General features: G+C 32.8%; 11 protein-coding genes, 1 long non-coding RNA gene and 2 other non-coding genes across 22 annotated transcripts; 6 read left to right on the top strand and 8 right to left on the bottom strand.

Annotated features, from left to right (window-relative positions):
- Positions 1–14,492: 14,492 nt before the first annotated feature.
- Positions 14,493–21,593, bottom strand: LOC132736095 (uncharacterized). 3 transcript variants are annotated; one of them, XM_060723189.1, is made up of 4 exons: positions 21,502–21,574; positions 16,923–17,077; positions 16,198–16,322; positions 14,493–15,089 (listed from the first exon to the last, which is right to left on the bottom strand). In XM_060723189.1, exons 2-4 carry the CDS (start codon positions 17,072–17,074, stop codon positions 14,848–14,850), a joined length of 519 nt encoding a protein of 172 aa, XP_060579172.1. In that variant the 5' UTR covers positions 17,075–17,077; positions 21,502–21,574; the 3' UTR covers positions 14,493–14,847. The 3 variants fall into 3 exon arrangements, with proteins under 3 accessions (XP_060579172.1, XP_060579165.1, XP_060579157.1); XM_060723182.1 differs by having other exon boundaries at positions 14,494–15,089; positions 16,923–17,079; positions 21,506–21,593; XM_060723174.1 differs by lacking the exon at positions 21,502–21,574 and adding an exon at positions 19,578–19,760 and having other exon boundaries at positions 14,495–15,089.
- LOC132736072 (uncharacterized) lies at positions 19,794–28,152 on the top strand. Of its 5 annotated transcripts, none has more exons than XM_060723153.1 (4): positions 19,794–19,887; positions 22,759–22,902; positions 25,467–25,558; positions 26,217–28,152. In XM_060723153.1, the coding sequence occupies exons 2-4, from the start codon at positions 22,760–22,762 to the stop codon at positions 26,483–26,485; spliced, it is 504 nt and encodes a 167-aa protein (XP_060579136.1). In that variant the 5' UTR covers positions 19,794–19,887; position 22,759; the 3' UTR covers positions 26,486–28,152. The 5 variants fall into 5 exon arrangements, with proteins under 5 accessions (XP_060579136.1, XP_060579120.1, XP_060579128.1 ...); XM_060723137.1 differs by having other exon boundaries at positions 19,841–19,883; XM_060723145.1 differs by lacking the exon at positions 19,794–19,887 and adding an exon at positions 21,536–21,663.
- Positions 28,153–29,698: 1,546 nt separating this feature from the next.
- On the bottom strand, positions 29,699–57,753 carry LOC132736063 (tRNA (guanine(10)-N2)-methyltransferase homolog). The gene is made up of 15 exons (XM_060723113.1): positions 57,671–57,753; positions 51,598–51,764; positions 50,941–51,003; positions 46,647–46,720; positions 46,301–46,382; positions 44,234–44,326; positions 43,497–43,637; positions 37,502–37,562; positions 36,848–36,943; positions 35,942–36,022; positions 35,370–35,537; positions 33,293–33,365; positions 32,673–32,810; positions 31,926–32,046; positions 29,699–29,888 (listed from the first exon to the last, which is right to left on the bottom strand). Exons 2-15 carry the CDS (start codon positions 51,733–51,735, stop codon positions 29,727–29,729), a joined length of 1,491 nt encoding a protein of 496 aa, XP_060579096.1. The 5' UTR covers positions 51,736–51,764; positions 57,671–57,753; the 3' UTR covers positions 29,699–29,726.
- A 15,335-nt stretch (positions 57,754–73,088) lies between these two features.
- Positions 73,089–88,558, top strand: LOC132736053 (wolframin-like). Its single transcript, XM_060723102.1, has 5 exons — positions 73,089–73,207; positions 78,261–78,467; positions 80,340–80,537; positions 81,068–81,198; positions 81,688–88,558. The coding sequence occupies exons 1-5, from the start codon at positions 73,156–73,158 to the stop codon at positions 83,467–83,469; spliced, it is 2,370 nt and encodes a 789-aa protein (XP_060579085.1). The 5' UTR covers positions 73,089–73,155; the 3' UTR covers positions 83,470–88,558.
- Positions 88,559–92,432: 3,874 nt separating this feature from the next.
- Positions 92,433–93,024, top strand: LOC132736042 (uncharacterized). The gene is made up of 2 exons (XM_060723096.1): positions 92,433–92,691; positions 92,865–93,024. The coding sequence occupies exons 1-2, from the start codon at positions 92,535–92,537 to the stop codon at positions 92,996–92,998; spliced, it is 291 nt and encodes a 96-aa protein (XP_060579079.1). The 5' UTR covers positions 92,433–92,534; the 3' UTR covers positions 92,999–93,024.
- A 4,054-nt stretch (positions 93,025–97,078) lies between these two features.
- On the bottom strand, positions 97,079–147,472 carry LOC132736028 (sorting nexin-13-like). 2 transcript variants are annotated; one of them, XM_060723083.1, is made up of 27 exons: positions 147,313–147,472; positions 141,440–141,546; positions 140,972–141,068; positions 140,054–140,143; positions 138,801–138,922; positions 138,030–138,145; positions 137,389–137,490; positions 136,726–136,814; positions 135,025–135,108; positions 133,881–134,022; positions 128,431–128,540; positions 126,125–126,212; positions 125,024–125,079; positions 123,895–124,035; positions 121,041–121,145; positions 119,791–119,923; positions 119,258–119,280; positions 111,726–111,855; positions 110,812–110,960; positions 108,235–108,339; positions 107,410–107,520; positions 105,010–105,114; positions 103,934–103,996; positions 102,144–102,289; positions 101,607–101,675; positions 100,229–100,341; positions 97,079–99,652 (listed from the first exon to the last, which is right to left on the bottom strand). In XM_060723083.1, exons 2-27 carry the CDS (start codon positions 141,544–141,546, stop codon positions 99,396–99,398), a joined length of 2,853 nt encoding a protein of 950 aa, XP_060579066.1. In that variant the 5' UTR covers positions 147,313–147,472; the 3' UTR covers positions 97,079–99,395. The 2 variants fall into 2 exon arrangements, with proteins under 2 accessions (XP_060579066.1, XP_060579056.1); XM_060723073.1 differs by lacking the exon at positions 119,258–119,280 and adding an exon at positions 117,290–117,315.
- LOC132735975 (uncharacterized) lies at positions 144,921–145,457 on the top strand. Its single transcript, XR_009626522.1, has 2 exons — positions 144,921–145,275; positions 145,387–145,457. It is a non-coding gene; the product is annotated as an uncharacterized LOC132735975 (long non-coding RNA).
- A 6,601-nt stretch (positions 147,473–154,073) lies between the features above and the next one.
- LOC132735968 (helix-loop-helix protein 13-like) lies at positions 154,074–157,422 on the bottom strand. Its single transcript, XM_060723012.1, has 2 exons — positions 156,727–157,422; positions 154,074–154,586 (listed from the first exon to the last, which is right to left on the bottom strand). Exons 1-2 carry the CDS (start codon positions 157,223–157,225, stop codon positions 154,495–154,497), a joined length of 591 nt encoding a protein of 196 aa, XP_060578995.1. The 5' UTR covers positions 157,226–157,422; the 3' UTR covers positions 154,074–154,494.
- A 13,259-nt stretch (positions 157,423–170,681) lies between these two features.
- Positions 170,682–200,634, bottom strand: LOC132736001 (nostrin-like). Of its 2 annotated transcripts, none has more exons than XM_060723055.1 (16): positions 200,422–200,634; positions 187,730–187,815; positions 184,567–184,647; positions 183,452–183,514; positions 182,925–183,006; positions 182,257–182,319; positions 181,814–181,906; positions 180,427–180,543; positions 179,683–179,790; positions 178,462–178,578; positions 177,435–177,543; positions 176,710–176,798; positions 175,890–176,018; positions 174,734–174,845; positions 173,993–174,112; positions 170,682–172,705 (listed from the first exon to the last, which is right to left on the bottom strand). In XM_060723055.1, exons 1-16 carry the CDS (start codon positions 200,497–200,499, stop codon positions 172,599–172,601), a joined length of 1,554 nt encoding a protein of 517 aa, XP_060579038.1. In that variant the 5' UTR covers positions 200,500–200,634; the 3' UTR covers positions 170,682–172,598. The 2 variants fall into 2 exon arrangements, with proteins under 2 accessions (XP_060579038.1, XP_060579031.1); XM_060723048.1 differs by lacking the exon at positions 200,422–200,634 and adding an exon at positions 188,512–189,730.
- A 7-nt stretch (positions 200,635–200,641) lies between these two features.
- On the top strand, positions 200,642–226,935 carry LOC132736018 (co-chaperone protein daf-41-like). Its single transcript, XM_060723066.1, has 8 exons — positions 200,642–200,781; positions 209,845–209,964; positions 210,545–210,614; positions 217,929–218,027; positions 219,058–219,144; positions 221,525–221,608; positions 222,294–222,327; positions 225,587–226,935. The coding sequence occupies exons 1-8, from the start codon at positions 200,756–200,758 to the stop codon at positions 225,604–225,606; spliced, it is 540 nt and encodes a 179-aa protein (XP_060579049.1). The 5' UTR covers positions 200,642–200,755; the 3' UTR covers positions 225,607–226,935.
- Positions 226,936–230,168: 3,233 nt separating this feature from the next.
- LOC132735991 (ATP-binding cassette sub-family F member 2-like) lies at positions 230,169–246,109 on the top strand. The gene is made up of 14 exons (XM_060723039.1): positions 230,169–230,314; positions 232,243–232,411; positions 234,367–234,576; positions 234,991–235,179; positions 236,701–236,968; positions 237,795–237,897; positions 238,223–238,318; positions 239,885–240,004; positions 240,260–240,349; positions 242,159–242,269; positions 242,821–242,883; positions 243,468–243,596; positions 244,318–244,521; positions 244,880–246,109. The coding sequence occupies exons 2-14, from the start codon at positions 232,261–232,263 to the stop codon at positions 245,009–245,011; spliced, it is 1,866 nt and encodes a 621-aa protein (XP_060579022.1). The 5' UTR covers positions 230,169–230,314; positions 232,243–232,260; the 3' UTR covers positions 245,012–246,109.
- Positions 246,110–252,397: 6,288 nt separating this feature from the next.
- Trnag-gcc (transfer RNA glycine (anticodon GCC)) lies at positions 252,398–252,468 on the bottom strand. The gene has a single exon. It is a non-coding gene; the product is annotated as a tRNA-Gly (tRNA).
- Positions 252,469–255,365: 2,897 nt separating this feature from the next.
- Trnag-gcc (transfer RNA glycine (anticodon GCC)) lies at positions 255,366–255,436 on the bottom strand. The gene has a single exon. It is a non-coding gene; the product is annotated as a tRNA-Gly (tRNA).
- Positions 255,437–255,546: 110 nt separating this feature from the next.
- Positions 255,547–257,992, bottom strand: LOC132735957 (aquaporin-11-like). Its single transcript, XM_060723000.1, has 3 exons — positions 257,871–257,992; positions 256,369–257,045; positions 255,547–255,928 (listed from the first exon to the last, which is right to left on the bottom strand). The coding sequence occupies exons 2-3, from the start codon at positions 257,015–257,017 to the stop codon at positions 255,681–255,683; spliced, it is 897 nt and encodes a 298-aa protein (XP_060578983.1). The 5' UTR covers positions 257,018–257,045; positions 257,871–257,992; the 3' UTR covers positions 255,547–255,680.
- Positions 257,993–288,358: the final 30,366 nt, after the last annotated feature.

The following is a 288,358-nucleotide window of genomic DNA, read 5'->3' as shown; positions in this document are numbered from 1 at the left end:
TCCATCTTGGTGTATATCATATGTACTTATAAAAGTCGTGAAAGATCGATTTAAATGTAATCAGATATTCTATAATAAACAAAGGAAACCCTTCTAAATCGAGTAATCGTGCATCATTCTAATCCGTTAGAATTTATTTGCTATCAATTAGGGTAGGCCAACACGTGACATATTTGGTCATCGGTATTGTTTAGTATCCATTCATATTTATAAATCAACAATGCAAGGGTTTGCGTCCTATATTTCTTCCCAAAAAAAACTTTTATCATTTAAAACCCTCATTGTTCCTAAAATTGACATAAAGTTATTTATTTGATTCTGTGGCGAAGACTTTACGTTAAAATAAAAAGATTGCTACTCATTTAAGAGCAGCGTGCCGTATCATCTTTTCCAGCTAAAATGTAGCAAAATAAAAGATTAAAATTGCCTATTTTAAGCTAGATTTATTACTTTTGCTTTGTAATAAACAAAAAACTGGAAAAGATATATTTACTTTTGGTTTCTTGTTAAAACTGATAAATTTGAAGTGGTTGGAAACAGATTTTCAATCTAGGTTCATTTCGTATTTAAGAGCTTTATCAAAAATGTACATTTATTTCTTTTCATTTTCGTTGTTTCCTGAATAGTCTACCCTTTTACAAAATATATCTGTAAATATGTCTGACTTTTGCATAAAAAGATATTTTGATGACACATGTTATTATCTTACCAGAACTTTTTTGTTGTTCAAGCCGCATTGTATAAGACGCAAACTACATGTATTTATATAAAGGTTGATATAATAAATCTTGGTTTCTACCAGCAAAAATCGTTAATATGTACATGCATTTATTTTAGCATTACTTGGTAATGATTGTGTTCATACTTCAGTTCTAATACATTCTGTTTGTCATAAAAACATGAAGCTGAACATGTTAACCGAAAAGACTGTTTCATACAAACATTACATTTTCGATTCCAACAGTTTCACATGTTGGCAACTATAATCAAGGAAAAGGGTAGTATGTTATTAAATTTCTTAGCACAAAAATAACAGCAACTTTACCACAGAGTAATATTAAGGGTAAATACTTAGTTAATGTTATGAATTTTAATGAATTTAATAGTATATAGATTTCATATTATAGACTGGTTTCTTGTCAGTTCTAGAAATCCAAAAGCAATTCATCTTACATTACACACCTGTATTTCCAGATGCATGCTAACATTTCTTTATTTTTACACTAAGATATCTATCATAACGAATTATTACAATACAATATTTATAAAAAAAATGACCCAAATGAGATATAAATCAAGTATCTTAAGAAATATCACTATATAATATTTTTCAAGTGATATATAAACGACGTATTTTATACAAATATCGCCAAACAATGTGTCTCAAGTGAGAAATAAATAACGTATGCTAAGCAAACACCATACAAATGGAATGTTTTTCAAATGAGATATAAATGTCTCAATGCAATGTTTCAAGTAACGTATATGAATCAAATATCACAATAAATTTTTCTCATATGAGATATAAATGTCAAAACATAAAAGATTTTCACTATGCAATGTTCCTCAAGTGAGATATGATTAACGTTTATTAAGGAAATATCACCATATTATGTTTCTTTAGTGAGATATATTTGTAGAAACTTAAACAATCATCAATATGCAACGTTTCTCAAGTGAGATATGAATACGATTATTTAGTAAATATCACCATACGTTCTCATAAACTTTATTTCTAAAATCAACATTCTATCTACGACAGATTTCTATAACAATATCAATGTCATATCGTCAATCCATATCATGTTACAAATTTCACAAACAGCGTCTCATCAACAAACATTCAGTTAAAAATACATATGTTTTGTCATACCTTATAGTCAAGCCTCCAAGTAGTCTTGCATTGAAATGTAATTGTACACATGTACAAGGGGTGATCAAAAATTAACCGGACTTTTTAAATGGTTCTTTACCTGTTAAATGAATTTACATAAAAATACACGGAAAATAAATAAATATTTTTTTATCAAGTGACGTTTGAATTGTGATTGCAGATATAAATATGCTTTAAATGAAGTCATTTTTACTGACAATGTCAAAGGTATGGTTCATGACGTTTTGGCGTAGTTTGAAATCTAAATGTGCCATATTGTAAAATATACGCAGCATAAAGCGCCTGTGGTCAAGGCGAATTAACGCACTGCGCCGTGTGTGCGTTACCATGGTTTTTGAATTCGCTGTTACGGACAAGCTATTTGCGTTATCAGATTAGCTATAGCATCAGTTTACATGTATTGTTTTCCGATTAAGTGTGATATATAACAATAAGTGATACGTTGATAATTCTTCAATTGACAGTCACAGTCCGGTTTATTTTTGATCATCCCTCGTACTCTTTCCATAGCATCTTTTCAAATAACACAATAGAGAGATATGAGACATTTATTCCAGACATTATTGTCTTAAACTAAATAATATTTTCAGTTTATAAGTCAATGTCACTAAATTCGCGTCATCATTGATTTAAAATATTTCCATTTGGCTGGTGTTTATATTACAATTTTAATCATAACAATGAATGTGTTTTCAGTCTAAATCTGTGTCGGGATCATTGATGCCAGCACTATTAAGTGTTGAGAATTGAGTACCGCTCAAACCGGTGCTAGGGGCGTGAGGGATGTTGCTCTTATTCATTATCCCTCATGTACAGACTCAATCAAACCGAGTCTGCAATTTTCAAGTAATTTTGTTGTGATTAATGCTTCCGAGAGATCTCTTTGTTTCCAGATTTTTAGTGAAATAGAAAAATATTTTACTCATTTGATTTGACCTATTATACATGGATTTTAACAATTATATAAAACAAGCAAGATTTCGATATATTTTATTGCGAAGGATCTATACTTTATAAAACAAATTCCTACAAAAGTAAAGTTCCTACTGATTTCATATCCTTATCTGTTCTAATCGATTCTCAATTATGGACAAATAATACTTAAAGAAATATTGAACGTTAATATTGTATACTTTTTCTTTGCACTTAAAAAATAATCGCGCATGTCAAAATCTTGGTTCACGTAAATTATGACTGGAAGACTTTCATCGGATAAGTCATAATAATTATTTTCTCAAAATGCCTTTATCATGTTATCTCTTGTCTAGACTTTGATAGCAAACGTCAAGATGGTTCTAAATTAAACTTATGTATTGCAATCAATTCGTTACCTCACGAATATAAACATTTGTTTAAATGCGAATATAATGGCCAGGATCAAGATTATTTGAAATCAAAGTAAACGGTTTTAAACTGAATAAAAAAGTTTTCATGGAAATTTTATTTAAGGCGTCCTTTAGGGGTTTAATTTTTCTATTGTTAAATGTTTTGTTTCTTTTTCAAAATACATGTATATCTATATCAATATCTAAATAGGCGTTTTGATATCATCTGTCTACTGATATTTTAATTATCAATATCAAATGCATTTGTCTACAAACTTTAAATTCTTAGAACAACTAGTGTCTACTTTACGAACATTTCTTGACATTCAGTTGTTGCATTTCAGACAAGTTCACCACCAGCATTTGTCTACGACTGTGCAATACCGATGTTTACTTTAATAATTTAACTGAATTTTCGTATCATTGACCGATTGAATTTGGTTTACATAGTGATATTATGTTTTTGTATCATTATGATGTATTAACTTATGATAAAGTTTTATTGGAAGATAATAATAATCATCTATTGAAAAATACCCTTGAGGAAAACAAACACATTTTTGATAATATTATACATAAACTTGAGACTGAGTAATGCGATGTAAATTCGTCTATTGTAGATTTATCTAAAGTTATTTTTATATATCTTTCCAACTACATGGTTAAACACTTAGCATTAAGCCAAATAATAATGCCAAAAAGAATTCTCTCTGGTTTGATTCTAACTGTAACCATGCTAAAGATTATTTTATTTCCGACAGCTTGCAAGTCCAACTTGATTGTATTTATCAATACTCGATTAAATTGGACCAAAAAGTTCAAAATTTGAATTTTTGAAAAGAGAAAACAATATAATTCTGTTAAATGATCTATTTATGATTGTAGATATTTCTTATATTTAGGCGTAAACCTTTTTTACTCTGGGAATATGAAAAATTCTGTTAAAGGCTCTCTGACCAAGCTCTCAAATCATAAAATAGTCGCCTCTCATTATTAAGAAGATTAAATCGTGATATTAAAACTAAACTTTCACATTTTGACTCTATGGTTCTACCTATTTTATTGTACGCCTCAGAGATCTTGGGACATTTATGAATTTAAGAAAATAGATAAAATACATATAAAAAATTTTGTAAAGTACTTCTGGGGTTCATCTTCAAATTAAGGGGTCAGTTTTATTAAAAGAGAGAGCCTTGAAAAACTTGATAAAGATAATGAGTAATCAACACGTGCCTATGTATAAATTGTCAAGAGAACAATATAATTCCCATAACGGACATTCTTGGTCAAATAAAATTAAAACGTTACTTGAAAGCCAAGGTTTATGTGATATATGATAACATTTTGACTCTTCCTTTAGCGATTTTAGTATTTTGAAACAAAGATTACGAGGTCAGTTATCCAAAACTAGAAAATGGAGATTCATAATGAAGCTAAACATTTTAAAGTTCATTTTTGTTATGAAAAATATTAACTAAAAGTAAACAAATGGAGCTTTATACCTTATTTAGAAAATCAGCGCATAATCGCGAAATTGTAGTAGGTAGATATACTGGCATTGAAAGACAAAATCGTATATGTAAACTTTGTTCATCACAATCAGTTGAATCTGAGTACCATTTTTATTATGCTGTAATGAATATTATGATTTACGAAAGAAACATTTTGCAGAAAATTATTGACCTTCAGTCCAAAAGTTCATTTATATTATGTCATCAAATCGTAAAACATGTATTGTAAAAAATGCAAAGAATAAATGTAGTAATTGTAGTAATTTGCATAGCATTTATGTAAACTGTATGTCTTGACCATATTAAGTATGTGTAAATGGTCAAGGCATTTATAATGTCTATTTGCCAATAAATGAAATGAAATAAAGATATAATAATTATATTGTTTTCTCATATTAATTTCAAACTACGGTTATTTTATTCATGTAACTAAAAAAACTTCAAGCTTAAATTGAAATGAATTACCTTTCATTACAAACACAGTGGTGTGTCTCTTTTTTATGCTTAAATATAGCTAAGAGATGCAAAGAGCAAGAAATTTGAATTTTTTAAAATTAATTGAACCCCTTTTCCCCTTTTTAACAAAATGGTTCAAAATAAAATTTTAAAATTCATCGATGGGTTCTGTTTTCCTCGTTCTTTTTAAAAATTTACCCGTTGTTTTTTTTGGTTTTTAAAACGGCATAAAAGGTTTTGGGGAGTGTAAAATTTTTTCATTATCTGTTTTAAACGAATCAAGTTGGTTTAAATACGGCGAAGGAAAATTTAAAACTTCAATAAGCCAAGATAAAAACATGTGCTTCAAATAGAAAAAAAATTTAAAAAAAATCTTATAATCTTTTGAAAATAGTTTTTTCACAAATTGAAACCTTTTGTTAACAAAATTCTTAAGAAACGTTTTTAATTCATTTTTTTAAAAAAAAAGAAAAAGAATGGGGCTGAATTTTTGATACAGGATTGTTCTAGACCACCCAATGGAACATTTTTTAAAAAAAAATTTTTTTCCATTTTGAAAATGGGATCTAAATTTTCTTTTTTTTTCGTTAAGATGTGGTATCCACAAAGATTTGTATTGCATTATTTTCAATGCCAAACTCATTTAAATGAAGTCTAGCTAACAGAGTGGCAACTTCACCTCTCTTATCCTTTTAGTAATGTCTCACAAAAAAGCTTTAATTACTTTAATGTCAAGGACTCAGTTAAGTGCGAATGTTAATTAAGGATTTCACACTGTGTTAAGTTTTGTAATTTGTAATTGATTAAAAAAAAAACCCCGATAAAGGGAAAATTTAATTTACATCGATACTGTTGAAAAGTCGTACAAAGCAAATAAGAAAAAAATTTTAAAGGGCTAAAAAAAGATTTTGGGACCAGCCCCTTAAACACAGAATTGGTATAACCCCTAATCAATAGGCTTTTCATACATAATTTAATATCTAAGAAAATATATTTTTTAGGTTTATATATTGCAGATATTTTTATAGACGGGTTGTGTGTGCGATAGAATTATTGTAAATCTAAATATCATAGAAATAAATTCACATGAGAACAAATCAGAATGTATTATATGTATATTATGAATGTACAAAAAATAGGCGTCAGTCGGTGGCAAACATTTGGCGCAAGCCAAACGTTTAATGAACTCGACATATTTGTATATTTCTGTGTCTCATTGCGATTTAAAAAAGAGCCTAGTATAAATATGACCATGAACGGGAAAGTCATATTAAAAGAAAGTCAAGACACTTTTTCTCAATAAACAATAACTAAAAGTACCCAACTTTAGAATAATCAATGAAACGTTGAAAAATCGAAACACTACTATATAAGGAAGTGTTTTCTTTTTATAAACACGATAGGAGGAAAGTTTCTTTATCAATTGACAACAATGTTAAAATAGTGTTACAGAATACTGCGAAATTTTTGTACACGATGCATTTCACAGCATTCTGTTGAATATATACCCCACGTAGCTTCGGTTTTGTCATTGTTTTATCTTCCAGCATATCCAATCATTTGACTCTTGTCAATAGGCACTGCCGTAAATACTGGCCTCGTTCTATGAAAGCGGCATATGGAATTCTTTATTTATGTTAGCAACCAAAGGCTTAATTCGATTGTTTCATCTCTTGAACTATTTAACCTATTTATATTAAACTTTATTATAGTAAAATTAGTACATTTATGTATTGTTTGATTTCAAGTCAAGTGACATAATGGCACTTAAATACAGATATCACATACAAAAATACTGTTGGACATGGCCAATGTTTTGATTTAAGACGTATACTTGAATTCTAAGAATGCTGACGGCAAGAATTCTACCTTTGCGACAAGTGCCGCCTGATCACGATTTCAATCGTTGCTTTGATATTTGGCAAAATAATATGGTTTGAATTGAAAACATTTAAATTCGTATTATCGTCGCAAACTTAAATATCTTTTGATAGAGTTATGTCCCTTTTAAGCAAACTTTCATGTCAATTAAATTGTTCACAAGTAAGGTAGAAGGAGTTCAATGATTGGTTTATATTTGGCATGTAAGTATTTGATATAAGAAAACATGTTAAATTCGATTTCTGTCGCAATTAACTTACTTTTGATAGAGTTATGTCCCTTTATAAGTATCTTTTATGTAAATTTAATATTTTTTTCCGCAGGATAAAATTTGAAAGATTTTAACGAGTTTGAGTTTATATTTGACACATAAGTATTTTATATTAAAGCACTCTGTGCAATCAATTTATTTGGCAAAGTTATGTCCGTTTCTATGACAATAAGTAAGTTCTATTATCTTCTGTTGCTAATACTGTATAACTTATTAGACTGTAGATTTTTTCTTTACATTCGACGAAAAAGCATCATTTTGCTAATATTTACAATAATTAATTTATTATCCATCTTGATACCTTTTAAATTTGTCATCGGACGTATACTAGTATTGCATCGCATCAGCGGAGTTCTTGGTCTTCGGTGCAATAATAATGTATGCTTTAATTAACCTCAATTTTCAGAATCCCTTCCTAGAAATATTCACATCCATTAAATGTCTGATTTGTCACTTAAGACTCATTCCTGTAACAGAGAACCATAATATTAAATTATAATGAACATTGTGTCATTCAATCATATCAACTAACACATAACCATGAGATTCGAAGAGCATTGCAAACTAGATCCATTACCAATTTTCCTCATAAACAAGTGAAACCAGGAACATATTAATTGAAATCATCGATATTTGGTTGTTTTCTTGTTAATAAAAACTAACTGGATGTTGTATTTTCGGTGTATATGAATAAATATTTATTAATGGGCTTAAAAGCAAACGTTAGATTGAGTTCCTTTAATATTATGTGTTTTAGTTTGTTTTTCATTATTTTTTCGCTTATGAAGTTCTGTTTATTGTTTTATAACCATTTCTTCCATACACCGCTTGTCATAAAATGGCATAAAAATATGCCACATTGAAGATCAAATGACAACCAAAGCTCTTTAGGATGGACGATAGTAAAATAAAAAATAACATATTTCCTAAAGAACGTCCAAAACGGCATAATTGAAAATGTTGCAGGCTGGTTTTACTGGCCTTGCCGTGGACGGTAGAGGTAATGCAAGTTAGCTTTCTCTCTCCCCAATTACTGACCTTATGCAGAACTCAACATTTAACCATAAAAAGATGTCTAATTTAAAGGTTATAAATAGGTGACAGTGCATTGAAAACGTCCATCACAATAACATATCAAATCTTTGGAAAACTCGGCATAGTTCGCCTCTTTCCGTATGAAGGTTTCTAACGGCGCCTATATGATAATGAGCAATAAAAACATACTACTCGTATAATCGACACACTATTTCTCAATGAAGGTTCACTACAAAAAGCGACTAAATGCATAGATTCCTGACCTGTCTAATTCTTATTATCAGATAAGTGGATGGATATTAACAAAAGAGCACATGTCAAATCTGTTGTTGTTCAAAAAAAGGTCAAAGTAGGGATCTATCAATTGTCCAAATTTAGACTCGCTATTATATCTCTAGTTGATCAAGAGAAATTAATGAAATTTTATTATTAGAAGCTCTCTGGTTTCCATATTCCTTTTAAAGATACTATGCTTATCCTTCAGTTAATTTTTATATCATAGAAATTTATTGAAATCTATGAAATTCTTACTGAATATGTCTAATTTGGATAAAAGAGCTGCGTTCTCAATTACAGGTCAAGTAAAGTTGGTCTTTTCTTTTAATTTGCATTTTTAATAACACTATATATTCTTATTATGACTACCTAGTGTGTAGAGTTTAAAACATAACATACTTACTTTGTATGAACTCAAACATGTTTATTTTATATTAATAACGAGACTGTGAATTTGAGCATAGTATATCTTTAAAAATAATATTATGATGTAGATTATTTTATGTTAACCGAAATTGTGTCATTCATATTACCATACTGTAATGACAGATCTCGGAGCATATTGAAAGAGTCCAAGGTATTTCATTTTCTTTCATGCTTACCAATGCCCTTGTCGTTATAGTAATATAATTTTACATGGTATTTATGATGCTCTATGATACTAGCCAAATACAAAATATCTTTTAAATAGAGAATAACATGCTACTGTCTTTTGATATCAATTTTATCAGGCGAGGCTGATATGGGCTAGAAAGGGGCGAGCTTGCCCGAGCCCTTTCTGCCCATATCAGCCGAAGCCTGATAAAATTGATATCAAAGACAGTAGCATGTTTTTCTATTTATCATGTAAAACACATAAAAACTGTAAAATAACAAAATAATCACCTACTTTTAAACAGCGAATTTTCGTAAAAAGGCGGATTTTTGTTCAAAGAAATATTCTTGACAACAAATTACCTCCGCTCCTGAAATTTAGAATTTTGTAAATGGCGGCCATTTTTTCTTTCTCGACTCGGATAAAAGATGCAACAGAATGTAGGGGCCTAACACGATAAAAAATTCTTTACCTTTTATTTAAACATCGATCCAAAAAATCCCTTAGAATCACATAAACTTTACTGCACTTTTTGTCTTGAATCGTCAAATTTCTAAAAGTTTACATAGTTTCAATCAAAACAAAAGTCAAATCGGCAATCAAACACAAGCTTACAATAACCTGGTCTTATTTTTTTAAACGAAACAATTTGCTTCACTTAAAAATTTTTTTCCCGGGGGCAAAAAAAAAAAATTTTAAAAGTTAACATTTACAACTTCTCAAAGAAAACCGTCAGGCTATCGTTTGTTTTTTTACATGGGTACTGTATAGTATGACGTGAACATTGATGATTTCATTGCAATAAATTATCACTCATTTAGTTGGTTGTTAAAACTATTCGCTGTCTAATTTATTCGTAATTGAAATCAATATATATTGCATCTTGATTCAAGGGTATGAAATTACATTGTAGAATTCACATGCTGATGAAAATGAGAATATAAGCAATTGAAAAAAATCCGTTTAAATGGGCGGGGCTTATTTTTGATATCAGGTTACTGACCTGATATCAAAAATAATTATCAGGCAAGTGTTATCGGGCAGTTACCATAGCAGTTGCATGATAAATAGAATTATTGTTTGAAATTAATTTTTGTCCAATGAGATTGCAGTATTTCAAATGAATCGTAACACATTTACTTTGGTAAATTGGCAAATTGTTATAATTAAATGGTCGCGTGTGTATATAAACGAATGATATATTAATTCTGCTAGCCTGTCTCGCACCAGTTACCTAGGCACCGAAGTATTTAAGTTGTAATTTCGCGTTTTTACAAAACGCCGGCAAAAACAAACCCCTGTTTTTTTTTTTTTTTTTTTTATTGCAAATTGCCGAAAAATTAAATTCTACTTCTGTTCTCCTTTAGTCCGGATTTGTCCATTTTATTGTAAAAATTTGCACCAGCCGATATGCAAATTACGATATTACAAACAAAGCTGCAAGCAACGGATAATATCCGCCAATTTTAAAAGTACTGAAATAAATCCCGTTCCATCGGCCCTTAACGTTGATATATTTTGTAGATGTTGATTCATATATGCCATATGATTGTGTACAAATTGTAAGGGTATCACATTTTACATTTTATGTTAATAATGATTTATCATTTTGTTGACCGTTTTATCACTGTAACAATAAATATTTTTTGCTTCGTAGGAATCGGTTTGTAATATTCGCACCTTAGAAGTTTCAAAAGTAATCTTCTTTCAGACTTATTTCAAAAAAAGACAAAGATACGACTAGACAAACATATAAATATCCCTTTGGAGATGATTGTGTCAATATTAAATCTCTGTTGTAAATGACCCGGCTAGACTAAACACCATTGTGTAAAATCACGATCATTTTCTTAATTAAAGAGATACTGTAAAGTTTTTAAAATATTTTAGATATTTATATACCTTCCAGGAAATTATTATATATTGTGAGGTTATTATACATTGTTTATTACAATACTGAATTCTATTGATGTAAAACTATATTGATCGAGAGCCTAGCCAAGTCTGATATGGTTTTGTTTCAGTTTCGAACGAGTGCAATAGAATCAGCAATGTTTTCAACCATGTTACCTCTTTCTTTCACACCACCATTTTTTACATTTTGACAGAATTTTGTTACTTCAATAAAAATAATTAATTGATATGGATTTTGGACTCTTAAAAATGAAAATGAGACTATATGCTGTGCGATATTTATTTGATATAAACCTTTTGGACTCTGGAAATGAAAATGAGGCTGTAAGGAGAATGATATGGATTTGATATGGGCGTTTTGGAATCTGGAAATGAAAGTTGATAAGATTGTAACCAATAATGATTTATATTGGAACGTCACTGGTGCGAAAACTCAAAGTGCATTGATTATATTTTATAAGGTATATATAAATCGATATATATATACATATAATCTCAAGGTCATAACTAAACAAATATTGGCGTCATATTTCCAAATGAACGTTTACAACATTTAATGCTTAAAAAGTACCATATCTGTATATATGAATAGGATATCAGAAAACATCTCCATATAATATGTTGAACAATAATATTGAATCAAAACATTGAGACGAAAGAAATTATCTGAAAATGTTGATATTTCAAACTCAAGAAAGACCAATTCCCAAGAGATCGATACTGCGATTGCATCATTTATTTACAGGTGACAGAAATCATTTTGTAAGAATAGGATGCCGGTTCTAGATGAGTCTAGACAAAAAGTATAGAAATGAAATCTTGTTTGTGAATTCTTATCCAGTAAATTTTCGTCGAAATATTCCATGCGTTTCATAAAGAATCGTAAGTCTAAAACATAAGACTTAAGTTATGACTGGAATACGATTGAAGATTGCACTTAGGAGTTAGGACTGTCCTAACTTTTGTACTTCGGACTAGTCCTAAATATTTACTCGAGACAAAATCTTCCTAATGGAGATAAAAATATTCACTTGTTCCTTATCCTGTATTATGTCATTGTCAAGTGAAATAATGTAGAATGGCGGATGATTAAATATAATAATGCTGTAAAATTGACATTTATACATTAATATTTCTTATGCATTCACAGTTTTTCACTTAGGACTAAAATCGGTACTAAGATTCTTAATGAAACGCACCCTGTTGGTGTATTTCAAGAGGCTATATTAAAGTGGCAATTTTGATCAGATGTTTCCTTAATTGTAGGTGTTTCAAAAGAGTCCTGAGGTAGGCATTCAGTACACAAATGATATTATAGAACAGCATTAAAATTTTATTTATTGGTTTAAGCCATTGTGTTATATATAACGGCAATAATTGTGCATAAACTTGCCCCCTCAGGTCTAAATATTTGAACTGGAACATTTATTTAAACAATTGGTCAGTCGTTGTTGCGCTACGTAGAGAATCATATTATATATATTACACCAATTACATTACATATGACAAATATACACTAAACAGTGAAACATTATACAGAAAACATGAAAAAAGCGGGAAATAGATCGTTCTTTTTAAATAATCTCCTTTAAAACTGCATGCCTCTAGATAAGCCAAAATATATATTTCTAAATCAAACTTGAGAAAACGGTAGTAAGATTTTAAGAAAGTATAACGATTCAATATTCAAGTAATAAATTACATGTTATGTTCGATAAACGACTGTTTTGTTTTGTTTGTTCGTTTTTTTTGGTTGTTTCTTTTTCAAGTATTTATCACCATATTTATTCGGCGTTAATGACGCAGTAAAGGCTATTTTTGCCTATATTTTGACATCTTTTTGGTAAATTACATGGACTGTCAGCACCGTTTACAATGTGTAAATTAAAACTTTTGTTCACTTTACAATATTAGTCTTTCAAATACATTTTATAAATTGTCAAAAAAAAATGAAGCATGAATCTGGAGGCAGGCTGCTTTAAAAAACCACGATGCCGCTTAATTAAGTCAGATGATTTGTGTAAGTAAAATGTAAAAAATGTAAAAATAAGCTTATTGTTGTTTTCTTCAAATAGGATAATATCTGAATATATAAAATCAATTCGCAAGAATTAACAAAGCGGTCAACCGATATAACACAATGCACATGCATTATATATCTTATGTATCAAATCTCATTCATGTACAGTATATAAGGCCAGCCTTTAAAATATCTTTGTTTCCCCGCCCGCGACACATGACAGTCTGGGCAGAGTAGGTAGGTAGCATTTTGTGAGATGTGGAGAAATATTTGATAAACCATAAATAATTCTTTAAGAAAAGCATTTTATTAATAACAGAATACATTATTTAACAACAAAAATAGTAATAAATGTTTGATTTGACTTTTCATTAATTGCTTTACTCTACTGTTTGTATAATTAGTGTTATATAATTATAGGTACTAGACTACTAAAGATCAAAAACGTGACCAGAAAAATCAAAAGATATATTTTAAATTAGCAGAACATATAAAGGAAATATAACCAATAAATACTCGTGGTATAAAACTATGACATTTGTGTAAATCATTATAATATGACGTCATAGCACCGATAGTGTGACGTCACATAACAAATAACCAATGAACACTGAGAAAAGACTACACATATAGTTCGTTGAATTAGCACACAAAAATACTGAAATATTTATAAAAACAAGTCACCGCCGGGCGGGGCAACGCTCGACTTTTTACTTGTTCTAAAAGCAAACAAATAAACGGTTTAAACTAATCCTTATAAAGAAAAATTAAGAACAAAAAAGTTTTTCCTTTTTTAGTTTAAAAATCAGTGAAAATTCAACATTTTAACCTTCAAGGTCAAGATCATAAATGAGCCAAGGCCAGTTTGAGTTTGATATACATGTAGGTATTTTCATAAAGATTGGTGTGTGTATAACATTAGTTAATAACAAAGTTATATAGTCAGTTACAGGAAAAAAAGTGGAAATTTTAATAATTTGACCTTCACAGTCAGTCAATGTCATTTATGAGTTAAAGTAAACGTCTGTCTAGTTAATTTGAAGGTCTATCCTAAAAGATTATAATGTTCCAGTTTGAAAACAATCCATTCAACAGTAACAAAGTTATAGCCACTAATAACAAATATCAGCTAAAAATAAGCAAAATTTAGACATTTGACCTTGAAGAGCAAGGTCATTTATAAATGAAGGTCAAGGTTAGTCTTGTCTACTTCAGGGGTTGTTGTGTCCAAGTATGAAGATAATACACCAATAACTTAAACGGTTATGACCAAGGTTAAAGTTTGTGGACGCCCACATGACTATAACAATACATGTTCCTCTTTTTTTCTTCTTTTTTTTCAAAAAAAAAGTCGAGCTTAAAAATTGAAATACTAATTAAAATTAATTACCTGGTATAATATGTTTGTACATGGTAATACTTTAATAAACTAATGCTGTTATAATAAAAAGATAAATGTCATATTTAGTTATCAATAATGTAAAGATACACAAAAGTGAAACGGTGAATTATATTATGGCTATAGATTATAATCCAAAGACCTATATTAGATCTACTTGTTTCGCAATGAATTATATAAAACAATTCGTAAAAGTTTGTAAAAATTTTGTAAAGTCTGCCATCATAGAAAACAGTCATCAAATTAATATTTTTGATTTCAACATTATAACTATTTTCGCATGGATGGGTTCTCACACATGTACTTGAATTTTATCCAGTCTTCTTCATTATAGAAATGCAAAGACTCCCTAGGGATTCCAGGACTGTCCGTGTCATGGAACCATCTATTGGCAGATGGGGCAAAGTACCCTGCGCCTGACCACCGTCTATTTATAGCACAAACTTGAGATGGAAGTAGCGTGGGAACTGGTACACCGGTAAAATCACGCGGGTATCCCGACATTGTAATTCCTGAAGCAAAACAGGAAGAGAATCTAAATCATCAGTGGATATTGAAAAATAACGTTTTTATAGGATGCCAATCTTATTTGTCAATGAATGAAGTCTAGCTAGCATAGTTCGACAACTGTACCTCATTAATCCATTTGGTAAATCAGCAAAAACCTTAATTACTCGAACGTCAAAGGCTCAGCTAAGTGAGAATCTTAATTTAGGATTTCACACTGCGCTAAGTTTTGCAATTTGTGAAAGATTAAAAAAAGATGTCGGGCCGTGACTTGTAAATTAAATTTCTACATCAATAAACTGTTGAAAATGTCTTACAAAGCAAACTTTGGAAGTAATTAAAGGTCTAAAATAGCTTCGATACCAGCGTCTATAAAACACAGATATTGGTCTAATTACAAAGTATAGTCGTTATTTACAGATTTAATTTGAACTGAACCCCTTTATATAGAGTCAAATTTCTAGGAAAGTATATTTAAGTTTATTATCTGAAGGTATTAAAATTCGTTAATCGAGTGTGAGAAAGAATAATGTAAAATTTAAACATCATAGATACAGATACATAGACACAGCATTAGCATTTATCAATGAATTGTTATGAAAAGGTTAATGGCTGCAGTTGTCAAACTCTTAGTTGTTTTTAAAGCGCTAACTAATCACATGTGTAATAACGAAACAACACAACTAAGCAGTTCACTAAATAATTAAAGATTTACCATGAGAACGTGACCATGATTTTCGTTTTCAATATTTAAAAAAATTATCCATGCAAATGATAATCTAAAAAGTCGCAATATAAAATGACTTACAGCTTAAACAGAACTGTTTAAGTTTAATGAAAGTTAAGAGGAGTTGTCTTGTGGTTAAGGTGTCTGCCACTCAACCTAGGGATCGTGGATCCGACGCCTACTAGGATCCCTACAAAAATTTCTTATATGACACCAGTACTGGTTGGTTTCAGGAAGCGGACTTCAAAGTGATAAACATAAGTTACATAAACTTTTTCCATAAACAATCTTAAAACGATATGTTTGCACTTAAATATTGTTGGAGAAACAACTCAAACAGTGTCTCTGTGTATTAGTCCGGGTTTTATATTGTCCTACATATTTACCTGATGGTCCTTTGGGTTTATCATTTTTTATCTTCCATGAGACCCAGTCATCTTCCGACTCGAAATATATAGCGTCTCTCCTCGCCTCCCGAGGTAGTGACCTGTACTGGTCTTGTTGTATCCATCTGAAAATATAGAACATATACATACATTAAATCCGGATGTTTATCAAGAGAAGGCCAGCGTTATGAACTTATATTCCGGAAAGAATAGTATGTTAGGAAGGAATTCGTCACATAAAAATCATGTTAATTAGTTAAAGAGATAAACCTTTCACTTTTCAGTTACACGTATCACACATCATTAATTGTGATGCATTGTTTGCTGTTTTGATAATAACACAGTTTGCATAACGACTGTATATGTAGATCTTTTAAAGGGTCGAGGGGGAAACATTCCAACTAACAGGCCTGTAGAAATCATTTACGATGATCGTGTTTTACTGAATGACAATTTTTTTCTGAGTAAATATGACTTCCAGCGAACGTATGCGCCAGCATGGGTGAAGGAATCCGGCGTATGAAATCACTGGTTGAGGTTATTGAATGTTGAGGTAGTGTTATTTAATAATCTGTGTAAGTATATACAATCCTTTCATACGGTTTAAAATGAGATCTTGAAACAATGTTCCTTCAGACTTGTCCTGTGAATGCTGATCATTTTTTCTAACTTGGATACTACTATACTGTAGTAAAATAACGTTATGATAATTCCAGTAAACAAACCTATTTTCACTTGGAACATAATAAGCTGCACCTCTCCATGCATGGCTCTTGCCAACACCAGCAGGATAGTTGTGGACAGGAACCATATTCCGTGGACCCCTGTCAGCCAGCACGGTCCCCTGACTTGTGCTATACTCAAGACCTTTATTCATCTTCTGAAAGTTGCAAATTTATGAAAACTTTTAGCCTTTTACAAATAAACCTTTTACATGTATTCCTACAAAATACTTTATCACCAAATTGAAGGAATTCCAAAGTACTGTTTTTAAACAATGTCTTTTTTATACATCTGTCAATTAACTCAAATGCAGGGGAAGCCTATGCAAAACGGAGCAAGTGGCAAAATGAAACAACGCGTGAAGCTTCCTAAACGACAATTCAGGAAATAATTATAGCAATTCCTATTATGTTATGTTCCTGTTTCAAATACTCAATGAATTGAGTTTAAAAAGTATGTTTATTCAATATAACTGTTTTTCATGTATATAAGTAAATTAAAAATTTCTGTAAAAGTGTATCTATCAGAGATCAGAATAATATAAAGTAAATCTGAGCTGATAATGTTTATATGGACGTTGTATACGTGTGTATTTATATTAACCGATTGGCTTTGGTCGCTTCTACGCATGTAATTATCACTTGACTCAATGTCAAAGGCCATTTACCGTAACGGGGAAAAACGGGAGTGTTTTATTTTGCCCCAACTGCCTTTCTTTTTTTATATATACAACCAGGTTAAAAATACGCATGAGACCGTGATAGAGCTATTGATGTTCTAAAAAACTGCAGTCGAATTGACGTGTCAAAATGGACTCTAATTTAAAATAGATTTAGCCATGTTATGTCTTGGTTCTCGCATACACCAGAAAATCTATCAAATGTTATCGTTTGTCTCAAAGAATATAAATGAAATAGTTATAAGGTAAAATCAGTTTGTCAAGGACAAAGCAAGTTTACAGAAATATGATAGTATTTAATGTGAACTGCACACAGTTTCAGATAGAAGGGGTATCTATGCATGAGACATTTGAAATGTTGACGTGATGGACACTGTCTAGACATTCAGAAAGTTTAAAGTTGTTATTCCAAATATAAATTGGACTCGCTTACTTTCTAAAAGCGATGTTCCCATAAAACTTCACTAAGCTATTACGATTAGCTATCAGTGCAACACAAAAAATCTCCCATGCCCATAGTTCCGCGTGTATAAAAATCAATTCACCATGTTTCTTTTTGGTGTATACATATATATGAAGTTCGCATTCACAGCAATAGATGACCGCCGAGTATTATACCAGATATATAAAACACTTTGCTTAAGCAATACAAAAGAAAGAAAATGGTTTTGTAATCGCTAGACAATCAACCTTGGGTACCAGTATCCAGCCAATGACAATGTTATCATAATACGTGTTTTTTATCAACATTGCCGGTATATCATACACTGTCATATATTGTAGTTATTTGTTATAACACGGATTTATATTGTAATATAAATCCGTGGTTATAGGACAATTCTACCATACGTAACACCGTCTGCATATCATTTTATATACCAAAGTATGTCAAAAATATAATTAATAATCTATATAATGCCAGTTTGAAAATCATTTAACCAACAGAGTTCTACCTGTTATTCTTCGATAGTCGCTATTAAGATGTATATTTGGTACCTGGAAGAAATTCTTTAAGTATATTTAATACTTATCTGCCTTGACCTGGGACATAAACTTATGTCCCAGCCCTGACAGAAGGAAGATAAATTCTAAATGTTGTCATTTGGAATTTTTTTATTTCATTTAGGAGGATATTAAATTTGCCTCGTTAAATTTTTCATTTTGCTCCAATAGACGGTGCAAAATAAAACAATTCACCAGAGTCGCTTTGTTTAGTGATAGCTTCTAAACCAGTTGAAGGGTTCCTTTAAATATCATATCAAAATGAAGTATCATCGTGATTTATTATATACTTACTTATAAATGTAATATTGATCAATATTGATGAAATAAAACGTGTATTTTCATTTTCCGTATTTTCAATGTAAAATTTAATTTTCACTGCCGTGAAACATATTTTCCGTATTTTCACCAGTGTCTTGCCGGACTACTTTCTTCTAAATTGTAATGTAAACATGAGATAAAGGTTTCTTGCATATCAGACTGGCGTTTCCGTTAGTTTTACCCATGCCGGAAATTTCATCTGGCATGGGGAGTTCCAGATGAGTCGCGTGCTGTACAATGGCACGATTAAGATGACGTCATTTTACCGTTATGAATTCATACGCTGTTGAATGAAAGTAGTTACAGATGTAATGATATAAATTTTCATTGAAAATAAAGATAAAGAATTTAAAATATAGTGGAATATCATAGAATATGCAAGAAAAAATATCTGTCATATGTTTGCGGTTCGGATCGGAATATCCGTCCCTCGGTCGCACGCCCATGGGCGGGTCACCTCGGGACGGATATTCCGATCCGAACCGCAAAATATGACAGATATTATTAATATAATAAACAGAATATTCAAGTGTCTTTTCCACAGCCACTCACGAAATATTTATTTTTAAACCACTCAATGAAAATGAATCCTGTATTTATAGAAAAGCTTAAATATCCTCTAGATCTCCATATTATGACAGTATCAATAAAATACCTATCCAATAATGTATACATGAGAGCCTGCCAAAATTCGAAAAACTGTTCCGTTTTTCCCAGGTGTATATATCTTCTAGTCAGTTCTATTGGTGTTCTTATTTATTATTTGTACTTTAACTGCTTTCTTCACTAGTATAAAATGTATCAAATTGATACTGTCCAAACTCTTTGCACCCTTTTGACGTCGTTGCTATTGACGTCATGTGACGCTAACGTAACGTTGCCTATGCCTTGTTGATCTTTATTCTTGTTATTTTGTTTATTATGTATCTATGTACACAGAAGAAGGCTGTTTAGCCGAAACGTTGGTAGGTATATTAAAGTTTATTTTAAGAATTTGCAATTCACTTCTTACTTTTTCACTATTTATTTACATATATCACAGATATTGGCATCCACACATGTATAAAAATTAATGTTTAGTGATACATTTACAAACAAATTTATAAACTCAGATCCCCTTTCAAAATTCCATTTTATTTAGTTCCGCCCATTGTTTTCTCGTTTAGGACACAAGCATTCTTTTACTTGGGGACCATACTCGGCTTTTCACGGAATGGCACTACTGTCTCACATTGAAGGTTCCATGATAACCGCCGTGTGAACACATCTGCGGATGTTTCTAAATTCAAAATTTCACCATTTTCGTGTTAAATGTTGAATTCTGCTTAAGCCGGTGCTAGGGGGCGTGGACGATAACTTGCACTTTCCATTAAACATTTTCAATTTTGACATGTTGGACTTTCTTTAGGGATTCTGTTTTCACTATTTTATAGCAATTCTATGAACAGTTCAAATGTAATGGGTTCTATTCATAAAATGCGTTCAGAAATATGCAGTGACATGAGCAATACCGCAATACGTTCATTTATTGATGAATGAAGAACTGAAGAAGGCGAGAAAGTGTATCTTGGCGAGCGTTAGCGAACCCCATCTCGACTTCGATTTATCCCTGCTTTTGTCTAGCTCAATTACGTTTTTACATTATCTTAACGGTTTCATTCTTACGTTTTCCTCGATAAAACAGCGTTTATATATGTATACATTTTACTCATTACTTATTTTTTCTTGATGATAAAAACCAGGACCTTTTTACCTATGTGTTCATTAAATTTTACAGGTAAGAAAGGCAGAGCTTTTTATGTGTTATTTAAAGTTTTGCTTTTAAACAAGGACAAACCACACTAACTTTAGTCTAAATTGAGGCATGTCAGTGTAAAACTTCAATATTCACAATATTTAAAGGGCAGCGGTGGCCTAGTGGTAAAGGTGTCTGCCTCTCGGCCAGTGGATCATGGCTCGAGCCCTTATCGGGTCACACCAATGTTTCTCAATATGGCACCAGTACTGGTTGGTTGGTTCCAGGAAGCGGAGTCGGAAGTGATTAATGTAAGTTGCAAGTACTTGTTTCGCAATCGAGCTTAACAATAAATATATTTTACTGTAATCAAAAAAGTTATATAAAAACGAAATTGTGTATATAAAAAAGCTACAGTAACCGGTAAAATTAGAGTTAATAAGCGTATTACATTGTGTATATACAAGTTAATACTGCACTTTATGCCATAAGATTAAATAGCAGATCAATACTAGAGTATTGATCAATTTATTTAACATTCATTTGTATTCCAAGTTTACTATCAAATTAAAGTATACCAAACTATAGGATTTGATGGCATGTAAAATGGTTTTATATATTATAAATAACTACCAAATTTTACATCCGTTTATATGTTATATATATAATATATATATTTATAATTTTATATTTACATCAGGGTTTTTCTCTTTCAAAGACCCTATAGGAATGCAAAAAATAGCATGGCTTATTAGTGACAATATTAAAATTTCACACACAAAATATCAAAACATTGTGAAAATTGTAAAAACAACAAATAGTGTAAGAAAATCAATAGATATACCTTTTTTTTACTTTAATATAAACCGATCAATCTGTGTGAAGCTTAGGTACAAAACAACGGACAGAAACGTTCCTGTACACCGTTAATCTCTTAACAACGGAAGTAAACAACATATTAAACCGGTGTACAGGTAAAGGTATTTAATTAAAGGTAAATAAGCAGGTAAGTTGGTGTTTAAAGTGTCAGTTCAGTTAACTCATATGCACCAATTCCTCTCGTGTAAACCACAGACATATATTTTTTAACTAGTAGATCTAGATGATTTTATATCAAATAAAGTCTTTAAAAGCTACTGTATGAATGTAAATAAACACAGACAAAACAGACAAAACAAGTATAAAATACTTGAAATATTGGAAGATTAAAGTTGAACAGGAAAGCATATGATAAGAGAAATATTTTAGACAAGCAACAATGCGTCAACTGCAATTTTTTACTGCAATTACAGTAGGCTGTAGATTTTAAGTTATACTGTGTAATGTCATGCTCAATTTTGATGGTAAACATGCAATGCAGTAAACGAAGATAAGATCGGAATATGTTACATCGTAGGTTCTATAAAATTCTTACATATGAAAACAGGTGAGTCTGGTAAAAATATGTCATCTTGGGAAATGCCTCATTCCCAAAATGAGTCTGTTTATACAATAAGTCATGTATATTATAATCTAATAACTATATACTGGTTTCCTGCATAGAAATTTAACATTTTTTACAGCATTATTGTATGTGAATTTGATAGAAAACCAAACAAGGGAGAGATATTTTCCAAGTCTTTACCATATACACATGTACATGTAAACAAAACCATTGGCCCCCCAGGGCAGAGTCAATTTTGACCATAGAGATATACATGTAATATGAACATCATCATATGCTCTTTATAACCACATGCTTAAGTTCTTGGCCTTGGTTCACTTAATGTTTGCATTTTGTAAAACCCCTTTCTTTTTGCCCTGCATTGGCCTGCAACATACTTATGCAGCTGACCAGAACAGTTTGAACAAGTTTGACAGAGGACCATCTAAGGATCATCATTGTTTGATTAATATCCATTAACTGTCTTCAGAGGAGATGTAATTTAAGAAACTGTTGATGATGATGCATTACAACTGATGACAGATGGAGGGAGATCACACCTGCTCAGGTGAGCTAAAAATATGGCCAGGCTCCAGCATTGTGATACATGAGATAGACAAAATTGACACACAGGTCAATTCTATTAACTGTATTATAATCTGCTCAATTTCATTACAGGATGGCAGCACCACTACCAAAGCCACACTACTCAACCCCATATAACAACTACCTGTCTGGAGACGGGAAGTCACTTGTATACGAGGGACCTGGATATTATGTCCCTTCTGAGAGAGGGCGCTGGATTCAGTACAGTGATTACAGGTAACTATGAGACACTTTAACAAATATAAATTGGTGAATTGTGACCTTTTTTTGTGTAAAAAGCTATAAAATCCAAATAAATTAATATTATTCAGAGGTTAAAAATACACAATTTATTTAAATCTCATTGTTAAGCTTGCATATTAAAAAAAATTAAATTCATGTCCTTGTTGACTTAAACATTAAAATTATTTAATTCCTTTACAATGTGAAACATATAGTGAACACTCTCATGAGTTGATGAAATTACTACCAGATTCATTGTTATTACAAAAACATATTTATTTAATTTAGGATACTTAAATTAAGGAAGATAAACATCACCTTTAATATGTATATTATACTTAAATAATCAATAAGTAGTTGCTTTGTCAAAGGACATATAAAAAAACAAAAAAAAAAAAACAATACTGGACGAAAAAGAATTAGTAAGGGACAATATCATACAAAATATCATTTGTCGGATGCTTATTATAAAGGCAATATATAAAGGCCTTTTCTGAGTTGGCAAAACTGTTGACATTTCACAGTATAAACTTTAATAAATATTCCCCAAATATTGTAGTGTCCCTGCTCTCAAGATCAACTTGTAAGACATACATTATTAAGCTTTATATGTTCAACAATATATGTCTGTATTAAATCTGACATAAAATGAAAGTTGTTTTAGATAATTTTCCCAATATTATTGTGACTACTTCATAAAAATAATTCCATATTTAAAAAAGCATTGATTGTTGCAAAGTATGAAAAAGAACAAAAATCTTTGCATACCTACTTACATTACCATAATTAGTCTTTCAAAGAGGTCTTTACAAGTGCTGGTTTGAAATACATGACCCAGGTCAAAACAGCAAAATATAAAAATGTCCTGCCCTTTATTAAACAATATCAAAACAAAGGTTTTAATAACATATAATATCTTGGCAACTTGAAGTCAACAAGTCGTTGCCATTGTAACTCAATAAACAGAACACCTGTTGCCAGCAAATCAGCAAAATGAAAGCCTAATTGCGTCTGTCCCGCCAGAATGTTGGCATTAGATATCGTTTATTTCTGGAGTCAAGATATACAATGCTGAAAGAAATTGCACTAGTAGATGTATGGCTTGTTATAACAGCTATAAGAAAATTTTCTGTCTACGTTTTTTCCCACCAGACCCTGAACAGTGGCCTATTTATAGCAACAGATGCAAAATTAATACTTTTAAAGCAAAGAACAGATTTTTGAAAGGGAATACAAGTGTGCCTTAAGTAATTTCGGATTGCCATGTGTCTGTGAGTCAGACTTTGTTTTAATACTTCAAGAATAACAGATATCTTAAATTGTCCTTCTCCCAAGCAGTTTCAATATCCATCCCAGTCTGTTGTCAAGAACAGATTACAAACAGTCCTATAAATACTAACTTTGTCTCATCAGCTTTAGAGAAAACATTCTAATGACATATGTGACCATTCATACATTTAGGTCTATCTGGTACCAGATAGCTTCCATTAAACTGACACTTTATGGTATAGGTACCGTAAAATTCCTAATAAACGCCCCTCCCCTAATAAAAGCCCCCCCAGGCTTTTTGATATGGAAAAAAATCTGCTCATGAGTGGTGAACTCTTTAATAAATCCGTAATTTTATTCAAATCCTTCAGAATCCATTTTATGTCATAGTCAACACAAAAATGTATCACATGAACTTTAAAATCTAAACACATTTTCACGTTATTACCAACCTATGTTACAGTCTAAATGTATTTTCAATGATTTTTGGATTTAGGAAAAATTTAGTGTTGTAATAATAGCCCCCCCTTTTAGAAAATGTTTAGCCCCCGGGGGCGTTTAATAGGAATTTTACGGTACATTGTATATCCTTTTAAAAATGATTCACAGAATGTCAAGGGAGGAAATCATTATATTTGCCATGACTGATTTCATATTGATAATGAATTCAGTTATCTGCCATGAATGACTGATTACATACTGTCAATTAATTAATTTACCTATATGATTGGTGTACATAACATTTAGCCAATTTTAGCAGGACTGGGCCTCTCATGGTAATTTCAGTTATCTGCCAATGTTTGATCACATTTTACTAATTAATTATCTGCCATAGCCAATTACTTCAGATATGATGACTGCTTTAAGCCTTCCTGTCACTGTTTCTTCCAGAATAAGATTTAAATGATACAAAGCTACTGGCTACACAAATTTAAGTCATGTTCTTAACTGTTAACTTTGTTATGATCTACTGGTTAAGACAAACTCGATCCCTGTCAAATTTGTAAATCTTAGACCTATAGGCATAATAGTTCTATAGTTATTATTCAGACATGATCTTAGTGTTAAAGGTCACAGTGACCTTTCATGTCTGACTGACTTTAAAATCATAAGGGGCCATCTACTAGTTATGATCAATCTCCCCAAAAGTCAATAACTGTATGCCAAATGTTTTTTAGTTATTGATAAGACAAACTATTTATGCACCTGACGTTAAAATACACTCCCACTTCTTCAAAAGCAGTAATCATATATTTGGTTGATAATTGAGGGAAGTTTTTGTTCGACAGATCGTTGCCACGTGAGGCTAGGAGAGATGCCATTGACATGCAATCAGAGGACCAGTTTGTAAATTTCATGAGGCAAAGAGACACGCCCTCAGGTAAATCTACTTTCTTATTAGACAACCCATTTAAATGGTAACCACCAAGTATTTCAAATAATGCAAATCTGTCTTAAGAACTGGAATTCCATAAATTATAGTAATACAGATATATTAGATTATTTCCTTCTTAGTTTATAACTCTGTTGCCTTGATGATATGGTTCATTGCTATTTTTCCAGAAAAAGAAATCTTTAAAGGAAAAAAGTCTCAAAATTACTATGGTGGTAACAATTTTTTTACATATTTAACATAAACATTAAAACAAAACTATTAACAAAAGGTGAGATATTCAGAAAAAATGTTATCCAAAAAAAAAATGTCAATGTATAAATACTTGCAACACATTTATGCTTTTCAATATATAGAAAAATATATTTGAGCCGCGTCACAACAAAACCAACATAGTGCGTTTGCGACCAGCATAGATCCAGACCAGTCTGCGCATCTGTGCAGTCTGATCAAGATCCATGCTGTTCGCTATCAGTTTCTCTACTTGTAATAGGGTTGGTAAGTGAACAGCATGGATCCTGATCAGACTAAGCGAATGCGCAGGCTGGTCTGTATCCATGCTGGTCGTAAATGCACTATGTTGGTTTTTGTTGTGACACGGCTCATTTAACAGATATTATAACATTCTGTTTTCTCATTCATTTAGGCTACTACCATAAAAATATTGGGTTAAAGCAGAGTGGTGTCCCAGCTTTGCGTCTTGCTGGCTACACTAGACAACTTCCGTCTATGCCATCAAAAGACATATTCCAGAACCCCTGGCCCAAGTCGGATGCCTGGGTACCGATAAAGAGAGAAGGGCGTGGCGAGTATTATGGGTACTATCATGAAGCTATAGATGGGGAGCGAGACAGAAGGCGCAAGGAGTTCCCAACTAGCTGGAGAATTGAGCCCAGAGATGTGCCAAAACTCTAATAGCAAACTTTCTCTTTAGACTATCAAAAATTTTGTTATAGTTTTTTAAATCCTGCATAATTTTTTTTTCCAGAATACAATAGAAATGAACCATTCAAAACAAAATGGCTCTAGATTTATGTTAATCCTCATAAGAGCATTCAGAAAATACTTAAATAGTTAAAATATTGACTAGTGAACACATAAAGTAATGCTTGCATACGACTATTAATTTACTATCCTAGTACAAATTACCCGTGTTCAAAAAAAGAGAGCATTATTTGCCCTTTTTTCGTTAGCTACAGGGTATATGCAGCGTGGCAAAAATAGTAAATGCATTACACCATGTAGCGCATTACATACACTGCAATTATTTAAACATAAGTGGAAACTCTTGGTGATTTTATTTTTAAACTTTGTTCACTAATCTGGAGGCGTGTAAGCTTTAAGACGCACAATAATAATAAAAGTGCTATATTTTCATATGGAAAGATTATATTAATCTTCTCTATCAACCTGGTCATGATTATCAAAACATAAAAAGACGACACATTATCTTTTTTTAGCAACATATTCAACATGAAAGACCTGTAACTAAAATGACAGGAATTAAAGTTATGGAACTATACTTAAACAAAAAAGAAACTTTCTCCAAGTTTGAATGTAGATATGTTAGTACAGTTTTTCAAATCTTTCGAAACTCGATTTTTACGTTGAATAATTATATCGGGCTTTTATACGGGGATTAGCTGACCGATTTTGCAAACAAAACGAGTTTTACAAGCTACTACATGTATATAAGAGTGTACATCTAAGTGGTACCCTTGAACAACTGGCACATACTTTGCGAAAGTTTCTTTTTTGGTTCAGTATATATACCAATATAATTCGCTGCCATATAAAACCTTGTTTTATAAAACCTTCTTATATTTTCTGACTTATTAGCAAGTCTTATGTGACTCTAAATTAAATTAATCAATATTTTTATTACTACAGTATTATTCACATTGATTCAGTATTTGATTTTCACAATATTTGTTTATAGTAGAATTATTGAAATAACATATATTTAATATTTTTTTATATTTTTTATTATATCTTTGTACTTTTTCTACAACAAAATTTTATGTCTATTATTTCTATTTATAAATTGTTCATTGTTTTTAATTGAAAAAATATAAACTTTAAAAAAAAACAAAAAAAAACTTTTTTTCATTATAAAGTAGATAAAGAGTCATCATTACAATTATAATACACACAAAAGATTATGTTTTACAAACAACAATTTTAAGACTATTTGAAAGCTTAAAAAGGTCTTTGAAAAAAGTCACAAAATGGAAACTTTTTTTTCCAACATACAATCAATTCTGATTGTTTAGACAAACTACCTACCGTTATTAACTGTAAACAGAAGACCAGAATTATACTGGTTCCTTTATACCAGAATTGTAGATCATTTTAAACGGGTTGCTGTTTAAGCTGAATCTGTTTCAGATTTTATTAAGCAATAAGTTAAATATACAGAACTGAATTCAAAGAGCAGTTGCATTCCTAGTTTTCAGTTGTTTTATAACTGTTATATTTATCTAAACTTTTATTTCTATAATGTTATGTTTTAAGCTCACTTGTTGTTTTAGTTGTTGGGGTATTTGTTTGCTTTGTTCACAATAAACTTACAGTGCTAAATTGTTTTATACTGGTTATTTTTACAATAAAACCCAAGAACATCAGTTTTTGGTTTAATCATATATATTGTATATTACTAAGCTCGATTATTTTTGTAAAACAGCAAAACAAGTCTTGAATAATAATAATGTTAATTTTGTTAACTATAATAACATTATGTTCAACAAGTATTGACCAATCATTGATAGCTGCCACTGGGTTAACTAAGACAGATGTACCAGCAAGATTGAACGTGACAACAGAATCTATTGTATACATGGTGCATTTAACATACCAGTAAATACAAAAAACAAACCTGGCAATATCATGAAATCAGGTTTCCAACTAGAGCCTTCACAAGTATGTTTCATATTGTCAGGGCTTTTTGTTTTTTAATGCTATTAAAGATACTTGATTGGATGAAAGACCTTTAACAGGTAAATATCTATATCTTATGAAATATTTTTATAAAATTTATCAACAGTAAAATTATGTTTGTTCCATTATTATATGGTTGATTCCCGAAAGAAGTTGTAACATAGAATGTCTCTGTTATTTAATAGACATGGATAATGTACGTAAACAGAATAAAATGTTCCGGAACAAAATATTATTTTTCTATTTTAAGTAGGGTTTTATCTGTTTAGCAATGATTTTGTGCATGCGCCATTCGTTTTTAAGCCAATTACCATAATTATTTAATACAAGCATTTCGGAAGTATTCTTTTTTAACATTCAAACAATGATTTTTGCAGCAGATGTATAGCTTTATACTCTTTTAAAGTTTTTGACATTTTTGAATTATTTAAAATTGATGTGAAAGTCCCAAGTCTTGTTTTATCCATGTATGGACAGAACCCATCTATAAATATCAAAGTTATTGCAGATTTGATTCATTTTCAAAAATTGAGAATGAGGATCCATGCTGTTTTTCGCTATCTTTTCTTATTTTTTAATAGCGTTGGTAGCAAAAAGCATAACCAAACAGATGCAGGATGCTCAACTGGGGCGGTCCATGGGTCGCAACGCATATGTTGGGTTTTTTCATGGTGGGTCAAAACAAAATTTCCCTGGGAATTTTAAGGGGGCTTAAAAAATATTTGACAATAAAATTTTGAAACAAAAATACACGTTTAAATAAAAATAGGCTTAATGCAATAGGAAATTGCACTAAATCTGACCAAGTATTACAGCAAAGTTTAAAAGGACATCAGAATGAGGGTCTAAGACAACCTTCATATTCTTTAAATAGTTTATCTAACACCGGCTATCACTAGGACAGCATGCTTGACTGTTCTCAGTGCAAGAAAGTAAAACAAGTACACAGACAATTTTCTAACTTAAAAAAATGCCATAATTCTGACAAAAATCTATGTTTGACCTATGGGCCTTGTAAGGTGTTCACCTTTTATGCTCTCAAAAAAGTCTGATAAGTTTCAACCATTCTCTTCAATTGCTTTGGAGACACCAAAATATACCAAAGAGTGATGCGGACACTGGGGTGAGTAGTTAGCTCTCACTATTTTTGAAATAGTCAAGCTTAAAATGAAACAAAACAACACAAATACATAGATTACAAAATTATATTCATACAAAATCATGTATCATTCACATTTAAAGAGTTAGTTTTCACTGTTAATTTGTCACAAATGGACGATGATTTCTCTTTTTGAATGTTTGAGTCATTAAAATACATCTCCCTGAATGTAGATTCCTCAAAATGGTCCACTCTAACCTCAGCTTCATGTATATCCTCCTCCTGTAATATATTACATATACGACAATTCATTAGTCAAGATGAACAAAGATTATAGTGTGAATATAACTTTTAAAGGCTGAAATTTCACTGCACATAGCCTTAAAAATACTGCAAAAATCTAGATTAAAGTTGAAATATATATATTTTATACAGATAAAGAAGGAAGGAAATCAGAACTTGATTGTTATAACAAAAATGAAGGATAACAACACTTGACTTTTTTTATATTTACGTGTAATTTATTCTACTTATGATTTCTTTTTGCTTAAAAAGTCACAAATCATACATTTCAGCTGCATTGCATAAAAGTTAAGCTGACACTTTGGTAAAATTGACATTTTAAGTTATCCAACCACTAAGTTATCTATTAGAAAATCAACACCCTTGTTGTATCATACATAGAAACAGTTTTATTTTTATCCTAAAGCTATATCAACTGCCATTGACAGATCTATATAGAATATTTCAATACCTTATCAATAAAAAAATGGATAAGCTTAAGAATATTTACTTTCAAATATTGATGGTGAAAAAAATCAACACTAGAAACGTTTCAAAATCATGATTTTAGAATAAAACACATTTGCTCTACTCATCAGTTACTTAAATTAATGCATAATTTGCACTCAGAAAAGAAACAATTAGAATCAAAATAAAATACTTCATTTTAAATTTGATTATTCTTCATTTTGCCAGAAACAGAAACAAGTTCATCAAAACTGAACATGTTCAGACAAATATGAAATCAAGTATGCCTTGACCTGACAAACATCTGTTGTGTTTGGTTCTACTGAAATTTCCATTTCTCTTTTTGCAGGGAAATGAATATTTATTGCACATTAACTTCTTGTTATGGAAATTGATGTTATCATTAGTTAGATTTTTTCATGATTTCAGTTCTTGTAGTACAAAAGTTGGGAAATAATTCTCATAAAGGGCAGTAGTAACAAACGCATTGTCTATAAAATAAGTGCAGGATTATTTAGGAGGCACAATGCAGAGATTTTCAGACAAGATTTTGATAGATATGTTGTTGTTTTTTTGTAAATTGTTCTAAATTTGTTGATATATATATATATTTATATTAGTTTTTTGGCATCCCTGTTCAAACAAACGGAATTGAAATTTATATGACATTTTCTTTCCTTCCTATAACTGATAAAAATGTTGTTTTTTTTGTAAAATTGAGACATTCTTTTTTTGTTTATTAACTAATATTATACACAATTATACATGTATATACAGTGAAATTCCATTTTGAGATATTCTAAATGATAAGTGATTTTTTTCTTTCCTTAAGTCACAGCATACCTTGTTTTCGTTTTTTAATATATTTTGTATTTTTGTTTAATTTTTTTTTATTTAAATTAAATTGAAATTTTATAGAGATGATTTTTTCAGTTCATATGAAATATATTCGACTGAGATGGGACAGATATTCTGTATTTTCATGATGAATAAAACACCAGAGATAAAAAAAAGGGAATATGTTGTTCCAAGTATTTTGACAAAGAAAAGGACATAATAACATTGATAAATTCACAAACTTTGTTAAAACCATTCATAAATAAATAAGAAATGGGTAATTGATAAACATGTCTTTGCTAAAATGTAGTTTTTAAATTCATGCAATATAGTTTAACTTAAATTTACCAAAAGTGACAATTATAAATGACATATATTTCGTATGTAGCCTTTATCTGGTGGCACATATGTCTGCCTATATCATTCTTTAACTGTATATAAATGATCAAAAATGATATCTAACCAAATCATCATAATAAACCATCTGCCATACATGCAAATAAGTATCACAGTTTATTCATACTGCTCTTTAGGAAAACAAGTCCCATCATATACTTACCAACATTATTCTTAAAATTTGAAAGAATTTCCTTAGGTTATATGTACAATGTATATGAATTTCATACTCCTTATATAATTTATGTTATTCTCTCTACCAAAATAAACAGGAGTTTACACCAAGTAAACAGTATATTTTTTAAGTAAATGAAGGTTTGTGAATGAAAAACTCACAGAATAATCTTTGACCTTCTCCATGGTGATAAGTCTTCTAGATAGTCTAGTATTTAGTTTCTGTTCACAATTATGTACCATCTTTAAACATGGGTGGGTTGGTATGTTATCTTCAGTGTACCTGGAAGTCAAGAAAAAAAACAATGTGATTTTGTTCATATTTAACAGTAAACACCATTGAGTAATTTTACAAGCCTATTCTTAATGTGTTAATTTAACACATCAGCAGGCAAATTTGTCTGTAAGAGATTGGACGATATTTTATTATATCAGATTTCATTACTATGCTCATTATGCCAGTACTCTTTTATTTAATAATATTCTTGGTTTCAGTGACAGCTGGACCAGCCTGTACATCCTGTCTGTTTACTGTTTTTTAGTATTAGTTGATTGTTTGTACTAATTTCTTCAAGTTCAATTGTGGTGGAAGCTATTAGCTTATTGAAACACTTTTGAATCCATTCTTGGAGCCAACCAGTACTAAGCAATAAGTGTAACATTTCTTGCTCACGAAAACAAGCGTTTGCCCCTGATGGGGTTTGAACCCAAGCAACCAGTAATCCTTATGTTACTTGTCTGACTCCTTAACCACTCGGCCATGCTGCCACCTTAAATTTTATTATTCTGGTATTGAAATCCTTCAAATTGTCAAATAGACTGTTTTAACTTCAAAGCATACCATTTATTATACAAAGTCAAAAGGTTGAGGGAAAGTTTTATAAACATAACATAATAAGGTGCACTTACGTTTGTATTGATACCGGGAACCAGTAAACAAGTCGGCCATTTTTGTTGAGATATTTAGCGGAGAAATTCAGCAAGTCCTTGAATATATCCGATAAATGGTAGTCTAATCTTTTAGGATAGTGGTTACCGCTAGCTTTTCTGTGGTAAATTAAAAATATACAACATTAAAACAGCATAACACCTGATTCATGTAAATTTTCATGAAAGTTTAGAAATTTTTCTTATTAGTGAAAAAATGTTGTAAAGTGTCCAAATGTCAAAAAAAAAAAAAACATTCAGAAATAACCATAATTAACTGGAGACATGTAGCTTTACCATACATAGAGAAATTATCATATGTCAACTTCGAGAGAAAGCATACATAAGCCCGAGTTTAATCGAAATAGAAATAAAACTTCCCTGTAAACCATAAACAATGCTTAGCTATTTACTAACCAACCAGAGATAAAATGAAGATCAGATCTTTTTTCTCTCTTAAAATGGGTTTTAATGAAAGTTATAATGGTATTTCAGATATTTGTGGGCAGGCAGTTATTTGTAAAAAAAAGAAAATGTTTTTAAAAAAAATTTCTTTTATATATGAAACTTGAAGATAATTGTATGTTGTAAGAATTACTTACAGCTCTTCATCTATTATAACATCAGCTGTTTGTGTGCCCACCTTTTTTGCTCCTTCTCTAATACCATAAGGTGCTAAAATAATACAGGGGATAAATCTATAACTAGATACCATTAAAATATACATACCTAATATACATTTGTTTATATACTGAACCAAAAAAGAAACTTTCGCAAAGTATGTGCCAGTTGTTCAAGGGTACCACTTAGATGTACACACTTATAAACATGTAGTAGCTTGTAAAACTCGTTTTGTTTGCAAAATCGATCAGCTAATCCCCGTATAAAAGCCCGATATGTTTATTCAACGTAAAAATCGAGTTACAAAAGGATTGAACAAGAGCTGTCAGAAGGACAGCGCGCTCGACTTTTTTAGTGCTTGCCTATAAAACAAAACTTTGACAGTTAAGGGCACACAAGACTTTAACTAGGAATTTCTAAGTACAAATCAAGAAACATTTTCACAGAGTTATCTTCTCTTGCTTACAGATAGGTCTCATGATGGCACATAAGAACTCCAACTTCCAAAGTAATATCTCAAATGGTTAAGTCAACAAGTGGACAAGAATGAAAATCTTAACTGAGTTTCTAAGTCAAAAAGGGCCATAATTCAAATAAAATCCTTAACAGAATTACCTTCTCCTGCCCATGTTTTGGGACCATGATGGTAAACAAGTATTCCAACTTTCAAATTAATATCTCAAACAGTTCAGTCAAAAAGTGGACTGGTACTAAAAACTTAACCAAGATTCTAAGTCGATAAAAGGCCTTAATTTTTAAAACAAATCCTTGACAGAGTTACCTTCTCTTGCGTACAGATGGGGGTAATGATGTGAAATAGCATTAAAAGTTTCAAAGCAATATCTCAAAGGGTTAAGGCAATAAGTGGATTTTACCCATATTCAATGTATTTTCTAAGTCAAAAAGGGGCATAATTCTGTCAAAAACCTTGACAGAGTTATGTCCTCTTGTCTGTTGATGAAGGTCGTGATGGTAAACAAGTATGGTCAGTTTCAAAGCAATACCTCCAATGGTTTTTGAAATAAAGTGAGGTGGTACAAAAAACTTAACCAAGCTCAATACACTTTCTAAGTCAAAAAAGGGCCATAATTCTGTCAAAAACCTTGACAGAGTTATGTACTCTTGTCTGTAGATGGAGGTTATGATGGTGAACAAGTATGGTAAGTTTCAAAGCCATACTTGTAATACTTCTGAAATAAAGTGGGGTGGTACGAAAAACTTAACCAAGGTGTGACGCCAACGCTAACGCCGACGCCGACGCGAGTAGGATAGCTCCCCTTTTCATAGAAAAGTCGAGCTAAAAACTGTACTAACATATCTACATTCAAACTTGGAGAAAGTCTCTTTTTTGTTTCAGTATATATATTATATACTTTGATAAATACGTAAAATACACTTTCAAAAATTAAAGGTTTTAAGTATATTAATAGTCATAGTGTAACTATAGCAAAGCTAATTTTGGCTGGTGACAACAAAGATATGCAGACAAAGTCATCAGCACTTAAAATGTTCATGAGTGCAGTGGCGTCATGGCCAGGCAGTTGACGCATTGGGGAATGTTGACTGGGTGGATTAAAACCCCATCAGGGGTAAGTTAATGTTTCCCTGAGCAAGAAACTTTACAATTATTGCTTTCCAGAAGTAATTCATAAGTGCTTTAATTAGCTTATAGCTTCCAACATAATCAAACTTAAATTGTATAAACTGTAAACTAATAATGTTCAAACAAATAGATTATGTGACATCATAATTTTATTCCTAAATTGTACCCATACAAGAATGAAATACTTTTTTCACATTCTACTTGGCTACATAGCTATCACAAACTTTTGACAGAGTTGAGTATGAATATAATCCTAACTTATAAATGATTCTATAATAAATCTTTCAAAGCATGTGCAATAAGAAATGTTACAATATAAAATAACACAATACAATAAATTCCTGCAATTAAAAGTATTTCAACCAAAGACGAACAAAGTACATCTACAAATTAAAGAGACATTGTTTCAACAGGAAACATGTCCATTTATCAGACCAATGTGAAGACTAACTTACGATCTGTAATAATGGCATCAAACAATGTTTTGTCACGCCACATATTTGACCTGGAGGAATCAGCAACTAGTGCATCTATATATAGATGTTCGAGACCGTACTGTCGTAGGTTTGATCGTATACTCTCATCAGATGCTCTCTTCTTCTCGTTACAACGACTTGGTCGCGCTTTGAAAAAAAGAATATACAGTACTAGAAATATATGACAAACTGTATAGTAAAAAGGTAATTTTGTATAAAGAGTTAAACTCATTCATAGACTTAATATTGTTTACCCTTTACCACAGTAACTTCTAAATCTGATTACATATGTTGAAGTTTTAAGTGTTTTTAAGTTATTGAAAGGAAAGCGGATTCATTCATCTTAACATGTTCTTTCTTGTGTTCAAAGTCAAAAGTTAATCCCATCATTAATCAGTAAAGCCATTAATGTTAAATTATTATGCACAGTTTAGCTCACAGTAAAAATTTATTCTCACTTACTTGAAAAAAAAACAACATGTGCAATGTTTTATCTTAAAAAAAACAGCATCCAAATACAAGTATATTAGAGTTGATAGAAATGATTTTACCTTTAGCATGTAGGAGAAGATAGTCGATATCAGTTCCTAACACATAAGCTCCGTGTATTGCTGCTGCAACTAGCAAACTTCCTGTTTATAAAAACATTTGTACAACGTGATAACACTATTGACCAAGTGAAAATAATATCAAAGTTTAATGGTACTGCATCAGGGTGACAAAAACACACCTTACTTTTGGAAAATGCACAAGGTGGAAACTTCTAAAAATAGACCAAATTCAGGTAAGTTATTTCACATACTGATTCTCCAGGAAACTGATTATCAACTAAATTAGTCTGAAAAAAATCACTGAAAATTCTACAGAGGAAAGTGCTAAACATAAAAGAAATGTTTTAAAATTATACCACCACATACATTCAGTCATGGAATTTAAAATTTTGAATTAACTGGCCTGAAATCCAGTTTTGGATTTATTTTACTTTATGTTTAACTAACTTTTTTTACAATTTACACTGGTCCGAACTAATTTTCACTGGCCATGGGCCACCAGGCCAATGCTAAATTCTATGACTGTACATTGTATAAAAGTCACAAGGGTCCACAACCCTATTGCATTTTTATACAAAGCCATTTAAGGGATTGTCCAACTACATACAGTAAAGTAAACTAGTAGGCACAAAGTCTGATAACAATGTAACTTGTGAATAAAACAATATCATCACCCTACCTCTTTATAGTGTGAATACACAATGTTCCAATCTTGACTATAACATTGATATCACACTGGAGAGATAGCTCTAGCGCACCACATAACGTAACCACAGAAACAATCTTTAGCTTTTATCAGTACAAATTGCCCCATTAACATTTTACATGTACTTACAAAAGCATCAAAGTATAAAATGTTAATCATTTAAATAATGTCGGAATAAAAACTGTGTTATAAAAACCTACCTGACCCAACAAATGGGTCAAACACGACCATGTTCTTCTTCACATTTCCTATATTAGCCATTATCATAGATAGACCAGCATCCATGCTTGTGTTGGCTGAAAAAAAAAATTACTGTAAAATTCTAAACAACAGGGGATGCCTTTAATGGCTGCTTACTTTGTAAAATGGTACCCATAAATAACCTAAGACTTTGCCATAATCGTTTTCATTTTATTGTTTCAGTTATGTGTATAATCAATGATCCACGTGACTTACAGAAAATTCTATAAATATCTTTTGGAATGTGTCATTAATGTACAATAAATAAAATGAGTGGGACAGTTTTTTCATATTATAGGCAGTTGTCATATTTTATCCTCAACATTTTTCATTATCTATTAGTGGTCAATGACCATTATAGTAGTCAATCTTTTAAAATATATGTATAGTCTGTCAATTAGGTCCAATTAACAATGAAAAATAAGCATAATGACACTTTAATCTGATAAACCTACATCTAAATATTGTACACCTGAGTTCTTTTCTTCCAATAGAGTATCATTTTATCTATAATATTGAAAAATGTAATTACCCTGTAAAATATAAGTTTACATTCTTATGTTACAAAATTTTAATTTATAACCAAGGCACCTATCTATAAAATGATAACCTACCTATAAAATGTCTTTTTTGAAGGTGAAATTCATTGATCTTATCCCTTTGTCCATCGGCTACCTGCAACAGTTAACCAAAATGATCATCTTGTCAACATTAAATAACTGTACAAATTATCTGACATCATGTCATTGATAATTACACATATGTGTGTAAACTAATCACTAAGTTACACATATGTGTGCAAACTAATCATTAAGTTACACATATGTGTGTAAACTAATCATTAAGTTACACATATGTGTGTAAACTAATCATTAAGTTACACATATGTGTGCAAACTAATCACTTGTTATCTTAATTGGTTCATTTACTGGGTTTAGAATTGAGGTCACATGCCATAGATGTCAAATCATTTTTATAGCAGTATTACCTGATAGAAGAAGTTGCCATTATTTTATTGACCGGGGAAGAACAACTGACCCTCAGCTAGCTATCTGGATGACTTCTTTGTATAAATAAATTAAACATCAATGACTGATTTAAATCCACAGCCATGACAGCATACATGTGAACTTTTTTTCGAAGATCAAGTGGGAGATTTTTCTTCAAAAAGAGGGAGATTTTAGAATTTCGCAAAAAACAAAGAAGGAAGTTCTGACATCAAAAATAGGGAGATTTCTTTAATTTGTTTAAATACCCCTTATTTTAAGAATTTTTTTTTTAAAATATGGCTGCAGAAAGTGGGAGACTCCCGCTTAAAGTGGTAGAGTTCACATGTATGTGACAGGCAAGCATTTTTTTTTCTTATATGGCAACTTTCCATCTTTACTGGTGGAAGAAGACCACAGTTGCCCACCAATGCATTGTTTCAGGCACAAACAGGCACCAGAGTAGAACCACCGACATTCAGTAAGCTAACTACATAGCTCCCTCACTAGTTAGAATCCATGAATGGATTTGAACCCACAACAGTTAGGGGCAAGTAGTTTAAAGTCAACAACCTTAACCACTCAGCTATGGACACCCTTAGCAAAGCATTTAAATTAAAACTGTTTCTAGCCCTATACTGAAACTTTTAGTTTGATTTCAGTTAAGATTCAATGTTGAATTCAATCTATACATTTTTTTAATTCAAATACAAGGTCAAGATATTGCATTCTTATTAATTGTTTTAAGAGTTCAGATTTGCACAAGTGGTTAAGGTGTACAAATTTCAATCGAGGGATCATGGGTTTAAGCCCTTATGGGGCTACGGCCATGTTTCCCAGTTTAACAACAGTGCAGGTAAGTACTAAAAAAAAGTGTTTTAAATCAGTTTCTAACCTTCTTCACAATCAAGATTAATTGTGTTTAATTTGCTTTTTTACAACACTATACAGTGTAGAACAACACTTTACAGGCACAGGTGATGAACATTATGTAGAGCTAAATACAACAAAAAATGTTAACAAGAGCACTGCTAGGCAGAGCATTATATGCCCGAAAGTGATTTTTTTTAGTAAGGATGAAGCATTTGTAAGACATGGGAATTAAATTTTTTTTATTACAACGGATGGACAGAAAGACGCCAGGGATATAACATGATAAAAGCAAATTTTTAGGGCATATAATTAATGTAATCTATATAAGCTGTAGGTTGACTAATACTTAATTTATTGAGCGAAAACCGTTGACCTTGTGATCCAAAAACTAATTGGGGGTCTTCTACTCAATATTGACAATGGTCCTATGAAGTTTGAACACTGTGGGCCAAATGGAACTTAAGTTATGCTCCAGAAACCACAATTTTCAGTGTAAAGATCATTGTGACCTTGACCTTTGACCTTATGACCCCAAAATCAATAGGGGTCTTCTACAGTACAGATATCGAGGAATATGCAAAATCCTCCGAGGATCGAGGAAAACACTCGCAACTCCGCGAGAGTATTTGTCCATAAAAACGAGTGACTCCGCGTGAGAAACGTGTGATGAGAGTGACTCCGAGACGAAAATAGAAGCGCGTGACTCCGAGAGAGAATTACCGCGTAACTCCGTGTCGGTGTCTAGCTAGCTGGTGTAAATAAATGCAAGTGCAAACTCATTTTATATTTAATTTAATTCTTTAGATTACCATTCGAAAATAAAGATGAGTTTTACGGTTGTTGTTTTCAATTTACCCTGAAACAGTTGAAAGGTACATTTGATTAGAAAAAATCACTACCGTAAGCGTCATCAGTTCTATCCCGATTAATTAGGTCAGTAGCAATAACCACAGGAACCCAAAATTTTATCAAAAACAAAAAACGATTTAAAAAATCCATATAATAACGGCCCAACTTTTTTTATACTTCTTTAAGAAATGAATTAATTATATAAACTTCTTAATCTTGAATGTTTCTAAATGCATCAAATACCGATGCGTGCCGTTCTAATTTATTTCAGGTGCCAAATATTGTGTTGTATTTTTTTTTTTCAATGTGGAAAGTGAGTTTCGATCTTCATAATATTTTAATCATTGATAACATGTGCACATCAAAAAAATTGACTTTCCCAACTTTTATATTGGTTTTTATAGTTTTAAAAATTGTCATGATGTGCATGTACGTTTCTTCATAATCCATTGTTTACATGTACATGTATTTTAGTTACGTGTCAACCTGTCACACCCGCCGTTTTAATTAGAAGACACTTGATTTATATATAATTTTTAAGAATTAACATTAATTTAATCGTTTCTAAATAAAGCTGCATAAAACTTAGTAATATATTGTTGTAATTTTATTCCAAGAATATCTCCGAAAATCTGTCGGTCTCATTCTGTTATCAAAGTCATATGTAGATGTATGTTGATATTGATATCAAAAGTCAATCGTCTTGTGATGATCATTAATAAATAAAGATTTTTGTTTTTTATTTCAGGCATTATGGAGGAATTCAAGAGTTATAGAGGTGTTAACAAGTTGACAGAGGCCGTTCAACTTACCTAGCGCACTGCTCCCGTAATTCATTCACCTGTAATCAGCATTACAAAGATTGACAAAAAATAAAAACAGCAAAGAATAAAATGATCATTTTATTGTCTTGTTTTATTTTTCTTTTTGTTTTATTTGTTTATGGTTTGTACATCATCTATATCATGTCATTTTATAAAAATAAAAAACAGTTTTGACAAAGATTAAACTACTTCCGATTTCACGTACATGTACTGTTCATAGACGATAAAACAATATTTTTATAATAGCATATGAACATATTTGATCGTCACAGCAAGCGGGCATGCATTGTACATGTACGTATGTGGATTGAAAAAGACCGCCATGCCTTTAAAAAATCACTGCCAATCTCAATGTTCTTGTTTTATAATTCATGGTTTTATTTTTGAGACGACGCAGCGCCTGTTGTTTTCCCCCTGCAAACATCGGTAGAATTTCATAAATGAATTCCTTAATGTTGTCCTTTCTTGTGCTGCCAACATCGGTAGAATTGCCTAGCAGATCGAACTTCTTAACTCTGTTCTATATTGTTCTGAAAGCAATAGTAAAATAAATTTAAACATTAATGTTAAAAGCAGGACTGTACATGCCGACATAGGGTGTCGCTGTTTTGGCTAGTGCATTGTATGGAATGATGTATTATATCTCGTATTTCACGGATTTTTTTATCAACCAACAAATAAAAGGAGACGTACATGTACTTCACATGGAAATCAGTTTGGTATCATTTATGTAACTGGTACTTGTCGACCTAAGCACGTTGTTGTTTTGCCATGTATTTCCTTTTTTTTTTTCTTCTTCTTTTTTTGCTTACATAATAATTATAAATTTGTATAAACAATGCAAAAAAGAAGCTCATCTATATTTTCTTATTTTAGAATACTAAATTAAATAGGTTTTTGACACTGAGCGTTACGGGAATTGCGGGAAATCATCGGTTATTCTTTCCTTTAATTAATTAATGAATCAAGTGTGTCTACTTTCGTTTTCACTTGTAATACTTTACATCAACGAAGAATTTTCGACAACATTGTTATTTTGAATGAATAATACATGCGTTGAAGGATTTTATTTTAGAGGTAGAGCATTATATTAATTAATAAATAAATAAAAGCATACGTTTACCAAATCAGTCTTATTTTCTCGGAGTCACTCTTTTTGACTCGGAGATTCACGGAGTTCCGCGGACAAAATTGTCACTCGTTTTTGTCTCGGAGTCACTCTTTTTCACCCGAGAAATTTATAATCCACTCGGAGTCACGCTTTTTGAGATTACTCGATACTCGCAGGATTTTGCATATTCCTCGATATCTGTACTGTACCTAATATGGACAATCATCCTATGAAGTTTGAATATTGTGGGCCAAATGGAACATAAGTTATGCTCCTGAAACTGTTTTCAGTTTTAAGGTAATAGTGACCTTTGACCTTGTGACCCGCAAATCAATAGATGTCTTCTATTCAATATGGACAATCATCCTATGAAGTTTGAATATTTTGGGCCAAATGGAACTTAAGTTATGCTCAGGAAACTGTTGTCAGTGTTAAGGTAATAGTGACCTTGACCTTTGACCTTGTGACCCCAAAATCAAAAGGGGTCTTCTATCCAATATGGACAATCATCCTATGAAGTTTGAATATTGTGGGCCAAATGGAACTTAAGTTATGCTCCTGAAACTGTTTTCAGTTTTAAGGTAATAGTGACCTTGACCTTTGACCTTGTGACCCCAAAATCAATAGGGGTCTTCTACCTAATATGGACAATCATCCTATGAAGTTTGAATATTGTGGGCCAAATGGAACTTAAGTTATGCTCCGGAAACCATATTGCTAACGGACGGACACACATTCTCACAGGACAGTAATTTTGTTCTCTCTATTGTTCTTTTAGCCACACAAAAGAAAATAGCCACATAAAAGCATTACAGAATAAATGACATCAAAGAGAAAGAACAGTTATCTATTGTCCCTCTAGCCACATAATTACTGTCCTGTGAGTGCGGACGGACGTACTCACAAAATGGTACTTATGTGACTTTTCCTTTGATCTATTTGGCCATTTTTAATCACACAAGGCCTAAAAACAGACACAAAAAATAAAAATGGAATGAATAGGATCAAAGAGAATGTACTGTTACCTATTGTTCTCCAAGTCACACAAGTACCTCTGTGTTTGTACGGATGGACAGACGGACGGACGCCAGGGGTTATAAAATAATATGCCCGAAATTTCTTCGGGCATATAAAAAGTGTTGTTGGAAGGATGGTGTGCTTGACTATTCTCAGTGCCTAACACTAACATAAGAGGCTGTATAATGTTAAATTCAAAAAGTGTCGTAATTTTTTATAAATCCATGATAGAATTATGGGCCTTGGACTGGACAGTGACCTCCTATTATCCCCTCACATAAGTGTGCGAAGTTTCAACTCATTCCATTCAGTAGTTTGTGAGATATTAAAGCAGATGAGCAAAAATGTTTCGATAAAATCAAACCTGGGAAAAATGTACTTAAGATTTTAGGAATAGAATAAAGATTCAAAATTCTATTACAAATTTACATGTTATGTGCGATTAATGACTGATTTTTTTAGTATAACTATATTTCTACTGCGTTACTAACGCAGTAAGGGCTATTTTTGCATATTTTGACCTCTTTATAGTAATTTACCTAGGTTGTAAGTGCCATTGATAATGTGTAAATTGAATTCTTTTAGTAACTTTACAATAATATACTGTTAAAAACATTTTCAAATTTTCAAGAAAATTAACATGAATGTTCTGCTTTAAGCTCTCCTTTTCTTAAAATAGTCAAGCTAATATGAGCCGCATCATGACGAAACCAACATAGTGGGTTTGCAACCAGCATGGATCCAGACCAGCCTGCGCATCCGCGCAGTCTGATCAGGATCCATGCTGTTCGCTTACCAACTCTATTACAAGAGGAGAAACTGACAGCGAACAGCATGGATCCTGATCAGACTGCGCTGATGCGCAGGCTGGTCTGGATCCATGCTGGTCGCAAACCCATTATGTTGGTTTTGTCATGACGCGGCTTAAATAATGTGTGAAAGTACCTACCCATTTTGTAAAGTATATGTCAAGAGGTTCCTCTGTTCCCTGTTTGCAGAATGGTCCATAATACTCTACAATATGGTAAATATGCTTAGCATTCTTCAAATCCACCTTACCTTGGAAATCTAAAACATTTTCATCTAGACTCTGTAATAGTAAAAAACACATGTCTCTAACATACAGAATAAGTTAACCTATATATCTATCTATTGTACTACATTATTATTATTACAGCATGGTACAATATCAGGTCACCTTTCCGTAATACTTTAAATCTTATAAAAGACAAAAGTTGAATTTAAATCAATAAGATGCATTTCAGATCACTTTACATAAACTTTAAAGAAAATAGAAAATTAAAAGTAGTAAATAAAGTAATTTTAACAATGACTTTTTATACACCTGTATGATACAAGATGTTTTCTGTTTGGTTGCTGCTTGTGCACATTAGGGACTGTTTTTTTTTGTTTTTCTTTTTATTTTGGTTTTAAGCCATGCAGTCATATGGCCACTTTCTACCTTTAGTGATGGAAGAAGATCCCAGGTTACCCCCTCATAGATACCTGAGTAGAAGCACCAACTAAGTAAGCTAGCTAGCTAGCTTCCTCAAGTCAAGAATCCAAAATCAAAGGCAGAAATCGAGCAAACCGCAGTAATTGGCAAGTAATTTGAAATTATTGGGTCAATAAGATCCCTAAAGCTGAATATTTACAAGTATAAAATATAGATAAAAATTGTTATACCTCTATTTTCTTGATCTTATCTTTGTTAGATACAGTCCTGTTGAATGTTGTCACTTGAAACTTGAATGATTTCTGACATTTCACATGCGGTTCCTTTTGAAATAAAGAAAACAAAAGCACATTTCTTTCTTGATAATTTAAATGTATCACCAAAATGAGGAATTTTATTTCTTTTAATTTTGGTTTTTATCAAAGTATATAACAAATTATATTCCAGCTCAAACTAAAACACATCTGTAACAGCTTTATAACAAAAAAATCAAAATCTTATATAATTCACATAATTCATGCCCATTTGCAACCTAACTTGTATGTCTAAATCAACAAGCTGAGTTAAGAAAACACTGAATAAATCTTTTATAATGAACATATTTACACAAAAACACACAGAGTACACACAATGTTATACAATGAATTTCAATGTATATACACTGTAGTGTATAGGTCCAGAAAATATAAATTACATAAAAAAATAAATGATATAATGGCCAAAATTTTACGATTATATGATGGGTAAACAAGGATGGCTAAATCTTATTCTAAACCCTTAAAACGTCTGGTGGCAACTAATTCGACCAATGTGACAAGTGTAGACTAAGTTCTGCAGGTATATCCATACCATTTGATTGTGATCTGCACTATTCACTATTCAGCCACTAGATACAGTGTAACTTCCGAAAACCGAACACCCATGGGACTTATCAAAAAGTTCGGATTTCAGAGGTTTCCGGAATTCAGAGGTTTATGATAATGTGGACAAGACTAAGCCACTTAATATCACTAAATGTCAAGGAAGATGTGGCCATTACTGTAATATCATATATAATAGTCTTTTAATCAAAATAAAGATGTGAATGAAAAGAATACATTTTTATCTTACCTGCAAATGCTTTTGGATTTCTATCAGTTTGTAGAAATGTTGTTAATTGCATAAACTTACATATCGTCCGATGCTAGTTAATTAATTATTACATCAAATGCAATAAAATCCCTAAAGACGTCATTTAATCCGCTAATAAACACTTCAAATTAACTGACTGCCGTAAATTACTTTGATTAACCGCATCACTTCAAACATACCATTTTACAGTTTGTGATTTTAACGCATGTCAAATTACACGATCACCGCTAATTAGTAAACAATCGATACAATCGCAACTACTCGGCCCTTTCCGTCACGTCAGTCTTCGGATAAGGACCTCAAAATAACACAATAGTATAAATACACAGAACGGATGCGGTATTTCGGTCTAACCTGCGCTAAGAAACTAAACATGTAAACAAATAGTAATTTAATGCTGGGAGTTGTTGACAAGTTTATTTCCAATATATGCAGTAAAATTCCACCTAAAATAAGTGAATTCATAGGTACAAAAGCAAACAATTCATTATTTCTATATTTATTATCATGATTGTAGAAACCGAAAGTACAAAAAACCAACCTGTTGACATTTAGTCGGATTTGTTTAAAATTGAACATCAGTGGGCATATTTAAATAACACATTTTTGTCAGACATATTTTCAAGCATAAGAGTACCGGGACAGACATATAAAGATGTCAAATATATACATTCATTTTACATTATCTCTGTTTCTGTTTACATTTGAAACCACGTGGTAGAACTTCTTCCAATCCGTTTTGTTTTCGAGGTTATTACAGATAATAGCCGAGGCAGTTCCGAATGCAATCGATAGGGAGATTAAATCTTCCTGCAGGGTTAACATTCTCAATTTACAATGTATTTCACACCTTTGGATATTTCCGGTTTTTGGAGGTAAAATTGCATTGATTTGACTCTAATTTTACGAAAATATCGTCCGGAATTCAGAATTTAGAAGTTCCGGAATTCAAAAGTATTATATTAATAGAAAATAGAAGGGAAAAAATCGGGACCGAAAAAATTGTTCGGTTTTTAGAAGTTTCCGGATTTCAGAAGTTCTGGAACTCGGAAGTTACACTGTATATATGTTGATATTTTCCCTAATATTGATTAATGGTTTTGTGCAGATAAAAAGATGGACTGGACCAATTAAAATATTTAGCTTGGTGCTAATAAGATACTTACAATAAATGTTTTAGGAAGTTGTCGCAGCTCTGAATTCAACTCAGAATATGTTGTTCCATGGGCCCATAGCTCGTACACTGACCTGACCATAAAATAATTTGTAATGAACTTCTTTTAATGTTATTGTTACTGTAATATTTAAATGTATATATATGGCATTTCTAAATGTACAATACTTTGTCACTAGTAAAATACTGTACATAACATAAAGTAGTTTTGTTCTGTTTTTAGGACTGTTAAAACAGCTAATATTAAATTTTGTCCATTTAATTATATTCACAAGTATAATATCACGGGCAAAAAATATAAAGAAAAAAGTGCCAATTAATAATTGGTTCCCAGTTACCTGATCAGTATGGCCCGGCTCGTGATATTCATTACACTCTCAACAGATGGAAGGTGAAGTATCATAAATGGATTCTGAAACAAAAGTAAAACATTCATTGCTATTATTGTACTCCTACAGTTGTAATTCTTTAACAGTTAACTTCCTAGAAGCAACTGAATATACCCATGTGACCAGTGCAGACAGCAACTCAATATACCTATGTGACCAATACAGGCAACAACTTAATATACCCATGTGACCGATACAGGCAACAAATGAACATACCTATGTGACCAGTACAGGCAACAACTGAATATACCCATGTGACAAGTAAAGGCAGCAACTGAATTTACCTATGTGACCAGTACAGGCAGCAACTTATTATACCCATGTGGCCAGTACAGACAGCAACTGAATTTATCTATGTGACCAGTACAGAAAACAACTGAATTTACCTATGTGACCAGTACAGACAGCAACTGAATTTACCTATGTGACCAGTACAGACAGCAACTGAATTTACCTATGTGGCCAGTACAGACAGCAACTGAATTTACCTATGTGACCAGTACAGACAGCAACTTATTATACCCATGAGACCTGTGCAGACAGCAACTGAATTTACCAATGTGGCCAGTACAGACAGCAACTGAATATACCTATGTGACCATTACAGACAGCAACTGAATACACACATGTGACCAGTACAGGCAGCAACTTAATATAACCATGTGACCTGTGCAGACAGCAACTGAATTTACCTATGTGGCCAGTACAGAAAGCAACTGAATTTACCTATGTGGCCAGTACAGACAGCAACTGAATATACCTATGTGTCCAGTACAGGCAGCAACTTAAAATACCCATGTGGCCTGTGCAGACAGCAACTGAATTTACCTATGTGACCAGTACAGGCAGCAACTTAATATACCCATATGACCTGTGCACACAGCAACTGAATTTACCTATGTGACCAGTACAGGCAGCAACTTATTTTACCCATGTGGCCAGTACAGACAGCAACTGAATTTACCCATGAGGCCAGTACAGACAGCAACTGAATTTACATATGTGACCAGTACAGGCAGCATTTTATTATACCCATGAGACCTGTGCAGACAGCAACTAAATTTACCAATGTGGCCAGTACAGACAGCAACTGAATATACCTATGTGACCAGTACAGGCAGCAACTGAATATACCCATGTGACCAGTACAGGCAGCAACTGAATATACCTATGTGACCAGTACAGGCAGCAACTGAATATACCCATGTGACCAGTACAGGCAGCAACTGAATATAACCATGTGACCAGTGCAGACAGCAACTAAATTTACCCATTCGGCCAGTACAGACAGCAACTGAATACACACATGTGACCAGTACAGGCAACAACAGGATATAACCATGTGACCTGTGCAGACAGCAACTGAATTTACCCATGTGGCCAGTACAGACAGCAACTGAATACACACATGTGACTGGTACAGACAGCAACTGAATTTACCCAAGTGGCCAGTACAGACAGCAACTGAATACACACATGTGACCAGTACAGGCAGCAACTAAATATAAACCATGTGACCTGTGCAGACAGCAACTGAATTTACGTATGTGGCCAGTACAGACAGCAACTGAATACACACATGTGTTCAGTACAGGCAGCAACTAAAATAAACCATGTGACCTGTGCAGACAGCAACTAAATTTACCAATGTGGCCAGTACAGACAGCAACTGAATACACACATGTGACCAGTACAGGCAGCAACTGAATACACACATGTGACCAGTACAGGCAGCAACTAAATATAACCATGTGGCCTGTGCAGACAGCAAACTGAATTTACCTATGTGGCCAGTACAGACAGCAACTGAATACACACATGTGACCAGTACAGGCAGAAACTTAATATAACCATGTGACCTGTGCAGACAGCAACTGAATTTACCTATGTGGCCAGTACAGACAGCAACTGAATTTACCTATGTGACCTGTGCAGACAGCAACTGAATATACATATGTGACCAGTACAGGCAGCAACTTAATATACACATGTGACCTGTGCAGACAGCAACTGAATATACCTATGTGACCAGTACAGGCAGCAACTTATTATACCAATGTGGCCAGTACAGACAGCAACTGAATTTACCCATGTGGCCAGTACAGACAGCAACTGAATTTACCTATGTGACCAGTACAGGCAGCAACTTATTATACCCATGAGACCTGTGCAGACAGCAACTGAATATACCCATGTGACCAGTACAGACAGCAACTGAATATACCCATGTGACCAGTACAGACAGCAACTGAATACACACATGTGACCAGTACAGGCAGCAACTGAATATACCTATGTGACCAGTACAGACAGCAACTGAATACACACATGTGACCAGTACAGGCAGGAACTGAATATACCCATGTGACCAGTGCATACAGCAAATGAATATACCTATGTGACCAGTAAAGGCAGCAACTGCATATACCCATGTGATCAGTACAGACAACAAATGAATATACATATGTGACCACTTCAGTCGGCAACTGAATATACCTATGTGACCAGTAAAGGCAGCAACTGAATATACCTATGTGACCAGTAAAGGCAGCAAATGAATATACCTATGTGACCAGTAAAGGCGGCAACTGAATATACCTATGTGACCAGTAAAGGCGGCAACTGAATATACCTATGTGACCAGTAAAGGCGGCAACTGAATATACCTATGTGACCAGTAAAGGCGGCAACTGAATATACCTATGTGACCAGTAAAGGCAGCAAATGAATATACCTATGTGACCAGTAAAGGCGGCAACTGAATATACCTATGTGACCAGTAAAGGCGGCAACTGAATATACCTATGTGACCAGTAAAGGCGGCAACTGAATATACCTATGTGACCAGTAAAGGCGGCAACTGAATATACCTATGTGACCAGTAAAGGCGGCAACTGAATATACCTATGTGACCAGTAAAGGCGGCAACTGAATATACCTATGTGACCAGTAAAGGCAGCAACTGAATATACCTATGTGACCAGTAAAGGCAGCAAATGAATATACCTATGTGACCAGTAAAGGCGGCAGCTGAATATACCTATGTGACCAGTAAAGGCGGCAACTGAATATACCTATGTGACCAGTAAAGGCGGCAACTGAATATACCTATGTGACCAGTAAAGGCGGCAACTGAATATACCTATGTGACCAGTAAAGGCGGCAACTGAATATACCTATGTGACCAGTAAAGGCAGCAACTGAATATACCTATGTGACCAGTAAAGGCAGCAACTGAATATACCTATGTGACCAGTAAAGGCAGCAAATGAATATACCCATGTGACCAGTGCAGGCAGCAACTGCATATACCCATGTGACCAGTGCAGGCAGCAACTGAATATACCCATGTGATCAGTACAGACAACAAATGAATATACCTATGTGACCACTTCAGGCGGCAACTGAATATACCTATGTGACCAGTAAAGGCAGCAACTGAATATACCTATGTGACCAGTAAAGGCAGCAAATGAATATACCTATGTGACCAGTACAGACAGCAACTGAATAATTATAATTTCTTTCGTTTGAGCAGACGAATTAGAAAGAAATTATTTTCCCTTCAATCGTGTAAAGTCTCCGATAGGGGTCGCGATTAGCGCACGAAGTTTTCGTGCGTAACGGTAGTCAAGTTATGTGTCAGTTCAGCTTTGGGTTACTGACCATTCTACACGTCGATTATTTTTTACGTTCTATAAGTAGATATATTGGCGAAACAAAAATCTTGTGTCTCAATTTAAATCATTATGTTTATAGTATGTGACAATTCTTGAAGAATTTGAATATTTATCTATAAATGTGTGACGAACGTTTTAATATACCACATAAGTGTTAAAAGTTTGCGAATGGATTCATTCGTGAAGGACAATGTGTTTCATAAATAATGAAATGAAATGAAGGACAGTAGTGCATTAATAAAAACATTATAATGACAATGAATATATATATGTGTGTGTGTGTGTTTGATATTATGTACAAATGTGTGGTTTGGTCAGTATAGCGACCCAAGTGCTTTCCGCAATTAAATATGAAATTATGAAATGATAATTGTGTTTGTTTGTTTCTTCTTAGTTAAGGAGACGATATAAGGTTTAAGGGAATTATATATCTTTGAAGAAACTGATGACATGGAAAAAAATGTATTTTGAACAATTAGTACATAATTCAACAAAGTTTGATTCTTATAGATAAAACCTCATACAGTATCTATTAAAATAATTTGAAACAATTAAATACTCACTTCTACATCATGTTTTGGAATTTCTATTTTTAAATTTAAGACATTTAGAATTGATTTCAGCTCCTGAAAAATAAAAATTGAAAAAAAAATTACATCAATATTCATTTCATATTTTATATCAATATAAATTCCACACAAAAGGGAAGTAAGAAATGAAGGTAAAATAAATTGTTTTCTCTATCTAAGTACATTTAGAATGTTGTCTTTTTTGTACACTTGTCCCTGTTTAAGAAGGGGTGATTCATCTTTGTTTCTATCTCTATTTGGTACCTTACCAAATTAAGTGCCTTTCATAAAAACTGTCATAAATGTAGAATGTTGAAAGTGTTCATTTATTTTATAAATTGTTAACAGACTGTTTCACATAATATTTTAGAAGTTATGTTTGCTGTTGTATGGTATAAATTTTTTAAGATGCTAAAACTACAAGCTATACCACCCTTAAAAACTACATGTAGTTATTTTGTTAATAAAATTGTGCTGACAATGAAGTTCTGAAATTGTATTATGAACATCCTTATCTTGGAATATAAAACATGTTAAAGAATCATCTAGAGATTTTTTTGTCTTCAGAAAATTTGTATTTATTGTTATTATAATTCAATAGATCTTGAGATAAAATAATATGATTTAGTTCTTAAATGTGTAAACATTTACCGCAATTCTAAAGTCAAGGTGGTCATTTGCAAAATGAAGTAAAAACTTCCTCAGTTTTTGGTCACTGGAGGTGGACATTTTGAATGGTGTAAAGCAGTGTACAGTTTTCAATGCTTCTTTGCCAACGACTGTCTGCATCACAATCAAAACTGCCAGACACTACACATCTGAAATCATTGCACATCATATTCAATATACAGTCTAACCTCTGCCTAACAATAACCTCATCAAGACAGTCACCTCTTATCCACAGTCACTTCATAATGCTCATGTCCAAAATTCTAAATACATGTTCATTAACTTATCTACAACCCGAGCACCCAAACTTGCATCTATGAAGATTGAAAGCTTTCTTCCAAAGGGTGCATTAAAATGTCTAACATCTTTAATTAATAGTTAAAAAATTGAATCTTAAATTTGTTCAATTACATGCACAAAAATAATGCGTTTGGTAAACACAAATGCCCCCAGCCCAGATTCTTGCCAGTTATAAAATTTTCCAAGAAGGTTTCCTAATCCACTCAGTTATGGATTATGGAAATGAGAGATTGCTAAAAAGATATTGATAACCCAGTTATATAATTTGACAGGGTCTTGGCCATTTGTTAATGTAAATAAAACAAAAAACAAGAGAACCATGATGGTCCTGAATTGCTCACCAGAAACAACTGCTTTTCAGTGTTCAAATGAACTTGCCATAAACCAATAGCAGGTTCCACAAGAATATCAACTTAACATAAACCCATAGCACGTTCACAAGAATATCTTGTTGAATGACTATACATTAAGTCAGCATATAAATACATTAATTTTTGGCTGTTCAAAAGTGAAAAAGAAAAAAAAGTTTTACATTTTAACAAATTAGTGAAACTGTCACATCCAAAAAATCATATTTTAACTCTTTTTTTCTAATTAAATTCCTATAAAGCCGATAAAACAATGGCCATCACACAGTGCATAAAATCTGATTGGCTAGTTAAATGAAAGCGTTTTAAATGAGTCAAAAGTTTCAAACGAAATATTTTTGAATGAAACATTTCAGTGTGTATGAATTAATTTTTTTCCATTCAAAAATTTAGAATCAATCTGTAAAGCACTTTACTTAACCAACAGCGATTTTCACAAATTTTTATCATAAGTGAAATCTTACGATAAATCTCCTTTTCACAAAATATCTTATGAAAATCTTAAGTGTAAAATCTGTCATAACTTTACGATAGGTGTTACCCATTCGTAAGTGTAATTTTTTTATCTCTTTTAGAGTAAAATATCATGTATCTTTTATATAAACAGAATGAAAACAAACAAAACATGGAAGAACAAATATATTATAAGCAAACAGTGTGTTATAAATAACACAAATTAAGTAAAAAATATTTTTCCAACATTGACATTTGTGACATCATGACTTGATGACATCATGGTGGAGAGGGTTAAGAATACAAATGTAGTTTATACGTGAAGTACCGTAAAATTCCTATTAAACGCCCCCAGGGCTAAACATTTTCCAAAAGGGGGGCTATTGTTACAACAAGTTTTTTTCTAAATCCAAAAACCATTGAAAATACATTTAGTGTTAACAAGTGTTGGTAAGTGTTTCTGTTTACTATGAAATTAATTTAGAAAGCAGGGATCACATTTCTAGGCGACTTGGGCGACAAAGTCGCCTTGTCTCTCTCCATTTTGCCCGGATCGCTCAGAAAAGCGAAAACAAAGTCGCCCTAATTTTCAACAAACGCTTGCAATAAATTTTAAAGTGTCAAGCACCTCGGTAATCGTCTACGCTCCTCCTATTTCAAAGCGATTTGTTAAAGCATTTCCATTGGTCGGTAAGATTGGAAAGCCAATGAAACGCAGCGAGACAATTTAGCGAGTGTTGGAATTGAATGGTTGACATCTTCGGGTATTGTCAAATGCCGACTGATTATCAATAAACAACAAATAAACAGATTAGCGGCGATTCATGTCAATTAGGATAAATTGGGGGCATACTTATTGCATTAATTAGTTGGTAAGTTTAGTGATCTTATCTGTACAAAAACGTGTCGCCAAAAGTGTTGGTCACATGTATCGATGTTTACAATTGTCTCAGCAATTTTGAAAATGGATCTCTGTTATAAATGTTGGTGATGATTTATCCCTTGATTATTATTCTTTAATAGAACTTTTTTACCGATAGATTTAATGCATTATGCAGAAAAAGTCTGTCGAAGAAAAAAAAATTATCAACTATCTACACGTTAGATTTTCTTTAAAAAATAAATAAAATTAAAAAAAATCCACATAAACCTTATTAAGTTTATATGAACTTTAACTCGGCACTCCCTATGAATATTTCTGGGGAAAATAATGAAAAACATGTATAGGGCCTAGGGGCCTACTAGTGATACTAAAAATTTTTTTTTTTATTTCAGCACATCACATGGCTGCAGCATTAAAATCAAAACATTGTTTAACAAGCTACATAAAACCTATGATAAAGATGGTATAGAAGGAGAAAAAAACTGCCACATTTGTAATTTTGCTGTATATTGTTATGAGTTACTTAATAAACTGTTATGTACTCCACATAATGTTAATCAATCTTATAACTTAGAAATGGAACATCAACACTTCAAAAAAATGCAGTTCGTATGCACTTCTCCTTGTCCCTAAAAACTTCTCCCTATTTTCATTGGAGGGAGAAGTCACTTCTCCCTAAATTTTAGGTCTAGCGTGATCCCTGGAAAGTAACACTACCTTGTTTTCTGAAGAAAATGAAATATTTCATGAGTCTCTATGATAATTTTGACTTGGATATTTGCATTTATAAAAAGTTGTATGTCAGTCCTGTGATCAGCAGAAAATTTCAATGAAATGGGGGGTAATCCTCTTTGAAGTCATTTTGCAAAAAATTTGGTTGGTTACCCCTATATAACAGGAACATTTTTATGTGTCAGGCATTTCATTTTGCTAGGAAAATCACCTCTTTAGCATGAAAATTCAATTTTAAGGTAGGATTAGCGACCATTTCTTATAATGTAAGTCTATGAAAACATCAATGTGAGTGTCTGACCTACACTTAAGTTTTTTCATGTTTCAGTTTAAATTTCTACATGTCATTTTGCTTAACTTTAAGGTGATTCTGCTTTGTCAGCCATGTTTGTTTTCACGAAGTCTGTCCAAAGTGAAAGTAGGCCAAAATTCATATAACAACAAAGCTCACATTGTTATATGATGAGCCATTTGCAAGTACACTTCCAGTTCTATGTTTTAAAAACTATTTAAAACAAAAATAAAAATGATAACAATAAGAAAAATTACCTTGAATGTGCTACATTTCTGAAGACCAAAAACATTCTGTTGCAAAGTTTTATGCACATTTCATGAATGGCAAAATCCTTTTTAAAGTCTGTTTAAGTGCCTACAAAAGCTACTTTTTGACGAAAATACAAAAAACTTTAAAAAATATAAACCTTAGGAAAGTAGTTTATCCGACCTTGAAAAAACATGGCCACCATGACATGTGTAAAAAAGTAGTACCATGAAAATAAACAACATTTATCTATCTCTTGTGTACATGACAAACAGACACACTTCACTGTTACACATAAAAAAGGTTAGATTTTAAAGTTTGATAGTGTTTTCATTTTAATTGTAGTTCATAAGGCTATAAATGATGATTGTTTTCTTGCACTACTTTTTTACAAAAAGTAATGGAGGCCATGTGCTTAGAAGGACATGAGATATGGATTTATTTGGAGTTAAGTTTTGAAAGATTTTTGTATTTGCTGCAAAAAATAGCTTTTGTAGGCACTAAAACAGACTTAAAAAAGGAGTTTGCCATTCATGAAATGTGCATAAAACTTTGCAACAGAATGTTTTTGGTCTTCAGAAATGTAGCACATTCAAGGTAAATATTCTTATTGTTATCATTTTTATTTTTGTTTATAATTGTCCTTAAAATATAAACCTGGAAGTGTACTTTCAAATGGTTCATCATTTTAAAATAAGAGCTTTGTTGTTATATGAATTTTGGCCTACTTTCACTTTGGACAGACTTCGTGAAAACAAACATGGCTGACAAAGCGGAATCACCTTAAATATTAAAACTAACTTTACCTTGTAACTCAAAATTTAATTTTTGTGACGCCTTGAAAAAGGCGACATATAGGGGTTACTTTTGTCGGCGGTGTCGTTGTCGGCGTCATTGTCAATGTCGTTGTCGGCGTCCCCTAAAGCTTGTCCAGAGCATAAGTCAGTCATTATAAGTTGGATTGACTTCAAACTTGGTATGCATGCTTCTTACAATGACCTGAAGTGCAGTGCACAAGAACCGGTACTCTGAACTTCTTATTTCTTGAGTTATTGCCCTTTGTTAATTTTCATACTTTATTTTTGTCCGAGCCATTTCTCCTACAGTATACAATCTATGGACTTGAAACTTCATAGGATAATTATCATTAAGAAGAAGTGCAGTGCATAAGAACTGGTACTCTGCATTTCTTATTTTTTGAGTTATTGCCCTTTGTTAATTTTCATACTTTATTTTTGTCGAGCCATTTCTCCTAAAGTATAAAAGCTATGGACATGAAACTTCATAGGATGATAGATCTCATTAAGAAGAAGTGCAGTGCACAAGAACTGGTACTCTGCATTTCTTATTTTTTGATTTATTGCCCTTTGTTGATTTTCAAATTTCATTTTTGTCCTGGCCACAGGCGCTAGTCACATAATCAAATATTTTACATAATCGGTCTATATATGTATATAAAGATATAAGGCCCCCAACGAAACAAAAACATCATGCAGAACAAACAAGAACACTGCTGAAAGAAACGACCAGATCACGGTTATCTCTTTCTGGTCGCCATCTGAAAGGATCAATCCAAGCGTTAAAGCTTTTTATTTCATTAAAATTCTTCAAATAGCAAAGAAATGAGTAAAAGTTTCAGAAAATGCCAATATTTTCAATCCATGTCGTTTTCGACGTCCAATCTATTCATGTATACAAACACGATTTCTGGTCGATTTCTACGAAATAAATAGAAGACATCTAAAATTTCCTCATAAAATTCATAAACAAACTCTTTTTCCATCAATCTGCGAAGTCTAAATTGAACTAGAGTCCTCTTTGTACTCAAATATTTAAAAAATATTGGTTGTAGAAGCGGAGGTCAAGTAAAGTGCGCCATTTGTAATTTGAAGTGACAGATAAATGAAGCAAAGAAATAGTATTATACGATTGGTCAATAGTATTCCGGTAATTATCTTAACCAATCAAATCCTTATATAATATTCAGAGCGGAACAGTATATACATGCGCTATACATGGCGATAAAATACTGTCACAAGCGAGAACCTTGTGTATTTTTTAATGAAATACGTACGAAGAGGGCATTTGATCAGTGAAGACTTCGCAGATCAATAGGAAAAGAGTTTGTTTATGGAACGTACGTGGAAATTCTAGCCGTTTTTTGTTTTTTTCCGTAAAAATTTATCAGAAATCGTGTTTGTATACATGAATGGACTGGACGTCGAAAACGACATGAATTGAAAATATTGGCATTTTCTGAAACTTTTACTCATTTCTTTGCTATTTGAGGGATTTTAATGAAATAAAAAGCGTTGGCACTTGGATTGATCCTTTCAGATGGCGACTAGAAAGAGATAACCGTGATCTGGTCGTTTATTGCAGCAGTGTTCTTGTTTGTTCTGCATGATGTTTTTGTTTCGTTGGGGGCCTTATATCTTTATATACATATATAGACCGATTATGTAAAATATTTGATTATGTGACTAGCGCCTGTGGTCCTGGCCATTTCTTCTAAACTATATTGTTCACAGGGCGACACATCCGACTCGCGGGGCTCTAGTTCAACAAACAAGAACATTTAGAAAATAATGGTTGTTTCAGATAACTTAAACATGTTGCAAATCGTGTGTAGGCCGAATCGAATGCAATTCGGTATTTGTCGCGAAAACTAATGACAAACCGTAAGAAGTTCATCCCTTTGACATCCTACGAGAAATTTAATTTTAAATAAGATCCAGCGATACAAGCTGTTTAAGAGCTACACAACCTGAAACTTACACTATAAGGTTTTATTTCTACATCAGGTTCTTTCACGTTTTTTCAATATTCCCACTAAACTTTAACTTTTAGGCTAAAGACGCCTATTGAATTTGTTTCATAAATTTAGGTCAGACTCATATATTGATTTTCCCATAGACTTACATTATGAGATAAGTTCCATAATTCTACCTTAAACTTGAGTTTCCGTGCTAAAGAGGTGATTGTTCTAGGAGAATGAACGCCTGACACATAAAAATGATTTTGTTATATAGGGGTATCCAACCAAGGATTATCCCCCTAACTTTTCATCAAAACAGGACTGACGACCTAGTATGGGCCCAGTGTACTTCTAGTAGTACGAATACTAATGAAGGGGCACGTAATGCCCTTCCGTGCATTATTTCAGGCACACATGGGACCTGAGTAGAACCACAGATGTTCCATTAGTTATGTGGATAATTTAATCCAAAGATAAGTTCTGGCTTCCATAACTTTATATGTAGCTTTTATTTTGACGTTGCGACAGTCTAGCAGTACTATAAAACCTGTTCGCTGAAGTATCTTTAGCAATCCAAAGATGTGAGGGGCAAGTGGTTTACTGTTGATGACCTTGACCACGCATAATTTGCTGGTATTTTCTGGACATGTGTCAACTAGTCATGATCTAGGCCATATTACCTAAGACTGAAAGGTTATAGGCGACATATCCCAAAATTAAAGAATGGCATCTCCTTAAATTTATACATGTACTGCAATGATTCACAGGCTTTATGCTCCCTTACTCGCTGCTGCTTCACAAACAGCTTCCTGTCTCATATCCTTGCATTAAAGAGATGGATCAGCGTCTGCACTTTCCGCTATCATGGTAAATGGGAGATAACCCCTAAATGTGCTTAGTGCGTACATTGGTTATGCTATCTTGATAATGTTTATGTTAGATTGTCACACATGTATGTGCTTAGTTGAGAGTGCAACGTTAACTTAACTGTTTTCTACCAAATTTTACAATATTGATTGCTATATATTTGTCAGTTAGTAAGTAATATATATATTTTATAGTTAGTAAGCTTTATATTTTTGTTAAATTTGTAAATATACTGTTTATATATTGGATTACCTATAAGTACGCTATGTTAAAACTATGAAAACAAATAAAATATTCGAACCTTCTCAGCAAAATATCTGCTTATTTGTATTACAAGATTGACAATAAACTGTTGACTATAAATTGCGTGTGATTTGAAAAAGTATGTAAATGTTATGTTTTTGTGTTATGTTACCTTGCTTACGTTACATTCCGTTGTATTATATTTTGTTTGTTATGAACGCACTATTATTATATATGTATTTTGCTACTGCTACTGCTGTGCTACTGCCAACTTCACGTTTTATATGTTTGCTACTGCATCTACTGCTACTGCCTAGTGATATTATTAATATTTTAGCATCAGAATATCATTTTTAATTGGCGCCATCCTATTCTATTCAATCTACTTTAATGTAAGAAACCAGTTATTTGGACATAACCACACCTGATATCTTTGCATATATCTTCGCATTAGTGTATAACATGAAAATGCTATACTAAATGTACCTCTTAAAATAAGTACAGACACTCTTGATAATTTACATGCTTCTCAGAAAAAAATTAATTTCACCATGTTTATATTTGCATATTTAAAATTGTTGTTCGGTGTTTGCCCATATAATTTTCATTTACATGTACATTGAACAAAGGTCTGTACTTGCTGATTTGCAGGGGAAAAAGAAACCCGATTTATACTACCAACCACAGAAAATATCATAAAAGGATGAAAACATAGAAACTATGATAATAATGATAATAATAAAGACTTTATTTAAAGAGGCAACATAGTTAGGCAAGCCCAGTCTTCCCTATGAGCCTCTATCAAAAATGTACATATATACAGTTACAAACAAAGATTTATATAAACAAAGAAAGAAAACTTAATGTATACAAGTTATACAACATAGAAAAGTAGAGTAATTGAAAAATGCAATAAGAAAATGAATACAAACATTTGAAAGTATGAAATTGTACATTTTATGAGACATACATGTATATATGTGATATTAAAACATAGCTAGATTATTTGGTGCCCACCAGAGAACCACCATTTAAGATAATTTGTTTTGAATGTTTGTAAGTTGGAAGAATTTCTTATGTTTAAAGGGAGGGAGTTCCAAAATTTTGAGCCTGAATATGATAGGGATTTTCTGCAGAATTCAATTCTTGGTTTGGGGACTAAAAGAAGTTTTTGTTCATATTATCTTAATGATTTATTTTCTGTATTTGTAAAAAGATTTTGCATATAATCAGGGAGAAGATTGTTTAGGGACTTGTATACTAAAATGGCCTTTTTATAATTCACTCTATCAGAGAATTTCATCCAGTTCAATTCAGAAAATAACTCATCAGTAGGCGCATCAAAATCTTGATCAAGTATTATTCTTGCTGCACGTTTTTGAAATTTATACATGTCGTTTAAGAGTTCCTTACTGCAATTACCTCAAATAGTGCAACAATAGTCTAAATGAGGAAGAATGTATGCATTAAAGAACATTTTCCTAACTTGAAGATTTAGAAATGGTTTAATTCTCAGAAGTAGATATAGTAAGGAATTGCATTTATTCAGCGTCATCTTGACATGTGTTTTCCAATTAAGTTTATGATCAACATGGACTCCTAAAAGTTTTTCTGTTTCTGAGAATTGAATGCTTTCATCTTGCAGAGTGATGTTGAAATCACTAGAATTATTAATGATATTGTGGATATTATGTGAAGGGGAAATAATCATTGCTTTGGTTTTTTTGGCATTTGGAATCATTGAATTCTGGTACACCATTGTTGAATAGAGTCAAGGTCAGACTGAAGATTTATACAGATTGAATTGATAGCTTGTCCAAATACTGTAATGGAAGTATCATCAGCAAACATATTTGAAATGGAATGTGATAAGTGCAAAGGCATGTCATTTATGTAAATAATGAAAAGAAGAGGGCCTAAAACTGAGCCTTGAGGTACACCAGATGTAACATCTTGAGCATTAGAGTATTTTCCTGACACACATACTTGTTGTGAACGATTACTTAAATATGATCTGAACCAAGAAATTGAATTTTTATCTATTTTATACAATTTTAGTTTTTTTAATAACAATTCATGATTGATTAAGTCAAATGCTTTTGTAAGGTCAAGAAATATTGTCCCTATAAGTTTCTCTTCATTTATTGCTTTAATCCAGTTGAGTTAGAGCCGTTTCACATGAATAATTTGTGCGAAAGCCAGATTGATTTGGTTGAAAAAGAGAGTTAGCTTCAAGAAATGATTTTAGGTGATCACTAACATGTCTTTCTAGAAATTTTGACAGGACTGGTAGTATTGAAATTGGTCTGTAATTGCTTACTTCATTCTTATTGCCCTTCTTATGTATAGGTGTAACTTTTGCTTTTTTTAATATTGAAGGAAATATGCCATTTGATATACTGAGATTAAATATCTTTTTTAAGGGTTTGGAAATAATTTTAGAACTCATTTTAAGAAATTTAGGTCCTATACCATCTAGACCAGTTGATTTTCTGAAATCAAGAGATTGAAGTTCTTTGATTATGAATTGTTCAGTAATTTCTGGTATTGTAAATGGAGAATCAGTCTTTGAATGCATTTCAATAAACTCATGCAGTTTTATTTCATCTTCTTGTAATAAATTTGAACAATTTGCTGGAGCAGATTTAAAAATATCAATGAAATAGTTATTGAATACTTAAGCTGTTTTTAGTCTGTAATTTTATTTCCATCTTCATCTTGAATATAACTTGTCTGGTGATTAGAAGATTTCCCTGATAATTGTTTGAGATTTTTCCACATTTCTTTAGCATTGTTTTTATTGTTATTTATTGTTTCTGAGTAGTAACTTTTCTTAGAACTGGAAATCAGGTTTTGAATTTTGTTTCTCCAATACTTATAATCTTCATTATTATTTATTTTTTTAGCTTTATCTCTTTGTTTAGAGGCATGAAGAATATCAGGATTGTACCAGTCTGGAAGATGTGTGTGCTTTACACGTTTTCGTTTTAGAGGGGCATGTTCATTTAATACCTGACTAAATAAAGAGTTAAAATAATCAAAGGCATCATTTGGATCTTCAAATATTTCTATCAATGAGCAAGGCTGTTGTTCCAGAGATTCAAGAAGGAAATTCTTTTTCATCATTTTTTTAACATTACGGTACTGTATTATCTGTTGTTAAGATTTTTATAATTGTATTTGAAATTGTGCGGGTGAAACAGATTGGAAAATTATCATTAATTAACAACTGAGTGATAGTAATTTTAGAAATATTATGAGTGAAATTTGTATAAAGGTGATCTATTATGGTCTTTGATGTTTTAGTTACTCTGGTGGGTTCTTTTTTAAATTGAAACTGTTAGAAATATTATTCCAACAAGTGTTGTTAGTAGATAGTGTTAGTGGATCATAATTATAGTTGAAATCTCCAGTTAAAGTAATTTCCTTGTTTTCAATATATATCTTATCTAATATTTGTTCTAAATCCAAGTTCCAGTTTGCAGGTGATGATGGGGGTCTGTAAATATATCCTAATATAAACGTTTATTTTTGTTGATTGTTCTTGATTTCAAGCCAGATGGCTTCAATGTTCTCTTTTTGTAAATCACTCCGCGGAAAACAAGAAAAATTTTCATTAACATATAATATAAGTCCACCCCCATTTGTTTTCCTGTCCATTCGAAACATTTGATATCCTTTAAACTGGAATTCATTATCTGAGAAGCTGTCATTTAAAAATGTTTCACAAAGTCCAATAATGTCTAGATAACGATGAGTATGCAACAACATTTTTAATTCATCCAGTTTAGGATACAGATAATGTATATTAAGATGGAGAAATTTCATTCCTTGTTTGGATAAAAAGTTGGGTTCTTTAAAGCTAGAAGGGCTGGTTTGGTCTATAGTGTTATTATCTGTTTTATCATAATTTTTGTATTTGTTTTCAAAATTAACACTATCAATATTAAAATAATTGGTATTTGAAGATTCTTTATTGTCTGGAAGGACTGTGTGCATATTTGTTTGCTGTTCTAGTAAAAAGACACACTGATTGTTTTCTATCTTTGAAGGGGTGGGTATCTGTACATCCATGGTGGTAAACTCCATGCCCCAGGTGGGTGATGGAAGTGTTGAAAGCCCCAGGGGATGTTTGGTCTCTTGTATTGTTGGTACCGTGGTGTTCTGTATGAGTGGCTGGCTTGACGAAAATTTCCTTGGGTGTTCCTTTGGTTGATGTTGAGTATTTTTCTTATCGTGGCTTTTAATAGTTTTGCAAATACTGCAGCGCCATGACTATTTAGGTGAACTTCATTTGAATAAAGAGATTGATTTGTCTGCTGATTTTTCAGAAAGGAATTTGTATGGTCAATAAAAGTCATGCTGTTTTCGTTACAGAGGTTTCTTAAGAGTTCATTTGTATTTGATATCTTTTCCGAGTACTTTTTATCTGTTTTCATAGGCAGTATTGAAGAAATGATTATTTTAACATGTGGGTTCTTCTTCTTCTTCTTCTCGTTCACCGCTACAATCTCAGGCCGGTCACATCGATGAAGGTTGCAGTCTTCTGCAGTTCCTCCATTGCGCCGTGTAGTTTCGTTTGTATCCCGGTCTCCACTGGCCACACCGCTCTTCTCTGTTGTTCCAGGAGAGGACATCGTTGTAGGAGATGTTCAGCTGTTTGGTTGTCACGGCCACAGGAGCACTTGGGAGAGGCAGCTAGTTTTATTTTGTACATATGTGCGTTCAGCCTGTTATGACCTGTGCGGAGCCTAAAGATAATTACTTGCTCCTTCCTGTCCAGGTAGTGGTAGTCATCCTTGATTGACTGGCACCTCATTGCTGCTTTGATTGTTGTTGTCCTCTCCTTGTAGCTGATGTGGTTCATGGGCTGATCACCTTCAGCTCCTAGCTTTGCCAGTTTATCAGCCTTTTCATTTCCAGGGATGCCGCAATGTGCGGGGATCCACTGGAGTGCTATTTGTCTGGTTTGTAACATGCAAGATAGCACCTCTGATAGTTCAGGCAGCTGATGGTGTTCTAGGGCCTGTAGTACCGACAGAGCATCCGTTAATATGACGATCTGCGGGCAGTCCTCTGGAGACTCTTCAATCACTTTCAGAGCTGTCATGATGGCTTCATACTCTGCCTTGTAGTTGGTACAGTATTTCCCCGTTGCTACACTAACTGTGTCACTTTTACCATTGGTATGTTGGATGTAGATGCCAGCTCCCCCATCTTTTATAGCTGCTGTAGCTGAGCCATCTGTATAGATATGAGTCCATGACTCTTGGGGGTACTCATCAGCTATCATTGCGAGTGTGAGTGCTTTTTTGGTGACATCATCTTTTGTACTTGGATGGAGTAGTGGCACAGTCGTATTAATATGTGTGTTGGACAGTTCTTTAATCCATGGGGTTGGCAGGTCAGATTTATCAAGTGGTATAATAGAAGGTCCAAGTTTTCCAGCATAAGTTCTATTCAGTTTCTTGGCCTCGTGTACAAAGCTATCTCTGCGCAGACGATTCTTTGTCAGTCCTTGTAACTTTTGGTTCATTGGGTGGTCTGGCAGGAACTCATATTTGCTGGCTTGTACAAGTGCTTTGGCATCTCTTCTATGACTTAGTGGTGGAATGGTGGTAAGGTTTTCCATAGCCTTGATTGGAGTGGATTTCATTGCTCCTGTTATAACACGTAAGGCTTGGTTTTGGACCTTGTCGAGCACATTCTGGTTTGTCTTTGACGTAGTTATCCAAGCTGAGGATCCATATTCTAGATGGGGCCTAATTGTGCCTTGGTATACTGTCTTTAGTATCTCCGCATTTGCTCCCCAGTTGGTGCCTGCCAGTTTCCGGAGTATAGCTAGCTTTTTCCGGGCCTTGGTTTCAGCATGCGTGCTACATGGGGCTTCCATGTCAGCCGTTTGTCAAAGGTCACACCGAGGTAGGTAGCCTCTTCCACTTCAGTAAGAGTTGTGCCACTGACTTTGATGGTTCCAGCTTTCTGTTTTGGTGACAGTGTGAACAGTGTGGTACATGATTTATCTGTATTCACCTTTACACACCACTCATCTGCCCATGCTGATAGCTGGTCGGCAGCTTGTTGCATCCTGTAGGTTGCAGTGGTGGCATGTTCTTCTGAACACCATAGGACAAGGTCATCTGCATAGAGTGCTGCTTTAATACCTCTTGGTAGATCGGACACCAGATCATTTATGAAGATGAGAAAGAGAGTGGGCGACAGGACACCACCTTGAGGAACACCATGTCTCTGTAGGAACTTTCGGCTGGTGGCCCCGTCGGTACTGACTCGTGCTCTTCTGTTAAACAGAAACGACTTGACCCACTTGTACATTGTGCCTCCAATGCCATTCCTCTGTAGCTTGACCAGCAGACCGTCTGTCCATACCTTGTCAAATGCTCTCTGGAGGTCGATCCATGTGACTAGGGTGACCTTCTTTTCTTGAAAAGCATCCTCAATTTCTTGGGCAAGGTATGTTGTTTGGTCTTCAGTTGACCTGAACTGCCTGAAGCCAGCCTGTTGGTTAGCCAGAAGTTGGTTGTATTCCAGATACCACTTAAGACGCTGGTTTACAATCCTCTCCATTGTCTTACATACAACACTGGTGAGACTGAGGGCGATAGCTTGATGCCTTATTTCGATCCTTGCCTGCTTTATGAATGGGGATCATGGTCGCCTCTCTCCATATCTGTGGGAGTTGTCCTTCTCTCCAGGTGAGATTGTATATTTCCAGGAGTTTGCCCGTTGCAAGGCAGCCCAAGTGTATGAGCATCTCATTTGTGATGCCATTTGGACCTGGTGACTTCTTAGTTTTGAGCTGACGTAGAGCAGCATGAAGTTCACTAAGGGTGAGGGCCTTCTCCATGACTTTCTCCTTGGCTTTTCCTGTTGTCCTCTCTCCTTCCTCTCTTCTGACCTCTCTCAATCTTTCCCTGCTGATGTGGATGTTGCTTACTTCCTCATACTTGTCAGCGAATTTGTTTGCTGCCTGTTTGCCTGTCAGCAGGGAATCACCCTCTATCAACGTAGTTGTGCCTCTTTCACTACCTGCTTCATCATTCATCTGCTTGGTGAGCTTCCACAGCTTAGTGCCGTCCTTTTCTAGGTTTAGAGACGCTGTTTTCTCTCTCCAGGATGTTCGCCTGGCCTGAATCTTTGCTTTGAGGAACTTGGCCTTAGCTTGTTGCAGATTGTTGTTGTTTTCAAGGGATGGGTTAGATTCTGCCTCCCTCCTGGCTTCTGATAGACTGTTCTGGAGTCCTTCCAAGTCCTCATTCCAGTATGGCTTATAATTCTTCCTGGCACCCCGTGGTATGCACTTATAGGCAGCTTTAAGAGTGGCAGCGTTGAAGTCCTTAATGACTCTATTGACGTCTCTGCCATCTACTCTAATGTCTCTGCAGAGATCATCAGTGAGTTGCCTGTATGATCTCCAGTCTGCCTTCTTGTAGTTCCATCGAGGGAAATTGGACTCTGTTCTGACCTTGCACTGTACGGCGAGATAAACTGGGCGGTGGTCGCTTCCACCTAATTGTTCACCTACTTCCCTGGTGACATTGCTGTGAATGTCTTCTGTACAGAAGGCCAGATCAGGTGTGGATGTGGTATGCCAACGTCTGGAGTAGAATGTTGGATGGTCGTCAGGGTCATTTATCAGGATCAGGTTATGCTCATCCTGCCAGGTCTCAACCTCCTCTCCGCGCCTGTCCATATGGTCATATCCCCAGCTCTGGGAATGGCTGTTGAAGTCACCAACAACAAGGTAATTGGTGTCATCTGGATCGATAGTGTCCAAGGATAGAGCTCTGTCATTTGGTGAGTAGAGGTTTACAACATGTATCACCCTATCGCTCAGTCTAAGGCACAAAACTTGATACTCAGAGTCATCCATGTGCGTTCTGGTTTGGGTGGCCCCAATATTGTTTCTGACCAGTGTTAGGATTCCTCCTTTGCTTCTGCCTTTCCTGTCACAACGGAAACACTGATAGCCTCTAACCTTGAAGGATTTTGGTTCCTGAAGGTGAGTCTCTTGGATACAGCAGATTTGTATGTTCCTTTCATGCAGGATATGTTCCAGCTCTGCCTTCTTGTTGTAGAGCCCTTCTGCATTCCAATGCATAACATTTAGTTGTTGCTGCTTAGGTTTCTTTGTGCGGCCAGTAGTTGTTCTTCCTCGTCCTCTGGCTATAGAACGAGGTGTGTGACCTCCAGTAGCTTTGGGTGGACTCTGTCGAGGCACAGAGCCCGGCACTGCTCCTCCAACACCTTTATCTACAATGTCTAACATGTGGGTTGATTTGTTTCAAAAGTTCTGTCAGGTCATACAAATGCTGCTTTATTTCCTTTGGCTGATCACCATGCAAGATGTTATTAATTCCAGCATGAATGACAAAAACATCAGTATTCTTCATATGTGGCTGGTTGGCATTGGGGGACATTTTGCTATGGATATCCTTAACATGAGCTCCTCCTTGAGACTTTATCTTAACATCAGTTTTGTGTGTTGACATTTTATCTGTCCTCAATACTTTTGTAACCGAGTCCCCTAGACTAAAGACTGAGTTTTTTGAGGTGTCTTCTTTGTCATTGAGGTCTATTTCAATGGGATTGCGGTAACTACCAGTATTTACAGTTCTGCCTGGTTGTTCTGTGTTTTCATATTTTGGTGCTGATTCTGATTGAGAGTTATCTTTCTTTGTCTGTTTCCTCATTTCTGAACTAAGCAAAGAAATATCATTTGATGATGCTGCTTTCTTGTGGATATTCATCAAGGTGCAAATATTTTGTTTGATGGTAGTCATATCATCCATGATTTCTTTTGAACATTCACATTGTGTTTTATCCTTATCAGTTAGTTAGTAGTGATTACTTTACTGTCAGCTGTTTTACTGTTATCATTTTCTGCAGAAAAAGAGTTATTTGGTTCAAGTATTTCTTTTCTTAGTGTTTGATCATTGTCATGATTGCCATCACAGCATTCTTTAACTTCTATGCTCATTATGTGTTTGGTTGCTTTTTCTCTCAATTTGTTTTGTATGTGTGTTTCTTGTGGTTTTTTATTATATTGGTGATTTAATGGTGTTGCTGAGTGACTGGCTGGTTTAAAACCACATGTTTCTGATTTGTTTGACAGTACATCATTAAGACATTTGTTGAAATAATCTTTATCAACAGGTGGCCCTCCTTTCTTAGCTACCTTTTCTGCTTTCTTCATTTGTTTAGCAACTTTCAGAAGTCCTTTGTCTGGAGATGGGCCAAATAGTTTGGTAGAAACAGTTGTTAATATGTTACTTGACTTAGATTTTTTCTTTAGCTTAGGTATATTTTGGTTCAATGTGTATGATGAATTTGGTTTGCTCTGTTGATCTACAGTTTCATTTACTTTTGTTGAGGTTTTAAGCTTTGTTGATAGGGTCTGAAAAATGGTATTTTTCCATACTCTGCATCCTGGTCCCTGGATTAGCATAGTTAAGGTATTATAAACTGTTATTACAACCTTTTTGTCTGTAATGTAGATAGTTGTGGATAATCCAGTTTCATCTTTTGTTGGTGTAAATTGATACAACTGTTGTAACAACTCCAATAATTCTTCTTTAGTGGATTGGTGATAAAAATTAATTGACACACAATCTGCCACTTCACTAACAACCATATCAAAAAGTTTTCCATTATTGCAATCAGTATAATCTGCAGAAAGATCACATTCAGAGAAGCCACTAAAGCTGTCACAGTCTGTAGAGGTGTTGACATCCATTATATTTTAAAAGAGTATGATATAAGAAGTTAAGAGGATTAAGTTTGTTTCCTTACACAAATGTTTGTATAGCTAATGGAAGGGAATGTTAGGTGTGAAATTCCTGTGAATGTATATTCAAAATGCTTCATAAATTTCCAAAATTATTCACTAAAATCCTCATTTAACTCCATATTTAGTAATCACAGATACAAAATATTTTCAAATCTTATTTCCAAATAAATTCCTGGTCATACAGATATAATTTTCATTAGTATCAATCCAGTATATCACTAAATATTAAGAGAAAACATCAGAGCTAAAAATCCATGTCTGCTCTGTTCAACAGTTTCACTAATTGTAAGTTACGTACTTTCGTCCGGATTCAAAGTCGTCCAGTTTGTAAAGTGGAGAAATGATATACATCATATACACATCAATTAATGATAAAATATAACGTTATGTTCGGTCATGAAATCAATTATATGAAGTATTCGAAGTATTCAAAAGTATTCTGCCAGTATTACAAAAGCAACCGATCTTCGATAATAAAATTAAAATTTCTATAAAAATACAATTACATATCTGATGAAACAATTTTTATAAAATTGTCTTTTTTCTTTCTAAAACATGTCTCTATAATTTAGAATGAATGGTTTTCTAAATACCGTAAGTGTTATTTTTAGTAATTGATGTTGAATAACAAATTGTACACTGAAAATCGTCATATTGTGGCGTTGTAATACATGTAAAAGCTAAATGATTGTTGAAAATATATCATTCATGTCACTGCTCAACTATTTCTGTGCAACTGCTGTGCTACTGTTACTGCCAATTTTACGTTTTATAATTTTGCTACAGTTACTGCTGTGCCACTACTACTGCCAATTCACGTTTTATAATTTTGCTACTGCTACTGATGTACTACTGCTAATTTCACGTTTTATAATTTTTCTACAGTTACTGCTGTGCCACTACTACTGCCAATTTCACGTTTTATAATTTTGCTACAGTTACTGCTGTGCCACTACTACTGCCAATTACACTTTTAATGATTTTGCTACTGCCACTGCTGTGCTACTGCTACTGCTAACTTCACGTTTTATAATTTTGCTACTGCTACATGTATGCTACTACTAACTTCACGTTTCCTACTGCTGCTACTGTTGTGCTACTGCTACTGCTAACTTCACGTTTTATAATTTTGCTACTGCTATGTTACTACTACTGCTAACTTCACGTTTCCTACTGCTGCTAACTTCACGTTTCCTACTGCTGCTACTGCTGTGCTACTGCTACTGCTAACTTCACGTTTCCTACTGCTGCTTCTGTTGTGCTACTGCTACTGCTAACTTCACGTTTTATAATTTTGCTACTGCTACTGCTAACTTCACGTTTCCTACCGCTGCTACTGATATGCTACTGCTACTGCTAACTTCACGTTTTATAATTTTGCTACTGCTATGCTACTGCTACTGCTAATTTCACGTTTCCTACTGCTGCTACTGTTGTGCTACTGCTACTGCTAACTTCACGTTTCCTACTGCTGCTGCTGCATCTGCCTCTTCCCATGCATCAAATCCAAATATTGTGATACCAAATACTGTGATAACTTCATAACAAACAATGTCCTGTCTACTGCATATTGCTTTATGTCTATTGCAATGACATTGGTCAAAGAACTATAAGTTTCAGTGTTTGTGTATTTACTAATAGGTGGCAGCCACATAATCAATGTGACGCACGCATCCAGGCTATCTCAAAACTGTGTTCACTGCGACTATATCAAAACCTGGCTTCAATAAAGAACCTGGTTTTTATAAAGGATCGATCTTTTATTCTTGATTTTACTGCTTCTGCTCGATTTCGAAATAATCACTGTTTATGCCTTGCTGGGGCTTGGGCGGTCAGAGAATCCTAGCGTATAAGGCGTAATCCTTCCACCGAGTACCTCACAATCGATTGGTGGCTGGTATTCAAGATAATGAGTATGCCCTAAACATTAAGTAGACCATCTTGGCATGTATACCCTTAACTCGGATCCTGGAAATTGGCCTGTTTGCATGGAGGATGGTGAACCGGCTTTTGCTTGTGGCTTGATCCTTCAATAATCCTCACGCCATATCCCCGGCCTAACTAGAATATACCACAGGGACTCGAGTGGGCGCTTGACAAGTAGAGATCAACCTTTTGACTATCCAAAGCCATAATCATATATGATGTTATAAATTTATGAACAATAATTGATTGTGCTCAATCGTATGGCTTAAAGCCAACCAATTTCTATATACAGGGGCATTCGTGGCCGAATGTTAAATGTCTTCGACTCGCAAGCACTTACCTCTAACCGCTCTGTTTGAATACCGGAAACGAATTTCGTATTGTATAACGTAATAAGTGGGAAAGCGGGTGCCCGTTCGGGTATGTAATGACCAGAGTGGCACCTGGGGTCTAGCTTACTCTACCAAGAAAGCTGAACGTCTAGTTGGTCATATGGGAATCATTTTCCAACATAAAACAAACATTAGATAGTGACTGTGTATTGTGTACCACTTACATTGAAAATTTTATAATTCAAGACGTTAACACATTACGAATATTTTGCTGACATCGCAAACGACTGTGTCTAGCTTCCTGTCTTCTGTTTACTGCCTACGGCACATTGCTCACTACTAACAGCTTTAATTTACTGTCCACTGCCGTTTGCTTAAAGCGACTCCACTGAGGTTTAAAAGCCTACGAGCATAAAATTTGAATTTTCATACATAAATGAGCTGGGGCACTTTAAACAGAAATATATGCAAAGAATGTCAAGAAATATACTTCGAAATAAATTGAAAATCGTATTTTATGCCTTTCTTAGCTCGATTTGTGTGAAAAGCGTTTAAGCGCTTTTCATTTTTGGTCATATTTTTACAATTTGAATAATTATTCTGGAAAAAAGAAGTGCGTGAATGATCTGAAATTTTGTATCTAAATACATCAAATGGTACATTTATCAGGAAAAATATTTTCAGTTCCATCATTTCAAAAAAACCTCAGCGGAGTCCCTTTAATGATTACTATTTCTTTCTGTTTCAAAGTATACAACCTATAAAGAACTTTATAGTCGCTGAAATAGTTGCAGTTTCTGTGCTTTTACATATAGATGTCCAAGAAGTCATCCTCGTTCTTTTTTACTGATTCTATACAGTTAATTATGCTAACATGCTTCTAAGAATTATGCAAATATAACATAATTCAATAGCAGAATAGCAAAATATGTAATAAAAATATTTTTTTAAAACATAAATGAGATTATCATAACACGAAACCAAATTTGAAGCATTATTTTGCCTATTTATGAATAATAAAGCAAATATCAAGATTTTCCTCTCCAATAAAGGAAAGATTTTACGCAAAATCAAAATTCATAATTTTCAATTAACGGGTTTGGCGGCCATCTTGGACGCCATCATGGAATACTGAGCCAAATGAATATCCATTCCGGAAACTAGAGACCTAGTATATAAAACTTGCTTTTGGCTGACATAAATTTACTACTTCGTTGTCATTATACCCTATTTACAGCACTAATAAGTGTGCATGTGTAATGGTCTCATATTTGCGTCTACTTTGATACGATCATGCTGAAAATTTCAGTAAATAAAATTTAGAGACATAATATTATATTCCATTTATTGAACTTCATAAGAAAGACAGATTTAATAAGCATGCCAAATAAAATCTGAAAGTGCGTTATAAAATTATTCTTATACATGTATATGGTCTGCCCACCCTGACTGTTAATAACAACATAGCAGCCTTATTGCATTGATGTGACACAACCATTTAAGCTCACCTATCACAAAGTGACACGATGTGCTATTGTGATCGCTTTTTGTCCGGCGTCCGTCTGTAAACTTTTACTTTAAAAGACATCTCCTCTTAAACTGCCTAGTCAATTTCATCCAAACTTCACAGGAATGTTCCTTTGGTGGTCACCTTTAATTTTTTTCAAAGAATTTAATTCCATGCAGAATTCTGGTTGCCATGGCAACCGAAAGAAAAAACTCAAATATCTTCTTAAGTAAATAAAATCCCTGGAGACAAAATTAGCCCCGCCCGGGAGGGGGGCATTGATTTTCCTTATATGTGTATAATTAAAAACTAAAAACTTTTTTTAAAAATCTCCTTTAAAAGAAACCTCAAAGAGTTAAAGCATGAAACACATTCTCACACTACAATCACATGGACAGACAGCAGTTCAACCGTCGACAGCTGTACCAGTATATACATGTCGCCGAAGAAAACTCAATTGACGGACGGTAAGTATTCATCTATTTTAACATATCCCAACTGTGTTCGAGTAAATCAATGTTATGGGTTCATAGTCAACATCCAAAGGAGCATGCTAACAAATTGTAGGCCTAATATAAATCCGTGGTTCAATGAAATGGCAAAAGTAAATTTTAAGAAGAAGGCCCAGAAGAAAAACATGTTGACAGCTTGGTGTGTAAGGGTTTTAAAGTATACTTCTTCTTTAGTTCATGAGTTACGACCTTTTTGCACCAAGCCCTCGATGTATTAGCGTATTAACAAGTAATTAATTGGTTCTTGTCGGGGGAACAATATTAGTACTATACAACCTTACATCACGTGACCACCAACCATTTGGTCAAAATGGCAGCCGCTCCAAACTCGGAGAAAGAAATTAAACAAACAGAAGCGGAAGGTAAGCATAAAACAACCATTATTTAGAATGCAGATTGATACATTAGCAGGAATATGTCTAAAAAATCAACAATTTTCGGTGTTAAATATTTATGATTTATCAGAGGATATTCAAGATGCGTATAAAAAGAACAGAACACCTTAGCTGATCAAAGTACTGAAAGTACTGGTACAGTTTCAGTGTTTATTCTAGGATTCGAAAAACGGGGAGGGATTTTTATCGGAAAGTGAGAATTTATTACATTTGTTGATCTTTTCCTATGTAAAATTACCCCCTGCCTCTAAATAAGGAAGTGGCTAGCCGTACTAGTCCAATTTGATTAGACGTTACAGGCTTGTTATAGTTTTATGTTGGTCAAGCCTGACGTCTAATAGTTATTGCTCATAAACGCGTAGCATTTTGAAAAATTAAAAAAATGTCTGTTGACTTGCCTTTCAAGCTTTATTCAAAAGCCTATCTTCTGTTCTTTCAATTGCATGGTCTATCATTAACAAAAACTTTCAAACAATGTACTTATCAATTAAAAATAAAATATAAATATCAATCTATTTCGCTCATCGGCCATACTGGTTAAGTAAAGCGTTTTACAGATTGATTCCAATTTTTTGAACGGAAAAATATATTCGAACACACTGACGGTGCATGGGAAATTATTTCGTTGAAAAAATATGTACAAGGTATTTAATTAAATGAGAAGATTTAATCATGACTTTTCAGATGTGACACTTCAATTATTTTGTTAAAAGGTATTTATTTTTTAGTTTTGTTCATAATTAAGTCAAAATTAATGTAAATACACGCTATTTTAATTGTTTAAATGCATTAGATCTAAATCAATGTCTAATGTCAATTTTTTTGCTACACGATTTTGCAAAGATCTGTTAAGACCTAACGTAACATGGAAAATGAAAAATGTAAAATATCAGAGTATTGAATGATAAATATGAAAAAGGTTACGTATAGGTCTTATGATTAGGACTATAGCGTACGTGAGTCACGTACAGTACGAATAGCCAGGACGCACTGTATTGTCTAGCCGTACAGCACTTTTCAAAATTTTATGGAAGTCGAAAATGCATATGTTATTTTGTGTCTTTAAAGGAGGAATTTAATCAAGTCTCTGCATTTGTCCTTGTGTGTACACTTTAACCCATTACCTCATAAGCATTTTGTGAAAAATGGCTGTTTTCATTGAAAAGTCTCCCGTTACAAGTTCAAATTGCTATAAAACTATAAAAACTGCTTCAATGTTAATCAAACTTGGCACAAATGTTGACTGGACCATTGCCTTTGTAACAACATGCTCAGGCTTAAATTTCCTGTTACCATGGCAATGAGGGGACATCTCAAAATTGCCAAAAATCACTATTTTGCGTTGATTTTTTCCATCAAAATTTTTTTCAAAGTGCTGCAACTTCTCAATGGATTGAGAAAGAGTCAAATGCTTTTCAGTGTTGGTTACACGTTACCTTATGATCAATATTGGGTCATTTTTAGCCTCTCACAAGTCCAAAATTTTCCTGGCGATGAGGGGGATTGCCGCCCCCTTCAAACCCCCAAAACGGAAGGGGGCATTTTCCCCTTCTGGCAACCCCCTGATGTATCTTTTGGTTGGGGGGCCGCACCGAAAAAGTGGTCACTTTTTTTAACAACATTTCTCAAATGAAAACATGTGTTTGGGGCCCAAACAGGACATTTTTTTCACTATTTGAGGCCGTAAAGAGGGGGGGGTGGTCGAAAGTGCGTTGTTTCGCGTAGATATGAGTTAACGGGTTAATAAAGATGCTCTGCCATTTTTAAAAAAAATGAATACGAACAAGGGTTGTATATTCTATCTTGATAAAAATATCAAAGTTGCATGTTATAAGTTATAACTCGTTGATTTTCATGATTTTCATTAAGCACATGGATCGAATAAATAATGATCAGAGTGGAATAAATAAATAAATAAAAAGAACATTGAAAATCAAAGCACAGAAGGCGTTGAATTTTGGGTCTCAGAATGTCAGAAAATTGAGGGTTGTGAGATTATTATAATCATTATAAATCAATTTGTTTGCATAGTGGTGTTTCAAGTGTTATAACTATAGTAAATTGGCTATAAGACTAATTGCAACACTGCACTGATATTCAATTCAATTTTTATTTGGCTTTAAAAAAATGAGTTGTCTGAACTGCGATTTGAACTCCAGACCTCTCGCTTTTTTTTTTTTTCCATCAAAACTGATTTCAAAGTGCTGCAACTTCTTAATGAATTGAGATAGAGTAAAAGGCTTTTCAGCGTTGGTTATTAGTTACCCTAACATCGACCTGAGGCCATTTTTAGCCTGTCACATGTCCAAAATTTTCTTGGCGATGAGGTGGACTTCCGCACCCCTTCAAACCCCCCAAACAGAAGGGGGCACATCCCCCCTCTGGCAACCCCTGATGTAATGTTTTGAAGGTGAGAGGCGCCGAAAAAGTGGTCACTTTTTTAACAACATTTCTCAAAAGAAAAACAATGTTAGGGCCTAAATAGGACATTTTTTTTTCATTGTTTTAAGCCTCAAAAAAGTGGGGGGGGGGGGGGCTAAAAGCCGCCAAAACACGTCTATATGAGGGAAAAGGTTAATGATGGACAAACTTCTATACCGTCAGTAAATGACGCAATTATCAGAGCCCAACAACAAATTTATGTCGAAAATTAAACTTAATGAAACAAAAAAGGATAATTATCAAAATTTTGTAAACTATTTCAATTGATGTTATTTAACTGCAACCAAATGCTTTTTTTTCTTGACGACTTGAGACGACAAAGATTGATATTTGTACTTTCTTTACTGTAACCAACAAGGCAATTTAATTAATCTCTAAAAAGTAAACACACGAAGACAATTGCTGTTTCTTGGTTAAAATCCTCGCTTAGTCATAAAATAACAAATGCATTCGACTTCCATATAATTTTGAAAAGTGCTGCACGGCTAGCCAATACAGTGTGTCCTTGCTAGTTGTATGTGACTCACGTTCGGCAAGAAGTTTTGGCGGCCCCTACAGCTAGCCTTTTCCTCTGAAAAAAAGGGGGGAATTCTTAAAAATATGAGTGAATCCCCAATCCCCTCTCCTAGAATAGACACTGCAGTTTGTATGATGTAATGCCCATAGGTGTTCAGCGCGTTGATTGGTCACTACCCCCGCCGATCCCCTCTCACCCACTCTTCAACCCTCCTACCTCTCAAAACCATTATTTCTTTAAGAGTTATCAATTCCCTACCGTTTGGTACCAAGATTTTGAAAATTGGGGAAAAATGTTATGTGGTTCCTATTAAGATGAGTGCTGAAAATGAGAGGCGAGTTGCATACCTTTACTAAATATATATGTATCAATTTTTATTTTTTGTGGGAAATGAAGGAAATTGAATTATAAGCATATACCAAATATTAAATCATGTTTCAAATGGAAAATACTGGTTCTGAGAGGTAGGAGGGATGTAGAGTGGGGGAGGGGGGTAGTGACCAATCAATTATTATCAAATTTGATCAGGATGCTTGTCTAGGACTGTTTTTGCTTTGACGAGTTTGAACATGGGTCATTTCAGAAGAAAATCTAGGTCACAGGAGCTAAAAATAGAAAAATCTTGTTAATACTCTAGTGGCTACTGTTTTGATCCAAATATCCTGGTAATTGGTCTGAAAGTTTGTTTTGATGATTTCTAGGTCAGGTTCGAATATGGGTCACCTTGGGTCAAAACTCGGTCACACTGTCCAAATATGGAAAAACCTTGTTGACACTCTAGTGGTCACATTTTCGCCTCAATCATCATCAAACTTGGTCAGGATGCTTGTCTTCTTAATTGCTCAGATGAGTTCAAACATTGGTCATCTTGGATGAAAAACTAGGTCACCAGAGCTAAAAATAGAAAAATCTTGTTTAAGTTTAGTGGCTACTGTTTTGATCCAAATATCCTGGAAATTGGTCTGAAAGTTTGTTTTGATGATTTCTAGGTCAAGATTGAATATAGGTCACCTGGGGTTAAAAACTTGGTCACACTGCCATTATATGGAAAAACCTTGTAAACACTAGTGGTAACATTTTTGCCTCAATCACCATCAGGACTTGGTCAGGATGCTTGTCTACTTAATTGCTCGGATGAGTTTGAACATGGGTCAACTGTAATGAAAAACTAGGTCACAGGAGTTAAACATAGAAAAATCTTATTAACTTTCTAGTGGCTATTGTTGTTCTCCAAATATCCTGCATATTGGTCTGCAAGTTTGTTTTAAAGATTTCTAGGTCAAGTTTGAATGTGGGTCACCTTGAGTTAAAAACTAGGTCACACTATCCAAATATGGAAAACCTTGTTAACATTCTATTGGTCAAATTGTTTACTCAATGGACATGGAACTTGGTCAGGATGCTTGTCTGGGTAATTGCTCAGATGAGTTTGATGGGTCAGGTGAGCGATCTAGGGCCATCTTTGCCCTCTTGTTTTTGAAGTTATCAATACATACATGTATGAATTTTAAGTCAAGATTAACAAATTAACAATGGAAGAATAGGAAATAGGGAAAATAATCTGAGTATCATCATGATGGTCAAACCAACCTTCCATGTACATAATGTAAACATAATAAATAAAAGTTCTTCTAGTTAAATAAAAAGTAACCTTTATCTAAAACTTATTTTTTACATGATCAAATGTTCCTTATCCTACCAACAAAGGGTAGTAACTTTAAGTCTATGAGATAAATTAACATATCTCCTGCTAAACTGCTACAGGTATTGGCAAATTTAGTGTAATATATAAATATTCATCAATTTTTTTGTTTTTGTATTCAATTATCACTTTAACAATCATTTTTGGTAAGCACCAAGGACATAGATTATTTCATGTGAGGAAGCTAGCTTACAGGAGGTTTGCTTCAGGTGTTGCATGAGATAATCCTCAAAGTCAACCTAGAAAGTTGCCATAGTTTTGACAGTTTGACTTAAAACCCATTTCTTAAAAAAAAAACAAAAAAAAAACCTACTTTTCATGGTGTTACATATCTAAAATTCAATATGTTGGTTTCTCAGATGTACCTGCAGAATGGTTGGAAAAGGCAAAGAATGGAGAAGAAGAGTTTCAGTTAAAGCTAGGGGAACATTACCTTACATTAGCTGATTCATCTATAAACCCGGAAGAGAATGGTAAAATCGCCATACAATGGCTGGTTGCTGCATCAAAACAAAGTAACGAATCTGCAACAGAAAAACTGAAAAAGTGTTTGGAGACAAAAACAGGTAATCGGAATAATTGTCACATTCATTTCAAAATACAAGCTCACATGCTGCTAAATCATCAATAAACATACCCAAGAAAGCAGTTCATTATTTGTTAAGGAAATGTTTAACACATTTTTTTCTTTGAAATTCGTATGCATCTTAAAGGGACTCCACTGAGGTTTTTTGACATTACAGGACTGGAAATAGTTTTTTGAGATTATTACTCTATTTGATGTAGATCTATACTAAAAACTTATGTGCAAAATTTCAGATCATTAGCTCGTTCCGTTTTTCCAAAATGATAATTATAATAGTGAAAAATGACCAAAAATTGAAAAGCGTTTTAACGCTTTTCACTCGAATCGGACAGAGAATAGCACAAACATACGATTTTTAATGTATTTCCTGAATGCCTCATAGTTATATTTCATTTATATTTCTGTTTTAATAGCTTGTGTTGATCTTTGTGAAAAAATAAAATTTTATGTTTTTAGGGTTATTAACCTCAGTGGAGTTCCTTTAAACAATGTAACAGAGATTTTTTTTGTAACTCTCTTCAGATTTGACTATTTTAAGTATGCATCATTGTCACATGTATGAAAACAACCTGATTGTACTGCTTTTAAAATCTTTATAGTATATATTGCCAGTTCTATCTTTAAACTGAATTAAGTACAGTAAACTCCGCTTATAACGAACTCATTGGGACATTCAAAATCTGTTCCTTATATCCAGAGTTCCTTGTAAGCATATAGCGAATTAGTTCCTTGTATCAGGAGCGAACAGATTTACATATAACGAACTGATTGTTTACCAACGTCTGCCATTTTGAAGAGCATTTGATAAAGAAAAGATTTGTCGTTTATTTCTATTTTAGACACAATACCCAAGAGCGTACTTTTTGGAATTTGAAAATCCTTTGCTATTTTAGTTTTAATTTTAACCCCGTTCTCAATTTCTCATGAAATATCATATTTTGTTTCTAAACTCAGTACTTTTCGTTTTCTTTCCATGATTAAGAATAATTATGATTTTTGATTTTTCTTTTCTTTTATATTGAATATCTTCTATTATATTTTACTAGTGAAAGATATAGATATCTTTTCATTTAAATCAATGAAGCGTACTTTGTTGTTTTCGATGGATTATGCTATTACGTACTGCTATACAAATTCATTTTAATAGATGTTTTGAAGTTCGTACAACAATAAACGGTACATTCGGACGAGTGCCAATGAAAACGAAAGTTGAAAATGCAGGATCTATTAACAGATAGCCGATATTTTGGAGTTCGTTATAAAAGTGTAAGTTCTGTACTTTTAACTAAATTGGGACTAAGAAATGAATTCCTTATAAGCGAAAATTCCTTTCAACCGTGTTCTCTATAACCGTATATTTTTATATTAAATAAAGAAGAGCAAAATTCGGGCCGAAATAAATTGTTCCTTATAACCGGAAGTTCGCTATAACCGTGTTCGCTATAAGTGAAGTTTACTGTACACTGTATAGAACCATTTTAGAGTATTGCTAAGATACATGTATCAAATTACTATGCCCAACCTTGCAAATATTCAGTTTATCATTTGAGTATAGTATCCAAGTACATGTATTTAATTAGCATTGCCAAAAATCATTATGAACTATCACTCTCAGCCACCTAGATTTTTATGAAACTGTGATTGAGTAGTATTTTTTTTCTTGTGTATAGTATAGTTTCCGCTCTTTTCTACGACTATGTTGGATATAATTTGGACTTATACACATCTTCAGCAATCATAGTAGACTGTCCTAGTGGCTTGATCAATATTATTTCCCCAGCTGTGCACTGATCTAAATATATTCAAGTATTTTACTGTTTCATGTTATTTAACAAAGTATCAAATTTACAAGGTTTAACTGATGAGAATACAGAAGAAGTGAAATGGTGTGTAACCACATCTTCCTTGGAGAAAAAGATTCGGCATGCTGCAAGGAACATGTTTGTTTCAATCAATACGGCACAGAAAGAAGTTCTATCACCTGAAGAATACACTGAAGCTATCAAAAAGCTAACAGGTGGAAAGGAACAGAAACTTCTTCTTGCTGCAGGTACATATTTAGTATTTTAGTAAAGATCACCAGACACCTGTATGATTTTTGTAATGGTTTGAAGTGATTTTGGATTGTAGATACTTTTCTTGGTACTTTTCAATCATTTATGTAAAAGGTTCTCAACTAGACACATAATTACATGTTGTATGATGCCTATACCACTAGAATCCTAGTTTCTCACTAGAATGATTAGGCTCTACACTTTATTCCACAACAAAAAGTAAAGAAATATTTTTTAAAAAAAACCTTTTTCAGATATAACAACAGTCACAGTGATTAATTTAAAGTGGGGTAAAGTCCATTTTATAAATCTAGCTGTCACATGTATGAATGAGGCGTTTCAAGTGCCTTGAATAGAAAATTACATATAAGGAAAGACTTTTAACTCAGTATATTTGATCAGTTCATATGTGTGCATCTTGCTTTTGAACAATTAAAGTAAAGAATGTGAACAGAGTTGTCTTTTTTTATAGTCTTGATATTGTTTACCATGTTTTTCTCATTGATATTTTTGTTTTGTTTACAAGGAAGGAAAATTGGTGAAAACATATCAGAAAATGAGTTTGTGAAAATTCTTTCAAAGAAAGTACAAGGGACAATGACCTTGACCTCCTCAGAAAGGTCAGCTGCTTATGATGCTGCAACACCAGTAGAAAAGGTATGTTTAAGTGCAAAAAGGTCATTCTATGTTTAGCTTTTAGCCTTTTAAAGTATTTAACTCGAGTTCCTTGCAATTTTCTGAATGAAAAAAAAGAAGGAAATATTTTCATTTCATTCTGATTAGAAAGTTTGATTGGAATTGTTATTAGCTTAGGTAAATAAAAGTTCCCTTACAAGACATATACGATATCATTCAACATGTATGATTGCAGCAATTTATAGTTTGTGTAAGTTCAATCATCACTTTGAAAACTTTATTTACATTTTATAAGGAGTGAAAAGGAAAAGAACAAAACGTAATAAATAAAGGCAATGAATAAACAGTAATAGTATTACATACCTTGACATTCTGAACTATTCTTATGTTAATAAATAGTAAATAAAGGTAAAAACTATTTTGGAAAGTATTTGAAGAAACATATTGTCAAAATACAAAGATTGAATTGTTTATCTGTTCACATTTAAAATTCTTGTTTTAATATTTCAGGTTATGAAGTTTCCAAAAGAGACTTGTATGGTACTTGGAGATCAAGCCTTGGAATTTGCCTCCAAAGATGGACTGAACATGGTGATGTCATGTGTGCCGACAGATCAAATCTACTTCCTCACTTTGTTCTTTCTGTATGGCTTCTTAACACCAAAGTTTCTTCTAGAAGTCGTTCCTCTAGTTATCTTCTACATATCATATGCAACGATCATCATAACAACCTTACAAATGTTCTACAAGAAGAAGAAACTTAAAGAGGCGAATGCACTAGCAGAGATGTTGAAACAGTACGACGTTGGTGTTGATGTGAACCAGACCTCGTCACAGTACTCGTGGAATTCTCTCACTCCGTACCTGATATATTTTGCCTCTATACCTCTTGTTGTTGCAAGTTTCTCCCTGGCCGACAAGACTTATATCCCATGTTCGGAGCTGTGTGTTTTAAATGTTGTAATATGTGGTATATGTTTCCTGGCAATCAGTGATAGTCATGACCTTGTCACCTTGCTAGCTTTATTCTGCGGCTTTCTGGCAGCTCTTCCAGTATTTTTTCACAATTTCCCACAGGTTCCGGTCATTACGCCCATGATAAATTTCTTTTCTGGTTCTTTTCTTACCATCGATTTATTCGGAGGCTTGAAGTTGAACATTGGCATACCGTCCATTTGTTACAGCATAATTCCGGTGTTTTTCATTCAGATGGCTATAAGAGATTCTTTTAAAGGAATGTACCGTGTGTTTGTACCACATTTGGTCTGCTACTTCTGGTTCAACTTGGTTACAACAATGTTCCCGTTTTCAACATGGATTGGTCTCGGGCGGGCCACTGTAGGATATGTCATGCTACCTTTACTTATACCTCTTAGTTTCTTTTTTCTCTTCATCGGCATTATTTATATCTTTATCCGACTTGCCGCCTCAGACTTGTTTGGAAAAGTTGTGATCACTCTTCTACTTGCTTGTATACCTTTATTGCTTACACAAACAAAGAAACTTTTTGGGGGTAAATTGGACAAAAGATTTGGTTTTCTTAAAAAGATTGTAATGGTTGTGTTTGCGGTTTTAGCAGTTGTTCCGTTGATATTTGTCCGGCTTCCTACAGTGTCTGAAACAACAGTTGTACCTTTATCTGTTGATGACTTTTATAATGTTTGTAATAAAGAAGGACCAGAAGGTATGGAACTAAGTATGAATTGCAATCATTTGAAAGGGTCTAAGATCACATGGCAAGGCAAGGTCACTGGTTCAAAGGTCACAGGGGTCTCAAATGAAGTGTCAACAATGCTTAATGTATTCCCTTCATTTATAGGAAACCCATTGCGTTGCCTTTATGGAAAATCTTATGGTGATTGTACAGGTGAAGAACTGTCTGAACATGATGTAGAATATTGTAAACTGATGACTGCTCTAGGATATAAATGTGGTTTAGAAGAACATGATAAGTTTACATATGGTTTTGATATACAGTTTACTGAAGGTCTTAGTGGCTCTCTTGAAGCTGGATCAGGTTTTAAACAATTCTATCTGAATCTTGTTGAAGGGGATGAAGTTGAAGTTAAAGGTTCCATTGTTGATGCCTTATCTAGACCACTTAAGATGAAATTGAAAGAGGTTAAGTGTTTGAACCGAGAACTTGAACTAGATAATGTTGTTGAGGAAGAGATAGAAGATTTATACTATCAATTATTTGAACAGTCGTTACAGGTCGCATTTAACTTCTTCTGGTATCCTCTTGCTGAATATGTTCCACAGACTCACCCTGGGGAAACTGTCATTGAATAGGTAATGATATATTGTTGTTGAGAATTGTCTTAAAGTGATACTTGGGCAAATGAAAAAAATACAAAATTGATCTTATTTACTCAAATCATGCTAAAATGACATTTTTTAAAGTCCTTGCATGAATTTCTGTATAGATACATATGTAAATACTTAATATTTTGGTCTAGAAACATAGTTTTATCTTTATATGTTGAACGAAATTAAGACGGCAAAAGAGTCACTGAGAAGTTTTAAAACAAGTCGTGTAACTAGATAAAAAAAATCTGGAAAGTAAAGTAACAGATACATGTATTGCGGATATTGTTAGATTGTCATTCATTTGACAGGTACTTTAACATTATTCATAGTTCTCTATAATAACTATTGTGAAATCTAAATGCCCAATCTTGACCTACGTGGGAAACCACCATTTTATATATTTAAAATTTATAGAATATTTAAAGAAAAAATTCAAATTGAAGAAATGAAAATTTTGCCTGTGTCTCCCTTTAATAGTTAACCTTTATAAGACTGGAGATAAAAGACAAGAACACCCATCATGAAGTTGTTTAAATTTGGCATGTATCTTCTTTTAATACTTTAAAAAGCCAAACTATTAAAATGACCATGAATTGTTAATGATTAAGCTTATGAAACATGGTTTCTTTAGTTGTAAGAACAAATAAATATGTATGTCCAACAGAAACATTTATTGCCTCCATCCATGTTTGTTCACAGTCTTGTCAGATGTTTGTTAAGTAAGATAACAATACTTTTAAACATTGAAGTATCTGCCAAACTTTTCCAACATAAAACATTTGGATTATTAGAAAATATAGTGTATCAAACCTGTAGTATGAAAATATTTAGTGTATCAAATCATGGCCAGCCATTAAATTGATATTTACAACTGATCCATGCAATTTTTATATTACTTACACTAAATGAATATCATTTTTATGTATTTTTCATTTTTTAAACTTTGTGGCACTTTTATATTTGCAATATTACATTTTGGACCACATAGTTTAACTTCTTACTTGCATGCAAGCATTTTCATACTTTTTGATATAATGTTCATTTTTTTTAATTTTAGAAAAGTAGAATGGCACTTTACACAGATTTTGCAAACATATGTATCAATGCATTATGTATAATATTAAGTGTTACTAAAATTGGTTGTTTCTATAATTTATAGAGTGATATATATTGAATATTTTACATTTTAGGTGTTATTTTTAAAAGACATTATTTGTTGATGATTTATTTAGTCTTAACAGGGTAAAAGCTGAATGGTTGAAGTTATATTCACTTACATAAAACAAAACAAGACTGACCATCATCTGTCGGAAATGAAAAATTATTGGAATTTTTTTTTCAATTTTTTTATTATATGTTTTTTTTTGAAAGTTTCTGTATTTACTCACTTAAAAGAGTGGTAATTTATAAGGCAGGGTCTAAATTTTGCATTGTGATATGACTTGTCTATAAGACTAGGGGAATTTTGTAGATTTATCTGAGTATTTACAATGATTAGTTACTCATGACATCTGTGTGACAGTGAGGGAGAAAATATAAACAATTTGGAATATAGATTAGTTGGTTGTTTAAAATTTGTTTAAAAATATGGTATACAGAAAGCATAATTCAAATCAGTATGATCTGATTTAAATGAAATATTATATATTTAAACCCATACATATGTTATGAAGTAGATTTATATGTTTATTGTTTTGTATGTGTAACAGCTTAAATAAATATATGTTGAACTGTTGAAAAATAATGTGCCAAACATTAATTGTTAAGAGAAAATTTATCTTATTTGATACTTCTGAGAAAATTTATTTTTTATTTACATGAATAATTGTTTTTTCTTAATTATATAATATGATAACCTTTTTGTAAAGTCATGTGACTTCTTGACTAGATATCTCAATTCATGTTTGCAATGGTTAATGTAATTTGAGATTGAATTACATTTTGTAAGACTCTAGTATCTGTAGAAGTTGTTAGATTTATTTAGATATATAATACTTGATGTGAATGTATATATCATAGAAGGTTTAAGGTGTAATATATAAATTTTTTATATATATGTTTTACAGGAATAGTGTCTTACAAAGTCATGCTGCATGCATGAGCTGTCTCAATTCTTTGAGCACATTATGTGCACTGTTATAATTGTAAAGAAAAAGGTTGTACTGGAAGGACATTTAATAAATTTTCAACCTTGAGGTCTTAGGTTATATTCTAGATGAAACTTATAAAGTACTCTAAAACAATGTTTGAGGGTATCTTGTGAGTGTTAGGCCGGAGTGAATATGCTTCAAAGTCTTGCAAGCTGACTGCAGATTTGGCAAAAAAGAATTTTCACTTTTTGAAGATAAAAGTTTTTACCTGCTTGTTTTGAAGTTGGAGTACTTATAAGTATTGTGTGTGTATATAGCGCATTTTTTTATAGATTATCATATGGGATTGTTAAATACTTATATTGTATATTTGGTTTATGTATTATTTATTATATTATATTAATTATATAAAGTTATTAATTGCTTTGTTATATATAATCTGTTACTAATTATTTAACATAGTTTTATATTTCAATGTTATATATAATCTGTTACTAATTATTTAACATAGTTTTATATTTAAATCATGTTGAAAGAATGTTAAACTTTATACTTATATATTTATATTGCCAAGAGAACATGTCCTTTATCAAGTCTGTGCCGCATTGAATGTATATTTTAATTAATATCAGAACAAGTTCATGAATCAAAACCAATATGCTTTCAGTCATATTAGTATCATAGGTACTGTTTAATTTAAAATATTTTCATTTAATTTAGCTTAGTTGTGAAATAAATTCTTGCAACCTATACTAATTCTTTTCATGTCTGCTTACTGGAAATAACCAGCACTGATGACATACAAGGAAGCAATGTGTTGACTTGGTTACGGCTCCAAATCGCAATGCCTAGGTTGGGAGACGGACAACTTGATAAGACAGCCACCATTCTGCTTGTTTTTACAGGCAAATTCAGTAACATTTTTTTTTTCAGTGTTTACAACTTTACAATAGTGTTGACAAACATGCTACTACAACCTTGTTTTACAAAAGTCTACAGTACTGTTAACTGCCCATTTTGAGTAAATTAATGAGCTAAATGTAATATGGACTGTTCAATTATTCAAAGAATCACAAAGTCCATGACTCAAATTCAGTCAGGTATTGGTTACTTCTGTGAAAGTTTTAGTAATAATCAGAAATAGAACTAGTTCTTCTATTCACTTTTTAATTGAATAAGACCAGGTATGGTTGAGTGTGTTGATATTAGTTTGGAATAAATTTCAAAATCATTACTTGAACTGATTGTATCTTTCTTTCCTGTATTATCTTCTTTATACTTTTTTTCTTGTTGTTGTTTTCTTTTATTTTCTTTTGTTCAACCTGTTAATACTCTGATGAGATTGGACAAAAATTCTCATTATTGAAAATATGTGATAGTGTGATAGTGTACAGAAAACATCAAATATTTTTGTTGACTCTAGTTATTATATTTAAATGTTAAATAATATTTGTCAAAACTTTGCCATGATACAAAAGAGATTGTTTTGTTTTTAGAAAAAAAGGAAATATACATACAGTATCTTTATTTACTGCAAATTTTATTTTTGTTTTCATATTTGTTATTGGGGAAGAAATTGTAATAGATACTAAAAGAACTTGCCCCAGTTCAGCCTGTTTTATTGTTAACTTTATAAAAAAAAACGGAATAAATGTAAATATTTTTAGTATTTTAGCAGTAACAATTATTTATCTATGATTTATATATGCCATGTTGTTACAGTCTAACCAAGCTTTCATATAATTGCTGGTTAACTCAGGCATTTCATTGGGCATTTCAGTGTCAAAATAATTTATACTCACAAGAAAATTTACATTGATAATGGAAGATTCCAAACTCAAAGTAGTATCTGACTATTACATATATTAGCCTTTATCACACTATATACTCAAATGGACTTGCCCATCTTTTTATCTGGACCATTACTCATCTTTGAAACTATTATTTGCAGTACGTAACTTATTAACTTTGGTAAATCGGCAAACTGTGAATAAGTCTAGTAAATTGACTGTTTTTAGAAATAATTTAAAACACTAAGCTGGCTAAAATTTATTAGTACATAATCACAAAATTAAATTGATTGCCTGGCTGCGCCCTACCTGACCAATTTAATTTTGTGAATACGTACTAATAAACTTAAACCTATACTAAAAACATGGTAAGTATGAATTATCTACAGTATTATCAAAATTATGCAGTTATGAAATAGTAATATCTGTACTTTAAACCATGACATCAAATACAATAAGCTCAATACTGCACTTAGACTGATAAATATTAAAACAAGGCTTGTTTAAGAGATATATATGAGTTATAGTCTTCAAGGACATGCATTTATTATCGTAAATTGCAAAACTGAGTGCTACAATGTATGTGTTAGTGTAGTAAAGATACATGTTGATTAGATTTTAAGCTGTATTAGCCTGTAGATTGGTAAGGGTTAATACTTTATTTAGATTATAGCATATTGTCAAAAATAAGAACATTGATATGTATACATTTGTATGTAATTTTGTATGTAAGCTTCTGTTATGCAAATGTACTAAAGCTATAGTTAATGAATGATTACTGCTTTGTATATGCTACACTTGCATATTACATTGTAATTTCATTATGAGCAACAACAGTTGTCATAGTGATATAGGTCATGTGTAATATGTGACCCTATACTTGATATCTCAGTTTTGTGATATTTTTTAGGACCGTTCAAGATTATTTTTTTCAATACTTTTATTATTGGAAGTTCAAAATATTGCTTAAGCTGGTGCTAGTGTACATGAAAGTTGCTGGATTCTTCTCTGATGAACATAATCAAACTGCATTTGCAATTCTCACTAAACGCTTTTGTGTAATTTTGATACCAACGCACTCCCTTTTTTTCAGAATCTTCAGTATGATAAATGTGTTCAATCAATGACAATATCTTAAATCAGACAACCTTTAACAGACTTTGTGATTAAGATACTATATAATAAGTGTATTATATAGAAATAAGAACAGTGAGATATATATACATTTGTTTGTACATGTTATTTTATATGTAAGCTTCTGTTATACACATGTACTAAAGCTATTGTTGTGAATGATTACTGCAGTGTCTCTAAAGTCTGTTATTCTATCACATGATCTATAAACAGTGGCAAACAGAAACTAGAAATACTATCTGAAGCAGTATAGTAAATCTTTTTATCTTTGTAAACTTCATTGACTAACAATTAGCATTTAGTTATAGAAGTGAGCAATAACAATCCATTATATTGTTAGTTAAACTTTATCTATGCAGGTTTTTAGTGTGCTTTCATACATTTATATATTTTACAATATAATAAAGTTTAGAAGTAGACAATTTGAGTTGCAAGTTTATATAAACCATTTAAGTCTGTGACCTCGCAGTAAATATTGCAGAATTTAGTTCAACAGAAGTAAAAGAAGATACTGTCATACATGTATAGCAAGTATCTAAAAGTATAAGATCTAAAGCTGTCCAAATAATGCAGAAATGCAAATATATTTGGTGAACTACCTATTCTGTTTTACCGCTCAAGATTAATCACACGGGTTAAAAAACAAGCTCACTTTCCTATGACGCCTTTCAGCACAAAAAGCTTCTTTGATAAAAAACTAAGATCGAAAATGAGTCATCCTCGTAAACAAGCTCGGGTTAATCTCGCTTAAAAAATTGTGGTAAAAGATAGATCGAATTATGTAAAAGGCCATTCACTACTCTTTCGGCTTGAAATATTTTCAGAAGGTTTTTTTTATTCCATGGTAACATGCAAGCCGGTTTTAGAGAGGTTATGATGAACCTTTCATTAAGCGGCTATTGATCAACTCTAATTGTCAATGATGTCAAAGGATAACGCTAAAAAGATCAAGCGGGTACCGACAGAACACTAAACTAATGTCATAAACCAAGCCGCCATGGTTCCGGGTCTTAATCATGCCTTTTCCTTATGAGTACGAGCAAATTAGAGAATAAACAATTTCTTTAAGGATAGTTTACGAGGGTGTTCAATTATGAATTCAACTGGATCAATTTTCAGAAGTGCTTAACAAACAGTTACAGTGCCAAACTAATTATCAATACCACCACCATGTGATATACAAAGTTTGAGTCTTTTAATTTCAATTTTTAAATGCGTTTTCATAATCTTTTCGAGTAAGACACTGGAAAATATCCGAACCGAGTTTTTTTTCGCGTTTGATATTTTCTTCTAGCAAGGTGTTTTTGAGCCTTGGAAATAGGAAAGTCACAAGCGAATACGAAGTTAAGGAAACTCGATAACATTTTTTCTGTTTCAGATATTCTCGTACAATGGCCGCTTTGTGTGACAAATCATTGTCATGCAACAACCTGACACTACGGAGACCAATCGCTGGTCGACGGTTTTTGAAATATTTCTGTAATTTATGGAGGACCTTGCCTTTCTTAAACTTGGCATTTACAGAATAACATTTGGTAAACAGGATATTGATTGGTAAAGAAAACTACATACATGACCTTTTTGACGCTTATGGTGCGATCTGCTATGCAAGGTCTTTGACTTCCTTTGGTGCCCATTTTTTTGTTATCTTTCGCTTGGGCTCATTAAAGTGAACCAACGTCTCATCGCCAGTGATGATATTCGCGAAAGATCGATTGTTGTATTTAGGGAACTGTTTCAACAATTGTTTGGAGATTTTTACCCGAGCAAGTTTTTGCCCATTTGTAAGGAGATGGGGTATCAATTGAGAGCTTACACAACCATTTATGTGATACATGTACATAGCTCGTGCAAAACGTGGTTAAGTTGCATTCATGTTTGAACACCCTTTGTACAATCCCAAATTAAGTCATATCTGTTCCACAATCAACACTTGCCACTTGCGGAATCTTGGTCTTTTTGGGGGTGGTGGAGGTGTGATTTTGAAAAGGAAATGACATGACGTTTTTATCAGAACATATTTATAACCACATTGCGAAATCGTGTATGATAAGATAACATATTTCTATATTTAGCCCTGATCCTTATTTTGTACATTTTTTTCATTGTTGAAACAGATAAACAAGTGAAAGGAATGATGTTACTATTTCCAATTGTAAATATGATTTTTTTTGCTTAACCCTTACCACACTAAATATAAATGAACTTGATCATATTTCATTCTGGACGACACCATTCATCATTTATAGGAAAATTTCAAAATATGTACTGACTAAATGGTGAACAGTGCAGACCGAGATGAGACGATTGATGTTGGTCTGTACTATAGCCACGTGTATTCTGTAGCCGCCATCAGGCGTAGAGTTAATATATATATATATATATATATATATATATATATATATATATATATATATATATATATATTACCTGGGACATACCAGATATAACGTGGCAAGGTTTGAACATTTCGCGCTCATAGAAATATTCAAATGATTTGTTTCTTACAGAAATAAATTTCTCAACAATCCTAATTGTGGATATATTACATATACATATTTCGAAAACCACATTTTTTGAGCCACCGATTACAATATATCAACGACATGAAACTACTGAACATGACTATAAGTAATAGAGATCTACTCAGATTTTGTAGGCTCATCTAGCTCTATAATGGTGACATCTAGGCTTTTCGTGGAATGGCACTTACGTGTCCCATTGAAGGTTCCATGATAACGGCCGAATGAACACATCTGCGGATATTTCTAAATTCTAAATTTTGCCATTTCATGTTAAAATGTTAAATTCTGCTTAAACCGGTGCTAGGGGGCGTGGACGGTAGTTTGTACTTCAAAGTACCGTCCATGAAAAGGCTCAATCAAACCGAGCCTACAACATTTTCAGTTTTGCGGTTTTGAAAATTCTGTATGGATTGTTATTTTCTCTAGTGACATAGAGAGATCTACTCAGATTTGTTGGCTGACCTGACTCCATAATATAATGGTTACATAGGCTTGTCACTTTTGAATACAGCTGTTTTAAGTTCAAGTTTAAATTAATTAAATACTTATAACTATCTAGGATGAGATACTTCAGTTGGCCCTCAGCGTTCAATGTAGGCCTGACAGGGCAAGCCTTAATTACCTAAAATCAACCTTTTCCAGTCAGAAGAAAAGGAACATATAATTTACGCTATCAGTTCATTATTTCATTTCCTACATTTATTTTATTTCAGCTTGCAGCATTAATGGTATGTATACAGATATATTACTCTTTCTACACGTTATTCAGAGATTTGTTCAGTGTATTGTTCTTATAACTAGTATAAAATTACAGTACAGTCTCTTCTGTACAAATGCCGTTTATCAAACAAATTTAAACATGTTGGCAATTATTTGCCACCGAAATAAATACAAGTAAGCAAGAACTAATCGAGTAATTTTATGCATGTCATAGGTTAACTGTTAATTAGACTATACAAACTAAAAAAAAATGTGTCGGAGGAGACTTGTTATGCAATTTGTATATGTTTAAGCAATAATTAAACATAAAGGGCGAAACTTGCATAATTTTGGCGATCGTTTTGGCACTAAGGGGATGCTCATACATTATGTTCAAAGTATCGCTTCTAAAGACACTTAAACGATACTTAGAAATTAAATGGAGATTCTAAAGTTGCTTATCAATAGTGATGTTTATACGCGCTTAGAGCGATGCTAAGGCAGATGCTAAAGCTAAGGGCGATAATAGACGGGCTACTCGGGGGAATTTTGTAAGATGTCGTGGGTAACGTTTAGGTACTCACAGCTGTAAACATGGGAGAATCTTTCGTAAAGACGCTCTTAGCCTTGCCAATAAATTCTAATAACAATGCTTATAGACTCAATGACTTATAAAAGCTTTGAAATACAAGTAAGTGAATACAATTTCTTCCTGCAGGACGAATTTACTGAACTTTAATGTTTTATAGCTAGGGACAGAGAGTGCTAGCGTCACTACATGTCGGAATTCGTACGACTGCGGTCAGGGCATGTGTTGTAGATCCTCGGACGGTACAGTCATTACTGATCAACAGACGGGAGGGTTTGGTCCCCATTTTTTACAACCTGCTAACCAAAATGGTACGTGCAGCACCAGACCTGCTCAGAAAGGAGAAGTTTGTGATTCCAGCTGCGACTGTGACACCGGTAAGCTTTGTTGTTTTTTTTTATTTCTATAATATTTCTATAATATTAGCAGGTACTGTGCTATAAATTTCCTTTCACTATATCACTTCCGATAGCGATTAAAACTGAACGTATATAACACACAAATTGTAAATCGACATGTAGTTGTTAAGATACATGTATATTTATTTCAGGTTTGAAGTGTTACAGACCAATGAGTGGAATATGTTGTCCACCAATGAAATGTTATGACGAAGCTTATGTTAAACAGCAACAAGCATACTGGTCAAACTGTCTGTCTAATCCCGGTTGTGCTGTACCTCCATAATATAAATAATTACAGGAGCTGTTAAAAAGTTTGTCTTGAAGTGTTTATAATTTTCCTACCTTACAACATTCCTCTATGCGAGGGTTGTTCAAAAAGTAAAAGGATTAAGAGTCTTGCAGATTCGTATTTTATTCAATTTAGAATATTTTCATATGTACAGCGATCGTAATTTGTTTTCTACAATTTAAGCACAAGTTCACAAATTTATTGTGCTAAACGTGTGTTTTGTGGGATATTGAATAACCATGGTAACTTGTATCTGGCGCAGCACATCAAAATCTGTCTTGAAGTGTTTATAACTTTTCTACCTTACAACATTATTCGATATGAATAAAGTCAACTCATATTTATGTTCTACCCTCTAATCGGTGGTCACGTGTCTCCGTCCGATTTTTGTAATCCAACACCGCCAAAGAGCGTCGATTTTCACTGAACTCACTGCCAAGTAAGCCATATTATCAAATATAACACATATCCCTGTGACCTTTTGAACAGTCAAACATGAAAAAATACTGGCAGGTATGTCCAACATGGAAAATACTAGCGAGTATGTCCTTTAATATTGAGGGAACAATATTACATCCATTTTTAACTGCTTAGGCGTCGTAGTCATGGACATTAGAAAGGATAATGCCATTTCTAGGAAGTATCATTAGTGAAAAGCTAAGATTCTTCTTAAAGTATTTTAGTTTATTTCCATAACATGTATACATCTGGTCCATCAAATAAAACAAACAAAAATTTCATGAGCAAATAGTATAGGCTAAAACAAACGTTCATTTTTTAAAAAATTCTAAGACATTCTTTTAGTAAAATCTGATGAACATTTTTACTATAACTGTCAATTGTCTACAACATGATATTCAACATCTTACAACAATATATTTCTTGATTGTTTTTATAATAGATTTGTGTATTGTTAAATTGTTCAGAATAGGGATCTATCAATTGCCGAGAGAGTTTGACTTGACAAAAAGTATCATAATACTTTATGATATAACATATACCAAAATATACAAAATCTTCCATCATTTAGAAAAGGTTTTAAATCAGGACAATAAATCTACTATCACTTTAAGAAAGATTTTAATCAAAACGATAATGTTAACATGTTAACAATTGTGGTTAAAATATTGTATTAGTTCCTTTACAATTGCTATACAAGAGGTCAACAAATTTTAACAAAATAAAAAGCATTTAAAATGGTAGATTTTTTTTCTTCTCTTAATTTATACTAAAAATCACATCATATATGATTATAATATTTATTTAATCATGACCTCCGAGTTATTTCCAGCCCTACTTCAAAGTTAAATGTTTGGGTTTTATCTCTGTGTTCCAAATTTTAAATGTCAATATTTCAACTAAAATTTAATTCTATAATAGGTGAAACGAAAAAAAAAAGTTACATCTTCTCAAAATGAGTAACCTCCAAAAATTATAAACCTTGTAAGGGATTTAATTCCATGACCTGTTAGGTCAAAAGGCAAAATGCCAACCTTGCTAGACTAAACAGCACGCCTTTGTTGCAGGACCATGAACATTATCATTACAAAACTGTCAGTATGGTTGTTAAACACAACACATGTAAATTGTTACCAAAATAAATCACTAAAGACAATGGAATGCTCCTGAACATGCACTTTTATCAATATAATTTTCAATGCAAAATTTACTAAGCAAAAGTGTTAAAATCTATTTTTAACATTGGTGACCTTGACCCCAGTGACCCTTAACTCATTCTAAAGTCAGAGGGCCATCAAAGGTATCTACCAGAAGAAACTAGGAAAGCGTGATGTTACAAGTCAAAATTTTAAACATAACAAATTTGTCCTGCTTTGAATTCAGAATAAAAGATGAAAAAAGAAGGTTAAATATGTTGACATATCAGTTTAATAAGCAGACAGCAGAAGGATGAAATGCACATTGTTAGTTAAGCGACATCAATATCATGATATTATACTACAAGCAAGCAGATATGACAGGTCTTGCCAGATATTAATGATAGTTTGGGTCTTAACTATTGGTATTGTTATGCTTAAATAATGGAGTTACTGACCAAGATAAAGATAGTGCACTGATATGCCTAGCCCTATACAATTTGTTCAGTAATACTAATACTGAGTGTTCACTTTTCAGTACGAAATAAAACATAGACAGAACCAGCTGGCATTAAAATACATGTAAACAAATAATTAACAAAAATTTCATCATATAACAATAGAATAAATAAATGGTGGAACAAAATTTAAAAATAATTACACATATTGTAACTACTATAATCAGCAGTTGCTGCAGGTGTACGTCACATACCAACCTTGTCTTTACACACATACATGTACATCATATACCAACCTTGTCTTTACACACATGTACATCACATACCAACCATGTCTTTACACACATGTAAATCACATACAAACCTTGTCTTTACAAACACACATGAACATCACATACAAACCTTGTCTTTACACACATGAACATTACATACCAACCTTGTCTTTACACACATGAACATTACATACCAACCTTGTCTTTACACACATGTACATCACATACCAACCTTGTCTTTACACACATGTACATCACATACCAACCTTGTCTTTACACACATGTACATCACATACCAACCTTGTCTTTACACACATGTACATCACATACCAACCTTGTCTTTACACACATGTACATCACATACTAACCTTGTCTTTACATACATGTATATTACATACCAACCTTTTCTTTACACACATGTAAATCACACACCAACCTTGTCTTACAAACAATTTTTTGTTGTATATTTGATAATTTAATTTGTTAAAAATATATTTCGAATCATTAAAATATGTTTGAAAGAATCACTTGAGTGTAAACAAAGCAATTTATAACATAGCATAGCTGTTTCTACTTATCACACAAATAATTAAAAAAATAATGGATTTTTTTTCCAAATATCGGAAAAAAAAGAAAAGAAATCTCAATCTTTAGTGGATGTTGACATAATTTCTTGTGTAGGTGCAACGTTAATCCGATAAAAAAAGAAAGAAAAAACATCCACTGAGAAAAAAGTTTCCATATTCAAATAAGCTTGCAAAAATAAACCCATTTCTATGAACAAGTATTAAATGATTATCTATAATCATTTATGTCAGACAAAATAAAATAAATCATTATTAAAAATGACATTGCACAATGTTATATCAGACCCAAATAATTTTTGTAACTCAAATATTGCAAAAATTCTTTGATTACCTTATACTAAAATTGGCAGTAAAAGGTCTAACTACCACAATTATAACAGTAACTTTGAACTTTGCCTATAAACTATTTGCTCTAGAATCAAAATAGAAATATTTTGTAAACAATAGCAAATGAGTAGGAATTAAATATTATTATAAAGATAAACTTTGACTGCATTCTTGTACAATATGGCATGATTTCAAGTTCAGGGATCAAATTAGAAACTTATTTTATATGTGTAGGTCAGTGCAGAATTCAGATGTACAGTTATAAAACCATGAAGACAGCAAACCTGAGAAATCAAATATATTCACCTAAACATGAAATCATGCTATACTTTAATTTTAATGCCCACAAAATTAGAACACATCTTCATTTTAAAATTTGCTGAAAATGCCGGACATACATTTGTCTTGTATTCTACATTAAAGTGATTACTATTTAAATGTGATTCATTATTTATACAATTTTTTTTAACTTCAGTTATTATAAATTAAGTGAACATGATTTCTAAAGAAATGCTTCAATGTAAAAAAACAACATAACAAACTGCAGCATAGATTTTTTTTTTAAATATATTTTCTTCAACATGAGAAAATTTATCCTCAAAATATACATCTGATTTTATGGTTCATACATGGATATAGTAAATTCTTGCTGAAAAATTTCCTTTAAAACTAAACAAACTTAACAAATTTTAGAAAAAAAAAGAACCGCTAAAATGCTGATATGTATATAATTGTTTGTAATAATCAACTTAGAATGTTGGAAAATTTATTTATTAATGTAACATAAAATCTTTATCATGCATACTTAACACCGGCATATTAGTCCAGCTTTCCATTTGTTTTTGTTTTCATTGTTAATGTGTCAAATTATCTGATACTTTCATACAAAACGTATACAAATTATCTTTAATAAGTATGATAATCATGCTTGAATCAGTTATCTTAAAGATAATCAATTAAATCAATTAAATTATTGTTGCAACAGGACTTGATTAATGCAATAATTAATTTTACAACATTTACTGACCAACAAAGTTGGCAAATTTTATAATCTTTCATCTTATACTTTCAATGTCAAATCTGTGTAGAAAAAAGCCTCTTTTGTTTCATTAATTTTTGGTTGATTTGTATGAAGGGTTACCTTGTTTAAAATTGGAAACTTTTAATTGTCAATTTAATTGTTACTATTTAAAAGATAAAATGTGCAGTCAACAGTATATCATCTGGTAAATCTATGGTCAGGCTAGCCTGAATCTAATCTAGCCACATAGGTAAAAATCATTATCTAACCTGCAGTCAAAATAATGAAAATCACAATTAATCAGGCAATAAATAACCTCTGATTCTATAATCAACATCTAATAGAAAAAGTATATTGAATGCATTGGAATGTCGCTGAGTATATACATATGTGTATAATTCAAAACTTCATATGCTGTGAACACTTTAGAAATAAAGGCCTAGAAATAAACTTAACAAAAGAAAGAAAAAAAAAACAGGAGAAAATAAATTATCTCACAATAAAAATAATTATATATGGTAATAAGAAATACTTACAAACCATCTAAAGTTATTACAAACACATCAGATTATTTATCCTACAGCAAGAATGTTAAAAAGCATTAATATAAGGAAAGAATTGTTTTAAAACTTTAATAACACTTTAACAATGCCTCCTAATTTAAATGCAATAATCAAGACCCTGATTTTGTGATGTCTATTTCAAGTAAACTGTGTTTAAACTGTCTATTAAAGAAATCTTTAAAGTTAACAGGGTTTTAACTGTCTATTCCAAGTGATCTTTAAAGTTAACAGGCTTTCAACTGTTTATATGAAGTCAGTATTTCAATATTACAAGTAATGAGTTACCAAACATGTTTTTCTGAAATCTCTACTCTCCTTTTTGGCTTAACGCAGGCTTAAGAGTAAGCCTTAAGAATATACAGAAACAATAAAATAGCCAGTTCCTTTAATTTTCATAAAAAAAAAATTCTATTTAAGGTATGTTTAATTTACTGAAAATTAGAGACACTTTTAATTACCATAATAGTTAAATAATGTGCTAATTTGATAAAAGAAAATTATTCAATTCAATTAAACAATCTATTCACACTTTGCAAGCTGATATAGATGGAATGGAATAGTGGAATAGTCCATCTTTTAATTAAAACTAAACTATTCATCATTTTTAGAGAAAATTTCAAATTAAGTACTGTTTTAATAGTGACCGGTTTAGACCATTATCAGATGGTAAGGATTTGCTGGCTACATCTTGGTATGCACTGGTCACATGGGTAAATTCTGTAGCTGCCAGCAGGCAAACTAGTAATTTGAAAACTGAAATACATTGTAATTTGAAAAAAATCATCCAATTTTAAATAGAATGTGTAAATTACATTGATTTGAAAAAATATCAATTTGAAAATTCATATTTAAGGAATCATCAATTGAAAATAATGATCGTGACAACAGACTTACCCTCTGATAGACTAACAGCAATGACTGTTATATGACAAATACCACAAGCTTATCACAGGTAGGCACCTTTAATACCTATCAACAACAATTACAAAACTGCAGAATGCTATTTAAATAAATAAAAACATACAATTTTTTATTCAACCCTTGTAATTTCACTTCTACCCATATATTGATCTCAAAAGACTAGGTGATTACCCCAATTTAAAACCAAGTGGACCTATATTGCTCACCTGAGTAAATAACAAACTGTAAAGACTGTGAGCCAATATAGAATCTGGTTGCCTGATCTATTTAACTAATGAAGAGAGGAAACAGTGTTCTATCTGCTATATATTTCATATGTTTAATAAGGTTTCGAAAATTTACATTTTTAAAATATATTTTGTAGCCTTAATGACATCACAGGATTCATCTGTATACTTTTGTAGAAAAATATCAAAGCTACACTGCTATCAAATTTATCTAATTGTTCTACCCAGTGTTTGGGGAGAAGAAATTGTGGACAGAGACGGACTTTAACACACATCAGGCAACCACAAAATAAAAGCTCACCTTTGTAAGCAGTTCAACTAAACACATAGTCCACAACATCATAAATAAAAGTTTAATCTACATTAACTAACTTCACAACATATTCTGAAATTAAATTATACACTATAACTTAATAAACATCAAGTTTTTGATCCTCGATTCGTGGATGATTGATTTTCTGACTCATTCCTGGAACTGGCGACTCGTAATCGGTCCGACTGTGAATGTAGTTTTCTAAATAATTCCTTGAATTTATTTTGGGGGAACAATGTCTCAATAACTCCCTCTAACACGACGTAGACAAGACGTCGGTTTAAACTTCGATATTGGAACATGTCAAACACTCGTGTCACTCCAATACGCGCTGTGTCTGAACCGAGGAAATGACGTAATTCATCTAAAATTAAAACAAAAAATATTTTTTTAATCAAAAACTTGAAAACCCCAGAAAAATCAACATAAGTCTATTTTATTCTATTTGTATACAATTTCCATCAGACTTCCTATCATCTTTGTATTTTGTTTTCAACTAAATATGGGAGATAACTCCCAACAAAACAATTCAAGGGAGACAAATATATACAGTATGACTAGGGACATGTTCCTGCTACCACAGAAAGTCACTCCTCATATGTGCCTAACAGTCACTTACACATTAAAGAACCTCAATTATTTACATTTTAAATGAACATAATGTATTGAAAAAAGAAATTGAAGGTACACGCATTCACTTGATCACATAATAAAAGAAACAACTATTGTCTTAACATTATCAGGCACAAAGTGTTTGAGTAATCTATATCTGAATATTGGAAACTCCTGTCATAAGTGGTAAAGGTGTAAGCAGGAAATAACTGCATGTTGGATAGTTAGTAAAAGGTGAGAGAAAAGTAAGTCCACACTTAGTAAACATCTTATTAAACATTATAAGCCTTGAGTCTAAAATCTTGACATGAAATATGTTAATATTAACCTGGAATGCTGCCTAACATTTTAGCTCTACACACAACACGAGTCCTCATTTTGGTATTATGATCCCTCTCTGGTCTCGGCTCTGCTAGCACACCCTCTGGCCAAAATGAATCTCTACAAATAACATGCATAACATATTATCACCATAATATATAATTTTATTTCTTTATATCAACTGGCATGGTTAACTTATATTGTCAAGTCCAAAGCTAAAGCAATGTGGTACATAATACATACCGGTAAATATGAAATACATTGGCAGACTGTTACTTAATCCTTTTTATTTTACGGACAGGTGGGGAACTTGACATCAGGCCTTAGCAAGAACATGCTGTTCTGTTCATTTATATGAAAGGATTGGAAACATATTCCAGAAATTTGTAAACTATTCTATGTAGGTCGGGGCAAATAACTTCTGTGCTAATTTTCAAATTACTACCTTTCACTCTAAAATTAGCATTTTTATAGTGAAAAATGACTCAAAAAGCTTTTTGCTCAAATCAACTAAGACTCACACTAAAAATTGATACTTCTTTATTATCATTTGTAGATTTTTCAGCATAAGTGCTTCAATTGAACTTTGAAAGAATTTCAGATAGATATTAAGTTAAAAAGGATAACTTCTAAAAATATTGCTTTCAGGATAATGTCCCTCACCTTAAATGTGCCTTGTTATGATTATAAAGTATTGCAAGTTTAATGTCAATTTCTTTCATAGTTTTGAAAACATTCTACATAATAAGCAACTTTGAAAAAAGAATCAAAGTTAAGAGGGACATAACTTCAAAATTACAGCTTTCAGAATAATGCCCCTTCTTCAACAACTGTGTCTTGATAAATAAGCATACAAAGTTTAAAAATCTTCTACTCAATAAGCAATACTGCGGAAAAACAGTAAGGAGGGGTACAATTCTTAAAAATTTAGTTTTCAGAAGGAATTTTTTTGTCTTACAACTGCACCTTGTCTTGATAAACAAGTTTTGTGTGGAAACATGTATCTTTTAAAGTGTTTGAGGAATTGGCAATACTAAAGTTTTTTAAAACCATAACAACACAGCAATCTTAATAGTTTGACTTTTTCTTAGGAAACAGACAAGCTAAAACTGAAAAATAAAGGAGAGGAAGCTGATTTGTATTAGGACTAGCAGTAACTCATGTATGAATTTATGTAAATGTACATGTAAATACGACAATTTTCTTGTGTTTTCTTTTACAGGTAACTGATAAATATACGGGAAATATCTTAAGCCCACAGGCCTCTTTCTCCAATAATGAAATAATGAGAAGGAACAATGGTACTCAAATTTTTCTCCATACAAATGTAAAATAAAATATAAACAAAATGACCATGTCAGAATGACATGAAAAATCAGTATTACCTAAAAGCTTTGATGTACTCTGCGACCTGCTCTGCAGATGTCATGAAGTCAACATGTTCCACAATTTTCCTAAAATGCAAAACAATGTTCACATTGAATAGATTAGTGTTTAACATAATCATGAAATAGTAACAGGCAGCTATATCATTTACATATGGGAACAAAAATCATACCTTATAACTGTATACTATTACTATAGAAGTTAGAGGTAGTGTGATCTGTTTCAATTCCCAAACTATTTCTATGCCTAAAATAAATATTTTCCTGTACCATTCACAGAATGATCAGTTTGCCAGCATGGGCAAATTTACCTTTGACATTAAATAAGAAACGGACTTTTACCTTGTTCCAATTTTTTGTCACACTGGGTGCTTCTCCAGTTTAGTCATATGCAAGAGTGTTAAATAATATAAAGTTGAAAAAAAAACATCAAGGATCTTCCTTTTTCAAGTAATCTTATGAAATTCTTATTCCGTAAAATTCTTTTGTCATAAATATTTAAGTCTTAATTTGTTAAAAAAAAACAAGAAAACATACTTATTCATTCTATCACCAAGTATTGCCTTAATAAGTTGCTTGAGAACACGAACAATTTGTCGCCGCAACCACTGGTTCTTTAATCTCAAATCAAACACTTCATCCATGAGTAAAAGCATGATACGTAATGGAATGTTTTCACCAATCTGTATAAAAAACACTTATTATGATACACCTGGTCACTTCATTTTTATTCTCAACAGAAAACAAGACAAAAATTCTAGGTCCATATCAACTTTATCAAATTTAAGAAATATTTATTACAATTCATTTGTGCATCATACTGAAACAAGAGCAGGTTGAACCGGGTGATGCTCCCCAAATAGGTTTTGGACACAGGAAGGTATACCTCTTGTTGTGTCAGAGTTATGTCACAGACAAAGTTCAAAGTGTAAAAACAACCCAAATATTGTGCACGACACATTGTCTCAATATGGTGATCATTTTTGTGAAAATAGTTGTAAAATCCGACTTCAAAATAACGAAGTTATGCGCCTGACATTATTTTGCTGCAAGGTCATGCTGTGACCTTGACCTTCAAGGTAGTGACCCAAATGTTGCATGCGACACGTCGATTCAATATGGTGATCATCTCTGTGAAATAGTTGTTAAATCCGACTTCCAGTAACAAAGTTATGGGCCGGACACGATTTTGCTGCAAGGTCATACCGTGACCTTGACCTTCAAGGTAGCGACCCAAATGTTGCGCGCGACTCAATGTCTCATTGTGGTGATCATTTCTGTGAAATAGTTGTAAAATCCAACATCAAATAATGAAGTTATGTGCCGGACACGATTTTGCTGCAAGGTCATGCTGTGACCTTGACCTTCAAGGAAGCGACCCACATGTTGCGCGCAACACATTGTCTCAATATGGTGATCATTTCTGTGGAATATTTTTTAAATCCAACTTCAAATAACAAAGTTATGGACTGGACACGATTTTGCTGCAAGGTCATGCTGTGACCTTGACCTACAAGGAAGCGACCAAAATATTGCGCGCGACACGTCGTCTCAATATGGTGATCATTTCTGTGAAATATTTTTAAAATCCAACTTCAAATAACAAAGTTATGGACCGGACACGATTTTGATGCAAGGTCATGCTGTGACCTTGACCTTCAAGGTAGCGACCCAAATGTTGCACGCGACACGTCGTCTAAATATGGTGATCATTTCTGTGAAATATCTTTAAAATCTGACTTCAAATAATGAAGTTATGGACCGGACACGATTTTGCTGCAAGGTCATGCTGTGACCTTGACCTTCAAGGTAGCGACCCAAATGTTGCGCACGACACATCGTCTTAATATGGTGATCATTTCTGTGAAATAATTTTAAAATTCAACTTCAAATAACAAAGTTATGGGCCGGACACGAATTCGGTACGTACGTACAGACGGACGTACCAAAATTTGATGTTTATGAGGCAAATCAGCTCATAAACACCGCCTGGACCAACGTCCATAAGCAAAATAAGCTCATAAAAACAACAAAATAGCTCTTAATTTGAATTTCATGAGTTTTTGTTCTTTATTTAACTACGGAATGAAGCTCATAATAATCAAATGTTTGCTCGGACTGACGGACTGATGGACGGACAGATTTTTCGGGGAGCATAAATATAACCTGAAGGCTTAATTTGTGGGCAAAATATCTGATCCTTAAATTTGTCGTCAAAAAAACGTTTCTTTGTACATGTTTGAAGTTTACTATAAAAGTTAGCTTACAATCAAGAACGTAATATTGATCTAAATGTCTATAGATTATGGTAATCAAAAGATACATACTTCTGGGTCCAGCCCAGCTCCAACTTTTGTTCCCTGATTCAATGAACCTCCCTTCAATGAGTCCTGGAATAAATAATACATTTTTGCTATATTATTTCATCAGATTTAAAGTATACAGCAGGATTCAAACCTGCAGCAGAGAGGTTAGTGATTCTTATTCATTCAGCCATAAATTGTAATTAAACATTTACAGCATTCTTCACTGAATATTTAGCATTCATTTGAAAATCATAGTATTCAACTTAAAGTTTTATCAAGTGAAGAAAACATGTTGGATTTTCATAAATACAGAATACACATGTATTTCAATTTGAACTGTGACCTATGATGATGAGACTATAACCTATATCTCACTTCTTGATGTGATATAATCTATATCACACTAAACAAGCATGATGAGACTATAAGCTATATCTCACTTCTTGATGTGATATAATCTATATGACACTAAACAAGCTTGTACAATAAAGGAGATCAGATATTTATGTGTATCTCTTCCTATTTTCGAGCATCATGCAAGCTACAATCTGCAAGCAGAGTGCGAGCACTAAACCTCGGCCTTTTTGGTCATCATTTCTCCTTTATCTCCTGTACTGTTTGAGTGCTAGAAGTGAAAATCATGACAATGTATAGCCCAAGAAAGCAGTATTTTTCTCCATATAATGTGACACAGGTTTTTTCCATCTTGCAAATGACCATTACCTGGAAAGCCTGAATAAGCCATGAAATCATTTTCTTACCCCACATTATCTGGAAAGCCCGAATAAGCCATGAAATCATTTACTTACCCTACATTATCTGGAAAGTCTGAATAAGCCATGAAATCATTTACTTACCCCACATTATCTGGAAAGTCCAAATAAGCCATGAAATCATTTACTTACCCCACGTAATCTGGAAAGCCCGAATAAGCCATGAAATCATTTACTTACCCCACGTAATCTGGAAAGCCCAAATAAGCCATGAAATCATTTACTTACCCCACGTAATCTGGAAAGCCCAAATAAGCCATGAAAGCATTTACTTACCCCACGTAATCTGGAAAGCCCAAATAAGCCATGAAATCTTTTACTTACCCCACGTAATCTGGAAAGCCCATCATGGGAAATATTTTTGATATTTTCAGGCATTTGTATCACAGCATGTCCAACAGTTTTTAATGGATTAACTATTGTGTCCATCTAGAAATATATCATCAACAGTTTTTAATGGATTAACTATTGTGTCCATCTAGAAATATATCATCAATAGTTTTTAATGGATTAACTATTGTGTCCATCTAGAAATATATCATCAACAGTTTTTAATGGATTAACTATTGTGTCCATCTAGAAATATATCATCAATAGTTTTTAATGGATTAACTATTGTGTCCATCTAGAAAATATATCATCAACAGTTTTTAATGGATTAACTATTGTGCCCATCTAGAAAATATATCATCAACAGATTTTAATGGATTAACTATTGTGTCCATCTAGAAATATATCATCAACAGTTTTTAATGGATTAACTATTGTGTCCATCTAGAAATATATCATCAACGGTTTTTAATGGATTTACTATTGTGTCCATCTAGAAATATATCATCTACAGTTTTTAATGGATTAACTATTGTGTCCATCTAGAAATATATCATCCACAGTTTTTAATGGGTTAACTATTGTGTCCATCTAGAAATATATCATCTACAGTTTTTAATGGATTAACTATTGTGTCCATCTAGAAATATATCATCTACAGTTTTTAATGGATTAACTATTGTGTCCATCTAGAAATATATCATGGGCAACAGTTTTTAATGGATTAACTATTGTGTCCATCTAGAAATATATCATCAACAGTTTTAATGGATTAACTATTGTGTCCATCTAGAAATATATCATCAACAGTTTTAATGGATTAACTATTGTGTCCATCTAGAAATATATCATGGGCAACAGTTTTTAATGGATTTACTATTGTGTCCATCTAGAAAATATATCATCAACAGTTTTTAATGGATTAACTATTGTGTCCATCTAGAAATATATCATCAACAGATTTTAATGGATTAACTATTGTGTCCATCTAGAAAATATATCATCAACAGTTTTTAATGGATTAACTATTGTGTCCATCTAGAAATATATCATCAACAGTTTTTAATGGATTAACTATTGTGTCCATCTAGAAAATATATCATCAACCGTTTTTAATGGATTAACTATTGTGTCCATCTAGAAATATATCATCAACATATTTTAATGGATTAACTATTGTGTCCATCTAGAAATATATCATCAACAGTTTTTAATGGATTAACTATTGTGTCCATCTAGAAAATATATCATCAACAGTTTTTAATGGATTAACTATTGTGTCCATCTAGAAATATATCATCAACAGTTTTTAATGGATTAACTATTGTGTCCATCTAGAAATATATCATCAACAGTTTTAAATGGATTAACTATTGTGTCCATCTAGAAATATATCATCAACAGTTTTTAATGGATTAACTATTGTGTCCATCTAGAAATATATCATGGGCAACAGTTTTTAATGGATTAACTATTGTGTCCATCTAGAAATATATCATGGGCAACAGTTTTTAATGGATTAACTATTGTGTCCATCTAGAAATATATCATCAACAGTTTTAATGGATTAACTTTTGTGTCCATCTAGAAATATATCATCAATAGTTTTTAATGGATTAACTATTGTGTCCATCTAGAAATATATCATCAACGGTTTTTAATGGGTTAACTATTGTGTCCATCTAGAAATATATCATCAACAGTTTTTAATGGATTAACTATTGTGTCCATCTAGAAATATATCATCAACAGTTTTTAATGGATTAACTATTGTGTCCATCTAGAAATATATCATCAACCGTTTTTAATGGATTAACTATTGTGTCCATCTAGAAATATATCATCAACCGTTTTTAATGGATTAACTATTGTGTCCATCTAGAAATATATCATCAACAGTTTTTTATGGATTAACTATTGTGTCCATCTAGAAATATATCATCAACAGTTTTTAATGGATTAACTATTGTGTCCATCTAGAAATATTTCATTGGTAATGGAAATAATTCACATTAACATAATGAGCATATGTAATTTCTATGATTGCTCACTAATGTTAAAAATCATATTTGAATACATCTATGATCAAATTTCTTATTTTAAAATGTAGATTAGTACAAATGTATCATAAATAGACATAAAAAGTTAAATATAAAGAATCCAGAACAATTATTTACACTTTCTTACTTTCCACTATTTACTATTTTCAGTTGATAATTGTTTGCTTTATTTCTTTACCTTTAGTAAGTGAAATGTGATTTAGTATGCATTTATATATATCTGTAGTAAACTAAGTTAAATGTTAAAAGCTTTCAGATAAGTAAGGTATGTTTTGTTCTTATAACAATCATACAAAGTTATGAATTCATGGACAAATATACAATTTAAACAAACCTTTCTGGCTAAATCACTTTTATGTCGTTCCCACATTCCAGGTGCCAGAAATTTTAGCACAAACTCTTTCACCCGTGGATGTTGATCCCAAAGTTTAGGTGATAATAATGTCTGCAAATAAATCAAATCTGTCAAAAGATCAACATTTGAGTCGCGTCACGACAAAACCAACATAATGGGTTTGCAACCAGCATGGATTCAGACCAGCCTGCGCATCCGCGCAGTCTGATCAGGATCCATGCTGTTGGCTATCAGTTTCTCTTCTTGTAATAGGGTTGGAAAGCGAACAGCATGGATCCTGATCAGACTGCGTGGATGCGCTGCCAGGTCTGGATCCATGCTGGTCACAAACCCAATTTGTTGGTTTTGTCATGACACGGCTCATTTATTCATTCAATATATACAAAATGATTTGACAAATGTTGTCATTATCTGCTTATAGTAAACAAAAGACATGCATGTAAAACACAACTCTCTTGACCAAATTTCTGTTGAAGATTTCATTCAATATTTTTTGACAATAAAGATAAAGGCAAAATTTCAGTATTACAATATAAAACACTTGAGGTATGGTCAGTCCACCTACAAAATTGTAACTTAATTAAATAGAATTAAATGGAAAATGAAAGATTATTTGCAAAGAAAAATATCTCTCAACCTCACAGTGTATAATTAACATAAATTCACAGAAAGACATATCCATTATACAATTCCAAATGAGTGTTTTCAGTAAACATTAAATTAAAGAACAAGTAAACATTAAATTAAAGAACAAGTAAACATTATATTAAAGAACAAGTTAACATTATATTAAAGAACAAGAACCTGTAGGTAATTGTCTAGTGCTTTTCTTCTTTTCTCCAGGAATTCTTCACCAGTTTTCTTTAAAAATGTTTTGGGTGGGAGGCTTGGTCCATGAAAATGTGGCAACTGAAAGGAAAATGCTGACAAAATTAAGATCAGAAACTAGGAATGAGTCTGAAGGACAAAGACGACCCCACTATATCTGTGAGGACACCAAATGATATGAAGAAAGATGTTTTGACAAAATAGCTGGTATTTCATAAATTTTTTTTGCAATGAAAGACACAGATGGTTGTTAATATAAACAAGAGGGCCCTGAGGTCGCTCACCTGTATATAGCCCACCCCCACCCCCCCAACCCCCAACGTTGCAGGGCCAATTTAACCCAAGGGCTTTTATTTGCACAATCTTGGTAGACACCCATAAGAAGATGTTTCATGCTAAACATCTAAGCTCTAGCTCATTGGGCTTTTTAAAAGAAGATTTTTTTAAGTTTTTACTATACACATAGTTAAAAACAATGACACCCCTGGGGCCGGGCCAGTTTTGACCCCAGGGCTTTTATTTGAACAAACTTTGTAGACACTTACTAGAGGATGTTTCATGCTTAATTTCTAAACTCTAGCTATTTGGGTTTTTTCAAAGAAGATTTTAAGTTTTTGCTATACACATATAAAGAAAATCAATGACCCCCGGGGCGGGGCCAATTTTAACCCCAGGTCTTTTATTTGAACAAACTTTGTAGACACTCACTAAAAGATGTTTCATGCTTAATATCTTAACTCTAGCTATTTGGGTTTTTTCAAAGAAGATTTTTTTAAGTTTTTACTATACACATATAAGGAAAATCAATGACCCCCGGGGCGCGGCCAATTTTGACCCCAGGGATTTTATTTGAAGAAACTTGGTAGACACCTATTAGAACATGTTTGATGCTAAATATCTTAGCCATAGCTCTTCGATTTCTTTAAAAGAAGATTTTTTAAGTTTTTACTATATGCATATAGGGAAAATCAATGAACCCCCGGGGCGGGGCCAATTTTGACCCCAGGGCTTTTATTTGAACAAACTTGGTAGACACTTATTAGAACATGTTTCATGCTAAATATCTTAGCTCTAACTCTTTTGGATCTTTAAAAGAAGACTTTTTAAGTTTTTACTATATGCATATAGGGAAAATCAATGACCCCCCGGGGCGGGGCCAATTTTGACCCCAGGGCTTTTATTTGAACAAACTTGGTAGACACCCATTAGAACAAGTTTCATGCTAAATATCTTAGCTCTAGCTCTTTGGGTTCTTTAAAAGAAGATTTTTTAAATTTTAACTATATGCATATAGGGAAAATCAATGACCCCCTGGGGCGGGGCCAATTAGACCCCAGGGCTTTTATTTGAACAAACTTGGTAGACACTCACAAGAAAATGTTTCATGCCAAATATCTAAGCTCTACCTCTTATGGTTTTTGAAAAGAGGATATTTTAAGTTTTTTCTTTTGGTTGCTATGGCAACCAGAGTTCTGCATGGAATTAAATTCTTTGAACAATTTTTAAAGGTTACCACCAAAGGAACATTCCTGTGAAGTTTGGATGAAATTGGCTTAGTGGTTTATGAGGAGATGTCATTTAAAGTAAAAGTTTACGGACAGACGACGGACGGATGACGGACGAAAAGCGATCACAAAAGCTCACCCTGTCACTTTGTGACAGGTGAGCTAAAAATCTTAAAATTCACAAGACCTTAACAAAATTCTCAGTTTAGTCTGTACTGGAGCATCGAAGTTGAAAATAAAAGTACAATAGTTTTTTTGGATATGTAACAATTACTTTCATTGTCAAAGTAAAACATTGGTTATCATACCAGATAGGATAACAATACCTTATTATGCTCAACAATTTTGTGTACTGAGTTTACAATCCCTGAGTTCAGAATGAACCAAATAAGGTTTTCTAACTGTTAACCTTTGACCTCTAAGTGTGACCTTGACCTTGCAACAAGGGTCTTCTTGGCATGCCACACTGTCTTATCATGCCTAGCATGTGTGCCACAACATCCTTTGATGCATGACAAAGTAAATGACCAGACAAGATTTTCTAACTGCTGACCATTGCATTCTAAGTGTAACCTTGACCTTGGAGCTTTGGGTCTTGGTTGTGTGCATAACACACTTATGGATTATGGGTCAGATAAGAACTACTCACTGCTATCAGTTTCCTTTTTTCTTAAAACTGGTTCAAATTATCCCTAAGCCTGCTAGCCATGCTTCTAGAGCAAGCCAAGGCCCTATTTGATATTCAGTCAGTACATATTTAAAAAATTTCCCTAACAATAAGTAATGGTTTTGCCATGATTGATAGGTGGACAAGCCAATTTGAGATATTTAGCATGAAAAGGGTTACAAAATGTCATGACTTCTGGTCACTCAAGCGTAACAAAACTTACTATATTTATATAACAGAGTTGGTTTTAACAGCTATGTTTTATCTTTGGTACATGCATCTAAATTTAAAGAAATATATATGCAGTAAAACTTGAGTAACAATGTAGTAATCTTTACTTGTTTCCTGGTTATTTCATTTTTTAATCCTGAAGGAACTTACCTTTTCTGACATTATCATTTGCAAGTCATGAAAATCACTAAATCTTCTATATACATCCCAAATTTCTTCATCATCACACAAAATCTTTGTCACTCGTATTGAAAACACTGCATATGATTTACCCGACTTTTCTGACTCCCGAACAATACCTTTAAAGTGAGTGAGAAATTTCATAAAATTTTAAATTAAAATTTTGTTGTTTTGTTTTGAAGCTCTGATTAACAACCTGGAACTAAATAATGCTATAAAGGTGCCATGAGGAAAACAGCAACAAGATTATTGCATTAAACATATAAAATTATTATTTAAGGAAACATTTCTTTGAATCCACAAGCCTTTCAAATTATTATATTACTCCAATTACTAAATTCTGACCTAGATTGGAACTATTAATAAAACTTTTGTATAGGACTTCCAATGAAATTTGTGGTAAATGTATTAAGTAGGTTGGGAGGAATAGTTTTCGAGACATAACTGACAAAAGGACATGTAGGCTTTCAAACATTTCATTGTGGCGGCATGACCAAGCAGATAACGCTTCAGACTAGTAATGTAAGGATTGCTGACAGTGTGGTTTCAAACCCTGTCAGGGGCAAGCCATTGTTTGCTTGAACAAGAAACTTTACATAAATACTGGTTGGTTCCAGAAACGAATTCAAGACTGTTTCAATAAGCTTATAGCTACCAACACAATCAAACTAAAATAAATTTGTATAAACTTTTACATTGCTTTCGCTAAAGCTAGCATTTGACAGTAATGGTTCAGTATATATGATTCACTACTACAAACAAGAAACATAACTCTTATAATTCGCACAATGAGTTACATAATGGAAGTTAATCAACATAATACATGGTAAACTGGAAATGATCATACAGTATTATATCACTGACAAATTGATAACAAAAGTTACCTGTTTGTGAAATTTGAGCTTTTATAGTGAATGAAGTATTGTTGGATGTATAAGGAGAATTGGATCGTGAATTGTTGTCGTACAGAGATGATGATGTAGATGTACTATCTGATGAATCATTCATATCATTCTGAAATAAATATATTATATATATTATACAGAGTATATTGAAACATTGTAGATATGATATTAAATCTAATGAACAAATTGAATAAAATCATATCAAGTGATTGCGAGACTCTGGCAGACACAACATAATTGTTTTATTGAATTCAATAAATTTATTATTGAATCTACTCGATTTTTTAAATGTTTAAACAATAACACCGTTCAAAAGAGACATTTTTCGTTGATACATCTATAATGTAACATTAACATTGAGTGCGCTTGAACACAATGTTTGTGTATGAATCACATCACATAAAAATTTTATTACAATTGTGTAATATCAATTTTATTAAATGGCCTTTATTACACTCCTACTCTGTGGTTTATGTGATAAAAAGGTATCTTGACTTGGAACCTGTAATTGGCTCGCAATGCCTGGAACTCACAAGGTGTGACCTATTTTAAGGAAAATCCACAGGAATCAAATTAACAGTTATAGATCAAATGCCTTATAGGTTCCTTTAAAGTCAGATAAGTCTAGTGTTTTACTTTAATCTTATAAAAAAACATTTGGATTAATCAATTCAGTATTAAATTATATATTGTACTAGAACTCCGCGAGTTGGATGTGTCGCCTTGTGAACAATATAGTTTAGGAGAAATGGCCAGGACAAAAATGAAATATGAAAACTAACAAAGGTAAGGCCCCCACGGTTACGCGTTTAAACGGATTCGTTTCGATTTTCAGTCGAAAACGTTTACGATAATTTTAACCGTTTAATCGAAATGACCATATTGTCTTACAAAATATCCTAATAATTGCCGTAATCATGAATTCTATCAATTTTAATTGGTTTATTCCAAAGTAAAATACGTAAAATAGGTAATTACAACCCTCCACACACCATTACCGGCACTAATCGTGACATAATACATTGGTAAAGTTAATTTTCCTTTGATCTATCAAAAGAGCGAAACAGGGATACTATGCAGAAAATGTGTGTGGACTCAATCATGATGAGCCCTGAACATTAAATTATTTGTAAATAAAAAGTAAGTCATCATTTGGAGACTTGAATAAATGGTGCAGTATAGTACAAACTAGAAATGCGTCCATAGGACACGGATGCCCCCACACGCCACTGTTCTGTCAATCTTATTACTCTAGGTCAAATATTTTTTAGACTACATGTGCCACAAGTTGAAAACTAAAAATCAACAAAGGGCCATAATTCTGTAAAATTTGGTCGCGGCAAAAATTCCTTCCTTTACTACCATCTACACATTGAGGTTGTTCATCCCTGGAAGTTTAAGCAAAATCTGACATCCGGTTTAAGAGGAGTTGCGTTCACAAAATTTCTACATAGTATATAGTGAAAAAAATCAACAAAGGGCCATAATTCTGTTAAATTTGGTCGCAGCAAAAATTCCTTCCTTTACTACCATCTACACATTAAGGTTGTTCATCCCTGGAAGTTTTAGCAAAATCTGCCATCTGGTTTAAGAGGAGTTGCATTCACAAAATTTCTACATACATGTAGTATATAGAGAAAAAATTAACAAAGGGCCATAATTCTGTTAAATTTGGTCGCAGCGAAAATTCCTTCCTTTACTACTATCTACACATTAAGGTTGTTCATCCCTATAAGTTTAAGCAAAATCTGCCATCCGGTTTAAGAGGAGTTGCGTTCACAAAATTTCTACATAGTATATAGTGAAAAAATCAAAAAAGGGCCATAATTCTGTTAAATTTGGTCGCAGCAAAAATTCCTTCCTTTACTACCATCTACACATTTAGGTTGTTCTTCCCTGTAAGTTTAAGCAAAATCTGCCATCCGGTTTAAAAGGAGTTGCATTCACAAAATTTCTACATAGTATATAGTGAAAAAATTAACAAAGGGCCATAATTCTGTTAAATTTGGTCCCAGCGAAAATTCCTTCCTTTACTACCATCTACACATTAAGGTTGTTCATCCCTATAAGTTTAAGCAAATCTGCCACACGGTTTAAGAGGAGTTGCGTTCACAAAATTTCTACATAGTATATAGTGAAAAAATCAACAAAGGGCCATAATTCTGTTAAATTTGGTCGCAGCGAAAATTCCTTCCTTTACTACCATCTACACATAAAGGTTGTTCATCCCTGTAAGTTTCAGCAAAATCTGCCATCCGGTTTAAGAGGAGTTGCGTTCACAAGATTTCAGGACGTACGGACAGACAGACGTACGGACGGACGGACAGACGGACGGACAAGTGCAACGCTATATGCTCCCACTTTGTGGGGGCATAAAAAGTACCATCGTTTAAACGGTATCGTTTCGGTTCTTAGCAATCGTGTAAACGTTTACAAAAAAATGTAAACGTGGGAGCCTTAAACAAAGGGCAATAACTCAAAAAATAATAAGTGCAGAGCAGCAGTTTCTGTGCACTGCACTTCTTATCAATAAGATCTATCATTCTATGAAGTTTCAAGTCCATATCTTTTATAATTTATGAGAAATAGCCTGGACAAAAATAAATTATGAAAATTAATAAAGGATAATAACTCACAAGTAAGAAGTGCAGAGTACCGGTTCTTGTATACTGCACTTTTTCTTAAAGAGATCTATCATCCTATGAAGTTTCATGTCCATAGCTTTCATACTTGAGGAGAAATGACCAGGACAAAAATAAAGAAAGAAAATCAACAAAGGGCAATAACTCAAAAAATAAGAAATGCAGAGTACCTGTTCTTGTGCACTGCACTTCTTCTTAATGAGATCTATCATCCTATGAAGTTTCAAGTCCATGGCTTTTATACATTAGGAGAAATGGCCCGGACAAAAATAAAGTATGAAAATTAACAAAGGGCTATAACTCAAAAATTAGGAAGTGCAGAGTACCGATTCTTGTGCACTGCACTTCTTCTTAATGAGATCTATCATCCTATGAAGTTTCAAATCCATAGCTTTTTTAGTTGAACAGAAATGGCCGGGACAAAATTAAAGTATGAAAATTAACAAAGGGCAATAACTCAAAAATTAAGAACTGCAGAGTACCGGTCCTTGTGCACTGCACTTCGTGTTATTGAAAGAAGCATGCATACCAAGTTTGAAGTCAACCAGACTTATAGTGACTGAGTTATGCTCCGGACAAGCTTAAGGGGACGCCGACAACGACGCCTACACAGACGACGTCGACGACAAAAGTAACCCCTATATGTCGCCATTTGAAGGCGACACAATAAAGGTATTATTTAACATATATGCATTCTTTATACATTGGATGATATGCATTCTTATACATTGGAAGATATGCATTCTTTATACATTGGATGATATACATTCTTTATACATTGGAAGATAAGTAATAGAAAGAGCACCGAAACACGAGGTTATCTGATTTGTACGAGGGGGCGTAGCCCCCCGAGTATAAATCAGATTACCGAGTGTTTTGGTGTTCTTTCTCTTTTGTATCATAGTCAAACATAATAACACGTTCCCTGTTGTCACAATATGAAACCCCGGCAAAAATGAACCAATGAACGAGCATCTAAATATGACATTTCTGACGATTTCACTTCACTGCCGTCACAATATGTAAACCCCAGCAAAAATGAGCCAATCAATGGGCATGCCCTGGAGTGCGGGTAACTAATACCCGCACTCCAGTTAACGCACTGTGCATGTATATGTATACGATTTAACCCTGACACATTTTCAACAGAAAGGTCTCCAAACTTTGATACAAGCTATGATTAACATCTCTATTTTGTTACAACATAATGATAAATTTATTACCTTATACAAATATTCATTGATTTTGATAATAAATAATGTTCCCCTTTTGTTTTTTGATTCTTTGTTTTTAGTAAATCAATTTTTAATACATTCCCACTCACCATTTTTTTACCCTTAACAAAATAAATAACATTCAAATAGGAATTTGCTATGGATGAGAGATGTCCTGAAAATCCTAAATTCAGTTTTTCTTTTATACTTCTGCATTTAAAAAGTGTTTGAAAATGCTGTATTCACAAATATTACTATGTTATAAGTGATAAGTGACACTAACATTAGACTTTTATATTATAAGGATGTTTTCAAATTTACCGTCAAATCTCTCAGAGCTAATCTTTACTTTTAAATCTATAACAGTTAGAGATGCTTCCATTGACATTTTTATGAGAACTTGAAATTATTGGTCTATAATGAAAGGTTTGTAATACTATAACTGATTCTGTTGCTAGTGTTTATAAGAAATATATATGGATGGTTTTGGTAGGTATGAGATACAAAATCTGATATTATATCTATAACCAATATATACAAAGCAGATAAGAAAGAAACAAACAAACAAAGAAACAAAAAAAGGAAGGTTTTCATTAGAATATGCAGAAAGGAAGAAAAAAGGAATAATTAAGAAAGAAAGGGAAGAAGAAAAGTGATGGGAAAGACAAACTGGCACCTATAAGCTCGATAAAAAATTCTAGTGAGCAGAAATATATAATCAGTCAGGGCTGTTCATTAGCCAGTCCTTATCACCTTTATATAATTTAAGCTTTATACATTTTGTACATTAAAAACTCACATTAAAAAATCATGAACAACTAAAGAAAAAAAACATCTGTAGCTATAAAATTTACATATAATATCTAATCAAATGTTGATCATCACAATGCAAGCTGTGTCTGTTAAGAAAGATCCAGACCAGCAAAGTGCAAACATCTTGATATTTCATCATAAAAATTATCAAGCCGTATCAAGCCCAAAGTCATGCATGCTATACATTTTGTTGTTGATAACTCTCACACTTTGCTCGATATTTATAAATAGACAAGAATACCGGCTCAAGCATTTATACATTTATGAAAAAGAACCTTATTAGTAATATTCCAAAAAGTAAAGTTTTTCACTAACATTAAAGTTAATAAACCACAAAGTTTAAATTAGAAAGTATTTTTGTCATACATGGTATGTCTCCTATTAAAGACAGTTCAATACCAACGGTTTACAATAATTTTGCAAAAGTTTTATTATATTTTCGCAATGAATTTTTACTCAGTTTAATTTTGATATGTTCCTGGACACCAATATAAAAAACCCTGGACATGAAAAAAACAACAACAACAACAACACAGAAATTAAACAACAAACATAATAGAGTCTGGCAAAATTGTTCAAGCTGGTGTAATTATTTTTGCTATCTTTTGTAGTGTTGATTATAAAGAGAGTGATTCAGCAACTGAATGCCTAAGTCAACTGGTGGCCATATCTAAACTGTTACATGAAAATGAAAGTATTAACAATCTTATGACAAAATTTGTCAACATGTATTCTAAAATAGAGTCAGTAATATATCAATTTTTTATACAACTGTTGCCACTCTTACAAGAATACAATTATTTCTAACATTAAACTGGTTAGTATGAAAGATTAAACAAATATGCAAGTGGTTAAATTATGTGAAAACACTTACAATATCTTCAGACTTGATAGATTCATCTGTAATCAAAACATAAAACAAGAACATGCACATTATATCCTGCATGAACAAGTAAAATCTCCAACCAACACTAGAGAAAAACATGCAGAAAAATTGTGCATGGAAAATCCATGGTTATCCAATAAAATTATGCTTTTGTTTTTACAATTTATACAGACAAGACTGTGTTCAAATCCATCTGTCCAAATCCTATACTTCATATAGATAACATGGTCTTTAAAGTCAGCTTCTTGCTTTGGTATTTCAACAATCAAACTACAGTATGACTTGTTTTTAAAGACCATTCTGTCAAAAGAGAATATTTATCCATTTAACAATGCTGGACTATATTGTCGAGTTTGACTGTATATCTGTTAAGAATTATGTTTTATTTCTGGATAAACCATGTGGAATTCCCATACATTTTCTTTTACATTTTTTTTTTCATCAGAACAATCATCTGTAGCATCTTCACACATTCTAAAAGGGGTTGCAATAGGTCCTAGCTAACTACTTACATATTGTTACATACAAACATGGCATCTAATGTTATACTTAAAGTCAATACATATCAGCCAACACTGAAAGCTTCATAGCTTGATACTGGCTTAAAAGTTTTATAACATGTGTACGTCAGTAGCTTATGTTACACATAGAAACTATCAAAATTGTAAGCTTCATAGCTCAATATTAGCATGAAACTTTTATATTCAATATGCTTGTTTGTCTGTATTCTTTATTTGAGCACTAGGTGTAATACAGACAATTTATTATTTTATAACTGTTTTTATAGATTATGTACTAGTATAATCCGCAAATAACTGCCAACATCTCCCAATTCTTAGCTATCAGACTGGTGATTAGACAGTTTTAATCAAGCTGGAAATTACATTTGGCATTTGGGGTGCCAGATGAGTCGCTTCTATAAAATGATGTCATTTTAATGCATTTTATAAATGATACTACATGCTCAGGATGACATTATTTTGCCATCATGAATGAAGTTGTAATTTCATACACTATTGTTTGAAAAAAGTAAAAGATGAAATGACATTTATTTCCATGAAACATTACTTTATGGAGGTAAACCATTTAAAATAAGATAGAATATGGTAGAATATGCAAGAAAAAATATCCGACGTTATTGAGGTTTAGATCAAAATATGATCCCTCGAGTACACTGGCCATATACCCTTGGGACGGATATTCCAATCCAAATTGTAACTTATGGCAGATATTATATATTAATGTTACAAAGAAGGACACATGATGTTATTTTTTATTTTAGGATCTTCATGGTCAGTTCACATTCTGTTGCAGATTCTGACCAATCAAATACCTGATATCACTTGGAAAATTTATTAAAAAAATTATTTGATACATAACACTTACTGAAGATACTGGGGCAGACTGGACTTCATATAGCATAGAAACAAAATAGTTAGAATTCAAACAAGGAAAGCCTAGAAAAAAGCTTCAATATTTTAAGAATATAAAAGTTTCAGCCACTTTTGCATTAGCTTTAATTAGAAGTAGAATGTAGAGACACATTTAGTTCAAGCGAAAGATGGTCCACATATTTCTCAATTAGCAAAACTGACTCCCATTAACCCATTAAGATTATGAAAGTTGACACATGGATTCATTCTGATAAATTTCAAACAATTCCTAATAAGTTTTAAATAAATTCTGATTAAATAAAATAATTCCTGAAAACTATTTAATTTTTGAATATTTCCTAATAATTATTAAAAATTTCTTATTTTCTCCTTGAGAAATTTTAATACCAAATTTCACAATTCTAGTATATTTTAATCTAACACCTTCCCACACCTACAAGAAACAGAGGGTGAAATAAGGTGACATAAATGTACACATTGTGAAGAAGAAAGCATGCATTCCCCCATGCTTTATCACTAGACACAGGCATACATATACACATGTATACATTACAGCACATACTTTAAACCAGATGATCCTCTGTACTGAAAGTTAAAGTGAAATCTTCAACACTAAAATAATCATCTTTCAATTCAGTGCTTTATAGTTATAGTAAAGTCTGAAAATTACAAATGCAATCTTACAGGGAATGATAGGCTCAATCTTATATCAACCATTGCTATACATACTCTTGTCCTGGCATGAATCGAAAACAGTCAGTTTCAAGTCTTAAATGGGATAAAGTTCCAGCTTTACTGGTGGAGGAAGACCTCAGATGCTCTTCTGTGCATTATTTCAGGCATGAACGGAGACCTAAGTAGAACCAACGCTGTTCCGTAAGCTAGCTGGATAGCTTCATAACATGAAAGAATCCAAAGTCCCTGTCGGGATTCGAACCCACAGTGGACAGGGGCAAGTGGTTTGAAGTCACAGGTATAGAGTGTGGCCAGACTTCATTGAAGTGCAAGTTGGCCTACTTCTATACCAGTAGTATAAGCATTTCAATATCTTCACAAGTATTCATAATTACAGGGAGTTAAACATTGTACACTTACCATCTTCTAAACTAAGACCATCAGAGTTGTCATTCTTGTCATTTGAGAAGCCGAGTTCCTCTAAAAGTTTCAAGTACACCGGGCTTTGGATAAATGTCTCATAATATTCTTTTTCATGAAGTAGCTGGTAAACCTGGAGCAAATATTATATAAATAAAAAATATTTACTAACAGAAAAGACAGATCATTTACATGTTTAATACATATAAAATTGTTGATAGTTACCTTTTGAAGTGCTTAAACTTATGTGATTTGCCTTTTTAGACAATATGTATGTTAAAGGAAAATAACAAATAGACCAATCAGCTGTAATTGGTCTAACACTTTTCATTCAATAGTAATATGGCATTTAATGTAGATTCTTGTTCTAAATAATAGCTTTCATGTTGGTAAATTCCACTGCTCACTAACATAAAATTATAAACAGTTAATTTTAACCTTTTAATTGATACCAAGTTACATTATTCTGTCACTCTTTAGCATTATAGGGAAAGTCATCAATGTTAGTCAATAAGAGACCAGAATCCTCTGAGCTTCAAACATATCGACCTGTATTACATCCTTATATGAAAGAATTTAAAGTCTCTGGCTTGATTCAAACCAAATGCATTTGGGCTAGAAACAGCGCTCTGAAGTCAGAAATCTTATTCTTTAACCCTTTCCCCCATGAGCATATTGTGAAAAATGGCCGTTTTCACTGAAAAGCCTCCTCTTACAAGTTCAAACTGCTATGAAACTATGAAAAATGCTTCAATACTAATCAAACTTGGCACAAATGTTGACTGGACCATTGCCTTTGTAACGACATGCTCAGTCTTAAATTTCCTGTTACCATGGCAATGAGGGGACATCTCAAAATTGCCAAAAATCACTATTTTGCAACGATTTTTTCCATCAAAATTTATTTCAAAGTGCTGCAACTTCTAAAGGGATTGAGATAGAGTCAAAGGCTTTTCAGCGTTGGTTACACGTTACCTTATGATCGACCTGGTGTCATTTAAAGCCTCTCACAAGTCCAAAATTTTCTTGGTGATGAGGGGGACTCCGACCCCCTTCAAACCCCCCAAACAGAAGGGGGCATTTTTTCACTATTTCAGGCCTAAAAAAGGGGGGGGGTCGAAAGTGCGTTGTTTCGCGTATATATGAGGTAAAGGGTTAAATCTTAACTTGGCCATAGAGATATGCAACACTCCTTTTATAAGTTTATAATCATTTTAAGTACAGGTTAAACATTATAACACAAGGCATACCCTAGCTTGAACTTCATCAAACACCTCGGCAATCAAAGATTTACTCTTGATGTAAGATAGGCATCTCTTTAATATATCTGACTCTATTTTGATCCTTGATGGTGCCTGAAATAAATTTAAATACAAATTCTATATTGAACTTCTCAACTAATTAAAGACCAAGACCCAGCTTGTACTTCAGTACAAATCTAACAAGGATCTAAAGAGTTGACTTATTGGTTGCCTAGTTACTGTATGTAAGGTACCTGCCTATCAATCCTGGGATCATAGTCTAATCCTACAGACATCATCATGTGTCCTCATAAGAAGCCAATACTATGAGGTTATATAAAAGTTTTATTGAGCACAGTTTCAAATCTCAGGATTTTTATTGGTCATTGTATATTATCTGGCAGTTTCTGACCAATCATATACCTGAGTTATTAGTTTGAGCTAAGACAATTTCTTTATGTCCTTGGACACTGGTTCATTTCAGGAAGCAATTCAAAAGTGCTTCAAATGAGATAAACTTTTACATTGGAAAAATGTTAAATCAATATGCATTTACTTAAGCAACTTCGATAATGAGTAAGCCATTTGTTCATACAAAAAAATGCTATTTAAAAATTAAAATCTCTTTTAAAAAGCTTTAAGTGTTTAGGTTAAAGGGTGCACAAATATATAAATGTATGTCGTTCAAGAATCAATAAATTAATATCTACATATGACGACGTTTCTATTGACGTGATGCAATGCTGATATAATTTCCTGTTTATTGTTATTATTTTTATTTATTTATGTAACCTGAAGAAGGCTGTTCAGTCGAAACATTGATATATTAAAGGGAATTTTTAAAAATTTTCAGTTGATTACTAATTTTTTACTATTTATCTACATATGATGTATGTCTAGAACTCATAACTTATCAAGATGGCAAGTCATTTTCTGACAAGCTCAAAGGAATATGAACAAGCAAATTCGTTGAATTTATATCCCCCGCCGAGTACTGGTTATTATTAACACAACAACTGAAGACATAAGGCTTTATTTATATATTAATCATGGCATAAACTGTAATATTCTTTGAACTTGAAGCCTTGTACCTTCAAACAAGAAGAATTTTTAAGTTTTCACTATATACATATAAGGAAAATCTATGACCCCCTGGAGTGGGGCCAATTTTGACCCCAGGGCTAAAATTTGAACAATTTTGGTAGAGGACCTATAGGTTATATCATATACCAAATATCAAAGCTCTAGGCCTTGTACTTTCAGACATGATTTTTTAATTTTGCATTTTTGAAACTCCTTTTCTGGCCCTGTGACCTACTTATGCAACAGACCGGAACCATTTGATCAACTTTGGCAGGGGACCACCCTAGGATCATTCCTGTAAAGTTTGGTTGCTGTGCAGTCATTTGTTTCTGAGGAGATGTTGTTTAAAGAAATTGCTGACGACGGACTGTGGGGGATCACAATAGCTCACATAGATGTAAAAACATCTTAATCTCCAGACTTCATTGCCATTTTCAAGGCATCAAGAAGGGATTTCACAATTTTCAAATATTTTTAAATGTTATTGTAACAAATCATTTTAATTCTTCTTTAATAAAAACTAGAAATCTGTCCATAGGACACGGGTGCCCCCACCGCTCCACTGTTCTGTCAATCTTATGACTCTAGGTCAAATATTTTTTTGAAAACTAAAAATCTTTTTACTAAGTAAAGGCAAGAACTTTACAAATACTGAATAAATCCCCAAGCAAACCCCAAGTTGAAAATTGCAAATTTATACTACTGTAATTCAAGGGCAATAACTCTAACAAAACTGAAAAAAATCCACATGCAAAGTCCCAGGTTCATAGCATCACAGTGAGGTGAATCATTATTCCTGTAATTTAGTGATGTTGATCATTATTCCTGTAAAGTTGGTCGATTCTAACTCAAGCACTCAAGGATCAAATAACAACATAATGAAACAGTTTTTACTAAGTCAAGGGAAATAACTCTACAAATACTGATAAATCCACAAGCGAAACCCCAGGAACAAACTAAATATGCTGAGCAACTTTCCAATAAGGTTTAATGACCCTATGTCAAATCCTTTTTGAGTTACATGCGACACATGTTGTAAATTGCAAACATTTTCTAAGTAAAGGGCAATAACTCTAAAAATACTAAATAAATCCAGACGAAAATAACCAGGTGCACAACTACACATTCTGATCAACATTCCTGTAAAGTATCATGACTCTAGGTCAAATACTTTTTGAGTTACATGCGACACAAGTTGAAAATTACAAAATTTTACTAAGTCAAGCGCAATAACTCTAAAAATACTAAAAATATCCAGACGAAAATACCCAGGTGCACAACTACACATACTGATCAACATTCCTGTAAAGTTTCATGACTCTAGGTCAAATACTTCTTGAGTTACATGCGACACAAGTTAAAAATTACAAAATTTTACTAAGTCAAGGGCAATAACTCTTAAAATACTAAAAATATCCAGACAAAAATACCCAGGTGCACAACTTCACATGCTGATCAACATTCCCATAAAGTTTCGTTGAATTCCAGCCATTAGTTGCAGAGAACTACTCCGGAAACGAAATTCGGACAAAATTTTACTGAGTCAAGGGCAATAACTCTAAAAATACTAAAAATATCCAGACGAAAATACCCAGGTGCACAACTTCACATGCTGATCAACATTCCCATAAAGTTTCATTGAATTCCAGCCATTAGTTGCAGAGAACTACTCCGGAAACGAAATTCGGACGGACGGATGGACGGACGGACGGACAACGCCAAAACTATATCCCCCTCCCGATTCCATCGGCGGGGGATAATAACAATATGGCTGGTTTACCTTTTCTGATAAATACTGATTGTAAATGAGTGTAGCTGCCTTTCTCAATGGTTCAAGGTCCTGGTGGGACTGGGATATATTTGGGTTCTCATTGTTACACCTGATCACCTTCACCTGTAGCTCGGCTGTTGTCCTGAAACCCTGTAACAAAATCATTATTTGGTCACAATACAAAAATATGTCTTACAAAAGTACGAATGATTTTAATTTAACAGGTTTGCAAAGCTGAAATAATAAGGGTAAATACAAGTAGAAAGTAAATGAATCAATCTAGAATGCCTAGTTTCATGCCACGTTCAATGACGTTAGAGCTGCCTTCCTGGTCATTAGGCTACTATATTTACCTCCCCTGGGGATTCTTTCACTCTGTTTATCATAGCCTTAACATGTTGCCCTCTCGGATACCAATTTACACATACATGTAAGTGAATGCAAAGAAGAGCAAATTCCTTGCTCATGTAAAATTAGCAGTGTCCATGATGGAACTTGAATCATGGACGTTTCAATCCCAGATTGCATATCTTACTACCAAACCACTGGTCTAAAAGTTATCAAGTCCACAAATATAACTTAGATATTTTCCTCCAATAAAAGAAATCATCACGCTGACTCTTTTTTTCATGAATGGGCAATAACTGCAGTATAAATGTTATGAGCTGTAAAGGACTACAAGATATGTAATTATGTATTGCTTTCCTCGTTCCCGTAACTTATCTATATTGTATACACTCCTGTCTGAAGCAAGATAACTGACATAGCGAATGTACATAGACAAATGATAATAATAAATATCTAGCCATATTTTCTTTGTTTTGTTGGACTTAAGTTACAATAACACTGTTAATGTCACATGGCATCTTTCTAGCTATACTGGTAGACAAAAATTTAGCACGATTCTTTATGCAGTATTTCAGACATAATTGGGCATCTATGTCGAACCACCAACCTTCTGTAAGCTAGTCTGATAGGTTCTTTCACAGGAGCATTCATAATGTTTGATGGGATTTGAACCCACAATGGTGAGGAACAAGTAGTTTGATGTCAGCACCCTTAACCACTTGGCTTTGAATGGCTAAGGACTGGAGAGTAAAAATGAAGATAAATTTACGAGTATAGACATGTAACAAACCTCGACATTAAGGTAGAAATATATGAGGTTCTCACCACCAACACTGGTCATAAACTCTGAAATATATTTACATAACTATTTTAATAAATTCCTGTCTCATCTGCTATGCAAAGGTTTCAGGATTATCAGTTTTAAAATATTTTACAAATAATCTTAAAAATAAGCACTAATGTTCAGATGTGATACTTTCCATGTTGTATACCTAATATTACTGAAACGATTGTTTTAAAACCATATTTATACTATCCGGAGCGTTTCTACCAAAGTGACAGAATTTTTTTATATTTTGACACAGAACATGCTCAAATCACTTAGTTTCAAAGAAAAATAATATTTTTTGCTATTTGAACCACTCTATCTATTTTTCAACAATTAGCATTTTTTCCAAGTTATGATGCTTTTAATCATAAAATATGAATTACAGAGATAAATATGAGATAAAGTCACTTGCAGCACGCTAAAACAGTGATTCTTAGCTTATTGAATAATAATATCTGTCATATGTTTGCAGTTCAGATTGGAATATACATCTTGAGGGGTTCCACCCATTGGGCCGTAATGAGGCATGCCGAGTTTTTGCCCATGGGACGGGAACCGCAAACATATGTCAGATATTTTTTCTTGCATATTCTACCATATTCCATTATATTTTAAACTACATTATAATTTATATGTATTTACATTAATAAAACAAATTTCCATGGAAATTTATGTCATTACCCCATAACTTTTTTCTCACAACAGTGTATGAAATAACATTAATAACAGTAAAATTACCTCATCCTAAGCATGCCATTGTACAGCACGAAACTCATCTGGCACCCCCATGCCAGATAAAAATTTCCAGCATGGAAAGAGAAACGCCAGTCAGATATGCAAGAATGATCTAGTACAACCTCAATAGAGAAACACCCTTAACAAGACACATATTATAGTTGTTTTGTAGATTTGTTGCCTAAGACAGATTAAATGTATTGTGAAATGTTACTATCAGATAAATTGATACTGTTGTTGAAAAGATGTGACTACAGGGCAGCAATGCAGATGTTACTCTGTAACATCGTTTATTTCTTGAGTAAATTATTAATAATATATACTTACCTATAAAAACTGTTAATGCTATATTATTTTGGATAATGTCATCTAATGATAAAACAAAGAGAGATCTAGTACGACAGTATTCAGGGACCTGAAAAATATAAAAAACTTTATTAAACTATTATAAACATGTATTTATGATTTTAGAAAAAAAATATTTTAATAACAATTTTTGTCCCTTATTCTTTCAGCACCATTATTATAATCTTTTTTGTCCAACTTGAATCTTTGGCTTCTTTTAATTTAAAATGTTTGAGGCAATTTTTAATTTTTAAATATGTTTGTAACATATTTTTACTGTCTGATGACAGTAATTACATACATTAAAGATGAATATTAGTGGCCGAGCACTGCCAGCCAGGAATTACTTTACAAACTAGAGTTGTGGGCCACCTACCCAGAAACCCCTGTGCTGGTGTAATACTGGTGTACAAGTATTTTCTATTAGTATCAGCAAGCAATCTTCTTTGTTAATGACTGGATACTGACACAAACAAAACAATGTTTGTGTTACTGTTACTTCTTTTAGTTTGATGTGAGGAATTAAGTTTTTCACAAATATAACTTTGGAAACTTTTCACATATATCAAGAGCAAGCACCAGGTTTTACTATAATAGTACATTTTGGGAAGTTGTATGTTTGAAATTAAAAGAAGAAAAATCTTGATATTTTATGTCAGAAGGTAGTAATAAGACTGTATTTAAGATATAAAATGAAGTCAAATAAATCCAAAAATGTAATCATTTTAATCATACCTAAGGCTAAATTTAACAGACAATCATAAGGTTACAATGAAGGCCATGTTGAACAAGAAGTCCAGTAAATTGGTAATTTGCCTTAATAAAGCCATAAAGTATATAAAAAAAAATATTTCTTTTAAACTATCTTAACAAAATTAAAGCATTCATTAAGTAAACACGGTTGATTTTTTTCGAGTGCAAAATATAATAAACAAGAGCTGTCCGTAAGACAGCGCGCTCGACTTTTTTATTGCTTGCCAATAAAAAAAGTTTTTGCAGTAAAAGGCAATACAAGAATCTCTGTATTTTTAAAGTGAACAATGGCCATGAGCATTAAGATATTTAGTGAAGAATTATTTTACTGAATTGTGTGATACCCTTGAACACTGCAGCAAAGTTTGAAATGTTTAAGTCAAAAGAGGGCTGGTAAGAAAGAAAAAAAACTTTTTTAGTGCTTGCCTATAATACAAAACATTGACAGTTAAGGGCCATAATTCAAATAAAATCTTTGACAGAATTACCTTCTCCTGGACATGTTTGGGAATCATGATTGTAAACAAGTATTCCAACTTTCAAATTAATATCTCAAACAGTTCAGTCAAAAAGTGGACTGGTACTAAAAACTTAACCAAGATTCTAAGTCGATAAAAGGCCTTAATTTTTAAAACAAATCCTTGACAGAGTTACCTTCTCTTGCGTACAGATGGGGGTAATGATGTGAAATAGCATTAAAAGTTTCAAAGCAATATCTCAAAGGGTTAAGGCAATAAGTGGATTTTACCCATATTCAATGTATTTTCTAAGTCAAAAAGGGGCATAATTCTGTCAAAAACCTTGACAGAGTTATGTCCTCTTGCCTGTTGATGAAGGTCGTGATGGTAAACAAGTATGGTCAGTTTCAAAGCAATACCTCCAATGGTTTTGAAATAAAGTGAGGTGGTACAAAAAACTTAACCAAGCTCAATACACTTTCTAAGTCAAAAAAGGGCCATAATTCTGTCAAAAACCTTGACAGAGTTATGTACTCTTGTCTGTAGATGGAGGTTATGATGGTGAACAAGTATGGTAAGTTTCAAAGCCATACTTGTAATACTTCTGAAATAAAGTGGGGTGGTACGAAAAACTTAACCAAGGTGTGACGCCAACGCTAACGCCGACGCCGACGCCGGGGCGAGTAGGATAGCTCCCCTTTTCATAGAAAAGTCGAGCTAAAAAGCAAATGAATGTTAATATAATTGGTATTTGAATAAATTACACTGTAATTCTGTATTTAATTTACTCAATTCACCTGTAATCACTGTTAATTTTATTGTGTTTTTTATGACATAATTATACATGTGTAAAATAGACTATTTGTATATTTATATTGATACTTGATAGAACATAAGAAATGCATTAATGTTTTCATTGTAAATATTAAATTAGATATACATGTATAAATATTGAAAGGTACAAAGGGGTATGACCCCAACCCTAACATACCTACTACAGGAAAAATAAACAAATTTACCCAGTTGGGGCCTCAAAAAAAAATAAATAAATAAATAAATAAAACACTAATAACTTACATCTGGTGCAAACTCCGTGTCAACAATCCCTTGTTGTAGACGTTTTATTTTCTGCTGACATAATTCCTTTACATATAACAAACTTTGTAAATTCTGCTTGATCATAGAATCTGAAAATAAAGTACACTCATATTGAAAATAGAGTAAACATGTATACAAAGAGTACAGTAAACTTCACTTATAGCGAACACGGTTATAGCTAACTTCCTGTTATAAGGAACAGTTTTTTTGGCCTGAATTTTGCCCTCCTTTATTTAATATAAAAATATACGGTTAAAGGGAATACGATTATAAGGAATTATCGATTATAAGGAACTCATTTCTCAGTCCCAGTTTACAGAAAATTACACTTTTATAACGAACTACAAAATATCGGTTATCCGTAAATAGATCCCGCATTTTCAACTTTCATTTTTCATTGGCACGCGGAATGTACTGTTTATTGTTGTATTTACTTCAATACAGCTGTGAAATGAATATATATAGCAGTACATAGTAGTTTTCTATTTAGGATATTTTTAGCATGAGTTCTTGTCACCTAGACAAAAGGGTTATTCCTTTTATTCTATTATTTCTTTTCTTTAATAGTTTTGCCAGAGTAAAATAATTATGATCATTTATAATCTGTTTTCAAAATAATCACGCATTCTATTCCTGTCTGGTCCACGGAAAAAACTACAAAGTTGCTTGATTGAAATGAAAAGAAAACCATATCTTTCATATATAAAACTCACCCTTAAAATATAATAGAAGATATTCAATATGAAAGGAAGGAAAAATCGAAAATCTTGTTTATTCTTAAATGAAAAGCACAGAGTTTAGAAACAAAATATGATATTTTATGAGAAATTGAGAAAGGGAGTAAAACAAAAAGTGAAATAGCAAAGGATTTTCAAATTCCAAAAAGTACGCTCTCGGGTATTGCACCTAAAAAAGAAATAAACAACTAATTTTTCTTAAACAAATTACTCTCTTCAAAATGGAGAACGATGGTAAACAATCAGTTCATTATGTGTAAATCTGTTCACTATTAAAGCTCCTGATACAAGGAACTAATTCGCTATATGCTTACAAGAAACTCTTGATATAAGGAACAGATTTTGAATGTCCCAATGAGTTTGTTATACGTTGAGTTTACTGTATACTCATACTGAAAATAGAACACACTTGTATATTTATCATTTCCAGGTCTGCTTCAAAGATAACTTGTACCAGTGATGTTTGAGGAAACATTGTCACTTCCATAGTAAACTTTAAACCAATGAAACTATTTTTGGCTGACACTGTATCAAATATACCAATATACTCCATAAAACTTCATAATTTAACATTATTACAGTACTTAGATTCTTTTCTAGTACCACGTGACAATATATGGAACCATGATCATATCAAACATATTATGAAACAAAGTTTTGGCACGAGTGTTTCAAGTAATCAATTACATCACATATATAATAAACCAGTACATCAATTGACTTCATGAAATATGATTAGAACTTGACATATCTTCATATCAACTAACTTTAATGTGATTTTTGATTCCAGTTGCACCAGCTCACAGAAATTTCCCTACCATTGTTGTGACATGTGATTATGTTAAATAAATGATATTTTCTATTTACATTTTACATCTGCTACTGAGTTAGTGACCCAGTAGATTATACAAAGAAAAACATGTTTTACTGACAATTTTGTCAACTTCCTTTATTGAATTAACAAGTCAGTAATTGGCATTAAACCTATCAAGACAAGTTTTAACAGTTAACTAAACAAGAGCTGTCGGTAGGACAGCAACGCTCGACTATTCTTAGTGCTTGATAGTAAAAAAAATGCTTGATAGAGTTACCTCCTCCTGTTTACAGGTTGGGGTCATGATGGTGAACAAGTGTGCAAAGTTTCAAAGCCATATGTCAATGGACTTTGAAAATATTTGAACTATTACAAAAACTTTAACGTAAATTCTAAGTCGAAAAAGGGGCATAATTCTGTCAAAATGCTTGATAGAGTTACCTCCTCCTGTTTACAGGTTGGGGTCATGATGGTGAACAAGTGTGCGAAGTTTCAAAGCCATATGTCAATGAGACTTTGAAAATATTTGAACTATTACAAAAACTTTAACGTAAATTCTAAGTCGAAAAAGGGGCATAATTCTGTCAAAATGCTTGATAGAGTTACCTCCTCCTGTTTCCAGGTTGGGGTCATGATGGTGAACAAGTGTGGAAAGTTTCAAAGCCATATGTCAATGGACTTTGAAAATATTTGAACTATTACAAAAACTTTAACGTAAATTCTAAGTCGAAAAAGGGGCATAATTCTGTCAAAATGCTTGATAGAGTTACCTCCTCCTGTTTACAGGTTGGGGTCATGATGTTGAACAAGTGTGCAAAGTTTCAAAGCCATATGTCAATGGACTTTGAAAATATTTGAACTATTACAAAAACTTTAACATAAGTGGTTACGCCGACGCCGACGCTCGGGTGACTGCAATAGCTCTACTTATTCTTATCGAATAGTCGAGCTAAAAATCATTTCATTTTACCATTTTGAAGCAAGTGGTTTTAAATCTAATAAAAAAAGCATGAATCAAGTGTCACAGGAATGCAACTTAGAATTTAGTTTTCAGATTACTATAATGTTGCAAGCAAAACCAAAACTAATCTAGAAGACTAAATTAACACAGGGATATATTTCAGTTAAAATCAATGTTATTGAGTAGAGTCCTTGGATAATCACCTTCAATTATGATCCCAAACACATGCATTAAGTTTCATGTGAAAACCTTCAATAGTTGAGAACAAAAAAACTTTAAGAAATTTCTAAGTTTAAAAAGGGTCATAATTCTGTTATATCCATGTTGATTTTGTGGGCCTTAATAATGACCTGCTATTATAACCTTGAAGACCTATATTAAATTTCAAGGGTAAACGTTCAGTAGCTAAACATAGTGAGGAGATTTCGAGTCAGTTTGGAGTATCATCTTCCAGGCTTTTGACTGAGGGTATTTTATCCTACACTATTACTTAACATCTAACTATTGTTAAATTTCCTCAGGTCCTATTATATATATTTTGTAATGTTAAAGAAGACAATATATATCCCAGTCACATGATGGTCTACCATACACAATAAACAGAAATAAAAGATAATTAAATGTTTTAATATTTCAATACAACAATACAGCTATACATTCAAAAGAATAATTATTTTTTTCATTTATTTCTTCCTATACAATAATCTCAATAATTTATCATTATAAAATTTTCTCCACTTCTCATTGGTAGCACTAGGACCTTCTGGCCAATTTAAGGTAGAAATCACCTCTAGTCCTACACGTGCTGCTAAACATAAAGGTAAGGATTTCTTCTGGTTAGCTCCTGAACATTCTTCCATGTTTGATGGTTCACTTTTGACTGTAACTAGTGTCTGTTTGCTCTCTACTGTTCCTGCATGTTTGCTCTCTACTGTTCCTGCATGTTTGCTCGCTATTGTTCCTGCATGTTTGCTCTCTACTGTTCCTGCATGTTTGCTCTCTACTGTTCCTGCATGTTTGCTCTCTACTGTTCCTGCATGTTTGCTCTCTACTGTTCCTGCATGTTTGCGCTCTACTGTTTCTTCATGTTTGCGCTCTACTGTTTCTTCAATGTCCGATCCAGGAAGACCCACATCTGTAACATTTTCACAAGGGGTAACATTGTCTTCCTCCTGCTCATCATCAGACTTAACACTGTATGTATAAGTCCTCTCTTCAGTATATATGAATGTAGGTTCCATACCTAATATTTCCTGGAAAAAATAAAGCATATTAAAACACCTTGTCAAACAAATGTTGAAAGTTTACAGTAAATATATTTTATCAAGATTTTACACATTTATAACAGTCAATATTGAGTCCTAATCCTGCAGTGAACGGCGATAGTGTAACATACTGATGTTAAAGGAAAATGAGTCATGAGAAGTTTTGCTTAAACTTTAAAATTGAGATGCAGACATCATATACTATAATCAAGAAAGGAAGAACAGCAAGACCTTGTCAGACAAAAAAAAAATAATCTTACATACATTTTTAAAAATTTTCCTTGTTGGACAAAAATTCATGCATAAATTTCAATACAGGACAGCTAATCTGCAGTTTTCTTATGACTTTATATATTCATATTGTGTTCACCATAGTGTTAAGAGTTAAAAACGTAGCATATTTAATTTGTGTGAAGTCACAACATGCTGATTTTATATTTACAAAGAGACTGTGTAGCATTTTCAAATATTAAATTTGAACACAATGTATTTCTTAATGACACAAAAATTACTAAATAAGAAATATCAATTTTTACTTACCTCTCCTAATTTCTTCTTTTCTTTTACTTGCTATTATTATTTTTCTGTTATGTTGTTAATATGTGGAACTTTCAATCTTGATTTGATAAATCACACTCAATATTCTATTTGTAAATTTAGTTACATCAGCTGATTAGAAGACGGTCAATTAACTACTATATATGTCAGCGATATATTTATTTATGTATATTATATTATCATCTTAGTTATATAGCATTAAATGTTACAGACAACAAGAAATGTCTATCATGATATTAAACCCATGAAATTTCAACAAGGTGTGAAAAATATGACAAGTGTCTGTGTAGTTGTAAGAAGTGAGACAGGATGTCTTTTTCCATGTTAATTGTACAGTAAGATAAGATAGATAAGTATACATACAGTATGTACTAATTGACACCTGTTATCATGTTAATTGTACAGTATGTACTAATTGACACCTGTTATCATGTTAATTGTACAGTATGTACTAATTGACACCTGTTATCATGTTAATTGTACAGTATGTACTAATTGACACCTGTTATGTCATACTGACAGGTAGTACCCACCCCTAATCCCCTATAGAATTCAATATGTATATTTAGAGTCTTAAAATACAATGTAATGTACTTCAAATATTTAGCAATAAAAAAAAGAGTAAAATATCTGTGAAAATGATGGATACTTCTTAATTTATAACTCCCCAAAGTAACTTTTAGATGTGGTACTGGGGGATTATTTTGATTCAAAATTTCAACACTGTGATAACAGAAAAACATACAATTTGGGATTAAATTCCATATACACAGATACATTATAAATATCAATTAACAGATTTGTCTTTCCACCAAAAGGCTTCAAGGATTTTTTTCACTTACAACAGAGCTGTTTTGTTTGTCAAATCAATGGGTGTTTCATCATATCTAATTAAGGGTGTAAAGGTATATCAAATAAAATATTTTAAGAAAAGTTATAAAAGGTAAAAGAATGTTGTTACCATAATGTTATAGTCAATTCTCATGGGAGTTGTACAATAGATATTCTTTTAGTCCACAGAAGTTTTATTATAATTCAAATAATAAACAAGTGAAAAAAAAATGACCATAAACTACATATATGACATGACTCACCATCACTTCCTCCAGAGTCCTTTGAGCGCCATTTACCAATATCACAGTCTAATTGTTCAATGACTGAGCATAGCTCGTCAATTGAATCTGTTGTCCGTATCACAAACATAAACGTTTCATTTATCAATGACCCCTTTTTACACTGAAAAAAGACAATAAACACTTTTTATCATATGTTGGATACAAAATTTATGACATATAAATATATGTGTAAATGGCAAATAAGCAGAAATTTTATTATTTTTAATTAGAAAGAAATACATAATGCACAAAAAGTAGGTGAAATTAAAATGTTTCAAATAATTAAGGTTTACATTAAATATCGCCCTTAAAAATGTAGCAAAATGAAATAAACACTCATTTGTCTATTAGGCTTACACAAGCGAGTAATATTCAAATTGAGGAAGTGAACTTATTAAACATTTAATGATTTATGATTTAAGTCTTTAAACCATATCTAGGTAATGTGAATCTTTGAATAAACTAGTATGTTTGGTGCCGTTTAGAGTGGTCAGGCAAATGTTGGGGGGCAAAATATACAGACAGTAATTGATCATCCTGTCAAATCTATGAATGGAGCATTGTCCGAAGTTTTTGCAACACAGTCAAAATAAATGAGAATGTATTTGTCTTGTGGGGGGAGGGGTTGTTTTTACACACCTTTAAAAAACACAATCTTATCTAGAGAATAACTGTTATGATAAACTAAACATTAGAAATTTGTCTCTTTAAACAAATTTATTTCTTATACTCAGAAAACATTTTATCTTCAGTCAAAATATATGTATATGCATGTACTAACTTTAACCCCTTATCAGCTGAGTTCTGGTGTTAACCTACTCAACTAAATGATTCAGGAGTAACATACTACAAACATAGTCGGTCAGACCATACTAGTGGCAAAGGGAAATAGACAAAAGCCCATCCAGACATAGCCCACACCCCTATCCAGTGTTCCTCTGAAAATGACAGGACATTAAAGTAACAAGACAGACAAACGCCCACCAGTGAAAATGTTCTTCCTGTCACTTTTTATAAGAGGGTTTTTGTTTGCGCTGTTATTTTTGTCCTTCACAAAGGCAAATCCATTTGGATTTCAGCAAGTTATGGGCTAAGTAAGTCAATATAATATATTTATATCTACCATCCAGGCTATATAGGAATTAATGTAATCCGGTTCTGACAGGAGATCTATGGTTGGTATAAATATACCATTCACTAACACTTCCTGAAAATATAACAAATATATTAATATTATACATGAATGCATAAAAATGTTGTTTTTTATGCTTAATGCTGCTTAAAAATTTGGTGGCAGACTGTCCTTTGATAATATATTATTCTGTATGTCACTTACAGTCGATTTTTTTTAATATTAAATTTTTGAAACAGACTTTACTTTAAGATTGCATTTGTGAAAAAAATGTTATGCCACCACATTAATATAACAGAAGTAGATTTTTTTTTGTTTCTTTAAAACTGAACTTTGCCATAATGCAGTAGTGTCTAGTTAATTTGGGAGTCAAGTTCAGCATATCAGCATGTCAAATGAATGACAATGTGCAGATGTGCCTAATGTTAAGATACAAAGGCCATTGTGCAATCACTGATAAAACTAGAAATGTGTCGTCACATCATGGATGCCCCCGCATGCAGCCAAAATTTGTTATGATATATTATGTTATGTTATAATATTTAGTTCCAGATTTGTTTGCACAAATTATTTTTTTCATTTTCAGTTCAAAGCCCTTAAAACTATTCAATGTTAACATAAACCATTTTTAAACAAAGCTCAAGGTACTGAAACTATTCAGTGTTAACCTTTTGTAAATTGCATATTGCATATTTGTAGCCAAATAATGGCTACATACATTTCCACAAAAGTATGAGTGCTGAAACTGAAAATTCAAAATTTTCCCAACATTCAAGAAAGATAAGTTTGTCCAAAATCATTGAACCACGACCAAATTCAAACTTGTACTGCTTATTCCTAAGATGTATCTATATGTCAAATTTGAGTTGAATGTGTACAACCATTGGGGAGATACTGAACAGACACTTAAAATTAAAATGATAACTCTATCAGCTTATCAAACCATGACCAAATTCGAAATTGACTGATGCATTCTTATGACATATTCATATCTTTAATTTGAGTTGAATATGTACAACTGTTGGGGAGATAATGAATGGAAACTGAAAATTTCCTTCTTTTCTTTCAAAGTTAAAGGGGCATAACTCTGCCAAAAATCATCGAACCATGACCAAATTCGAACTTGATCTGTATTTTCTCATGACATATCCATATTTTAAATTTGAGTTGAATGTGTGCAACCGTTACTAAGATAATGAACGGAAACTGATGATGACAGAATGACGAAATGACGGAAGGACGGAACAGGGTAACACTTTATGCTCCAGCCATTATATGGCGGGGGCATAAAAATCAAAGAATTTTTACTTTACAAAAAATTACATATTTACTAGCTGTATTAAACTTTGAAACTCCTGTACATAAGAAACATTTAGATTTAAAATCATCATTATATACATGTACATGGTATGAATCATAATGTCCTTATAATGTGCTAAAATTGTTTCATCAAATATCCCTGCAAAGCTCACATCCCTCTTGCTAGAGTTCATGACCTCGAGTCATTTCATCAAAATCTCTGAAAAGCAAACATTTCTCTTGCTAAAGGTTATGACCTATAGACTAACTCCCAGCTATTGAATCTTATTATAGAAAAATTGCATAACATGTATAAAAGACATTCCAAAATAAGTTGCTTCCCTTCAGATAAGAAGCATAAAAAGGCACTAAAAGTGATAAATAATTTCTTACTCTCATTATATATCTAAATGGTTTGTTGTTATAGTCTTCTGTTGGTAGGAGAAGAAATAAAAGTACATCACTCAGGTCCTGTAAATATTCTGAAATATTTTTCAAATATCAGAGGTTAGAATTATTAAATATGAAACAAGATGCACTGTGTATTCTTTTATTATTTCAACTGACTTATTCTTCCATTTATTTAATATTCTTTGGTTGAGTTTTAAGCGAGAGAAAGTTTTCATATATAATTCTATAAATACTGCCTTAATTAAGTCTACTTTAAAATAAAACAAGATCTACCTGCAGACAGCATACTCTATTTTCTCAGTGATAAAGAGTCTACTTAAAGCCAAATAGCAAAGGAGAGAAAATTCAAAAGCTCTTGGCAGACTTATCTGTCATATTTTTGAACACTGCCACAGATAATCATGGCCAAATACTGACATTGTCCAGAGCATGACTATATTCTTGTTGTTTAATTTTCTTTACTGACTGTTTTATGAGTATTATACATTTATGGAGCACAGAGTGTGAATCTGAGACAGCAAAGCAGACCCTTAATCGAAAGTTACGTGCCCAACACAAAAAATCTAGAGTTCAATACCCTACACTTGGCAACACTCAACATCTACAATCATATATACACACATACAGATAGTATAAAGGTCTTACGTCTTTCATCTTCAGGAGACAGTGACACCAAGTCTCGACATATGTCAACTTCCATTTTAATCTCAAGGTCAAAAAAATTCTGCTCCAATAATGGTCCTCTTTCTTTTGTAAAAGAAGAAAATTGTATAATGTCATGAAATATCAAAACTAGCTTCAGAGAATATAGCATTATAATCCATTTTTTTTTTGTATAAGAATTCTTGAAACATAAACATTCAATATTTATATTAACCATAGATTACTATGATGATATTATTCTGATTTAAATACAGAAACAGTATAGAACCTGATCTAACTGAATGGTAACACTTTCTATTCTAACAGTTTAAGGGTTAAGATCATGCCAAAGCTTCGAACAGCAGCATACACTAGGTCATTTTGTATAGACATGGTACATTTTGACATCTTTATCTCAAGAATGACTGTAAGTCTTTTGGATTAGCATCTTCCAGTTATTTACCAGATGTTAACTTGCAGCCATGAACTTTATATCATCAATAATTAGACTGTTAAACATAATTGACACAATATCCCAGCCTGTCATATAACAATTACACCAGTAAGTTTAAGAAATTTCACCTGCCAAATGTTCATATCAAATAATATTCATAAATTCATGTTATAAAACAAGACTGGTTTACCATCTTTATTCGCCACTTTAGCTTTCTCCATGGCTCTAACATATAATCGTATATGAGAAGCTAAATCATCAACAATCCTGTGAGTAAAATATGGTGACCAGTCAACATCTTTAGATCTAAAATTAAAGGTGAACATAGAACATTTTAAATCATATTTTTAAACTAACTTACAGATATATTAGTTATAAAGATTTATATATGGGCCTATATATACAGTTGTTTGGAAATATAACCCAAGCCGCATTAGGGTGAGGGTGATATTGCAAACAACAGTTTATAATATTATATTCGGCCATATAACCTTTCAAAAATATTTATAATTAATTTATAATACAGCAAGCATCTACGTTAAGAGAAAAGGTGGATTTCTTGATACATGTGATAAATTGATATTTATATAAAACTATATAAGCGTTATGATTATCCAATGAAAAGCGATGTTACAAACATAATTAACATATGATTATCCAATGAAAAGTGATGTTACAAACATAATTAACATGCAGTATTATACAATACATTTGTTGACAAAATTGTCACCTAGATTTGACGAGATATAATAAGCATAATGATAGTTCCATGAATAAAAACATTTAAACCCAAAATTATTATCTACACAATATGATTTCATATATATGTGAATACTGGCAACAGAAATCTAGGATGACAGAACAGAAGATGATGAAACAAATTTTTATAGCTCAAGTATGTATTCACATGTATATCTAATTCACACAAATTAATGACAAGACATTTATTGTGAACACATACCGTTGTGAAAATGTGATGAACACTTTTTGAACACATTGTTGTATTTCCAGTAAGAATAGATCATCGTCACTAACATCTCTGTACCAATTCTTTATATAATCTCGAGATATATACTCCATCACCTTTTATAATGTTAGAAAATATCATGTCAATAAATTCTTAAAAAACATGTGTATCAAAGAAGCTTAAAGTAATAAAGAAAGAAAAATCTTCTCTTTTTTTCTTACTCCATTTTAAAATTTTATTTGATAATTACATAAATGTAGTTAAACAGCACAATTGGGAAAGTCTTGCAAAGTCAGCAATATTTTTTTATTAAAACTAACTTAAATCTTGCTCCCATTCTTGCATTGCTTTTATTCAACTATCCAGCACTGATAAAAGTGAAGCATGCTGTTGGCAGAGACAGTTTTTGTACCATCTTAAACTAACATAAATTATAATTTTAATTATACTACCATAAAACAGTATTTTTTTACCTTACTGTTCATAATTTATTTGACACATCTTTCACTGTTTATATTGATGGTATATTTTTCCATTAATGTACATTGTTTAGGTGGCTGCTGAACTGATATGTAAAATATACCAGTCACATAAACAGAAAATAGTTCCAGCACTAGTGCTATCACTAAGAAATCCAGTCTGATTTCAGCAATGATAAACTACAAATGTGTCGTCACACCACGGAAGCCCCCGCATGCAGCCCAAATTTCAGATGTTACAATATTTAGTTCCGAATTTGTTCACACAAACTGTGTTTTTTTTTTCATTTTAAGTTCAAAGCCCTTAAAACTATTCAATGTTAACACAAACCATTTGTATACAAAGTTCAAGGCACTGAAACTATTCAGTCTTAAGTTAAAGAGGCATTTCTCTGCCAAAAATTATCAAACCATGACCAAATTAGAACTTGACCTGCCCATTCCTTTGACGTATTCATAAGTCAAATTTGAGTTGAATGTGTAATACCGTTGGGGAGATATCGAACAGAAACTGAAAATTTCATCAAAGGGCATAACTCAAAAATCATCGGCCATGACCAAATTTGAACTTGACCTGTATTTCATTATGATATATGTAGGCAACCATTACTGAACATAAACTGATGATGCTGGAATGACGGAACAGGGTAACACTATATGCCACGGCCATTTTATGGCGGGGGCATAAAAAGCATGGCCTAGCATTTTACTGGTGACATGGACATGGTCAACATGCCATGAGCAGAGAAATGATAAAATGTAACTTACAGACTGTAACACTTCATCTATCACACTAGAACCTGTGATCCTTTTGTCCATCTTTTTAATCTTAAATGAACCCTCCATTTTTTGTTTCACCTGCAAAAAAAAGAACAAAACAACATGTTTCAACTTTGTTTGTTTGTTTGTTTCATTTTACGCCTTTTCCCAACAGTATTTCAGTCATATAGGCGGGTAGTTTCCTAACCAACGTTCCTGGAGCGTTACACATGTTTCAACTTAAAAGTTCTGTTTATGAATAACACTGAATGAACAGTAACCTAAATTTATTCACCAAGACATTTATTTAGCCATAGCAAGGCATTTGCTCATTCATATCTGCATTGTAACATTTATTTATTACTTATCACAAGTTAAATACAGTAATACCATTACATTTTGCCATTATTGTGTTCAATTTGATATTTTCCTATGCAAAACAATCAATAATTATTCAATTTTTAAACAGAGTGGGGGAGACTTTTTATAATTTAAGTAGTTTTATATATGTTTTCTTCAACATATTTCATTATCAAATAATGTGTCAATCACCATTATAATAGTCAATCCCTTGAAATGTATCAACAATTCAACTCAACTTGACAGCAAAAAACATGAGCATAATGTCACTTTATAAAGAGCTTTTCACAGTTATTTTATGCAAGAAAGGGGGCATCACTTTGTAAAATAATAGCTCAAGAGTCGTGGAACCTGTGCCCATCATGTTAGATAATCATAGAGAATGATTGTAAGAAGTTTGACATCAATCCTTTCAGTAGTTTTGGAAATACAAACTTCCACACAACAACATAATCAAATTGTGATGGCAATGTCAATGCCGACATTGGTGCCTGGGTGATGACAACAGCTCTACCTTTTCTTCGAATAGTCAAACTACAAATAAGATAAGGCATAATTATACTCTACCTTAAGAATTCCTGGGGAATATAGTAGCATATTCTTTAATTCTTTCAACTTTTCCATTGATTCTTCCATACCGTAATAGTAGGCTACTGCCAGAGCACTGAAAATACAACATGACGATGATGTAACACTTAAAATAATAGTAGGCACATTGAACAAACATTCACTCACTATAAATTCAATTACAAAATCTACTTGCAAGCAAATATACTTTTTACACAATTAAAACCACATAATTACCCTGTTTTAATCTCTCTTACCAATAACTTTTGGTTTATTACATCATCAGCCTAAACCTTTCAATTCTTGTTGAACAGTTAATTAGGCTGCCATTAGAGGTTTGAATGACCCGATGATATATACAAATTAACACAATATCCTATCATATAAAGAGCAATACTGATTACATCTCACCTATAAAATCAAATAATCACCTTGAATTAAATCAATTAACTGTACATGTACACTTACCCTATAATTGACAGAATGACATAAAAGATGAGGGATATGCCATACACGCCAAATGTTGCTAGATACAACAACACTGCTAGAATAAACCAACCTTGTCTCCCCATCATCTGAAATCATATAATCTAAACATCAGCAACTTGTTCATCAAATATCTCCACTGCATGATTCAATAAAAAAAAGTTGTCAAAAGGTATCTACTTGTATTGCTGAAAGAAACGTGTTAGATGTTAACAGAAAACCATAAGTACAGTATTGAATGTGGAAATAAATGTCAATGATAATGAAAAGATACTAAGTAAGTGCAAGTTTAATAATTATAGACAAGGAACATAATTTTTTTATCATTTCCTGAACTTGTTTCAGAACTAAACTGGTGTGAATGAAGTTTACATAACATTTAAAACTGCAATTTTTTCTGATATATACAGAAAATACCTTTATCTTTGTTTAAGAAATTTATAAATTTTATCTTGATATCATAGTTTTTGTTCATGCAATATGAGTAGAGATCAGCCAAATCTCTAAATATTTCTAAAAACATGGTCTTGATCAATAGAGTATAGATAAAGATATATGTATGCAATGAGGGCCGAGCAATGACATCTTCAAGATTAAGCCATGTTAAATATTTTGTTTGATACGAACATCTTAATATATAACATTGAATGTCAACTTGGGTAGAATCAAAGCACTGGAAGGGCAAAGGAGTTGCTACCCTTGTATAACTAATACTTTAGAGGTATATAATGAAAATTGTGTAAAAGTGTCATACAGGGAAGTCAAAGGCCGGGACTGCAGAGCGAGCCGGACTTTGGCTTGCCAATCTATAGACTACACATGTATATTTAAAAGAAAATCAAATAAAAAACAAAGAATATATAGAATTCTACACCTATCAATGAAATTTTCAGTGTCAGTTCTAGTCGCTGCCATTTTCAATGTATCTCAATGATAATAGTTGGGGTATTCTGATAACAATCACAACTTTTCGGATTATTATAATAATCGTCCAAGATTCTGAGTAAAAATGGGATCAGTGCATAAAACACTGAATGACACCTTTAAAATGGAAAAATGAACGATTTTTTTAACCGACTTCCCTGTTCATAATTTCTTAATATTAAGGGGAAGTCAAAGAACGGACCCGCTAGCTTTGGCTTGCCAGGCTATAGACTACATGTCAAAAGAAAATCAAATAAAAAAAACTAGAAATGTGTCCATAGGACACGGGTGCCCCCACCGCGCCACTGTTCTGTCAACTCTTTTACTAAGTCAAGGGAAATTACTTTACAAATACTGGATAAATCCACAAACAAAACCCCAGGTGCAAATCTAAAATATGCTGAGCAACCTGCCTATAAGGTTAAATGACTATGTCAAATCCTTTTTGAGAAACTTGCGACACAAGTTGAAAATTGCAAAAATTTTCTAAGTGAAGGGCAATAACTCTAAAAATACTAAATAAATCCAGAAGAAAATACCTGGTGCACAACTGCACATGCTAATCAATAATCCTGTAAAGTTACATGACTCTAGGTCAAATACTTTTTGAGTTACCTGCGACACATGTTGAAAATTGCAAAATTTTACTAAGTCATGGGCAATAACTCTGAAAATACTAAAAATATCCAGTCGAAAATACCCAGGTGCACAACTACACATGCTGATCAATATTCCTGTAAAGTTTCATGACTCTAGGTCAAATACTTTTTGAGTTACGTGCGACACAAAAGTGAACGGACGGACGGACAAGGGTAAATCTAAATGCCCGCCACTAACGTGGGGGCACAAAAAACAATTAAAATTATATAGCATTCTGTACTTATCAAGGAAATTTTCAGTGTCAATTCTAGTCAGGTGTTGTCATTTACGATGTAACTCAATGATAATGGGCAGGGTATTCTGATAACGTAACAAATCTCAACTTTTCGGATACATAATACGCGGAAAGTCCGAGCGGGGCCAAAGGCCCCGCGAGGGCTGTAGCGCTCTTAGATAACATGTATGACGCATATCAATTCAAATGAAATCAAATTAAAAGTAAATGAAAATTTCAAAAAAATATAATTATATCCTATACCTAATGAGCTGTGAAAAAATCCTAAGTTAACTGGGCGCCGCCATTTGAAAGCCTTTTGAGCTAAATTTTAATGAGCGTCTACATAATTTAGACTATTGCTAGCGTCTGCTAAATAACACTTCCGGTGAGAGAATGGTGTGCAAAATCAGAAAGTAAACATGCATTTCATTGATAAGAATTATAGTAACGATTATAAATATTTATTACATGCTTTTCGGTGGTTTATAGAAATATATCAGTGATATAAAACTGGTAATTTCACTGTTTGAATCAGTGAAATTACCACTTTGATAATTTCACTGTTTTGAATTTAAGCCCCTTACGTCGTTTCCGTGAAATACCAGCGTGCACAGTACTGGGTACCAACTTAATGACGTGATGTCGTAAATGACGTCACGTTGTATTATTATTTGGCGCACTTTTCATTCACTATTAGGTTTAATGTCTTTTTAAAACATTTCTTTGCATATAATAAAAAGAAAATTTGTTTAGTTTTGTGTAAGATCGAAATATATTTCACCTTGTGAACACCAAAAGTTCATATTTCACACGTGGCTTCGCCACTCGTGAAATATACCTTTTGGTGATCACTCGGTGAAATAAATTCCGATCTTACACTGAACTAAACAAATATCCTCTATAAAAATGTACTTTAACATGTCCTTTTTGATAAATTAGCACATTAAAATAACGTTAAAACAACTGTGATTAGAGATTAACAAAAGTGGCGGACGGGATTTTCCAAACGCCAACGCGTGCGCAGTGGTCTCCCTTTACGTTCGGAGATTTTCGGAATATTCCGCGCGCTCCGACAATAGGTTGAACACCACCAATTTATTTATTTTGTTTACAGTACAAAATACCTGCAAGATAGATCTGTTATGTTATGCTCAAATCATAGTTCATAACAGGGATAAAAACTAACCATTTAAGCTTGGTGGCCACCTGGACCACTGACTGTAAAATTTTAGTGGCCCAGTAAATATTTTAGTGGACCAACAATTTATGAACGGAAACAGGGCAAGCGCTGGCAATTTTTTTTTTGATCCAATTTTTTTGCAGCGAAAATTGTGTGCCTGTATTTTATTTTCAAATAAGGCAATATGGTACAGAGAAATTATTTAGAAAAACATTAACAGTTTTAAACTATATACATGTATATCCAATTTTATCTTGGTAACTACATTTTTATCACATTAACACAACAAACTTATATAATTTACAGTCAATAATTATAAAAGCTTGCAGCTCAGTAGCTATAACATTTGCCACGTTAAGTTGGGCAGCAAAGATTCCATAAAATCTAAATCAGTGGCATGACAGTGACAGCAGAAACACAATCCAATGTGCTGCTTCAGCTTGCTTGGTTAATGACAAAGATTTGTCTTGAAGACTATCTGTATCTGAAATAATAAAGAAGAAACATATTTGAAAGTAAGAAGAATGAAGAAAATAATATTGAAAATTCTAAACTAAAGATAATTCAGGAATAAAATCATGTGTACTACTCACTTCTGTCATTTTAAGTGTGCAGTAATCAGTATAAGTTACCTAAAGGAATTTTGTATGCTTCTTAACTGAATCTTTCTTTAATATTTCACAGTCATAAGTCATTTGAAAATGAATACTTCTTCAAGAGCTTTAGGGGTTACAAAACTTATATTTGATTTTAAGCCAAATTAAGGCCAATCTTTTTTCCAGGAATTCCCTTTGAAGCTTCAAATGTCAAATAAATTCCTTGTAAAGGCATTATTAGGTCTAGTCCAATATATTAGACGTTACAGGCTTGTTTATAGTTTTTGTCGGTCAAGCCTGCCCAGAAGTAAAAATATCTCAAAGCGATGTCATATTTATAGGACTATATTAGGTCAGAATTAAATGGCAATCAACCCCCCTCCCCCCAAAAAATAAAATAAAATTAATAACACAAATAAAAAACATTACTCTTAACTAATAATTCCTTTGATCTGTTTATCAACAACAATAAGAACTGAATGCAAACTTACCGTGAACAGGTCAAGTTGTCAACTGCAGAACATAATTTGTCGCTTTTTCATACCCAAAATTCTGATTTGATTAGCGATAATCTTTGGTAATCTTGAGATGCTGCTAGTTGTTGTTTCATATTAAATATTAAGACCCAATTATCCAGTGCATGCGACAATTAGTGTCATATTTATCAGCTGATGTTAACAAACGGTGAGGTCAGTGTATTAGACTGTGTTACTGTTCATATCGATATTTCATTGGGAAGGGAAGTTACAAATATAAACCAGTCAATGACCCACAAAAAAGTAGACTGTGTCGCTGTGTTTTGAGATAAGAAGCGGTAAAGCGGAAATTGTAAATGGAAAACCAAAAGTGTACTTTTCCATTCTTAAAATAGCAAATGCTAAATTTAGACTGGATATTCCAAAAGTCATACTTTTTATCGTGACTTTCTTGAGCCAATTTAATAATTTTGGAGCCAATTTGCTCATTGGTTTCATTGAATTTTCTAATGGCAGATATAAATTTAATCTACAGTCGTTCTTTTATAGTCATAATCTACAGCCGTTTTTTTTAAGTCGCCGACTGGACGACTATTTTGAAATTTTTGGTAGTCCAGTTACAAATTTAGTCGCCGTGGGCGACTGGGCGACCGCTAATTTTCAGCCCTGCATAAGAACTTTCCGCGCCATAGGTAGCACCTAATTTCATATTAATCATCTAGTGTTCTGAGTGAAAACAGAAGCGGTGCATGAAATACCGAATGACACCCTTTAAAACAGAAAAAGGAAAGGATTTTTAACAACTTCCCTGTTCATAGGATTTGCCTAATTACTTATGTAACCGGGGATAAATGATAGAAGACTTGCTTCTATTTCATCATTTTATTGTCGGACATACAAAAACGAGCCTACAAACAAAATACAAAGGAATTACAAATAATTGATTTACAAAATAATAAAATTACACATTTCATCCAATTCATCAATGGAAAAGAATAAATATGACATTAAAAATATATAAATTCTTACCAGGATCAGCATACAAGAACTTTCCATAAATGATGTTCAAGTTAACTAATAAGTAACTATTACTATCAACAACTATACTGTAAACTAAAAGTATGTTATCAGTTACTCGTATAATGTGGAACTGGCGAAGGGAAATATTTTACTTAAGCAAGAAAATGTTTCGCAGGGATTTTAGGGTCATGCACGTGAAATATTAGTGAACACATTCATACAACCTTTCAACTTACAGTGACCTCTCATATGAAACAGACTATACAAAAGTTTTTAAACAATACCACAGTTAGGCAAACAAACGACAACACAACAGTTAGGCGAATACCAACCAAATACAACATAACACGCCGGATGCAATATACCAGTGATAAACAGAAAACGATACACAGGTTACACTTATTATTGTTGTTATGACATGAATACTAAATGTGGAATTGACGGGGTGGGGGTGTAACTGGGACTGGGGGGAGGGGTTGTAGCAGTAAGGAATTACATCAGATCAAAGTGTCTTATCCCTGTGCAAAAAATTGGTTGTAAAAATCATTTATTCATATTTTCAAATAAAGATATTCTCAAACAAGGATTTAAGGTCACGGCATAATGTTAGAAATGATACAATTTACTTATTCATGATATGAACAATGAAGGAAGGTGTATTACGGTGACGTTTGTTACTTTATATCCAGTGTCAATTGAAAAAAATTTGTTAAAAACTTTTATCAAAATTCACTAAGCATAGGTCTGTTCAAACTTTCAAAACCGCCTGTTGTAAATTTTACCTCCTCTGTTGTTGGTTCGGGCTTATCATTTCAAATTGACAACTTCATTATAGCACGAAAATGGGAAAAAAATCAGGTTGGTTTTATTAATTTTCACAACACAGCCATATTGGAAGGTTGCAATTTATTCTCCAATTAAAACATGTTTAACATTTGTAACGATTGTTTTCATTGGATAAGGTATTCTAACTGTGCAACATTTTTTTCAATAAGTCGTGTAAAATATATCAAAAATTTAGATTGAACAACACTAAATAATTTCCCATATCTCTGTACTAATAAGGGGAGATCACTGCATTCCCAGAAAGCCGTGGCGAACCTTATCGGAAGTTTGACGTTAAGGGCCGAGAAATGCCTTGTTATAAGATGGCCATTGTAGTGTTGTTAGTATTTAGAGATTAGCTCCACCTACATGATTAAATATGCACACTATGATAACTCTCTCTCTCTAGATTATATATGCAATATAGCAAGACCTCTGTTAATATTTTTGTAAATAAATATTAGAACTTTGATATTGAGTTTTCAAAACAGTACATTAGAAGACGGGAATTGGGAGTGAAAATTGTTTTTAGGTTTCTCGAAGAAATAGATATGTAACAATGTAAATTATACTTAAATAAAATGTAAGGAAGGTGATTTTTCTCCTGCATCTTTCCGATAGTACACGATGGATTTTAGCAAGAAAGTGGCATACCAACCTAACATCAGAGTGCGTGACTGTTGCACTTTTTCATATTCCTTCATGCCTGGAACCTAAAATTCTAGCTCATGTACAGACTCAGTCAAACCGAGTCTGCAATGTTCATGTAATTTTGTTGTTTAGTGCTATTGATAGAGATTACCTTTTTTTTCCTGATTTTCAATAGAACATATTTTAGTTTAAAAAATGAAAAACTGTTCAACAGAGGCCTAGACATGTCACCAAATTTAATTAGTGTATGTAGACCTATTTAGTAGATCATTCAGTTCCAACAAAATGTATCACATTTATGTGATTATTATAATATTCCTGTCACACGAAGTACGTTCTAAATTCAACTAGTGGCCTAATGAGGTTAAACTGTTGGGGGGTGTCGTTTCTAGCTTCTTCATTCCTTTCACAATCAAGAGTAACTCGGTTTTATTATGTTCTAAGTACGTCGTTATTCGGTCTACGTTTAATACAATAAGTATAGGTTATATCGGTTATATACAGAGTTTTAAGAAAGTGAACGCATTGAAGCGAGAAAATTAGTTCTTAAAACTCTGTATATAACTATATCCGACTTACAATCCGACTTACAGTTAGCCCCGCCTATTCAAATTGAGTGCATAATGTAATTGGCGGAGTCCATTAAATCTACTCATTTAACATATAAATTTAATACATACAGTTGAGTTACAACACTGTATGGTAAATATTTTGGCATTTAAACAAAATAGAGCGATTTCATTGGCAGACAAACTTTGGCGAACTATGCAAGAATGTATGTTGTAGTGCTAACTCCCTTGTGACCACTCTGTCACATTACTACACATAACATTAAGTAGCGCATAACATTTGACCCTTTTAATGCCAGAAGTTTTATCATAAAAGCAAGGAAATTAATGTATACTTTTACAGAGAAAGTTGAATAAAGATAAGATAAAAAAACAAATATTGTGTTACAACCTAAAATGAACATACATGTAGGTATTTGTAAAGCAGTTATATAATGGCTATGTTGCTATGGAAAGTGTATGCAAAATAAACAACTGTTAAATAAAATTGATATAGGAACATCGACTATTTTTTCTGAATTGATTTTAAATTTTATTCTTAATATAATATTTATTCAAATATGATATGGCTGCATGTGTAATATTGAATATGTTAATTCTGAATCTAATTTTTGCTGCAGGTGATTATAATAATACATGTATTTTTATCACGTTGACAATATTAATGTCAGAAACACTGCCATTTATTGTGAAAGATTTGTGATGAGCAGGTGTACAATTACTGATAAATCAATCAGTTTTTGTATGGATTTTATTTTTAAGTTCTTGATTGAAACATGTTTCTGTGGATTCATTGTTAATATATACTAAAAGATGACAGGTAATGTTTTTTTAAATCCTTCTGGCCAAATTCCCTGCCATTTCTCCATAAAAGAACGTTAAAATCCCAAAGTTTTAAACAAAACACCTTTTCCATCATCATAGCCATAATACAGCTACTTTAAGCACGTGTTTAATGTTTAAAATACGAGAAGCGTTACAAAATAATGAGCACGCATGCGCATTATGTAAATAAATCGGCTGAATGATTTAACGTATAAATTTAATACATACAGTTGAGTTATAGCACTGTATGGAAAATACTTCGGCAACATTTAAACAAAATAGAGCGATTTCATTGGCAGACAAACTTTGGCGAACTGTAAAGCAACATTAAAATTTCAGTACAAGTTTGCAACACATTTTTATCAAGTGCTTAACGTTCAAAAACAGGTTTCGAGAACGTTTTTGCGTTTATTAGCCGTAACGTTATTACATTTGCAATACAATCAACCAAGTAAGAAAAAAATACAGGTCGTTTTCCCACTGGCTAACAATTGCGCAGAACCATTTAAAATCTAGCGGCTTTGAACATGTTGAATATTAAATTTAACATTTTGAAGCAGATCGAGTGCGGATGCAATGTGATGGTAGAGGATCAAAACAGACGGAGAAGACGAAGAATGTGTTTGAGAAGGACCAGCTTGTCTTACCTCTTCCTTTTACAAAAATCGTAAATTGTGTGAACGGTCGAACTAGAATGAGGACTGGCAGAAAAATACCGGCAAGCCATTGCATGATTATAATGACGATCTGAACGCTCTAGATGCCTGATGAGGTCAAAGTGTTTAAACTGTCTGTGAACATGGTTGTCATGTTACGAAATAGTTCGTGCGGTACTCTATGTGTAAGGATCGGCGTCGACCAAGTAACACAACGGAATTAAAGTGACAGCAGACAGCCTTATGGACTTCAGGCGGGATAAAGACGGGATAGACGTATCACTAACGGTTAAGAACTAATTTCGAGCGCGGTGTAGCTATTTTCAAGCGGACAGTCGGGCATACCTCCTGATCGGGAAACAAGGGAATTCCCTTCAAGGCTTCCCGATCAGGCAGCAAACGTCAAAATCCTTCCCGATCGGAAAGTTTTTTGGCCTTTTTTACGTAGTTCAGGAAAATGGCCGGTCTGTAATAGTTTTCAATCCACTTCAATATGAATATCATACTTAAGTGCAGAAAAGATACATCTAAAATCCTACCGAGTCATTTTCTTTTAAAATGTCTAAAATGAAAATGATCTGAAAGTGAGTTTAAGTGAAGTTTTACGATTTTACTGAGAAGTAGCTGCTTCTCGTTTTAGAAACAATGTTTCCTGACCAGGTATCTAGCAAAATATTCACCATTAAATGTTTCCCGTTTGAGAAGTTTTTTCTTTATGTTAGCGCGTTCTATTATGTTGATTGAGATTTCTTGGGACAAAACCAACAAATAAAGTTATCTGTGCAACAAATCAACAGAGTCATGGTGTGAATGTTTTGAATTCTGGTGTTTCTTGCATTTCAGATGCAAATGATAGCATCATAGGTGGTGTCTTCTCAAATTTTGTAAAAAACGAATATTCAAATATATTCGGACATGGAAAACAAATAATCGAAAATCAATTTCCTTATTCGTTCCCGGCCCTAGTTAACTTATTTTTATTATGTCCCACTTCGAAGAAGAGCGGGTATATTGATTTGCTAATGTCAGTCCATCGGTAGACCGCAGTTATTTATCTTAAAAACCATTTATCACAGAGTCTTCCTATTTCACATACTAATTGGTCATAACTATAGGAGATGACACCTATTGGTTTTAGGGTCACTATTTCAAAGGTCAAGGTCACAGGGATCTTAAATGTCAAATTGGTTTCCGCTCATTCTCTTGAAAACTATTTCTCACAAAAAAAATCCGAAATAATATCATTTTCAACAGTACAATGTATATTTCGGGACGGTAGATTTTCTTAACATTTTGTCTTCTTCATCAATACTGAACTTAATGAAAGTGTATATATTAATAAATTATGTTGCTTCTTTTCTTTCCAAGTAATAATAATTCAAGTACAATGTAATAATAATTTAGATGTCTATTACTTTACAATCACGTATGTATATAGTATATGCTTAATGTGGGTCACTGTATGGCGGTTAATGAGTACCTACATGTACAGTAACCTGAGAAATAATAAAAGGGTAGCCCTTAACTTAGAAGGCCTGTTGGTGCCAGCAAAAGGTCTGTCATTCAAGCCGTTTATCAGTGCTAGGGGTTCATCTATTGTTTGTTTGTATTTGAGTTTATTTATACTCGTCACCGGTTGCCCATATGTTAGTCATTTTAGATTTTGGAGGATAGTGCAATATACAGAAAGATGCCCCAGTTGCATAGGCTTCTTCTGGTTCTTTAGCGTGCCAAGTTTTTAAGCACTAACACACGGGTCCTCGATTTAAAGTCTCATCCGAAAGACTGATTAGTAATTTTTGTTGGAATCGAACCCACAATGTCAAGTTTACAAGTCTCGGGCTCTTACCGATTGAGCTATGCAGGGTGGTCACGCACCCTAGCATACCATTCGGAAAACCACAGTGAAACCATTCGCATTATATATCACACAGGACCAATAGCGTTGTTTCGATGTTCAATGTTTATTATTCACACATTATGTAGCCAATCACGAACACGTTTTTAATAGGGAATTGTAATACGCTGTTATGTTCAGTAATATAGATCTTGGATTGGCTAACTTTCTCCAATCAGGAAATTTTTCATAGAAATTTCGATATATTTAGTGTCTCAATTTCTTCTCCAAATACAGGCTGTTTTGCTTGTAAGACTTTTTTTAATTATAAGCTTCTATGTAACATAAGATCAAGACTATATGATATGCGTGCGCATGTCAGCACAACCTCCTTTAGTACGATCGAATTATACAACATTTAATAATGTAAATTCCTCTTTAATCGCACCATTTTCTCAAATGTTCGTATTGACTAAACAGAAGTGAACAGAAAGAGAGAAAAAACTTGAGCATTTAAACATAAATGCCGTTTGCATGTGATGGAAGGGTTAAATCGTCGTGCTTGAAATCTAAACTATTCACCAAAAATGCATTATTACTCTACAAAACACCGGTAATGACATTACAAATTGATAATGAAGAAAACCGGTTTATTTAGTATCTTCTCTTGTTAAGTGTTTTGTGTTTTGACCACGGTTTCATAAATTTTAAATTGAAATAATAAATATGAAATATTGTTCACAAGTTAATTAAAACATTAATATTATATCTGTGACTATTCTGATTATTTCATTCTTTATCATGCATTCTACTTGGTTTTCTCTTTCTGATCTTGTTTAGTTTCTTTATTTTTATTTATTTCTTCTGTCATATAATTATTATATCTCGGAACAGATTATCAAGCAAATGACAATAACAATTATTGTATTGTATTGTATTGTATTGTATTGACAATAACAATACATTGTACATGTACTTCATCAAGCACTACCGCAATCCGTAACAGTTTAGATACATTTGTTGTTCGGCACATACATATAGTTAGAATTTGTGAAAAGTTTAGAATTTTTAGAAATTTTAAATGTTTTGTCAGATATCAGAGAATACGAGGGTTGTCCAAAAATTCATGCACTGCAGTTATTGTCGTGAGAGTTATTGATAGAAAAACATGAATTATATATCACCTGAAGGGGAAATCTGTCTCAGATAAGAAAACAAAAGAAAAAGCCGAGTAACTGGAATGTCATGAAAACAAATCTCCATACAGTTACCTTGGTAACGTAATTGCGGCGCACGACAAAAACTAGGGTTAGTTCATGACTTTGATGCATCATAGTTTTCTTTAAACACTTCTTGACATCAATAGAAAAAATGACGTCATTTGCCTGATTATAACCGCCGTAACAAACATTTCTGTGTGGTCGTTAATATTGTAATAACGTGAAAATTTTAGCCGCTAAACGTCTGGAAATACGGACGATCATTAAATTTTGGGCAAGTATTGGAAATACACCGACAGATACCTACAAAGAATTTAAAAGGGCAAGGGTGACAAGTTCATTGTAACGAAGGCTGGTTTTTGAATGAAACAAATGCTCTGTAGAGGGGCGAGAGGAGGTAGATGATGACAACCAGTAATTCCGGCGCATGTGACGAGGGTTGTCCAATATACTCATGCACTGATGAAATATGTTACATGTACGTTACATAAGATAAAAAACAACAATTAAAATGATTTGCATTAATCATTCCTCTATTGACAGTTAAACAAATTATGACATGAAAAGCAAATGCCACTTTACAAGCGACAAAATAATTAATATAACCATAGTAATGAACTAACCCTTTTTTGTCGTGCGCCGGTATTACGTTACTAAGGTAACTTAATGACCATTCTTTTACACGACACGCCGGTTACACGGCTTTTTCTAATGTTTTCTTATTTGAGATAGATTTTCCCTTCAAATGATATATAATTCATGTTTTTTCATTAAAAACTCTCACGGCAATAATTGCAGTGCACGAATTTTTTGGACAACCCTCGTATGTCCGTGGGGATTTAGAAAAATGGGGATACAGATTTTTGGAATAGTTGTTGGTGGGGAAGGAAAATAAACAGTAAGACAAAATAAAAACTTTAATAACTTTAATAACATTTACTATTCATTTGCAGTTTGTAATAAGGGTGCCATTGAATTGATATTGTTTTATCAAGGTTTTCCTAGTATATTATTTCATATATTAAAATGAAATTTTATACCATAAAGTATAGTACTTTTATTCTGTTTATCTTGAAGACGATCCTTTAGTAAATTAAATACCGAAATGTCTCTTTATGCAATATTCGTTCAATTTCTTCCTCATTGAAAATTTGGCTATACCTGGAATGTAAATCATCCTGGCACTACTAATATACATTCCAATATGATCATCATCCGGCAACGTAGTTTGCAGCATTAATACAGAGCACGATACATTCTTGGTAGTAACAATGTTTTAGCCCCTTGTGTAATAACATAACATATAACATAACATAACCCTTCAACAAGTGTCATTACGTATTACATATATAATAAATATAGATAAACAAAAATAAATCTATTATTCCTGCCCAGCATGAGACACATTTAACACGGGTTTCCGACGGACGCCGAGGTTCTCCCATTTCACCCATGACAATCTTGCAGTCAGATCTGAAATAAATACGAATATTTCATATATTCAGCATAAAACATGTTATTAGAATTTTTATAAAACCATATCTTCCCATTGTAAAGCTAAGTTTAGTGGGGAAATGTGGCAAAATATTTGCACATTTGAAATAAAAATTTGAAAATTGTATTGGTTTACACACTGGTTTACTATTTGTTGAATTTGAAAATCATCAGAAATGTGTTTACATGTACAGATTGGAACGGTGGAAAGTTGTTGCAAAACTTCATTTTTTAATGCTTTTTGTCCATTTACGTGACGATGAATATCTATGTCGACCACCTTGTCTACTATATGAAGAATCATCAATGTTCTATACTGCCTGTACCGAACTTAATGTCTACATGGTCTAATGGAGTCGGCTGGAATAATGTTTGATAAAATATTCCAGGAATCGAAAGCAAAACGCATTTACAAAAATTGAACTTTTACTTTTCATCCCTCTGCTATTTACACGCAAAACAAAATTCTGATATGTCGCATATATTGAAAACTAGTATGCTAATATTTTACAAATATACACCTGTTTTCGTGTAAGCAAGTGTACATTTTTATTCTGCAACTCATTTTCTCATTAAACGCAATTTTATTTTAAGAGAAATAAATATCCCCAAAAATGACAAAGGCATATGCGGCTTATGACAGTACAAAACTGTACTTGTATTTATCCAACACAATATTTAACTTAGCATTTCGCTAGCTTCAATAACAAATTTTGATGCTATTGAAACTAGTCTTAATTGTTGCCAATGTGGGCAATTTGGGAAAATAGCGCCTAAATAATAGTTTCCGATATAAATGTTAAATACTATTTTTTTTAAATAAATAAATAAATAAATTAAATAAATAAATAAATAATGATATGAAACGCCTATGTAACTTCAACAATTTCTTTCTAAATGTTCGTTTGTACTTAAATTCATATGTTTATATAATACATGCCTATAGAACATATAATGTATTTATTACATATAATATACTTAAAAATATTTTATTTTTATATTTCCTCTGAATAAAAGTTTTTGTTGCAGTGTATTTTCAGTATTTTCATATGTGCCCTGTCGGACTACTTTCTTTTAAGGGGAATTATTTTCAATCGTAAGGCCATATAAGAGGAAGAAGTATATAAGAAACAGAAAATCTAAGTTTTTTCCTATAAATACAGGATTTATTTTATCTCTTTTTTTCATTACCCCACTGCCCGAAATTTACGGGTTCGTGGTAAAAAATTTAATAATAAAAAAAATTTTAAAAAATTTAATTTTTAATTTAAATAAAAAAAAAAAATAACAAAATTTAATTTAAATATATGTGGGAAAAAAAAGGTTTTACGATTATTTTTGTATGTTCGAATTTAATCTTATAAATAAAACAATGATTTAAAGTAGATATATGTCAATATGAGTTGTACATTTACATTAACCTTTCTAAATGAGAATTTTACACAAAAGGAAAATAAAAAACAAAACAAACACGATCTCAAAGTCATGTTCCTGTCGAAGATTAATGCCAGATTTTTAATATTAATTGTTTTAAAGAAAATGTTTCGTATGTATGGATAGATGTAAAAATTGTGTAAGCTTTACTTACTTTACTTAGAAAAAAACTGCATAAAAAGCGTAGAGATTGTGCCTATTGTGAGGTTCAAATTCCAAAGAGGATATATGTTGACTGTGTTAAATATTTAAATTATATTAAAGGTGCATTATTCCTCAGAAATTTGTATTTTTTAATTCATTAGAAATATCAAACATTTGTTCAACAATGCTTTAATAAATGATTTAGAGCATTTAAGATGGTAAACAACTTAAAGAAGTAGGACTAAATCGCAAAGGTAGCAAATTGTTAACAAAATAGTACATGTATTTTGACTTCCATACAAATTACTTATTCACTATAATTATACCGAGTGTCAAGACATCAAAAGTGGAAAAAAGGTTCATGCATATGGCAAACCAAGATTTTTCGGAACTGAAATAAGATATCAAAAATGAAAAAATGTTTTTAAGAAATAAAATAATAGCATTTCTGAAGCATAACTGACCTTTAAGAAACATATTCCCGCGAGCCTGTAAGAAAAATTTCACAAACAAACATGAGATTTTTTTTAAAGAATCTTACCGCTCGTGTTCCACGTCGTTTTTACGTCGGCTTTCACGCAGTGTTCCACGTATTCTACCGGGTCAATTTTAGACGCAAGCATGTCACGAAGCAGGGCAATGTATGATATAGCCAAACGTAAAGTGTCTATTTTTGACAGTCTTTTCTCGTACGGGAAAGTTGGAACATGAAGCCTGAGCTCTTCAAACCCGGAATTTATGCTCATCATGCGTTTTCTTTCTCGTACATTTGCCGCACACCTCACGGGCCGCATTCCACCGTAATACTCATGGTGTTGGAAAAACTCTTTCCCCTCCTCCTCGGTCGGGCTGCGCTCCGCCGGCAACGCGTAGGCACACGACGGATATTCGCTCGGCGGAGAACTGTTGTTATGGCGATACAAGTTTTCTTCTTGTGTCATTTGACCTAGCGTTATGTACGTTGCACGTTCAGCGTCTTCAAGTTCATTTTCAAAACTTCTGCAATAGTTTAAAAAGTCGGTAGACACGTTTTGTGCCATTTTAAAATTTTAAATGTAGATGACTTCCAAATTCCAAAGGCTGTCCTTTTCAACAATCATTCATTATTAAGAAATTTCAGGAATAACTTGATTTATTTCTTTTTATACACGAAATGCTACATATTTAAATATTCGTTTAAATATATTTTGACCGTGCGCGAAAGCAACTCATTAACTGCCGTCCAAAGAATAAAAATTCTTTTTCAGAACTGCATTTTATATACTTACCCTAGAGTAAAGTTTTAGATGGACCTGCCAGAATCATATGGTAACCAATTACAGTTTAGATCCCGTTATAACATCTTCTTACGCGCGACTTCAGACACAAGTGTCGTCTGCGAATGACTTGCCAATCGAAGTCTATTTCAACAACGCGGCAGGGATGCTGAGAGTTCTCCACGTATTCAAAATACAATCAATTAATACGATAAATTGCCCGTTAAACCCACTTGGAGAATACTGCTACCCGCTGTCGACAATATTTTGCCCAAAATGGTATCATTATTGAATTTCACACCCGAAACAAACAAGTGTATTCGAAGGTATTTAGTACAAGGGATTTGCTGCTCTAGTTGACATGTCGCGTGGCTGGCGCGTGCAATATCGGAATTCTCTGACAGATACCTTCGGCCAGCTTTGTGGCGTAGTTAGCCTTCAGACCTTAACATTTCTGAATTCTGAGTTTAAAGAAATTTCTGATATGCTAAAATACTTCAAATATTTAAAGATTTCCTCCAAGACTTCCTTGAAGACAAGTTTAATGATGCACGACGTTCTTTCAGTTTCAAGTTTACAAAGCCTGTGTAATTTGTATTAAGAAACGATTTAAGGTTTATTTCAAGAGTCTTTTTCAATTTGCCTTTTGGGAAAAAATGCTTTCAAATTAATCTGGGATGAATTCCATGTTTCAGTTTGTATAATGACATAGTTTGTCGTACTTTTTGTTGGAATTGCAACATTTTCTATGTCTGTTCATTAGCTGCATGATGTTAGGCATTTCCTGAAGGAAGGTTTATTTAAATGATCAATTAAATTTGTGAATTCAAATGAGAACAATGCTCTGGGAATGAGATTTGGAATGTGACAATAACCTGATTAAAATATCTCCAGACCGGGTCGCGCATTACTAAAATCTATGAGTATGACTAGACTGGACTGGTATGGTATATCAGTATCATTAATTACGGAATATATTTTTTTTACCTTTCGTATAAATTCCTTCAAGATCTTAAATAAAAGTTGTCCTCTGTGATTACGTGTATTATTAGAATGTGTTCTCATGTCAATGTATGTTACATACTGAGATATATTTACAATACATTCTAAGCGCTAAGAATTTATTAAATGCTACTGTTTGAAAGCTTGATCATGTACAGAACCTGTTTTGTAGATAGTTAGTCAAAATGTGTATGTATAGATTAAATATCAACATACATTGGAGGATTTTTGAAATGATTTTCTTTTATCCAACGAAGATCACTTGATTTCCGAGATAATCAACACTGTATCTTAAGCATTAATAATAACAAAGAAAAACTTAAAGCAAGTTTGACAGTGGCTTATGTATTATCGTTTCACGTGAGAATTTTAGCAGGGTTCCGAGCAAGAAAAGGTCTTCCCAGGATTTTTTAAAGAATTGTTTTATAAATGCTTTAAAAATTATCAATATTCTTATTATCTATTCGAACCAGTGTGTTTAGTTAATTTGTAAAATTTCTCCGTTCCTTCTTTCGAGAAATAAAAAGTCCATTTATAAACAAAGTCATAAAAATAATAAAGAAATCTCAAGGGCTTCATCATTTGAAAACACAGACACAACCTGAAACTTTGACAAAATTTAAAATGATGCATGTCCCGATTGAAATGTGTTGAAATAAATCGACATTTAGATTTCAACTTTCACTTGTCATTCCTAGCATTTATCGGTTTCGGTTGTATTAAGCTTTCAGTGACACTGTCTACATGAGCTACTCTCATGCAAGACAAGTTCCGTTCTAGCTGCACTACACTTAATTAAGACCTCATATCAATGATTCATAATGATAGAATTCACTAAAAATTCAGAAGATAGTTATCATCTTACTTTAGGAATATATTGCTGGTAAAATTAAGAAAAGGACGTGGACACTTCAAATTGAAATATTTTAGCCCTTTAGGTAATGTTGTAAACTACGGCTAGCATTAGTCGGGAGATTATTAGAATGGGATTCCTCACTAATCATACATAATTTTTGTGTCAAGTTTACCAAAATTATCGTTCTCCTCAGAAAACATAAGAAGAGCTTTGATAAAAAGGCAGTAATGATAATAATGATGATGATGTTAATAACAAAAGAAAGAAACGAGATAAAATAATGTACATTTATTTGATAACGACAATGATGCTTTACATTATTATAACAATATCTATATATATATATACACTGTACATGATATGAAACATATAAATATCACTATTATAAATCTAAGGCCAAAGATAAAATTGTTTATTCCTGCTTTCAATTAAAAACAAGTTCTAACAATTATATGGACTTTAATTTAAGTCCGTGATTAAACCCATCAAATATACTATGCTATTTGAAAAGACGTCATATAAGATCATGGAGGCACAAAAACACAACAAATTTACAACTGTAAAATCATGACTTCCTTTTACAAGTGAGCAAATATGGAAGTCGACTGGTACGTCTTATTATAAACCTTAACCACCCGAGTTCCTTAAATGGACTTGTCCAACTTCCTTGTTTGGAGTTGCCCAATATCAATTTTAAGGGTATATCAAGAAGAAAATTACATTTACTATAACGCTTACAAAATTTAAGATTTGCCATACAACCAAAAACATCTTATTTTCTTTTGGTCTGAAATTTTTTTCACACCAGAAAATCATTTAATCGAACAATCAAATTAACAAATTAAAATAAAATGCATTTTCGTGACTATTACGTTTTCCATGATAATTCGAAAGAAGGCAAATCAAGAACCATTACGAGCAGATCTATATAATCTAAAGTAAAACAATTTTGTTACAAGAATGTAACATAAACAAGTGTGTGTTCTCTACAGTCATTTTAACATTTGTGTCTAGTCATTAATAAATAGAAATGATTTATGTATACAAGAACATCTTGGCAACAATAAACAAGTTTATCCCAAAAATGATATACATTAACATGGATTGCCCCACAGTTACCCCTAAAAAATACATGTTTTTAGGGAAAAAATACACTTTAACATTGATAAATTCATTACACAAGTTATTATATTAAATTAGAGAATAAAAGTGATCAAATGAACAAATTTTAAACCATTTGCTTCTGAATTTGTGTAATAGACAGACATAACTTTAGAGTTTGGAAAGATCTGTTTGTAGATCTCGGGATTTCTATATGTATATGGAAATATCATCAACAAATAGCCACCAACTGTACATTTATATATGATCTTGTCTGGCCTCATTGATACATTGTACTGTATATTATTTTCTTTTGATTAATTTAAGTACTTGGTTTCAAATAATATGGAACTTATTTCAAATAATAAAGGGTTTCAAGATTTTTTCAAACTTTTTTTCTAACATAGTTCAGATTTTCATTGGACATTTGACATTCTGTGACCGTCTCTGACCAATCAAGTACTTGACAATACATGCAAGTACATGACAATACATTTTACACATATTTTCAGAAGGGTTTACTTGATCAGGTTTAAATCTTACATTTAAATCAGGTACAAAAATTCAGTGTCTGAATCTAGCTCAGATTTTATGGAATTAAGATCTTTTTTTCTCTCTCTATTTTTTTTTGCAAAAACTTGCTGCATGATCAGATCTTTTATGTAATACATTAAGATCTGTTATATTATAAAGTATTGGATAAAAAAAACAGACTCTTATCTATCTAGGCATTTAACTGGACATAAATGAAAACAGGTATTACTCAAAATAGCAAATTGCTTGATCAGCATTTTTCATACAAGCAAGCAAAATGTTGACTCACATCAATTTTATTGCCCTTTTTCTTTTCTAAACTCTTCTTGTTAGATCTGAAATGTCTTTCTTTTTTAAATTTGTGAAGAAAATAAGATAGCGTACTCGTTTATATACTATGGCATGATGTTAATGCCGCATCAAATGAAAAACAAAAATGTTAAAAAGTGGCTTATAAATTTTTGGAAGCCAGAACTATGGTGCCTCAAAACGTAGATATACCCTCATTACACCTGAAAGTTCTTGTCAAGTGTAAAACAGATTCCTCACAATGTCTGTCAATCATTCAATTTAACAACTTCTAAGCATTGTCTAATTAGATTAGATTCATGCTTTCTAGAACAATAATTTTCATATCATTATCATATTGGACATGGCAGTTTAACACCTTGTTCCACCTCTTACAGACAGACAGATTAGACAGAACAAGTACCACAAACACACTATACATTTTTCCTGGTCCATGTGCATAGTCTTCTAATGCTAGCAGCATATTTATGAAAATAAATTTAAATTTATTTTAATCAAACATAGTTGTATAACTGATGAGATTTATACAATGAATTAAAAAAAAAAAAAATTAAAGAAAAAGAAACACGGCCATAAATAACCACAAAATGGTTGAAACATGTATTTTTAGTGAGATTTTTTTTATATAACCAAATGTTTTATATAGGGGGTTAAGCAGGATCAATAATAATTTTCTGTATGATTTAGTATAGTGTATATACACATATACAATTGTAAAAACTTATGAATCAAGTTTTTCCTACCTATATTAATCATAGACTGTATCCTGAAAACTAACCAGTACTGGAGTTGTCTGGTGTCTAATGAAACAACTTGTCTAAAGTAGGGGCTCAAACACACAATCCCTCACTTCAAACACTATGTAATATTAAAGATTTATAAAAAATGTCTATAATAAGTCTAAAAATTCATGCAAAAGTTCTAAAAGTAACAAGAGAGAAAATGTGTACACCTGTATATATAATGTATTTTACTACAATATCTCCTAGACTTGGCACAAAATAGATAAAATTTGAATAATACAAGCCATAAATAAACATAATTATCTTCTACAACATGGCATAGATTTGGTGTCCTAGTGTAATATCTTTAACTAAATATTTGTAATACACTAACTAATGACAAATTTAGAGGCGACACAATGAAAAATTCATCTAAATGTATATATAAATCTGAATGCTAACACTATTTATAATACATTGTATATAGTGACAGTGTCTATTCTAGGAATTGAAAAATAGGGGTGATTTTCCCCCCTCTATTTCAAAAAAGGGGGCGATTTTTAAAATCAAAGGGTGCCAATATAAACTGCCAATGTTAAAACGTCTGCATTAAGTTTACACTGAGGCGTTCAACCGATGAAATAATTAAAACGATAATATTTATTTAAGGCAGCAGAAGTTTGTCCCCCCTTAATTTTTAAACGAAAAGAAATTATTACAGAACTGCCGCGATTGATTATAAAGGGATTTTGGCAATACAAATAATCAAACTATCTTTCACGTCTAGATCGTAGCCAAGCTAGGAATTGCCTCATTTTTCTTGATTATTTACTACACTAAAATATCGCCCAACTGTCAGACCTAGCACACTAGTTCCAGTCGATACGGAACATTCCGTTAATTTCCGTCAACTCACGTAACCAGTACCATACGGTACTAAATTATTATAATTAGCTTACAGTTACCTCCCTTCGGTTTTCGGTGTTAATGTAAACAAAACAACCAAATATAATGCGGGATGGAAGTTTTACGGTTTTATTAACTTTTTTTATAGATGCGCGATTTTCACGCACATGATTTTGAATTGTGCACGATCTGTTAAATACTAGCGTGAATCGCGCAATTGCACGTCCTAGAATAGACACTGATAGTGAACATTAAATTACCATCATGAGATTCGAGATATCTTATATTTCACCACTTCAGCCATCAGTAGTATGCTTTTGATAGTTTAAAACAAGAGAGTCACTTTGGCTCTATAGCGCTCTAAGCATTTAAATTATGTCTTACAGTGGAACATTTCAAAGTTATTCATATATATATTACATTTTTTCTTATCTTGTTTAAATGACAGCAAAAAAAACCCCAAACATAACAAAATCTGACATATTTTGTAACATAAAACAGACAGCACCTATACTGGTTGGGGAGATAACTTCGGCTGGTTGATAAACTCGGCTTTTTGTAATTAAATCAAGTTATCGAAATTTTTAATCTAATCAAGCTCACCATCTCACACTATCCCTGGAATTCGACAATATCTGGAAATTTTGTCAAGTTTGGTAAGATATTTAAAAAATAACACAGACTTTTACTTGTTTGTTTACAAAACATGCCTATAAAAAGTACGGGAATCCCATTGTTGGGGATGTACTATTCTCCGGTCCGGTCGCTTCCGGTCTCCGGTCTCTCCCGGTCTATTTTGACCGGAATTTATGGGAGACCGGCGAATAGTATCATATTCACTAGCCCGGTCAGTGCTGGTCTTCTAAACATTATTAGATCTTTCTAGATGAAAAATATGTTGATATAAGATTTTTTTTCGTATACAATGTATCTGGTTTCAAATTAATTGTTTTTATTATGTATTTTGTGTTGTTTTAATTATATATATTCATCAAAGATAAAAATGTAAAAGAGTATTAATTACGGGAAATGACATTAAATATTTTATTTGAGCATAAAAGATTATAAATAAAAAAAGCATGTTAATTACGGGGAAGTCTGTTAATTGGTTAATTATAAAGCGGTTTACACAAGTATTTTTTTCCACTAATTAATAATTAAATAAGTGCAGCATTAATATTATAACGACTATAATAGACAAAAGAAAAAATAATCCGGCCTGTAAATAGCGTATATTGCAAATGATGACAATATCTAAAAAGATTAATTTTTCAAATAAAAGAATTAAACAATGAAATGGAAATTAAATAGTATTTTTGTATTATTACCTTCATTGAGATCAAACAGTGAAACAAATAAAATAGATGTGAACGCATATTAATTGAATTCAAAAGAAATACGTAGAATTTGAAATGTGTATGATTTTGATGCTCTTGTTTTTGTTGTTATTGTTGTTGTATTGCATGGTATTGTTAATTGTAATTAAATATTTCGTTATATGAATAAAACATTATCATTATCACGTTAGATTGCGATTTTTTTTTACATTTTGTAAATGATAAAATACATGCATAATGTAACATTTTAATTTATACATATAATTGTTTGTTTTTTTTTATATTCATCAACGTAATATCGTGATTATCAATGGCAACGGACATATACAATCATTTATAACATATTTGTGTAACGCATGATCAACACCACACTTGTTTATCGTCCCTTATTATGTAATTGCTATAAGCGAAGTCCCCATCATTAAACATCTTAAGATATCTGTCTCACACCTGATAAAAATATGACACTGATTAAATTACCATGTTGATCATGTTTAGCATACTTTTATTTTATTATACAGTTATTGTAATATCTGTTTTAATTTGTCCTTTTCTTCATCTTTTATGAAAATGTTTTCCTTTTTTGTGTTATATGTGTTATTTTTACTACTGAGTTATTACGTTTATCACTTTTTTTTTATTTTATTAATTTTAAAAATTCAATTGTCATATTTACCCACGATTATGAAATTATCTAAAATTAACTGGAAAAAGTAAATTTAACTACGATTAAACTTTCAATATATTATATTCATTATTCTTTAACCATTTGTTTTATTTATATCAATCAATTAAATAATTCATAAAATCTACTTTGTATCTTAAAATTTCTTCACTAAACGCGAATAGCAAATTAAATAAAATGTTTCATAAATACCATAAAAATGTACCTTTTTATTCAATTATTGTATGTATTATTGTTTTTATGATACATAAAAAATGAAAATGCTATTATTATTTGTAGAATTGAAAGTTTATGTACCAGTAAAGTAATAATAATAATAAATAAACTTGACAGATGATCTGTGTTAATTAATTATTGTAACTAAACTAAATGACAAACATTCAATTTTGGAAAAAAAAAACTTATTTATTTGTTACGATATCAAATAAAATATCTGCTCCAAAACCGGGAGAGACCGGGCAATAAACGTGTGATACTATTCGCCGGTCTTAAGTAAATTCCGGTCAAAATAGACCGGGAGAGACCGGGAATTACCGATAGGAGACCGGAGAATAGTACATCCCCCATTGTTGTGCGCATGTGCAGCAGATGCTCATTTTGAGGCCCGCATTGGGGTACTTTTATATATTGACCTACTACCGGTAAAGCAGATGACGTTTATGTATACATTTTGTTGATGAAATTCAGACTCACTTGTGTCTTGCTAACTCAGAAAAAAAGCTGATTACACAATCTTTAAGTGAAATGGATTGAAAGACTGATGTTAAATGCTCCTTTTATATGTTATTGTGTAGGTTGAATACCACTAAATTAATTTCTTCTTCACTCTGTTAAGCTGAGCAAAAATAAATTTGAATCACTAATTCTTTAACTACATATTTCGTTATATGTTAATAAATGAGAATGCATGTGTTTTTACGTAAAAATGATTTATATGTTACATAGTATGTTGCATATAAATATCGTGTTATCATAGATATTCATTATATTAACGTAATGCTCAAACAATTTTGGTAACAAATATTTTTTATTTGACATAAATGAACAGCAAAGAAATAATAAAATGTCTAAACATGTTATTTTATGTTTTAAATTACTCATTTAAGAAGAAAAACAAAGAGCCGGAATTATCTACTCGCGTGCGTTTAAAATATCCTTTTTACGTACGTCTTCCAGGGCCTCTCAAAATTACCCGTTATGTTTCCAAATATAACTTTTATGGTGATACCGGAAAATCGAAGAGCTGAAGTTTATTATGGTGCAAGATTCATCAGAATACGTAAACAAATAAATGAAATATGCCCCCAAAACTCTGATTTTCGGCCGAGTTTATCTCCCAAACCAGTATATATTTAGGCCATAAATAGAAACACTTTACTAAACATATAACAAACATAAATAAATGACTTATGTACTAATGTAAGAAACTAATATTACTGGAAAGGGTGAACAATTTACCCTTTACTATGATTAAAACACAGATAATAGACTTGTCTAATTTATGAATTTGAAACTGTATATTGTATATATGTGAGGAAGTATGGTATCAAAATAAATAAATCTATGAGTAAAGAGTAGAGAGACTGGCAAATCTATATATAGATATACAAGCTGGCCAGGTTCTATAATGCTGTTATAAACATGTATGTAATGTGACATTAAGCCTATCCAAGTGTTAATTTTGAGTATACCGACAGAAGTCAAAATAACATAAAATTTTGCCATATATGTTTCCAACTTTATATTTTGCTCCATGAAAATAATTAATAACTCATTTGACCAATTGAAACTTGTTTAGATATCACATGTAATTCACAAGTAAAATTGAATGAATATAAAGAGTAGGGAAGTCTTTTATACTTTTAGCAGTTTTTTATATATATAAATATATTGCCTAATCATATATTATGAGCAATAACAGTCAATCTTTTGAAGTATATACAACCTTATTCAACTGACAACACAATAATAAGCATAAAGTCACTTTACAAAAATTAAAATGAAGAAATTGAATTAAAAAATCCTAGATAGGGGAGAATGAAAACAAAAATAAATAGTTGACAATAGAGAGATAATAAAAGGTGCATTGACTCCAGTATTCAATCTCTAACTCTATAAAAGTACTGGTAGTGATTTCAATCATTCCGATTACAAGAAAAATATTGTCACATATGACATTATCCATGTTACAGCTCCTCAAAAAATAAGTGCATTCTTTTCATAATTTTTACAGCCCTACTCACAACTACAAAACATTATACGGAGTACAAAGAAAAATATAGCTTATAGTAAAACAATGTACGTATTATATTAATGTGGAATTCAAGAGGGATTTAATGAAATAAGACAGTGTTTAAGTAACAGTGGAGAAAAAATAATAATACAAGTGAATAAATATGACTTAACAAACATACAAAATCACTGACTTTTATTATATATAAATACTGGAGATATGTATATAGACCAGTTCATTGGTGTAGAATGATAATAGGAATGATATTGTGTCAAAAACAACGCCCACAAATCAACGACTACTTATTGTGAACTCATTTTGTGGGCATAAAATTTCGTGGTTTGCCACCAAGGGACATTTTTGTGTGTTTTAAAATTCATGAATTGTGTATTTTTGCAAAGTAAAAATGCAAATAATATTGCTGAAATTCTTTAAAACTTTTTGTATTTGAGAGTGCTTGACTCCTGCTTTTTAGCTTAGCTTAAACAATTTATCCCTGAACCTATCATATCCAAATATAGAATTTCATTACAACAATAGAGCATGATTTAACAGTCAACTATAGCATAAGCAAATCCTAGCAGACAAATATTGGTCTGACTTTGCAAGCCAAAATTTTAAATTAAGGACTGACCATAACATGTCATGTGAAAATCTCAGTAAAGAAACTTTTCAATCTATGTTGTATGTCTTAAAAAATAAAATTATAATTCACTTATTATCTAAATTTTTATCCTGTTTAAATTATGTGACAAACATGTCTGATTTTAAATCTGGAATGGCTCATTAGTCGTTTGACCTTGCACCTGCTGAATTTACATAATGGATTTGCCCAACATTGAAACTGGAACAGTCCATTCAATGTTTAAGGGATCTCAATATTAAAATAGCAATACTGAACTGCTAACAGTAAAGAGCCAGATGGTAAAGAGTAAACAGTTTCTGTTCTGTTAGGGGGATTTTTGCACATTTTGACCTCTTTTTGGTAATTAATACATGGATTATAAGTGCCGTTTGCAACATGTAAATTACTTTCTTTGTTTACTTCACAATATCTTACTTTCAAATACATTTTTAAAATTTTCATAAAAACTAGAACTATCACTAAATGTGATTAATACCCCCACAAGTCTGCTTCGGAAATGAGGATGTTACTAGTAACAGAATACCTTTTAAAAGAATTGAAACATAGAGTTATGGTTGTGGGAAATTAAAGATAATTGTTGTTCATATATGTTGCATTTCCTTTGAATGTGGTTGGCCATTGATGAAGTTTAATTGAATTACTCTGTAATAAGTCCAGAAAGACAAAGAAAAAGAACAAAGGGCAATAACTCTATAAATACTGAAGATAGAGTAATAGTTCTTGTGCACTGCACTTCCTCTTATTGTGCTTGACCATTGTATGAAGTTGTTTTGAATTCCAACCAGTATGTTTTAAGTTATGCACCGGACAAGGAAAAGTATCAAAGGGCAGTAACTCTGTATTTTGTCAAAATGGAGTTATGGCTCTTGTGCACTGCACTTCCTTTTAATGTCCTTGACAACTGTATGAAGTTGTACTGAATTCCAAACAGTAGTTTTCAAGTTATGCTCTGGACAAGGAAAAGTAACAAAGGGCAATAACTCTGTAATTAGTCAAGATGGAGTTATGGTTCTTGTGAGCTGCACTTCCCCTTATTGTGCTTGACCATTGTATGAAGTTGTTTTGAATTCCAACCAGTAGTTTTCAAGTCATGCTGTGGACAAGGAAAAGTAACAAAGGGCAGTAACTCTGTAATAAGTCAAGATGGAGTTATGGTTCATATGCACAGCACTTCCTCTCAATGTGCGTGACCATTGTATGAAGTTATAATGAATTCCAACAATAAGTCTTCAAGTTATGGTCCGGACAAAAGAAAGCAATGGAAAAGAAACAAAGGGCAATAACTCTGTAATTAGTCAAGATGGAGTTATGGTTCTTGTGCACTGCACTTCCCCTTATTGTGCTTGACCATTGTATGAAGTTGTTTTGAATTCCAACCAGTAGTTTTAAAGTTATGCTCTGGACAAGGAAAAGAAACAAAGGGCAGTAACTCTGTAATAAATCAAGATGGAGTTATGGTTCTTGTGCACTGCACTTCCTCTCAATGTGCTGGACCATTGTATGAAGTTAAAATGAATTCCAACAATTAGTCTTCAAGTTATGGTACGGACAAAAGAAAGCAATGGAAAAGTAATAAAGGGCAATAACTCTTTAATTACTTTAGATAGAGTTATGGTTCTTATGCACTGCACTTCCTCTCAATGTGCTTGACCATTGTATGTAGTTATATTGAATTCCAACCATTAGTCTTCAAGTTATGGTCCGGACAAAAAAAGAAGGCAATGGAAAAGCAACAAAGGGCAATAACTCTGTAATTACTTTGGATAGAGTTATGGTTCTTGTGCACTGCACTTCCCTTATTGTGTTTGACAATTGTATGAAGTTGTTTTGAATTCCAACCAGTAGTTTTCAAGTTATGCCACGGACAAGGAAAAGTAACAAAGGGCAATAACTCTATAATTAGTCAAGATAGAGTTATGTTTCTTACGCACTGCACTTCCTCTCAATGTGCTTGACCATTGTATGTAGTTATATTGAATTCCAACAATTAGTCTTCAAGTTATGCTCCGGACAAGGAAAATGCTACGGACAAAAAAAAAGCAATGGAAAAACAACAAAGGGCAATAACTCTGTAATTACTTTAGATAGAGTTATGGTTCTTGTGCACTGCACTTCCCCTTATTGTGTTTGACAATTGTATGAAGTTGTTTTGAATTCCAACCAGTAGTTTTCAAGTTATGCCCCGGACAAGGAAAAGTAACAAAGGGCAATAACTCTGTAATTAGTCAAGATAGAGTTATGGTTCTTGTGCACTGCACTTCCTCTCAATGTGCTTGACCATTGTATGTAGTTATATTGAATTCCAACTATTAGTTTTCAAGTTATGCTCCGGACAAGGAAAATGCAACGGACGTCTGGACCGACCGACCGACCGACCGACCGCCCGACCGACCAACCGACCGACCGACCGACCGACCACCGAGTGACTCCTATATACCCCCCCAAACTTCGTTTTTGGGGGTATAATAAGCATGAATCTGGAGGCATATTGCTGTAAGACCACAGTACAGTTTGTAAGACCAGTCAGTTAAGTGGGCAGTAACCTCAATTACATATAAATTGAAATGATAAGCTATTACTGAAATGAACATAACAAAGAAAGCATGATAAATACAATGGCAGGAGGCAGGCTGAACTTAGTACTTATAGTGAACACAGGTATTAAATATTTCTGTTGAAATTTAAAACACTCTTAGAGAAAAGCATATGTACAAGATACCTGTACATGTTAACATTTGATTGTTATGATGTTTAATCATAATATTAATTACATTTGACTGCTATATGATGTTAAGCTTCAGTCTAATTACATTTTATTTTTATTATGTTTAACAATATTTCTAATAACATTTGACAGTTATACAATAAGAGGGCCCTCAATAATGTTGTTATAATTTTTGACTCTACCCTTTTGTTTGTTTGATTGGGTTTTACGTCACATCAACACAGTATAGGTCATATCGGGACGTTCCAGCTTTACTGGTGAAGGAAGACCTCAGGTGCCCTTCCGTGCATTATTCCAGGCACGAACGGGCACCTGAGTAGAACCACCGACGTTCCGTAAGCTAGCTGGATAGCTTCCTCACAGGAAAGAATCCAAAGTCCCTGTTGGGATTCGAACCCACAGCGGTGAGGGGCAAGTGGTTTGAAGTCAACGACCTTAACCACTCGGCAACCCTTTTTGTATATTTACATTAATGTATTCATGAATGCTTGTGTATTGATATCAAATTTATATACGACATTGTATATTTATATAATAAAATATGATTTAATATGATTTTAAATTTTAACTGTAATAACATTTGAATGCCATTATATTTTACCAAAGTTTAATTAGATATTATTGCTATATAATTTTTTGACCACATTTTCATTTCATTTGCTATTTGATGTCTTACAATAGTTTTAAAGTAGGTCAAACACTGATATACAAAAGTAATGTTTATCTAACAATATATGCAGGTTTTTAAACTGAATACCAATGCTACGTTTATACATGTATGTTATAAATAAAAATATAAAAACTATATTCAACTCCATATTTATCCATGCCATTTCCACAATGATATATATATCTTAGAGATTTTCATTTAAAGTAAGGCGGAAGAAAAATAATATTATTATTATGATATTTCTTATTCAATTTCTGCAAAAGAAAAATAAGATAATTTTGTATATATCACATACATGTACCTAGTAATGGGAAATAAAAAGTACAAACATAGTTTGTTATGGGAAATTATCAAGTTAAACATAGTTTGTTATGGGAAATAATCAGGAACAAAATAGCACACCACACCATTTGAAGGAAGGATATTATAAGATGAATGTAAGATCGTAAATTACAGATAAAGTTATAATTATCTTAAAGAACAAAAAAACAACAAAACAACAACAGCAAAAAATCAGAACATGTAGTGTCTTTCTTCAGATGTTTAAATATTGCACCATAATCAATAATGGCCAACTTATTAATTTAATCAAACTATCTATGCACCAATATAAGACAAATACTAATAAATTTAGTAAATCATATTCTATTTTATGTTCAGAACAATTCAGTCTTGTTTTCTTTGCTAAATATTTCATATATATTTAATATATTAAGCATCAATAGTATATAGAAAATTGGTAATAATGTTAAATACATGTAAGAAATACTAAAACGAAATTAATTTACTTTCAGTTTTCAGCCAATTTGTGTCAGGTGTGTTACAGACTCAATTAAACCAAGTCTACAATTTCATGTAATTTTGTGGTGATTAATGATTCCAAAGGATCACTTTGTTTCCAGATTTTTTTTACATGTAAGTTACATCTAGTATCACTATATTTCTAATCAGATCTGTTAGGTACGAACATAGACGAAAACATGCATCAACAAAAACTTATTGCACATTCTATAGCAAAATGCTTTTAACCAGTGACATTTAAGATAAAATTACATATTTAACTTGGGCTGTCAATAAGTCCTCTGACTTTAATTAACAATAATACCCAACTAAAATGCAATATCTCTTTAAAGATTCTTTGATGAGGTTTTTCTTTTACTTCTCTGTTACACAGAAACAGCAAAACTTAATATAAGTTACATGATAATATTTTATGTAAGACCATTTTTTCTAATGCCATTGACAGAACTTCACAAATCTCCCTGTAAGCTCTTTTATCTTTGTCAACTTCCATCATTGTACAACAACCAGTCTATTCTTGGTCCAAATTTTGTATTCTTAAGTGTCTGAAACTAGTCAAAAACTTCTGTTTTATCACTTCAGAAGTTTGCAAATATTACATTTGGAAATCACTGTATGACAAACTGACCATCATATTTTCTGAACATACGTGGCTGGGAACATTCCAACTTTACCATTCAATTCTCCCTGCCACCAACCATCAGGCTGCTTATCATCATAGATGTTTATTACATCCCCTGAAATAGAAAAAATACATCAAATTGTCATAATATTGCATGTTTTCTCCAATGTTAATTAAGTAACACTTAGATACTGTCAACCAGAGACCTGGTATACTACATCAAGGCACAGCCTCTGGGAAATATGCTAGATTAAGGGTTGACAATATCCACAATCAAACCTGACAGCTATGTTTTATTAATTCTATAATACTGAAAAGCTTTATAACTACCAAACAAGAAGTGCCGCAATGCGACGAAAACCAGGTTTTCAACGACCAGATATCTAAGTGGCAATCCAAAGCTGCCACGCAGCAAGTTTGGTGTTAAAAGGTCAAAGCAAACTCAAGTTATAACATGAAAACTAAATACATTAACTTTGATCACAGACACCTGGGTAGCAATCCAAAGCTGCCTCTTGATATAAGCTACCCATTCATCAAGTTTGGTGTCAATAGGCCAAAGCAAACTCAAGTTATTGAGCTGAAACTGAATTTCTCTTTTAGTAACAGTGACCTTGACCTTGATGACAGATGCCTAGGTAGCAATCCCATGCTGTTTCTTGATATAAGCTATCCATACACCAAGTTTTGTGTCAATAAGTCAAAGCAACTCAACTTATTGAGCTTAAACTGAATTTCTATTTTCAGTATCAGTGCACTTGACCTTGATCACAGACACCTGGGTAGCAATCCAAAGCTGCCTCTTGATATAAGCTACCCATTCATCAACTTTGGTGTCAATAGGCCAAAGCAAACTAAAGTTATTGAGCGGAAACCAAAAGTTGACGCCCGCCTGCCCACCTGCCCGCCCGCCGGCATTACAATAACCCGGTTTTCGGTAAAATAATAAATAAAATACCTACACAATCTAAACAAAAGAAGTACTTGCAAACAACATTTTTGTAACAAAGTGGGGGCAGATAAACACCTAAAAGTTCAGTCCAGGGGAGTTAACTAATACTGTACTGTATATGAAGGCATGTCTGAGTTACCTGCCCAAATGTGATATTAAAATATCACCCATGGAATATTCTCAATCAGAACACAGTAAAGGTGTATGGGAGTTTTGTGTTGAAGATTTGATTTATAATAAACATACAACAACCAAGAAAACTAAGACTTCATGAAAGAAATTCAATTTCAAAACTGATTACAATTGTAGAAACAATAATATATATATTGTGTTTTCTATCTATGTACTTTGTTACAGTATTAACCGATATAAAATAAAAAGAAATATATACCTATTTCCTACAGAACTTTTATGATTAGATAAAATATAAGTGAATATTAATGTTTTTACCTGACTGAAGTACAAGATCATTAGCTTGGTCCGGCTGATAATCATATACCACTTTACACCGACCAATGATCCGGTGATTCTGTGGTTCCAGTGATGGGTCATCATCAAAATCATCATCATCTAAAATATGTATAACAAGATATATACATGTATGTACAAGAACACCTTTTAATAAAGATATAAACATAGTACTAAATTCATCTAGAAGACCACATGCTTGTGAAGTCAGGGTTTATGTTCTCTTTAAACTTTCCATTATTTGAGCTGTGCCATGACAAAACCAACATAGTGCGTTTGCAACCAGCATAGTTCCAGACCATGTGTGCAGTGTGACAGGATCCATGCTGTTCGCTTACAAACCCTATAACAAACTCTATAACAAACTGATAGCAAACAGCATGGATCCTGATCAGACTGCACGGATGCGCAGGCTGGTCTGGATCCATGCTGGTTGCAAATGTACGATGTTGGTTTTGTCATGGCGCGGCTCATTTACTTTAATAGATTCGAGGCTTTAAGGTATGGATAAATGAATTCAACATGAACTCTTTTATAAAACCTCCAACGTACCCATGTTTCAGTTTGTTACATCAGCCAGCAAATAGTGTCGCTATCAATCAAAACAATTTCCTTGTAACATGTTATCATAATATAATTATATATCATAATCAAAGAAAATCCAAATCTTCAAAACAAAATTGAATTGTAACATGGGTAGAAGTATATCATATACTAACTTACCAAATGGTTCATCACTAGCTAAAGCTCCTATAGTTACATTAGTCACATCATATCCTGTGTGACCTTCACATGCCAAATTCATTGGTAACCTTAAAACACTCACAACCATTCCCTGAAATATGCATAAAAAACAGTGTCACAGATTTATAAGAGATAAAATACACAATAGTTGCATAGAAATTTCATTAACAGTTAAGCTGTGAGACCAGTAGAGTACACTTCCCTAGTTGTTGTTTTTGTTTTCAACTGTCTTTTGTCAAATTATGCATTTTACAGATAGATAGAGAGAGATAATTTATTGACAAACACATAAATTTGTATTATTTATCATTATCTATATCATAGTATAAAATGTTATCTATCATAAAACACAAATGCTGTTTTACTGGTCAATGTACAAGCAAGTGATGTGTCCAGTGTTGCAGATTTTTTTTTAAAGAACTTTCAAACATTGTTTGTTTTTTTCAATATAAGAACTTTGGTATGTGTATGATTCTTATTACAAAACATGTAATAATTCTTATTAATTTCATATTACATGTACATTGTACAATTTACTATCATTTAAGCTTATTACAAAATTAATAAAACAACATCTTTTAGAGCACTATTTTTACAAGATTACACAGATGACTTTTAATATCATGCATGGAGTAGGCAATTACATGCATTAAAAGTAACAAGTATCTTCTAAGTTTCTCCTTTGTCAAAAAATACTGACAAAAATCATTGAAATTATATCCACCCTTTACTGGATTATAACAAGGCCCACTAGTTAACACATCAGACTAGAAATATAAGAAATGCTTCCTGTGTGGGTTCAACCCGATCGGGGCAAGTTGTTGTTTGCATGAGCAAGAAACTTTACATTCATTGTTCAGTACTGGTTGGTTCCAGGAACATTCTAGACTGTTTCAATAAGCTTATAGCTTCCAACACAATCAAACTAAAATAAATTTGTATAAACTAAATGGGTAAAAACATATCTTAATTATGTCAGGAAAATCTATCCTTGTAATCTTATAATCTCTTTTTAATCTTAATTTTTTTTACTTAATAATAATATTGAATATTCAACATAAACACTGTATTTCTAACATCATAACTAACTGATGCTATCCCTATTCTAACAACAATTTTTACAGGAAGTACAGACCTGTTTATCTCTTGTCTGTTCTATGTATTTAGAAAATTTATGAGCTGGTTTATGTGATCTGTCCATTTCTGCTAAATATGATGCGATCTTGTAGTGATTGGCCTCCAGAAAATTAGTCATAAATATCACCTGTAAACATATAATACATATAAATATCACCTGTAAACATATAATACATATTAATATCACCTGAATACATAAAATATAAATATCAACTGTAAACATATTATACAAATTTGAGAAAATTGGTCATAAATATCATCTGTAAAAATAGAATACATACATGTACATAATTTCTACAACACTGTAAAAAATCAATTATCAAAAACATTACTAAACTTTTTTCAATGTTTTTCTTGCTTTGCATATACACATATTCTTCTCAGATTAAACAAATAGCTACTCTGACTTTACATTTTTCAAATTGATCCAGACCTCTGTATCTTAATTTGATCCAGACCTCAGTGATGACAATAATAAAATCAGACCTATACCACTAGTACAGTGAGGCCAGCCAGGACAGGTGAGCAGTCTAAAGAAACACTATACTGTTGACTACACAACTTTATTACTTTTGTATCGAAATGCTCAAATTACTACATCAAAATGTTCAAAAATTTTAAAGTAGGACAAATGTAGTATGGTAAGCTTGTTTAAATTCTTCCTGCACACGTTTTAACACAATAATCTGCTAAATCTGTGTATGGTACTTTAAATTTAAGGGATTTATGTCACCAACAACATAGAGCCTGGTCAGACAGCACAGATAAACAGGCAAACCTGGCTCTATACTGATGGGGAAAGGCGGATCAATTCTTACTTGATTTAATCTTTGTCTGGCCTCTTCTTGTGCATCCGCGTCAGCAAAGTTCGGTCTTTCCCTGTATACATCTACCAGCTTCTCAACACCTGTAGTATATTTATAAGTTATAAACATTGTTTTTTTTACATATTACATGGTACTAAATAAACCATCATGGTACTAAATAAACAATAGGCTGTTAATTAACAGGTTATGTAAGTGCAAATTAGGCTTATATAACATTTATCAAACCATCGTTGAAGTTAACAAAAATATGTGCTATTTTTTATTCAACCATATTTGTTTTTTTAAGTTTAATATGTGACGTCTTCATTTATCCAGCTCTAAAATTAAGTTAACCCTTTTGCTGCCAGAGGGTTATTGTTTTATTGATCACCTATTTGCCAGAAGTTTTCTAAGAAATTACTATATTATTAATTCATATAAATATTATTATTATTTGTTATAAGTATTATAATAATTATATATGTTCTAAATATGCTTGTATAATAATAATTATTGTCGATGGTATAATTTTCTTTATATTTATTATTATTTTTATTATCATTATAAATTTATTATTTTTATTATGATTCTTATATAAACGGCAAAAGCCGTCCCTATGGCAAATACGCCGAAAATAACAGGGACGGCATAAGCCGTCTCTATGGCAGTGAAAATGTTAAACATATGATATTTTGCCAATTATGGAAGTAAGGTTCTACATTTATATTTAACTATACCTTCTCGCCCCTTTTGTTCCCTTTCTATAGACTGTCTTATTTGTAATAAATAATGTTGCAATGCAAGTTTCCGCCGTTCTTGTTTCATTGAAAACTGTTTATCTTCAGCCTATAAACAATTAACATATAACTGGTTACTAAAACTGATAAAAACAAGAAGTTTGAGCCGGATGATGCTCCCCGAATAGGTTTTTGACATAGGAAAGTACAACTCTTGTAGTTTCAGAGTTATGTCCCTGGACAAAGTTCAAAGTGCAATAATTTCAGTTTCTTGTTGATACCTGTTATGGTTTCTCAGTTATGTCCCAAACAAAGTATGAACAAATGGCAATAACTCAAAAATAAGGCAAGGCAGAGTTAAGTTTCTTGTGCACTGCACATCTACCTATTGAGATCAATCTACCAACAAAGTTTCATGTTGATATCTCTTATAGTTTTAGAGTTATGTCCTGGACAAGATTTTTCTAAAAGGGGAGATAATTCAAAAACAGGGCAAAATAGAGTTATGGTTCTTTGACACTGCACTCCGCCTCGTTGTTCTCTACCACTGTGTGAAGTTTAAACAACTTATCTCCAAGGGTTTTCAAGTTATGCTCCAGACAAGACAACGGACGTACAGACGGACGGGACAGACAAGGCGGCGACTATATACTACAGCTTTGCAAACAATCTAGTTCTTTATAAAATAGTCATCTTAAATCTTGATATATTTTCATATGATCTATATGCTATAAGAAATAACATTATTTCAGGCACAAGCAAGCACCTGAAAAGAACAACAGACATTCCATAAGCCAACTAGATGACTTCCTCACATGACAGAATTGTAATCTATGCTGTGTGGAGCAAGAGATTCACAGTCAATGACCTTAAACAGTCAGCCAGACAGGACATGTCTTTTGGAATAAGCTCCTCTGTCATTCACAAACTCTGCTAAGGATTTTACATAGTAATCATTTTTATTGTGCAAAATATTCCAAATATCATGCTAAGAATTGCAAATTTTAAGTTTTTAACATAAACTTACATAGCAATCAATGAGTATTTGTTCAGGAGTATAATGAGTGGAGCGTTGTTTAGCTGCATTTCTAATATCACCGGCAATATCTACAGATAAAACTGACTGATGTAATTTTTCACAACTCTGAAATAAACACATTATTGCATGTAAAATTCTCAAAACATTTTTTAAAAACCATTTATGATGCAAGTCTCATTATCATTACGATAAACAACCCACTTACTGCAGTCTGTCTTGGTCAGATATGACAAACTAGAAATGTGTCACAAAGGACACAAACGCCCCTACTTTCAAGTTTTGTCAGTTTATGGACAGACACCATGAGAGACATGGACAACTCCACATGGTCCTATCCCCATATAAATCAGTATAATCTTGTACTTTAAATATTTTACTAACAGTTAAATTTTCATACTGTTTCTTCAATCTACATTTACATATGACTCAATAAAGCATAATTTATCATAGACCTTACTAAGTCGAATTGCATGTGAACTGATTTAGCAAATTCCCAGTAAGTCAAATCATGACAGATATCCAAGTATTCCTGTAACTATTTTAATAATTCTCTTATTATAAACCTTCTAAAGATTTTTAAGCATAAAATAAACTGTTAATTAATGAAGTTACTTACAGCAATGTCATGATAAAAATAATGTCACTTTATATACAAGACTTACAACTATGTTTCCTCATTATAACACTTGTACTGTTTAAGGCCCCCAAGGTTACACGTTTAAAGGTCTTCGTTTCGATTTTCATTCGTAACATTTACAATATTTTACCGTTTAAACGAAATAACCATAATTATTGTGTTACAAAATATCTTAATCTTTGTCAGTAATCACAAATTCTATCAATTCTGATTGATTTATTCCAAAGCAAAAACAGAAAATGGGTATCTACAACCCTCCAAACAGCAGCACCGTGCATTGGCTCGGGACATAAAGTTGACTTTCCTTTGATCTTTTAAAAGAGAGAGATGGGATAACAATGCAGAAATTATGTGCCGACTTCCTTATGATGAGCTCCCTATTTGTACATACATTAAACAAAAAGTAAGTCATCATAAATTTTGGCAACACGAATACATGGTATAGCATAGAACATAAAAGTACCACCGTTAATTGTTTCGGTTCTTAGCAATCGTGTAAACGTTTACAAAAAATTGTAAACATGGGAGCCTTAGTACTCTATACTATAAACAAATAATATAAGAGTAAATACCTGAGTTAATTTTGGTGCTAACATAGATAAATGACTATTATACTGATTAAGGAAATCATTCATTTTAGCTATTCTCTCCTCTTCTAACGCCTGTAACTGGGCATTGGCCTGAAATTGTAAAATATAAATGTAACTGGGCATTGGCCTGAAATTTAAAATATAAATGTAACTGGGCTTGAAATTGTCAAACAAAGAAAGAAAATGATTGCCTGAAATTGTCAAACATAGAAACAGAATAATTATAAATGAAAATCATTATTTGCATTAATCACTGTTTTGTCATTTGAATAACCACTCAGATCTACAACCTTCCTGGTCAATTCCTACGCATCAAAACTCCAAACCAGTGTTAAATAGCTGATGAACGCCACCGAGACCAATATTATTTCTTAATTTTGTGAAATCATTTTAATCTTTAACAGAAGAACTTAGCAAGCACTGAACATGTTGTCAGTGAAAATGTTGTATTAAGTGTGAAAATTCAAATTCAAAAGTTTATTGTTTAATCAGCCCACCAGCCCATACACATATTCTGAGAAAATGTTGTATAAAGAGTGAAATCTTACATTTGTGCTGTTTTAAACATTTCAAGATTGTTATTGTTTGTTAACCTTTAAGTAATTCTTTTTTTTCCAACAATGGAAACTACATTCACTTCCAGGTAACAATCTAGGATTTATAGGGATTCAAGTCATTACCACAATGGATGCAAGTTGACCGTCATGAATATATAACAAGAATTACCTTGTTTACAGCAAAGTCCCATTCCTGTCTGGCCACCTCGGCTTTCTCACATGTCTCACAGTAATGTTTGTCTGCCTTACGTAATGCATCTAACACCTGCTTCTGTTTCTTCTCTGTCTATATCATAATAATAGAGTTATGGTAAAATATAATATGAACCGCGTCATGACAAAACCAATGTAATGCGTTTGCGACCAGCATAGATCCAGACCAGCCTGCGCAGTCTGATCAGGATCCATGCTGTTCCCTTACAAACCCTATTACAAATAGAGAAACTGACAGTGAACAGCATGGATCCTGATCAGACTGTGCAGAGGCACAGGCTGGTCTGGATCCATGCTGGTCGCAAACCCACTATGTTGGTTTTGTTATGACGCGGCTCAATTATAATACTGGAGTATGTTAGATATGTTAAAACAATAAAGGCACAAATAGCTTACTGTGATGAAACTTGACATAAATTATTTGTTTTGTAGAGCTTATCAGCCCTTCAACCAAAGATCTATATAAATGTCTGCACAAAATTAATAATGAATGTTCCTATAAGCATATACCAGTCATATCAGTATTAAACTTTTTTCCCAAGTAAATGAAATCTTTTCAGATAGATTGCAGAAGACATAAAGTAGACATAATTGTGTTGTCAACAATCAAGCATGTGCAAACCAAAGACATGTCTATGACATAAATCAAGCATTGTATTGATTATTTTTAGATTTGTAAAAACATGTTTGTATATGAAACATTGAAATATATAAGTTCCCTACAACTGAGAAAGATTAGCTAGAAATGTTGTGTTTCTTTATTTTCTAATACCTTAACCTTAACTGAATCTATGTAATGTATTTCCCCTGCTGTCAATTTGAAAAAGTCCATTCAAAGTGTAGGGGATTTTAATGTCAACATACAACCAATGAGCTACTAACAGTTTAGATATTTGTGAGATTGTACTGACCCTGACTGACCAGACAAAGACTTATCAGTTCCAGCATATTAAGAGTTGTACTACTCATTCTCTTAATTAAAACATTAATTTATGTTCATGCTGAGAATCGTGTTTGTTTGTTTGGGTTTTACTTCACATCAACACAGTATCAGTCATTTCGACGTTCCAGCTTTTACTGGTGGAGGAAGACCTCAGGTGCCCTTCCATGCATTATTTCAGGCACGAACGGGCACCTGAGTAGAACCACCGATGTTCTGTAAGCTAGCTGGATAGCTTCCTCACATGAAAGAATCCAAAGTCCCTGTCAGGATTCGAACCCACAGCGGTGAGAGGCAAGTGGTTTGAAGTCAACGACCTTAACCCTTGGCCACAGACGCCCCTGAGAATCGTGTACAATAAAAACTAAGTCTTTGGCTCATTCAGAATGTTAATCTGAATTACCTTATTTATGTCTTTTTCTGTTTTGGCTTTTCCTTGTTTGGCTTCCTCTGCTTTCTCATGTGATTTTGCACAATCATATGCAGATTTTTTTGCCTAAAACAAACAAGACATAACATGTTGACAAAGTAATGTTACATGATATTCATTTCAGTTTAACTACTAGGTGATAATATACTATTTATTACATTTAAATCACTGCCACAAGGGGCACAAGTTGACATTTGTCAATAAAGAACAAAGCACTCTCGTTTTTACAGTGATGCCTTCCAATTATCTTTCCACCCTTTGGTCGACTTCCAAAACTTACCATTCCACGTGAAATGTTAGAAAAAATTATTGTAGAGGGAAGATTCCTCATTAACAAGACATATGAGTCATTATTAGTAAATAATTGAAACTTTAAGAGCTTTATATTAGCACAAGTTCACATATACATTCTATACCTTATTTTCCTCTGTTCTTTTATCTGTCAGGGATTTCAATGCCTTATCAACAGACAGTTCAATCTGAAATAATAATATAAATATAATTTACATTTGTAACAATGCCCAAATGAGGAACCCACTAATAATATATCATAGCAGACTTGGCATGAATCACCACTTTGATAAATAACTTACTGGTTAATAGACTCACTTTACAATGAACACTAAATACGGGTTTCCCAGCTTATAAGTACAACATTTACAGTTATAACTTTGATAATAAATACAACAGTTTGACTAATCTTTAATGGGAACAAAGCTATAATTTATGTTATGAAATAATTTCATGAAAATTATAAACAGTAAGATTATATTGATTCCAAAATCTTATAACAGTTGTTACAGAATTTCTCTGTTAATTAACACATATGAATTTTTTATTAAAAACTTATAAAATGTCCTGCAATGAAGTATTTTGCTGATATCTTAAGTAGGTAAATTATCGTTTAGCTATGATTTTGTGCATTTTCCATTTGCTTTTAAAGAAATATACTTCAATATTTCTTTCATACATGCATTTTTGAAGTATTCTTTTTCAAAAATGCAGAGGTGAGGGTCAAATGATCATATTAAGCACCCTTTACCATAGAACCACAGGATCCCTTACCCATGGTGTTAATACTTACTGGTTTCCTAGCCTTATGTTGTCCATCCACTAAATGTTTCAATGGTTTGGCTATATCTTCTAATAAAGCTGTTGCTAAATTTCTGAAACATATACCATAAAACCAATGATGAAATATATGAAATAAGCGATATATTATATACTAATTATGAATGTAGGTGACATACTGATATTGTAACATATGTTTGTGTATTATTTGTAATAAATGAAGAGATATCCTAGTTAGTCAAACATGTACATTCAAATTTCTATTTAAGCAAATATTATACAAAGAAAAAAATGAATTTACAATATTGACACTTTTATAACAGTAAATTTGTATTACAAATTTATTAAAAAATCTATTACTCTGTATAAACACAACAGTTAAACAAGCTAGATATCTATATTTTTACTTAAATTTGAGCAATACTAAGTTTCAGATTCAGTTTTTTTCTTTCTTTCATATCCTAGGTTTTGTAAGTTTCATTTTTAAAATTGAAGACATATTGTATAAATCAAAGGGAGATAATAAGGAGATATTCTTACTTGTGTAATTCTGCCTCCACTTCTATACAAGATGATACTGCTTTCCACCCATCTGTTAAACTCCTACAAAAAACATAGTACACAATAATTATACATACAAAATAAGCAATCTGTTTCTAATTTAGAATATGATTGATAATTCAGCTTTCTTTTTCCTCCAGAAAATTAACTAATCATAGAAACATATTTATATTAGAAATATTTCATCTGATGAACTTTACAAGTATGGTATATTTAAACAACATGGATTCTGGAGTCAATAACTGTTAGTTCATGGTATCAGAACAGCACATGGTAATATCAAACTGGATAGGCAATGCTTCATAGTCATCACCAATTATTTCAACTGTCCACAAAAAAATTGTTCTAAAAATGTGTAAAAAATTAAGTAGAGAAAACAAGCATTATTATTGTCTTAAATCAACAAGGGTTGTGGGCAGGACAGCATGCTTGATTATTCTATGTGTTTGATAGTAGGGCAAGACCCTGAATAATGTAGAATTTTCTCAAAGAGCAACAATTCAAAATCAATTTTAGAGTAATGGCCCTCAGAAGTGAACTCCTATTTATGCTCTTAAATAAATGTGCGAAGTTTCAACCAATTCTCTTTTTTCTAGTTTTGGAGATACCAACTTGCATGCAAAAGCCAAAGTGTGACATTGAGGTCAATGTGAGTATAATAGCTTTCCCCAATTTTCAAACAGTTGAACTATAAATGTACAATTCCTTTCACCCACACTGTGAAATTATAAAGTTTAAACTAAAGAACAAAAGTTCTATACTAGACATAACACTCATAGAACTTGATCTTATTTCTCCGAACTAGCCAATTATCATAATACCAAAACATTATAACAACATTCAAAACATGACTTAAAGCAGAGATAGCATAGTGGTTGTGTTTCCTCTAAATCCAGGAATAATGGGCTCGAGCCCTGACTGGGTCACAACCATACATCCTCATATGACACCAGATTGGTACAAGGAAGGGGATATGGAAATGGTTCCATAAAAATGACTAAGCTTTTGTCACAATCCAGCTAAAATAAATATGTCCTAACTAAACTATATCATAGTGACAAATACATGTATAAATATATTAAAAGTTGACCTACCCAGTGCTGTTCTGTGAAGCTCTGCTAAGTTTCCCTGCTACTTTACTTAAACCTTTAGAATATGTACTTTCCAAATCAGCTCTAAAAAAAACAACAAAATTGTAATGATAAAATAACACCTATACTATACATCTTCAATATATAATATCTGTTTCAAAGCAGGCCAATTTTAGCTAGTATCAATATTGGTGACTGTTCATAGTCTGTCTTTTAGAGGGACTTCATTCGAGTTTTTTTTGACATGAGGGAACTGAAAATATTTTTTTTGTAATTTCTATACCCATTGATGTAGGTCTGAAACTTGTGCTCATTTACTCATTCCCGTTTTCCAGAATAATAATTAATTTCGTTGTCCAAATTACCTTAAAATGAAGAGTCTCAGTTTAAACAGTAACAATTAGTGGTAGTTTATACAATAAAAAGTCACAATAGAGGTAGTTGGTACATGTAACTCCAGGATATATAGTCACCAGGACATTAAGTCATCTGGATATGTAGTCACAAGGACATTTAGACACCATGACATGTAGTCACGAGGTCATGAGGTTACCAGGACATATAGTAACCAGGACATGTAGTCAGTGTACTCATCAAAAAACACATCTTCTCTCATAAGATAAACAATTTAATGTTTTCATAATTATATAAACTGATAATGTGCCTTATGTTTGATATGCCAAATAATTACTATAGATTTATAGATTACCTGATTCAATCTTCTTCTCTTGGAGTCATAGGTTATAACAAGTTTATCATTATTCTAGATAAAACTTTACCTATAAATGCTTACAAAAAACTGCAAATCAATATTTATGTTCAAAAGACAAAAACAATCCTGTACCAAATTTGAACATCAAAAATGAGGAAGTTATGCCTTAATCCTTATATGATGAATATGTTAATATATGGCATAGAAGACTCTACAATAAAGTAAGATGAGTGTATGACTAATGTTGACAAGATGGAGAGGCAAACAAGCAAAGAACATAATTATATGTGTATTTGAGTTTTTTTTATACTCGCCACCAGTTGCCTGTTGGGCCACCAGTTGCCTGTTGGGCAAGTCCTCCAAAAGAGTATTAGTCATTTTTTTATTTTGGAGGATTATGCAAGTTACAGAAAGATGCTCAAATTTCAGCACTTGACACCTGCTGTTGTGAAGTACAAAATTCTGGAAACAAAGTGATCCCTCGGAAGCATTAATCACAACAAAATAACATAAGAATTGCAGACTCAGTTTGATTGATTCTGTACATGAGGGATAATAAATAAGTGCAACATCCCTCACACCCCCTAGCACCGGCTTGAGCGGTACTCAATTCTCAACACTTTATAGTGCTGGCATCAATGATCCCGAAGGACCAGAAAATATAACAACACTGAAGTCTCACATACAACCGATTGAGATATGGGGGCTGGCTAATTTTCATACATTACATTTTGACAAGACTTAAATAACATCTCCCACTCCAATCTATTGTTGCAGGGGCATGAACTCATAATTTGCTGAATTTTCTAATGGATTACCTTCCATTTTTGGAATTTTCCATAATCAATTTTAATGATATCAATGTGAAAAATTTAAGTTGTTCAGCCAACTGTATATAGCCTGGTAAGACTACATGATAATGTTGGCGAGGGATAACCAATTTTGATTTTTTAATTCTGTTTAGTAAGTTAACTTGTTATATATCAGACCAGGAGAGTCATTATAAAACAACAAACTGGCAATGTATTTTGTATATTACATGCTATACATGTGGTCAATTGCCTTAAAGAACAAAAGAATAACTAGAAATGTGTCCATAGGACACGGGTGCCCCTACCGCGCCACTGTTCTGTCAATCTTTTTACTAAGTCAAGGGAAATAACTCTACAAATACTGGATAAATCCACAAGCGAAACCCCAGGTGCATATCTCAATATGCTGAGCAACCTGCCCATAAGGTTTAATGACTATGTCAAATCCTTTTTGAGTAACTTGCGACACAAGTTGAAAATTGCAAAAATTTTCTAAGTGAAGGGCAATAACTCTAAAAATACTAAATAAATCCAGGCAAAAATACCTGGTGCACAACTGCACATGCTGATCAATATTCCTGTAAAGTTACATGACTCTAGGTCAAATACTTTTTGAGTTACGTGCGACACATGTTGAAAATTGCAAAATTTTCTAAGTCAAGGGCAATAACTCCAAAAATACTAAAAATATCCACACGAAAATACCAAGGTGCACAACTTCACATGCTGATCAACATTCCTGTAAAGTTTCATGACTCTAGGTCAAATACTTTTTGAGTTACATGCGACACAATTTGAAAATTGCAAAATTTTACTAAGTCAAGGGCAATAACTCCAAAAATACTACAAATATCCACACGAAAATACCCAGGTGCACAACTACACATGCTGATCAACATTCCTGTAAAGTTTCATGACTCTAGGTCAAATACTTTTTGAGTTACATGCGAGACAAGTTGAAAATTGCAAAATTTTACTAAGTCAAGGGCAATAACTCTGAAAATACTACAAATATCCAAATGAAAATACCCAGGTGCACAACTACACATGCTGATCAACATTCCTGAAAAGTTTCATGACACTAGGTCAAATACTTTTTGAGTTACGTGCGACACATGTTGAAAATTGCAAAATTTTCTAAGTCAAGGGCAATAACTCTGAAAATACTAAAAATATCCACACAAAAATACCCAGGTGCACAACAACACATGCTGATCAACATTCCTGTAAAGTTTCATGACTCTAGGTCAAATACTTTTTGAGTTACGTGCGACACAAAAGTGAACGGACGGACGGACAAGGGTAAATCTAAATGCCCGCCACTAACGTGGGGGCACAATGAATATATTATTAGTTATAAAGATTGTTGACAGGTTATATGGCCCTATATAAACAGCGTTTGTAAATATATCCCGAGCCGCTAGGCGAGGGTTAAATTGCAAACAGCCGTTTATATATGGCCATATAACCTGTCAACAATCTTTATAACAAATTTATAATACAGCAAGCATCATTTTTTAACGAAAAAAGTAAGATTTCTTCATGAGTCGACAGCAGCCGTGTATATAAAACTATATAAATGTCATGATTATCCAATGAAAAATGACGTTACAAACGTGCAGTATTATAAAATTATGTGTACCTTTCCTGGATAATGAAGGCAATGTCCTTACAGAAATCACTCCCTTGACGTATGTACTTCTTCAACTCCTCAAAACCGTTCAGTCCCTGAAAACAAAGTTACAAAATTGTAATAAATATTTACCAACCATTATGTTATAAAATAGGAACTGTTTTCAATAGTTTCAGTGAGAAACAATGTATTAAATAGTATACCATTCTGTAATTCATATAGATATAAGCAAGATCTGTTACCTTTTTCGCACTATGCTCTTGTATTTTATCCATATCAGTTTGATAACTATATTACCTTCATGTTATAATCAATAAACTGGTTTATATTGAGAATTATTCAAGTTGAAACTGAATAAAAATCCCTAGAAGTCTTAGAAAATCTCTCTTCTAGTCTCCAAACAAGGAAAATCTCACTACCCTTTACAATACACTGTTTCTACCTTACTGTAGGCCTGACAATAATAACACAGCTCAGAAAAGGTTTTAATAATAATTTTCAACAAATTTCGCTATCTTAAAATCTCTTAAGATTAATGAGAATAATGTGATCAGATAGATTGTACATTGTGTTTCACTGGTTTAATCATGACAGAGAATATATATCACTCATCATCTCTCATATATACAATAGTAAAATTTAATATAGAAAACTGATTAATTTACTTAATGAGTCAAAAGGACAAGAAAATGTAACAAAGTACTTAAAAATTTAACCCAAAGGACATGAAAACATACAAAACAGATGATTCACTAACTTAGTTCAAGGAATATTTTCTCTAAAATACAAACCTTTGCCATTGTTTCCATGACATCACATGGTAACATTTGAGAACAAATCCAGGTCTGTACATTATCTGGGATAACAAACCCAATTTTACCAAACATGTGACTTTTCCTCTGGTCCTTACATGTATGACAATGAGCACAGAATCTATGTGGATGTGGCGGGTTCATTGTTTTAGTTCATTATAGCACTTATAAAACATTTTTCTAGTCTATGATTGATTTCTCAGGAGTCTATCAGTTCATTATTGTCTGAAGGAGTTCATAGTTCATTATTCATTTATTCAATATACATTGTTGTATATCGTACATCAGATATCATGCTTACTAATGTATTCCTGGTATAACAATTTCACTTGGTGACAATGTCACGATTTTCTCACTCAATCCTACAGTAGGACATGACTATGATTTAATCAGGATGATAATATTACATTATTTCCTGTTTAATACATATCATTTCCATAATACTTTGAATGTACAAAAATAATCATAATTTTCTTAGAAATCAAGCAATTTATTGAGCAGTCGGACATTAAATTTTTTCTTGGCAATCTCAATCGTGCATCTGACCTAAGACTTAAAGGGAGGCACTGTTTGTGTAACAGTTAAAACCTAATCATGCTAATTATCATAAATGTACAAAACCATCCTTCACATTTACAGAAAAATTTCAAAATATGTAATAACTGAATAGCTAACAGAGCAGACCGTGTTCAGACAGCATGGATGTACCGGCTGATCTTGGTCTGCTTGGGTGGTATGGGTTGCTGTCACCAGGCTAAGGTTTAAAGCAGCACGCCTCCAGATTTGTGCTAATTTTCATGAAAATTTTGAAAATGTATCTGAATGTTTAATATTGTGAAGTAACCAAAAAGAAGCAATTTACACATTTTTAATGACACTTTCAACCCCGTAAGTTACCAAAAAGTGGTCAAAATATGCATAAATAGCCCTTACTGAGTTAGTAACGCAGTAGAAATATAGTTAAATAAATACTGAAAAAAATTCATTAATTGCACAGAACATGTAAAATATTACTTGAATTTTGAATATTTTTACTTTCCTAAAATTCTAGTAAGTTTTTCTTATGTTATATTTTATTGAAATATTTTGACTCATCTGGAGGCATGTAGCTTTTAAGGTGAAGGAAGACCACAGAAGCCCCTTTATGTTTGGGCACAAAAATGACACAATTTTCACATGCTATAGCAAATAAACTTTCATCAAAATTGAACATTAATCCCAAGAGAGCTTCAAACTTATAACTCAAACAAAATCATGGTTGAAAAGGCAGAATACAAAGAAACCACACGACAACACCAGATAAATATGAACAATACAGTGATTTTTTTACCATTGCATCCTGAGTCCAGGACTCATTGAATTTGCTGTGGATGCAAAGTTTCAAATAATGTGCATCTTTTGGATGCATACTTTTTCTGAGTAGGGAGTTCTGTCTGACAGGAATTTGGTAATAAATACCAAATCGTGTTAAAGTTATGTCAGTCATATTCTAGGTCTGCAAATCTTCTACAGATAAGAAATAATAATGTGCTTTACTATAGATAAGCATAAAAATATTAAGAAAAATGAAGTTTTGATTAATCTCAAACTAAATTAATGGAAATAAACTTATTAAATTTATTTGACAGTTTTGAATAATTTCAGTTTCAGAAGCATTGTAATTAATGTAGAAATCAAATTCATTTTTTCTTCATTCCATTGTTAATATACCTTTCATATCACTAACCCAATATTAAGCCTTGTAACTTGGATTAGTCGGCTAAATTTTGGGACTCATAGATTTATAGCCCAGCGAGTCCTAGGACCCACACTGATAAGTTTGTAAAAAAAATCACTGACAATATTTTAATTAAGATCTACAGGTTTCGAACCTATATGGTTCAAATGAAATTATGGCAAATTAAGTCAGATAAACTAACCATACCGGCACAGAAGTTTTGTTCAGGTGACAATTCTATATATTAAACCTAAATATTAACTTTATTATAAATATTTACAATGGTAGTAACACAGTACAAAATTTCTGTAATTGTATACATTAAAATCAGATCATTATTATGTAAGGGGAAATTTAAAATTTTCATTTTTCCCCCAATATGTCACAAGCAGATAAAACTTTATTTACAACTTAAAAAAACACTTGTTTTCCCCTAAAAAATGAAATTGGAATACATTTATCTGTATCCATCTATAGAAGAGGAAGATAAATGTTTTTATATCTTTGTTTATTCTTCATTACACTTAACTTTCCTTCTTGAGATAATTCCGTATCTGTGAATCATGCCGAAAACCCACGAAAATTCCAAATTCTATTTTATACAGAAGGAAAAAGCTGCTTATTATCTTTCCTTTCAAATAGGTGAACAGTTTTTAAACATCCCAGGTTTTCAAACATCTTAGTAACGAAAATACATCATAAAAATCCTACATCATCATCTCGGAGAAAACCACCTGATGTATACACTACAATATATAAGCTACAAAAACTCAGTCTTGGAATTCAAGCAGAAGACGGCACAGAATTTATATACGCAGAATCAATGGAAAGTCCCAACCAGAATTGTTATGAGAAATTGGCAGTTGCCTGCTAATTATATAAACACTAGGGTACCAGTGAAAACTACACACCTGTTAAGCTGTCACATTGCTTTAACTTTAGCAAAAGTATGTTTGAAAATATTACTTAAAAAAATTAAATAGCTATCATAAAGAAAAAAAAAAGAAAAGAAAAAAGAAAAGGAAAAATGTGTCATCTTCTACTGTTACAGTTCACTATAGTTAAACAATGGTACCATACCAATTTAGATAAATTTTTGCAATATCATTGAGAAGTTTGCCCTGAATACCAAAATAGTTATAATTGACCTTAACCCTGAAGCTGAAGTACTTTCTGAATAAACATAACAGCTTTTTTTTACACTTAACCTGAATACCAAATTATCTGAAATTATCTGTGTAATAGAAACTGGCCTTAACCTACATGTGTTATGATTTAATAAACAACTTATAATTTAAAATACTGTCTAAAAACATGATTTTACAAACAGAGATATGCATTATGTAATTATCAAAGTGAAGAACTTGCACGAAAATATGAGTCAGACATTTATTTGAGGAAGGAAGTTAAAACAATTTCACTCAATGTACATGTAAACATTCATGATTCTCTATTACATTAAAGCAATTAGTATTCCATTACCAGCATAGATGAGAATTTGTTATCTTAATTCAATTACTAATTAATTCAACTTTCTTGCTCTAAAACCCAGATAAACCGACTGATTTCTTCACAATTATTCAGCTATCTTTACTGATTGATAAAACATCCATTAGCAATTCTAAAACTTTTCTGATTTTTTTTAAAATTTCTTTTAAAGATTTTAACACTTAACCTTAGCCACTTCCTCTGCTTTGACTTTATAACAGTCTAATAGTAGTTTCTGTTATAACAATAATTTTTTAAGTAGTAATTACAAATAGTATAGAGGCTGGTTGGGCAACACAGAACATGTACACAAATGTGAAGGCTGGCCTGGCATAGCTCATTTGTTATAATTCACCATTAATATCCTAATTATAATGTGATTGACTGCATGCTTGTTAACAGAAATTTACGCATGGAATTTTAGATATTAGTTCAGTAAACAATGCATATCTCATTTAAATAAAGCTATTTGTATTTTATAATATTTTATAGCTATTTTATAATTTTAAAATTCAACTGCAAGGCATAGATTAGTAAAGAAAAAAAACCAGTTTTGTTTAAACATATTAATTTGAGATTGTTTATAATGAAACTTTGAAGCATGTTTGATCCAGTCTCAAGTACAATTCCTGAAACCTACCAGTACTGGTGTCATGTTTATGACGGAACATTGTTGTGACCACAATATTATAGAGCTCAGGCTTAACATGCATTAACCTGATCTACTATGCAACAGCTCCCTCTAAGTTTAAAGCAAAAACTGGACCATCTAGTGTTGACAACATTATAAGGACCGTATAACCATGTAATAATACAATCATATACTGACTCCCCTATACCTGACAATGGACCATTCCAAATTCTATGTAAAATACACATATTCCATGGAGTAATGCAAAACAATTCATTGATTGTTGGCACATGATCAGATTCTGAGATACAAACAATAATGAAAAGAAAATTATTAAACCCTTTGAGTATTATTATTAAACTGGCTGCAATGAACTTTATGCCAAAAGTAAACAGGTAGGCTCATCTAAATATCTCTGTAAAATGACCTGTGTAATGAGAGCTGTGTAACGTGACATGTGTCATGTGACCTGTGTCATGTGACTTGTGTAATGTGACCTGTGTACTATGACTTGTGTAATGTGACATGTGTTATATGACTTGTGTCATGTGACATGTGTACTATGACTTGTGTCATGTGACCTGTGTAATGTGACATGTGTACTATGACTTGTGTCATGTGGCATGTGTCATGTGACATGTGTACTATGACCTGTGTCATGTGACTTGTGTAATGTGACATGTGTACTATGACTTGTGTAATGTGACCTGTGTAATGTGACTTGTGTAATGTGACCTGTGTACTATGACTTGTGTAATGTGACATGTGTAATGTGACATGTGTACTATGACTTGTGTCATGTGACCTGTGTACTATGACTTGTGTAATGTGACATGTGTACTATGACTTGTGTCATGTGACCTGTTTTATGTGACCTGTGTAATGTGACATGTGTTATATGACTTGTGTAATGTGACATGTGTACTATGACTTGTGTCATGTGACCTGTGTAATGTGACATGTGTAATATGACTTGTGTCATGTGACCTTTGTAATGTGACATGTGTAATATGACTTGTGTAATGTGACATGTGTTATATGACTTGTGTAATGTGTCATGTGTACTATTATCTGTGTAAAATGACCTGTGTAATATGACCTATGTAATATGACCTGTATAATGTGAGCTGTGTAATGTGACCTGTGATATATGGCTTGTGTAATGTGACCTGTGTCATTATACTCATATGACTCGTGTAATGTGACCTGTGTACTATGACTTGTGTTTGGCCTCACATTTTATTATTGTTTTCATACTGAAAACCAACTAAATATCTTAAATGGACTTGTTCAACTTTCAATCTGAAAAACACCATTCATCATCCTGAGGGAAAATTTCAAAATAATTACACTGACTGAGTTGCTAGTAGTGCAGATCAAGATGTGCTGGCTGATGTTGGCCTGCACTGGTTGCATGGCTAAACCTAAGTTGCCATCAAGCAAACTAAGGGTTAAACTTAATAAATTTTAAATGTTAATATGAATTTTGGTAATGCACAATGTCAGTAATGTTAAATAAATTTCTTTGTTACTACAGTTACATGTTTTATACTGCACAATGTCAAAGATACAGCCTGATCAGACTCGACCTTTTACTTGCTTGATTGTTCAAATATTATCATTTGAATTTCAAAACTCTTCCCTTTATGAGAATGGACAATTTCAATTTTTTAAGAACTTTTAGAAAGTTGAAAATACCTTATACCTGACTTTTCAAGACTGAAACATATGTATGATCACATAACCTGTTATTTCTTTTCGGAAACATGTCTAAACAGTGTATTTTGAAATTGAAAAAGTTTGACAATTTGTTATGAAACTAGTAGTATAATAAATAGAATTAAAACTTTACCCGCTGTTGATGTTGCTTTTTGTATTTGTTCTGAAACTGGGGAAAAAATGTTATTTTGGATAGGGAATTCGCCTATCAGCTCATGGTAAAATGTCTAAAATGCCTGGTTTATGCTGTGTAATTACCATACATTTCTCCTCTACATTTTTAATATTTTTGACAAAATTCTTGATTTCAGTCTACTCTATCAATCTGATTCAAATTAGGCCACTTTAACATACAAAATGAAAAACTAACTGTACCCAAACCAAAAACAGAATTTTTTAGAAAATCATTTAATTACTCTGGTCCAGTGGTATGGAACAGCATACCAATCCATATTCGAAATTCTGATACCCTGAGGAAATTTCAATCCTCCTATATCCAGTGGCAATTTTCTAACTAACTGTTTGTACATATTGTTTCAAAAACATATACTTTCCATGCTGAAGTTATGAAAATGTCACTTCTCTATGTAAGAAGAAAAAATTGTTTACTTATTTATTGTATTGATATGATGTTTAATGTACATATTATGTTGTCTAAATGTTGATTGTGATTGTATTTTATGTTGTTTTGTATATACTGAGGCCCGCATGGAAGATCGGGAAACTGAATGTGTTAACCTCATAAAATAAAGTCGTTACTTACTTACTTAGTTAATTATAAAACTGACAAGTTATATTAATTAAATATACTACGCTAATCCTACCTTAATGTAACTACTTGTCTTCCAGAGGTCCTCCAGTTTATAAAACATCACTATTATATTCTTAACTTTCACACTTATATAAACTCAAATTATTAATTAATAAATTTTATGTCTTTATATTAAGTTCATCTAACATGTGAAAAAAGGAAACTCAACAAAATTTAGGAAGATCCTGGTATTTATCAAAGATTAACTTACTTCAACATTAGGATTGGAAAGGTGAATTTTTCCATTTTATTATCATGTACAAAGAGGTATTTAACTTTCATTTGAGAAGATGGAGGCTGAATTTTTGTGTAACTAAGTACAACTCATAATTGTATAAACAAAGGCTAGCTGTTTTCTGCGTTTACAAAATGATGCTATCAAAAGTGTATTACAGGTTCCCCTTAGAACGCACTTTACCTTTCCTTTTCTTGACAGTGAAAAGATTTAACGCCCATAAAGAAGTTGATTATTTACAAGTTCCGTATTTCAATTCACCATTAACTTACAAGCTAGCCTATAAAAATAGGGAATGACTATGAAATTTTCAAAATCTTGCTTACAGTAGCAAAAAAAAAATTATTATCATAAATCCTAAGAGGGCATTATTAAAGTATTGACCTCATAATGTTACAGGGATTCCACTGAGGGTTATTTTTTTGTCATGATGGGACTGGAAATAATTTTGATGAGATTCGTGTTCCATTTGATGTAGGATTAGACCAATAACATTTTTCCAGAATATTTATTATAATTGTGAAAAATGACCCAAAATTCAAAAACAACGCTTTCCACTCCAATTAGGCTAAAATAGCACAAAAATACAATTTTTAATTTAATTTTTCTTAATTATCTTTCCCACATTATTATGTTTTTAAGTGCCCCAACTGTTCTATGTAAGTTAATCATTCAATCGTTATGTTTTTTATGCTTTTAGACCTCAGTGGAGTTCCCGATAACAGATACCCGATTTTTTAACTTGTCATATTATATAATTAACCATGTCACAAAATATCATAAAATGACTACTCCATCTTTCAATCTACACAAAAAAAACATTCATCAATTTTAAAAAATAATATGATAAACATTAATTTTAGAAATCAAAAATTAATGACCTTAACTTCTTTGTGCTAGAAGCCCATTTTAACATTAACCACAACTATGTAATAGATATTCTTTTTCAGAGGCTACATATATCCTGATTATATGGACAAAGCTACATAGCTACATCCATTATTAAATTATCCTTATAGGGGTCACATTATTAAATTATCATTGTAACACCAATATTACATTTACATTGCAAAGAAATCATTCCTGCTACATTTGAATGAATATGATGCTGTAGCATGCATAGCCCTGGTCCATGGTGACCCTGTGACACCTTAATTTGTCTGACTTTTAGAGCTCATCAAGTGAATCTGTGAACTTTGGAACTGTTGTCGAAAGGATTCCAAGATTTTGTGACAGACAAAAAGACTGTAAACAACATGCCCTCCCAATCTATCTATCTGGGAGCATATATATATATAAGAAACACAATGTCATGTAAGACAATATCAGCACAGGAATGTCTATGAATATTCCATCACATTAACATATAAATATATCTCAAACAACACTATGATATAAAACACAGCTTGAAATGTCACAGGCTCTTTTAACTTAATGCCAAACTAGTGTGAAGTGTTTTCCATCAAACACTGAAGTACATCCTCTAAATACAGACAATACACACATTTTTGACACACATGCACAGCAACATTTATTGTTCATTCCAACTCAATGATTTCCAACACTTACTGCCCGATTGCTATGTGTTCTTTCATTAAATCCAAATTATAAGTGATCCATTATTAAAGAAATTGCCTATAGTAATTTCTAATAAGTTCACAGTGTTGTAATCTGGGAATTGAGTGAACAGAATGTAATCCCTAATAAGTAAAGAAAGTGGAAAGAGAAATGATCATCACCCTTCATTGGTAATAAAAACTATAGAGACTATATCATTGCCTTATACTTACTAAATGTGCACCATGTTGAAATGTGATCAGTTCATTTCAATGACTTGAGGCAAATTCTTACACCAATTAATTGATAGTTATACATGACATGTAATTTATTTACATTTCTAATTAGGCCTGTCAATATACATAATTAACCATTAATATTCAGTACAGCACAGATCAAAATATGGTACACCTTTCAATCAATTACCAATTCTGTTATAATGTGTATACATTTATTTATAGTCACAGTAACATGTATTGAGCAATCTCCTTGAATACGTAGACATTACAATTAATACATGATGGACCTGTCCTGCTTTGAATTTCGAAATGTTTGTTGCTGTGCGAGGGATTTATACATTACAAAATAAACATTTGGCTATATGTTCAGACTTAGATCTGTATTGGTGGCACAGGAAAAAGTAATATTACAACCTCAAGCAATAAATATGTTAAGACAAGTACTGTAATGTTGAAAAAGGGTAATAAAGTAATTCATACAGCATCTATGAAAATTGAATATACATTACCATTTTTTGTTATTTTTCAAACTTTTATTGAATATGATAAAGATATTGTATTAAGATAAGCACCTGGAATGTTTTTGTTCATGCAAAGAACAAACTTGTGCTTAAGATCACCCTTGAATAAAGGCCATATAAACCAAACCTGTCCTTACAAAAATTACATGTATCTGTTCAAACAGATATAAAATTGAAATGAAACTGTTTTGAAAGATTACTTCTCCACAAAGGCCATATTTCAACATTATATTTACATTCAAATAATACATGTATATAAGGTTTTAAACAAAAACAAAAATAAAGTTAAATTCCTTGACATGTTATGATATAAAACTTGTGGTGTAATGGTTCTGTTTACAATGTCTCATTCTGGCCATAATATATTATCTATAAACTTCCATATTAACCATTCTGTGTATGCTATAACTGAATATACAGGACTGAAAGTATGAAATTTAACTAAATATTCATATCAAAAAGTAAACAAAATTTGACTTCCTTGTTAGGTAAGATAATTTAAAGTTCACTATCATATTGTTTACATTACAGAAAAAAGATACACATCCTGTTAAAATCTCAACACTTAATGTATATTCAGGACATTAGAAATCCGGAACATTTTGAAAGCTTTCTATCTCAACTGAATAGGTTGTTAAAATTTCTTATAAAAATGTTCAGATAACAAACTCATATGTGCTGCTGTATATAAAAGAACTTTCAAAACTGATACCAAAAATTTGTTTAAACTATTAATGAAGCACAAACATAGATTAAGTACAGATAGAATTCTCTTTCTAGTACTTTTTCAAGACTTTTTCCAGTTTAAAGGGACTCCACCTCAGTGGAGGTCCTTAAAAGTTATCCGAAGTTACCTAAATATATAAATTTAGTAAGACAAATAGCAGTTTGTTTTTTTCCTCCATAATCATTATATTGTAGTAGTCAACTGGTGCAATATTCAACTGATATATTGCAATCCAGAATCAAATGAAACAATCATACTGTGTAACTGTTAAATCAGTGAGAGCATGAAATTGTTTAGGTCCTTTAGTATAACCATAATTTGAGAAACACAAAATACTCAAAGTTGCTACCACTAAAAAAAAATATCTGAAAAAAGCAAAACATACACATATATATACTTCTTGTTTCTACCTTTTATCATTTTTATATACATATATATTAAATTCTTCCTTCTCAACCAATTTATACAGTTTCATCAATAAAACTCTTAAAAACCAATTCGTATAAATGTAAAAATGTTAAATATTGAAAGTTTGACCCTGATACTTCCTGGAGATTGTTCTACTATGGCACTAGTCAAAATATTTTGACATGCCAAAGCTAGATTCTGAGAAATTTTTGTAATAGCCATTATTATAGGTTTAAATGTTGTTTCTACTTCATAGAGGGGAGATATTGTCCATACACAAAATAGCACAATATCCCAATGCACAGTACAAGTAGTTGAAGTGTGTTCCACATGAGTTTACAAGTCTCTTAGAATATTAAACACTTCATGAACTGAGAAGTTCATTCCTTGACTCATCGAGACACACTTAGGCAATACACTGTTTGATCAGGCAGTTTATTACAGTCATTAAAGGCACTCCACTGTTGTCCAAAGGCCTATGGTCATAAAATGTAAAATTCTTACAAATATTACCTGCAGCATTTAAAACAGAAAGATATGCAGATGTCAATTAAAATATATACTCAGGAATAAATTGAAAATCAAATTCCATGTTGTACTTAGTCCAAAACTCCAAATAATTGGAAAAATTTTCACAATTAAAATTATTCATCTGGAAAAATAAAATGTGCGATTAGTGTGAAATTATTGCACACAAGTTATTGGCTTACGTGGTCAAATTGAACCTAAATGTCCAAAAACTATTTCAAGTCTAGTTCTGGCTTCCATAACTTTATATGTCGCTTTTATTTTGACGTTGTGCAGTGTTTATTCTAGGAATTGAAAAATAGGGGTGATTTTCCCCCCTCTATTTCAAAATAGGGAGCGATTTTCAAAATCAAGGGGTGCCAAAATAAACTGCCAATGTTAAATCGTCTGCATTAAGTTTACACTGAGGCGTTATTTATTTAAGGCAGCAGTAGTTGTCCCCCCCCTTAATTTTTAAACGAAAACAAATTATTACAGAACTGCCGCGAATGATTATAAAGGGATTGACAATACAAACAATCGACCTATCTTTCACGGCGCCCAACTGTCAGACCGAGCACACTAGTTCCGGTTGGTACGGAACATTCTGTTAATTTCTGTCAACTCACGTAACCAGTACCATACAATACTAAATTATTATAATTAGCTAACAGTTACCTCCCTTCGGTTTCCAATGTAAATGTAAACAAAACAACCAAATATAATGCGGGATGGAAGTTTTACGATTTTATTGACTTTTTTATAGATGCGCGATTTTCACGCACATGATTTTGAATTGTGCGCGATCTGTGAAATACTAGCGTGAATCGCGCAATCGCGCGTCCTATAATAGACACTGTTGTGCGACAGTAAAGTTACGGGTCAACCCTATTTGCAAAGGCTACTAGACTGAAGTGCCCATATATATCTACTTACCTGTATTAAATTAGATTTTGTCCACATCTCGCAAATTTATTTAATTACAGCATGACCTAAATATGTCATGGTTCTGGTTGACTTTCGATACCGGATTGGCTTCAGCAAACAGGTCTAGCAGTATGCTTCTATAAAACCTGTTCGCTGAGGTCTCTTTAGCTATTTCAAGTCCTGTCATGTTGAAAAACCTCAGTGGAGACCCTTTAACAACTCTATTCACAAAGAAATTCTTACATTATTTTTTTATGTCAGTGTTAACATTAACTTTATTTACTAATTCACTTATACATGAATGTAGACTTTTAGTTTTAGTCTGGGTTTTTTTTTGTCCCTTTTATTTTTACTTGTGAAGTTGTGTACTTCTACTTATGTTAATAAACAAAAGAATCTTACCCCGAAACTTTCTTGAAATAGGAGACTGTTATCTATACTGGTCTGCATTGTATCTGTTATTGTAGAATAAAAAGACATGTCAAACTGCGTTTATTTGTGGAACTCATTTGTCATGAAAGGGAAGTTCAGGCTTAAAAATCTTGTAGCAACGGTAATCGCCGAAGTTATCTGAATACGCAAATAGAATGAATATCGTTCTAATTTAACGTTGGTAAAAATCATTGGTAAAAAGTTTTGAACCAGTCAAAAATCAGTCAGCGTCAGCTGCAAGCTTTGCGCTGAGCGAAACCATTGATTTTACGCAAATTTCAAGCGTTTGCTTCGCACATGGTGAATGAACAACAAAATGGCAGATACAAGGTACATTTTTTTAAAAAGTGTGATGCATTTGTAGAAATTATTGTTTTCTATGATTATTTAAGTATGTAAATATGTCGTGGCGAATTGGTTTATGCTAACACTTATTTCTGTTATTTGATGGAACGTAATCTTATCTCTACTTTCGTTTTGTTTGATGAACATTACAGACCGGTCAAAATGTTCTGGAATGTTCATCTTTGTGTTCGAAATCACAAAGTAATGATCTTTGATAGTTACTTACACAAGTCTTTGAGTGGTGCTGTACAGATTGGAGCGGTTAATCATATATATGCTGAAAGAAACAAGCACGTCTGAACCAGGAACTAATAAAAAGGGGAACTAAACCTTTCAATTTCAAAGGAATGAGTGATAATAATCACAGACGCTTGGGTTTTGGAGCTCAAAACGCCTTTAAAATCCAAATAAAATGCATATTTGTCAATCCCAGGACATGTACTGATCATATATATAAAAAAATCTTAATATATGCCGTTTTGGAAAAAAAATCATATTTCAACATCTATAATAATACACAAGATAAAAATGTTAGCCGGAAAAAATCCGCACCCCTACCGTCATAATCACCATGTATTTTAATCCATTTCCAATATTTTCACATAATCCTTTGGTCCATCGACACAGAAGATATAATTCTTCACGATGATGGTCAATTTTAAACTTCAACGGTAATATAAACAACGCAACAGCCGAAATAAACCGGTGCATAGAAAAACCGGAAAGCACCTGATAGCACCGAAATACCGGAAAGCACTCAAATTTCTCATAAAAACATATGAAAACGTTAATTAATCGGCTTGAAAGTGTTACCAATCGATTTATTAGATCAAAATCTTTCAGACAAGTCATTTTTATAAATATATATTGATAATTATTACGAGTATTTAGGAAAATAGATATATCGAGTGCTTTCCGTCCTGTTAAGATACATGTACATTACCGGATAGCAATATTGTTTATCAAAGTTATACATGAAAACTTTATTTTATTGGTTTGAAAGTGTTACCAATCGATTTATTATATCAAAATCTTCCAGACAACATGTTTTTATAATTATAATATGATTATTATAACGATTATTTAGGAAAATAGATATATCGAGTGCTTTCCGGTCCTGCTAAGATACATGTACTTTACCGAATAGCAATATAGTTTATCAAAGTAATACATGAAAACTTTATTTTATTGGTTTGAAAGTGTTACCAATCGATTTATTAGATCAAAATCTTTCAGACAACATGTTTTTATAAATATATAATGATAATTATTACGAGTATTTAGGAAAACTGATATATCGAGTGCTTTCCGGTCCTGCTAAGATACATGTACATTACCGAATAGCAATATAGTTTATCCAATTAAGACATGAAAACTTTATTTTATTGGTTTGGAAGTGTTAACAATCTATTTAGTAGTTGAAGATCTATATTTCATGACGTTTTTATAAATATTTTATGTTTCATTACGCGATTTTCAAAGTTGTTACAAAGTTGTATTGATTGCTTTCCGGTAATGCTAAAGTACATCTACACTCGAATATTTATATAAATCACACTTATCCTTCATATTAATTATGTGAAAGTGTTATAAATTGATTAATTAAGTTGAACGTATTTCATTTATAAATATTATGAATAGTTACACGATTTTTCAATCTTGCTCATATCAATGTATCATATTTCTAATATTTTATAGGTTGTGTGAAGGAAAGAAAGAGGATGTGTAAAAAGTACCAATAATTAAAGTTATTCAAAGCATTGAACCATATTTTTTATTATTATATTTTTATATTATGTAAAATAAAGAAAAACTTATAGATTTTCGTTCAGTTATGTCTTTATTTTTACCATAGTACTATGTGTACCGAAAAGCAATGTGGTCATCAGTGGAGGACAGTAGTTGTTGTATTGTTTATCACACGTGCTAATCCAAGCTGATTAAAGACCTTGTATATTGTAGCACAAAAAGGTGATGATTTAATCAATTTGTACACAATTATGATAATTGAGAGTACGGACATGCACATCAAAGTTGCATTAATTAGACACTGTCCTTTACATGCACATTAAATTAGATAATTAGAAAATGCAATTAACTACACACTCTTTTTATATGAAAATTAATTTTGTTTAATGAAGATTATTACAGCACTCATGAAAAGAAATGTTTGTAACGGATATATACGAAATCTCTTAGAACTTTATATCAAGTTGCTATTAAAATTTACTCTTATCTGAATAAAATTGTATATAAACCTCAACAAAATTAATCCATTAAGCAGGTGTTCGGGTGAAATATACTAGAAATTTATTAAAATCTATCTTTTCCATACTAAAACAAACTTGTATTTTAATATTCTGACACTCCTTTGTGTATGTATCTGATCAAATTAGATCCTTTAATGACTAGCCACATTGAATTGGGAAAATGCGTTCCTGACATTGCTTTAATAAGACTTTCTTTCTCTCATTTTAATCATAGAATATTATAATAGTTTACCTGTTATAAGAGACGGTGCTTTTTATAAACGTCTCGGCCCTTTTAACCTTAGGTAATTTAAATATGCTGTTCATTTCTTAAAATACACGTCATTTTAACTTAGTATGGGAGCAATCCCATCTTATTCCTATCATGGGTTACGTACTTTTATACGAACTTGTGGTAGGAATTATGGCACACACGTAAACACATGTACCGATAAAACTAATATCAAAAATCATGACGGAGTATCCGTGCATTGTGTGTACATTAGAATATGTTTATGATACTATTCAGTGTTCAAATTGAAAGAACTGGTTGCATCGTACTTGTACAAATTTAAGTGACATTAAGTCCTGGTCGGATAGAAATTTAGTATATCTATGTAAGTGCTGTGCATTCCGTGGATCGGATTATGATGCTGAAGGTGCTCTTACGAGGTAAGTACAAGTTTTATTATACTCTTGGTGAATGTCTTACCACTAGAAAATGTGAAGTAAATTGAATAATAGTAACTTGTAAAATATACTATAGTCTAGCCCATACTCGAACTTATATATTACAACACAATATATTATGTATTGATATTTATCTATGACCGATGACATTGACATGACATTCATTTTTGTTGTCTGGAATTGCAAATTTTTCATACGTACGTTGCAAACATTTTTTTCTTCTTCACAGTGCCTGAAAATTTATGTTGGAAAAAATATGTTGAACATAAATATTAAGTATCAATATCAAAGTATATTATATAAAATTTATATCACGACCGCAATAGTAGGTTCGAGTGTGTCTTAACATGTCATTTATGCTCATCAGGCTATAGTCTAGCCCATACTGGAACTGAAATGGATTTACCATAATATAATATGCATTGATATTAATATTACATAAAAAAATCTAGGGGTCTGCCTATGTATATATATTTTGTAGTTTTATATGTATATAATAATGAGATAGTTATTTGTTGATTTTGTTTTTAAAACATCACAGTTTGTAAATATAATTAAATTATAAGTTTAAATGACATTTCAATATCATATATAATACCTCAAATAATCAATCAGTTAGATACATCCAGTTATTGTGTATTATTTACACCTCTTTAAATGTGATAATTAAATCAGCGTGTGACCGTTCAATCAGCGTGTGCCCGTGTAATAAACGAGGCGTGAAGTGTGCCTTGATTGATTTCAATATCATACTTATTTTTCAATTATGTATGTATATATGTTTGCTAAGTTCTGTTTTATATCTGTTTATTTTGTTCTTAGTAATTAGTTTCGTTTATTTTTATTTATTGCACTGTTTATGTCAAAAATAAAAAAACATCACTGAAACAATTATTGTTCTTCTCTTCCTGCTATTTTGAATCCTCTTGTCTTCCATATAGCCTACAACAAATAAATATATTAATATATTAGACAAGGTACATACATTTTAAATATTTATATACCATCGGTATGTCTGAGGTAAGAGGACCAGTGCTTTTCGGTGATGTATAACTATTACTTCACAGGACCGGAAAGCAATAATGGAATGTGCAGGACCGGAAAGCACTCGATATATCTATTTTAAAATCTATTTTAAACTTTTTTATTCGTAATATTAATTATAAAAAAATAATGTCTGGGAGATTTTTTCCTAATAAATCTCTTGGTAACGTTTTCAATTCAATACAATGAAGGTTATATGTTTTCTTTTTATGGAAAATTCGAGTGCTATTCGGTACATATACTTAACAAAACCGGAAAGCATTCTCAATTTATTTAACATTCATAAATCTTTTAAATAATCATAGAATTTAGAATAAAACATGAAATAATACTGTATCATACCTAATAAATCGATTGGTAATATTTACAATACAATTAAACAAAGATCTTATGTGATTGTTTGAGAAATTAAATTGCTATTCGGTAATGTATATGTAACTTCACAGGACCGGAAAGCACTCGATATATCTATTTTCCTAAATAATCGTTATAATAATCATATTATAATTATAAAAACATGTTGTCTGGAAGATTTTGATATAATAAATCGATTGGTAACACTTTCAAATCAATAAAATAAAGTTTTCATGTATTACTTTGATAAACTATATAGCTATTCGGTAAAGTACATGTACCTTTGCAGGACCGGAAAGCACTCGATATATCTTATTTTCCTAATCAAACGTAATAATAATCATATTATAATTATAAAAACATGTTGTCTGAAAAATTTTGATATAATATATCGATTGGTAACATTTTCAAACCAATAAAATAAAGTATCCATGTATAACTTTTATAAACAATATTGCTATCCGGTAATGTACATGTATCTTAGCAGGACCGGAAAGCACACGATATATCTATTTTCCTAAATACTCGTAATAATTATCAATATATTTTTATAAAAATGACTTGTCTGTAAGACTTTGATCTAATAAATCGATTGGTAACACTTTCAAACCGATTAATTAACGTTTTCATATGTTTTTATGAGAAATTTGAGTGCTTTCCGGTATTTCGGTGCTATCCGGTGCTTTCCGGTTTTTCTATGCACCCGAAATAAACATCAATATTCTCGCCGTTTTTTTTCAACGACAAAAACTTTCGATAAATTCAATGGACCAGACGGCTATGAACGAAGCTATCCGATTATGTGGTTCCCAAACTTAAAAGCGCTGCGCATTTTGCACACGGCAAAGCTGGGGCCACATAATCGGATAGCTTCGTTCATAGCCGTCTGGTCCATTGAATTTATCGAAAGTTTTTGTCGTTGAAAAAAAACGGCGAGAATATTGATGTTTATTTCGGCTGTTGCGTTGTTTATATTACCGTTGAAGTTTAAAATTGACCATCATCGTGAAGAATTATATCTTCTGTGTCGATGGACCAAAGGATTATGTGAAAATATTGGAAATGGATTGAAATACATGGTGATTATGACGGTAGGGGTGCGGATTTTTTCCGGCGAACATTTTTATCTTGTGTATTATTATAGATGTTGAAATATGATTTTTTTTTCAAAACGGCTTATATTAAGTTTTTTTGATATATATGATCAGTACATGTCCTGGGATTGACAAATATGCATTTTATTTGGATTTTAAAGGCGTTTTTAGCTCCAAACCCCTAGTGTCTGTGATAATAATATGAAAAAGGCAAAGCCTCAAAGCGAGCTCTATTTACATTAACAGTGAAATAGTAATATGAAATTAGGCAAAGCCTATGAACGTGGAAGTCGGTTAAAAAATCCTTTCATTTTTCTGTTTTAAAGGTGTCATTCGGTATTATATGTACCCACTTCCGTTTTCACTCGGAACACTCCACGATTATTATTAATCCGTAAAGTTGAGATTTGTTCCGTTATCGGAGTACATCGCCTTTTATCATTGACTTACATTGTAAATGGCGGCGCCTAACTAGAACTGACACTGAAAATTTCATTGATAGGTATAGAATTCAATAAATTTTTTAATTGTTTTTTATTTGATTTTTTTTAAATATACACATGTAGTCTATAGCTGGGCAAGCCAAAGCCCGGGCCCGCTTAGCTGGCCTGGACTTTGACTTCCCCGTATTAAATAATCGTTCATTTTTATTTTACATTTTCCGTTGAATTGTCATTCGGTATTTTATACATTGCTTCCGTTTATTCTGGTTCCCTGTCCAATTTTTGGCCAATTATGGTTCCCATGTTAGTAAGCAGGACACCATTCTACGCTTTCATTTTCAATCAGAATACCTTGGTTTTTATCGTTATCTTGTAATTAGAAAAGTTGCGTTGTGTCTGTTCAGTACTTCGGACGAAAGTTTTCCAAACCATCACTATCTAGCAGGTACTCGTGTTGCATAAAGCTCGCTTTGCAAGCAGGGCCTTCGGGCCAGCTCTTTGAGCTCACTAATAAATATATCTATAATATCTCAGTTTTTAGAACATTTTGTTTTTGAACCAGGAGTATAGATATGTGGCATGTTGTTTGAAGCAAACTGAGGGGTCAATCTAATAATATATGAAAAAAGGTGCAACATGTTGGCTTGGGCCAGCTCAATCTGAATAAAGTTCAGATAAATTATACAAGTTTGAGGGTTTTTTTAAGTGTATATCTGATTGCCACGATATTTGTTTTGCCTTCTTTGTGATTCAAATCTCAGCGAGAAAGTTAATTTTAGGCATGCAATCAAATCTATCCAAACAATGATTTTTCTCACTTAATTGGGAAGAGGCCTTAGCCACTTGATTTTTGGAAAAATTATCACTAAAATTGCTAAATTGGGCAGTAAAAAAGCAGGTTTAAGTTCTTATTTTGGGAAGACAGCATGATTTAAAAAAAAATGAGGCCTTTTATCGGATTTATTTATGTAGGAAAATCACTGCAAACATGTCGCATACTCTCTCAGACAGGCACTTGGGATATCAGGCCTCAATTAATTTATCTTGGCCACTTGCCTGCAAATTTACTTGCCTTACATAAAGTGCAATCGCCCTGCATTTTGAAGGACAAAATTTGTAAGAATCAAACACAAAACTCAAATTTACTGTATACAGGTCTATGTCGGTATAATTGCCTTAATTCAATTACATATTGCAGTGTTCAATCTAGAGCGCGTCATTGCGCCATTGACCCCCTGAAAAGACCGCTGGCGCAAAACAAATTCAACCGTGGGCCGGATGGGAAATAGAAAATGCCCTAAATGACATTAGAATACTTTCTTAAACCTGATTAAGTACATAAAAAAAGTTTCTTGTGAACAATATTAATAAATACTGAATTTAAAACTGAAGTTTGTATAGAAAAACAAGAGCATGTTGGTAAGATAGATACCGCACTCGGTAACCCTTTTAAAACCTTGATCGCTACGCTCTCTCGGCCGGGGTCTGTAAATACTATGTAGACTTGTTCTTCGTACCGTAACTATTATTTACTTTTGAGTCACAGTTTTTATAAACAAAACAAATTGTCACAGATAATCCAATACGTGCGTGTAGTTGTCGTTTTTTCACGATTAAAACAAATAAATATGTCATATTTCAGAGGAAAAAAACTATATATTTGTGAAAAGTGCGAGTTAATTATAGAGAAGTGTGCATAAATTATTACAAACATGCCTTCATCCAATTAAAAAAGTCTTAAAGATGGAGCTAATCAAACACGATTGGCTAGGGAGTGTCTGACAATTGAGTAAATTAACTTTGATTGGTCTTTGGCCTGATGGTCTTTGGCTGGTCGGCGCTAAAACATTGTACATATCATTAATCAATACAGACATCTTAAGCATGACGTAAGAACTGCTGCCCTGACAAAAGATCAAAGGTATCGGTATGTCAATATACATTGTCTTAGCACCTGTTGACACTTTGTTTTTGGCTTGGATATAATTTATTGAGAAGGGTAAATGTTTTTAGCGACTATTGTAAGTTTATAGTATTCATCAACAAAGCTAATTGGGAAATATGATTTTTTCTTTTATATATCGGGCGCTGATTAAAAAACTGAACATTATTATCAAATATCCCTGGTAACATTAAAATAAGATTCATATGTTTCTTTGAACAATTTGTCATCGTTTCTTTACCAATCAGTTCTTAATTGAGCCTGTATCAACGCTAACAGAATTCTCAAAAAAGGTCAAAATAATGTCATTTTTTTAGTGAGTTGATTGTTTTGGAATTTTGCAACCGTTTTTGGTCTATATATGGTACGTGAACAAGTAACTTAAAAGATACAACCTTATTTGAATTTGATGTTCTTTTAAGTGTGGGCCCCTTTTTTCTCAAATGACCCCCTTTTGAAAAGTTTATGGGCCCAAATAATGTTTATAATACCAGTGATTTTCCTACTTATATAACAGACTCCGAAAAAAGGCCTCTTCCCAATTGAAATTTTCTTTAAAATCATGCAGTTTTCCCAAAAATCTGAACTTATTCCAGCTTTTTTAATTCCCAAATCAGCAATTTTAGCGATAATTTTCCCAAAATCAAAAGGCTAAGGCCTCTTTCCAATTAAGTCAGAAAAATCACTGAATACTTTTATTCTTTTTCATATCTTCTATATAGCCTGAATACTTATTCCATTCGAATTTGACCTCATGGCTAAGTATAAAATATAACTAAATGCGTATATATAAAACATTATCGAATGCTGCTGTCGTTACAGAATCAATTCATCATACTCATCTGGTAAAGTTTTATACTTCGTCATAAGGTTAAGTTTCTAGTTTTTGGTTGACAGTATTATGATTGAAATGGCATCTGCTGTTTGAATTTTTACAGAATAACTTCATGTACAAATATTTAGAGAAAGTACCTCATTTGGATCCAGTTTGATCAATTTTTTACTCACCCGACCCAAACTTCTACACGCAAATGCGAGCGGGTGAGTGACTGTCGAGGCCTGCATTTTACTCCATTTACAAAATCTTTCGATAAATTCCAGCTTTGTGGTATTCAAATGCACCACGCTTTGAATATGGGAACCAAATCATTACCGTATGGCCTCCGACTATAGCCAGAATGATTCTCATCTTATTTGAACATTAAAACTTTTACATTACTTTGTTTTTTCAGTGGAGCAAAAGTTCCTACAGTGATGTGGGCACAGAGGAATGATGTCGTATTTCTCACAATATGTGTAGAAGATTGCCAAAATCCTACCATTAATTTAACAGAACAAAAACTTACATTCAGGTATGTGTTATAATTGTGTTTGTGATATTTAACTTTCCACACTTATATTATATGCAATTTATTTGAGGAAGATAGTAGTGTTTTACCAACAGTTTTAAAGCAGCACGCCTCCAGATTCATGCTGGTTTTCATGAAAATTTGAAAATGTATAACATTATAATATTGTGAAGTTACCAAAAGAATGCAGTTTACACATTATCAGAGGCACTCACATGTAAAGTACCATGATAAAGAGGTCAAAATATGCAAAAATAGCCCTTACTGCGTTAGTAACACAGTAGAAATATAGTTATAAAAATAAAATACTGAAAAATCAGTCATTAATTGCACATTACATGTAAATTATTACTTGAATTTTGAATCTTTATACTTTATCTAAAATCTTAGTACATTTTTCTCAGGTTTGATTTTATCCAAATATGTTTGCTTATCTGGAGGTGTGCAGCTTTAATAACTATTTGCAATTTTCTAGTTATTGCACTAAACTGGGCATACAATCATTATAAAAGCTTCCAAAAAAACCCTTTGTTCACTGATTTATTAGTTATTACATATAATTGTGTATGTTGTTTTTTTTCAGTGGTAAAGGTGGAACAAATAAAGATTTATATGAAATATCACTAGAATTTGAAAAAGAAGTAAATCCACAGGTAAAAGTAGAATTATTATAAATGCTTTATAGACATAAAAGATATTACATAAATAGAAAAAATGATCATATTAAAGGTACCTATTATTGTAGTTGTACATGAATTCTTACCCATGCTAAATAAATGAAATAGACTTTCCGATCTTTCTGTTTAGAGTAGACAAACCATTAAATCATTTTTATGGAAAATTGTAAAGATTCTTATACAAGTAGATCAGTGCAGACCATGGCTAGGCTGAGCAGATGTTCCTCCAGATCTTGGGCTATACTTGTAACATTTGTAAAGTTTGTTGCTGCCAGCAGGCTAATAGTTAAATATAATATGTACATCTATGAGTAAAATACTTTTATAGTTAGAATTTATTAAAATCTATGAAATTCATACTTAACATGTCTAATTGGAATAAGAGAATACACAAACTATGCCTGGAAAGCTGCATTCCCTATTACAAGTCCAGGTTATTTGGTTCTTTCCTAGAAAAAACTGCCAGTTTTTTTTAATGAAACAATGTATTGATAAGTGTGCACCTATAGTCCTTATAGTGTGTAGAGTCTAAATATATATATTCTCTGTACTTAAAAAATTGTTAATTTCACAGATAAAAAGAGACTGTGGGTGTAACAATTATCAGTAATAAGAAAATAATATTTCTTTTTAGTCCCCTACCGGTTTACCGGAGGGAATTTAGGTTTACTCTTCGTCCGTCTGTCCGTACAAACCCAGAGGTACTTGTGTGACTTAGAGAACAATGGGTAACAGTAAATTCTCTTTGATCCTATTCATTCTGTTTTTACTTGTGTGTCTTTTTTAAGCCTTGTGTGACTAAAAATGGCCAAAAAGATCAAAGGAAAAGTCACTATAAGTACAATTTTGTGAGTACATCGGTCTGTCAGTCCGCACGTCCACAAAACTGGATCCCGTGATAACGCAAAAAGTACTGAAAATATTTTTATGAAACTTTATTATATATATAGATGGCAGTATGGAGATTAGCACGTTTTTTTCGTTTTTTTTCCTATGTCGAAAATTTTGGTTGCTATGGCAACAAAATAGACTGAAAATATGGCAAATTTTACACATAAACTGGATCCAGTGATAACGCAAAAAGTACTGGAAAAATTTTAATGAAACTTGAAATATAAAAAGATGGCAGTCTGGAGATTATGCACTTCTTATTATTTTCTTCCTATGTTGAAAATTCTGGTTGCTATGGCAACAAATAGACTGAAAATATGGCAAATTTTACACATAAACTGAATCCAGTGATAACTCAAAAAGTACTGGAAATATTTTTATGAAACTTGACATATGGGTAGATGGCAGTCTGGAGATTATGCATGTCTTTATCTTTTCTTCCTATTTTGAAAAATTTGTTGCCATAGCAACAAATAGGCTTAAAACATGGCAAATATAAGAATATTTGTGATTAGTCAAAAAGAGCTGAGAATGTTTATGAAATTGCATCTTTATTTCAAGAGTTATCTCCTCTTTAAGAATTTTGCTTTTAAAAATGTTATATTTTGGTAACAGGGATGTTTCAAATATTAACTTTAGAGTGTCCCTCAGTCCGTCTGGCTGTCTGTTAATAAAAACTGTTTCCTGTGATCACTTTTAAAGAACTTTTCCAACAAATTAACTTAAAATAGAGAAAAATTGAAACATTAGTGAATGGCCAATGGCCCTTCAGAATGTTGCTGGGGTTCTTACTGGTAGGGGACTTAGGATTGCTTGCAATACTATGATAATTGCTTGTTACTATAGTAGTTTCCTCCACTGCCACCATATCACCACGACAGTTTAGTTGTGATATAAAACCAACAAAAAAATAATGTTTTTTAACATGATAGATCATCTGTAAGAAGTTGATTCACTTTCACTTTCTGGCACATGATATCTGCTGTAGCAACTGGTTACCTGGTCATCTTTATAGGGTGAGAAAAATGTGCAGTTTTACTGTAACTTAAATCAAAAACCCATGGTCAAGAACCCTAGTGACCGGCAGCTTTCTTGCTGCTGACAAATTTTCTCAGACGTTTTTTTTGTGGTCAGTTCTATACGGTGACATATTTCTATGTTATATAGCATTTTGTCTGTGAATTTCTAAATCATCAGGAGATAGGTATATCATGCAGCCTGACAGTAACTCTAGGTGATAGGTATATCATGCAGCCTGACAGTAACTCTAGGAGATAGGTATATCATGCAGCCTGACAGTAACTCTAGGTGATAGGTATATCATGCAGCCTGACAGTAACTCTAGGTGATAGGTATATCATGCAGCCTGACAGTAACTCTAGGTGATAGGTATATCATGCAGCCTGACAGTAACTCTAGGTGATAGGTATTTCATGCAGCCTGACAGTAACTCTAGGAGATAGGTATATCATGCAGCCTGACAGTAACTCTAGGTGATAGGTATATCATTCAGCCTGACAGTAACTCTAGGTGATAGGTATATCATGCAGCCTGACAGTAACTCTAGGTGATAGGTATATCATTCAGCCTGACAGTAACTCTAGGTGATAGGTATATCATGCAGCCTGACAGTAACTCTAGGTGATAGGTATATCATGCAGCCTGACAGTAACTCTAGGTGATAGGTATATCATGCAGCTTGACAGTAACTCTAGGTGATAGGTATATCATGCAGCCTGACAGTACTCTAGGTGATAGGTATATCATGCAGCCTGACAGTAACTCTAGGTGATAGGTATATCATGCAGCTTGACAGTAACTCTAGGTGATAGGTATATCATGCAGCTTGACAGTAACTCTAGGTGATAGGTATATCATGCAGCCTGACAGTAACTCTAGGTGATAGGTATATCATGCAAGCTTGACAGTAACTCTAGGTGATAGGTATATCATGCAGCTTGACAGTAACTCTCGGTGATAGGTATACCATGCAGCCTGACAGTAACTCTAGGTGATAGGTATATCATGCAGCTTGACAGTAACTCTAGGTGATAGGTATACCATGCAGCCTGACAGTAACTCTAGGTGATAGGTATATCATGCAGCTTGACAGTAACTCTAGGTGATAGGTATTATCATGCAGCTTGACAGTAACTCTCGGTGATAGGTATATCATGCAGCCTGACAGTAACTCTAGGTGATAGGTATATCATGCAGCCTGACAGTAACTCTAGGTGATAGGTATATCATGCAGCCTGACAGTAACTCTAGGTGATAGGTATATCATGCAGCCTGACAGTAACTCTAGGTGATAGGTATATCATGCAGCCTGACAGTAACTCTAGGTGATAGGTATATCATGCAGCCTGACAGTAACTCTAGGTGATAGGTACATCATGCAGCCTGACAGTAACTTTAGGTGATAGGTATATCATGCAGCCTGACAGTAACTCTAGGTGATAGGTATATCATGCAGCCTGACAGTAACTCTAGGTGATAGGTATATCATGCAAGCCTGACAGTAACTCTAGGTGATAGGTATATCATGCAGCCTGACAGTAACTCTAGGTGATAGGTATATCATGCAGCCTGACAGTAACTCTAGGTGATAGGTATATCATGCAGCCTGACAGTAACTCTAGGTGATAGGTATATCATGCAGCCTGACAGTAACTCTAGGTGATAGGTATATCATGCAGCTTGACAGTAACTCTCGGTGATAGGTATATCATGCAGCCTGACAGTAACTCTAGGAGATAGGTATATCATGCAGCCTGACAGTAACTCTAGGTGATAGGTATATCATGCAGCCTGACAGTAAACTCTAGGTGATAGGTATATCATGCAGCCTGACAGTAACTCTAGGTGATAGGTATATCATGCAGCTTGACAGTAACTCTAGGTGATAGGTATAATCATGCAGCTTGACAGTAACTCTAGGTGATAGGTATATCATGCAGCTGACAGTAACTCTAGGTGATAGGTATATCATGCAGCTTGACAGTAACTCTAGGTGATAGGTATATCATGCAGCTTGACAGTAACTCTCGGTGATAGGTATACCATGCAGCCTGACAGTAACTCTAGGTGATAGGTATATCATGCAGCTTGACAGTAACTCTAGGTGATAGGTATACCATGCAGCCTGACAGTAACTCTAGGTGATAGGTATATCATGCAGCTTGACAGTAACTCTAGGTGATAGGTATATCATGCAGCTTGACAGTAACTCTCGGTGATAGGTATATCATGCAGCCTGACAGTAACTCTAGGTGATAGGTATATCATGCAGCCTGACAGTAACTCTAGGTGATAGGTATATCATGCAGCCTGACAGTAACTCTAGGAGATAGGTATATCATGCAGCCTGACAGTAACTCTAGGTGATAGGTATATCATGCAGCCTGACAGTAACTCTAGGTGATAGGTATATCATGCAGCCTGACAGTAACTCTAGGTGATAGGTATATCATGCAGCCTGACAGTAACTCTAGGTGATAGGTACATCATGCAGCCTGACAGTAACTCTAGGTGATAGGTATATCATGCAGCCTGACAGTAACTCTAGGTGATAGGTATATCATGCAGCCTGACAGTAACTCTAGGTGATAGGTATATCATGCAGCCTGACAGTAACTCTAGGTGATAGGTATATCATGCAGCCTGACAGTAACTCTAGGTGATAGGTATATCATGCAGCCTGACAGTAACTCTAGGTGATAGGTATATCATGCAGCCTGACAGTAACTCTAGGAGATAGGTATATCATGCAGCCTGACAGTAACTCTAGGTGATAGGTATATCATGCAGCTTGACAGTAACTCTAGGTGATAGGTATATCATGCAGCTTGACAGTAACTCTAGGTGATAGGTATATCATGCAGCCTGACAGTAACTCTAGGTGATAGGTATATCATGCAGCTTGACAGTAACTCTAGGTGATAGGTATATCATGCAGCCTGACAGTAACTCTAGGTGATAGGTACATCATGCAGCCTGACAGTAACTCTAGATGATAGGTATATCATGCAGCCTGACAGTAACTCTAGGTGATAGGTATATCATGCAGCCTGACAGTAACTCTAGGTGATAGGTATATCATGCAGCCTGACAGTAACTCTAGGTGATAGGTAATACAGACTTCCCGAAATACGTCGGTCCGACGGACATGTCCGATAAATTTTGATCAGGTCCGACGAGTTTTTATTCCGGATCGGTCCGACTGTCCGACTTTTATCCAAGCCGCATGTATACAAAATGGCGTCGCTAAAGGTGCCAAACCTTGGAAAAATAAAAAATCTATGTCAGAGGAACGCGCAGAACTGCAGTAAAAGGATAAAAAGAATAGACCTGAGATAAAATTTAATAAAAATTAGAAGCAAGACAATGAATTGTTGGTGTATGATAGGGAGGAGATGAAAATGCGCTGTAAGGAATGTGCCGATTTTTACGGCGAAAAAATTAAAAACAAAAAGTGTCTTAGAAATACAAACACACGTTATTCTTTGATTTTGATCAATTTTATTTGGTCCGACAGATTTAGTTTCGGTCCGACAGATTTTCATGGTTTGTCAGACCGAATGTCTGACAGTTTTTTTCAACTTTCGGGAAGTCTGGGTATATCATGCAGCCTGACAGTAACTCTAGGTGATAGGTATATCATGCAGCCTGACAGTAACTCTAGGTGATAGGTATATCATGCAGCCTGACAGTAACTCTAGGTGATAGGTATATCATGCAGCCTGACAGTAACTCTAGGTGATAGGTATATCATGCAGCTTGACAGTAACTCTAGGTGATAGGAATATCATGCAGCTTGACAGTAACTCTAGGTGATAGGTATATCATGCAGCCTGACAGTAACTCTAGGTGATAGGTATATCATGCAGCCTGACAGTAACTCTAGGTGATAGGTATATCATGCAGCCTGACAGTAACTCTAGGAGATAGGTATATCATGCAGCCTGACAGTAACTCTAGGAGATAGGTATATCATGCAGCTTGACAGTAACTCTAGGTGATAGGTACATCATGCAGCCTGACAGTAACTCTAGGTGATAGGTATATCATGCAGCTTGACAGTAACTCTAGGTGATAGGTATATCATGCAGCCTGACAGTAACTCTAGGTGATAGGTATATCATGCAGCCTGACAGTAACTCTAGGTGATAGGTATATCATGCAGCCTGACAGTAACTCTAGGTGATAGGTATATCATACAGCTTGACAGTAACTCTAGGTGATATGTACATCATGCAGCCTGACAGTAACTCTAGGTGATAGGTATATCATGCAGCCTGACAGTAACTCTAGGTGATAGGTATATCATGCAGCCTGACAGTAACTCTAGGAGATAGGTATATCATGCAGCCTGACAGTAACTCTAGGAGATAGGTATATCATGCAGCCTGACAGTAACTCTAGGTGATAGGTATATCATGCAGCCTGACAGTAACTCTAGGAGATAGGTATATCATGCAGCCTGACAGTAACTCTAGGAGATAGGTATATCATGCAGCCTGACAGTAACTCTAGGAGATAGGTATATCATGCAGCCTGACAGTAACTCTAGGAGATAGGTATATCATGCAGCCTGACAGTAACTCTAGGAGATAGGTATATCATGCAGCTTGACAGTAACTCTAGGTGATAGGTATATCATGCAGCTTGACAGTAAGTCTAGGTGATAGGTACATCATGCAGCCTGACAGTAACTCTAGGTGATAGGGTATATCATGCAGCCTGACAGTAACTCTAGGAGATAGGTATATCATGTAGCCTGACAGTAACTCTAGGAGATAGGTATATCATGCAGCCTGACAGTAACTCTAGGTGATAGGTATATCATGCAGCCTGACAGTAACTCTAGGTGATAGGTATATCATGCAGCCTGACAGTTACTCTAGGTGATAGGTATATCATGCAGCCTGACAGTAACTCTAGGAGATAGGTATATCATGCAGCCTGACAGTAACTCTAGGTGATAGGTATATCATGCAGCCTGACAGTAACTCTAGGTGATAGGTATATCATGCAGCCTGACAGTAACTCTAGGTGATAGGTATATCATGCAGCCTGACAGTAACTCTAGGTGATAGGTATATCATGCAGCCTGACAGTAACTCTAGGTGATAGGTATATCATGCAGCCTGACAGTAACTCTAGGTGATAGGTATATCATGCAGCTTGACAGTAACTCTAGGTGATAGGTATATCATGCAGCCTGACAGTAACTCTAAAATCAAGATTCTCAGAATACTGTTACACAGTGGTACAGATTGAGCTTCTAGGCCACTTACATATTATCTCATGTATGAGAGTGATCAGTGATATATCCTGACAGAATATTGTGTGACAACTTAAAGTAATTTTGTGAAATTTTGATATTGTATTTTACAGGAATCAAAATATGGGGTTCAGGCAAGAAATATAGGTTTTGTGATAAAGAAGAAAGAACCTGGTCCATACTGGCCTAGGTTATTAAAAGGAATTAAAAAGGTAAATTCTTGAATGTAACATTATGTTCTAGGATTTGTATAACTAAAGAAAATCAAGAAGTCAAGTTGCCAGAAATAATCTGAGAAAATCTCTGTTTAATTAAATTAGTAAAATTAGTCAATAGTAACAATATGTAAATACATTTTAGCATTGTTGTGAATAATAAATACAACATGAAAATGAACAGGGCAATGCAGGACAAGAATTATCATAAGCATAGTTAAGAAGTACAAATATATAAGGTACCAAATAATTACATATCATACAAATGAATATAAGCAGGGTAAAGTAGGACAGAAATATACCTCAAAACTATACACCAAAGTTGATATATTACTCGTATAAACAAAATAGTGCTGGAGGAAATTTATAAAAATAAGCAGGGCATATAAGGACAAAATTGATACCATATAAATTAGAGCTGTCATTGATGGAGACGATATCGATGTATTGTTGATATTTTTCTATCAATCAATAATCGATACATATTTGAAAAAATCAATAATTTTGATTAATTATTTTAATGCTGATGAATTATGAAAATTCACCCAAAACATAAACAAAAGCAGGCGGTCATGTCTAACACTAAGCTGGTTTTACATAATTGACACATTTCAAAGTAGTGATGACAAAAATGGTGAGGAAAAAATTATGCAAAAGACTTTTATAAACAGGACACAACATATTTGTATGAACAGAACATATATTTTACTAAAATCATTTAAACAGGTATGAAAGTGAATTATATATAAGATATTAGGAGTATATATCAATATATATTGGTGTATCGCCGATATTTGTCATCTGATATTGATGTATCGTCAATATGCTTTGCAATGAATCAATGTCTTAGGTAATGTTGGACAGAGAATACAAATAGGTTGAGATAGATAAATGTAGTACAAACACATGTGCTGGATTAAACTTTTAATTCAATTTATCTGATTCCAGTAATACTGTCATCTCATCAGGTTAAATGTTTTAAATATAGACGTCCTGTTATTAAATCTAGATTACCATGACATTTCAGGCTTTCTGGTTAAAAACAGATTTTAACAAATGGAAAGATGAGGATGAGTCAGATGATGATATGGATAAAAACATGGACCTAGCTGAGGTAAATACTTGACATGGGTCTTACTTAATTTGTATGATGATATGGATAAAAACATGGACCTAGCTGAGGTAAATACTTGACATGGGTCTTACTTAATTTGTATGATGATATGGATAAAAACATGGACCTAGCTGAGGTAAATACTTGACATGGGTCTTACTTAATTTGTATGATGATATGGATAAAAACATGGACCTAGCTGAGGTAAATACTTGACATGGGTCTTACTTAATTTGTATGATGATATGGATAAAAACATGGACCTAGCTGAGGTAAATACTTGACATGGGTCTTACTTAATTTGTATGATGATATGGATAAAAACATGGACCTAGCTGAGGTAAATACTTGACATGGGTCTTACTTAATTTGTATGATGATATGGATAAAAACATGGACCTAGCTGAGGTTAATACTTGACATGGGTCTTACTTAATTTGTATGATGATATGGATAAAAACATGGACCTAGCTGAGGTAAATACTTTACATGGGTCTTACTTAATTTGTATGATGATATGGATAAAAACATGGACCTAGCTGAGGTAAATACTTGACATGGGTCTTACTTAATTTGTATGATGATATGGATAAAAACATGGACCTAGCTGAGGTAAATACTTGACATGGGTCTTACTTAATTTGTATGATGATATGGATAAAAACATGGACCTAGCTGAGGTAAATACTTTACATGGGTCTTACTTAATTTGTATGATGATATGGATAAAAACATGGACCTAGCTGAGGTAAATACTTGACATGGGTCTTACTTAATTTGTATGATGATATGGATAAAAACATGGACCTAGCTGAGGTAAATACTTGACATGGGTCTTACTTAATTTGTATGATGATATGGATAAAAACATGGACCTAGCTGAGGTAAATACTTTACATGGGTCTTACTTAATTTGTATGATGATATGGATAAAAACATGGACCTAGCTGAGGTAAATACTTGACATGGGTCTTACTTAATTTGTATAATTTATAGCTTATTAACAAGGTTTTCTGAAGGAAAAAACTGGTTATTAGATTGAGGTATGTTGGCAGGCGGGGGGCGTAAACAGTTTCTTCTGTGCTCAACTCCTCCTACATTTCAAATTAAGCTTCTGTGAAGACCTCACTTAAGATAGCTTTGGGGCCCCCTTAAGGGTCAAGCTCACTGTTACTAAAAATAGAAAATTGATTTCCAGTCAATAACTAGATTAAGGAATGAGATACTTATATTATCGCCCTAGGATCCAGGTCAAGATAATTTTAATCTCCCATCTGCTGTTATTACAAAATACTAACTTATTCTTTACAACGATGCTACTAGTCTTTCTTTGAATACTAAATGATGGCTTGTGGTGCATTTTTGGGTGCACATTTTATAATACACATTTCCTAGAAAATAACCTTTTTACGGAACTTTCAATTCATGATTATATGAAAGATGCTGCATAATCAGGACCTTTTTTCATGGGCATGGTTCCTTAAATATGGGGGAAAATAACATGTTATCTTTGCAAAAATGTAAGAGAAAAAAACTTGATGTTAATTGAATTCCGAGGGAATGTATGATTTAAAAGAATTTTCTAGAGGGCAAGAGACCTATAAATGGTTCCTGCTATAGAAGGGAAAAAGCTCTGATAATGTGTAATATAAACCTTTAAAAACTTGAGAGGTGATATAGAAATGCTCTCGTATCTTAAAAGAGTTCAAAAGTTATTAAGGCAGTAGCTAAATATATATATAGTTACACGGATAAAACATCATCATGAAATTCAAGGGAGCTATTTGTTATTGAAAATTAGATCTACTAAGGGGCTCTTTTCTTAGACTTATTTACTCGGTGTTATGTAGAGGCTTGTATCCACCTCTACACTGTCCAAGAAAAATCTACTGAAATGCCTGCATGACCCTGAATGTATTAACACATTATGACGACAAATTGCCCAAGGCATGCAGTGCTTTGCCAGGAAGAATGAATGACAGAAATTTTAAGAGGTGTCCAGGTTCCAATGAACAAGGATTTAGTTGCCTACAGTTTTCTTAAGTCAGTTTTAACTCTAATGTGCCTTTTCATTTACAGGCCAGGGTGTCAGTGGGAGGTTACAGCCCCTTAAGATTTATGCCTGACATGTATAAAGTGGCAATGAGGGTTAAAAGTTGATAGCAACGATACAAATTAATATTTTAACACATGATTTCAATTTTATAACATGATTTAAATTAAAACAAGTGTGTTAAACAAAGAGGTAAATAGAAGATTGTGTAGTTTGAGATATTATAGTTTAAAGATTGAATATATGTATACCTTATGAATTTCCTTTTACAGAGACATGGTTGGACTTTATGATGTATGCTTAATTAGTAACTTTTACTTATTTCAGATGATGCAAAATATGGGTGGTATGGGAGGCATGGGTGGTATGGGTGGCATGGGTGGTATGGGTGGACCTGGCGGACCAGGTCTGGTGAGTATTTAAAAATTTAATTAACCCCTTTTCTAAAATAACATGTAAAATATTTAAGTCAAAGTTAAGCACTTCTTTCACTTATAGAGACAATGTAGCTGATGGTGTAAAGAGTTTGTTATATGTATTATAGTCTTCAAATCTGATTTAATTGTTGTCTTAGTTATCCTATAACCTGCGCAATTTATGTTTCGGATTTGCCCTGCTTTGAGTTTTGAACAGGTCATATGATTTCAGTATCAAAATACAAACATTAGCTACCAAGAGTATATAGCTAAGTCAGACTGCACGTTTTAATGAAACTTTACATGTTTGATTGGTAGCTCAAGTACTTGCACATATTACACAGGTTTTCAGGTTGAAAGATTCTTGGCAGTTATGGCCTTTGAATAAAAAATGTGTTTTGCCCTTTTAATGATTTTTGTGTCTCCTGCTACACAGTAGCTGCAACATGTAATAGGCTATCATGAGGCAACAAGTGATCATGATTTGCCCTTGTTTACTTTAGAAGACGGCAAAACAAATTACTTGTGTCTAAAGGTATATACCATCAACAAGAATTGTTTTCTGGTGTAGTCACCACTTTTTGTACACCCTTTTAAGTGAAATTTTAAACATATTAGTGTTAAACTAAATCTTTGATTTTAATAACTCTACTAAAATGATAATATAAATCTATTTTCAGCCTGATGACGAGGAGGAAGATAGCGATGATGAAGGTAAAATCTTTTGAACTAAATATTGTCACAAAATATAGGCTATTTATAGTTACAAAATATAGGCTATATTTTATATAATTTGATATTATCTTCAGCAATGAAATTACTTGTTTATTTATAAGCACTTAAGCATAGTTTGACCTTCATGCTGATACTGTATTGACTATTGAGAGATTATATTTAACAGAGGCCTTTATAGAAAAGGTTATTAACTAATACTGTAGTTATTCAACCATAGATTATGTTTCATTATAAAACTGGAAGTAAACTGTACATACAATGTATGTGTATATATATATATATATATATATATATACACAGGGCTCACACTGGCTCAAATAAAATAATAGCCAATATTTTTAACTTAAAAAATTATAGCCAAAAGTTCAACAGACTATTTACGATTAAGCGATTATCAACATAAGTAGTTGATTAAATAAACATTACACATAAAACTTTTTCAGTTTTAGAAGGATTCTCAAATAAACTGATACATTTGTGCATATTGATAACTACCTTTTTACATAGAACCACAACTTTAATTGTTATTATAGAACAGAATACAAATGTTATAAAGTATAATAACTGTATAACAATAATATTAAATTTACATAATGCTGTTATCAGACAATTTCTTTTGTTTGTTCTAATCAAATTTTGTCAGCTATAACCTCTGTCAATTTCCACATTTCACACAGAACGAGTAGATCTAGGTCATATTAACCTATAGAAATAACACTTGCAAACTCATTCCCAGAATGCAACATTTTTTCTGAATAACTTACTGAAAATGTCATCATCACCAATGTAATAAAAATTTTCTGCCATAGTAGTTAAGGCCCCCACGGTTACAGATTTAAACGGATCCGTTTCGATTTTCATTCATAAACGTTTAAGAAATGTTTTACCGTTTAATCGAAATGACCATATTGTCTTACAAAAAATATTAATCATTGCCTGTAATCATGAATTCTATTAATTCTAATTGATTTATTCCAAAGTAAAAAACAGAAAATGGGTGCTTACAAACCTCTAGACAGCATCACAGTGCAATAATCGCTCGTGATATAATACATTTTTGGTAAAGTTTATTTACCTTTGTTGCTCAAAAGAGCGAAATGGGGATACAATGCAGAAAATGTGTGTCGACTCAATGGTGATAAGCCCTGAACATTATTTATTTGTACATGTATTAAAAATATAAAGTAAGTCATCATTGGGGGCTTGAATACATGGTGTAGTTTAGTACATAGAAGTACCACCATTTAAACGGTATTGTTTTAGTTCTTAACAATCGTGTAAACGTTTACAAAAATTGTAAACGTGGGAGCCTTAATAGTAGTAAAGATTTTTAAACAGAACATAGTTTATTTTCACCTCTAAATAAATATCAAAATTATCGGTGTCGCGAAAATATGTGACAAACAGGTTTTTTCTGTTTTCTGAAGAAATGTTCACAATTTTGGTTGTTGTGCAAATAGTTGTTTGGTAGTAAATACTTTTTAAATATTTTATCATTGTTTTCCACTGGCGATTTTGTCAAGCAGATTAAAACAAAAAAAAATCAAAACTTGCCGCTAGCCTACTGCAATTTAGATCTACGGTAAATTTTGGGTTGGTCAATATCCAGTTCATCAATTTTAAGACAATTTTCGTGGCTAATTGACGGATATTTGATGGCTTTTATAATGCTGGACAATATCTTTAAAGTACTTATACAATTTTACATCTCGCATGTATTTTTATCACCTCGGGCAATAATAAGCAACGCGTTGACCGATAAAAGTTGCCCAACTCAAAAAAAAACCCAACCCCGCTTGTTTAAAATTGGGTTTTTCTACTGCATTTTTTTAATCGATTTTTTTTTGGGCCCCCAACTTTAAATTTTTGGGGGGCATTTTTTAAGAATTTCCCCTTTGTCCTTTTTTTCCCGTTCCCCTTTTTTTTTTTTTCTTCCGTCCCGGCCCCCGTCATTTTTTGGGGTCTCACTAAAACTCAAAAATTTTTATTAACCCCTAGGGGTCATGAAATTTTAAAACGGGAATGTTAAATCAAGCATGTTTTAAGTTGTGCACCTGGGTATTTTGGTCTGGATATTTTTAGTTTTTTTCCCAAGAGTTATTCCCCCTTGATTAAAAAAATTTTGGGCCCTTTTTTAAAAACTTTTTTCCCCCGCACATAACTAAAAAAAGTTTTTTGACCAAAACAGTCATGAAACTTTACAGAATGTTGATCAGCATGTGTAGTTGTGCACCTGGGTATTTTTGTGTGCATATTTTTATTGTTTTTAGAGTTATTGCCCTTGACTTAGTAAAATTTTGCAATTTTCAACTTGTGTCACACATAACTCAAAAAAGTATTTGACCTAGAGTCATGAAACTTTACAGGAATGTTGATCAGCATGTGTAGTTGTGCACCTGGGTATTTTGGTCTGGATATTTTTAGTATTTTCAGAGTTATTGCCCTTGACTTAGTAAAATTTGGCAATTTTCAACATGTGTCGCACATAACTCAAAAAGTATTTGAACCTAGAGTCATGTAACTTTACAGGAATATTGATCAGCATGTGCAGTTGTGCACCAGGTATTTTCGTCTGGATTTATTTAGTATTTTTAGAGTTATTGCCCTTCACTTAGAAAATTTTTGCAATTTTCAACTTGTGTCGCAAGTTTCTCAAAAAAAGATTTGACATAGTCATCAAACCCTTATGGGCAGGTTTGCTCAGCATATTTTAGATTTGCACCTGGGGTTTCGCTTTGTGGATTTATATCCAGTATTTGTAGAGTTATTTCCCTTGACTTAGTAAAAAGATTGACAGAACAGTGTCGCTATGGGGGCACCCGTGTCCTATGGACACATTTCTAGTTACACCTTATATAAACACTGTTGGAAGTAAAAAATAAACGCCAGATTTTGTTGCCAAAATGCAAAAATAACCGCCAATGTTATAAAATAATTGCAAATGGCGACTATGGCGACCAACAGCGTGAGCCCTGTATACAGTATATAATATATCTCGGCAGTATTATACTTTGTCATATAAAGGTGTTTGATTTTAAAACAGGGCTCAAACTTCACTTTCACTATTAAAGTAACAAAATGTGTATGTTAAAAAATGTCCATGCATTAGCAACATTATGCTCCAAAAATACAAGCTATAGCATAAAATTACTTGTCATACAAAAGTAAAAACATAATTCAAAAAAGATTAAAAGCTGACATAGTGCAATTATATGACGATGTGTTCATGTATTTTCAGATTTGCCAGATTTAGAATGAGAGACTTTGTCATACAGAGATGTTTTAGAATGACTGTTTAAGCAGCTAAATACGAGCAGTGTTCACCGATGTTTCACATGTTACCTTCAAATCTTTGTAGAGTGTACGCTCGATGCTGATTTAAAGTGTTAACCACACACTATGAATGGTAGCACTGTGAAACACTTTAGTGATAAAAGACTATATGTTTTTGTGTACAATATCATTTTTTCCTCTTTTTATATTATTTCAATTTTCATATCCAGTTTCATTGAGTGTTTTAATAATGTACGCAATGTGTTGTTTTTCTATGTTTAGATTGTCAGAATTAATAAAATCATGTGATGAAGTTGAAAAAAAATCATTCACTATAAAAAATTTATGTTTAGTTTCTAAAATTCATGGGGTTCTACAAAGTGTTACAATCAGGCTTCAAGTGAACATAGTACCATGACATACAAACTTCATTTTCAAATTAAACAGTTTAGATTACTGGTCTGAATAACTCTGATTGTTCTATGTTACAGTTTCCCACCAGTCTTTAAAATAAGTGTCAAACATTTATGTTTAGTAAGTTAAGAAATAGCAGAGTTTTTTAAGAGAATTCCAAATACAAAAATTATCATTGAGAAAGTAGATGTTGATATTTTTCATGCCATTAATTGAACATTGAGTGTATGCATGAAGTGATTATTTTTACTGTATCAAAGTGTATGCGTGTGTAATAAGAGTCGAAAAGTTCTGATTGTAACAGCATTACTTTGCATTATCATTTTAAATGTTGCATTTAATTCGCTTCCCTTGTCTGGGCTTCTATAAGAAATTATGTTATCAGGGATTGTAATGCCTAGAGGATTGCCATATTCTGTAGCTAATTTAAGTAATCATAAAAGAAAGTGGATAGGTTCACAACCCCTACCTAGCATACTCTCCCTTCCAAAAAAGTGGTATTTACTGCAACGAACGTTATTTCGAAAAAGATATTCTCTGAGATTATTTGTTTAAAATACATTATAACAGTGTATTTTCTTTCCTAGACATGTTTAAATTTCTTCATAAAATTTAAAGATGCCATTATCATTTTACAGAACATTACAAAGTAAATTGTAATTTCACAAAGAGGGTGTACTTATATTTAGAACCTTTTTATTTTATTTTCTTGATAAGAGTGGTGACCTGTTTTAGGAAACATATTGTGAAATAATACCAAAAATATGATAATATGATTGTAATTGTATGGGGTTTTTGACTGGTTTTATAATAAAATATTCTCATGTTTTTTTTTAAAAGATACAAACTTTTCTGGCTCTGCTGTGATAATAGCAGGAAATAAAATGTTAGTGACTGAAATGTTTTGTTGTTATATAGATGCTTTACACACAGCAATTATTATTTCCCCTGGCTGCCGTTTTAAGGATCATTCCAAATATACATTGGGATAAGATAAAAATCACCAATTTGTTTCCTATTTTGACACATGCAAATTTTTGTAGTGTCAACTTCAATGTTTTAACTAAATTAGGGGGACGGGGCCATCTGACAGTAAACAAAGAAAAATCATGGAAGTAAAGAAAATAGGGCCATGGCTCTGTACAATGAAAGAAAGAAAAAAAGAAGAAAAAAATGACCACTTGGTCTATTTAAGTGGCAAGTTGGCAACTCATATTTGCATTATAATATACAGAAAGTTGTAGGCTCGATCATCATTTTGTCATATTGCTGATCCTCAAAAAAATGCTTGAGAGTTCTTAACCACAGAGTCCTCAAACTAATGTCCGTATAATATTGATGTATCAACAGTACCGTATTTCAGCAATGCCGCTCTGTACAGTTTATATGTTGTGCTTACATGAATAATTCAATACTTTTGACTTGGATAAAGCCAGGCCACTGCTAGAACTGTAAGTTGCCTTTGCCACCACCAGTAAAGAGCCAGGCCTGGTGTTTTAATTTAAATTTCAACATGGAGATACCTTCAGTGGCATCAAAAAGGCAAATTGAAACTGCTTGCACTTTACTATTTAATGCAGCAGTATTCTATCGAAGATGCAGAATGTAAATTTATATGTCTCCAATTCTCCGTATGGGCTGGCACCAATAAAAAGGCATAAATTTCAAAAATCTTCTGAAGAAAATTTGCCATTTCAAGTACATAATTATGCTCCATTTAAAAGTCAGCTGATGGAATGTTTGTGGTTCTACTCAGGTTCCCGGCTTGTGCCTAAAATAATTCACAAAGCCGGGGCTCTTGAGGTCTTCCTTCACCAGTGAAGCTGGAAAGTCACCAAATGACCTTTACAGTGCCAGTGAGACATACAATCCATGAAACAAACAAATCCATTCAAAACATTTAAATACTTGTTACCAAAGGGGTACATATTTGATGGTACCCAAGTCAGATGGGAATGGACTTGACTTAGGATAAATGTTTTCTACCATCAAATAAATATTTTGTGAACATTCAATGAGTCATACCCCTTTTAAATTCCTGTTAAATCTAGTCACAGATTTTAGAAACAAAATGCTCTGTATAAATTAATAAAATAAAGTTGGTGCTGTTATAGAGAGAAGATTGTGGAAAACAGATTTATTTGACTAAGATATTGCTTAATAAAATTCCCTGAATTTCTAGTGGGGATATCATTATTATAAATAACCAAGCAGATACCTATCAACATGCTACAAAATTATTTTTGGAGAAAAGGTAACTTTAAATTTGCATTGCTATGCATGAATATAATGTCTTGTTGTTAAGTGTCTGTATTTATTTGTGAATTGATAAGAGAGAAATGGGTTCCATAAAGAAAGCCCAAAATTGAAAATGCCTAATGATGACTGGGTTAGTCTGCCCCCCTTGTATGACTGCGGTGCTGGTGTGCAGTTGCCTCATGATCTATCCTGAATAAGTATTATACAGTATGTTTAAATATTATAAGTCTATGTTTAAACTGAATTGCACCAGTCAGCAACCATGACCCCGCCAAGGAACGCGGGTAAAATGAGCAAAGTGTTTTCCTTTTCAGTCTGTCCATTCATTGCTAGTTAACCAGATCGATTATAAGTCCAACTCTGTCCAAGTCTTATTAGACTTTTGAAAGGACTGAGATCAAGATATTTTTTGAATGGGCAAAGTCTTTTCCCGTAACACTTTGACAGTCTGAGAAAAAGAAAAAAACAGTCTGTAAAATCAGGGTCAAACTGTTTACACTGAAATAATAAGGTAAGTTACCAGACCAATCTGGTTGTTTAGTTTTGGTACTCAACTAGCTAAGCGGAGTGTGGAGAATTTAGAAGAGATCTAATCTTGATGTCCATTTAAGGCAGTGCCTATACAAGAGACTTGACAATCTAAAAATCAGTGTTTCTGCAACGCTATGGATAAGGGTCTCCTAGAAAGCCCCATGGATAAGGGATACTCAGATTCTTTTAAGCCAATCCAAATATTTTAGAATTATAGACTGTTAATTTTATACAGATGTGCCAGAGTCTTATCTTTTTTTTCTGGACAAGAGAATCACAATTTCGTCAAATGTTAACATGTTAAAGATGACAGTTGCAAGTGAAAAATAGGATAGTTTTGATAAAGAATCCAGAAAAAGTATCAAAGTAGTGAACGGAACATATTCTCTTCTGCATAACGTTTGTAAACAAGCAATCCCAAGGGAACCTATGCTTGAATCCGACCGATTATTAATATTACAGTTTTAATATGGTAATAGGATAATTCTTTATATATATAATTGACACAATGGAACGATTTTACACCTATCCCGATTTAGATTTTATATATTTTGCACTATAAATGAAGAAAATTAAAAAACAAACAAGCAATGTTTTAATGACACACGTTTGCAAACAATTTATTTTAAAATATATACAAAAAGACATGGCGAAATAGATTATTTACAACATATTCTTATAAAACAAATACATTATTGACAAACACATACATACCATTGAATGTATACACTTAGATAATTATTGACCACGATTTAATTTGGATAAAGTTGACTTTAAATATGTATATTCAGCGTATATCCTACGCTTACCAATATAGATCTAAAGGTATTCTATTATTGTTTTAATTATTTTTTTTAATATTAAAAAATTGTCAGCGTATAGAAATACATAAATGAATTACGATAGAAATATTTTACATGGATAGTCAAAACAATGGTAATATAAGCTTATCAGAAAATGTTAAAATCGCGTCGGACAGGTCTTTACTGCATGCATTTTGAATATCATAAAATTTAAAAAAATGTCAAATATTGTAAATACATCCTGAAATAACAAATAATTATATATAAAAAGGAATATATGTTCTGGTCCGAAGTGTCCCCATCATGGTCCGAAATGACCATCGTATGGTCCGATATGTCCCAAAATCTGGTCCGAAATGACCCAAAAATCTGGTCCGAAATGTCTGGTCCGAAACGTCCGTGGTCCGAAATGTCCGTAATTCATTTATTATGTGTCGTTTCTTCAAATAAATTGGTCATCCAAAATTTTAAACGTTTAAACGGTTTGTTTAAATGTTTTTCCAAAAAAAATTTCAGCTCGATTAAATGTTTACATTCTATTAGTAATCGAGTATATGCAGGAAATTTTACAGGGAACCAGAAAAAGAATTTCTTTCGCAACTTCCGGAGGAAAATTTATTTTTAGAAAGACACATGTTCCCGCTGACATCCTGACAATTAAACTCTAAATTATTTAAAGATCAGAGGTAAATATGTTATTACATTGTTATAGACGCAATAAATGATTTATATGGAACAGATTCTTGGCATTTATTGATCTTGTTTTATTGACATATTTCTCAATCTCCGTATTTTGTTTTACTCACACGCACTCCAGACGTGACAAAAGAGGATAGAAACGGCGGTTTTCGTCATGAAAAAAAAATTATTGATTGTAGATCTAATGTGTGAAACTTGTTTAGTTTATATTACAAACATTCATTTCTGTTTTGGATTATCATTGTGAGATTTGAAAATGTAGTAAATTGATGTCATATGATTATGTAAATTAACATTTTTTCTTCTTCATTAAATCACGGAAACATGTCTGACTAATCAGTAATGTAGGAGGGATTGACTACAGTTGTTATGATTTTTTATTTAAGACAAGTATATGATGTTATAATTGTGTAATTGAATCAAACATTTAAACATATGATTGTTAACAGGTTGTAAAAATTTAAATAATCATATTCACACCCAAATAAAATTAAATACACTAAATCACATATTTTTTACAATATCTAAATTATCTTCCTGTATATTTTAAATACTGTACCACCTAAACAAAGTTCAATTCAAAGACTTTACATAACACCACAAAAATAATGTATGAAAAAATTGAAACTCTTACTGGTACTTTTTTGAGGACCTGAATGAGGTATACAAAACCGGCGGCACGAAATACCCAAATATACCCAAATATAGCAATATTTATTTTTGTTTGTATAAAATATAGATAATAATGAGAAATAAATAAATATTTATAAAATAATATGACTTAGCCTGCTATAACTTTAATTCATTCCGTTGAAATGGGCAGTTAAGATGTTGCAAGAAAATAAAGTTGTACGTGACATTTGCTTATCTACAATATAGGTTCTTTATACTTTGTACTTGCAAATTTAATTCAAGATATGATATTTGTTGTCTACACTTACATTTTAAGGTGTAATTTTGTTGAAATTTCATATCATACAGAAGAAGAATGTCCATGTTATTAAAAAAATAGCTTTAATAAAGTACATATACTGTATTTTGGTTCAAAACACAATAATAAGAAAATGTATATTTGGGTACAAATGATTATATCTTAGTGAAAGTGTATATTGTATTCATGATTAAAACAGCACTTTTTTAGTATAAAACATTTATTTTTAGTATAAATGGGCAATATTTGGGTATATTTAGGCAATATTTTGGTATATTTAGGCAATATTTGGGTATTTCGTGCTGCCCATACAAAACATGGTCTCTTTACCCCACAACATTAGTCGTAGATAAAGTTGACACTTGTTTTTAAGTAAAAAATGACTGGAAAATCAGCATTAATCTGTTTTAGAACTTATATTTTATCTATTTTTTGTTGATTTTTAAGCAATTTTTCAAAAATCTTTCCCTAGTCTGTGGCCTGTGGTCAATACAATTCTAACTACCTTTTTGTAATTCTGTGAAAAGAACATTTTTAGGCGTTCTTTGTGTATACGAAAAAGTTAGGTTTATTTGAAAAACATTGAAAAGTTTACCACATTGAAAAAAAACCATTTCATTTTGTCCTGAACCTACATTAGTAGGTGACCATGTGCTTGTTTGTTCAAAAACATAGTGTAAAGTTAACAATTGTGTTTATCAAGTGTCAGAGTTATATCTCCAACCAGTAGTTTGGTTTGCTTGATTTCTAATAAAAAGAATGATACCTTTTTTACAAAAAAAACTGTTGTTTAAAGATTTCTGATTTGTTCTTTTTATCCCAGGTGTTTTACTTGAAAATATTGCTAATCTACAGTTTATGTTTGTGTTAATTATTATATAGTTTGCAACAAACCTGTTTGTAGACTAGTACCCTTTCATCTCTGAATCTGATACATAAACCATGTTAATTAAAATTACAGTCTTTGTGTTTCTCTCCCTTCAGTCAGGTTTAAAAGTTAAGATGCCTTCAGATGCCAAGAAAAAGCGAGAACAGAAGAAAAAAGAAGCAGCAAAGCGTGGCAAAAAACAGCAACCAACTGAAGATGTAGCTAATGGGGATGCAGAAACAAATGGCAAAGAACAGAATGGTGTAAGCAATGGTGCTACGGATGGTAAGTTATCTTATAAAATAATAATATCATCTGTGAATATTGTCAGTTTAACCCAAACTTACTAATTATCTTAGATCTTGTCCTTCTAATAAGGATAAGACCATTGATCATTTTGGTAAAAAATTCAAAATAAAAAAATATAACCTTTAAAACAGCACGCCTCCAAATTCATGCTTATTTTTATGGAAAATTTTAAAAATCTGTTTATAAGTATATTATTGTGAAATAACAAAAGGAAGCAATTTACACTTTATCAATAACACTTGTAATGTCAGGGCCTAAAACCTATCTTTGTAGAGGCCGAATATAGGCTGCTTCCCCAACCAAACTAGCCTATTTTTTTCCCCAGTTTGGTCCTCAAAATTTCCCATAGAATTTAGAAAAAAATTAAATGATGGTGTTGAATTAAGGTCTTTTACCGCCTTATTTGTATTTCCCAGTGCTTTTTGCTTGTCTATTTTGAAGAACTTGTTAAAAGTTTGTGTTAAATTTGAGACCCCTTTACCCATAGTATGCCATAATCTCGCATTTTTTCCCCCAAGAAAAAGGCTGAGGCCCCTTCCCCAAAGTTGGTGTTTTGGCCATGAATGTACGTAAACTACCAAAATAGGTCAAAATATCAATGTGTTCGTAACGCAGTAGAAATATAGTTGTAAATACTGAAAAAATCAGTCATAAACGGTAATAAACCCCACATAACATGAATTATGACTTGAATCTCTAATCAGCAAATCTTATTACCTTTCCTTAAATCTTTGTACATGTTTCTCAAATTTGATTTTTAACATATTTCGGCTCATCTGGAGGCATGTAGCTGTAATACCGGATCTTAGTCTGCAGGGGTTTCATGGGTATATACTAAACTTTCAGTGACTTTCCTACTTATATAACAGACTCCGAAAAAAGGCCTCTTCCCAATAGAAATTTTCTTTAAAATCATGCAGTTTTCCCAAAAATCTGAACTTAAACCAGCTTTTTTACTTCCCAAATCAGCAGTTTTAGGGATATTTTTTCCCAAAATCAAGAGGCTAAGGCCTCTTCCCAATTAAGTGAGAAAAATCACTGACTTTGCGTCCACCAGGCTGTTCATTTAACCCTCCTGTTTAAAGCAAACACATTAACCTGTCCCTTTATATAAAAGTTTTTAATTGATAATTCATTACTGTTCAATTTCAGTTGGATTTATTTAAGACTAAATCTTAATAACTGTTAATTTGATTATAATTTATGGATTGAAATTTTAAGGTAGAAATCACTTTAATATTGAAAAATTTACAAAATATCCGGTGATGATAAGGACTGCTTATTACATTACTAGACATGTGGTCTATAAATGTAACAGATTGGTTACCATGGTAATCAGTTGAAGACTTGCAGTGGGCCATCTGAGGATATTAAATTTCTTTTGCAGATATAGATAAATTGCCTTAACCCTTATCTTACTGGAAGTTGAACCTGAACTGATTTGCTTTTGCCACTTAAGTCTTATGTAGAGCCAGGTCAACCTGCACATCTGTGAAGTTTGACCCAGACTCTATACTGTTGGTTGACTAACTTCAAATTTTCATCTACTGTGACTACATAATCCCCAAAACTGAATATGGACAGTTCTAAAGATAAAAGCTGGACAAGTCCATTTAAGAAATTCAGCTGGATAATTTTCCATTTGAATGCCTAGATTCACTTTGATAGTGTAGATTTTTCTTAATCATCCTGTTTTCCACTCTCCTATCAGGAACTTACATAAGTGATCTTAAATAAGTACAGCTATTTTTTCTCTCGACATTGTAACATGGAAAGATGATAATAGTAAAACATGATGGAAAAGCATTGTTACATGCACATTATCTAATTCACTTAGTCAATGACATACTAACTTTAGATGAAATACATGTATATTTTATATCACTTTCGCAATGATGCAGGTACATTAATGTTGAATATTTTATATTTAGATGTTAATGGTATAACAGAACAGTTGGATGAACTTCAACTAGCTGCCAAGTTTAGGTCAGTAGCAGGTGTTTTAGCCTCACACTATGACAGTCGTGACCTTCATCTTGATAGCATAACTATACGTTTCCATGGTGCGGAGCTTTTAGTAGATAGTAGACTAGAGTTAAATTGTGGGAGACGATATGGATTAATTGGTCTCAATGGTTGCGGTAAGTAAATTTTGAGCTATATACCTGTTGAGGATAAATTTTCAATAAAATAATCATAAAACATTGTAACAGAAAGATACAAATGTACAGAAAATATCCTGGCAAACACATGACCTCACACCAAAACTACTTACAAACTAAAATGACAAACCTACAGATCACTGAGCTAAAGAATTAATTTCTTGATGCAGTTGTCAGAGGTCGCACCTGTCCTATAGTTATGATAATAGTTGTCCAAACTACCATAACAATTGAGAAAAACACAATTTCTATAGGATACAAAAATGACAAAACTGAAAATGTTGCAGGTTCTGTTTTATTGGGCCTGTTCATGGTTGGTCGATCAACAATTCAAGTAAAAGTTATGGTATTAAAAGTTGGACATAAAACACTATTGGCATATATTATTTTCAGGGAAGTCTACGTTGTTAGCAGCGTTAGCACAGAAAGAATTACCTATACCAGATCATATAGATACGTTTTTGTTACGTCGAGAAATGCCACCTAGTGATAAAACTGCTATGGAATGTGTAATGGAAGTGGATGAACTTAGAATACGATTAGAGAGAGAGGCTGAAGTACTTGCCACTAAAGATGATAATGGTAACTGACTTGATGATATATACATGTTGTTTCACCAGATTCTATACTGTTTTGAAACATTTATTTTCTTCGATTTTGAAATTTCATAAAAACAATGTGTAAAGTTCAAAATTTTGTGTAAAACACTAAAATTTCACCTTAAGGGTATGAGCCATGTTCCCAAACTTTATCAAAGAACCCCTTTGGTTTATAACAGAAATAAAATTACTGTTTTCTTGGTAAAACCATGGTAAACATGCTGTGTGTCATGAAATGATACACCACAAAAATAATTCATAAATAACACATGGGTTTGTGGGTAACAGTAAAATAATCATCCCGAGGAAAATAACAGTATTTTTACGAGGGATGATATTTTTACTGTAACTCACAAACCCATATGTTATTTATTTTATTACCCTGAACAAACATACTCTGATTATCTGAAATTGTCAACTAAATCTTATTGTAACAAAAATAAACCAAGAGCAACAATAACTAAACTGTCCTTACCTTTTACGTTTTAAATGTATTTAGGCCTACTTGAGACGTTTTCTTTTATTCTTAAAGCAAGTGATGATATCTACTAGTCATAAACATACAGTAAGCTAGGTTTTATTTAGAAAACAAAACACTAACCCATTTATACAGTTATGATCTGTGAAATCTGATCCTTCTGTATCCAGAATATTCTTCGCATGGTTTTTGACAAAAAAACAATGATATCCTATGTCTGTCCACCATATCTGTAACGTTTCACTGATTAAAATTGTTAAATAATCCTTTGTTGCGCATGTTCCAGTTTGACTCATACTTATTCACATTGCAATTATGTCTGTTGGAAACAGATGTTCACTTTTTGACTATTCAACAAAAAGATATTTTATAAGCGAAAAGCACTTCAGGGTGCAAACAACTAACTTTGAGGGTGTCATAGTTACTCTGTTGATGTCCTATAGTGGTGAAGTCGAAAATAAGAAAGAATCGAGAAAAAAATGGTGGCTATTTTATCTCATTTAATTCAGAAAATAGACCACGTGATCAGATTTTATACTGTTAGAAAGTATTGTTACCTATGTAACCGTTCAAAATTCTTAGTCACGTGGTACACCTGCATTAACAGTAAGAATAACTCCCAGAGGCCTATAATGGGCTATGGGAAATTAACATTACAAAAAAAGTGAGGGGTAATAATACACTATGATACCTGTAATATGTGCTGATACAGATATCAACAGTCAATACATGTGTGTTCAAAAGGTATAGTAGATAATTATCAGTACCAAGGAAAGACACACATTTTGTTCAAATATAATATCAGATATTATTACATGGTTTGTAGTAGTAAAGATCTTAAAGACTACTAAACATCTTGATGTATGTGATAAAAGCAGATGCTTGTCTATAACACCAAAAGAGAAATATTTCTGGTTATTAAGAGACCAATTACAACAAGTTAAGACAGTAAAATTTGTTGAACCTATTCTTGTCCGTTACAGACCAGTGGGGATAAATTATGATAATTTGTTGAACCTATTCCAGAATCTCACGAACGTTTGATGGATGTTTATGAGCATTTAGAAGAACTTGATGCCGACAAGGCAGAACAAAAAGCTGCTTTTATTCTCACTGGTCTTGGATTTACTGTTAAGATGCAGCACACAGCAGTCAAACATTTTTCCGGAGGATGGCGTATGAGGATAGCTTTAGCTAGGGCTTTGTTTATGAAGCCTGCTCTACTGTTGTTAGATGAACCAACCAACCATCTAGATCTTAACGCCTGTGTATGGTTAGAAGAGGAACTAAAGAAGTAAGAATTTTCCTCTAAATGTTATACAGTTAGAGTATTGAGGTGTTTCTATGTCACCACAGCACTATTTTTAGCATAATTGGATTATTTATAGTGTTGCATCATGATTTGTGGTGACAGGAAAAATGCAATAAAAGAGATATTCAAGTTTGTATGAATTTTGTTAACACACTCATGATAATTTGATTTTCTGTTAAACTGTAAAAAAAACTATTCACATGCTTACTCAGTGTGAAACCTGATGAGTATAACTTTGAATAACAAATAGATCTACTGTGATAGAAAAACAGCATGACTCAGTCTGTTCATATTATGATTCCAGCAATGACCGTCTGCTAGGACAGACTTAATATTATTATATAGACACATACAATGTTATAGTATACAGTTATTTCATATGTGATTTGGGAACCGTCATACTGTTTGCCCGAGGTGGAGGGGGTAGTGTTTTGAACTGTTGCCCGAGGCCGTAGGCCGAGACTAACAGTTCAAAACACTATCCCCGACACCTGATCAATTAGTGTTTTAACAGTACTTGCAGAAGAAAAAAGGAACAAGTAAATAATTTTGCAAATATGTTAATAATCAAACTTAATATTTTTACTATGTCACATCACGTCTGATTTATGATCAAGATCGATGGACGCTTCAAGTGGGAATCCTCTATGACGTCAATGACATCAGAGCACGCAAGGGAAACAGTCGAAACTATTGACCGGTCAACAGTTCGCGAACGTTGACGTTTTTAGGATATCAGAAAACAGATAAAAATACCAAATTACATTTATATAAGGTATCAGGTAATAAAATATAATTCTCTTTGCAGCTACAAGAGGATATTGGTGGTGATATCACATTCCCAGGATTTCCTCAATGGTGTCTGTACAAATATCATACATATGAACAAACAGAAAATAAAAATATTTGGTGTAAGTTCTCATTTATTTATTCTTGTAATACAATGGGTTTTTATCTGTCAGTGACTTTGGATTAATTCATGCAGTAAAGATATCCAGCTAACTTACAGAAGGTTTGTGGTTTACTTAGGTGTCTTCTTGTTAAGGATTAGTTATCATGCCTGGGTCTCTAACCAGGGACTCGGGTTCAAGTCAAACACAAGTTTTACCCATAATTCCTCATATGATCACAAGTTCTAGGAACCAGCCCTAGAAATGATTTATATGAGTTGCTAGATCCTGTCAATTTAACTTAACAAATATTTATTTTACTAGATAACTTGTAATTATTTTACAGGGTAACTTTGACAGTTATATACAGACCAGGTTTGAGTTAGAGGAGAATCAAATGAAGCAGTACCGCTGGGAACAGGATCAGATTGCTCATATGAAGGTATGTCACCGTGTTTTATACCTGTACATATAACACAGTTAGCTCAATTTTTAGCTTGGATATTCTATAAGAATAAGTAGTGCTATCCTAGTCACCTGAGTGTTGGCAAAACCACTTATGTTTTTGTAACACCTCAAATATTTTCAAAGTCCACTGAAATATGGCTTTAAAACTTTGCCCACTTGTTCACCATCAGTACTCAAACCTGTAGATAGGAGGAAGTAACTCTGTCAAGCATTTTGACAGAATTATGCCCCTTTTTCGACTTTTTAATACATGTGATTATATACAAGTTTAAAATTTAAGCATTATGCTTTATTAACTATTATGCTACTAGTATAGAGTCCATACCATACTTTATACTGTTTACTTCCAAGGCAGTTTTTAACACTTTGATATTTAAAACCGTTTAAATAAGATTGAACAATTTCATATTCAAAGCAAGGCAGTCCATTAAATAAATTGTGCAGTGAATTTCATTTAACATTAAACATTATGTTATGTTGATGACACAGTACATAGCAAATGCTCATTTCAAAATACTCAACAAGGTTAAATGATGAGCAACTAAGAAAAGGCCAAGGCTTGAGACTCTCTGTTTACAGATTGAAGTTTCGCCTTATGATAGCTGTTTTATAGTTTTCAATCTGAAACCTTATACGATCTGTTAATTCTAGTAAACTTTATGTCTCCCTTGCCTTGCTGTATTATACTGTTTTAAATGTTGATATAGACAAAAATGGTGCTTTCTGTTAGTTTAATAATTTTATGGTAATTTTGAATGTTAAGTGTATGAAATTAAGCCCTACACCACTGATTTTATATAAACTGACATGATTTTGATTTTAATTAAAAGTTATTGATTGCATATTTTAGGAAAGCTTATATTTCATTGGTTACATGGTAGTCCCTGGTTATCGGAGCACAACATGCCTGAGGCCAACCTCAGTGATTTTTTCACCTTATAAAACAGAGGCATATAAAAGGCATCTTCCCAATGGAAATTTTATTTGAAATCATACAGTTTACCCAAAAATCTGAACTTACACTATCTTTTTAACTTCCAAATTAGCAATTTTAGTGATATTTCTTCTCAAAATCAAGAGGCTTAGGTGTCTTTCCAAACCAATGTAAGCAAATGATTTTCAAACAGTAGTCTGAGTAGGGAGATAAAGGAGAAATGATGACTAAAAAGGCCGAGGTTTAGTGCTCGCTCTCTGCTTGCAGATTGTAGCTTGCATGATGCTCGAAAATAGGAAGCGATACACATAAATATCTGATCTCCTTTATTGTACATGCTTGTTTAGTGTGATATAGATTATATCACATCAAGAAGTGAGATATAGCTCATAGTCTCATCATCATAGGTCACAGTTGAAATTGAAAGGATAGAAATACATGTGTATTCTGTATTTACGAAAAATCAACAAATTTTGAACAAATCTTGATAAAACTTTTGATGGAAAACTATGATTTCCAAATGAATGCTAAATATTCAGTGAAAAATGCTGTAAATGTTTAATTACAACAGGAGCAACAAGAATACTTATTTTGTTCTTCTTTCAGAATTATATAGCAAGATTTGGTCACGGTAGTGCTAAGTTGGCACGACAAGCTCAGAGTAAAGAAAAAACTTTGAAGAAGATGGTAGAAGGAGGACTAGCAGAGAAAGTGACGTCAGACAAGGTTTGTTAACTTTCATTCTTCAAATTAATATGTCACATATAATTATCCTATGTTGTGTCATTTTATTTAAATTTTTAGAATTATAGGTAGACAAATGTACAGATTATTATGTTTCAAAGATGTTAAGTTTTCAAAAAAAAAAAAAAAAATCTTACAAAGGGTACACTTGTGTCAGTCTTTATTGGTCATTTATTTTGGACACTATAAGTTTTATCTTTTAAGTGACAATAAACAGGGTGAAATGTTTTATTTCAGACTTTATCATTCTATTTCCCAAGTTGTGGAAATATCCCACCTCCTGTGATAATGGTTCAGCATGTCAGCTTCAGATATAATGAGCAAACTGTAAGTATACCTTGATTTCTGCGTTTGCGATCAGCATGGATCCAGACCAGCCTGCGCATCCGGGCAGTCTGATCATGATTCATGCTGTTTGCTATTATTTTCTCTATTTGTAAAGGTCGGATGTGCAGGCTGGTCTGGATCCATGCTGGTCGCAAACACACTATGTTGGATTTGTCATGACGCGGCTCATATATATAATAATTCTCATTCATAATTTAAAATATATGTATGTAGACTGTAGCCCATGTTGTCCATTGTTGTCCAATGAAGTGGCTTAAATTTGAAAACTTTAGACAGTCTAATGTTAAACATACATTCATTTCAAAAGTGGGTCTGTTTTGAATGATAGACAGCACAAAAGTCTATTCTAAGTAGATCAAGGACTAAGTTAGTTAGATGTTAATAAGAAAAATATATATTTAAACAGCAGCAATCGCTCCATTTGAGTTGTTTAAATTGTTTGTTTCCTTGTAAGCATCTAATTGTTATGTATTGATTTCTTATTAGAAATTAAAGCCCTTGCTCAATTTTTCTAAGTATTGAAACTCTTTGCCCTGTTGGTGACAACAGATTCTACACATTGTGTCTGCAGTTTTGGCTTTTTTGCTATGTACATATTTGGAAAAAATTCTCCTTAATCGATATGTGGCCGAGTGGTTAAGGTTGTTAACTTCAAACTACTTGCCTCTCACTGCTGTGGGTTCGAATCCTGAGAGGGACTTTGGATTCTTTCATGTATGGAAGCTATCCAGCTAGCTTACAGAATGTCGGTGGTTCTACTCAGGTGCCCATTTGTGCCTGAAATAATGCACAGAAAGGCACCCGAGTTCTGCCTCCACCAGTAAAGCTGGAACATGGCCATATGACCTATACTGTGTCGGCGTGACGTAAAACACAATCAAACAAATAAACTCTTTAATTGTTAAATGGATTTGTGCAGATGGAAATGTGTCCAAGATATTGAGGATGGTATAAGTGTTCAAGTGAAAGTCTATTGATTCCTTATAAGAAATCATAGTAGTTCTCTTCTCAGAAATGTAAGGTTGAATATGTAACGAATTGATTTGATTTCTAAGAAATAAAAGGCCTGCTTGATTAGCTTTTATGGGTAACTTAGGCTTACATTTAGAGTATTGATTTTACTGTGATAGTTTACTATTTATATCTAGTCATGATAGTGGTGGAATTTTGTTTTTATTTCACAAAACTTGACAAGAAAAGTAATTATAACTAAGTTTGTGAAACGCTTTTATTTCAACATGTACTTAAACATGTTTGATATATAAAAAATATTCCAGCACACTACACGCTATGATTTTATTATATAGATTCAGCCTTGAGAGTGAAATATTTTATTTTATGAACAGAACAAAAAAAGAAATGTAAACACAACATATAACATCAAAACATAATTAATATCTAGTTCCTAGAAAAGTTTTGATAGATCTTTTATATACCAGGGCTCTCTGTGTATTGATGCAGAACAGAACTTGTACTTATAGGAGGGGAAGCAAATTTCAACTGGATATTGTTTAAGTGTATCATGTTTTTGGCAAGTATAGGTAGGCAAAAATGTAAAAAAGATGGAGTGGAATATTCTTTAAAAATAGGGAAAAACTACATATTTTTTGAGGGAGAGGGGAAAGGTATTGAATTTCCAACCAAACTTTGTGAATTGAGGGCCCTGTTAGATCTATATACATGTATATTGACTAAGAACATCTTTCATTTTCTTTACAGCTAATTATTCAGGGGTAATGTTTCAAATGATATATAATGTATACAATTGTATTGCTTTGTTTTTTTCAGCCTTACATTTACAAGGATTTAGATTTTGGAGTAGATTTAGATACAAGAGTTGCACTAGTAGGACCAAACGGAGCTGGTAAATCAACACTACTCAAGCTGATTGTAGGCGATGTAAGAATTTATTTTACAAATACAAGCAAATGTTGTCTATATTGATTTTGTTTTATAGACTAACTCATGTTTGAACTTTGGACTTTGAGTTGTTTTTCAAGGGATGATATCAAACAGTTCAAAATGAGGCAGTGCAAAGTCTTGTCTGACTGCTTGGACACAAGTTTAAAAAAGTTTATAAATATATTGTGATGCAGTTTTTTCACATTATAACAATAGTGAGACAGAATGGGCCATCATGATAATAGTATTACTAATATATCACAGTTTGATAAAATATGGACTGATTTGACTGTATGAAATATGGAGATTTGACTGTTTATAACTTTTCCTCCTTGCAACACAATTTCTGCTCTCTATGGGCCCTGCCACCATTCCCCTTAGATAGAAAATAAGACAATGATTTCATTTTGTTAAATGATAAATCTGTTGTGAGAAACAGGTATATACTGGCATTTACAAAAGAAAATTAGAAGGAATAATTGCATGAGATTTTTAATTTGTATGTTTTTAATGAAATAAGAAACAATTTTGTCCTTGTTATTTTACAGTTGATACCAACTGATGGATTGGTACGAAGACATTCACATTTAAAGATTGGCAGATATCACCAGGTACTTTTATATAATGAGTAGTATTGTTGGTTCAGGTTTTATTGTTACCTGAACAAAAACATAACAATATGTTGTAGTTAGTTTTTATTTGAAATCTAAATTTTCTCTAAAATTGATGTATGTACATATTTGTTTCTAATTGATTGAATACATTAAAATTAGCACTACTGTCCTTATATCTATGATTCTATTAGAACTGTTGACAAATGTATTTACTTAGGGAAAAAAGGAGGTTTGCGTAGTAAACATAAATTTTTCAGATAAATGTGCTGATGTTATTCATGATTTAGCATAGAACCTGAACATATAGCTTGCTGGAACTGAGATTCATTAGTTTTTGCCAACAGTATAGAGTCTGGTCAGACTATTTTCATGTAGCAGTTTGACCAGAATCAATACTGTTGGCTGATCAATTTCAAAAATTTTATCCAGATATTCCCATTATGTATATATTATGTTAAGTTCCAAAAGTGGAAAGGGAATAAGTCCAGTTAAGAAACTAGGAAGGTCCAAGGCTAAAACATAATTATTTACACTGTCAGAGTAAACAGATCATACTTCATTGTCATTATATTATATTTTAGCATTTACACGAGATATTAGACATGGACATGAATGCTCTTGAATGGATGATGAAACAGTTTCCAGATATCAAGGAACGAGAGGAAATGAGAAAAATCATTGGGCGTTATGGGTTGACTGGACAACAACAGGTACAACAATAATGTTACTGATGATTATTTGTAAAAAAAGATTTATAATCAGTTTGTTCTTCTCATGTTGGCCTTCTCTTTTATAAAGTATGTCTTTGTGACATTAATTTACATTTGAATTTGTAATTTGGTAGGTAATCCTGTGAATTCTTAAATTTTGTTATTGAAAATGTAGGTTTAAATTTCATTATGTTATTTATCACAAAAAGACTTTTGAGATGTTGACAAGATTTAGCTAATATGATCAATGTTGATGCTTGAAAAGTATTTCACTTTTCGATGTCTGCAGGTTTATATAGTCCAAATTGTAATGGCTCATTTCCAAATAAATAAAGACAAATTGATACATTGAAACCTAGTATATTTGATATAACATCAACTTGAAAAACATTTCATACTGATATTAACTTTCTTAATGTTTTTATTTACTATCTTTAGTATCTAATATTAAACAGCACTAAAGTGGACATGCAGACATCAGTACAGCACTTTTTATTTAGTCATCAAACTTGTAACTGTTTAACTGTATCAGGCCAATAATTATTTAATTACTCGAGAAAGAGCCCAAGGATATTAAAGTAGTATACTAGCAGCAAGCTTCTACTGCAATCAGTCAATAAGACAATATTTATATGGTAACCCAGTCACAAAACATAAAATGTAAGTCAGTCTTCCAACAGATACAAATCATGTTTATATTCTTATGCTTATATGTGAACAGGTCGTACCTCTACGTAATTTATCTGATGGTCAGCGATGTCGTGTGATATTTGCCTGGTTGTCATGGCAAGCACCACATCTGTTACTTCTTGACGAACCTACCAATCATCTTGATATAGAGACTATAGATTCTCTAGCTGATGCTATCAATGACTTTGAAGGTGGAATGATTCTAGTTAGTCACGACTTCAGACTTATATCACAGGTATGTATTAAATACATTGGTATATTCCTATTGGTAATCAAACCCATCCCTTTTAAAAATAAAAAGTATACATTTATTCAACTTTTTAGTTTAAGCTGTTTAATGAATTGTGGACTTCATATTCCATACATAACTTCTACCTCTGAGAAATTGGTAATAACTGGTTAGTTACCCAGGAAACCTTGCTAGGTGGATCAACTGGCAAGATATGACCAAAAATATATGAAAATTGGCATTAAAAAAACCCCAGAAAAACAAAAATTGGTAATTACTGGGTAGCTAGCCAGGAAAGCTGTGTCAAAAAACGCCAGATAAACACAAATTATAATTAAATATTTTTTATTGAAACATTAAACAGGTTACTGAAGAAATTTGGATATGTGCAAATGAGACGATCACGAAATATGAAGGTGATATCTACAAGTACAAAGAGAAGCTTGTTAAGATTGTACAGAAGGAGAACGAGAGACTTCTACAACAAAAGAAATGATGATAGCTCTATATTAGGCCTTGACATTCACTTAAATTATTTATTATAATACGTCTGCTCCACATTTACCACAGAGATGACAAAACTGAACAAAAATGTTTATTAAGCTTTAAGGACATCAGATATTTATAGAAAATGAAGGGACATAGTGTGAAAGAGAAATAAATGCATAACAAGCATGGTGAAAATAAAGGGACAACACTTACAGAATTTTATTGGGACAAAGAATTTTTAAGGGATTATATATAGGAACACTAGAGTAAAAGTATCAGATATAGGGGACACCTTATGTTTATGGAGTATAAAAGCACATGAGGTTTAGGGAAAATGAACATTAATTTTAGATGAAAATGTAAAATGAAAAAACTTTGTTGTCTACATAAACTTATGATGTGGACATTATTGCAACAAATCATACATTGATACACGTTTTAGGCAGTATTGATTTTTATGAAATTTTGTTGACTTACATTGTGAGTAATAATATGCATCATCTATTATTAAGATGGTAAAAATCTTGTCAGATTTGACTATTTTGTTATACAAGTTTACAAGGTCATAAAGTTTGTGACTCTTATTGTACAAAAAACGACAATTATTTTGGATAACCAATATCCTAAAGTAACAAATGTGAGCATAGTTTAAAGTAGGATAACAATAAAGAACAAACGTTCAAATCATTTATCTACATAACAACAGCTGACTGAATAAAAGCTACATGTAGTGTGTTTATTTGATTTCTTCAACTTTAGTATAACCATCATGACCACCATTAACTTTCATCTTTTGGGCAAGGGAAAAAAGTTTGACAAAATCACGTGACTCATATTTTGATAAACAATATATAAATGTACAAGCTATTAATAATTGTAATGAAAATATGGAATGTTAGAAGATTCAAACCTAGCTTTGTCTTCAATTTATATATTTACATTTAAAATTAGATGTCAGTTTACTTGCAAATGTTTTGGGGGGAATAAAAAAAGGAAAACATATACAATTCTTTTGTTCAAAATGTGTTATTTATTTAATGCATGTCTTTCAATTGTTGTTTTTAAACTTACATTGTAAATTTGAGTAAATAGTATTGTCAACCAATCTTGTTATTTTTTCTTTAATTTTACCTCAGCCGAATGTATAGAGGAAGTTAGTGTGTATTTCGATGAATAGATTTATCACGTTGTTTTAGCTGAAGAAGGGTCTTCCCACCCTTTGAGACACAGGATAATTAAGCTACATGATCATGTCCCCATGCGTACTATAAATGTGTGGATATAAAAACTGATGAAAATTAACCTCTGAAATTTCCAGAATATTAAGTCGTATAAATGAAGCTGTTATTTAGTCTTCTGTGCCCCATGTAACCCCTAGTATACGGACACATCAGGATTGATTTTGAAGCCTACGTTCCAACTTGTGTTGTCTTTTACTACGCCATTGCACATGTATCTACCTAATCTCGGTAAGGTCACTGTACTCGGCATAAGTCGGTGCCCTTTGTCACTACAGGGAAGAATAACTTTCTTGCATCAACTTTGTCACCTGTCTAATACATGTGATATTTTTTCAGCATTCAAGTGGGAGAATTTACTTCAAAAAGAGGGAGATTTTTAGAATTTACAATAGACATAAAAGGAAAAAGAGGGAGATTTTATAATTTTGTATGTCTAGAATAGTTAAGCGGCTTGTAATGTTTCGTAATCTATTGCTGGCACGGACGACACACAGCTGAAGATCGGTTGTAAAATGTTTATTTGTCAAACACGTAACAAATATATTGTTGAGTTTTACTATGACAATAGTCATAGTGGAGTTGACTGTTGGAGAAATTTCTTGTGTGCTCATTCGTGCATTATTTAGGCCAGCGGCACCCGAGTAGAAACACATACTTTTCCTTGTATATAAAAATAATGTTAAATATTCAAAAGAAGTAAATTTATCTCATGTGACAAGGTATAAAGCTGCTATTGGGGATTCTTTGAATGGAGGAAAATTTCCAGAGTCCATTAAGTTACGTTTCTTTTCTTAAAGATATGCATGTATATCACTAAAGCGTTAAATACAGAGGAATCTGGAATAAATATCTGGAGCTTATGAATTAAAATTTTAGAAATTTAGTCCTGACTAGTTATCTCGGATACCCATCAACTTTCCCTAATATAGCCGGATATTTTTATCCTAAGTCCATACCAGCATATGAGATTTGAAGTCGGCATATTGAACCACTCTGGCATTTTCGTTTTTTAAACAGTATATAACTGGTTTTAATACCTAATGACACAGCATAGTCAACATAATAAATATTACAAATATTGAATTGGCTCTCTGAGAGACAAGTTTACAACCACTGATTGTTAATTGAAAGAATGGTGGAAATAGGCATCAACCTTTCATCACAGTCAAGCTGATACAAATATATTTTATTTTAATTGTTTATTCCAACGATACAATGGTTATATCCAGATGTAACTTTCTCACCACTTATATATTATTGTTCAAATACAATGTTACATAATTCAGAAAAAAATCTTTATCATAAAATGTCACATTTAATTTCTGGTCCTTTTGGATCATTGATTCCAGCACAATAAGTGTTGAAAATTGAGTACCGCTCAAGTCGGTTTTAGGGGGGCGTGAGGAATGTTGCACTTTATCATTATCCCTCCTGAACAGACTCGAACAAACCGAGTCTGCAATTTCATGTATTTTGTTGTTATAAATGGTTCCGAAGGATAACATTTTGTCCAGATTTTTACACTTTAATTGCTGACTGTCCGAGGAGAAACTGTCAATGTTGCCTCCTGGGGAGTAACCACCACTTCTACTTTGAGTGTCACTTCTATTCATGTATAATGATATCAGACTCCCGACTCTTTGATGATATCTTTAATATCTTTACTAGTCTACAACACTTCATAATTTACTAAACGGAGACCAGAATCTTAGCCATGTTATTTAGTCTCAAAGACGTTCAAACAGTTCAGTTATACATGCGTGAAATTAACCGATTCCATGAGCTTAGATAAACAAAATAATTTGCTATTTGACCTATCCGAATGAATTTTGTCAAACTTCTTTGTCATTCTATCCAAGCATTTCTTTATAATATGGTCTTTTGAACAATTGCAACTTCCACTATGTTGATTCTCTGAATTCGTTTTACATTCCAAATCTGTTAAAAATCAACTTCATTGTTCAAACAATATCACAAATAGTGTCATAATTTACTATTTAGAAAAAAATGATACGAGGAGACCGTTAATAACTTTATAGTTTCGGCTCTTATCCCTTTTTCAATATATTTATTGATATATCATATATATTATTAATATCTGTTGTTTGAAATGAATTATGTTTAAATTAAGTTTCAAAATTGAAGTTATTTACCATTTACATCAAGCTGCATCCCGTAAATATTTGATTACGTTTACACAATATTCTATTGAAAAGAAACTGTCATACTTTTTTGTGAAGAAAATATTACGCATTTTAAATCATTGTGCAAGAAGATATTTTTATGGGATAAATAGTTTCAATTATTGACATAATAAATCGTGAGTGCATTTGTTTATCTGTGTAACATTCATGTAAAGCTTTATATGTTGGAAGGAGTGTGTACATGTTAAACCATTAATAGCATACGTTTGTAAATGGTTAAAAACTGATGATGATGATGATGATGATGATGATGAATCAGACTGGTTTATTTATATTTAAATCAGATTTATTTTACAAAGAAATGAATAATTTATTTGGATAAAAACTGGATCCTCCATTCAGCAGCCACCTGTCTTAAGCAGCCAAAATGACTGCATCCCTTGGCTGGCTGCTTAAGACAGTTTTGACTGTACATGTAATATATGTAGTTTTGATTGTATTTATATGAATGAGCATAAACGTAAAAAAAATAACAAACGCTTACTAGTTAGTCATGACATAGCTCTGCTGTCTTTCAAAAAATTGGTGCTCAATTTAAACAGGAAACCAATACAAAAAGTACTCAATGGCATTTGATAATATAAAATCGTAGACTTATGAAATGTACCACGAGTAAGGGCTCAACTGCCTCTAGAAAATGGCTATTTCACAAAAATTAATAGAAATAATTTATATACCGAACAAATAAAGCTCAGTCTAACACTCGTGTCACACGGACATTTGGTTGTTACTAGTTAAATTTCTTTTCTTGGGCGAGCGCCATATGCCTAATATTGTCGTGAATGGGAGATACCTGGGTATTGCACTAGCCAATTCGAACCGAAATTTGACCAATAAGTAGGTCATGACTGCCTCAAGAAAATGGTCTTTTTCAGGAAAATTCATAAAATCTATATATGTACATGTACAAAATCAATTAATCAATTAATCCTTGGCCAAAAGACGCACAGCAGCCATATTTCTTGGGCGAGCGCAAAGTGACTTCAATCCTGCGATAGATCACTATCGCCTCCACAAAATCATTGCATTCACTAGATACATTGGGCATAGTCAATCTATAATTAATGTAGCATTCATTTTTTCTATGAAACATTGAAAGAGAATGGACGACTTGCTTGAAATCGCTTATTGTGATAAATGAGTTTGAATCTTTTTTTTTTAGTAAAATAGATAAGTTCATCAAACATATATAAAATATGTGTAACAATACGTCTGAATAAATGGTGTCTGTCAATATCTTTATGCAGGCGTCACACTGTCCCGAAATTGACACAAGAAGGGCATACGAATATGAAAATTTTAATTTCGTGCGAAGATAGCCCCGAAATTGGTCGACAGTCTCTGAACAGCCGAAACAAGTACGATTCCTACAGAAGGTCACGCGATCGCATCCGAGTCACACACGATTCCTACCGAAGGTCACGAGATCGCATCCGATACACACACGAAGTCACCTCAAATATGCAATTTTGTACCAAGTAGTTTACCAGCAGCACACGCGAAGGTCACAGGATAGGTACACGACGTCGTATTTTGAGTACGTTGCCTTCGTACGTGGTTACGAAGGCGTCAAGTGACCTTCACCTTCAGTTGGTATACAACTCACGGCCAACCGCGGCAAACTTCAGTTGCAGATAGTATCGGGAGCTAATTAAACTTCGTTTAAACTTTATTTTGGCTCTTCATATTACTATCAAAAAACAATTCTATTCACACAAAAATCTATGATAAAAGTGATTACTTTGACTATGGTACAGTAAACTATCCACATTAAGATGGAGACGTACCGCATGCAACATCTGACGGGGTATATGTATCTTTGCTAGGGCTTTTAGCAACGTGAAGGATTTTAACAAGCCTTATATTTTCATTACTAGCAAGCTACTCAATAAGGGCTACCGCTATTATAAATTACGTAAATATTTTACAAAATTTTACAATCGTAACTTTGATTTAATCTCAAAATTCATTAGTGATTTAAAAATGATTTTAATGGAGATGTCATTGTAATTTTTCTGTGGCCTTTACTAAAATTATTAACGTTTAACCAAAAGCGGTTTTGACCATACTTTTTTAGATATACCGCATGCTTAGTGTTCAACACTTTAACAGTTGGTCCTTTCCTCTTTTGATTACATCTGACGGACCAATTATACCGCATGCTTAGTGTTCAACACTTTAACAGTTGGTCCTTTCCTCTTTTGATTACATCTGACGGACCAATTTGGATACTCTATGATGGACAGTTCTTAATGCCATTTGGGACTGAATTGCCTTAATGTTCGTCTTCTGCCTTGCTTCGTCGGACCCTTGTAGGTGATTTTTTTTGCTACTCTGTCTTCCTTTAAAATATTGAGTACTTTTGTTATGGTCATATGGGTATTCCTTTATATGTATCTACATGATCATTTCGGTGTTTTACTTATTTTACCTTTTGAAACCATAACAACTGTTATAAATTTACTTCGCGGGGATTCATTTTATTTACACCGTCTCGTTTATAAGAACATGGTGGGCTAAGAGTGAGGTTTGGTGCACCATTAACCGGTTTAAACTCCCCAGTAGTACTTATGCTGCTGACCAGTCCAAGGCGGCACCCCTCTTTATTCCTCAGATGCACGTCTTTGTTATTTCATACTGTTTTGGTGACACTTTGACTCATCACCAAAGCATGCAATTCTCCAGGAAATAAACTGTAAATAATTGCAAATTAATTGGAAATAATGGAATCTTTTGATGTCTCTGTAGAGATGTGCAAGAGTGACAGATGAGGAAGATGGTCTAGCCGTTTATATGTCCACCATGATAAACATGCAACGCTTGAGCCATTAAAAATTGCTTTCTTCGGCCTCATCGTGGTCCCATCTCGATGACATCGTACCAAAATACGATGGTGACACGACGGTCTTGCGGGTGCTTCACGAAGTCGTGTTCCCTTCTTAAGACTATCGGGAATCTTCGTGTTTACTTCGTATTGTCTTCTTGAGGCTAAAAATGCCAGATTGCACCAATGACCACACGAAGAAAAGACGAAGACTACACGATTTGACAAGATGGCTTCACGACAGCCTTACGAAGGGCAAAATTGACATACGATTTCAACACGAAAATGAACCTTCGCAATGTCTTCGGGCAATTTTTTGGCATGCCAAAGATTTTGGAACCGCTCACGAAGTTGCTGCCGGAGCTTGAAATATTTAGCCGGGGATCATACGATGGCAAAAGATGCCCTCACGAATGGCACGATGTTATTACGATCAGATCCGAATTTGAACATTTCCTTATTCGTGTGTCCATCTGATGCCAAATTCGGGACAGTGTGACGCCTGCATTAGAGATTCCCGTCTGGTACGGGAGCTGGAAGTGTTTGATTGCAAATTTGCGGGTCAATATGATTATCATAATTATATACGTCTCAATTTACCGACCAAGCATTCTTGCTTGTTTAAAAAGATGTCTTTGTATGAAAGAAATCGTCAGCCGGTGGCCGAGGGAATATTACGCCCAAATAAGAAGGAACTCCATTCAATTGCATCCGATTGTTTTCCGTGGCTGAGTAGTTAAGGTCTTTGTCTTCAAACCACTTGCCCCTAACCGATGTGATCTGGACTTGGATTCTTTCTATCCAGCTAGCTTAAAGAACATCGTTGATTCGATAGATGTTTACATACAGAATACACAAATCATAGCAATGTCTGACATCCATATGACGTGGGCAACTAACTTTCATTTTTATTGGATAAGCCCCATGTGCTTATTATTTCTTGACTGAAAGATATAGTTATTGCATTAATAAAAGCATCATGTTAACTTAGAGGGCACTACCCACGGGAAGTTTTTTTCAGCAATATAGAATAGCAATGTTATACCTGATTTTGTAACTACGGTATTTGAAACCTAAAGTAACAATATTGATTGATAGACATAAAGAAATTTCGCCAAAAGATGTGCATCGGCCGGGAATCGAACCCGGGCCGCCCGCGTGGCAGGCGAGCATTCTACCACTGAACAACCGATGCATATTGTTTGTCTCGTAGATAAAAATATTATGTTAATAATTATCGACAATATGTCATAGTTGTACATTTTAAGTGCCCCGTTGTTTTTTTTTATAATATAAATGTGTACCTATTATTTAGTTTGTGATTGACGCTATTAATGTATACTTCTAGACGCTTTTTTTATATTGATATTTTATATTTTTTTCACTCTCATTTCTATTCATAATGTCTCTTCTTATTCTGCTTTATCTTTATATAGTTTTAAATTTATCAAACATGGTTATTCAGAACCTGTACAGAACCGATTTGAACATTTTACAAAGCGGGAAATGGGCCAAGTTCAAACATTACAACAAAAAGTCAAGTCTAGATAAGGTAGTTTAGATGAAACAAGAGCTTTCACAGGAGACAGGGAAGCTCGACTAATTAAATACTGGACACAGTAAGGAAGACAAAACTATGAAAGAAAAATCAATTATGTCTAATTATGTATTAAGTTATAGTAAAACAAAATACATTTGTTAACATAAATTCCAAGTTCAAGGTGGAATAATTCTGGAAATAGTCACGCTAGAGTTTTGTCACACAACATGTGTGTAATGATAAGAAATATATATTTGAAATTTAAAGTAGATACCTTAAAAAGTAAATAAGTTATAATATTTCTTTAAAAAATCTTAAGTTCAAAGAGAGATAACTCTGAAAATATTGCTTCAAGAGTTATGAACCTTGTCACATAATATGTAATTGATGACAATGAATAAGTATTTGAAGTTTGAGGTAGATACCTTTAAAACTATAGAAGTTATATAAAAATAACATTTTTCAAGTAAAAAAATCTAAAAATCGTCAGTCGGTGGCAGAGGAAATGTTGCGGCCAAATAAGGAGGAACTCCATTCGATTGCATCCGATTCTTTACCGTGGCTGAGAAGTTAATGTCGTTGTATTCAAACCACTTGTCCCTAACCGTTGTGGGTTCGAATCCCGACCAGGACTTTGGATTCTTTCTATCTAGCTAGCTTAAAGAACATCGTTGATTCTGTCCAGGTGCTCGATAGAAGTTTACATACAGAATACACAAATCATAGCAATATCTAACACCCATCTGACGTGGGCAACTGACTTTCATATTTATTGGATAAGCCCCATGTGCTTACTATTTCTTGACTGAAAGATATAGAGTTATTGCAATGACCAACATGCAACACATTCGCACAAATGCCTCCAGAAAACAGTTTTTTTTTCTCTCCAAAATTCTCCAAATTTGTTCGCAAAATGAACAAGTCATTGCACTAGCTTACAATCATACCACGTGGACATCTGTCGGTCATTTTTCTTGATCAAGCGCCATGCGCCTGATATTATCTAGCACAGAAAACAACGAGCTATTGCACTTATCAATCGGCAGCCAAAATTCGTATTTTATATACAGATTGAAGCAATCATCGCACACCGGCTGATACTTATGACACGTGAGCATCTCTATATACATTATACATCGTATTAACCCGAGTAATTACATTGGGTAATATGCCACGAAATCAGGCAAATCTGTAGGTCAAGATTACCTAAAAAATGTGCCTTTAAACAAAACAAAAAATATATATACAAATCATGGCACCATCAAATACTCCTAGCCTGCGGGCATCTGTCGGACATACTTTCTTCTGAGAGCACCATAGCTAGCATTGTGAAAATGAAACTCCGAGTTGTTGCTTTGGCTCCTGTAGTTATTTGAATTTAATTTAGTATGTTTATACATAAGTATGTGATTCATTAAATGTACAGCAAAATTCTTGATCAAGTTCTACATAATATTCACATTCGTTTAGTTTTCAGTCCCGTTGTTTATTTGATGTTTAAGCACATTTATGTCATGTGTAAAATTGAGTCATTATAGGTTACTGTACAAAAAGCCTAATGATACCAGTTTAAATAAAATGAAATATTAGAAAGGTATGGCGAAAATCGATATCTATAATATTTCAGAATATGAGTTAAACCATTTAGGAAAATTAAGCGTCTGTTTATCACCGTTTCTGCAGCCAGTCATTTACACATTGCGTCCTTAGTTACACATATAATCAATGCACAGAAGGCGCTGAATTTGTTTGGGTCTCAGAATGTCAGAAAGTTGAAGGTTGTGAGATTATAAACCAATTTGTTTTTGTATAGTGCCACCAATGCTTTCCAGCGTTTTAATTGTAGTAAATTGGCTATAAGACTAATTGCAACAATGATATTCAATTCAATGTTTATTTGACTTAAACAATTTGAAAAAAAAGTTGCCTTAAGTGAATTTGAACTCCAGACCTCTCGCTTCCTAAGCGAGCGCGCAAACCCCTCGGCCACGTTGAAGTTATATGCTTCCGGCCTTAAGAAAACCATATTATTCTAAATAAGGGTTTGTAACCCTTATTATTTCGACGCTAAACCTGTTGTTTAACACAAGGGTAAATAATTATGGAGCTTACTATAAGCATGTATATCTATAAAGAATAAAACAATATTAGAAACCTTCGACCATTCGGAAACTATTTTGCTTGAAAATTAATGCGCCTGTCATTTGACCATCTTTACGCAGTGATCTCCCCTGATTTTTCCGGCGTTAGTGTACATATAAAGGGAAGTAACTGCTTCAAAAAAAGCGGACTACTTTCGGCATTTGGAATTAACAGCATCAGAGTCTGAAATTTCGCTACCATTATTTGTTTGGTCTGGCGACCCAAACAAATAAAAACTATGCAATAACGGCACGAACTTATATGTCTGCGTCCGTCTCCGTGAATGAATATATGTTCTGTAGTTTTAAGCATTAATAAAAGCATTATGTTAACTTACGGAAAGCTTTGCAGTAGCCTATGTTGTGCAACAATATTGATTGATAAACATAAAGAATTTTCACCAAAACATGTGCATCGGCCGGGAATCGAACCCGGGCCGCCCGCGTGGCAGGCGAGCATTCTACCACTGAACCACCGATGCTCATATATACAATGAATTTTAGGAAGTTTATAACAAATATCTTGTTAATAATTATCGACAACATGTCTCTGCCCCGGGGCAACATCAATCACTTTTCTGTTTATTTGTACGTATATAAAGTGCACGTAACAATAAATGTATACCTATTATTTAGTCTGTGATTGACGCTATTAATGAATACTATAAGACGCTTTTTTGTTTATATCTGTATATATTGTTATGTTATGTAATTTCACCCTCATTTCTATTCATAATGTCTCTTCTTATTCTGCTTTATCTTTTTATCAGGTGACTTATGACCCATTACTGGTGCTACGTCATTTGTGCTCCATGACAAATGAAGACGTTTCTGTAGTTTCGAGCTTAACCAAGCCCCGGCCAACGGCCCAATCCAATACACAATAATATGGTTGATGTTTGAAGTCTGTCCACATCCGAATGTAAGACCTGATGCTTTTGGTGGATGCATAAACATACCTGTTAAGTGTGAACCTGAAAACAGAATTGTGCTTTATACATAACTTACTAACATGCAGATTGAGCACAATAATAATTAGGGGATAATTATATTAGCTCTTATAATGATCAGATAAATGTAACAACAGCAACGACGACGACGACGATAACAATAAGAACAAAACATTAACAATTGAAAGAGAAAAAAAGCAAAGTTCAAAGAACGCATCAATTGTATTTATACCTTTCAGATATTTTAATTGAATTATTTGATGTCATCGAATGTCACTTTTCAAAGTGCCTGAACAACAGGCCACATATATTTGATATTGAGAAATACATAAAATCATTTTTGGTGTTCGTTGTTGCTGTTTCAATTGATCAAACATTAAACAAATATGAACTGATAATATCACGTTTGTTACCGCTGCTTAAATTTAAAAATGAAACTGTAACATATCATAGTTAACTCTTACCTGCAATGACTAGCAATCCCGTGTTAGTTACTTTAAAAGCGGCATCTAACAACAAGTTCGGTGAAAGTTTTTGCACAACAAACCATGAATCGTACATAACAGCTATCATCTCTAACATAAACCCTTGATAAAGAGGGACATTAAGTGCCGACGAGCAGGTAGATGGAAGATTCGTCGAGTAATTGAAACCGAATATTACATTATGCAGTTTTGATTTTAAAACTAAAATTCCTATCCAGAAAGCAGCTACACCGGCTGTCATTAATATTACTGTTTTAACAACAGCCAGCAATAAACTAAGTCGATTGTGAAAATATTGCACCCAAATTGTGACAGGAGTTGCTTCTCCAGGGATCATTATCACTGTTAATATTATGAGGGGAACCAGTACTAGAATAAACCAAATATCTCCGAAGTTTATCCGCACAAGAATCATCCCAAGCGAATAAGCACATATTGTCATGGTTTTCACAAAGTCAAAGGCGTATTCGGAGATGTTGTCCGGTAAAATTAGTCTAGTCACGTGGTACAGTGACCATCCGATGAAGAAGATGACCATTAAATAAACAAGCATTTCTATTACATGGGGTAACCATGATTTATTGTGGTCTGCCAAAAGGACGTCTTGCAAATTGATTAAAGTTAGCATTGTTCCAACGAGTTAGCACTGACCAGATCTGCAATAATCATTGGAAACATTTGCATTTCATCCACTTTTTAAATACATGTTTCAAATCATATCGCCATAAACATTGCAATGTAAAGGTATAGTTCATTTATTGCTTTAGTTGCATCTTTTATCCTATTTACTTTATCTGATGAATTAAACTTATTACTTTATGTAATGAATTATCCTAATATATTTATCTGGCAAGGTTTTTTATTGCATTGACAAGTCTTAATTTCGGTCATTCTAGAACATTCAATTGATTATGCATTGTACATACATTATATAGTCATCTATAAGAAGGATTTCATTGAGATATTTTGTTATTTTCCCTAAGAAAACAAGTCAAATTTCTTTTCTTTTGTCTTTCAAGAATATTCAATTCATAAATTTGTTTAAGGTTATATATTCATCTACAAGAAGTTTTTCATCCAGAAACATTTTTCACTTTTACAAGAGATTAAGAGAACAATTTTTAGACATGTAAAGTACACTGTTAACAAATGTAGGAAATATATTGTAATATATGTAAAACACAAAACAGCATTGCTAATGACATTTTATGTGTTCAAATACTTGTCAACTGACGAGTTATCAAAAGACAAATACTAGTTCATGTATATCAAATTTTAAATTAGACTACTGTTTATACAATCATATGGATAAAAATAGTGAAAACACTCTTCAGAAATTATTATTGTGCTATTGCCTTACTATATTATATTACATTTAATACACATGTAACACACACGTTCATGTAAATGCTGTCTTAATGTACATATATGTCTATAACGCAATATATCTAATTAACATTTTGAAATGTTACGAGATTTACCTTTAATTAATAAATCCAATGATTACTGATGATATGACACTGTTTATACACTAAACATGTTGATTTTAGTTTGCATATTTAAGTAACGTACTAAATAGTGCACCCTATATTATCAGTTTGAATTTAGGTCATAGTTAATTTTGTAAAGCCAAATATGGTATACCACAGACATTTGGGGTTTGGAGCTCAAAACGCCTTTAAAATCCAAATAAAATGCATATTTGTCAATCCCAGCACATGTACTGATCATATATATATCAAAAAACTTAATATAAGCCGTTTTGAAAAAAATTCATATTTCAACATCTATAGTGTATTATTATAGTTGTTGAAATATGATTTTTTTTCAAAACGGCATATATTAAGATTTTTTGATATATATGATCAGTACATGTCCTGGGATTGACAAATATGCATTTTATTTGGATTTTAAAGGCGTTTTGAGCTCCAAACCCCAAGTGTCTGTGTGGTATACTTTACATTTAATCTATATTTTAATATGGTATATGTTTGAAATTTGTATTGATTTATTTCGATTTCAAATATTTCATGTTAAACGTAGTCATAAAGTGATGCTAATAAAGAGGTTAATTAACAATTATTATAATCACTTATATGTAAAGAACATTACATTATCAGACAACTGTCATATATCTTCAATCTAGAGATTACAAATTAAGTCATTCTTGTTGCAAAATAAATAATAACACTTTTCATTCTCCCGTGTTTTTTCATATACTCGTATGTATTCAAAAACAACCAAGGCAAATTGAGAATACATTTGAGCCGTGTCACGACAAAACCAACATAATGGGTTTGCGACCAGCATGGATCCAGACCAGCCTGCGCATCCGCGCAGTCTGATCAGGATCCATGCTGTTCGCTATCAGTTTCTCTACTTGTTATAGGGTTTGTAAGTGAACAGCATGGATCCTGATCAGACTGCGCGGATGTGCAGGCTGGTCTGGATCCATGCTGGTCGCAAACCCATTATGTTGGTTTTGTCGTGACACGTCTCATTTATTTATTTTATTAAAACCATCACAATTTGAACTAAATGTTGAGTAAGTGAATCTAATAATCTAGACTTAATTTAATCAAATTAAAAGCATTTGAACAACATTAACATTAAAGGGCAAATACAAAAACGAATACACGAAAATTTAAAATCTCTATGTTTTGCCCTTCCTCGTTTAATTAAGTGATGATGATGATATATATATATACTAAAATAACTGAAAAGTAAATATACAATGTCATTCAATTCCTTTGATGATGCTAATTATATTAAAAAATAAAGCTCAAATGACTGAATCAGTTTGAAACTTTATGCATTTTCCTGCCCAAAGTGAAGTGTTCTATAAGTGTTAATCATAACAATAATGATAAAACAAGAGCACTGCAAAAGGCGATGCTATATACGCCGAATGTAAATTTGAGTAATAAAAATTAATCTTTCTATTAGGGAAGAGATCAAATCAAGAAACTTGTCTGAAAAATGTTTTATGTTAATTATCCTTATAATTCTATATGACCTCCAATATGGAGGGCATTGTATTCCCAAGGTACATTATTCATAAAACTTTTAAGGACGTCTATTAGGTGCGAAATATAGAGACATTGTATTTATCCACAAAAAGATAAGACGTTTTTTCCTATACCTAAGTCTACATAAAGAAAGTGACTCACTGGGCAGTGCCAATTTTGACCCGAGGGTCATGATTAATATTACTTTTGTAGAAATCTACAGATTGATGCTGTATAATGCTTCATACAAAATAGCTTAGCTCTAGGCTTTTAAGTCTTAAATGTGTTGTCCCATATAAGTCCGTAAAAATCAAGCGACCTCAAACATGTGTTTGGAATAAGGAATACGTCTGTCAAAAATTTTTAATTTCTCTCTATCGGTTCAAAAGATACTGAGTGGACACGAAATTTTAAAATTCATACAAAATGACTAAGTGTGACCTTGACCTAAGCAAGGTCAAACCTGTGCTATGCACATTGTTTCATTATGTTTAACATTTCTGCCTTTCCATTCACCGGTTAAAAAGATACAGACCAGACACGAAAACCGTTAATAGACGGACGAACGTCCAGGTGCAAAACAATATACGGATATTTTTCGGGCATTTAAAAAAGCTATTTGAGAATTGAAGCATACCATTAAAAAGTGATATCAAGGAAGTAAACATTTTGCATACAGTAATTTAAAAATGTATCTAATGAAATAGTTATTAAACAACGTTATTAACGGTTAAATTGTGCTGTTTCCATAAATATATGGTCAATTATTTAAAGAGTTATAATAAAGAATAGTTCTATTACTTAATACACATGAATATTGTACGTTAAAGGAATAAAATGAGCCCCGGGGTACACGGGCAGGGTACGAATGAGGCGTTATTATAAACAATTGAATAAAAAAAAATGCAAAAAAATATATATTAACAAAGACATTAATGAAGGTATTTAAATAAACGGTCAGCAAATAGTGAAGTCCTATTCTTTTAAACAATAGTTTGAAGCCATTTGAATTAAACTCAAATATAGTTTCGGACATTAAACCAAATGTTAAAAAAAATGGTCTGTGCAATAAATATTTATCGATCTTTTCAGGTAAAAATGTTTTATTGATATACATTAAAACAAAAAGAAACTTACGCTGGTGACAAAATGACAGAACTTTTCTTTGGTAAATGAAAAATGTTCACAACCCAAGCGCAATGATAGTAAGTGATTGAACAGTTGCCAAACATGTAATCGCTATGGTAAAATATGAGTTATCTGCGTAAAATAATCATAAAAAACTGGTATGAAATATCATAACATGCGTCTTTGAATTATGCAAATATGAAACGCTAAAAAACGAAATATTATAATATCATTTAGTAAATCATTAATTTAATTTACCATTATCTTTTTAGAAAATGGAGGAAATGATAAAAGATTCAGTAGGACAAATACCATTGACGTAAACACTGTCTGCTCTACAACACGACCGTCTGATCTACTTGCTGTGCACGTGTATTCCCCTGTATCTTCTGTGGTAACGTCTCCTAGACTAAGAACGTTGTTTTTGCTATGTTCTCCCCAGGATATGATGCATGGTGGATTACATTCGGATGTACATGTTATATCAGGCATGATATCTCCACTGTCCATATTGTAGTGTGTTTTCCTCAGCACCAATGTTAGAAAATCGGAACAATTTGAAATGGCTTCTGTTATTTAATAGTATAACATTTAAAGCTGCTGGCTATGGAACCCATTGGTCGCTGGGCAAATTGACTGGTCGTTGGGCAAATTCAGTGCCCAACAACGAGAGGTTATGAGTGTTGGGCGAAGTCGGCGGTCGCTATGAGGGGTCAGTGGTCACCATAGAAGACATTGATTGAAAGAAAAAGTCAATGTTTGCTATGGAACCCATTGGTCGCTGGGCAAATTGACTGGTCGTTGGGCAAATTCAGTGCCCAACAACGAGAGGTTATGAGTGTTGGGCGAAGTCGGCGGTCGCTATGAGGGGTCAGTGGTCACCATAGAAGACATTGATTGAAAGAAAAAGTCAATGTTTGCTATGGAACCCACTCGTTCCATAGCCAATTGACTGGTCGTTGGGCAAATTCAGTGCCCAACAACGAGAGGTTATGAGTGTTGGGCGAAGTCGGCGGTCGCTATGAGGGGTCAGTGGTCACCATAGAAGACATTGATTGAAAGAAAAAGTCAATGTTTGCTATGGAACCCACTCGTTCCATAGGCAAATTGACTGGTCGTTGGGCAAATTCACTGCTCAACAACGAGAGGTTATGGCTGTTTGGAAAAAGCCGGCGCTTGCTATGAGGGGTCAGTGGTCACCATAGAAGTGATTGATTGAAAGAAAAAGTCAATGTTTGTTTTGGAACCTATTGGTCGCTGGGAAAATTGACTGGTCGTTTAGCAAATTCACTGCCCAACAACGAGAGGTTATGGCTGTTGGGCAAAGTTGGCGGTCGCTATGAGGGGTCAGTGGTCACCATAGAAGTGATTGATTGAAAGAAAAAGTCAATGTTTGCTATGGAACCCATTGGTCGCTGGGCAAATTGACTGGTCGTTGGGCAAATTCACTGCCCAACAACGAGAGGTTATGGCTGTTGGGCAAAGTCGGCGCTCGCTATGAGGGGTCAGTGGTCACCATAGAAGTCATTGATTGAAAGAAAAAGTCAATGTTTGCTATGGAACCCATTGGTCGCTGGGCAAATTGACTGGTCGTTGGGCAAATTCACTGCTCAACAACGAGAGGTTATGGCTGTTTGGAAAAGCCGGCGCTTGCTATGAGGGGTCAGTGGTCACCATAGAAGTGATTGATTGAAAGAAAAAGTCAATGTTTGTTTTGGAACCTATTGGTCGCTGGGAAAATTGACTGGTCGTTTAGCAAATTCACTGCCCAACAACGAGAGGTTATGGCTGTTGGGCAAAGTTGGCGGTCGCTATGAGGGGTCAGTGGTCACCATAGAAGTGATTGATTGAAAGAAAAAGTCAATGTTTGCTATGGAACCCATTGGTCGCTGGGCAAATTGACTGGTCGTTGGGCAAATTCACTGCCCAACAACGAGAGGTTATGGCTGTTGGGCAAAGTCGGCGCTCCCTATAAGGGGTCAGTGGTCACCATAAAAGTGATTGATTAAAAGAAAAAGTCAATGTTTGCTATGGAACCCATTGGTTGCTGGGCAAATTGACTGGTCGTTGGGCAAATTCACTGCCCAACAACGAGAGGTTATGGCTGTTGGGCAAAGTCGGCGGTCGCTATGTGGGGTCAGTGGTCACCATAGAAGTCATTGATTGAAAGAAAAAGTAAATGTTTGCTATGGAACCCATTGGTTGCTGGGCAAATTGACTGGTCGTTCGGCAAATTCACTGCCCAACAACGAGAGGTTATGGCTGTTGGGCAAAGTCGGCGGTCGCTATGTGGGGTCAGTGGTCACCATAGAAGTCATTGATTGAAAGAAAAAGTCAATGTTTGCTATGGAACCCATTGGTTGCTGGGCAAATTGACTGGTTGTTGGGCAAATTCACTGCCCAACAACGAGAGGTTATGGCTGTTGGGCAAAGTCGGCGGTCGCTATGTGGGGTCAGTGGTCACCATAGAAGTCATTGATTGAAAGAAAAAGTCAATGTTTGCTATGGAACCCATTGGTTGCTGGGCAAATTCACTGCCCAACAACGAGAGGAAATGGCTGTTGGGCAAAGTCGGCGGTCGCTATGTGGGGTCAGTGGTCACCATAGAAGTCATTGATTGAAAGAAAAAGTCAATGTTTGCTATGGAAGCCATTGGTTGCTGGGCAAATTTACTGGTCGTTGGGCAAATTCACTGCCCAACAACGAGAGGTTATGGCTGTTGGGCAAAGTCGGCGGTCGCTATGTGGGGTCAGTGGTCACCATAGAAGTCATTGATTGAAAGAAAAAGTCAATGTTTGCTATGGAACCCATTGGTTGCTGGGCAAATTGACTGGTTGTTGGGCAAATTCACTGCCCAACAACGAGAGGTTATGGCTGTTGGGCAAAGTCGGCGGTCGCTATGTGGGGTCAGTGGTCACCATAGAAGTCATTGATTGAAAGAAAAAGTCAATGTTTGCTATGGAACCCATTGGTTGCTGGGCAAATTGACTGGTTGTTGGGCAAATTCACTGCCCAACAACGAGAGGTTATGGCTGTTGGGCAAAGTCGGCGGTCGCTATGTGGGGTCAGTGGTCACCATAGAAGTCATTGATTGAAAGAAAAAGTCAATGTTTGCTATGGAACCCATTGGTTGCTGGGCAAATTGACTGCCCAACAACTAGACGTTATGGCTGTTGGGCAAAGTCGGCGGTCGCTATGTGGGGTCAGTGGTCACCATAGAAGTCATTGATTGAAAGAAAAAGTCAATGTTTGCTATGGAACCCATTGGTTGCTGGGCAAATTGACTGGTTGTTGGGCAAATTCACTGCCCAACAACGAGAGGTTATGGCTGTTGGGCAAAGTCGGCGGTCGCTATGTGGGGTCAGTGGTCACCATAGAAGTCATTGATTGAAAGAAAAAGTCAATGTTTGCTATGGAACCCATTGGTTGCTGGGCAAATTGACTGGTTGTTGGGCAAATTCACTGCCCAACAACGAGAGGTTATGGCTGTTGGGCAAAGTCGGCGGTCGCTATGTGGGGTCAGTGGTCACCATAGAAGTCATTGATTGAAAGAAAAAGTCAATGTTTGCTATGGAACCCATTGGTTGCTGGGCAAATTGACTGGTTGTTGGGCAAATTCACTGCCCAACAACGAGAGGTTATGGCTGTTGGACAAAGTCGGCGGTCGCTATGTGGGGTCAGTGGTCACCATAGAAGTCATTGATTGAAAGAAAAAGTCAATGTTTGCTATGGAACCCATTGGTTGCTGGGCAAATTGACTGGTTGTTGGGCAAATTCACTGCCCAACAACGAGAGGTTATGGCTGTTGGGCAAAGTCGGCGGTCGCTATGTGGGGTCAGTGGTCACCATAGAAGTCCTTTTCACTTTTATGTTTTGCATCGTCAAATTTCTCTTTCAATTTTTTAAGAGAGACACACATATCTACAACTCCTTCACAAACTGTAGAATAGATCTTATCAACTCATCATTTGTTTCACTAAATGCACAAACACACATATCAATTTATCCTTTTGATTTTCAAGTTTTTCCTAGAAACATTCATTGTCGTGATGTTCGCCATTTTGAATAACTGGTTTAATTTCTGACAATTGTTTTACACATACACTTTAATGCCATATTAAAGAACTGATTTAATTTCGATTTTCTATCTGGTTCGCTGGACCATCAATGTAGCAATCTTTACTACGCTTGAATTAAAATAACTCTTATTCCTCCTTTAAACTTTTATTTATTAAATTTTGAACATAATAACTTCTTTTACCTTTAACGAATTAAAACGATCTAACTGAACAAGATAACAATTCCTTTTTATATATAATTATACATAAACCCCCGGTGACAGACTCGACGATTACAACAAACACCCGGCGGTTACAACAATTTAGTGCCAAGCCGGCGGATGAAAGCAACGAGATTCTAGAAGTAAGTTATACACAAAAAAAAAACAGTACTAATAAATCAAAACATACAGCTGTGTCATTACACGAGCCTTTTCTCTTAGTTTGTAAGTATCTGTTTTGTCTCCAGAAAAATAATTTACCAAAATAATATCATTTTCCCAGTATATAACTTTGTTTTAATACTAACAATACCGTATAGTAAAACTGAGAAACTTCAACTGATTTTTGTTATGTAAAATATGTTAAAAATGTGTGTCTTTTAATTCTTGGTCAAAAAAATTGATCCAAATCATTCTCTAAATTTCTAGCACTCAAAAATGCCAATAGGGTCAAATTCGATATTATGGTCATTGAATGAAAAAAGTATTTGGTAGGTCCCGTTTTTAACTCTGACCTTATGACGGTTTCAGAAAAAAACAGCTTATATAAGTTATCTGCATAACATTATAAGATAATAGAATATATCTTAGTATTATTGTTAGTTATATAGATATGCGCCACAGTTCATAAACAATGTTCTGATTTTTCCATTATTAGCCAAAACGTGTCAAATTCTTCTCCGCACGGGATTAAACTTTTCAACAGGAAGGAAATGAATAACACTTGTTGTCCACCTATGCATACATCTTCAGGATGATTGAAATACAAGTATTTTTATTCTAGGAGATATTTGTTGTGACAAGCCGCTTTAGAGATTCCCAGGCTAGATTCCTTATTGCACACTAAATATAGCTTAAAAATTAATAAACAAAATTGTTCGTGTACTAAACGATTCCGAATTATGTATGTCTAGAATTATTGTCTATAGAAATTAATTGGGTAGGCAAATATTGTTGAAATTTTCAACTTATGCATGCATTTTACCCCCACCCCCTTCTCTATGTTTGAAGATATACATTTTTTATGATTTTTAACAGTGTTTTATACTTTTTCGTTTTCATTATTCTTGATTGCATTAAATTAATTTATAAAACGTTTATATGTAGTTTGTGGAATTTAAACTATCCATTTTCTTTAATTCCTATTGACAGTATTTTATGTGTGATTCTTTTAATAAAATTGCCAATGATGCATAAGGCAATAAAGTCAAACCAAACAAAACATTAATACGGATACCCTAATATATACCATAGAATAAAAGTTGTCTTACATTGAAAAAATACATCAATATGCTAATAATTTAATACTTATGTCTAAGTATTTTTTCCTTTATTTAGCAACCAGAAATTATTATGTTATTGCAATGCAAGCATTGCCAACATAAAAGATACTTCTTGTTTGTACTGATATGGGGTAATAAGCGGTGTGTTCTTCGCAAATTTTGGCGAAATTTTCCAGGTAGATGTTCCCCTTGATTTACTTTTGAAATGAAACTATTTTGAATATCGTATTGTTTTCCAGTTCGTTTGTTTTTACTATTTTAAGTCTTCTATTTAAATTAAAAACTGATTTTTTGAATCTTATATTCGAGTCACAAAAGAAACTCTACATGCTCTTATTAATAATTGCATGAGCACCACGGAAATTTATTTTACATTATAAATGAAATGCAAAACTAGCTGTTGTAACTTGAAATATAGCAACTATAACCTTTTGAAAGGTCATCCACATCAAATACAAAACTGCCTCTTTTTTGAAAATTTGACCCTGGCTAATTCGAAACTAACCACATTGAAATGTGTCCCTGATGTTTAGTTCTTTCATTGAGTTTATTGTACGTTTATGCAATCTTTAACATGTCTTTAACTCATTAATGCCTTTTAATCATAGATATTCGTCTTGATGTTGGAAGGGGACCTTTGGTCGGTGTTGCTTGTGGGTTTACAACGAAATACCGTTAGGGCCATCGTGATTATACTTTATAATCCAGAAAGGCTACAATGCGACACTGCAATGATGACAATACGACAGTGCGATGACGACAATGCGATGGTGACAATGCGATAACGCGATGGCGACAATACGTTAGTGCGATAATACTATCACGTGGTCGCTATCGCAGTATCTTACAGTCGCCATCGCGGTCTCGAACTGTTGTCGCATTCTCACTTAGTCGTCATCTTATTGTTGCCATTGCGTTATCGCAATGTCGACTTACACCTTTCAGTACACATTCTCACATTCTTTTTTGTAGCTGTTTGGGCGGCTCTAAATTGCTGACGAATTAACTGACGATTTTACTTTTGTATATACCCGGCGGTTACAACAATTTAGTGCCAAGCCGGCGTTAAAAACAAAATAAACAATAATATTCTCGTGTTCTTTGGCGACACTCCCGGCCAAAGTAAATTGTTACTCAAAATCATAATGGTATTCTTGATCGGCACTCATATGTGTCTCAATTTCATTTTGTCCTACGTATGTGGTCTTCTGCGTAAATGTTAATATCAAAGTTTGAGTTCTTGTTGTAACTTTTGACGGCACTACATTTGTGTATTTGTTAGCAATGTTTCCATGTGTAGACTCATCATCACTACTTAGATTCACTACATCAATTCCAAAACTTTCATCATTATAATTGAAATCACTTACTTCACTATTACAATCATTGTTGTTTTCGTCTTTTGTACTTACGTCACTAATTATATCATATCTAGCACTCACTCACGTTATCATTAATAAAATCATGATCACTTTCTTCATTTCTTTGCTGCGTATTAATGTAATAACATTCTTGTTCACAATTATTATAGTCAAGTTCGTTGCCGTTGTCATCTTCTACCAAGCTATTATCATTGTTTCATCTCGTTCCTCATTTTCCATATCATTTACGTTTATTTCACATTCTCCCTCATCTTTACCGTCCACTTGCAACTCATTTTCTTCATTAGGTAATCCACACCCTTTTTGTTTTTCTTCATCTTTATTATTACTGATGAAATGACCATCGTTTTGCAGAAGAGTCAGGTCGAAATCGAATATTGTGTTAGCAAACTGTATTTTGTCTTGATTTCCATCTCTTTCCGCTAATAAACTGAAAATTCTTTCATCATTGCTCACGTCTTCATAATATTCACTCTTCTTTTTATCTCCTCTTTTTGCACGTAACGCTGCATCCTTTGCCAATTCTGCTCTATATTTATGTTTCAAAATCAAATGTTTGCTAAGGTAACTCCTTCTTATAAATCTTGACGAACAATCTTTTGCCGCACAGTTCCAATATTCTAAGATTGTGTGCTTTTCTTTGATATGCCGATGCAAATTTCTTATATTTTTATAACTTTTATTGCACGTTTTGCAACAGCACAAAGACATTCCTTTTTTTTTTCTTCTTGTCAATTGACACAAGCATAATGATTCATTTCTTATTTAATTATACTTGTATACTAATTTCGTGAAAATCTTTCAAATTTACTACTCGTCGGCACGATTGTCACGTGAGTTCATGTTGTATTGTTTCCCTAATATATACTCCGTCGTCAAAAAGTTTGCACGTGAATTTTATGGCTAATGTATATTAACAAGTATGCTCCGCCGATGTGTATTTTACACATGTTTAAAACGACTTTTAATCATTAGCAATTTAATTGCTTTTTGATAAAGATTTAAGCACTGTCTGCTTATATGCGGGCTGGCGAGATATTTGCTCGTATTCATTAAATTTATCATTTGTAGAACTTGAAGTTAATGTATGATTGATACTTGAGGAAATTTCAGTAGGAAATAATAGTTTGAGTGGAAGTTAAAGCACTTTACTCGATGGTATTTTTACCATTGCTGAGCGTAGATTTCCATCCTGACTTGGGATTAAATTCACTATTATCCAAAGTTTCCGCGAGGTAAATCATCATTTAGTAATACTATTTTTCAAAAACATGGCTCAATATGTGATTGTACTCGACCCGTTTTTATTTTTGATTGAGTGCTTTCTGGAAGATTTAACAAATAGTCATTGCACCATATAACCCAAAACATGTTAAGTAATTTCTTACATTTTTTACATATATTCATTAAGCGATCACTTGAATTGTAATGCGCTATAAAATCTATATCTTTCTCGTCTACATGAGACTCTGGAATACCGGTACTAGGATTAAGTGATATTAAAATGACTTGAATTAATGGAGTTCACAACGGTTTCCGCTTCTTTAACAAAGGTTTGTAAATGAATAAATGTAAGAAGGTGTCGGCCTAATGTTTTCTGGAACACATTTTTTACTAAACCCACAAGTCTTTCATCGAAACCTGTCATCCATGGAGCAAGTTCGGTAATAAAAGTTACATTTGATACTCGAGTTGAACACATATGTTTGTACTTCTTCACTTTGAAGCATTTTGCACTAGATATTTTCAATAACGGAGCATGCAGCTTTAAATTGTGATGCATTGTCACTCAATATTTGAACAGGGGTGCCTCTTTGAGAAATACATCTTCGAAGACATAGAAGAAATTCTTCTGTAGACATTTCTATCACTATTTCGGGACGAATAGCTCGTGTTACAAAACAGGTTGTCAAACATATCCAAAAATTTATATTCCCTTATCAGAATTGATATAAAGTGGTCCTAAATAATCAAGTCCATGGGCAACCATCAAAGCGACGACATGTTAAATACATGTGTACCACTGCTCAACCATGTGGAATCCACAATCTTTGTCTTGTATATGCTAATGTTTGAGAAACACCACTGTGTTTTAGGTCTTTATGAATATTGTCAACTACGAGATAGGTCAGGCCGTCTTTTTTCGGTAAAAGCACCCGATTTTTTACACTTTCATTTAGATCTGCGTTTTCTAATATACCTTTACATCGCAATAAATTGGAGAAAATACGAATCCCTAAAGAAAGCCCAACACGGCAGAATTGAAAATGTTGCAGGTTCGGTTTGATTGAGCCTGTTCATGGACGGTACTGTCAAATGCAAACTACCGTCCACGCCCGGTAGCACCGGCTTGAGCAGAATTCAACATTTAACATGAATTGGTACAATTTTGAATTTTGAAACACCCGCAGATGTGTCAAAATGGCGGTTATCATGGAACCTTCAATGTTACACGTAAGTACCATTCCATGAAAAGCGGCATATGGTCCCCAAGTAAAGAAATGAGCTTGCCCTAAACGAGAAAACAATGGGCGGAACTAAATTAAAAGGAATTTTGAAAGGGTATCATAGGTTATGAAGCCTGCATATCACAGCTAAGACGTCAAAAGACAAATTAAAAAAAAAAACAGGCCACATATCCTAAGGGTGATTCAACAGTATTCAAGTGAGGAATACTGGAACCACCCAACAAGAAAATAGCCGAATAGAAATAACTAAATTACCACAAACACATAAGAAAATAAGAACCCCTAAAAAATCCCAACACGACAGAATTGAAAATATTGAAATTGAGAGCCTTTTTCATCAATAAAGAGACCTAACTCAATCTGCAAATTATTTGTCCTTTCATTTTTAATGGCATCATATACACATGCGAAAATTTCTCCTTCATCGTTAAGCTCAACGTATTTCAAGCTTCTATTTTCCGTAAGGCAATCTGAGAAGTTTTCGTATAAATCTAACAGCTAGTGATGTCAGTCTAAACAGTTCTGTTAGTGAGGAAAGTTTTGCAATGTCAAGTTCAAAAGGTGACGAAAGTACACCTAAGTCATTATTTTCCTTTCAGCTTTCAGAAAAAATCATAACTTTCTATGCATTGGCGTTTTCATAGTTAACAAAAATATCACTATCATTGATGAATATTATCCACATGTCTTCTGGCTTTTGTAAACATAATGGACCATGCAACCACAGTTTGCAATCGCTAATTGTTTTTATTGAACAGCCTCTTGGTGCTATTTCTGCTGAGTTTGGTTGCCTAACACACATTTAAATTTTATACTTTCGTCTGATTTATCTCACTTATTCTGTTTTTCACAAACACTGGTAATTCTGTCTTGCTTTGGATCCAACGAAGAACACACTTAGAATCTGTCCCTAAGTATTTTGATTGATGTTTAACTAAAGCTGATTATGCACACATTTGAAACAGCGAACTCCTACCAAAACCATTAATTCTAATCTTGGGATAGTTATTTCTTTCAAAGGCGCAAACCTACTTTTAGCAAACACTAAATCAACTTTTGTTTCTAATTTGCTCCTGCAGCTGTCCACGACACACCTCAGTGCCTGTCTTGACTCAAATTTCGTATCACGAAGACTGTTTTTTTTAAAGTTGGAAATAGCCAGAGGTTACAAATTGCTAGGTCCGGCCTGTAGGGTTGGTGCGGTAACACTTCGACGTAGAGTTTTTCTAGTGTATCCATAACAACGTGGCTTGAATGGCTCGGCGCGTTTTCGTCATGTAATAATAATCCAGATTTAAGAAGATGTGGGTGCTTCCTCCTTATTGCCACCATGAGTTCCGTTTGCATAATAGTTCCCAGTGACTGTAGTTTTCGGAGTACCAAAGTAATTTAGCAATACACATAATGTATCACAGTATATAATTGCCATTACCTCTCCGGCTGACTTCGAAATTATCGTTTTTGAAGGGAAAGGCGGGTTAGGAGGCTTCCAGACAAAACTCTGATGTTTGCTTTCCGGTTAAAAAAGTGAATCCACGTTTCATCGCATGTTATCACTCGATTTAGAAAGTAATCGCCTTCTTCAGGATACCTCCTGTCGTACTGCTGAAATATTTTCATTCTTACCCCCATCTGCACCGACGTCAACAAACGAGGCACCCATCCCAGCCAACATTCTATATCGACCCGACACCAAACTTATATGGTTTTCTATGACGGCCCAAAGTCGGATTTCACCTCGGCTGCAAATAGGAATTATGTTGGCCCGACATCGGCAGCACAATATCGGGCCGATGTCTTAACGAAATAGGTCCGATATCTCTGCTGACATCGGGCCTACATTAAAACAATTGCGATGCGATGTCAGCCAACAGTAGAAAGATATTGGTCCTATATCGACCTGGTATGATACTTATGCTAGTATGTTGATGACATCTAGCAACAAGCATAACCTGCAAATCACAAAATGAAAGATAATTATTTTACGAAATAAGATAATAAAGGCGAATAATTAACTTTAATGTGCAAATGACAATCACTACCATGATAATGCATGTCGCGAAATTATGCGTCAAATATTTTCAAACATAATTTTACATTTAAAAAAGAGACATACAGGTAAATTGTATTTTTCCAATAATTTTAGTGTAAAAATCAAATTATCAACAGCGTTTACACATTTGTTGAATCATCATAACATTAAAAAACATGCTTTATATCACCTTCCTTTTTTTAGCTTTTCCTTTTTGCGTTTAATCTGTTAATTGTAGGACTGCAGTGAATATTTGCAAGCTTTTCATTTGCTTCTGTTGGTTGGGATTATTCATGTGTTTATATCTCTCTTATTCCAAAAATGGTAGTTATTGTGGAGATTTGACACTGTCCATTTATCCTCTGTTCCTTTATGTATTTCAAGTTGTAGCAAAACTTCTTGAGGCAATTTTCAACGTATCATAGAAACAAATACATCCTGATTTAAGTTTTGTTTCAGGACTTCGAGACTTCAAAGATGTTATTCATCTTGGTCGACATTGTCCCTTCAACATTCAACTCTGTTATAGACGGGAGTTAAATTTATTATCTGATTGTTATGCAGGTCAATCACTTCTTGTATATTCCCGAAACAATATTTCAATATATGAATTGCCAGCAGATAATTTCATCAGAAAGAGCGAGACCAACACGTTTTGCCTCTCCGTACATCTCATTTCTCAAATATGTGAATTCCTCAATATTTGATAGCAATTTATTTTTATGTATTGTGCACGCATGCGTGTCCCAAATTTCTAACCATTTAGGCTTATTACCATTATATGATAGCAAGTCTAACTTCGGCAACTTTACCGATCATCTCATTGCTTCTTTTTTCTCGATCGTTTCTAGAATTGTCTGCTGTTGTTTCATTTGACTAACAACAATATTGTTCATATCATGCTGTAATTCTAGAATTTGATGTGCACTTACCTTTTCACTTTTATGTTTTGCATCCACAAATTTCTCTTTCAATTTGTTAAGAGAGACACAAATATCTACAACTCCTTCACAAACTGTAGAATAGATCTTATCAACTCATCATTTTTTTCATTAAATACACAAATACTCATATCAATTTATCCTTTTGATTTTCAAGTTCTTCCCAGAAACATTCATTTTCGTGATGTTCGCCATTTTGAATAACTGGTTTAATTTCTGACAATTGTCTTACACATACACTTTAATGCCATATTAAAGAACTGATTTATTTTCGATTTTCTATCTGGTTCGCTGGACCATCAATGTAGCAATCTTTACTACGCTGGAATTAGAATAACTCTTATTCCTCCTTTAAACTTTTTATTTATTAAATTTTCAACATACTAGTAATAACTTCTTTTACCTTTAACGAATTAAAACGATCTAACTTAACAAGATAACAATTCCTTTTATATACGACGAATATGACACGTAAAGTCATGAAAATCGTATAAATATAAATATACATAAACCCCCGGTGACAGACTCAACGATTATAGCAAACACCCGGCGGTTACAACAATTTAGTGTCAAGCCGGCGGATGAAAACAACGAGATTCTAGAAGTAAGTTATACACAAAAAACATTACTAATAAATCAAAACATACAGCTGTGTCATTACACGAGCCTTTTCTCTTAGTTTGTAAGTATCTGTTTTGTCTTCAGAAAAATAATTTACCAAAATAATATCACGTTCCCAATATATAACTTTGTTTTAATACTAACCATACCGTATAGTAAAACTGAGAAACTTCAACTGATTTTTATTATGTAAAATATGTTAAAATTGTGTGTCTTTTTATTCTTGGTCAAACAAATTGATCCAAATCATTCTCTTAATTTCTAGCACTCAAAAATGCCAATAGGGTCAAATTCGATATTATGGTCATTGAATGAAAAAAGTATTTGGTAGGTCCCGTGTTTAACTCTGACCTTATGACGGTTTCAGAAAAAGACAGCTTATATAAGTTATCTGCATAACATTATAAGATAATAGAATATATCTTAGTATTATTTTTAGTTATATACATATGCGCCACAGTTCATAAACAATGTTCTGATTTTTCCATTATTAGCCAAAACGTGTCAAATTCTTCTCCGCACGGGATTAAACTTTTCAACAGGAAGGAAATGAATAACACTTGTTGTCCACCTATGCATACATCTTCAGGATGATTGAAATACACGTAATTTTATTCTAGGAGATATTTGTTGTGACAAGCCGCTTTAGTTATACTGAGATTCCCAGGCTAAAATTCTTGTTGCACACTAAATATAGCTTAAAAATTAATAAACAAAATTGTTCGTGTACTAAACGATTCCGAATTATGTACGTCTAGAATTATTGTCTATAGAAATTGATTGGGTAGGCAAATATTGTTGAAATTTTCAACTTATGCATGCATTTTACCCCCGCCCCTTCTATATGTTTTAAGATATACATTTTTATGATTTTTAACAGTGTTTTATACTTTTTCGTTTTCATTATTCTTGATTGCATTAAATTAATTTATAAACCGTTTATATGTAGTTTGTGGAATTTAAACTATCCATTTTCTTTAATTCCTATTGGCAGTATTTTAATTGTGATTCTTTTAATAAAATTGCCAATGATGCATATGGCAATAAAATTATAAAGTCAAACTAAACAAAACATTAATACGGAAACCCTAATATATACCATAGAATAGAAGTTGTTTTACATTGAAATAATACATCAATATGCTAATAATTTAAAACTTATGTTTAAGTGTTTTTTCCTTTTTTTAGCAACCAGAAATTATTATGTTTTTGCAATGCAAGTATTGCCAACATAAAATATACTTCTTTTTTGTACTGATATGGGGTAATAAGCGGTGCGTTCTTTGCAAATTTTGGCGAAACGTTCCAGGTAGATGTTCCCCTTGATTTACTTTTGAAATGAAACTATTTTGAATATCGTATTGTTTTCCAGTTTGTTTCTTTTTACTATTTTAAGTCTTCTATTAAAATTAAAAACTGATTTTTTGAATCTTAAATTCGAGTCACAAAAGAAACTCTACATGATCTTATTAATAATTGCATGAGCACCACTGAAATTTATTTTACTTTATAAATGAAATGAAAAACTAGCTATTGTAACTTGAAATATAGCAACTATAACCTTTTGAAAGGTCATCCACATCAAATACAAAACTGTCTCTTTTTTGTAAATTTGACCCTGGCTACTTCGAAACTAACCACATTGAAATGTGTCCCTGATGTTTAGTTCTTTCATTGCGTTTATTGTACGTCCATGAAATCTTTAACATGTCTTTAATTCATTAATGCCTTTTAATCATAGATATTCTTCTTGATGTTGGAAGGGGACCTTTGGTCGGTGTTGCTTGTGGGTTTACAACGAACTACAGTTAGGGCCATCGTGGTTATACTTTATAATCCAGAAAGGCTACAATGCGACACTGCAAGGATGACGCTACAACAGTGCAATGGCGACAATGCGATGGTGACAATGGGATAACGCGATGGCGACAATACGTTAGTGCGATAATACTATCACGTTGTCGCTATCGCGGTATCTTACAGTCGCCATCGCGGTATCGAACCGTTGTCGCATTCTCACTTTGTCGTCATCTTATTGTTGCCATTGCGTTATCGCAATGTCGACTTTCAGTCCACATTATCGCATTCTTTTTTGTAGCTGATTGGGCGGCTCTAAATTGCTGACGAATTAACTGACGATTTTACTTTTGTAAATAGATTTCTTTGGGAGGGGGGGGGGTCTTTTTCTTTTAAATTCTTTTATCTGTTTTTGTATACTATTAACGCCTAAATAAAATTATAAATTTCAATTCAAGTTTATTTGCATAATCAGGCCTCCGCCAATACATACATACATATTATATAACATTTTATATCCAAAAAATGGAAAATACTTGAAGAGTTATACATACACAGAAAATGTAATAAACTTTGTAAAACTTTAAAATACTCGAACTATTTCAGATGAAAATCTTGGGGCCATACGTTGATACGTGGGATACGCAATACTCTTGCTCAAGAGGTAAAAGACCGCCTCCGTGGTCGAGGGGTTAAAGTCGATGACATTTAATCCAGTTACTTCTCTGGCGTGGGTTCGATCCCCGGGATATGCTTTGGTAGTTTAGCGCGGAGGAAGGTAGTCAAATACGGGTGTAACTCTCCAGGAACGATGGCTAGGAAACTACCCGCCTATATGACTGAAATACTGTTGAGAAAAGGCGTAAAAAGAAACAAACAAACAAACATCAAGAGGTAAACATCTGGTATTTCCAAAGGCGTCATAAGCGCGGCCTACCATTATAGTATTTCACGAGGCCATACGTGACTACCTGCAAGAGCCACAATACACGCCATTACTGAAGTAATTTTAGTTTTTATACGGGGCCTTACGTGGCTTACAACAAGTGAATAGACTGTCCAGTACTGCTGTTGCAAATATTTGTGATTATCCGCTTTTGTTATTATCTGAAGAGAGATTCTTTTAGTCTATCTATCATTCAAGTTTTTTTTAATTGAAACTAGTTTGTCTTTGTGGGAGAGTCGCTTTTTGTATTTTTTGTATTACATACTTTACACACATTTTTGTTTAGGCGGGGATTTCGCGAATGTCCGCGGTTATCTCCTTTTGTTATTATTTAAATAGAGATTAAGATTATTGTATTGATAAATAGTTGTTGGGTATTCCCCTCATAGCTGTGCAATGTTAAACAACAATTTGTATTTATAATCAATTATGTATAACTTTTATAATTATCTAGAGCAAAAACGCAATAACGATGTCTACAGTTTATCATACTTTAAGGCTTTAAAAGATGCGATTTCATGTTATGTCACCAAAAAAAATAAAAACTTTGGAATGACTTAAGGCGGTAATTACTGAAAACGTGAATTTATTTTTTAACAGATCTACGAAAATGTGCGGGACTAATAATTCAATGGTCAAAAGGGCACACACATGTCTTTGTTTAAGGTATCATTAGACGACTTTTCCATCAGTAATTTTAATTGAAACAGCAGGGTGTTAAAGATAAAATTTTATTACCCCTGTTTTACATAATATTACACAATTTGTATTGTACACTTCCTTTGAATAACTGGATTGGTCAGGCGGCAAGTGTCAAACAGATTGGCACGCGAACGGTTGTTTATTCAACCAGGACCATGATATAGTTAATCAGTTACGCTTATTAAAAAGTACTTTATGTGTTTATTTCTGTCGATTGCGGAAACAACATAATGACCCTGAACTTTACATATCTGGTTCTAAAATTTCAGTTGTTGATGAAGCTAAGTTTTTAGGAATTATATTTGATAAAAAACTTTCTTTTATACCACATATTAAACATTTGAAAACTAAATGCCTAAAAGCTTTAAATTTACTTAAGGTTTTATCAAGTACAAATTGGGGATCAAATTCTTCCACATTACTGAAATTATACAGAAGTCTTATCCGATCAAAATTGGATTATGGTTCTGTAGTATATGGGTCTGCAAGAAAATCATATCTTCAAATGTTAGATACCATACATCACCAGGGTTTACGTTAAGCTTTAGGTGCTTTTCGCACTTCACCTGTAGAAAGTTTATATGCGGAAGCTGTGGAACCATCGCTTCATCTTCGTCGAAAAAAGCTATCATTTCATCTAGAATTTCATCTAATAGCAAAAACCCAGCTAAAAATATTATTTTCAAACCAAGTTATACTGAAAAATTTGTTAACAAACCAAAGGAAATAAAACCATTAGGCCTTCGTTTAAAAGATGATTTAGATAAACTTGAAATTAATCCAGACAGTATCCTTCAAAATGACGATGAGGATGTTCCACCTTGGACTTATAATTCCCCGAAAATAAATATTAACCTTTCAAATATAAAAAATCATCAAATTCACCTGAATACTTCAAAGAGAAGTTTCTAGCAATTAAGGAAGAACATGAAGATTTTATACATATTTGTACGGACGGTTCAAAAGAAGGTTGCAAAGTAGGTGCGGCTGTGTTTGAAAATAATTTTACATCTAGTATGAGGTTACCAGATAATGCATCAATTTTTACAGCTGAAACAAAAGCTATCGATTTAGCATTGTCATACATAGCACAGCATACCCACGATAAATTTGTGATATTTTCTGACTCGCTTTCTGTTTTAATATCCATTAAAAATAAAAAATCTGACAATATCATGGTAAAGAAACTTCTTTTACGATTTCATGATATACTAAAAACAAAATATGTTAAATTATATTGGATTCCAAGTCATGTAGGAATACGAGGAAATGAAAAAGTAGATGCTTTAGCTAAACAATCATTAAATTTTCAAAAAACTGACTTATTGTTACCTGCTTGTGATTTTAGACCGGCTATAATTAAACTCGTATCATCTGAATGGAAAGCAAATTGGGACAATGCCGTTTTTAAGAAACTTCACGATATAAACCCATCTCTTGATGTGTCACCATCTCTGTCTTTGTCAAACCGCCGTGATCAAACAGTTCTTCTTCGATGCCGAATTGGACACACTAAAATTACCCATTCTTATCTCCTTACAAATGACAATGCCCCTTTCTGTGTAGGTTGTAATGAAAATTTTACTGTCAAGCATTTTCTTCTTGAATGTCATGATTTTTCACAGGCCCGTAATAGATTTTATTCTGTAAATTCACTCAAAGAACTTTTTAATACAATTCCATCAAAAAACATAATTGATTATTTGAAAGAGATAAACTTGTATTCTAGGATCTAATTGGTTCATTTCTATTGTCATTTACAAAGTTTTACATAACATTTTAAGCCTATTATAGCATTCGGCCAGTTATGTGTTGACGTGCCGTAAAAATCCAAACAAAAAATGTAACTTTTAAATATACCGATCAATGTTTATGGATTTTGAGAAGAGAAAAATTGTGTGACGTGCATTATTAAAAACTACATGTATTACGAAGAAGCGGATAAAATGTTTGCTATATCTCTTCCAAACAACCCATCTTAAGTTCACAAGATTTTGAAAAAAAATAATTATTTAAAATCTATTAATGTGACTTAATTTTTTCTGTTTGCATCACAGGCAAATAGGATAAAGAATATAATCAGGTATATTGACCACTTAAAATGCATTATCACCTGTTCTGATATTTTTTTCAGAATGATAATTAATCTCGATTTCATGTTATATTTACTTTGTTTTTATATGAACTACACTTAACAAAAGTTCTAACTGATCACTTTTTAAATTTTGATTAATTTATAATGGGTCAATAGATCCTTATAAAATTTTGCAGAGGTGATTTTTGTGTCATTTTCTACCGATTTGTGGAAAGAAAAAAATCAATACGGTTCCATGCACTCACGCGGGAGACAGGGCGCGGTTTACACATTTTGGCACGAAATGTTCGTGCAGAGCATGGTGAGTATTAAATTTTACATTGCATAAATCCTTGTTAACTTTATAAGTGAAAAAACATAAACCATTACCCGAATGTCGATGCAGGATCGTGCCGTAGAAGTTGAAATGTTGAATGCTGGAGTCTCTATCAGACAGGTGAGTGGTTGTTCATAAAAAAATATTTTTTTGGAAATATCGATAAAGAATTATTTAAATAGAAAATGTTATAATTTTATTATTCTCAATGTGTTCATTCTCTTCGAAATAAAATAAAAGTCGGATCTATTGGTATATTTCTTTTTCATATATAAGCGAAAACTCAGGGTGATCGGTTAGAACTTTTGTTCAGTGTATTTCAACAGCAAATAAGTTGACTTTTCATTTGCAAATATATATATTTCCACGTCTTCTTAAAAAAATGATCTCAGTGTCAGGTCCGTGATCGTAAATTTTTAACAAGTATCTTTTCCATGCCTTTTTATAGAATTCTTTGCCATCTTTTCTATATTTGTTAAAAGCTATTTTATATAATTTTCTACCGTTTACCTTGACTAAACTCGGAATTGTCTATGAACATCACTATATTTCTATGAAGGGCGATGCATTTTTTGCCCTACGCAGAATGCGCATGCGCGGGGAAATTCTAATTCCGGACGCTTTTTCATAGCAACGAACCGCTTTGTAAAAAGGTCTATAAAATTGTATTTTAAAGTTTATGATAGTAAAGTTGAAAGTTGTAAAGTTGTAAACGGTGTAAGAAGATTAAAATAAAAGTGAAAGAAGACAACTGGATTGTTGTGCTCAGTTAAATACATCGATAAAAAGATACCGTGAAAAGGATCATAGTCCAGTGTGATGATTTAGAACCAGGATTTACAAAATACATAATTGTTGCTCTCCCAAAGCAGAAACTAAAGGACACCTTTAAACGATCATCACAACTACTGACATTTAAGTTTTTTACCAGGGGCCATATGTTGGTAAGTACAAGAAACAATGCACAGTTCATTGCTACAACCGTTAAGAATTTTTCATGGAACCATGCGTGGCTACATAGGAAACAAAATACTCTTGCTAAGGAGGAATTCATCTGGTATTTTCAAAAGGGGGCATATGTCCCCCTGTACAGAACAAATAAACACGCTCGAATAAAACCGTTTAAACGAGGCCATAAGTGGCTACCTGCAAGAGACAATAGGCATCCAATTACTGAAGACATCTCAGTTTTTAGACGGGGCCATACGTGACTAATTAATTAACTGTCCATTGATGCAGCCGTTTTGAATTTTTCATCGGGCGCTACGTTGCTACGTAGGTGACGCAATAACATCTGGTATGTTTCAAAGGGGGCTCATGTACCCCTGTACGGAACAAACAAAGTAGCCCGGCCTTTAACCATTAAAGTAATGTCATAGGATTCTACATGAGACAATATACAGCCTATTACTGAAGTAATTTCAGTTTTACACGGGCCACACATGCCTATAACAATGTCGCATTTTCGTCCTCGTATTTTCGTATCTTCGTCATCAAGTAGAAAATTATCGCCTTTTCGTTCTCGAATTTTCGCATTTTCGTCCTCGTACTTTCGAGTTGTCATCCTTATATTTTTGTGTTTTTGTCCTCGGACTTTCGTGTTTTCGCGGTCAATGTATTTATTTATAAGCGTTGCTCTAACGGAACACCGTAGAACCGTAGCTTTCCACTTTGATGTTAACGATCTTCTAGAACATTTAGAATCGGTAAACAATACATTACCAGAATTATAAAATTACCTTTAATTTAACTATTTTTGCTCTTTTGTTTGCAGACGACACATCATACTGGCAGACGATACTATCAGTCTAGCTAAAACGGCGCATGAGTTTCAAAGATATTTAAATGATTTTGATTTGAACTTAAAAACTTTGAAACTTTTTCTTGTGAAGTTTGGGGAATAGAAAACAATACGGATGTAAAAGAAAGTTCAATTAGAATTCCTTAGAAAAACACAAAAAACACCCAAAAAAGACTTATATGCCATATGGTGAAACTGGAAGATATCTAACAGACATAATCATTCAAGGCAGAATCATAAAGTTTATGAATAAAATTATACATATCGATCGAATCAAGTATTCAAGTATTATGTACTATAGGATATTGGTTCATAGTTAACGCCAATTTAGGTGGTTTTAATTTGTTAAGAATATTTCTAAGTATCAAACAATGGTTAATTGTATTTTATGTGCATTTGTTGGCCGATAAGCAGAATACATGTGAACTTGTATAGGGAGATCAATAAAAACACTAAAGTTTACGAAGTGAAAAATGGACAAAATTCATTATGTCATTAGAACAAATATCTATTAAGCAAAATGATACCCCCATATCTGACTGAACAGTTGCGCCATTACAATAACAATATGAAATACAAAATAATAGCCACATGGAAAACAATAATAAAATCAAAATAATAGCCAAACAGTAACATGTGTTACATTAAATTAATGAGGAGGTGGAAAGGGAGGTGGTGGATGAAAAATTAGTCAAAAAGCAGGAAAAGGTCTAGCGATATAAAAAGAAGCAAGAATGTTCAGCAGATTACTTTCTGATTGGCTATTGAACTACAGAATAAATTAACAGAAAAGCAAAAGTGTCGTATACTTACTGAACTGATAACTTGTGCTTAAAATGACATAAAAGATTTTATCTAGCTATCAAATATATGTTTTTTCAAACAGCAGAACACGCGCAGAATACCTTACAATTTTATCTAGAATTTTTTTATTTACCCCTTCTGAAATCATAGACTGCCAATACTGCGTTATAACAATACTCCATTTTTGAAAGAGTCAAACACTTATTATACTTAAAGAAACATTTTGGATTCATAAGCTAAAAACTCATTTTCCAGAAGGAATGAACACAAAGTTGTTATACTCAATTAAATAATTCATAAAATATCAATCCACGCTACAAATGCTAGAATTACGCCACATAGATATTCGTTTTTTCCTATTATCATTTTTTATAATTAAACCCTATAGGAAATATTCGTATTTATTAATCCGATATCTATTGTGTCGTTTTTATATTTTGATGCTTTGTTTGGTGCACTTATCTCTTTTATCATGAATTGGAATTGTTCGTATTTGTTCGTTTTTTCCGCTAAAGTGGGCGTGACGTTAATTGTAAAATTACGACGTCACGTCCGTTGATATTATTATTATTTATTTACCTTGAAAAAGGCATACATTTGCCGAAACGTTGGAAAAATAAAAAAATGATATTATACGTGTTATTGCTGTGACTTTATTATTTTAAACACTTATTGAAGAATACCATGCAATCATGCTGTGTACATTATTTAGAAGTAAAAGGAAACACTTGAGTTCAGTAGTGATGAGATGATTTGGGTATTATTATCAAAATCCAAATGTCATGGAGTATAATCAACAACAACACAACACATTTTGAAACAGTTAATCGTTGTTTTTGCCTATGATTTCTAGCTGTCATACGTTAATACTTTTTATTCGATAATTCTCATATCATACGATACAAATTTCAATGGCATACCTTATTTTATCATTTTTTTCCGGTGATCGATTTCTTTTGCGATATTATAAATTTACCAGCCAATGTTTACTCATTTTTACTGGCTTTGCACGGGACATTACTTACCTACGGAATACAGTTAAGGCCATCTGGGTTAATACGTTAAATTACAGAGGGCGACAATGCGATAGTGCGAAAGTGCGATGACGACAATGAGGTAACGTAATAGTACGATGACGGCAGGGCGATATAATGTCGCATAGTCGTCATCGCACTATCGTATTGTCGTCATCGCACTGCCGCACTATCGCATTGTCGTACTGTCGGTATTACATTATCGCACTGTCGCCATCGCATTGTCGCACTGTTTTCATCTCGACTATCGCCTTCCGGTGGGCAATTATAGACTGTTGACGAATAAGCTGGCGGTATAGAATATGGACAATAATTGTACTTTTGTCAATAAATCTTTTTCTTCTTGTTTTTTCTTTTCCTTTGTATAATTAACTTTTGTTTCTTTTCTGTATACCAAAAACGTCTAAATAAAATTTTTGATTAATAATAAGTTTCATTTTATATCCAAAGATAGGGGAGATACTTATCGAGTTATACATGGAAAATGTAATAAATTGTGTGAAACTTAAATATAGTAGAAATATCTCAGATGAAAATGATGTTATGTTGACATTTAAAAGATAATAAAATAATTGTTTATTACTTATAAAAAAGACATACAATTATAATCATAGTTCATATTGCAAAATGTACAAAAATAAAAAAAAATTGAATGGAAAATTATAATGATAATAATGTAGATTTGAACAGTCTTTATAAACAAAATAAAAAGATTCCTTATATTTTATTGGTCGTTAATACATAAATTTTCTCAACAAAAAAACAAAGATAGTTCGTGATTGGTCAGCACCGGTCACTTTGAAAATATTGCTAAAATCACTTAGGTAATATCTATTAAATTGTAACTGGTCATCAGTGGTTTTATAGTTTTGTAGGATGTAGAATTTATTTTATTATTAACATTATAAAAACGATAATAAGAAATTTACGTCAATAATGTTTTCTATATATCTATCATAAGTGGTCAGCAATTTTCACTTTAAGTTCACACTGATTTTAAAGTGCTGCAACTTCTCAATGGATTGTGATAGAGTAAACGGCTTTTCAGCGTTGGTTACACTTTATCGACCTGATGCCATTTTGAGCCTCTCAAGTCTAAAATTTTCTTTAGAGTTGAGTGGGGCGGCATTCCCACTTTAAACACCCATACAGAACAGGGCACCCCCTCTGGTACCCCTGATGTATCTTTTTGATAAGAGGGCGGTGCCGAAAAAGTGATCACCCGTTTTAATAACATTTTTCAAATGAATACAAGTATTTTTTGATTAAATAGGGCATTGTTTTCACTATTTGAGGCCTAAAAAGTAGTGGGAGTGAAAAGGCGTGAAAACATGTCTATATGAGGTAAAGGGTCAACATATAGTAAAATCTGTTGACCAGTTACACTTTCAGTGAAAACTGTTAACCAATTAGATATCTAGATAAATATGTAATTTTGTCGTGAATTTCTTACTTACAATGAATATTGTATGGTTAGTAAATACAAACAATTCTACATTTCGCAAACCAATAAATCCACTGCTGAGAAACTAAAATAAAAAAGAAATGGCTTATTATAAGTGTTGTTTGCCGTTTTTTTCTGATTCTTTATGGTCAGCAGATTGAACGCACTGTACGTCATACGAAAAACTGCTGAACAATAAACGTATAGTAGAGTCTGCTGACAAGTTTAACATAAAGCAAAATCTACTGACAAGTTAAACTTACAGTGAAAATTGCTGACCACATTTTAAGATATACAGAGACACATATGTTTAGACGTACAGTACTTATTTTTTCATAATGTTAGTAAAAATGATAAATTCCACATATTACAAAACAGTAAAACCACTGATGACCAATTAGAAATGTAATAGAAATAGCAGTATTTTTATATTGAACAAAGCTGACAAGTAAGATTTATCAATGAACTATATTTGTATTTATAGAGAAAACCTACAATAGAAATGAAATGCGTAATTTCATTTTCCGTATTTACACTGTAAAAAATTGTTCTTCACTGCAGTGAAACATTTTTTCCGTATTTTCACTTGTGTCTTGCCGGTCTACTTTCGTCTAGTTTCAGCTGATATCAGAAATTTTGTAATGTCAAAAAGAAAAAAAAAGTATATAATAATACCGCAACTCGTGAAATATTTATTTTCATATCACTCGATAAAAATAAATCATGTATTTATAGAAAAGAAACTTGAATGTCTTCTATGTACTACTGACCAATTAAATTTTCTTCTGCAACTTTTAAATGCCATCATGGCATCATTTTCATCTGAAATCTTTTAACTTTTTTTAAAAAGTTTCACACAGTTTATTACATTTTCTGTGTATTCTACATTAGTATTTCCCCTATCTTTTGATATAAAATGTTACTTGTATTAATTTATAATTTTATATAGACGTTCTAAGTATAGAAAAAAGAAAAAGAAACAAACAAAAATGTTTTTTCATATTCTAAACCGTCAGCTTATTCGTCAGCAGTTTATAATTATCCACCGGAAGGCGATAGTCGACAATGCGATAACGCGATGACGACAATACGATAGTTCGATGACGACAGTACCATAACGTGATGACGGCAGTGCGAAAATGTCATGACGACAATGCGAAAATGCGTCAGTGCGATGACGACACTGCGATAGTGCGATTGCGACAGTACGATAGTGCAATGAACGCGATAGTATTATCGCACTTTCGTATTCCCGTCATCGCATTATCGCACATTCGCTATCACGTTATCGCACTGTCGCCATTGCATTATCGCATTGTCACCATAATCGTACTGTCGTCATCGCATTATTACATTGTCGCCATTGCACTATCGCATTGTCGTCATCGCACATTTGTATTGTCGTCTATCTGACTGTCGCAATGTCGCCCTCTGAATTTTAAGTAAAACCACGATGGCCCTTACGGTATTCCGTACTTATCATTCATGACATATGACACAAACACAGGCTCGTCTCCCCCTTGTATCTACTGTCCAAAGATGATATAGTCTGATTTTATTTACCTGTCAATTATGATTACATTGAAGCATTCATTTAAATATTCGATCATACTCCGGTTCTGTCCTTGTAGTTTACGAGAATTAATATGGAGTATAAAAAGTCACACTGGCTGAATTTATAGTTTGTCATCACATCTGCGATAGCTGTGTCGGTTAATTAAGTGATTGTCTAATGCGGAGGGCGTTTGTTGCCAAAGTTTCAGACATGTTAAATGTTCCTTTTAAAAATTACTTTTGAAAATGCAAACTTGTATGCCTACCATTTTTATTGTACCCTTGCATAGCACATAATATGCATAAAATCCAATATTTTAATTGAAGGTTCCCGCCTTTATATAACAAGTTTACATATAGATCGTAATAACTTACCTGGCATGAAAAACAACAAAATATTAGTTCGTTCTTCCATTGCATACTAACATATGCAAGTTTGCACACTTACAGATATCTATCTATACATGAAATATACAAATATTCTCTTTCTAGATCTTTATCGGAGTAGATGTTATATATTAATTCTAAAACCAAAATCAGTACAAAATATATGAAAACAAAAACATCATAAAAACAATATCATACTTCAAAAATGTTGAAAATGTTAATAAGAAAAAAAAACATAGACGTACGCAGTAGTAGAACATTTATATATTTAAGAAATAACATCGGTCTGAGAGGTGTATATCGGCTATTTAACACCGGTTTGGAGTTTTGATGCGTAGGAATTGACCACGAAGACAAAACCGGTGTTAAATAGCCGACATACACCTCTCAGGCCGATGTTATTTAGATTCTATCACGATAAAATAAAGGAAATCACTATTGTTATTTTTTCAAGCGGAAATAACTTCCAGTGCCGATTTTCGTATAACGCTGTTCGATTTTCGCACCCTACTGTTGCGAAGATATAGAAATTATTAACAAAAGAAATAATAAGAAAAAACGTTATTTTATCAAGTTTTCAACAATAAAAAACTATGTCGTATTGTGTTTACATCAGTGCCCCATTTATCATTCTTGTTTGTATGAAATAAGTCACCTTGTTTATGAATGAGTTGTTTACTTACGATGACGTCATTACGCTGCTTACGGACTGGCGCCGTTTTGTCAAAATATTTATCAACTGATATGGATCATATATGTGGCGTTAGTGTATCTGAGATATTATTTCGGTATTCTATGAAAAGAAATCATTATAAGAACTGAAAAATATAAATAAAAATGCTTTTTATTGTTGCCTTAAAAGGCCTTGTAAACTATATAATCGAGGGTGAAAACATAAAAGCCGCATATACAAGTAGTCCCTAACCAGTGTTTATTGCCAGTTTAACACGGGTTTTTTTCCTTCTTTGTCTATAGTGACAAAATCACGTGGAGTGATAGAATGATCAGTATAATTATTTCATAGAACATCTCACGAAAATTGAAAATCTAACGAAGATTAATACATTGTATATCAATGCATTGGCCATGTAATCAATATTCATTCGACATGTTGATACAATCAAACAATGACTAGAGCCTTTGTTTACATTGTCATATTAAAAATTAATAACGATGACAGACTAAAACCTAATAAATAAAAGACAGCCTAAGACATCATAATTTCATGTGCCTTGATAACGTAGTAGGCAGAGCGTCCGTGACAGTGTTGTATGCGCATCAAAACGACAAACGGAGATTTTATCAAGTGATACAATCACCGATTCGAATATATTATTTCGATTCTAACACGACATCTACAAATAAATGCTGCGTATCTGATATTAACCTAAATTGCGTCTGATTTGTTTCCGTACTTATTTTTAGCGCGTCACAGTTTCAGTAAACTGGTCCCCTGCTAACTTCTAAAAGAAGAACCTTAATAAGACAGGGAACCAGAATACAGTTTCAGTGGTTACGTCACGTGTATGCTGATTACGTCACATTTCTAAATTTAGAACGTCAAACGGTGATTTTATTGCATACACACACTTTCGGTTCTTCTATGTTCAATAGGGAAAAATGCTGGTCGTCTTAGAATGATCCATTTATATTAAAATTATTAATATTATTTATATTTCGTAATCGCTGTGTGCTCAAATGATTCGACTTTTAAAATGAAATAAGAAAGAAACAAAAAAAAAGGAAGGAAAGAAAAAGAAATTTAGAACAAAATGAGTTATATTCAAACAACAGACAAAGTAAATAAAAAGGGAGACAAACAATAACATCATCATTATCATAGCATGGCAGAGCGTATGGTTCGAACCTGTGTGTTCAAATCATTAAATTATAAAGTGACGTTGTTTTATCACCTTCTTAGAATGGGGGACATTAGTGAATAACCTC

The sequence above is a fragment of the Ruditapes philippinarum genome, unplaced genomic scaffold (assembly GCF_026571515.1).
Source record: "Ruditapes philippinarum isolate M1 unplaced genomic scaffold, ASM2657151v2 ctg854_1_1_1_1, whole genome shotgun sequence".
Lineage (NCBI taxonomy): Eukaryota > Metazoa > Mollusca > Bivalvia > Venerida > Veneridae > Ruditapes > Ruditapes philippinarum.
The sequence above is the reverse complement of the archived record's forward strand: the minus strand, read 5'-3'. Positions and strand labels throughout refer to the sequence as shown.

Excerpts from the sequence above, each read along its gene's own strand:
- LOC132736053 (XM_060723102.1), top strand. The coding sequence starts at position 73,156 with ATGGCAGCCGCTCCAAACTCGGAGAAAGAAATTAAACAAACAGAAGCG. Across the intron at positions 73,208-78,260 it reads TAAACAAACAGAAGCGGAAG|ATGTACCTGCAGAATGGTTG; the intron begins GTAAGCATAAAA and ends TTGGTTTCTCAG. Across the intron at positions 78,468-80,339 it reads GTGTTTGGAGACAAAAACAG|GTTTAACTGATGAGAATACA; the intron begins GTAATCGGAATA and ends CAAATTTACAAG.
- LOC132735957 (XM_060723000.1), bottom strand. The coding sequence starts at position 257,017 with ATGCTAACTTTAATCAATTTGCAAGACGTCCTTTTGGCAGACCACAAT. Across the intron at positions 255,929-256,368 it reads GGGATTGCTAGTCATTGCAG|GTTCACACTTAACAGGTATG; the intron begins GTAAGAGTTAAC and ends TTCTGTTTTCAG.
- LOC132735991 (XM_060723039.1), top strand. The coding sequence starts at position 232,261 with ATGCCTTCAGATGCCAAGAAAAAGCGAGAACAGAAGAAAAAAGAAGCA. Across the intron at positions 232,412-234,366 it reads AAGCAATGGTGCTACGGATG|ATGTTAATGGTATAACAGAA; the intron begins GTAAGTTATCTT and ends TTTTATATTTAG. Across the intron at positions 243,597-244,317 it reads GGTTGACTGGACAACAACAG|GTCGTACCTCTACGTAATTT; the intron begins GTACAACAATAA and ends ATATGTGAACAG.
- LOC132736072 (XM_060723137.1), top strand. The coding sequence starts at position 19,852 with ATGTACACAGAAGAAGGCTGTTTAGCCGAAAC. Across the intron at positions 22,903-25,466 it reads ATTCAGTACAGTGATTACAG|ATCGTTGCCACGTGAGGCTA; the intron begins GTAACTATGAGA and ends TTTGTTCGACAG. Across the intron at positions 25,559-26,216 it reads GCAAAGAGACACGCCCTCAG|GCTACTACCATAAAAATATT; the intron begins GTAAATCTACTT and ends TCATTCATTTAG.
- LOC132736001 (XM_060723048.1), bottom strand. The coding sequence starts at position 188,676 with ATGAACCCGCCACATCCACATAGATTCTGTGCTCATTGTCATACATGT. Across the intron at positions 187,816-188,511 it reads TCATGGAAACAATGGCAAAG|GGACTGAACGGTTTTGAGGA; the intron begins GTTTGTATTTTA and ends CTTTGTTTTCAG. Across the intron at positions 183,515-184,566 it reads GCTTCACAGAACAGCACTGG|GAGTTTAACAGATGGGTGGA; the intron begins GTAGGTCAACTT and ends TGTTTTTTGTAG.
- LOC132736063 (XM_060723113.1), bottom strand. The coding sequence starts at position 51,735 with ATGCAGACAGTCGTTGGCAAAGAAGCATTGAAAACTGTACACTGCTTT. Across the intron at positions 44,327-46,300 it reads AACTTCCTAAAACATTTATT|GAACCGCATGTGAAATGTCA; the intron begins GTAAGTATCTTA and ends TTATTTCAAAAG. Across the intron at positions 32,047-32,672 it reads TTCCCGGTATCAATACAAAC|GTACACTGAAGATAACATAC; the intron begins GTAAGTGCACCT and ends CTTGACTTCCAG.
- LOC132736042 (XM_060723096.1), top strand. The coding sequence starts at position 92,535 with ATGTGTTGTAGATCCTCGGACGGTACAGTCATTACTGATCAACAGACG. Across the intron at positions 92,692-92,864 it reads CAGCTGCGACTGTGACACCG|GTTTGAAGTGTTACAGACCA; the intron begins GTAAGCTTTGTT and ends TATTTATTTCAG.
- LOC132736028 (XM_060723073.1), bottom strand. The coding sequence starts at position 141,546 with ATGATGGGGAGACAAGGTTGGTTTATTCTAGCAGTGTTGTTGTATCTA. Across the intron at positions 121,146-123,894 it reads ATCAGTATTTATCAGAAAAG|GCACCATCAAGGATCAAAAT; the intron begins GTAAACCAGCCA and ends AATTTATTTCAG. Across the intron at positions 119,924-121,040 it reads TTGATGAAGTTCAAGCTAGG|GTTTACCAGCTACTTCATGA; the intron begins GTATGCCTTGTG and ends TATTTGCTCCAG.
- LOC132736095 (XM_060723182.1), bottom strand. The coding sequence starts at position 17,074 with ATGAATAAAGGTCTTGAGTATAGCACAAGTCAGGGGACCGTGCTGGCT. Across the intron at positions 16,323-16,922 it reads TATGTTCCAAGTGAAAATAG|ATGGATACAACAAGACCAGT; the intron begins GTTTGTTTACTG and ends CTATATTTTCAG. Across the intron at positions 15,090-16,197 it reads TAAACCCAAAGGACCATCAG|GAATTACAATGTCGGGATAC; the intron begins GTAAATATGTAG and ends GTTTTGCTTCAG.
- LOC132735968 (XM_060723012.1), bottom strand. The coding sequence starts at position 157,225 with ATGGCACAAAACGTGTCTACCGACTTTTTAAACTATTGCAGAAGTTTT. Across the intron at positions 154,587-156,726 it reads AACGACGTGGAACACGAGCG|ATCTGACTGCAAGATTGTCA; the intron begins GTAAGATTCTTT and ends TATTTATTTCAG.
- LOC132736018 (XM_060723066.1), top strand. The coding sequence starts at position 200,756 with ATGAACAACAAAATGGCAGATACAAG. Across the intron at positions 218,028-219,057 it reads TATTAAAAGGAATTAAAAAG|GCTTTCTGGTTAAAAACAGA; the intron begins GTAAATTCTTGA and ends ATGACATTTCAG. Across the intron at positions 221,609-222,293 it reads GACCTGGCGGACCAGGTCTG|CCTGATGACGAGGAGGAAGA; the intron begins GTGAGTATTTAA and ends ATCTATTTTCAG.